The following is a 266,881-nucleotide window of genomic DNA, read 5'->3' on the forward strand; positions in this document are numbered from 1 at the left end:
TTTAGCAAGAAAAAGACAATAGAGGTTGAGGAAAGAAGGCACAGATAAAAGTAGGGAAGTTGAAAAGAGCTAGGAAATCTCAGAATATAAGATGCTATAGTTTTAACACTGTAGGCAAACAGCAGAAGAGGAATGTCAGTGACATCAGGAATGCCACTGTTAATGGTGGAGTTAGACTCGGGTTCTTGGGTTCAGTTAAGAAAGAATTCAGAGCCAAGAAGCCTAATGCAAGATGTTTATTTAGAAAGTCACAGAGATAAAAGAACTGGGTCAGCTGGGCTGCATGGACTTGGGAAACAAGTCATAGAGGCCAAAGAAGGGCCCTCAGAGCTTAGGACAAAGAAAACAAAGGCGTATACCTGAGAAAGAAGGTGCTGGTGTGTGCGGAGGGGATCAAGGTGGGTGGGTGGAGGGTGGAACGGGGTCTCTTGCCTTTAGAGTTTTTACCTGTTTTCTAAAGGCAGGAATTCTAGGGGAGATTTTAGGGGAGTATCTCAATAGAATATTCATTAGCTTTTTAGGTGTGTCTTTCCAGGATCATGATCTCTACTGATTGGTTGGAGCTAAGCCAGGGTGTCACATGTCATTGCAGCTGATGCTGATGTTGGTCATAGCATTACTTTGTCTTGCTTTCTGCTTTTCTGGGCCTGGGGCTGAAACATAACTGAGGCCTAGATGTCATCTCTAGTTTGACCAAAACTCTGTCTCGTTGGTCAATGGACTAGAGGTTTTGTTCCTAAGATCATTTGATGAATGAATACTGATCATTTGATCAGTATTTTATTGTCCTGAGGGCTTAATGCCTAAGGGAATGGTCCTGCGAGGGACTGAATGGGAGTCACAAGAGACTATTCTTCAGCGCCCTTGTTCCCCCTCTAAGGGGGTCTAACTGCATGACTCTTGATATGCTAGAGGGAAAGGTCACCCTGGGAGCGAGGTCTTAGCCTATAATAGTCAGTTCCTCTAGTTTTGCCCAATGCTAGACACCTGGGGCTTTCTTCCCTGGTGACATTCTGTACCTGGCCCATTGTCCCTGCCCTGCTTGTGCCTGTCTGCCTACTGTGCCACTACCACTTTCTAAATGTTCAGGAGACATAATTTCATTAAAAAATAACAAAAAATGTATTGAGCTCAAATCCCATGCAATCAGCAAAGTCACAGCAGAAAGAAATGAAGGAGGGCAAAACTGTAACTTCAAGAAAACCCAAACTATATTAATGATATCAAACATGAAATAATCGCATAAATCCAAAGTAGAAGAGTCAGAAATAAGCCAATACAAAGACCTTCCAATGGCCTGTTTTGCTTTTTCTTTGCTCTGGGTAAATTGTCCCTTTAGTTTATATTTGATTTTCCAGTTCAGGCTTTTCATGTTTGTTCAACTTTAATGGTAGTATAAACTCGAATGTACTGGCAACAGAATAACCTTGGAATCAATCCTAGCTCAACATCTCAAGGTCTAAAAACAAAAGGTATTCTGGGAGCCATGAAGGTATTTAATAAGGTAAAATAAAACCAATTTAGCTAAAATCATTTAAACTGTTAATACTTCCTTAGCTCAGAGGAACTTCCACCAGCAAGTCCTCTTGGCTATTGTGGAGATTACCTGGTAGGGTCCAGTCAAGACAGCATTTAAAGGAGAAGCACATCCTCACGTCCTGAAGAAAACAGATGTAGTAAATGGACACTCAGCGTTTTGTTTACTTTGTTTTTACTCTGTTTGGTTCTGGTGAGGGCACCCTAGCATTTTCTATTCAGAGCAGTGTTGGCACCCTCTCACCTGACTCACTTCGGAAGATAAAGAGGTCCGTGAGCAAGTGGAGGGAGAGGCAGGGAGGGGACTGCTCCGAGAGAAGTGTTCTATAACTTGTCAAGCTTGAAGCAGCAGCATCTTATTCTTTACCTCTCCCTCTTAAAAAAAAAAAAAAAAAAAAAAGCCACCTGGACAAGGTATTGAAGTGTGAGTGAAAACGAAATGAATTTTAAATCTGGTTTGTCACTAACACACACAGGAAAGATTCTGACCATATTTCAACCATTTTTCAGGGTCTTCAATATATATCTAGTTCCTTTCCTGAAAAGTTATGACTACATTGAAAAGACATGAATTTGGCAGGAAATTTCCAAAATCGGAAACACTTCTGTTTCCAATATGTAATTATTTTTATGACAACAATGCTTTATACACACACACATATGCATACACAAAGAAGAAAACAAGAAGGAAGGGAGTAAGAAGGAAGAGATGGGTGGGGAAGAGAAAGGAAAGAGAGAGGAAAAGAAAAAGTTAAAAGCTTTAAAGTCAAATAACATATGATTTAATTTTTGCCCCATATTTAAAATGCTAGGATTACATCATCCACTGGAAAATAATATATCAACCCTGGGAGCACAAATTCATTACCCACCCAACTTCCAAGTTACTCTTTTTTTTTTTTATTGGTTGATTCTGGAGAGAGGGAGACGGAGAGAGAAACATTAATTTGATGTTCCATTTATTGATGCATCCATCGGTTGATTCTTGTATGTGCCCTGACCAGGGATCTAACATGCAACTTTAGCATATTGGGGTGACACCCTAAAAAACTGAGCTACTCAGCCAGCCTTCATCGAAGTTATTACTGCTAACTGGCAGTTGCTGGGAACTGGTCCGGAATGCGCTGGTAGTTCTGGTTCTGTTCTTCATGACTCAGAGGGTATGTCACAAACACTTATGTACTACCTTTCTTGAAGAGGTGAGGAGAAGCAGCACTCCTTGGTGACCAAACAGCTCTAAACTCACCCCAGCAGAGGTGTGTGTGGCAGTAGTTGTCCTGCGCGTTCCAGCTCCAAAGATTTCATGATCCTGTTGCTCAGGCTTCAGAGGAAATGCCGGGCTGCTAACTCAGCCATTGCCTGAATTGGCCCCGTCCAGATGACCCCTTCAGCTCTGAACTGTGCCTGGAGCACATAATAGGTGCTGAACAGCATGTGTTGATCAAAAGATTGGATTTACTTAATAATTCTAACTTGAATGAAGAGAAATGCAGCTGCAACTTCTATTATTGTGAGAGCTTATGGAATTGAAGCAATAAATTAAAGAGACATGGTGTAGCATCTTTATAAGAACAAAGTCAATAGGTAAGCAGTTTAAAATAAAAAACATTTCACTTGGGATATAGATGTGTGGAAATATGGCTGAGATACTAACTGCCTATTCTCTCCCTGCCTATTTACAGACTTGAACTCTTTTAGGGTAAGGCCCGTGTTTCATTTCATTCCTATAGCCTCAATTCTGGGATGAGTGCCTTGTGCAGGCGAGGCGTGAGGTGTGTACTGGTTCCACATTCATCTCCTCAGTGTCTACGGGGGCATGTTATAACTCTACCCTAGAATGCATTGCTTTCCATTTCATTTATTTATTCACTTGGAGCATGTGTCTACTGGATTTAGATATAATTCTTCAAGTCAGAAACTGTGTCTATTCATTTTTGCACACATGTTTAAAGCAATGCCTGCTCATAAATTTTAGTGAAATTAATAAATAGCTTATCTGGCTGAGTATACTCAGGTACTCTTCCTTTCTCACCATGCCATGTACAGCTCTTCAAGAGTACACACATGAAAGCATGTAGTAGCTATGCTTTCTTGCAGAGAACTTTCAGTTGAACATGTATGTATATATCCACATATACAGATTGGCAAACATAAGTTTTCTGTGTTCATAAATGTGTGTGTATATGTGAGATGGGATGCATGCACCTAACTTATACTGGATAACGTTCATTTGACCACATGTCTTTAAGGATCATCAGGTTGACATATCACACAACTGTCTTCTCAAAGAACCTGTGGAAGGAGAAAAGCAGAAAGATTTGTTACTCATTTTTCTGCGGGCCACCCCCTGTCCTGACCCTTGGAGCAACCCGACGATGTCATTATTTTCTCATACTAGTTGCAAACAGAGATTACCACCATCAAGAAGAGGTTGTATTTTAAAGGGTCCTTTTAACTGAAATTTCCTTTGCATTAGGATGTGCAAGGTGAGCTAAAGCCAATTGGAGAAGTGAGAAGATGAGCGCATTAATAGCCACTGGATGTGGACTCTGTGGCCCGCAGTGGCCATTTGATGGCATCCCAAAGGCAGTCACAAGGTAAGAGGATTTCCTGTGGACCCTTGAAGCTAATCACAATTAGAATCAAAACAATGTACTCTCAGAATTTTAAAAAAATGTAATTCCTATAGCTCTGTTCTGTGTTGGTGTGTGGATAAAATATAGAAAAATCAATATTGCTCAAAGCAGTAAATTTCAACATGCCACTTTCCTGTATTAAAATACTTCCATGGATCCTGATGCCTGAAGAAAATACCCAACTATTACACTTTCTTCTACGAGGACCCCTACAATTTTGCTCCTCCAGTGTTTTCCAGCTTTTCATTGCTCTCCCACTTGAACCTCATTTTTTAACCATCTCAACTACTTGCAGTTCCCTAAACATACAATGGTGTTCTGTGCGTTTGTGTCCTCGTTTGCACTATTGCCTTTCCCTAGACTACTGATGTTACGCTCTCTGCTAAGCGATTCCTAGCCGTCCTCTGTGAGCCTGTCTCTGAGCCTCTGTCTGTCACGGTGAGTGATAATTCACTCCCTTTTTTGTACCAACATTCTACTTGTTTCATGCTGCCCTTATGGCAGTCATCAATATGGTCAACAGTTATTTGTTTACATACCTGGTGACTTTGTGTTCCTTGAAGGCTATCATTGTATCTGATGTGGCAGTAGGTACTATTTATTAGTGCTTACTATGTGCCAAGCACTGAGATTGGATCTGTAATTGTCAATTCATAATTTTATACCCTTTGAATCACTCTTATTGGAGAAGATAGAGCCATAAACAAATCATGTCCATAAGTACAGTAAATACAATAGGAGAACAGAGAAGGCACTTTATGTCTGGAGCTTAGGAAGAGCTTCCAAGAAGAACAGAGTTTCGTGGAGGGAGCAAGCCGTGGTGTTAACAGGAAGGCTTCCCCAAGCAGTGCAGCCTGCATCCCACAGCTCCAGGGCCCTCCAGAACCCGTCCTGGGAATGTCGACGTGTCCCTGGGATTACCTGTATGTAAATGATTCTGTCACAGGTGGTTTTATGTAACTTCGTATCCCTTCTCTCTACACATTAAAGTATGAGACCATGAGGCAGTAATTGCTTTTTCTTCATCCTTTTAAACTGCTTGATGCTGCTATCAGTATTCAGGATGAAAGCTGACAAAGTTAAGGATGAGACTGAAATAATACTAACTTCTGGCATTTTCATGTAATTTTACAGCCTCCAAGACTCTCACAAAATATTAACTGATTTTCTCCTCAATATTTTGCAGTGGTTACCGAATTTTTCTGAATGAATACACAGAGTTTAATTGACTGGTCCAGAGTCATGTGATTGATATATGGTTTTCAAACACCGGACTCAGTTGATACCAATTACTAGCATTTAAGTGATAATCACCTTGGTATAAATGTATATCTGCAACAGCTCTGAGACCTGTGCACTATTATCATTCTTATTTTATAGATGAGAAAACTGAGGCTTATAATGTTTAGCTTGCTCAACGTCAGAGAGTAAATAAACGGTGGACCAGGGACTCTAATGTAGTTCTGACTCCAGAATTTAGGCTCCTAACCACTACCAAGGCTGCTTCAAGTATTGAATGGGTAGATTTCTTCATTCAAAGAATCTGTAATCTACCCTGGCTGGTGTGGCTCAGTGGATTGAGCACCAGCCTGCAAACCAAAAGGTCGCTGGTTCGATTCCCAGTCAGGGCACATGCCTGGTTGCTGGCCAGGTCCCCAGTAGGGGGTGTGCGAGAGGCAACCACACATTGATATTTCTCTCCCTCTCTTTCTGCCTCCCTTCCCCTCTGTCTAAAAATAAATAAATAAAGTCTTTAAAAAAATCTATAATCCATTGGGGAGAGGGTGGGAATAAGAGGAAAATGCTAAATTAATACCTATACAATTATTAAAGAACGATAATGGCTTCTGAATTTTTCAGTTTATGTTTGGAATTATTTAATTTCATTATGTTATATCTCAGCATGAATTCTTCTTATTTATCTTGCTAAGGATTTCTGTCTTTGATCAACACAGGACACTTTTCAGTCCTTAAGTATTGTCTTACCTCTATTCAAAGACTATGGCCCCTTACATGTTACCCTTCCTATTCCTTAACCTTTTCTTTCTTTAGCCTTTTCTCTTTATTCTTTGTGCTGTGTCATGTGCTGTTTCCTCATATTCAGAAGTTTTCTCTTCAATGGTATTTAACTTAATATTTAACCATCCAGTTAATTTATTACTTTTTCCCTTGTTATATTTTTTTAAAACAACCACGTTGAGGAAGAATTTACATACAAAAAGTGATAGCATTCTAAGTGGTCTAATCAGTTGTGGCAAATGGGTCCCAGTCCCCTCCAGCCTGTCTGTAGTCTGTCATCTAGCTGTGACTGGACCCAGTCCCCAGTGTCTGCTTTCTGTCCTAATACGTCAGTTTTTCTTTCATATTCAAGAATTCCTTATACAAGGAATCAAGCCATTTTTCTTTTATCATAATTTTAGGTTTATTCATGATGTTGCATATATCAGTAGTTTGGGGTTTTTTTTTCAGTGCTGCATAGTATCCATGATATGGAAATCCCACGATTTGTATCCATTGACATTGATGGACATTTGGGTTGTTTCCAGTTTTGTGTTGTTATGCATGAAGTGCCATGAACGTTTGTGAACACCAGTGTTTGTGGACATGTGTTTTCATTTCTCTTAGGTAAATATTTCTAGGAATGGAATTGCTGGGTCATAGGATAGAGGCACACTTACTGTTGAAGACACTGCCCAGCTGTTTTCCAAGATGGCTGTACCGTTTGCATACTTACAAGCAATGCAGAACTTCCATTGCTCCACATTGTTGCCAACATTTCGTATTGTCTGATGTTTTAGCAGTGATCATTATAGTCGGGTGTTGTGGTAGGCAAAATGGTGACACCATCTCCCCAGAATTCCCACATCCTATGGGAATCCCTTGAACCTGTAAATATATTACCTTGCATGGCAAAAGGTACTTGACAGATGTGACTAAAGTTAAGAACCTACCTTAACCTGCAGAGATTATTCTGGATTATCCAGCTAGATCTACATAAATCTTTAAAAGTGGAAAACCTTTCCTGGCTGTGGTCCCAGAAAGATGCGATGAGAGAAGGGGGATTAGCCAGAAGACAGTGTCAGAAGGACTTGGCCCACTGCTGCTGGCTTTGAAGATGGAGGAAAGAGGCCATGAGTGAAGGAATGTGGATGGACGGCCTCTAGAGGCTGGAAAAGTGAAGGAGGCATCCCCTCTATGGCCTCTAGGCCTCCTGACCACTCAATTTTAACCCGCTGAGATCCGTTTCAGACTTCCAGCTTACAGCAGTGTAAGGTAATGCATTTGTGTTGTTTTAAGTCATCAAGATTGCAGTAATTTGTTACTGCAGAAATAGAAAACCAAAACAGGTGTATAGTATATCTCATTATCTAATGCGTTGCCATTTCCCTGATGACTAGTGAAATTATCATTCGCTTATTGGCCGGCCACATACTCGTTTTGTGAAGTCTTTGTACAAATCTTTGCTCACTTTTAATTAGGCTGTGTAGGTTTTTAGTATTGACTTACAGTAGTTCTTTTAATATCATATTGTTAATAAACAATTCCTTTGTCAGGTTATTTATGGCAAATACCTTCTCTCAGTCCATGACTCGTCTTTTCATTTTTTAAATGGTGTCTTTCAGAGACAGTCTAGATTTTGGTGACATCAAGTCGTTTATTTATTTTTTTATATGAAGGTTAGTTCTTTGTGTATCATGTCTGAGAAATATTTCCTCAAATATTTTTTCTTATGCTTTCTTTTAGGAGTTTTATAGTTCTAGATCTAATGTCTGTATCTGTGATCCTCATAAGATAATTTTGTATATTGTGTAAAGAAAGAATTAAGGCCCATTTGTTTTCTCCATGCATACTCAGTTTTCTAGCACCTTTTGTTAAACATCTGTATTTTTTCTACTGAATCTGGCACTTTTATCCAAAATTAATAGAACCAATGTTCCTTATGACCCCATGATGAGAGGCACTTCTTATTTCCACTAAGTACAGCTCAAAGTCCTGGTTATTACATACATAACTAACCAACAGTTGTTAAAATGTTGAAAGGTGAAGATAAGGCAGACTCACCAGGGACCTAAGGAATGGCACAGTAGTAAGTTTCCGAGTTTTTGTTTTGCCTAATTAACTCCATGCTGGGAGTTGGAGAAACTAACAACTCAGAACAGCAAATAGAAGCAGACCAAAAAATGCCCCAAGAAAAGCTTTCTCTCGCCCAAGGAACAAGAGAGGGACAAGCTAAGAAGACAAACTGTTTCACCCATCGCGCCCCTAAGTCCATGCCAACACTACGGAAAAACTGCGGTAGCGCTCTCACCCCTCTCAGCAAAAGCTGGTACAGAGCCCACATTTCCACCCTCACCAGCTCTAACAAGGCGCCTTCTTCCCCAACAGAGCTTTCTCGAAACCTTTTGATGGTAAAAGACCTTTTACACCCCGGTGTCGGTGGTGGCCACATGGAGAGCAACAGAGACGTGACTGTACCACTATTTTGGAGCTGTTTTTCAGAGTTTCCTTTTCTATTATGTACAATACCATTATGATAATTCTAGAAGTAATCTCATTGTGCACACATGCTAGAATATTCTAAGGCATATAATGAGTACAGCTGCAAAGATTTAAAGTGTATGCCTGTTCAACTTTACAAAATAATGCAAGACGTCCCAATGTACACTCAAACCTGAAGTGTTTACTAAACAATTTCCATGGGTCCACGTTTTCACCAGCACTTGGTATTGTCAGACTTCTTTATTTTTCACCCTAGTCAGTGTAAGATAGTATTTTTTTATAATCTCGATTGGCATCTTCCTGGTTACTATTGAGGTAGAGCATCTTTTCATGCTGTTTTATTTCTTGTTATTTCTCTTTCCTCTTTTTGTCCCTTGTTCATTTCCCCATTTGGCTTATGGCCTTCTCCTTTTTCATTCATTGGAGATCTTTTTTTAAAAAAATGTATTCAATTTATTTCAACTAAAAAAACATCTACCCATGTCTCTTACCCCTATGTTATGCACTGACAGCTTCTCTGTGGCAGTCCTAGTTTAGGTTTATCTCTTTGTGGCTCTAATTTTCAGCTCTTTCTTTCTGGCTCTGGGCATTTCCTCTAGATTGTTTTTTGTGTTAAACTCAGGTATGCATTTTTTTTTTCAACTGCAAACATTTATTCAGTACCAGCTATGCGATGGATGCCGTTTGAAGCACGTAGAAGTGAACAAACTCTGATCTCAGGGAGTGTACTCTGCAAGAATGCTTGTTTTCTGATCTATGCAGTTTATTGGATATTGTGATTGGGCAACTTTAGGTATTGTAGGGGCTTTAAGGTAATTTAGCTGTGAGTGATAATTTGTTAAAATTTTTATCAGTTTTCAGAATAAATATTTGGGGAAAAAAGCATAAAATAGGAAAGGCCAGTTAGGAAAGAATTGCAGTACTTTAAGTAAGATATGGTTAGACTAGCAGGTAGAAGTGGGAATGAAGAAAAGCTGGATTGCAGAAATATTCTGAAGGAAGAAATAATGTCATTGTGTTTAATAAGAGGGCATGATACAGAGAAACATGTCGAAGTCAGCTCCAAATAGTCGTCCCTGGAAGACTGAAAGAATGACCACACGGCTGACAGAAATAGTGCTGCTGGTGGGAATGGAGGAGCAGATAAAAATACTACCAGTGGGTATGGCCTGTGTCTCCATATTTAATATTCCATGTAGTGCATTGCAGTAACTTACTGCATTTGAAAAAGGCATGTACAACTGTGTAGACATGGCCCGCGGTGACTGAAAATATACAAATAGAACAGAAGAAGCGACAGGATTACAGGTGAGGAGAGGGAGTGGAGGTGCCTGCTTTGTATCCCCAGAGCCTGGTTTGCTGTTCGGCACAAGGCTGGCCCTCAATATTTACTGAAAAAAGGGAAGTGAGCCATGTGCATAGATGGGACAGCTGAGATCATGGGATCAGATGTGAAAGCAGGTATTTACTTGCTGAGGTTCAAGGACATCCTTTCTTCTCCATGGTCTGCACTGCCCACAGTAACCTGCCTCAAAGGAAATAATTCCAAACGTACCTTGATTTAGGAATAATTACTGGAGGGGGTGGAGTTTCACGAGGGGGTGTGTGTGCAGAAAAGGTGCGTTCTAGATCTAGAATACCGAAGGGGAAGGTAAAGATTTGACGCTGAGTCAAAGTCGCTACTAATTTTGCACAAGCGTCATATTATCTGCACAAGTTGGAGAGTCACAGTTCGGCGACCAGGCCGCCACTCTTTCATCACTGACGCCCGAGTCGCCGCAAAGCCCTCCAGGCCCGGTTCCAGGGCGCGTCCGACTAAGTCCCCGGGCCCAGCACCTCTGCTGAGCCTGCGCGTGGCGGCGCGGCAGGGCGGGCGCATGCGCCTTGCAGCGGAGCCGGCAGAGGCGGCTCTAGGCGCTGTGGCGGCTGCTGTGTTTTGGGGCCTGGGAGCCGTGGGAGGAGCCGGCGGTCTCACCGTGGTAACCGCAGCGCCGCCGCGGCCCCGCCTTGCAGGCCTCAGGACTGTCACCGTCTTTGGGAGCCGGGGGATTTTGGCCATCTTTTCCGGATACAGCCCCGCCGGTCGTCGTCGCTGCCGCCATGCAAGGGGAGGACGCTCGATACCTCAAAAGGTGACGACTCCCCGGGGCGCGGCCCCACCCTCCTGGCCTGGGGTCCTGAAGATACTCTTGGCGGTTCTTGGGCTTGGCCTGGAGGTGTCACTGGACAATGAAGAGGGGTGGACACGGGAAGAAGTCACGGAAAGGGAAGGGCAAGGTGCTCTGGGTAAAGAGGCCCTGCGGCCGCCCACCTGGCTCGGCGGGGCGCTGACAGCGCTGGACGTGGCTCCTGGCTGCATCACCTTGTTGGGTGGAGAGGGGTGGAGGGCCGGGGAACCCCCTACCCCCACCGCCTCCCCATTCCGATTCTGTATTTCCGTAATAGATGAATCCCGCGGGGCCCTGGAAATGAAGCCTTCTGGAGCCTCTGCTCATGTCTCCCGTTTGGGGATCTCTGCCCTGGGGTTCTGAAGTGATGACGGGGAAAGAAGTGATGGCTTTTAATGGGCAGAGGCTGCGCGGTGATGGATAGTGCTTTCCAGCCTGCTTCTGCTTGCTTCATCAGTCTCATCCTTTTGACTGCCATGTGTACAGTATCATTTTTGTAGGGTTTTAATTATGAGGTTTGTTTAGGCCATAATTGTCTTAGTTTAAAAATATTTGTCGTGTCAGATACTCTTTAAAGAAAACTGTACTTCTGTCGGGATTATTTGTTTGACTCCTGTCAAAAATAAGATCATCCCTGATGGAAAGGATATCTCTCAGTGGGCCGAGAGTTTGCAGTCATCCAATAGGGAAAAACCTTCATTGGACGCTCCATTTTTTAAAGGCCCTATTCCGATTGGGTAAATAAATACCCTAAGGAAGTCACGTGTGTTCCTTTGAACAGAGTTTCCTTGTCTAAAAACGGGACAAATAATACGAGAGATTCGAGGACCAAATGTGAAAATGCTTTTGAGAGAAAAAACATGCGTGTAAGGTGGTAGTAGTATTATAAGTCATAAAATACTTTTCCTGAATATATTTTCCTTGGCTTGGCAAGGCCCTGATCATCACAGAAGGATCTTCTGATCTTTAATAGACTCTTAAAAGGGATTCAGACAATTGTATAGTCAGCCAATCAGTCAGCCAACTGCACTACATTTGCAGGACTGGGGCATCTGTTTTGCCTCCCCTTCTCATTTTGTATTAATGTATCTGAAACTGCCGAATGACCAGACTTTATCAGTAAAATTTTGAAAAAGGAATATGTAATCCTAACAGGTATATAGTCAGTATTTATTCACTGAATTTTACTCACATTAATCTTTTAAGTCTTTTTGATTGAAAATTTTGTCACGGAAGAAAATAAATTCTTTTTTCAACTTTAAATACGAGATTTTTCTAGAGCAAACGTACTAATTACACGTTTAAATCTATTGAGGAACCACTGAACTGCTTTCCCCATTGGCTGCACCATTTTACATTCCCACCAGGAATGTAGGAAGATTCCAGGTTCTTCACATCCATGCCAACATTTGTTATTTACTTACTTTTAAAAAAAATTAGGGCTATTCTAATGGGTGTGAAGTGATCTCTTACCGTTTTAATTTACATTTCCCTAGTTACTAGTGACATTGAGCATCTTTTCATATGCTTCTTGGCATTTGCTTTCTTTGGAGAAAAGGGATCTTTATATTTTCTGGATATTGGACCCCTATCAGATCAATGATTTGCAAACATTTTGTTTAATTCTGTGGATTGTTTTTTCACTGTCTTCATAGTTTCCTTTCATGTGCAAAAGTTTATATTTTCTTTAGTTTTTGCTTTTTAAAAAAGGTTTAAATGACCATTGATTTTTAAAATTCCCATCCTTCTCTCCCCTTTGTCAACTGTCAGCTTATTCTCTATGTTGTGGCTCTGTTTCTGTTTTGTTTTGTTTACTCATTTGTTTTCTATTTTTTTTAGATTTTTGTCGCTGATTAATATTCCTTCATATGTACGCATCACATCTTTATCTATTCATCTATTGGTGCCCCCCCCCCCCCCCGCCGGTTGCTTCCACCTCTTGACCATTGTACGCAGTGCTGCTGTGGCTGTGACCTTAGGGGTGTACATGTCTAGCGTTTTTGTTTCGTTCGGATAAATATCCAGAAGTGGAATTGCTGGATCATATGACAGTTCTATTTGTAAGGTTTTGAGGACTCACCATCCTGTTTCCCATAGTAGCTGCTCTAATTTACAGCCTCACCAACAGTCTATGAGGGTTCCCTTTACTCCACATCCTTGTCAGCACTTGGTATTTGTTGATAGCTGTTCTGACAGGTGTGAGATATCTCATTGTGGTTTTGATTTGCTTTTCCCTGATGAGTAGTGATGTTGAGCATCTTTTCATGTGTCTGTTGGCCATCTGTGTGTCCTCTTTGGAGAAATGTCTATTCTAGTTCTCTGCCCATTTTTTAAATTGGATTTTGTGTGTGAGTGAGTGTGTGTGTGTGTTCAGTTGTATGAGTTCCTTATATATTTTGGATATTAACCCCTTGTTGAATGTATCATTTGCAAGTATCTTTTCCCATTTAGTAGGTTGTCTTTTCATTTTGTTGATAGATTCCTTTACTGTACAAAACTTGTTAGTTTCATGTAGTTCCATTTGTTTATTTTTTATTGCCCTTGCCCAAGGAGACATGCCCAAAAAGTTACGCTAACAGTGATGTCAAAGAATTTATTGCCCATGTTTTCTGCTAGGAGTTTTATGGTATCAGGTCTTACATTTAAGTCTTTAACCCATTCTGAATTTACTTTTGTATAAGGCATGAGAAAGTGGTCCGATTCCATTTTTTTGCATGTATCTGTCCAGTTTTTCCAATACCACTTATTAAAGAGACAGTCTTTACCCCAGTGTATATTCTTGCCTCCTTTGTCATAGATTAATTGACCATGTAAGCAAGGATTTTCTATTCTTTGGGCTCTAGTCTATTGATCTATATGCCTGTTTTTGTGCCAGTACCACACTATTTTAATTATTGTAACTTTGTACTACTAACTTTGTAGTATAGTTTGATATCAGGGATCATAATAACACCCACTTTGTTGTTTCTCAAGATTTCATTGACTATTTGGGCTTTTTGTGGTTCCATATAAATTTTAGAATCATTTGTTCTGATTCCAATAAGGGTTCCATTGTTATTTTAATAAGGAATGCATTGAATCTATATATATTGCTTTAGATAGTAAGGACATTTTAACAATAATAATCCTTCTAATAAATGAGCAAGTTATAACCTTTCATTTGTTTGTATCTCTTCAGTTCTTTCCTCCAGTATCTTATAGTTTTCAGAGTATAGGTCTTTCATCTCTTTGGTTATATTTATCTGTAGGTATTTTTAGCTTTTTGATGCAATTGTGAATGTGATTGTTTTCTTAATTTCTCCTTCTGATCATTCATTATTGGTATATAGAAATGCAATAGATTTCTGAATATTGACTGTGTACCCTGTAATTTTACTGAATTCATTTATTCTAATAGGTTTTTTGGAGGGCAGGGTGGTCTTTGGAGTGTTAGTTGCTTTTGATTTCATTATTTAAGAAACCATTACCAAATCCGAGGTGATGAAGTTTTGCCCCTATGTTTGCTTCAAGAGTTTTTTAGGTTTAAATTCTTAAATTTCTGTCTTTGATTCATTTTGAGTTAATTATCTCTTGTGCAGTAAGGGTCCAGTTTCATTCTACATGTCCAATGTCTCAGCTCATTTGTTAAAGAGATTGTTCTTTCCCCCAATGAAAGGCGTTGCCACCCTTATTGGAATCTATTGGCCAAATATGTAGGAGTTTATTCTTGGGCTCAGTTCAATTCCATTAATCTGTGGGTCTATCTTTCTGCTAGTACTGCACTGTTTTGATTACTGTAGCTTTGTAGTATGTCTTGAAATCAGGAAATGTCAGTCTTCTAACTTTGTGTTTTTTTTTTTCAAGATTGTTTTGGCTACTCAGGGTCCCTTGTGCCTCCACATGAATTTTATGATCTCTTTTCTATTTCCGCAAAAAAAAAAAAAAAAAAAAAAAAAGGCTTTGGGGATTTGAAAGAGGTTATACTGAATCTGTAGATCACATTGAGGAATGTTGCCACCTTAACTGTAAATCTGACTTAAATGCATATATTAATCCACCCACAGGTTTTTGGAACTAGAATCTATATAAAACCATGGACATTTTATAACTTTTTAATCTACCTATGCTTGTTTTTATTTTACATTATAGGAAAGTTAAAGGAGGAAATATTGATGTACATCCATCAGAAAAAGCACTCATTGTTCAATATGAGGTTGAAGCTACCATTCTTGGAGAAATGGGGGATCCCATGTTGGGAGAACGAAAAGAATGCCAAAAAATGTAAGTTTTCTTTATTTGTGTATACTTTGAAAGTAGTAAATATTATACAGACTTTATAGAAATCTGATATTATTTAAATCTGCATATATGATAAATGTTTATGGTGTTATTCTAGACATACTTCATTTTAGTAAAGCAGAGACAGCATTCAACTATAAATACAGATATGTTTATTTCCGAGTTACTACCTACTGTGGCTGGAATAAATGGATTTAAATATCAGCAAGGGAAAACCTGAGGACTTCCAATTTTGGGATGCTCAGGAGCTGGAGAGGAGTCACATTGTGGGACCAAAGGTGCATGTGGCAGCTTGGTAGTTCAGGAGGTTTTCTCAATGGCAGCAGCTGGGGGATACGTGTGTAGATTGAGATAGGTGTGAAGTGAAACTGTCGTTACCCTTGGGCAGTCAGTGCCGGGTGAAGAAGACTTCTTGACTGGGAAGAGGAATGGATGATTGCTAATATACATGCTGGTAGAAAGTAGGTCTAAAAAGAAATAGAAACATCTACTTTGTTAAATCAAGCTACCACTGCATACCTACTAGAATGGGTAAAATCCAAAACACTGACAGAATCAAATGCTGGTGAGGATATAGAGTAATAGGACTTCATCTATTGCTAGTGGAAGTATAAAGTGGTGTAGCCACTTTGGAAGACAGTTTGGCAACTTCTTCCAAAGCTAAACGTAAACTTACCATACAGTCTAGCAATTGTGCTCATAGATATTAACCCAAATGAGTTGGAAGCTATGTCCACACAAAAACCTGTACATGAATGTTTATAACACCTTTATTTATAATTGTCAGCAATTGGAAGCAACCAACATGTCCTTCCATTGGCAAACAGGTAAGCAGGCAGTGGTGCATCCATGTAATAAAGTATTATTCAGCACTTAAATCAACTATCAGGCTATGAAAAGACATGATGGTGGGGGTGGGGTGGATCTAAATACATACTACTAAGTGAGAGAAGCCAGACTTGGGAATGCTGTCTTCTGTGTGATTCCTGTATAACGGTAGGACATTTGGCTGTGTATGTTCTAGGAGAGGAAAACTAAAGTAAAAAGAATAAAGGTTGTCAGAGGATAAAGGGGTGGGGGAGGAGAGAATAGATGGAGCACAGAGCATTGTTTAGGGCAGTAAAAGAATTCTGTATAATACTGTAATGGTGGATACATGACATTATGCATTTGTCAAAACCCATAGAACTGTACAAGAGAAGTAAATTCTAATGTAAACTGTGGACTTAAATTTATAATAATGTATCAGTATCAGTTCATCAATTGTAACAGATTCTACACTAATGCAAGATGGTAATACAGGGGAAAAAATGTATTGGGGGTAGTGGGCATATATATGAGAACTCTGTACTTTATGCACAATTTTTCTGTAAACCTAAAACTGCTGTAAAAAAGACTAGTAAGAAATTTTAACAATATATGTATGTTAATAGCATTTCTATTTTGCCTCTTCTTAATCAGATTTATAGAAACTGTCAGGATTTCCAAGTTCCTTGCTGAAATTAAACATGAGAGGTCTTGTGAAAGTTTTCCTCTGAAAGGATTCTTCTTTCTTATCTCTGTCTTTTGATATGCAGTAAAATTATTAAAAATATAATTGAGAATTTAAAAGACTTAAAAGGTATGAATATAAACATCCAAAAAAAAAAAGATAAAGGGACAGAGTATTGCTAGAGTTTGTTGTTGCAAACATTAGTAGCCGCTGTAGCATATTTGAACACAAAAGGAAGTTATTAAAGGCTATTAGGTACAATCCTAAGAGGACCAGAATTGGGGATGACTGTATAGCTGTGAATAATCTCCAGATCACTCCACTGGGTTTATTGCAGGAGAGATCGCTTACATCTGAATAGTGATTTCAGATGCTTAGTATGGGACCTTTTTCTGAGGTCTCTGTCCCCATGCCTGTAATACCTTGTGTCTCTCCAAATATTGGACACTACCAAGAAATAGTTCTATGCAGTAGCTGCTTTCCTATATTTCTCTTTTTGAATCTAAGCCTTGCATGAGCATATCTGCTTGGGTCTTCACCCTGAACCTAATTTTGTTTTCATAGCCCTCCCTGGTGCCATAAATTCATGAAAATGGGCAATTTTCTCCAGACTCTGAACAACCTTTTTAAATTTAGCTTCCAATGAATCTCCTGGACTAAATTAAAAAGAGGAAGAAGCTGGTTTATTATTTTTTTAATGTACTCACAAAATGAAATGTTCCTCAAAATTCTTCATATAGGTCTTAAAATGTATCCTGCTTTTATTCTTCTTCTTTCTACATAATTTTCATGAGAACAGCTGAATCCTGAAATAATCAATATTACATCTTGTCCCTCACTGAAAATCATAAATAATTGTGGCTATAGTCAAGAAGGTGATCATTTTTGGCAATATGGATTCTCACATCCAATGACTAAGGACTTTCTATGTAGTACATCAGAAAGACTTTCAGAATAAGATCTTTGAATGTGCTATTCTGCATAGAAGCATCAGATGTAGATTTTGTTACTTTTGTTACCTTGTTTGTCCAGCTCAAAGAAAGTCATTGCTTTGCATTGTTCTAAGCCTAATTATATCTAACCCTTTATTATATTTTACTAAAAGTGTATGTAAGGTACATCTAAATGCTTTGTAAACTATTGTTTGACGAAGTCTTGTTTAAGTTATCACTTACTTTCATGATACCTGAGTTGGAAAATTCGGATTGCTTGCAGCATTCGTCTTAAGAGCCTCAATGCCAACACAGACATAACGTCCTTGGCACGGAAGGTGGTGGAAGAATGCAAGCTCATTCACCCCTCAAAGCTTAACGAAGTGGAGCAGCTGTTGTACTACCTGCAGAACCGCCGTGATTCCTCATCAGGGAAAGGTGAGGGAGGCTTCTGGCTTGTCAGTGCAGAACCAGACTTGTCTGACTGTATCGTTTATGCTTTCGATAAATGGTGGGTTTGTTTTTGTTTTTGTTTATTGTTTTGCCAGTGTTGTGAATGAGTAAATGAAAGGATAGACAAACATACTAGTTTTCTACATGTTGAACTTTATATTGGATGGTTCCATACAACATGGTATTTCTTTTTCATACTTCTTTGTGTGCACACACATATGCTGAAATAAGGAATAAAAAAGCAAGTATCTGCCACATACATTCTAAAATAATAAAAGGAGAGAATTTTGGGCAGAAAACCCATTTTCTCTACTCCAACTAGATTTATGTTTTCTAAACTTATTATTGACATTTAGTTTACTATTTTAATGGACAACTTAACTTAAGTATTTGAATGTTATAAAAATGTCATATGCTTTAGACTATTGTAAAGATATGTTTTATGAATCCTTAAGAAAATACTACCCTTTCATTCCTTAACATCTCTATTGCCAACAGTCTTCTATCTTTAATTCCCTCACAAAAGAGCTAAGCCATTAAAATATTAGAGCTAAGCGATTGATTACTTATACAAGACATTTTAAAATAATCTAAACCAAAAATGAAATAAAATAGAAACACAGACATTTTAATGCAGTATCATCTCAGACTATTGAATGGTTAGTTATTCCATTTTACAGCACTGTTTATGTATCTTTCTTTCACAATGGGTGAGTTCCAAACTATGGTGCCCTCGAAATAACTTATAAAGGCTTCAGTTTTGATTGTACTAAGTCAAAAAAAATGAAATAGGAAATTTGTATAAACTTTTTTCAAGTTTGTTTTCTCTCTTCATTCATAGCAAACAAAATGTCTTGCACCTGATATATATTTTCATTAATTAAATATAGTGACTAACTCACAGTATATGATCAGCTTAACAATAACCCACAGCCTTTGGACCAACTATCACAGTATATGATCAGTAGGTATTTCTTGAGTGAACTGGATGGCTGTAAACTTATTTAAAAGCAAAATTAAGCATTTTGAACTTAATTGCTTCCAGCTACATAGCTGATACTCAGTGTATACTTGTTAATTATTAATAATAAGTGCTATAAGGAAAATAGCAAGATTTTTTTTAAATATTCTTGCTAAAATGTCTATAAATGATAAGAGATAACATCTTCAATAGTTTAAATAAGTACAAAGTGAGCAAAATAAATGCTGTACTTTTTAAAGGTGTGTATGTAATTATTGTGGATGGTACCAAAAAAATAGTTAAAATTGATCTTTACTAATGCCAAATTAATATAGTTTCAATGGCACTTATAATAAAATGTCTTTAAACTAAAGAACAGCCTTTCACTGAGTTTTCAGGGTAAATCAGTCTTCTCGTGTATATGGATAAATTAGTTCAAATCAATATATTTCTCTCTATAGATATTAATATTTGAATACATGAAATTCTGTACTATATACTTATTTTTTAAAACTATTTTAACGTTTTTTACTTGGTATTAACTATTTCAAAGCCAGGAATATTGTCCTAAATGTGATTGAAATGAAAAAATAATATGTATTTGATTATAGATTCTTTACCTTAAGTGATTTTTTTCTATACTTAATTAAAAACACTGTCAAAGTGAATTATCTATTTGACGCAAAACCTAGCTCTTGAGAAAACATAATCTTATATAGAATGGCCAACATTCTCTGAAAATAATCAAGGGTAATTTCTGTTATATGTAAAACATTTGCTAATTACATGATCAAAATTTGTTATTACTCAAACTTATTTTAATGTACATGCATTGCATAGGTTTACCCAGATCAGTGAAGTATTTTTGATAATTTTTTTGTTAGAAAATGAAGTTCTGCCATGAATCAAATAATCAAGTATAGTAAATTGCTCAAAGTTTTGTTCCACACCTTTGGTTATCTCTTTATTTACCTTATTTGGAAGCAAATGAGTATTAACACAGATATTAAATATTTGCTTTTTAATTTATGATCCCAATTTTGCTTATTAAAAGAATCAGTAATTATTCTTTATTTTAACTTTTATCTTTACCCAAGTCGTTTCTTTTTCTTTGTTAATTTTATGTTAGTTTTAATATTATTCAATTCATTTTTTCTTTGCTTTATTGATTTTCCTATTCCTACCTTAAATGTGAATTAGAAGGAGAAAGAGAGAAAACTTGACTAGTTTACTTCTTGTTAGTAAGTCTGGCTATTTACCCAAAAAGACAGCCAAAGAAGAAGTTAAAATTGCTGCCTGGTGTAACTTGGGGAACATTTGTTGATTTTATTTATTTATACTCTGCTTGGTATATTCTCAGTAGAACAGATGGATTATAGATGACCATTTTTTATACATTAAGAAAAGATTATTTCAAGGGGAAGGTGGTGGGGGGAAGGCAGAGACAAACGTATTTGAAAAAATAAAGAAAATAAATAAAAAAAGATTATTTCATAAACTGCTCAGTTTTAAGATCCTCAGTTTAGCTAGAGTTAATCAGTTGCTGAAAATCAAAATTACTCATAAATGCTAAAATCCTGCTTCTTCTCATTAAAACAATTTTTTAACAGAAAAAAAAGAAAAATCAAGCAAGCCTAAAGATCCACCACCTTTTGAAGGAATGGAGGTAAGACTGTATTCTTCTAATCTACTAGAAAACTGATTGTAAAGTGTGCATTTTACCATCAACAGTTCGTACAATTGCATTAAACAGATGTGTAATTTTAAAAAGTAATTGAACTTAGAATTATCTGGAAAAGGTAGAAAGTCAGTATTTAATTGACAAGGCAAAAAATATTGGGTATGTGTTTTAGACAATTCATTTTGATAGAAAAATAAGTTATGAAGTGTTTTAAATATTCTTATTGCAGTATTGTTTTGAAATATTGCATAATCTATTGTAGCAATACAAATTACTTTGCATTACATTTAAACTAATTTATAATTGATAGACCAATTTTAGAGTTTGTATACATCCCGTATGGTTTATAATTAATTTTGTATCGGAGTCTTAGCACCCAGAGGTCTAATTTCCTCCTCTACAAAAGGATGGCTACTATGAGTCCTTTGAAAACTTGTCTATTATTTTAAAAGGAAATATATTGATCACAAAGTATCATTCCTTTGACAGTGGCTCTGTTAAGCATTATTGTCCTTTTGGAGTACTTTCTTCCTCTTCCTTTGTTTCAGATTGATGAAGTCGCTAACATTAATGACATGGATGAATACATTGAGTTGTTATATGAAGATATTCCTGACAAGGTTCGGGGTTCTGCTTTGATCCTGCAACTTGCTCGAAATCCTGATAACCTGGAAGAACTACTATTAAATGGTAACTTAGAAATATTAAAATTAGAAAATTTTTGTGAAATGTGATTATTAAAATTTACTGTATTAGAGGAGTAAGCTAAAATTACATATACTAAGCTTAAGAATGCACTAATTTTCCAACTCTTTATTACCTTTCTACTTTTTCAAATTTTTCACATAAGAGCATAGTATTTAAATATTCTCTGGAGAATTCACAAATCATTTAATTTAAATAAAGGAGATCAAGCATTAATGGTACTGTATCTTCTACTTTGGAAAACTTTATTGTTTCAATTAAGTTGTAATATGAAGCTTTTGACATTTGTCATATTGTAGCCTGAAGGAGTCTCTTTAGTGTTCCTCAATAGGGAAGGTCTACTATCAACAAATTCTCTTATTCTTTGTTTACTCAGGAATGACTTAATTTTTCCCTGGTGTTTGAAGGATAGTTTTGCTGGATAGAGAATTGTATGTTGATTATCTTTTTCTTTAAGTACTTTAAGTGTCATCCCATTGTCTCCATGTCTCTCTCGACGCTTCCTGATGTGAAATTCTCTGTTAATCTTGTTGAGGATCCTGTATACATCTTGAGTTGCTTTTCTCTTGCTGCTTTCAACATTTTCTTTGCTTTTGGCTTTTGCCAGTTTGACTATGATATGATTAGGTGTTGATATCTTTGAATTTATCTTGGAGTTTGTGGAACTTCTTAGATGTGCAGGTTAATGTTTCTCAGAAAACTTGGGAAGTTTTTAGCCATTGTTTGTTAAAGATAAATTTTGCTTTTTTTTTTCCTTCTCTTGGAACTCCTATTTTGTTTATTTTCTTATTTTACTATAAGAAAAAGTGTCATAAGTACTAATAGGTACTTCTAGGTACCAAGGCTGTACAAATGTGCAGGGATATGCACATGCCAGAGAAGACCAGAGAAAGACCTAATATCTTTGACCAACCTTGAGGCAACATGCAAGCAGGAAGTGAAGATGAGGCTGTGACTACCTGCCTGAGCACTGAAGTCGTGCCCCAGCACACACACACAGGGTCCCTTAGCAAAGGCTGGGACTCGTAGTGCCAGGCATTTAAAGAAATTGCTATCCAAATTGCTAAGTAAATTGTCTAAAAAACATACCCAATATCTTTTGCTTTTATCAGTTAAATACTGATTTTTCTACCTTTTTCCGGTACTTTTAATTACTTTTTAAAGCTATATTGCTATATTATTTTTCATCCTTTTTTCTTTCTCTTCCTAAGACTAGATAAGACAGGAAATATGTTGGAGCATTTCAAAGACCCTGTGAATATCTTTTTCCAGTTATTTCTCTTAAAAGATTTTGGTCAGACTCTTATTAACTCCAGCAGGCTGCTGCACATAACTGCCACATCTCCGTGAGTAGTTTTCAATGAACGCCCCGGTATAAGGCTGCACAGACACCCTCTGAGTGAGGTCAGGTAAAGCAAACCCTGCGGACGGAGATGTCCGCAAGCGTCCAGACAGGCCAGGGCGTGCCCGCTCTCTGGAGCAGGGATTCGCCAAACTGTTCTCCTTCTCCGGTTGCTGCTAGGCTGCCGTAGTTCACGGATACCATAGTTGTGATTTTCTTGTATGTTTTGTACATTTTTATATATCATTTTGAGATCACCTTGTTATATTCTCTAAAAAATCGTAATGGAATTTTAATTATGATTGCATTCAACTTGGAAATTAATTTTGTATTTTCACCTTCTGTAAACTCTAGTTTTCTTTTGGCTATTTCTTGAGTAACCCACATAGAATTCCTGCAACTGTATTTTTATTGAGATATTTCTCTATTCTATACTAAAGGAGAAAGTGAAATAAAATTGGAAAAGTAGGCCGCTAACCCTTTGTGTAAATTCGTGATACAGGACATCACGTCCCAAAGTATCGCTTTGTGTAAATTCGTGATACAGGACATCACGTCCCAAAGTATCGCTTTGTGTAAATTCGTGATACAGGACATCACTTCCCAAAGTATCGCTTTGTGTAAATTCGTGATACAGGACATCACTTCCCAAAGTATTCCATGAAACCTTGTTTCCTCCGGGGTGGGGGAGGGGGGCACCAGATGCTTTGTCAGGTGGGGCTTTTCAGAGCCTTCGCTCTCATGCCCGTTGCCTGCCTGTTCACTGGGCTCTATAATGGTTTTGGAGTCCAGCATATGTTATATGTGCCCTGTCTGCATTGTGAATATGAATAACATGAAATGCCATTATAGGATTTTTTTTAGTTGGTTTTAAAAAGTTTCTTACCAAGTAGATTAATATCATAGTGAATTTGTATTGTTTCATAATCTGAAGAGCCTGGAAGCTCAAATAAACTGAACACTTGTCATTACAATTATAAATATTGATAATACAGTCCATGAAATATAATAGATCCTTAGTGCCAAAGAAAGTTGAATTATGAATTATATATAACACACAGATGTTTGGCTTAATTTTTTTTATTTTAAGAATTGGTAAGCTGTGTGGCAATACTATTTTGAAAAGTCTCGTTACTTTATGTTTACTTAATATGTGGTAATTCTTGTTAACCAATTCATTAATTTTACCTTTCTCGAGATAAAAATTGAGCAGGGATGTTCATTAATCTACCCTGAAGCTAATTTTGTTAAAGATATTTTATTTATGTCTGTTGGCATCAATTTAACATGATATTAAAATATTAGACATTTTTCAGTGTATAAGTTTTATTTGGTTATTAATTTGCTTTAATGGAGCTAGAGTTAGCCTGCTAAACTGCTCATTATTTTTTTAGAGTTGTTCTAGTTTTTTTACTTATTCACAAACACCTTAAATCAGATGTTAAAAAAGAAAAAAGAAAATTGGTACTGCTGTAGCAAGATTACAAGTGGAAATTCAATTCAAGAAATAAATGGTCTTACTATTTTATTGTCACTCAAAATATACTTATATTACTGTATCTAAATTATATTTTACTTTACTGTTTACAGGAATAGACTTAAAGCTATGTGTTATGAGTCTAAGTAAAAGTTTGATTTCAATTTTAAAAATAGCTTTCTGTGTTGGAAAGAAGCATCCTACTTTTTTGTCCCAGTTCTGCCTTAGCGTTGTTATTAATTAATAAGTAGACATTTAAAACCAATCATCCTTTATTCCAGAAGCAAGGCAAATGATTATTTTTGTACGTCCTCTTTTCCTTTAGAAACTGCCCTTGGTGCGTTAGCAAGAGTCCTGAGAGAAGACTGGAAGCAAAGCGTTGAGTTAGCTACAAACATAATTTACATCTTTTTCTGTTTTTCCAGGTAAGCATTAAACTTAGGAAACAAAAGTACTAGTGTGTCTGTATTTCTCTCTGTGACATTGGTTTAGATTTTAGATCATTGGTTTGCTTAGTCCTCTGTGTGTCGGCTCATGCTCTGCCTCTGAACTCTTATTCTGTTTCCAATTCTCTTCCTCTCTCTTCTGTTTTCCATTCAGTCTCTACTCATCATGCATGTACATGTGTGCACACACGTCTGCACGCACTCACATGCACACAGAGTAGGACAGTGTACTGGTTTACAATTTACAAGTATGGGCTTTGGGCATAGACTGCATTTGAATTTAAGTCCTACTGCTGATTATTTATTAACTGTGATCATGGCTATGTTATTTAACTCCTCTGTGCCTCAGTTTCCTCATCTGCAAGCTATGGATAATAATAGTAGCACCCTTTCCAAGTAGTTTTCAGAATAAAGCCTAATGCAGATTAAGTGCCAGTAAATGTTTCTCTCTCTCTCTCTCTCTCTCGCGCACACACACACACACACGCACACTCTTGAGTGTGCACAAACATCTGTTGTACATCCATATATATTATCTTACACATATATTCTTTAGGAAGTGGTTTATTGAGACATTGTAAAAAGTTTCTAGCTAATTTCTAGAGAATTACCTTCCTCTATTCTAAAAATGTGTCAGCATTAGCAAATAAATATTTACTGAATCAATACTTGGATGAATGAGTTATCTAGGAAACATACACAAAACCTAATTGTTAATACTTTACTAGTTTATTCTTTGGTATGAGTTTTATTTAATAATAGTATTGTTATAGTATTTGTGTTAGATAGCAGTCTGAAGATTTATTTTGACAGTATCTGAATAGTTAAAATGGTTGTTAATTATAAATGTGTTTTATTGAACTTCTAAGCTAAAAATAATTTCATTTCACTTAAGGGTAGAATGTTAAAATATAGTTAAAAGAATCTCATAATCCCAAGTCTATGCTATGGGTGTATTTATTTATTGAAATATGTATATCAAATTTATTTGTACTAGTGTTTACCCAAAACAAATTTCCTGAACCCACAAAATGTACTCCTTTAAATACGTACTAAAATCTCTTCTTTAAAGCTTTTCTCAGTTTCATGGACTTATCACTCACTATAAAATTGGAGCTTTGTGTATGAATATCATTGATCATGAATTAAAAAGACATGAGCTTTGGCAAGAAGAACTTTCTAAGAAGAAGAAAGCTGATATCCTTTTAGAGTGGCATTTCACGCCACTGTTGTTGCGTGTTGCTATGAGCTTTGGGTAGATGGGAAGTTTTTTCTTTTTTCTTTTTTACCATTCACAATGTGTGAAAAATGCAAGAATGTTGATTAAGATTAAAACTGTCAGAATGAATATAGTTTGACATACACTTTTTATCTCTTTCCAACTTTGATTAGTCGATGAGATAAAGGGAGCAGAAAATAGTGGTCCTGGATACTGAACTGGTGAGTCTGTAAGCAGCCACACTTATGCCCCCTGAGGCCCTTCAGTTACCTGAAGCTTGGCTCCCCGCTGTTACTGCTGTAGTTCTTTTTCTGCAATACGTGATCTTGATTGGAATGGGTGCTGCTTTGGTGATGAACCTCGTTTTAAATTCTATTTCTCTAATTAAGCACAAAAATACTTTTCTTAGTACATACAAATTTGAGAAAAAACGGTAAAAATTATCTGTTTTAACCTATGTTTCAATACATGAATCTTTTCTGCAACTCTTCCTTACAAATGAATTATTTAGTCTCTTCTTTAACAATGTCACTGATTTATTGATTTAGCTCATGCTGTGATGTGGCATACTATTTATTATAATGTTCTTTGCTTAGTGTACTAAAGTCCACTTCCCAATAACTTCTATCTCTTGATTCTGACCTTGCATATATAGAATAGGGATATTTTCTTCAACATCACATTTCTTGTATTTGAAGCTATTTTTCATATTGCCTCTACAACTTAATTCTTCTAGATTAAGGTTCTGGTTAATTTGTCCTTATATAAATCACAACAAAATGGGTTCCTTTGCAGATCAACAAGCCATACTGGTAACTTTATTTTGAACCCTAAATTTATTGGTGTCTTTTAAAAAGTAAGTAGCAGCTCCAGAGTCACAATCAGTTAGTGTGTGGTACTTAAAAAAAATAAAAATATTATTCCTATTGTGCAGAATGTCATATATTTTTTGCCTCCCCTTCATGGAATCCCCAAGACACTATAAAAATGCACCCTTACACACACATAAGCTTTGATTCAACTGGGATCTTTTTTGGTTTAAATTGTGCGTATGTTATAAGCTTCTGACATTTAGATAGGTATTGCCTTAAACTATGTGGACAACTCAAAAATCTTAGAGATTTTAGATTATTTCTGGAGTCCTGAGTCTACTGAATGTACCCAAAATTCATTTAAACTGTAGGGGGTACAAAAAGGACCACTAATGGGACTTTGGCAACCACTAATTTATACATTGTGATTGTTTGGTGATAAGAACTGATATTTTAGGACATATCATATTCCTATAAGTACAGACACCATTGGTTGTAAGATGTACCATTATTTATGAACCACCAATGAAGGAAAAAATGCCTCCCATTCAACTATGGCACATGATGGATTATGACACAACCAAATTCTGGAAATGTTTCAATATGAGAAAATGTGTCTTAGGATCAATAGATTGCAGTAACTGAAGGAATATAAAATGACCTATCAGGCTCTAGCCAGTGTGGCTCAGTGGTTGGGGCATTGCCTGTAGACTGAATGGTCACAGGTTCAATTCCCAGTCAGAGTGCATGCCTGGGTTGTGGGTTCAGTCCTCTTTTGAGCACAAATGAGAGGCAACGGATTGATGCTTCTCTCTCACATCAACATTCCTTTCCCCCTCTAAAATCAATAAGAATGTCCTTGGGTGAGGATATAAAAAATAAATTTAAAAAACAACCTATCAGAATCCTGGTCATTTCTTCTAAAATACTGCTTTTTTTATTGCCTTAAGTTTCCTTGTGTTTTGTTGCAAATCGCATTCAGGAGCAGATTGTTTTTAAGTATTTGGGGATCTGAAGCCAGACTGAAGCCTCAGGTTATTTCTGCAGGTGTCCAGGGAATGGCTTGGAGCCACAATTAGAGGGTATTATGGGGTATTTTTTTGCTATCTGTTCTGAAAACGGTGTAAAAAGCTTTAAACCTAACCCATATCTCTTGACTATTCTGGGTGTCTGTGTGAAGTGGAATCCAGTATTTTTATTAACTAAATCATTCTCTAATGCAGTAATGTTTTTGGTACATGGACCCATTTGCTAACCTGCTGAAAGTTAGGGAGTAGTGTATATACAAAAAATATTTGCATAGGATTCCTGGGGTTCCAAGTCCTTGGGGAAGCCCAAACACATGTTCACCCAGGGGCTCCAAGCATGTGCTTTAGCCCTTAGCTAAGAGGTCCTGTTGTAATACGGTTAACACACTCATTGCACAGAGAATACCGGTCCAGTTAAACTATTGGTTAAAGGAAATGATTGGATAACGTTGCACATATACTTTGGTAGCACTGTCTTTCCTACTATTGTTTGTAGGGTTTCTTTGCTTCAGTGAGAATGGATGATCCTTAACTTGTTTACTTGATGAAGACCCTGAAAACCAAACCTTGAGGAAAGAGTATGAAAAAAGCTTTAAAAAATACCAGGGGCTTGTGGTAAAACAGGAACAGCTCTTACGAGGTATGAATTCTTAAACACTGAGAAAACAAACAAGTGCTTACTCTACATTTAGCTTGTTCCATTTTTTGTCAGATCAGTAAAGCTAATACCAAAATAATTGGGAGCTGTATACATATTAATGTGCTACAAGTTCTTTTGTCTTTAGCATGGGTAATAATGTTTTAAATTTTGCTCTCCTGTTTTCCACCAAAAGGCCCATTCAGTTTTTAAATGTATAGGTACTTGTTATTTATTTACTCAGAGATGATTTTTTAATCCATCGTGTGACCTTTTCCATAATAAGAATCTTGTGTCTCAAACCCTAATATACTTATATAGTGAATTATTTTCTTGTTTTCATAGAAGATGTACATTTTAAAAAAAAATATTCTCTTTAATAAAAAATAGTCTTCTTTGAGGTTTTTATTGAGAGATTTGTATGTTTACTCGTATGGTTTCTCATTCATAAGATGCAAAATCCGATGAAGATTAGTGAGACTGATCTGGGGCTTTCAAGTGTACATTCAGTTTCTGTTTCGTAGCTCCCTATTAATTTTTTCAGCTTTATTGAGATATAATTGACATATAACATTGTGTAAGTTTAAGGTATCAATGGGATGGTTTGATCCATGTATATATTACAAAATGTGTATCACAGCAAGGTTAGTTAACGTACCATTCACCTAAGGTAATTACTATCTGGTTATGGTGAGAACATTGAAGTTCTCTCATAGCAATATTCAACTGTACAATACAATATTATTAACTGTAGTCACCATGCTATACATTAGATCCCTGGAATTTATCCACCTTATAACTGAAAGTTTGTACCATTTGACCAGTGTCTCCCCATTTCCCCCACCACTTAGCCCTTGGAAACCACCAATCTACTCTCTGTTTCTGTGAATTCAACTATTTTAGATTGATTCCACATATAAGTGAGAATTTATGGTATTTGTCCTTCTCTGTCTCACTGCTTTCACCTACCATAATGCCCTCGTGGTCCATCTGTACTACCGCAAACCGAATATACTCTCTTTATAGATGAGTAATATGACACTCTGTGTGTGTGTGTGTGTGTGTGTGTGTGTGTGTGTGTGTGTGTGTATGTATGTAAATAACGGTTACCATAGGGAAAGAGGAGTGGGGAGAGGCAGTAAAGAGTAAAGGGGGTCAAATATACGGCAACAGAAGGATATTTGACTTTGGGTGATAAACACACAATGCAATATATAGATATATTACAGAATTGTACACTTGAAACCTATATAATTTTATTAACCAATGTCATCCCAATAAATTTAATAAAAAATAGAACATACAACAAAATGTTACATACAAACCCAAATATGCCAGTAATTACATTGCATGTAAGTGGACTAAATAAAATTTAGATGCTACTTTAAGGAAAAAATGGGTTACTATTTATCAATTAGTATAATGCCTGGCATACAGTAAGTACTTAGTGTGAATTGCCTTTCCATCTCAAATATTTGTTAAATAGGTTAAATTTAATATTTATGTACATTTAAATATATTTAATATTTTGCATATACTTCTTCTATCCATAAGGGTTTAGAGACAGTTTATAAGAATATACGAAATGAAATTCTAAAATAATGAATAAAATCATAAAAAAACCACAAAGTCATAGGAGAGCAAAAAGCTTATGTTGACCGTAATAGCCCACATAATTCTGACTGAAACCTTTCAAGTCTTAACTCCAAAGCTTTCTGTCAGTCAAGGCAAAATGGAAAACATTATCTGTTACATAATTCTCAATGTCAAAAAGAAACAATAATATGAGTTATAAGAATCTAATTTTTATTACAGGTCTCTAAAAGAAATTGTACTTAGAACTAGTAGAGAGAGACCTCAACTTTGTGTAGTGGAACAATTATAGTATTGCGTTTCATGTGGTTATATCCTGTAGTGACCATCAGAAAATCAGTTTGAAAATGGAAAATGTTTTAGTATTTATCCTCAGGCTTGGCTGTAACTGTACGTACATTTTGGATTATGGCTCTTTTTAACATCGCAGGTCCTAGTTATTGAAGTTTTACCTTGTTTTCTATATGTATAAAAATTATTTTTTCCCATTTGCTTGTTTTATTATTTCCTAACATATACTTTTAATTGCTATTTAATTATTATTAAGCTCTAAACTACAAGAGGGTAGGACTCATTCTTATAATGGTTATTGTGTCCTCACTATCGTAAGAATGTTATTTTATATGACATATCACTCAATAACAATAAATGTTTTCTAATGAATTAATAGCTAGTTAAAATTTTGTAAATAATATATTTTCTTCTAAAAACTGCATCTGTTACTTTGGTGAGTAGGAAAGACTTATTAAATTAATGATTCAATATGCCAGTCATTTAATTCTCACCTATTTTACCTCTCTAGTTGCTCTCTATTTGCTTCTGAATCTTGCTGAGGATACGCGTACAGAACTGAAGATGAGGAACAAGAACATCGTTCACATGCTGGTGAAGGCTCTTGACCGGGACAATTTTGAGCTGCTTATTCTAGTTGTGTCTTTCTTGAAGAAACTCAGCATTTTTATGGAGAATAAGAATGACATGGTAACTTACATTGAAACAGTCCCTATTTGCCATTTTCAAGTTAAAATATTTTGATTAAAAGTGAACACTTATCCCCATACTGAGGTAGTCTGAATGAAAATTTAACAATAGCAATATCCCCTTAAATAGTTTTTTAAGGAAATATATTTCATAGTACTTAATACTCCAGATAGTTGGAGTATTAAGATACTCCAGATAGAAGCTTATGGAAAAAGATAATCTTTTTCTGATATTATATGGAATGCATGTTTTTATATTAAACATAATATATAGAAAGTAATTTAAACTTAAGATTGTGCTTTAGAGTCCTCTGGCCTTATATTATTTTCCCCTAAAGTATTTTTTTCTTCTGCATTTGTGATATTTCTGTGTGGAATTTCAGTTTAGACTAGTCTGTTCTGTTTCACCTACCATTCCAAATGGTAGACACAAGCTGTTGATTCTTCTTAAGTGTCCCTTTTCTTTTTTCCAAGTGCCATTGTATCAGTTCATCCTCTTTCTCTATACCCTCCTCATATCTTGTTTGAATTCTTGCAGTGGGCTCCTATTTGCCATCTTACATGGTGTTGATGCTGTGGTCTTTCAGACATACAAGTTAATTGTATGTTATTTTTCCTTCTGAAAAAATATGCATAATACAGAAATATTAATATATAAAGAGAATTCTACCACTGAACCACCCTATAAATATTAATATATAAAGATAAAAATTACCTGCCTTTTCCATGTCATTAGTTTGTTAGAACAATGTTATATTAAATAGGTCAGACATTAACCTTACCTTGTTTTCAAATATTTAAGTTGTTTATAATTTCAGCTATTAAAAACAACACTTCAGTGTATACATTTGTACATGTATCTTTGCTTATATTTCTGATTATTTTCTTAGGATATAATCCTAGAAATGGAATTACTGGCTCATTGGCCTTAATTCCACTGAGGACCATTTTAGAGCTGTATGCTAATATGGTTGTGTCACTATGTATTGTTAGTATAAATGGATTCTCCTTCAAATAGTCTAAACATACAGCATTTCCTCCTACTCTTTTTTTTAAGTCAAATGAACTAGGAAGTAGCTTAGATGATGCAGTATGCTCTTTGAAAACCTAAGACTGACTTACCAGCTTGTAAGTGTGTTCAGTTCTGATACTTGAAATATATGAAATTTATTTTACCCACAGATGTTTAGTATCTGTTATCTTTATCATTAGTATATAATTATTGATGATCACTGTATGCTTGATATTGTTTTCAGAATTGAATTTATTTAAGAAAGATTAATCAAAAAATTTTTTAACTTATTGATCCTATATTTAAAAAATGATGACATGTTGATAGATTTACTCTTCAGTAATTAGAGTATGGCTAAATAGTTGCTTCCCTTGCTTTCAGTTGAAGTATAGTCCTTCATTTATGAATTAAGTTCACCTTTAGTTGTAGGTTCACAAAATATAAATTGATTTATCATCAGCACATGTCTACTATGTATTAATTAAATACATACTTAATACACTTCTTATATTCTTATATTCTGTTAAAATCATTTCAAGAATATTACTAATTATTTTCTGGTAGGATCACAGATTGAGAATACAAACCTCATATTTTATTAAGGAGGAAAAATGGAAGTTCAGTAAAGATAATTCATGAATAAGAATGATGAGCTGGATTTTTACTGCAGATGGCATGCATTTCATCTTTTATTATGGAAGAAATACATTTCATATAAGGGCATTGTATAGGAGTAGGACTTTTAGAGCTTGACCAGATCTTATATCTTTGTTTCGATTTAGTGAATTACCTCCTAATTTTACAGTTGGAGTAGCAGAGAGGGTCAGAGAGGTTAAGTAATTTGCTTAGAGAAAGATCTCCAGGTCTTATGCTTCCTACTCCTTTCTGCCTCCAGGGCAAAAAAAAATTTTGTCTTTATTTTATGTTGTTTTTTAAAAAAAAAAATTATTAGCAAGATTAAGTATAAGCAATTTTTAAATGGCTGTCAAACACTAAAAAGAATTACTTTAAGGCTGAACTAAGTTTACTGATAGATTGTTGATAAGCCAACACTTTGTATAAAACATTTAATGAAGTATTAACTGTATATTCATTTTATAGATATAGAATTGAAAGGGCATTGCATGTTGAGACAATTACTAAATTTAGCTTTTGGGACTGGGCTTTTATAAACCCAAAAGACACGGTTAGAAGGCTGTGTCTAGAGTTTAGCTATCTGAATGGACTACCTGGCAATTTTACATTCCATTCTCTGCAATGGAAATACAAATTAATTTTAAAAAACTCTCCAGGTTACTTTATGATTAAGTTTTCTATAACACCAGTGTCTACTTTTGCTTTTTCAAGAGAAAAATATTACTTAATATAATTAGTAACAGATGAAGCCTGTAGCAATTTTACTTAAAAAGGGTGGTGGGGAGGGATGGCTGATCTATTTGTGAGGTTGTATTATTCATGTAAATAGTGTGCTTATTTTAGTGTTGATGTGAGCTAATACCTTGCTTTTTCGAGTTACATATTTTAAAGGAAATTTAGTTTACTTAAAAAATCTTTTAATTAGTAATTTATATTGTATTTTATATTTCTTGATTTTAATACAATAAAACAAAATGGTAATAAATCATATTAGATTATGATTTAAAGAGTAACAATAGCAAGAGTACATAATCCTTGGGTTGCTTATTTTCTTATTAAATTTTGAGAGTTCTTTTTATATTTTGAATAGGTCCTTTATCAGTTACATGTTTCTCAGATATTTTCTCCTTTTCTGTGGCTTATCTTTTCATTCTCCTATGAAGAGCAGGAGGTTTTAATTGTTATGAAGTCCAAAATGTCAAAGGATTTTTTTTAATGGGTTGTATTTTGGTGTTGTATTTAAGAAATATTTGCCTAACTTAGGTCATAAAGATTTTTTCCTATGTTCTCTTCAATAAGTGTTTTACGATTTGTGTTGTTGCTGTTTTATTTTAGTCTGTGATCCATCCATTTTAGTTAATTTTATATATGCTACAAGGTATGAATTAAGATTCCTGTCTTGAAATGGATGTCCAATTGTTACCATTTATTGAAAAGGCTGTTCTCTCTCCACTGAATTGCCTTTACACCAGTTTGAAATTACCTTTGTACCTTTGCTGAAAATCAATTGGCTATATGTGTGCGGTTCTATTTTTGGTCTCTTTCTCTCCTATTCCATTGATCCATGTGTCTGTACTTTCACCAGTGTATCTTTGTCTTGATTACTGTAGCTTTTTCAAAAAAGATTTTTTTTTTTATTTTTAGGGGGGGAAGGGAGGGATAAGGAGAGGGGGAGAAGCATCAACATGGGAGGGAAACATCTGTCGGTTGCCTCTAGCATGTGCTCTGACTGGGGACCAAACCCACAACCCAGGCATGTGCTCTGATGGGGAATTGAACTGGCCCCGTTCTGGTTTGCAGGACAACGCCAGCCAACTGAGCCACACCAGTCAGAGCTTGATTACTATAACTTTATAGTAAGTTTTGAAATCAATTTGTATAAGGCCTCAAATGTTAATTCTGGCTATTTCAGTTTCTTTATTTTTCCATACCCATTTAGAACCAACCAGTCTATATTTCTTAAAAAAACCAGACCAAACCTGGAATCTTGATTGGGATTACATTGAATCTATTGGCAGTATTCATTATATGAACCATATTGGATTTTCCAATCAATGAACATGATATAGCTCTGTATTTGTTTAGGTCTTTCTTGATTTATTCCATTATTTCAGTTTTTAGCATAATACTTTACACATATTTTGTTAGACTTATGCTTAAATATTTTACCATTATAAATTGTAGTTTTTATAAAAGAAATTATTAGTTTCCCATTATTGATTTTTTTTATTGAAGTGTAATTAATGTATACTATCCTATTACTTTTGGGTGTACATCGTTTCTACGATGTATATAATTCAGTATTTATATACATTAGAACATGGTCACTACATTAAGTCTAGTAACCATCTGTTGTGATTGATAGTATATAAAAATAGTTGATTTTTGTATATTGACCCTGTGCCCTATGATCTTGCTAAATTCACTTTTTAGTTACAGTGGCTCATTGTAGGTTCTTGGGGGATTTTCCAAATGCTGGAGAGGGGTCTCTTGTGTGATGTTAAAAAGGAATTCCGTGGGTGGGCTTTCCTGCCTTGTTACTGATCTTAGGAGGAAAGCGATGTCTTTTACTACTAAGAGTAATGTTATCTAGGTTTTTTGTAGATACTTCATCTGTTTAAGTTCTGTTCTGTTTCTAGTTTGTTGATACTTATTATGAATGGATGTTGAATTTTGTCAAATGCCTTTTCTGTGTTGACTGGGATGGCCCTATGGTTTTTCTTTACATTGTTGATATAGGGAATTGCATTGATTGACTTTTGCATGCTGGGTCAGTCACATTCAGGAAATAAACATCACTTAATCATCATATATTGTGTTTTTATACATTGCTGCATTTGATTAGGTAACATATTGTGGAGCATATTTGTATCTATGTTAATGAGGGATTACTACTTTATAGTTTTCTAATAAGTCTTCATAAACCTTTTGGTAATAATCAAAAATTATATAGTTATATGGAATTTCCCTTTTAGCCATTGCATTGTAACAAAGATACAAGATTTCTTTATAACACAATTTTTCTGATTGCTACCATAAGAAATATGAATACAGGGCTTGTACTACCAAATAAATTCTGTCCTCAGTGATTCACACTCTAAGACAAGCTCTCTTAAAGCAATTTTACAGTCTTCTGGAGTTGGGGGAGGCTAGCAAGTTGCTGAACCTAATGGGCATCTTCGGGACCCTCAATCTGAAAGTCCTCTTCAGGGTGGAATTCCTTTTCACGTCTCATTCATAGGATTTGACTGTATCCCTTCAGCACCCCTGAAATTATTCTCCCCTCTTCAGTCTTTACACTCTTTCTTTGATTCAAACCCTAATTCCAATGCAATATATTCTTCAAGCTCTTGTTCAATTTGTATGCTCTTTTTTTAGACTGGAATACTTGATGGCCAAGATAAGTTCTAGTTTGCCGTAGTTCAGTCTCTACCTATGCAGTGCCCACTGTGTGTTTGTCAGTGCCTTTCTGTGTGTGTTATGTATGTACATATGTATGTATGTGCTGATACACTTGTCCTTTGGTTACTACCCTGACTGTATCACCCTCTCAATTTACAAATCATTCTAGGTACTCTATTGCCTGTAGAATAATGTCATACATCTTTGTAGATCATTAAAAGCTCATTGTGATCTGTCCAGCATCTGGCCTTGTGGACGTCTGCCACTCCCTGACACGTACTTCATCCTGTGGCCACACCAAAGTATGGCAGTCGCCAAACAAGCTCTTTTATCCCCAAGTGCCTGCCCACTGGCTGTTTCTCCTTTCTTAGCCAATGAGCAAATTATCACGCATTTTAAAGAACTTTGATTCTAATTTGAAGTCTTTTCTATTCTTCCACGTAGCTTAATGTTTCCTTCCATGTTGCTTCCAGGTAGCTTAGTGTTTCTGTCTGTGTTAAAAAGGGAAAAAACACATTCTATTTTTATTGCATTGTATTATTTGTTCAATTTGTATGCTTTTTTTTTAGACTGGAATCCTTGAAGGCCAAGATAAGTTCTAGTTTGCCGTAGTCCAGACCTGGCACTTAGTAGGTGGTGCTCAATGTGTTTTCAAGAACCCAGTATTATTTGTCTTCCAGTTGATGCTATTCTGTGAAGGAATGAAGGGATGAGAGGGGAATATATATTTTCTCCTCAAAAGCTTATAGATTAAAATAACTGTATAGGTTAACACATAATTACTTAGGGTACAATGAAAAAATAATTATTTGTAATCTATTTGTCTTTGTGTGCAATGGAACCTCACTGCACTTGTATTGTTATTTTACATAGGTAGAAATGGATATTGTTGAAAAACTGGTAAAAATGGTGCCTTGTGAGCATGAAGATCTGCTGAATATCACACTCCGGCTTTTACTAAACCTGTCCTTTGACACAGGACTGAGGAATAAGATGGTACAAGTTGGACTGCTTCCCAAACTCACTGCACTCCTAGGTATGCTTTTTAAAAATTAATGATAGTGTTGCTTAGAATTTTCAACATCTTTAGAAAATTGAGCTGTGTGTTGAAAGTCAGGTGAACAAAAATTACTCTGTATTTGTTCTTTAATTGGAAACCCAAAAATAACAGAATGGATGAAAAATTGGCATGTGCCAGGATTCCCATGGGGCTGTAGAACACACTGGATGAAAAGCCATTAGCTCCGACTTCATTCACCCATGCGGAAGGGAAACCAGACTGCGTCTGTGAGTTACCAGGCAAGCAAGAAGGGAAAATCATTTTCTCTACCTCAATTTTTAAAAATCACATAGCATTTAAGTTCTTATATGTTGCCTTACTTTTAAAATACTTATGACAACTACACAAATTTGGTGAGCCTTTTTGTCATGAAGTAAAAAAGGGCATTTTTATATAGCATGAGTTAGAAAATAGAGTTGGAGAATTTGACTTATAATTAATTTCTCTTAGTTGTTAGCAAGATATCTATATAGCAAGGATGGATTCAAGTGCTAATTTTCTGTGCTGCCGCAAATTGCGTCTTAGCTGAGTATCATACACCCTTGGTCTGCTCGTTGTCTGTCCCTGTAGGCACCTGCCCCTCCCCACCACATGCTTTGGTTTATACCATGTCCATGCAGAACCCCTCCCAGTTCCCTAAACAGGTTCTTTTTATGCCCATGTGCCTGTTCATCATTTTTTCCTTCTACAGGAATGCCACTGTCTTCACTAACCAGAAAGCAAATTCTTACTTATTTTTAAAGACTATTTGTTTCAGTACTGCAATTTCGTTCTTGTTTTATAGTATTTTCCATATAGTCAAATATTTTGTAATAGTTTCCAATAATATTGGGATAGTAGTGGAATGACTTAAAAGGTAAGTTTATTCTTTGCTATCTAGTATCTATGAATCCAGTCTCTCATTGACATCATCATTATTTTCTTTGTAATACTAGAATCAACATTTATTAAACGTTTACTGTGCCAGTTGGCTCTGTGCTTTAATTATATTATCTCATGGAATCCCCATCTGAGATCTGTACTCAGGATTACACAGCTGATAAAAAGCAGAGCTCAAATTCAAACTTGGGGCTGTCTGCTACCTAAGTTGGATGTATTAACTGCTCTAGTAAACTACTGTGTATATTTAGAGTAAGTGGGCTGTGGGTAAGTAGACTAGGCGGAACCATAATAAAAAATCCAGTTCTCCAAGTTCCCTTAAAAATAAGTTTTATCTTATTTCTTTCTCTTTTCTCAGAATAGAAAAACTTCTAGTCTATTAGTCAGTCCAAGGAGATTTGATTAATTGGCCAATCCACAAATATTGCACAGGATTTTTATTACACATTTTAGAAGAAACTGTTGAGGAGTAATTTCAAAAATTGTTTTGGGGGAACCAAAACAATACAAACATTTTGTGAAGAAACAGAAAAACTTTGAAAGTAAAATTGATGGTCCATTTATTATAAATCTACCAGAATTATATATGAAATATTAGGTCAGATTCTCAGTGTATGAAGATGAAAAAATTATAGTCCTTGTCCTGAAGGAATGCATAGTCTATTTGGTTCAGCATCCAGTCATCTACTTTTGTGAAATAGGATTTAAAAGAGATTTTTGGGGAATTACAGGATACTCACTTCATAGTTTGTTAAGAGATATCCCTCTATTTTGTTGCTCAGAAGCATTGAATTTTAACTCTAAGCAGTTTCTTTTTTCCCCAAATATTCATATGTCTTTTGCTTAATAACTTTCTATAGTTCTTCCTTTTCATTCCATTTACAAACCATAGAAGCAATGGCAATCATACATAGTAAATAGAGAGAGTATCAGCTTATACTCCAGGATCAAGGAAAGGGAGAAAATGTCCACACTGAAGACAAATCAATATCCACTAGAAAACAGTGCCTTCAGTGTCTGTGAAGTATTTCAAAATGTCTACAAGTTTACATCTATCACTTATTTCACATTCTTTTAATTTAATTATTTTAATGTCACTATTATTTTCTACTCTTTTTTCATTTAAGTATGGGTTTTAATAAGCTTCTGTAGGCTCTTTATAAGGTGAGACTATGAGTAGATAACATGTTTCAAATTCAAAATAACTGATTGAGTATGAACTTTTGGAACATAACCGTGTTGTAAACTTTATTTTATCATGTCCCCAAAATGACCCTTTTATCCATCACTTCCTAGGAAGAACCTATCTAATAAATGTATCAGGAGAACAAGGCTATGATTATTAATAAACAACCTTAAGATCTCAGTAGCTTAAAAAACAACAATGGTTTATTTCATGCTCATACTATATGTCCCTTACGGGTGAGTAGGACGTGCTGGCCCTTGTAAGCATCAGTCAAGGACACATACTGGTAGAGCAAGAACATGGAAAATTGCAAACTTCTCATAAAGACTTCCACTTGAAGTGATAAAAAAGATAAATATTATTTTTATTTACATTTCTGGTGGTGGAAACAAGTCACGTGGCCATGCTGTACTTTAAGGGGGTGGGTAAATGCTTGGAAGGATTAGAACTGGAACATCAGTGAGCAAGCGGCCTAGTGATCCTGAAAGGTGTTTTTCAGCTTTTCTGAATTTTAGCTGGGTTTCAGGATTAATAGAATCTATTAAGAAGTACACCCTGAAACACTGTAGCAAACATTACCACCTGTACTATACCTAGCAGCTGTCATAGCATGGAGCACATTGATTAAAAGCTAGAACTATATGATTGTATGACTGAATATTGACTTCATCAGTTACTAGCTCTGTGATATTATACAAATTACTTAACCCATATATCAGTTTTCTCATCTCCAGTATGTAGGTAATAATTGTACATATTAATAGGAAAGTGTTAAATGAGATAATGCAGTAAATGTTAGGGAATTATATATGTGAAATTATTATAAAAATGCATAGAATATAAACAATAAATATCTAGAAATGGGACTTTTTTTTAAGTTTTCCAGGCTTATACTATTAGGGGTATTTAACCATTTTGTATGCAGGTCTTTTAAAATCGATTACATCCTTCTTTTGTTAAATATATTCCTAAATTTACCTTAATGACATGAACATAATTTAAATTTTTATTGAAAAGCAGTATAGTATAGTAGTTAAAGTCACAGGATCTGGAGCCAGAGGGCCTGGATTCAAGTGCTCTATGACTATTAGGTGTTACTGCTTTTGTTATTATTGATTCAAGTTTGCAATTCTGAAGATAATTTATTATACAAGACTTCAGATATTACTGTACTCAGATATTTGCCCTTGCTAAATGGCCCCTGAATGGCATGCATTTTTAATGTTTATGTGCAGTTTTCCTGTGTCCCATCTTTTCCTTGGCTGTCACTTCTCATTTCTTCTTCACCAGCAGCAATTCCATAGCAGCAATTTTCCTCTCCTCTAATGATATATTTCTAATCTCCTGTGGTCTTGGAAACCGACAGCTGAACTTATTTGAAGTGTATATTTTGTTAAAAATGAATTCCAAATGAATGCCCGAAGGGTTCTCTTCCTAGTAATGTTTGTTGCATGGGCTTTGCCATGTTTCTTGTGACTGTGAAGAAACATTTTGCTTGATTGTGCTGTCTGCTCTGTTCAAAGAAATGTTACTCAATGTATAAATGATTTCCTGATAAGTATATTAGGATGGTCATTTTTACATTTGTTAGTGTAAATGTTACTTGTGTGGAAAATTAAATCATTAACTCCTAACACAATAAACTAAACTTCTTAGTTGAGCAATGATATATTTAGTAGCTCTGATCTTGGCCATTACATTTATATAGAAGCTGTAGTAAGGAAGCATTTTAGAGAACATATTTTAAAGGGATAGGAAGTAATTCATCTAGAGCAGAGACTTTCAAGCATCTTTAACCCAAACTATAGTAAGATACATTTTACATTACAACCCAATACTCACACATGTGTGTGATAAGTATATGTATGTGCATATATCCATGTGTATATGTATACATATATATACACTATTTTATTTATGATATATTACATGTTTAATATATGTAATTTTTAAAATGTTCACAAACAAGTATTTACCATCCCTATGTGTAATGCACTGTATTTTCTATTTTTTAATTTTACTTATGACTTACTGATTTTATGTTCTGATTGTGATGTTCAGTTGAAAAATGAACTCAGGGAGTGATTAGACTTCTTTCTCTTCAGATCTTCAGAAATATCACTGTCTCTGCTGGACTTTTAATGTGTTGAACAGTTGATAATCTAAATTATTCTAGGTTATTCTTTGGCAGAGACTTGGAGTTATTGCATGGGAATGAATTTTTTTTGAAATGGGTAGAAAACCTTCTATAAATCAAATATGTAAAGAATTTGGAGCAGGATGACTGTTAATGGGGGGTGAGGTTAGAGGATGGAGGGACTGAGCAAAAAGGAAAAAGGACTCGGATACGGACAACAGTGTGGTGATTGCTGCAGAGAGGGGGGTATAAGGGTACTAAATGGTAATTGAAAAATACAGTAAAGATTAAATTTAAAAATTTAAAAAAATTAAAATATAAAGAAAATGTGGGCTGCATTTTCTTCACTGTAGTCATGGAGAAGGAGTTAAAGAGCATACAGTAGTAGAACATAGTGGTCAGTTTGCTTTTTTCATTAGAAATAAATTCATTGTTTAGTATGTGTTCAAGCTGACAGATGACTGAATTAAGTACTCATTTTATATATAGAAATTACTTATTTTTTAAAAATGCAAAAACATACATAAGCACTTCTGTAGGACTATACATGTGGTAGAACTTTTCAGACATGATTTTTAAGGGATGCTGTTTCAACTGGAAATGCTATCAGATTTTAAGTAGTTTTCTTTATTATTATTTCGAGACCCCATAACAAAAATCTTTTTTATACTTAATAATAGATTATTTTAACCAGAGTACAATGAATCTTTCAGATTCCAATAAAGCTGTGCTATGTGAACATTTAATCTTCTCTTGTATCCTGTAACATTTAACTAGTATATTGCGACCCCTGCTGTTGTGAGAATTGCTGAATAACTGAAATATGTATGTATTGGAGGCAAGTTTTGTGATCAGAGTAGTTGTTAAAGGTGGAGAATTTGTTATGGTTCCATTCTTTTGCCATGTGAGGCCCTGAGTAAACTGAAATTTAGTATTACCAAAACTCATTTTAATACTGCTTTATTATGTAAAGCATTTCATTTAAGAATATTGATTTTTTTTCTTTGATATCAGGGATACATAAAGAGAAATAAGAAATTTCAGAAATTACTATTTAAATTTCTCCTTCTTCGCTTAATCTTGAAATTGACTGAAGAGTTTTGATCTTTTCCGAGGCATAGAGAATGGCATTCTCTCTCCAAATGCTTTAAAAGTTTTATCTGGGTTTATGGAAAACCTTGTATCTAAATATTCCTTGGCTTTTTATCTTAAATACCACCCAAATTATTCATTTCTTATTTTATTTTTTGATACGTTATTTTCCTAAGATCTCATAAGGATCCTAAAGTTATCTCTGCCTAGTTCAGTTATCAGTTATAAATCTTTTCATCCCTGTACTTGTCATAGCTTCTTACGCCAAGTAACTTTATGTTTTCATCTGGGACACCCATCAAAGCCAATGGTTTCAGCAAATGTGATTTCATGCGCAAATGGAATTGGACCTGGCGCTTGGCTTTACTCATCCAGTTGATAGGCAGTTTGCTCAGGTTTTTATGGTATTGAGTTAACTTTTTAAAAGTGCTTGAAGATTTTTTGGCTCATCTAAGAATCTGATCATTAAAAAATACACTCCCTTGTCATGAGTCCTTAAGCCATTTGACCTTGATGTGTCTCCGGAGTGCTTCCTTATGTCAGAATACCCTGGGTTGGGAGGTGGCGAGGAAATTCCTGTCACAGTGTGTTCTTCAGTTCCCTGGAGAATGCGCCGATAGTGTTTCAAAAGCCACTTGAAAACCTGAGTCTCCTTAGCTTTTTGTCTGAGGCACCAGGCAAAGAATGTTTTTGCACCTCTCGGTTGCTTTAGCTTGATGTTTCTCAAGCTGAGAGTTGTTTGATGTGCGCGGGGATGACTCGCACAGACGCCAGCATGAGCGCGCAGTGGGGATGCGTTCTTCGGAAGGGCCTCCTTCGTTGTGACATTGGTCTGTGCATAAAGTTTGAATATTACGTAACAGCGACAGTGCATCACAGGGTGTGCACTGGATGGTTTTATTTTAAAAACTACCAGATTTCCCTGGTGAACTCTTTTAGACAATGGTGAGTTTACTTACATTGTTTTCCTTTGTGAATGATACTAATATGCACTTTAAGTTGAGTGATGTTCTGAGTTTTTATTTCAGCTTTTCAACTTTAACTTTATTTTCAAAGGAATTTAAATTCAAGGGAGTAGGCCTTAAAAATATACAGGTCTCATCAGACATATGTGAATTTTTGCATGTGTTAAAATAAAAATTGAATAGGCAGAGCCAACTTAATGGTTAGGTAGATTAGCCAGCTGCCCGTAAGTTATAGGCAATCACCGCTTCCCACAGTTTCTTTGCCATTTTGTTAGTCTTCCCTATTTATCATGAGATTGTAGGAATTCAGTGGTTAGAGCATCAGTTTTCAAACTTTTGGTCTCAGACCCCATTACACACTCTTAAAAATTATTGAGGATCCCCAAAGAGCTTTTAATTATGAGGGATTATATCTATGAATATTTATATTATTCAAAATTAAAACAGAAAAATTTTAAATATTCATTTAAAAATAACTTGCTACATGTTGACATAAATATTTTTATGAAAAGTAATTTTTTTACCAAAACAAAACTTAGAAGAATAGCATAGTTTTACATTTTGCAAATCTCTTTAAAGTCAGGCTTAATAGACAACAGCTGGCTCTCATATCTCACTCAACAATCTGTTGTGATATCATATATCACGTATGTCATGTATATCATGTCACGTAGCCTCTTATGAAAGAATGAGCATTTTAAAAAGGAAAATAATATATTAGCATTGTTATAACAATGGTGTGACTTTGTGGATCTCCTTCAGGGGTCCTCAGAGCACACTTTGAATTAGAGCACGCCTTTAAAGCTTTTAATTCCTATTAAATGAAAACACTCCTGGTAGTAATAATTCACCAGGAGTCTCAAATTAGCTGCTCAAATAAAGCCAGAAGACATGTTTGATTTTGCCAAAGTACATTTTCTTAATCTTATGTTTGGATTTCCAGGCATGGCCCAAATCTCCCGTACCCCTAGAATAACCCCGATTTTCTCTTAATTTTAGACATTTTAGTTACATTTCTTGCCTTGCTCTTTGGACATTCAGATATTCAACCACTCCCATTTTAGAGTCATTTCTGCCAGTTTCTTCAGGGCTTTGTGAAGGGGATGGGCAACTCTGACGCGGCGCAGGATTGTGGCGACGGAAGACTGAGCCCGCAGGGACGGCCGCACGGAGTGACTTCTGGGTGACTAGCAAGGCAAGACTTTTAATGCTGCCTGGCAGTCATGCTTCATTTTCTTTGGTCATTCCCCACTCTCCTAGGTGAGGATTTCATTTCTTTGTCTTCTCCTCAAAAACCCACCCTTATCTTCATCCTCATTTCATTACCTTGTTTTGTGGCTTCTCTCAGAGAGAGTAGGAACAGTCAGAAGAGAAAGTCCTTGAGCTCCGGTTGCCACTCTGACCCTCCTTTCTGCATCTCTCTGGACTTTGCTTCTCCCCTGAACTCGGATGAACTCGCCCCTGCCTCACACAGGCCAGCACTCCCTGTCGCCCCATTTGCCCTCGCCGGCTCCAGTCCTTTCTCCAGAAATTCCCCTCTTGCTGTATGATTAAGTTCCCCTTCTCTGGAAGATCATTCCCATCCATACACAAATATGCTATGCTTCTCTCTTTAAAAAATTGCTTCTTGACTCTCACATTGCTCTTTTATCTTTTAGCTATCATCCCATTTCCTTTCTTTCTGTTATTGCAAAATGCCTCAAAAGGGCTGTCTTCATTTCCTATCTCCACTTCTCTCTCTCTCTTCGTATGTATCTACATCCTTTCCTGTGCACGCTTCTCTTCCTCTCTCCCCGTCTCCTTTCCCTCATCTCTCAGTCCCCCCCCCCCGCACTGTTCTGCGCTCTTTTCAATCTTGTCCAGTCAGACTGTTATACACATCGCCCTCCCCCAACACACACGTCCCCATCACACTGCTCTTGTCAAGTTCCAGGGGCCTCCGCGTTGCTAGATCCAGAAGTCGGTTTCCAGCACCCACGTTACTCAACCTATGAACAGCATTTGATACAGTTCTCTCCTCTTTTAACCTTTTTCATTGATTTTCCAAGACACAGGACTCTGGTTTTCCTCCAAGTAACCAGCCCTCCTCAGTCTCCCCTCTGCTTCCACCTCATCTCCCCAATCTCTAGGCATAGAATTACCCCCCACCACGGGGTATAGACCTTAGACTTTTTCTCAGTCTGTACTTAACTTTTTTGGTGACTTCATCCATTCCATGTCAGTATTCTGCCTCTCCTTATATAAATAGAAAGGTAGGTAGTTTCACCCCCATGTCTGTTTTCTTACTCCAGATATTACTACTTGGATGCCTTGTAAGTACCTGAGATTTAACACATTCATAACTAAGCTCCTGACCCTCTCCCCACCCTTAATCCTTCCAAAAACCTTCATTTTCATAATCTTTTTCATCTCCATAAATGGAAATGGCCTCATTCAAGCTGCCTGACCAGAACGCCTCGCTTTTCCTCCTCCCCCGCATCCAGTCTGACAGGTCAGTCCGCTCTGTCTTTAGAGCACAGCTGCCACCACCCAGGTCCCAGCCATTATCCCCTTCCTGCCTGACTGCAGTAGCATCCTGACTGGTCTTTGTGCTTCTTCCCTTGCCTTAGTCTCTTCTTAACACAACACACAGAGTGATCCTGTTAAAATTTAAGTTAAATCATGTAATTTCTTTGCTCAAAACTCTTCAGTGACTTTCCATCTCAGAAAGAACCAAACTCCTTATTAGGGCCTATAAGAGTCCTTTCTCATCCTTTCTGCTAATGGCACGCTGGCCTCCTTGCTGTTCCTTGAACCCAGTAGACACTTTTGCACCTCATGTTCCTGCTGCCTAGAATGTTCTTTCCTATTTCTTTGCGTGGTTCATTTCCTCACCTCCTTCAGGCTTTGCTTTCAAGTTACTGCATCAAAAATTTCAACCCTGGCTCCCGATGCTCTCTTTCTCCCTTTCCTTTTATTTTTCTCCATTGTGCTCAATCAGGACATAACATACCTTTCATGCATTTGTCTTGTTTATTGTGTCGCCACCCACCCACCATCACCACCATGTCCCAGGCTCCAAAGACTTCAAGCTCCATGGAAATGTATCTGTTCCCCACCGCCCCGTATTCCCAGTGCCCACAGCAATGCCTGGAACATTGTGGGTTCTCAATAAAAATCGGTGGGTGGTTGGATGGATTACTGTATGAAAGGAATGAACTCCCAAAGAGCCGAGCTTGAGTCATCTTCTTTCCCTCCCCTCTTTAGCTTAGTGGCATTAGGAAAGTCAGTTACTGTTCACTGAGCCTTTTGTCTTGTTCAGAAGATAAGAGAATAAAATAGGACCTAGGTCACAGGACTGCTACGCAAAGCCAATGTGCGAATTCATAGAAAGCCTTATACAAATGTTAGTAGGAAAGGAGGAATAAGAGGAAGGGGAAGCTCTCGAGACTAATGGTGGCTGAAGGGAAGAGGTCAGGGGCACCGAAAGTCTTTGTGCTCCGAAGTTCTTATTGTGTGCAGGAGTTTGTTTTAAAACATTGAAATAGCACTGTGATTTTACCTACATAGTGTCGATTTCTTCAGTGTGTTGCATAAATTCAGGGCAGGAGCCTCCTGCGCAGTGACATGTACAGTGCGGCCCGCAGGCCAGCGCACGTTCATAAACTGCTGCTGGTCTGTCACGCATTGATCCGGAAGTTGAGAATAAGCCTTTCCACAGGTACAGCAACTTAATTAAATATAATCTGTCTTCTGAATATAATCATGCAAATTTTGATTTTCTATTTTGCATGTATTTTATTTACTTTCATTTTTATTATACTTTACAAAAGTATTGATCTTTGACACATTGAGAGGGATAATAAAAACCTGGCCCTATACCACAGAGAGTTTGAGAAGTGCTATTTAGGTGAAATGGCAGGTTTGATCTTAGATGAGCACACTGTTCTTTTAGAGAATTCAGAAGTCCGTGTAATGCTGAAGCCAGCATCACAGGGACCTCACTTTGCCATGGCTTCTTCGTTCATTCATGAGCAGAGGTGAGAATGTTTCTAAAAAATTGAAGAATTAGCAGTGTTACCTGGAGATGTGTCTTTTCAGGACTTAGAAAAATGCTAATCACTACAGGTCAAACTCATCCTCAGTTGGTGTTCATCAAGTACTAAACTTGTATTAGACACTTTAACATATAATTTATGAATCCATGTTCAAGGTAACTAAAAAAGTTAACTATCTCAGGCATCTTTGCGGAAGTCGCCCTGTACTGCACAGAGCCACGCTGGTCATTGTTCATATATGACGCTGTATGCTAGTATGAAAGTTTGACCCAAAGTTCAAATCTTGATTCAGACCCCTATCTGTATAAATTTTGATTCTTCTAAATTTGAGGAGAGGGCGTCCCTGCTAATTTGCATGGCTGGTTTGTGCTTGAACTAACTTGACTGGTTATGGCAGAAAAATTGGGATTCCTGGGTTCAACAGCACACTGCCGTGCCTGTTTCACAGTTCTACATGGGTCATTTCCAGAAGGCTCCAGATTTTACAGTAACGTTAGACTGTTTTCACCAAAACGTAGAGTTTCTCAGGTCTTTTGAACTTACGTATATGTTGCCCTACTCTGTGAGGGGCCCCAAGTGGTTCTCAGAGGAAGAGTGGCACCTGATTCATCCTGATGTATGTCGCATTAGGTAATCTGGGTTTCAGGGCATTTCCCAAGGCTGTAGAAAGGTTTTATCAGCATGCTGGGAGTCAGGCCAGGTCAAGAGTTAAGTGACAAATGCTTGGTTTCTTCCGGTTGCGACAAGTCTGATTTCCCTGTCGTTGGAGATGGCCAGAGCGATACTGTGGGGCTCTACACTCTGATCGCTTAAAAATTAGGGGCCGTTTTCTTTGACCATTCTGTCATAGGCCCTTAAAAGAAAATTGGAAAAGTTAAGTTCTGAACATCTTTGAAATTTCTCCATAATATGAAATTTACTTGTTTCATTACATATTAATATGACTTCATCTTTAATTTATCCAAAGCATCATAAAATGAAGAAATAAAGCTTGTCTTTATTTTGTGAAGAGAGCAATATATTATAAATGGCCTTTTCAGACTTGATTATTAAAAACTTTTTAGAAATGGTCAGAATAATGTTTTCCAATTAGGGGGTGTGTTTTATTTTTTTAAAAAACTAGGTTGCCTGTATGAAGGTTTCTTTAAGAAACTTGAAGTAGATTTGTTTAATAACTTCATTTGGCCTGTTTATTGCAAAACTGTTATGGAATTTCACACATCTGTTTTGGAACGCAGCTCCTCATAGACTACTGCACTGTTTCTCAATTTTAATAGGCCTCATTATCCTATAAATAAACCTACATTTTCTTACCTGATCAAGTGAGCAAACAATAGGGGTTAGATGTGGCAAACGCTTTAACAAAAAGCACATGTCTAGCCGTCAGGGTAAGGTAGAGTCATATCAAGATTGCTTGAAGTTATTAATGGCAGTAAAATTTATGCTTCCTCCTGTTTTCCCAATTAAATCAAGAAGCCTTTTTTCTTAAGATTCTTCTATCACCAGCTGGTTCCAATACTCTGTGTGTGAATTTTGCCTGAAGGTGTCTCCATTTCTAGATGGTAAAAGCCGACCAAAGCACATTAAGTCAGTGATGTGGACCTGTAAGCTAGAAAGCAGTCATTGTTAAGGGCTTTATTTTGGTCCTTATCATTTGTACCACAAATATGCATATTTTGTAGGGTGTATAATAAAAAAGTTGTCGTGGTATGCTTTGGATGTAATAAAAGAATACTACAGACAAGGTAATAAGATAACTGAAAACATGTTGAAATATTTGAAAAATAAGCTACATGGCAAAATGTACAGTTGTACATAGTAAAAAAGAATGAAAATGCATCAAAGTGTTGGATTTTATAGTCCTTATTTAGGGAATACCTTCATGTAACAGAGCCATTGAGCTTAATGATAGATTTACAATTTCAGTTTCTTATAGCTTTTAAATTAAATAATTGGACACAAAAGTCATTATCCATGAACCATTGTATCACAAAAGTATGTTAAACTTGTTTTCATATCGATCGTTGTAACCTATAAATTGTTATTTTCTCCCCCTGAAGTCATGGTTAAAAAAATCATGGTTTTTGTCTATTTATTTAAAATCTTTACTAGATTTGACTGTGAACAAATATATTATAAAACAGGAGACTATCCAAAATAGTTTCATTCTTAAAAATTGGTCTCTCCAATTTCAAGTTCTCACTAAGGCTATATAATTATACTGGGTAGGTATCTGCAGTATGTGATCCAGTAAGTTAAACACAAAGTGATATGGAAGCATGTACCTAAGATGTTCTAATATACCTTCAGCATTTTCAATATATGCTCAGTAACAGTTGCAATTATCTCTCAAGTGATATTTTTGCCTGTGGCATTTTCACTATATTGATAAGAGCGTTAAGGGTGCTGACTCTATAGGAAACAAAGACATTTGTGACTTCTGAACTGCGTTGTGTTCACACAGACTTCCTAGGGGTAATGTACTGCCTCGGTGTTACTCTATCCTAATAGAGGGGTGCTTCTTTGCCCACTTACCTTCTCTTTTCACGGAGTCCGTGTGACTTCAAAGGGAGTTCCCTACTTTGAACGAAGACGTGGAGTAGGGAAGGGAACAAGAGTCTGGCTGATGGTGCGGCCCGGAACTCGTGTTCTCGCCCTGCTTTTACACAGTGTTGGGCTGGGGCTGCTGCAGAGGCGGAAACTGGGCCCTGAGCTCTGCTGCTCAGAACTCATATTTCTACGTGACGGAGCTGTGAATGGAAAATCCCAAGTGTCTTACAAAATTAGTAGCTAAATGGTGTTTTTACTAATCACTTCAGAGATGAAAAAACTGAAGACATTTTATAATTCAAAACCCATCAGCATGCATTTACCCTTTAATTGGCAGAATATCGATTGTGAGAGCAGCCTGGAGAGCTGATTTTTTTTTCTCCTTCAGCTGTTCCAACTGAACTACAGCTGCAGGTTTCTTTAAAAAGGAAAGAAAAAAAACCCTTAAATGTATTTTATAAGCCCAATAATTCCCACAAAATCAGTTGCTGAAGTTAATGGCCAGTTGGTGAAGGCGTTTGCTGCCCTCAGCCGGGAATGACCATTTGGGGTTGCTCAACTGCTAGGACAATTCAGGAACACTCTCAAATAATGACCCAGCTAATTAGCAGTGAATTCCTGTGGAAGTCCTATCGAAGTGCTTACGGCCTCTGCGTTTAATAGCCAGTGAGTTCATCATGATTCATGTTTATTACCATAAATACCACAAGAATCATAATGCCTCAGCCATTTTTCCACCCTGGCCTTATTACCTGAACAGATTTGACTAATCTACCTCTAGTCATTAAGGCCTAGTTCTCAAAATATTCAGCCTTTCACTGCTCTGCTCAGAAGTCACAGCACTTTTGGTGCTGTGCCAGCATACCGACTCTTGGCAGCCTGTTTTTACTTGGGATGTTGTTCAAGAATAATTGATGTCTGTAAGTCTTAAAGGAGCCCTTTTGAAATGCCTGCCGTTTGTAGGAAGTGGAGGAATCATAGCTGGTTAGCTGGAGTTTATGGGTTTTCGTCCTGAATCCTTAGGAGAAAATCATACCCTCCAGCTCTTCGAATGCATTTAGCATGTACAAGACTATTGGATGTTGTGGGGTTTTTTTTTGAGGTTTATGTTTTAAGAACTAAGATATCCTTTCATTCAATGAAGAAGATTATTAGCTTCTTTTACTTGGACCATTTAATCTCTCTTAATGGATGTTTATTGCTACATGATCTGCAAATTGATATAATAAAGTTATAGGCTGTATTTTTATTAAGTTAATCATTTACGTAATTATTAAATCAACAAACCAATGAACAAGTTACCTGTGGTATACATGCTGTAACCTTCATTCATATATTGTGGTTCTTTAGAGGAGAAAGGAAATCTGTGATATGTAACAAGATTTGAATTAAAATCCAGCTAACATCTGGGTAACAAGACCACTTATAAAATATTTATATCTTTTTTTCCCAAATAAAAGGACAAAGGTCAATTTATGGCTCTTTTGACTCCCTAAATAAATATTAAAAGGGATGGAAATCAGCTTTATAGATTTTGCAAATCAAGTGATTGAATTCTAGGGAACCTTTACCCAGAATCTAGAAGGCACATCCGCCGCTTGGGCTGTGTAGACCTCCAAGTACAGTGTGGTAGCTCGTAGATCTGTCATCACCAGCTTGCACACACTCCTCAAGGAACAAAATCTCTGGTATAGAGCTGGTCATATTCCAGTGTCTTCTGTTGTGTGCAGCCCAAACAAGGAGGGAAACACCTATAGGTTTTGATCACCTGGCACATGCTGCCTAATGATGAACGAAGTCACCTAGCTTGTTGGGAATTTTGTCTTCCATGTTCTCAGACTTCTCTCTGTGTCCTCCGTCCTCCGCATAGCCCATCCCCTCCACGACCATGCCTCACTCTGGAGGGCCATTCAGTTCTGTGACATGCAAGGAAGCCTGGAAGAAGGATGAGAGTCACAGTGTTTGTGGTGGCGGCGGTGGCGGTGAAGGCACACACACTGATGACAATAATCTATACTGTGACAATTTTCTTTTCTCAAGTTTACTTTTGTTAAGGAATTTAAAAACCAAGGAGAGTGAGAGAGTGGAGCCTCTGGCATGGGATGGCTCTCCCAAACCTGGGTTACGGGCACAGCAGAGCTTTGTAGGAGCGTGGCTGGGCAGCAGGGCCTGTGGCTCAGCCACGGCTTAGTGTATCTCCGCGCCGCCCTGCTCCCCGCAGAGAGGCCTTGGCCGCCGCCTCTCAGACCTGCTTGGACTGTAACTGTGGTCAAGTCTCCAGGGTAAAAAACACAAAGACAGTATATATTAGGGGCACACGAGCCTCCTTCTGTACTGGTAAACCAGAAGAATGCTGCTGTTGATGCAATTATGATAGCAAAAAATGATACTGAATTGGTGTATTCTGTGTCACACCCCATACTAACTGCTTTACCAGGACCCCGTCACCTCAGTCCTCGCACAGCAACCCTAGGGTTAGGTGCAGTCGCTGTCCCCATTTCACAGATGAAGAAACTGGAGCACTGAGAGTTTAACCAGCACTCACAAGGCCGTAGAGCCAGCAGGTAGCCGAGCCACACCTTGAACCCAACCATCTGCCTCTGGAGCCAGAGCTCTTCCCCAGAGTGGCACCGCCTCTGTGTACCACTCTGCTCACCTTTTAAGCTCCTACTACCTTGTTTTCCTCATAAACTCAAGCACTGCTTGGTAGCAGTTCTTGTCCAATTTAGTGAGAGTGATTTTTAAATATAACACTGCTCTTTTTTCCAGCTTTATTGCGATCTAAGTGACATGTAACATTCTCTAAGTTTAAGGGGTACGATTTGATATATGTATATATTGTAAAATTATCACCACGGTAAAGTTAGTTAACACATCCATCACCTCACATAGTTCCTTCTTCAGTGTGTGCTGAGCACTTTTAAGATCCACTCTCTTAGTAACCTTCAAATATATAATACAGCATTGTTAACTACAGTCACCATGCTGTTTAAATATTGAAAATAGAATCAATCATTTATTGAAAAGCTTCCATCTGCTTTACTATACCTTGTAAGAATTTATAACCACCTTAAAATATATGTAACAGTTGACAAAATTCAATAAGAATATAAAACAGTATTTTTAAAAACACTATTCTGGTAATTTTGTGCAATGGTAGACACAAGGATAAAGGTGCCGAATTCTCTCTGTTAAAATATATTTAACAATCTTCTTGATATATTATTTATCAACTAAAATTACTTATATGCTTGATTTTTTAACTCTAAATATTTTCAAGGAATTCTTATAGCCCAGAATTTTTAAAAAGAATACTGTTTTTGGGATAAAACTTTTCAGCTAAGCAACTTTTCCATCTCAAGTTTTGTCATTGAGTTTGAAATCATAAATATGTCCTTAAAATATGTTCTATCTGAAAACAGGTAGAATAGTTACATAGCATATTAAAGCATCATTTTATTTTTCAAATCTATGATATATCATTCACTTTTCTTTTTTCAGTTTCAACATATATAAAACTAGAATTATTTTACCTCAGAGGTTCTGAGACAATCCTTACACTATAGACTATGCTTAGTTTATTTATAGCCTTTAGCATTTTATCTTTATGTATTTTTTTAATCCTCACCTGAGAGTATGTTTATTGATTTTGGAGGGGGGCAGAGAGACAGAGAGAGAAAGAGAAAGATCGATTGGCTGCCTCCCAAACGTGCCACAAACAGGGATTGAACCCTCAACCTTCTTCGTGTACAGGATGACGATCCACCCAACTGAGGCATCCAGCCAGGGCAGTCACTCTGCAGTTTTTAATATTACAATACTATTCTACTTATTTTATGATTTTGACTTTTTCCAGGAATTAAATACATTTTTTATTTACTATTTCTTATATATCATCACTTTCAGTGAAGACTGTTAATCATATATTTTGATTTTAAAAGTAAGGGTGGGGAGGCCAATTTTATAGTGGGCTACTGAAAATGATTAATTCTTAGATTTGGGCTTAATTTTTTATCCAAAAATATACCTTGCAAAATATACATTATCTCGTAGAAAGTAATGGTATTTCACAGATAGTTAGCTCCATGCTTTGGGATTGAAATAGGGAGCTTGGAATATTTTCTAGAGGAGGGTTACATGAGGATTTGATTCAGTAGTTTATAAGTTTTAATGCATTAATTTAATGTGTTATACCCAAAAAAAATCAATCATATAAATATCAATTTCCATTTCTATGATTTCTTATTCCCAGGCAATGAAAACTACAAACAGATAGCAATGTGTGTCCTCTATCACATAAGCATGGATGACCGCTTTAAATCAATGTTTGCATACACTGACTGTATACCCCAGGTAAGTGGTTCCAATTTTTAAAAAGAGCATTCCAAAAATTTGTTTTTCACTCTTTTCTTTGCATTTGCCAGATGTCCTTTTCCTTAAAAAAGAAATCATTAAAAAATCCGTTATAATATAAATTTGTTATAAATATAGAACAGTATAAAGTGCAAATAACTTTGTTATCCCAAATGCAGAGATAATCATTTAACATTTTGGTACATTTCCTTTTACGTTGTTAAAAATTAATATATTGGGATTATATGCTATATGTAATTATAGATCACTTTATTTACTGAATAGACCATAAGTATTCTCCCATGCCATTGAACTTTCTTCAAAAATTGCTAATAGTTTATATAATATTCTATTGCATAAATGTACCATAATTTAAATATTTTTAAATTGTATGTTTAGCTTTTTTCTAGTTTATCTCTTAAAAACAGATGTAAGTAAACGCATGTAAGCAAATGAAAAAACAGGAAATAAATAACACAGTATGCAAATGCTTTTCCATCTCTCTGTTTTCTCTTTAGTTTAAATTCCTAAAAGTAGAATTACTAGGTCAAAAGGTAAGACCACTTATGTATTTGACACATTGTGGCCAAATTACCTTCTAAGAACACATAAGTTTGTATTTCCAACTAGCATTTCATTTTTAACAACACCGGATATTATCATTTCTCTAAAAGCAGAATGTCTGTTTCTTTTTATTTGCATTTCTGTGAATATTGGTGAGCTTGAACATTTTTATATGTTTATTATTCATATTATATTATAAATTATTTGTTCATGTCCCTTGCCAGTTTTTCCATTGTCATGTTAATATTTTCATGATTAATAAATAAGATCTATATATATAACTATTTTAACTCTGTCATATTACAAACATTTCCCAACTTAGTCACTTGCCCTTTAATTCTGTTATGGTTGATGGTTTTAACTGCTTTGCATTCTCTGATGGAAAAATGCTTTATCAAAATTATTTTATTTTTATAGCACTGTTCTCAGTTGCTTGATATATTTCATATGTTAAGTCTACTTGTCTTGAAGGAGTTTAGCAATTTTTCCCCCCAAAGACTGTAAGGGCAGAGATTCTATACATTATGATTTTACTCTTGCAAAATTTATTTTCATAGAATAACTTGTGCACCATTAATCTTTATTAAACTGAGTTCCAGTAAGTTGATTATCTGATAATGAAAACACTAATTGGGCTGATTTTTAGTGTTACATTAATTTTCTTTAAAAAGGTTTTCTAAAATAGAGAAACCAAAATTGCAGAATGTATAATATACTATAGAAATAACACTTTCAAAAACACTTTGGAAGAATATGTATAGTAGGTTATACTTATTAAAGGTAATTTACTCTTAAGGCTCCTACAAGGTAATTTCTTGTTAGCCTCATATTAGTTATTAAATTTATATTACTTGAAATATAATAAGTAGTAAAAAATAAACCATAATTTCTGTTTTCACTCATTGACCATTCTTCGCTTCATTCCAAATCAGTAAGACAGTTCAAAAATTGAATTTTATATACCATAATTTTAACTTTATCTACATGCAGTTAAAAAACTGATAAATTCTCAAGGATAATTTCTTAGCCTTTTATGTCAGGAGATAAGTTAATTATGCCTGTTTATAGGAAATAGACATCCTATAAAGAACATACAGCATATTTTATCTAACAAGGCAAGGTTTCTTATAGAGATAACACATGTCAGACTGTAGCCAGTGCGATGTGTAATCAAACTTTTTGTCAAACAAGTTTTCAATAAAAGAGTAGCCATGTCAAAGGGAGATTACAGGTGATTTACTACAGTCTCACTCCATATGTTCCCAGGGTTTCTGCTTTGCAGTTTCAAAGAGTGTTCCTTTTTCAATCCCATTTAGTGTCAGAACTTCATTGACTACAGGATATGAATTGGGAAGCAGCCAAAAAAGAATAAAATTCTTGCCTAGATTGACTGTTTTTATCCAGATTAGATTTTTAAAAGAATAACATTAAATTTAAAAAGAGAAATATACACTAAAAAGGGATGGAAAAACTTACTTTGTTGAATCTTGAATTTGGAGTCACCCTTCTCCCTTACAATGTATGTTCTCAGACATAAAATATAAAACTTTATTTTAAATAAAGAATCAGAAATAAGAGGCTGTTTAGGTTACCTTTGAGACATTATTATCATCTATTGCAGTTGACAGCTTTATGTGTAGAAAATCCTCTCATACCTTTTTAAGAACAATATTCATGCATGTTTTCCTGCCAGATAGTTTTATAACATTAAACATCACTGCAGTGAGGTTTTCAGAACATGTATAATGTGTATTTTACGAACAGAATCTTCTAAAACTCATTTCGTGGTCAACAGTTTTGTTTCTTTTTCTTTTTAAAAGTTCAACCCTTACAGGACTAGGTGAGGTTATATTATCAAATTATGTCATGAACATCGTGAAGTATAAGGCCAAATTATGAGAAGCCAAATGATACTCTGGAATATATTTGTTCCTAAAGAGCTGTCCAACCTGTGACTTGTACTTTATAGGGCTCAATTTAGACATATTTACAGAAAAGTTGACATGATTTGATTGCCCCCCAGTTTCAGTTTCATTGTAAAATGAATGAATCATGGAAGGCAATTCTGGAATTAAATAGAATTTTCGAAGCTCCCTTCAGGAATTAAAAAGATATTCCTTTCAGAGGTATTGGCTATTTGAAGTAGTGTTTATAACACCAGTAGAGCTTCAAGCTCATTTGTGACAGCTGATTAACCTATTTATTAAATAAAGCTATATCTGAGGATCAGCATGTTTTAGAGTTAATGCAATAATACTCTGTTCACTTTGAGGTTATGCACATTACTTTTTTGTTTAGTAAAGATCGCCACATATTGCCACTTCCAAAGTGCGAAAGCAGTGGTTCAGTAGTCGTTCACATTCATCTCAGTGATCAAAGAGTGTGCTGTCTGGTCGTGTTCTTTCATTATGTTATGAGTGACATATATTCACTCTGATATGAGCTATAAGTCAAGGAGCTTTTCTAAACTGTAAAACACTATGCAAAAGTAAGGTACTATTAGTAAAGTATCAGATCTTTTTCTCATTTAGGACCCATCTATAGTCCAATTTAAATGCTGATCTCTTTATATGTGTTTTATAGTTTAAACCTATAATTAGATTAGAGTTCACTTTTGAAAATTATTTAACATTCAAAGTAAGTGATTATACATTCAATGTGCCTTATAATCTCTCCTAATATTATGTTGTTTTGCTTCTTTTGTACTTTATTGCCTCTAATTATCCAATATATTCTCATTTTTTCCCTATTATATCAGTATTCTGCAAAATTTGGGGGCCAGGGCAAGACTTCCTTTACATATGATCTTAAAGGTCTCAGTGGGTGAATTGTTTTAGGCAAGCATACTTGGGGATAACCAGGAGTTAATAGTTGTATTCTAATAATAGTTAAAAGTACACATTAACAGTTCATTGTTATTTAGACCTCTAAGATGCATGCTTTGTTTAAATAGGTGCAAATGCCATCCAGATGCTTATAAAAGTATTTATTGGTAATGGAGTGGCCAATCAAAGTACATGTTTAGGTTATGATGTCATGGTGTTATTTAATATTTTACCCTAGAACAGTGTGCAGGGATCTTCATAGTGACCCACATGTTTTCCACCACAGTTGTCCTGCTTGGCCCCTCTTTGATCTACATGCTTCTTTTTAGCTGAATGCTGGTAAACGTCCTTTCTGACAGCCCCCTTTGCTCCTGCCTGCCATTATCTGCTGAAGTTCAGAAACCAGAGCATCACTTCAAACAGCAGAGTTAGGGAGTAGCCAGTCAGAAGAGATTCCTGAGGCATGCAAAGTTCTGCCATAATCATTCAAAGATGTTCGGGCAGGGGGTTGGGGGTGGTGGAGGTGTATGTGAATGCAGAGAGCTGTGGGGGTTGGCCTCTGGTCACTGGTAAATAAGTAAAGTCAGGTGCCAGAGAGTCTAGACACAGTGATTTCAGTCGTGGGTCTTTGGTATCTGATACTCAATATGGGACTTGTCTGATTGAACACTATTGCCTCCTCATTGCACAGGCTGAAGCCCTTTTAGTGCCTTCCTGTTAAATTAGTAAAAGATGACAATGGACATAGTTAAAGCAGAACAAATCTAGTTTTAATATTTCCTAGTTGTCAGCAATTACACTTACTTTTGAAGTGCCATGGGTAGCAATCAAATTAAAGACATCATGTGGCACATGGAGTTTGAACTAAACTATTATTTTAAAATGTGAATGCTTTAATTAAAATTGAAGTGTTTCTCTTTCTTATTATGAAAAACTAATTCTATATCATGGTACATTTAATTCACATTTAGTCCTAATTTCTCTTGATTTTGGGGGGTGGGGGTTGGATAAGATTTCAAATCATTTAAAAAAGAAATCGAGCTCCTGATCATTTTACCACAGGATGTAACATGGATATTACAAAAAAATGAAAACTCTCAGCTTCTAAACAAATCACTTGAAACCCCAATTTTAAGGGCAGTTTTCATACTACAGATTTATTTTCAAGTAAATAGCAACAGATATTTGCCTTCTTAAACTTTGCTTTGATGTAACATTTTTATTATTACAAAAAGCTTCTTGTATCAGTAAATGTTTGGAAGAAATATATAGTAGTAGGTTTTTAATGAGTAGGAGAAACATACTAATTGCAGTAATTGGAGGATTGTCACCTACATTTTTATTAATTTGTAATTTACTTTAATTGGCAGTTAATTTATAGATAGATAGCAAATCTGTTAAATGTATATCCAATAAATTTAGATATTTTATTTTTGCCATAGAACTTTTAGTCTGTAGCATTAAGTGTAATGATTCCTTACCCAGAGATCCCATCAGCGGCAGTGTTCGTGGTTAAAGAGCTGCCGTCTGGGAAGAGGTGTGACGCGCGCCGACCTGCTATAGTATTTTGTGCTATTCTGTAGTTTTCAGCATATAGTGAATTTTACACACATACACGCACATATGTGTGTGTATGGTTGTTAGAATTACGCATATTTTATTTTTTGGGCAATTGTTAAATGGATTTGTGCTTTTTATTTGGTTTCCAGGTGCTCATTGCTAGCACATAGAAATACGATTGATTTTTTTGTGTGTTGACCACGTATCTTTCTTGAAATTTAGAAACCTGGAACTAACATAGAGAATAACCAAAACAAGATTTAATAGAATAGGGTATAACCAGTCAACAAATAGTTATTATTTACTTACTATATATAAGGCACTGTGCTGGATTCAGGAAAGCATGTTGATCTAAAAAGGTATTTGCTCTGAAAAGAAACAAGAACATTTTAGGTTATAAATTAAATCCTATGTGTTGTTAACAATTTGACTTAGAGAAAAATATCTTGACATAATATACACTAAGCTAATTTGCTGATTTGCTAATAATAGAAAACTGGCTTCTCAAAACTATAGCACAAAGTTTGTTCATTTCTCCTTTATGATAGCCTCTCTCTCACCATACCCAATCTAAATTGCTGCTAAATGGCATAGGTGGCCTACCCTTTCCTTCCTGCTTTTCTATCTGCTGCTTCTCTGACCCTCCTTCCCGCTCCCTTAACCTTAAATAAAATTCTTCCCCCATTTTACACCCATGCCCAGAGAGTGCCTACAGCTTCAGTACCAACCATATGTGACGCTTCCTAACAGTATCCCTCCAAACATTTCTTCTAAACTCAGACTTGCATGCATTAATTTTACTAAATAGGTACTAGATTATTAAATAGGCCGCTTAAATTCAACATATCTAAGACCAAAATCCCTGTTTTCCCTTTAAAGTTTCCTCCTATTCTGGTTTCTCTTTTCTCTTTCTGGTAAACGTGGGCATCACCACCCCTGTCGGTGGGGAGACCTGGAACCGCCGTGGACCTGCCCTCTCCCGTTGCTCCTGCAGCTAGTCAGTGGTCAAGTCCCACTTGGATTCTTTTTCCTGACTACATCTCTATCCATCCTTTCACCTCTGTCCCCACAGCATCCCCCAGCCCAGAGGACCACCATGAACCTGGGTGTTTCCTCCAGCCTCCTACCGCATTTTCCTGGGCTTTTCTTAGCCTGTTTCAGCCTGTTTTCTACACTGGCCAGATCTTTTTGAAACCCAGATCTGCTCCCGACACTTTCCTTATTTAGAAGCTTTTAATGGCTTTTCATTATCTTTAAGATGAAGCCCTAAATCCTTTAACATGTACTTCAAGATGCTGCATGAGCTGGTTTTTCCCATCACATCTCTCAACACTGTTCCTTTCGCCCCATCCGTGCTTGCCTGCTTTTAGTTCTTCAGTGGGGTCTGTTCTTTCCTGCCTTGTAAATTTGACCACAGTGTTGTCTTTGCTCAGAATGCTCTACTTCTATACAACTTCAAATTCCTTAAATGCATAGACTTTATTTAATACTTGTTTTGTATTCTCCACTTTGAAGTTTATACTCAAATGCTGGGCATCTAGTAGTTCATTAACCATTTATTCATTTAATTATTCAGCGGTGAGAGGGTACTACTGCTATATGTTGAAAATGTAATTCTGTGATATTATTTCCAACATACAATCCAAGATAACACAGTGTGATAAAATAGTGATACTATTTCTATGTGTGTATGTCTTTTTGAGTAAAATATTCCTTATGCTTCTTGCTAGTTAATGAAGATGCTCTTTGAATGTTCAGATGAACGAATTGACTTGGAATTGATTTCTTTCTGCATTAACCTTGCTGCTAACAAAAGGAATGTACAGCTCATCTGTGAAGGTTGGTGTCTCTGGACTTCATAGATAACCTCTATTGTATGGCCATTGGAAATAGATAATAAGAAATTAAGAATTATGGTAACTATATAAATTCTATTTTTAAAGGGTTTTTTAAATTATAGCTATAATCTTAAAGTTCAGATAGACTCAGAATATTCTTACCATGATTAGAAACATCCTGCAGTAACATTTTAAAAACCAAGGTCAGTTACCCTTACTAGAAATTTGATTTTTAAAAATATTTTCTAGATGAAAGAAAATTTTTAATTTGCAAAGCAATCTGTTACATTGTAGGATAGTACAAGATAAATGTGTCAGGTATTCCTTCCTATGCTATCCTCACAAAATTGCTTGTCATGCATTGTGGTATTTCAGAGTCTCCTTGATAGTTTTTTTCTTATTTGAAAAGTATACATGTTTGTTACAAAAAGTACAAATGAGCAAATAAGGAAAAATTAACTCTTTACTCTCACTATCCAGAGATAAGCATAGCTAAAATTTTTAAATTAAAATGAGGTTCTTCTCTCTATGTATTGTGACATTTTTTAAGTTAATATATGGAATACATTGAATATCATTCCATGTAATTAAGTACTTTTATAAACCATGATTGCCAATAGCTACAAAATAATCCATTAAAGGATTTCCCATAGTTTAATCTGCTAATTTAGATATTTACTTGGTTGTCACTTCTTTTCTGTTACAATGATGCAATAATTTTCCTTTCTTTGAGGTGTTCCACATTTCCATTTCTATATTCTTAGGATGAATTCTTAGAAGTATTGTTTTTCTGGATCAATGAGCATTTCCATTTTTTAAATTTGTGGCACATATTCCATATACAAAAGGGCACATACTGTGTGATTCCCTTTATGTGAAATTCTAGAACAGGGAAAACTAATCTATGCTTATAAGAAAGAGAAGGAAGAGAGGAAGAGAAGGAGGAGAAGATAAGCGCAGTGGCTGTGTTTGGGGAACAGGACTGCCGGGGCAGAGGGGACTCCAGAGTGAACAGCGATGCTCTGCGCCTTGTCACGGGCATGAATCACCCAGGGGCGCATTTGTCAGGGTGGCTCCATCAGACACTTAGGTTTCTGCGTGTTACTGCATGTAAATTGTTTGGGGATTTTTTTGTAAGCTAAAAACAAAAAATTATTAAACTCAAGTGAACCTTAATTGTATTGGGAGAATCTTTGATTTTCCTCTCTCAGGAAATGGGCTAAAGATGCTCATGAAGAGGGCTCTGAAGTTCAAGGACCCCTTGCTGATGAAAATGATCAGGAACATTTCCCAACACGATGGACCAACTAAAAATTTGTTTATTGTAAGTATAGTTTTTTGGCCTGTCTGTTGAAATGTAACTTTTCCCGAGCTCTCATCAAATAGTAACTCATAACCCAAGTTGGCTTCCTGTCATCAACCTCCTTGTAAGATTAACTCCTACAAATTTTAGCCTAGGTTTTAACATTGCTTTTGCTGTATGATCCTTACCCCTCACCCGTCCATCCTCACTCCAGTTTTCTTACCTTAAACTAGTTCACCATTCGTTCCCTTAGCAATTCAGTTCAAAATTATTAAAGCAAGAGGATCATGTTTGATACTTTATTTTTCCTTCCCTTGGGTTAAATTATTAGATTGGGTCTTCTGCAGATATCATATTTTAAATTTGTATTAAAATTCTATTTTATTCAGGATTATGTTGGAGATCTTGCAGCCCAGATCTCTAATGATGAAGAGGAGGAGTTTGTGATTGAGTGTTTGGGAACACTTGCAAATTTGACCATTCCAGACTTAGACTGGGAATTGGTTCTTAAAGAGTACAAGCTGGTTCCATACCTCAAGGATAAACTAAAACCAGGTCAGTGCTGAGTTTCTCAGTTTTGTCTAATTAAATTATTTCTTTGTGTCATGGATAAGGCTGCTAGAGCAGTATGTTGTGACCTTGTACTGGGTAACACATTTCCCCCTACACCTCTGGTTCTAGCTTCTTCCTCCCAGAAAGTTGTCAGTAGGCCTCCTTTTATATGTATGTACTCTTTTTTCCTAACAACAAATATTAGTTTCCCTTTCCTTTTCTTTCTTTCTTTTTTTAATTTTTAATTAAAATTTTTAAAAATTTTTCTTGTTTTTTTTAAATCCTACCTTTTAAAAATTACCAAATGCCATCTCCTTCTGCCCATGCATATGAGGGAGACCTCAAAAAAACCAGAACTATCTTTTGGAAGGCAGGCCCTTTGTAGTACAGGCTTCCTGGTAGGTGAGTGTTCTGGGAACCTGTCTGTATCTGTGTGCCAGCTGGCATTGTTGTGAGAGGCTGCGTCCAGCTTCAGTGAAATTTTTCTGAAGATTCTTTCAGTGTGTTTTCCCATTTCATGATGGGTGGTTTACGAGCACACCTGCCCACACCATGCTGAGCGTTCAGCAATTTTTGACCAAGAGTGGCATGACCCCTATGCCCCACCGTCCCTAGTCACCCAATCTTGCTCTGAGCGACTTTTTTTTTGTTTCCCTCGATGAAAAAAGTCCTCAAAGGGAAATGTTTTGCCCATGTGGAAGAGATGAAACAAAACAACAGAAGCACTAAAGGGCATTAGAATCAACGAGTTCAAAAGCTGTTTTGAGCAGTGGAAAAAAATGTCTTGATAGGTGTATTGCACCAAATGGAGAGTACTTTGAAGGTGACTGAAGTTTAAACATGTAAGAATAAGCACACAATTTTTTATAAATAAATTCCAGGGTGTTTTGGGTCCCCCCTCGTATGTATCCATACACACACACAATTCTTTGGAGCATTCAAGCGAACTCTCTAATTCCTTTGTTGAAATTGTCATTCATTTGTATTTCCAAAGACTAATTTCTACTTTTCTACTGCCCTCCCCAACCACAAACTGTCCTCAGTGGACATGGAAATTTGGAAAAGGACAAACATATAATCATGTTAAGGTTCATAAGAACTGGTTTCATAGTTTTCAGAATCTTCTTCTTCTTCTTGTTCATGAAAACTTTCTGTGATTGGCCTCTAACAGGCGCTGCCGAAGATGACCTCGTTTTGGAAGTGGTGATAATGATTGGAACAGTGTCTATGGATGATTCCTGTGCCGCATTGCTAGCCAAGTCTGGGATCATCCCTGCGCTCATTGAATTGCTGAATGGTGATATATAATTTATCTTAATTTATTTTTATGCTATATCAACAGGCTATGAGTTTAAATTTTTTAATATAAAATAGAATCTGGAATCATGAAATGTTATTTGTCTTGTTACATTAATGATATTATAGCAACTTAAATTATATGGTTATGAAAATAAATTAAATATAACTTTTACTGGGATTAGATAGAATAATATCAAAGAGTTAAGAACATTGCTATGTTGAATTTTACCTTAATCTAGGGCACTCACTTGCTAACATTTTGCTTTCTGAACCCAAATGTGTCACTGGTAAATCCGGGTCTCTGACTCCAGAGCCCATATTCTTACTGTCTACCATACCACATGCTCTCCCTCACACCTTTGACATTTCTGGTCCAGTCTTATAAATACAAGCCTATGCATGTATACACTTAACTTTCTTAGATTATTCACATGCTCGGCTACTAGCCAGGTAAGTATACAATTTTCTGACCCGAAGCAAAAAAAGAATGTTGCTATGGAGTGATTAGGGCTAACTGTTTTTTTTAAGTATTATTTTATTGATTACGCTATTATAGTTGTCGCATTTTTTTCTCTGTTTTATCCCCCTCCAACCTCCACCCCACCCCCAGCATTTCCCCCCCTTAGTTCATGTCCATGGGTCATACATATAAATTCTTTGACTTCTCCATTTCCTATATTGTTCTTAACCTCCCCCTGTCTATTTTGTGCCTGCCAATTATGCTTCTTATTCCCTGTACCTTTTCCCCGTTCTTCCCCAACCCATTCCCCACTGATAACCCTCCATGTGATCTCCGTTTTTATGATTCTGTTACTGTTCTAGTTGTTTGCTTAGTTTGTTTTTGGGTTTTTTTTTAGATTAAGTTGTTGATAATTGTGAGTTTATTGACATTTTACTGTTCATAGTTTTGATCTTCTTTTTCTTAGAGAAGTCCCTTTAACATTTCACATACTAAGGGCTTGGAGATGATGCCCAGGACTCAGGGCTAAATTTAGATGCTGCCTTCCTCCCATCAGCCTCGATCAACCAGTGTTCTGTCATTTCTGCTTCCTGTTGAACTTTGTATTTGGATTGCCTACCTTGAGCAAACCCTTTTTTTTTTTTAATGTCTTGATTTCTAATCAGGAAAGTTTATTTGACATTAATTTCAAGCATCATACTCCCTCCTAGGTCCAGATGTAGTATTATCCTCTAAACTTTCTGCAGTGAAGAGAGGGTCCTCTATCAGCCTATCACATGTGCCTTTTGAGTACTTGACATATGGCTACTGAGACCGAGAACCTGACTTTTCATTTAATTAAATTTTAATTAGCTACAGTGGCACATGGTTACAGTAGTGGGTAGTAGAGGCCTCAGTAGAGTCTTCTTCTTCCCCTTGCAATACTTTTAATGGACTCATTGTTCTCCATATTGCACACAAAATAGATCTGAATCTAATATTACTCTATTAGGACCAAATTTTCTAGGACCTTGTATTAGTCTGCTCAGGCTGCCATTAACTAAGTACCACAGGCTGGGTAGCTTAAACAACAGAAATTTCTGGAGGCTGGGAAGTCCAAGATTAAGATATCAGCTGATTTGGTGAGGAAAAGAGAAGCAGATTTATTTCACAAATTAGAGTTGTTTAAAGAATTCTTATGACGGACAAACAAAAACAAAAACAAGTGGAAATAAGTTTTGCTGTTTCCCATTAGGGAGAGTCTGTTTAATCAGTTTCACTGTTGCTGTTCTCTTAAACCAGTCTTGTTCCTCAGTTCTTCAGCCTGGTCTGTGGCGATGAGTCATCTCAAGTGCCCTGGTTTAAATTCAGATGTGATATTTTTCTTTTTCAAATCTTTTTTATCTTTGCACTCCAAAGTAATTTAACGTACTTAGTTTAACTACAACCAAGTTTATTAAAACTTCTAAAAATATATTAAGAATTTTCTCACTGTCATCATCATGTAAGTTAGAAAAACACCTAGAACATAAGTGACATCTACCACCCATGTATTATAAAGAATTGAAACTAATTGTCTTCTGTCTGTGTCATTGTCATTTTTAGGGGTTTTTTTACTCAATGTTTTTTAATTTTGTAGATAAGCACTGTATTCTTTTTATTTAGTTTTCTGTTTCCTTTCAGCTCAACAAGAAGATGATGAATTTGTCTGCCAGATAATTTATGTCTTCTACCAGATGGTTTTCCACCAAGCCACGAGAGATGTCATAATTAAGGAAACACGTATCCTCTCAGTGTTTACCATATGTAACAGCATTGCATATTCAGAAAAGATGAATCTTTAGGTATTTTTTTGCAAGCATTCAAATAATGTAGAAAATATCAAGCTTTCAAACACATTTAGAGGGCAAGGTATTTTTCATGGAAGCTACCATGATTTGGGACTACATTTTTCAGTATGTAGTCCCAAATCATCATGTAGGTGGAATATATTGGGGGTAATTTTATTAACCTGTCAGGCTGCAATTCCTAAGAAACTTAACAAACATATTAGAACTTTCTTCCCTATTCACATTAACGTCACTCTCAAGAGGTTCCTAGGACTATCCTTAGTCCTCTTTTAATCTTACCTTTTTCACTCTGCATGGCAAAACATCTATTTTCATGATTTCAGCTACCAACTATAGACAACATATTTAATATTTTCCAAACCTCTTTCTTGAGTGCCAGGCTAGCTGCCACCTGAATGTCTTACACCTACCTAAAGGGGAATAGTGTGGTGTAGCCTAAGAAGCATTAATTATGATCACATAACCCTAAAGGTAACTTTTAATTACCTTTCACTATACTAGTTGCAGGACCTTGGATAACCTGCTTGAGCATACAATCTTGCATCTATCAAATGGCCATAATATTATTAAATAGAAAGAAGGCCTCCTTCTTTATAGGATTGTTATAAGTACTAATTGGTTTAGAGTGCTACAATAGTCCCCAGCACTGAGAGGTATTCAGTAAGTGGTAGTTTACCATTATTGCATCTAAAAGGGTTCTCAGTATTTCCAACACCTTCACCTGAGAAACAATCTACCTTATGTATTCACAGTGGATAACAATATCATCCACCAGTCCCATGCCTGAAGATTTTTGTCTGCTGTCTCTCTTAGCACACAATTAATCATTTATTCTGAAAACACTTACCTAGTGCTGAGCATCTAACATTGTTTTAAGTGTTGGATGCACTCAAGGAGTTTATAGTCTATTGGAGAGTTAGGCAAGTAAATTAAAATACAGAATTATAATCCCATGTAATCAGCATCATAAAAGGTATGTGCAGAGTCCACAGGGGAGGATATGTAGCTAAGTCAGGGGATGTCATGAATGGGTGGCAGTGGAAGTGGAATCTTAACTGGATTGTTTTGTCTTTTTTTAAATTGTGGTGGTCTTCTTGTTTGCGTACTCCCCGCCCAAAATCCGCTTTAGAAATCCACTGCATAAAAGTCTTCGTTACTCATGTGAAAAGTCTAAATTATTTGGCTGAGCACACATAACTCTTCATAACCTGACCTTACCTTAATTTTCCGAAGCCCCCGCTTTAACCTGCCTGTACACCATTTTCTCTTAGCACGCCAAATTTCTCATGGTTTCTCAGACATGGCCCACCTTGTTGTAGCTGACTGCCTCCTCAGGTGCCTGGTCAACCCAAAAACGTTGCTCTCCTTTTGTCTTCACCTGACAGTCTCCTGCTCAGCAAAGACAAGTCTCTGAGCCAAGCCTTTCTAGTCCTGTGCCCCTCCTTCCCAGGAGGAGCAGTAACTCGCCTGTCCTCTGTGATGACAATTTCACAGAATATGGAGTTCTGGCTTGCCAGCTATTTTCCTCAACAATGGAAGGTATTTTTCCACTGTCTTCTGGCCTGAATCGCTGCCAATGAGAAGTCTGTAGTCTGCTAATTATTGGTGTCTGTAATAAAGTCTGATGACAACTTACTTTTCTTTCCCTTGTGAGTGAGTCCATCTTTTTGTCAGGAAGACCGAAGGAATGTTTCTGCTTCTTTAAAGCCAGGTAGTTTTACTAGAGCTGGACTTGGTATTGGTCGTCCTTGCGTGATTTTTTTCAAGTGTGCAAATATGCTCTTTCAGTATGCAGTTTTGTCTGTGTTTTAATTTCAGGAAAGTTTTCTTGAATTATAGTTTTCAATATTTGTCCTTTTCTATTGCTTTGGTTGTCTTCTTTGAGACTTATGTTGGATTTTCTTTGCCTCTCTTTAATATTCGTTTCTAATTTTCTATCTTGTTTCATTTATTCTTAAAGAAATTTTCTTCCTTTCTACCTTCTATTTTTATTAAAGTTTTATCTGTTATTTCTATTTACTCTTGTGTTGTTACAAATTTAGTTTTTATATATCTTAAATGATGTTTTACTTTTAGTTCTTTCCTGAATCATTTTATTTCAAAGTTTTCTAATTCTGACTTATAAGTTCTTTCATATACTATTGTTTTCTTAAATTCTTTTATCTCTTTTTGAAAAACTAGATTGCAGTTTTTACCCTTTATGTGAAAATGTCTTATGTTTTCTCCTTTTTCTAATAATTATATATGGAATTTGACTGTGATTTTTTTCTGTTAATTTTGTGTGAAGTTAACTCTCCTGAACTTTTAGCAGGCCAGAGAGATCAAGGAAGCCTTCACAGCCGCAGAGCTGTGGAGCGCCCTCTGCAGTGCTTGGCACAGTTTTCATGTTTTCAGAAAGAATGGCTGTGTACTTCCTAAAATTTACTGGCTGTTTTTCTTACCCATTTTTATTTAGGGTGTTTTTTTCTTCCTCATCCTCCTTCCCTAAGCAAATGAAACATGAAATGTTTCTGGTCATCTTATACTAATTATATTACTTTAAAATTTGAAGTTAGGGAGTTAGGGGATGGGTAGGGGGAAGTGGTGAGGGAAAAATGGAGACAACTATACTTGAACAACAACAAAAAATAAAATGTCAAGTTAAATTACAAATTATCATTTGAATTTAGAGAAATGTGGGATTTATTAATAAGATGGAATAGCCTCAATCTCTAATGTTGTTCATATCTTTAACCACTATTATTCAGAGGCTCCAGCATACCTCATAGATCTGATGCATGACAAAAATAACGAAATCCGGAAGGTCTGTGATAATACGTTAGATATCATAGCGGTAAGTAATTTATATTTCTACACACATTATATTATAATAGTCTTTATTTTGGGAGAAAGAGGACATTGTAAATCTATTTAGAACGTTGCATTTGATATAAATACAAATTGGTCTTTTGGTAAAGCTCAGAAAATACAGTGATACAAAATTCATTTTTTGAACATCATTAAAGAGGACTTTTAGCTTTTAAGTATAAGCTTCTTCCATACAGGTATTACACATATTTAGTGTTTAAGTTTTGTTCTGCATACCACCTGACAATTCACTTATTGTTCAGACAAATTATTGCATAGGAGCAGGAGGTATGATGACAATTTCTGCCAAAACAACACAATCAACCTTGCAGTTTAGCCATTAATACTTCTTTAATAAATTGAATATTAGATCAACTTTTTTTTCAATTCTCTGATAATTTTTGTTATATACAGGGTGGGAAAAGAGCAGGTGTACAGTTGCAATACAAATAAATAATACAATATTTAATAAATAAAAATACAATAATAAACTCTGTGTTTTGCATGCTCACAACTGTAAACCTACTTTTGCCCCACCCTTTACCTAGACTAATTTGGTAAGTTGCTTTGGAATGATGAAACACAAAAATTTTAATGTTACTCTTGACTCTGGGAGTATTTAAAGGATATGTAACTGGAGGAATGTGATGAGAGGGATAGTGTGAGTCCTGGATAGAAGCATGTCCACCGTGCAGACCTTTCTGCAGAAACCAGGCTGCCCCCACAGCCTTCTGCCGGGCCCTGGGCCCTGGACCTGGGACCTGCCAGAGACTGGGTTACATTAACATTGTTTTCTCCTGTGGTAGACCCTGCCGCACACGACCTGCTGGCTTACTTCTTTGAACTGGATTTATACTTTTTATTTTGGCTCACCCTCTAAAAACCTTCTTGAATATAGTCTATTCAGTAATTCTCAAAGAGTAAGTATTTTAAAAGGATCAGAATAACATTTTAAAGGATCAGTTACCAGCTTCATTGCAAATCCTCTAATGCTAGCAATCTTATCATGAAATTGGACAATCTCCATCTGTACTTTGTTGGTCAGTTTTCTACATTTTATGTCACAAATTCATCTTGTTCGATATCAAACGCTCTTTGGGTTTGCCTGATTTTACCATTACTGGTTTAAAACTAAATGAGTATATTGGCATTTTAGCTTTGATTTCTAAATTACAATAGGGAAATTTTATTGATAAATTGGTGCTCTACCAAGCCATTTCGTCCATGTAGGTGCCTGGTTGCAGGGTTTGTGAGTGTGGAATGTTTATTACTCCTAGAGACAATTTCATGACTCATACACTGTTTTCTAGCAGAGCCCTGATGTCATTATTGTATATAAAGTATATGGTATAAGAATACTAAACTTTTTAAGTTCTACTTATGATTTTCTTACCTTAAGCAATGAGGAAAGGAGAAAGATGTCAGTCTGTTATGAATTGTCTTTAGCATATTTTTTTAAATTACCTTTTGTTGAGAAAAGTTAAATGGAAGGTAATGATATGTTTAGATTTATGTGTTAGTCATGTTTGGTTTAAAATGTAAGTTAGTGGTTGTTCCAAAAGGCCAACTTATCCTTTGTTATAACACTATTAGTATACAAATATGAATATATTTATTATAAGATAAAAAGTTATATTCCTAATTATTTCTAAACTCTGGACTCAAGTATTTCATCTTAGATAGGAGTTATACCCACCTTGTGTCTAACTTTCTTTTCTAGATACTATTCTAGCTCTCTCCTTTTCTCTAGAACCAAAGTTTTTAAAAAAATTGTCTACATATTACAGTTGACCCTTGACAATGTGGAGGTTAGAGGAACTGAACCCCGTCACCACTCCCGTGCAGTTGAGAATCCACATGTAACTTTTGGCTCTCCAGTAACTTAACTATAGCCATCCCTCAATATCGACAGGGGACTTGTTTCAGGACCCCTGATAGACGACCAAACTCTGCGGAAGCTCAAGTCTCACTCATGTAAAATGGCTTAGAACAGTGCATTCGGTTGGCTCTCTGTATCCACAGACCCCGGGTGCAGATCCAAAGTACTGTGTGCATCACGTATATTTCCTTGGTTTGTTTTTATTTTATTTTAATTTTTTTTCTTCTTTTGTTTCTTTACTTTCCCCTATCCTTTCTTCAGCCTGTGCCAAATCTGGCTTCTGGCTCCATTGCTGCATTCAAATGCTTCTCACTAAAGTCACCTGACTTGTATTTTTTTAAAATCCGATGAGCATTTTTAGTCTTCATTATATTTTGTTTATCATACCTTCCTTGAGGGAACTTAAAAATCCTGGTCCAAGTTAAAATACAAATCACAAAGAAAATTGGTTTAAATTATTACATTCATAAAAAGCCTTGTTGATGTGAAGACTTCAAAGAAGGATCATCAAAATGAAACTCATGATAGGTCAGCTCCTATGTATGGCTCCCTAAAATGCTGTCTGATCACTCAAATCAGTATTTTAAAAATCTGAACAAGTCATCAGAAGGTTCACATGTGAATTATTAATGTGATTCGCACGTCCTGCTGGGCTACTCAGTGGAGTCACCTTCATAGCTGCATCTTTGAGAAGAGAGGTGTGCAGTGCCACCAGCGGGAGGACACCAGCTCGGGAGACATCCCGTGTTCTGCTGGAAGGATGCTTCTGGGCCTTTTGGCTAGAACCTACGAGATTCAAGGCCCCAGTTCAGTTTCAGCTTGCTAGCTGGGAACAGGACCAACGGTAGCAACTCCTTGCCAAAGCGTTTTTCCCTCTGTTGGGCTAGGTTCTGGTCTTAGATTCAGCTTATGGCCTCTTTGAAGTGGTAGCTTGGTCCTATAAGCATCGCATCTAGAAGACAGCTGATTCAGGCTCTCCCGCCAGCTGAATGACCTCAGGCAACTTAGTCACCTCTGTGAGGGGTCGGCTTGCAGCGCCCGGATCCTGAGGGGGGAGAGTCGCTGTGGGGGCTGGAGAAGGCCTCTGCGAAGCGGCTGCCACACAGCGGGCGCTCAGGGCGTCCGTTCAGACTGGACCAAAGCTCTGGCCTCGCTAAGTTTATATGTAGGTTAAATCTCGGATCAACATTTCCCCTTTTTTTAGTACACATAATAGTGTTATATTCTATTCATTTTAATTTTTAAAATGGCATGGGAAGATAATCTGTCACTGTTTGGATTTCTGCTGTGGGAAGTTATCTGGCATATATATTTTAGCCAGACATACTACTATTTATAATTTAGAATTATCCTGCAAATGGCTGAACTTGGATTTTAAACCTTCAGGTCAGGACTATTAACTGAGCAGGGCCGTTACCTGGAAGGCCCTGAGTAGGACAGTGTGCTGCCCAGGGAGCGGCCTTTCCCAGCACAGACGGGCCCCGCCAGCGCGGTGACGCATGCTCTGAAGCCGCGGTGGCTTACCTGGATTTGGGCTCAGTTTACCTGCTAACCTCAGACCACAGTGGCACCCCTAGCCTGCTGGACCTCCTTACTTGGGAGAAATCTGAGGAGTGGGCATTTTAACACACGGCTGAAAAGAAAGCATCCCTGGCCCCTTGGGATGTAGCTGACAGCCTTTGGTTCTTCGAGCCCAGACTATACTACGGATCGTGATTCAAGGCGCTGGTTGCTTGTCCTGAATCTTTTTCAGGAGTAAAATGAGGAAATTGACTTAATTTGAAACAGGGGACATTTTGATTAGGCACAGCGAGGATGACGAAACACTAGAAATAGGCAGTAAGGGGAGAATGTGAAGTCTCTCTGTCTGGTTGCATCAGTAATAGCTAAATAACCAACTTTCTAAAACAGCCTGTTAGAAGCCCACTGAGAATGGAAGTGGATGATCTCTCGAGATTCTTTTCACCTCTGGATTGTGATTTCCTACTATCTCAGCATGACTATGTCTTATACTAATAAAAAAAATCCCCAAAAAGAGAATGAGAATGTTTGTAGCTTAAGGCAACTTATTTTTAAGAAAAGAAACTTCTTTTTCACTTACAAATTAGATGCCTTGCAAGTGTTAAGGAAACATGCCTTCTGCAATAAAGTCCTCATCCCCAAAATTATGGAAATGTTGCATTAGTGGTGATTGTTTGATGTGTTTGGGCCCAAGCCTGTACTGGTGAACTGAAAACAGATGCGTGATGGTAGTAACTCTTTGTACCATGCAGGATGACATGTCTGGTGATATGGTCTCTGTGGCCTTATCAGCAAGCTGTCGCCTGTCTGACTAGGCCTTCCATGTAGTTCCGGGAGGCAGAGAACGGGAAAGGCTCAGAGAAGAGCAGGGAGGCAGGGAGGCAGGGAGAGAGGAGCCTCGCAGCTCCTTGGTCTCCCTGGGGGATTCTGGGGCAGTTGCCAGTTGCCTTTCTCCTCCACACCTTAGGGATCATGAAGGAAAGGACACAGAAAGAGGTTCTGAAAACCCAGACAGATTGTTACCCTTCAGTTCTTCCTCAGCTTTGTGTGAAGTATTTGAGAACCACATAAATTCTTCCCCAATTGCCAAGCAAATTCCCCGCCCCCTAACATTACTGGGTTTTCAAACATTTAATACATGTTTATAAAAGCACATGTACTGTGTTCCAGACACTAAGATAGATGCTGGCAATACACAACTCCACAGCACAAAGTCCCTAGAAGGTACACGTTTCCAGTCTAAACACTAGAGAACACCATGATCTCGTCATCTAGACATGAACTGGCCTTCCAGGAGCAGTACCAGTGCCCACACCTGTGCTGTACCAATGGCACCTTGCAGCTTCGGGGTATTTCCAGGAAAAAGAAGGTGTACCAAGTTCTCTAGTAAAGATTGATATGTGTTATCTGTCTAGCAAGCCACAGGCCCATGTGATTTGGTACTTACACAGCTTTATGCCTCTGACATTTTCCATGGCTGCCCTTTCTCTTTTAGGAGCTCTGTGGTCATGGGCGGATTGTGTGTCTTTCAACTGTCTGGAATTAATAGCTAGCTCCAGTATTTTAAGCTTGGAAAACAAGGTGGTATCTTCATTGCAGAATAAACAAAATCTTATTCAATAAGACTGGTGTACTGAAATGAGATAAACCAATGTAGGTTTGCACATAACCTCTAGGACATCAATTGTTATGATCTCCACAAAAATGACTGAGAAAGCCTCTGTCAGACAAAAAAAAGCTGAGTTTATTAATGATTCTGTATGCAAGGAAGAGCACTTTAAAAATGTCTCATGTTTAAAAAAGAAATTATGGAAGAAATTTCAAAGGGGTACGATTAGGGTTAGCATTAAAAGTCAGGTTATTTCAGGACAGGCTTTCAGAAGCAGAGAGTGGATAGGAATTGGGTAAAATGGGTAGACAGTAGTCACTTCTAATTGGCTTGCAGGTTGTGTATGAGCACAGAGTAGAGATTTCTCAGTTGTTGACAGAAACTTCTAAGATGTTCTTTCTAGAGTAGGTGGAGTTGGTTCTTCCTTGTTTTACAATCTTGGTAAACTTTCATTTCTCAGATTTTTAATTTTGATATTTATGTGTCAGTTCCATGCAGTCAGATTGTATTTAGTGAGATAAGTTTGCTTAGCCCTCTTTTGGAGTTCATTTTTACGTTGCATAAACCTGAAAGGCAGACATTTAGGATATTTTTTTTTTCCGGCTTTGTAGAATTTACTCACACACATGTACACACACACATACTCACACACATGCCAGGTTCTCAAATAGTGTCATTTTGTTCAAAGTCTCTATAGCATTGAGGAGATGCCCTAGGAGTTTAACTGTTGTTTATATTAATTAGCCTACAGTACAGCTGGTTTAGTATGTCATTGTGCTTAAAGTCACAGAACTTCGACAACATGAAGTGAAGTGTATATTGTGTGTGTGTGTGTATGAATGTGTGTGTATCCCTGACAGTCCTATGCATCTTTGTTTTTTGGGGGTTTTTTCCCATTGCCAACAATTGTGTTTAAAAGAACTCAAGCATAGTATGGAAGATGAAGGTCATGATTGCTTGCTTAACTAGTTCTATCTTTTACTTTGTGGTCTGACTGGACATGATAATTTAAGTGATATTGCATAGATGGGCCCCCTCCATGCTTTAAACAGAGAGTGAGAGAGAATTCTCCTGTGAGGTCTGGTTAGAGAATATCACGGTCAAGACTAAAGGGCAGCACTCGGAACAGTAGTGTTGCAACATAGGGAGGGTGTGCCTAAAAGTCAGCATCTCTGATGGAGACTTGTTCAGCGATGTCTATCTCACTATGCGTATTTTATACCTATCATTGGGAGAAGTAATTTCTGAGGTACAAAAAGTATCTTTTTAGCAGCTACTAACTTAACTTTAATGAACAACTAAATTACTCTAGATCTGCTTTAATTTAGGATGAAGAATTGTATTAAATAAACCATATTACATTCTCACTTTAGGGGCCTGCCACATTAAAGGAGAAAGGGAAATCTGTTTTTCATCAGCAGTTTTAGAACACAAAGCAGATCTATGTAGCGCTGTGTTATCCTGTACTGTGTTAATCACATACAAGGTGTGGCGGAAGCCAGTGACAAAGGGCTTTCCTGAGAGTGAGCAGGCTCTGATAACAGGCTGGTTAAGGCTTCATACTGTCTCAGGGGTTGAGTAGTAAACAAAATGATAGAGGACTTCAAAAAGGATGGCACATTCCATATAAAACCAAGCCATAAGTTTTTCATGACACTTTAGAATTTATGGAAACAGCGCTTAAGATCATGATGTCAGGATCTGAGAAGAGAAGAAAAGAAAACACACCTTTAAATATAAGGCAAACTCAAGTCCCAAAGGCTGTCAGGGTGTAGTCCTGGGAAAAGAAGCATTTCAAAAAGGAGGACAAAACAACTAATAATCCCAGAGTCCACAGTGGTTTGGTAGATTTTTACGACACAGCTTAGCTGTGGCTTAGCTATGACATCTCCCAATTTCCATAGTTACTTCCTGCTAAGGAATGGTGGTGATACAAGAGGGGAATAGAGATTTGGGGCAGAGAGGTGAGAGGGAATAGATGTAATAGATGTCAAATTTATTAACTTTTTGACACTAGATATTCATTTAGAACTGCTAATTAACTTTTTAAAATAAACTTACACTGCCAGTGTTCTTCAGTGTGTGGTGATAATCATTTCAACAGCCTTATGAAGTAATGGTATTAATCATAAGTTTTCATTTGTAGAATGTTAGAACTTGAGTAAATCTTAGATTTGTTTCATTTCAGAAATGAAGAATCAGAAACAAAAGATATTAAAATACCTTTAAAAGGGTGCATACTTCTCTTTGTATTGGAGCTGGAACCAGAACCCAGGTCTCCTAACTCTATCCCAATGTTCTTCGCATTACGCTGTGCCGTGTTCTTAATACACATAGATTCAGGCTCTGAAACAGAGAGGCCGTGGCGTTGCCATGGCTGTTAAACTCTGTTCATTGAAGGCAAAAGGAGAAGGTCACCAAGGCTTGGGAGCCCAGAATGCTGGCCCTGGGAGCAGGGTAAAGCCTCTACTGCATTTCACTGAAGTGGAAGAGAAATAAACAAAACGTGTGTGTGTGTGTGTGTGTGAGAGAGAGAGAGAGACAGACAGACAGACAGACAGACAGACACTAACACAGAGAGACCAGGGCTGGGGAGGGATTGCAAATGCAAGGTTTTAGCATGTCTTGTCTTGGGAAAGTATCTATTTTATCTATTTTCAGATTGTCTTGCTTACATTTTGAGTGTTAAAAGGACCTTTCCTTTCCAAAACAACAATAGTAGGTGGCAGTTGATTTACATTGAATGTCAGTCCTCCACACTTGCTGTTGAACGTTTCTAGGGGTCTAAAACTCCTGGGGCCGCAGCCCCAGCCTCTTAATGACACTTGCTGAGTAGATATTCAGCAGCCGTAAGTTGAACTATTTGATTTTCAAGAAATCTGAAACATTAAAATCAGTGTTTCAGAAACAAAGATCAAAACTCTAACCAGTGTTTACTGCTAAGGAAAAAGAGAAATAAATTATTTAAATGAATTTTGTGTTCCTCATAAAAAACATGCTTCATTCCAAGATGCTATATTTGTTAAACATTCAAATACTTGAGGCTGTATTTTCACAAAATGGAACAAACTTTTATGGGGCATATACAATATCTTAATAATGTTTGCTACTTAACCTCTAAATTAAAAATATCTATATTTTAAAATATTTTCCAAAGTTAGCTATTAATACTGGAATTGACGTCATTGAAACCGTTTTTTTTTTTAATTGTGGTTCTTTATTTGGAATTTTCTCTATAATTTTGAACTTTCAGTACTGAAATTCTTTTATAACATAAAACTCCAACTATTGTTAAAAAGTTTTGTTACTACTGCTTGACATTTGAAGGTCTCGACACTGCTTGTCACGGTTTATGCCGTTTGCTATGTTCTATAACAAAAGCGACACATACCTATTCAATCCCAAGGCCACCTCTTGGGAAAACTCCACTTGTCATGTTAGTGGGTTCATTATAGTGGGAATCTGTAGTCCTTGTTGGATATTTTGCAAAACATAATTTTCTATACCGTAATCAGGGGTGTCCAAAGGTTTGGTGTCTCTGCACCACACTGGAAGAATTGTCTTGGGCCACACATTAAATACATTGTGACATGTAATCACAAAAATATCTCATAATGTTTTAAGTAAATTGACAGTTTTGTGTCGGGCCACATTCACAGCTGTCCTGGCCTGCATGCGGTCCACAGGCCACAGGTTGGACTCCCCTAATTGATTACACAGCTTGGTATAGAATTACATGTCCTGTGTCATGTTTCCTGAAGGAGAAGCTCGGTTATTTTTTGTTTGATTTGTATCTGAAAAGCTGAAGAGACAACCACACTGTTTTCATTGTGCTACCCTGTAAACAGTAACGCACATGTTAACCATTGCTAGTCACAGAGAATCAGGCCTGTTTGTAGTACAAAAATATTCAAAATTAGAGTAAAATTATGTGTAATAAGGAAAATGACAGTACAATCCATAGCATTGTTACTATACCTTTTTGACCTTATGATTTTAAGAGATGCCTTGGTTCTGTGGGCTTATTCAGTCACAAACTGATGAAAGAGAGGATGAAACTCGAAAGGAATTCGGACTCGCATAAGGGCTGTCTTAGTACATTGGGTGCAAGGTCTTTGCCGAAGAGACTAAGTCAGGCTTTAGGGTCACTAGTCAGCCACGGACACTCACGGCTGTATTTGGTTTCTGTGTTTGGATCTCTCAAATGGAGTGCGCAATGGTCTCTTTTTAAAAACTAGGCACATGTGTATAGGTCTGTTAAGAAGAATGTTGCTGTAAGCTTCAAAGGTGACAAGAAGGCTTAATTAGAAGGGCTGTTTGTGAAGAAAACAGCATCCTTGTTACACAGTTCTACATTTATTAAATATATTTTTAATTTATTTTTGGAAAGGAGAAGGGAGGGAGGAAAGAGGGAGGGAAATAGTAAGTAGAATAGTAAAATCTTATGAGAAGGGTGTAAGATGGCAGCTCCTAGGATAAGCACACATTTTTTTCTCTGCGCAGAGCATTACTGACTAGGCTAAATCCGTTTTATGGCTATGTCGTTTAAGGCTTTACTTTTTCAATTATACCTGCATCTACGACACTTCACAGTTATTAGTAAAGAGGCCAGCCCTGTATTTTATATGCTTTGGGCACTTGATTGGGTTTTAACTCCTGTTCTTACACTAGGAAATAACATGCTTTAACTTAAATTGTAGTAAAACAAATCAAATCATGTTTTTCTGTCATCTTCCTAGAATACTTCTTCATTCAGATAATCATTTAAAATTTTCCTATCAAAATGAAAAGTTAGTTTTATACGAAGTGAAAAAACCTAGTATTCATCAAAGAAACACCCCCACTTAAATTAGTTCCAGTAGTTAACGTACATTTAATAGGATTTCTGGTATTATAAGGCATATTCTGGGAGTTTTGGTGACCTATAACTAACTTATCTTTTAGGAAAAAAACCCAGTTAGTATGGAGAATTACTTGCCTAAAGTAACATTTTTCTTTTTGTTTATGCATTAAATTCTTTACCATAATGGGTAAAATAAGTTCATCTTTCTTTTCTGTTACAAATGTATGTGATCATTCTTAAATTATCTGGCTACTTCTTATATGACAGTAATATTTTTTTTCACAGCGGACTTTGAGCACATGCATTGTGCCACATATGGAACCAAAAAATATACTGTACTTTTGAAGTCGTATACTTTAAAGAGGTTCATTGTTACATTTAGCATTTGGGCTAAATTATTTTGAAGCTAATCACATTGCCTGCATTGCATAATTAGCACCACTTAGTATTTTATTTAATTTTGTAAACCCAAAGCGATCCACTAAAATCTGTAGCCAGTGAAACTTCTTGTAACAACATCTCTGTGCTATTATTTTTTCAACTCCCTTTTCCCCTGTCACCGTCCCATGTGTGGCCAGGGTAGAGAGAACGTGACTGAGAGTACAGTGTCTGATGTACTTACTAGACCAGAAGTTACTTCCTCCCATATCATTGCTTGGTCAAAAATTTGACCCCTTTATAGAATCTGAGAGCTGCAAGTTGACCTTGGAGGTCATTTATTATGTGCATTCACTGAAGAATCTACTCTGCAGTGACCCTGCTGAGTGGTCATGTATCCTCTGTTTAACTGCCTTTTCCTCATTGCTGCCCAAGTTTACTTCAGTGTTCTGGGCTTTGTTTTCTCATTTGTAAAACGGCAGTAATTATGGTACCTAAATTAGAGAGCTGTTACTTCAATTAATTAGCAGTAATGCGTAACATTAAGTGTCTTCAGTATAGGTTTCTAGGTTTTGTAAATGGTTTACCTGTATTTTTTCAGAGCAGTTTATGTATAATCAATGATTAGATAATTATTTAAATTATCATATTTAATCTGACACTGTGACCATACCAGTGTGACATTTATTGTTTATTTATAAATTTTCAATTTCAGATATAGGTTAGCATTGAGAATGTAATTTTAAAAATCTCATTCAGTGTTTTAAATATTGAAATTATAACAGTTGAATTAATAAATGTTTATTAAAGTGACATGCAATAATTAATGTTTATTATAGCTTTACTTTTATATAATTTAATCTTAAATAATTATATTAGAAAGTTAACAACTAATTGGAATGTTAACAGATAACTATTAGAAAGAAGGAAAGCGTAAAAATCAATGGCGACCTTGCCATTAGGGGTGCCGCAGCCCAGAAACATCCCCTGCTCTCCCCAGCATCAGTTGTGCCTCGCTTTGGATAAGAGTTGCTCGACTACTTGACTGAAATGCATATTTGGTCCACCTCTTAATTATCATGATTGTGTTGACTATTGGAGGACAATCCTGCTAGCTTGGACCTTACCAACTCCTTTTTAGTTAACTATACACAAAGGTGTCAAAGATATGACAGCAGAATGCAAGACTAAGAGCCCTAGGATTAGGATGAGAAATACCTGCAGCCTTTGTTTTTCATCTGTGCCATCAGCGGTGCTTTCCATTGATTGTTACATGAGTACATTAGCCAGAAGTGGCCATAGCCAGTGGGAAAAGTGGGAAGCTGGGTAGGTTCAGCTGTATTTTATAATAATTTGCCTTTTGTCCTTCAAAAACCTTCACCAAGGATGCTCTCTGTGAACAGATATTACAGATACAGCAGTGAATAAGCCACAGTCTTGCTTTTGCTTTTTAGGAGTTCATGGCGGAGACACAAGATAGACATATAAAGACATAATTATGAATAAATAAGATAAATGTTACTATGTTGTTTTCCATAGTAACCATTTCAGTAGTTAGGAGAACTACTTCATTAGTGCTTTCTTTTCCCCCTACTGAGAAGTGTTATCTAAACAAAAGATATAGCAAAAGATGTAATCTCAGTGCTTAACCACCTGTCATTAGTGCCACAAATAATTATAGCCACAGAACACTTTGGAAGTTGAAGTCTGATTGCTAACCTATATTCTACCGATAAAGAATGTGTGCAATTTAAACTTTTCCAGTTTTTGCCATTGCCTTTAGCAATTGGTAATCCAAATAGAGATGTCTGTAATATATGTATTTAATTGATTTTTATAGATTGTTATATAAAATTATTCTGAACAAGTATTTTTAATGTTTCCTCTGACCCAAATGAAGACCCCCCCCCAAATTCTCACAAGATAAAAGTACTGTTATCTGAGTGCCAAGAGAGCACCTGCAGGAGCTTCCATGAGAGCTGACTGTTGGTTTCCAATAGGAGTATGATGAAGAATGGGCCAAGAAAATCCAGAGTGAAAAGTTTCGCTGGCATAACTCTCAGTGGCTGGAGATGGTTGAGAGCCGTCAGATGGATGAGAGTGAGCAGTACTTGTATGGCGACGACCGAATTGAGCCGTACATCCATGAAGGAGACATTCTTGAAAGGCCCGACCTTTTCTACAACTCAGGTAAGATGATAACCAATTGTCTGCGTGTTAGAAATGGGAATTTTGATCTGCCAACTTTGCTCATTCCCAAGCTCTGTAAGCACTGTTAGTGTATAGATGTCTCCTGCTAATGATTTCAGACATAACATCAATACACGCCAAGTAAACCTATTAACTCACTGTTATTTTTTTCCAAGTGAGTCTTTGATGTAATCTCTATAAAAAAGGCTGTGGCCAGGAAAATTAATTGCTCTTAGTTTATTACCTTCTAGAGTATATAACTTAAAATGACATCTTCAGGATTTCAGACTTCTGTTTAAAAATGTAATGTTTATTTTTCTTTATTCATGTCAATGTATAACTCACTAATTTATGTTTTGTGTTCCACATATTTTGTTTTAACAGTCTAATATGGCCATTGTTTTGCTCTAGTTGCAAAGTAGTAAACTCCATTGGGTGACTATTTGGTTGGGATGATGCCGACACTATGCAGTGATAGTTTTTCCTTCTTAACTCTGCTAGTGTTTTCAAGGTAAAATTTAATTTTTACATAACTCCCACATATATTATAACCTTGTTGATTCTGCCATACTGCCATTTTCCTGGGATGAGTTTGGCACAAAGATTGGTGAGTTTTTGCATATTTCTGCTTTTAACGTGTTTCACAGTTGCCAACATTAACATTACTTCATTGAAGTCATTTAGTTGAGGAGTGGAAGGAAGGGATTTCAAATTAAGATCTGTAGCAGGTTGGAAATAAAAAGCATGAAAGTAATTATATCTGAATTAATGGTTCACTTTTTCCTATATGTATTGCTTCATGTGTTTTCATAATTGTGTATTGTGCAAATTGCCCATAAACATTGCATTATTTTTATATTTGATATTTGAATCCTGGAAAATTGATACTTTATTTTGAAAATTAAATAGATTTCTTCCTAACTGAACTTTACAGTAGTTATGAAATACTGCTTTGTGTTTCAAACCAGATGGTGTAGATCATTAATTTCAACCAACCAGAATTTCTTAGTTCAGTAATGGCAAGCAGCTGTTCCTTACATATTCAGATATTCATGAAGTAAAAATGATGTAAAATATATGTGATATGAATTTTTTGTTAATAGAAATCAGAATTTCTTGGAATCAAGTTTCTTGCTTTGAAGATTGATAGCTACTTTTCAGTGTGAATCAATTACAGTTTTCAAAACCAAATAAAACTTTTAACCACCACAGTATTCAACTTTGTTGTTTTAATACAATTAGAATTTTAGAACAGATTTTTAAAAAGTTAGAGCACATTTCCAAAATTAATTTATTTAAATTAACTCTTCAATGAAAATCATAAACATTTTTCTGTAAGATATTTTATAATTAAAATGTACAACCTAGACTTTTTTGAGAAATCTAAATATATTTTTATATATCAAAATTTAAAAACAGCCAATGCTGATGGAAAAATAAATAAATTTAAGCATTTGAGGAGTGAAATATTATCAAGAGATATACTCATTGGCTGTTTTTTAATACCTGTAGCCTGATGATGTGGAGGACATTTGACAAGGAAGATGACATTGCTGTGAGTTTAAAGATACAAGTTCTCATATCGAGCCATCTATTTTTTTTAGTTAGTGAATTATTTTACCTACTTCATTTTCCATGAATAGTCCATCTACTAAATGAATCTGTGGTATCTCCTGATGTGTGTCATAGAAATCTAGATCACACCAGCCTCGTCTTTACTTGTGTGCTTGTAAGTGCTTGAAGTGTCTTCAGACACTCAGAGAAACTTGTAAAACCGCAGATTTGAATGCTTGAGCCCTCTTATTTAAGTCTCCATGATGCTTTAGGCAGCGTCTGATAAAAGCAAGTTTAGTAGCATTTTAGTTACACAGGTTAAGCTAAGTGGCCCATAATTACCTGGATCTTATCTTTTACTTTAAGTGCAATATCATCATCTGCTGCTTCCTAGTCATTAGTGTTGCCTTCTATGTTTTCAAACCTTATTTGTTAAAATGTATGTTTCTTTCTTGCTTTAATTTTATTTTTTTAAAGGATCTTAGTGTTGTCATATGAAATAGGAATCTAGCATTTCCTTTAGTTACAGTAGTTTTTCCTGAGAGTCTAAAATTATGATAATTGTAATCACAGATTAATCTCCTTCTTCGTCATGAAAATCATGCTGTTTGTGTTAGTACATTTACTCACAGGGAGAAGCATATTATAGTTTATAATAAAGCGGTATTGCTACTATACATTTCTAAATGACTTTTCACCTTTACGTAGTTCTTCATCAATTATGGTGAATCTTACTCTTAGCATTTGACATGTAAAAATACTTCTGCAATATGAAGCTTAAAGTGTTTATTTTTCTATCTCAGAATCATTATAAAACTATAATTTTCATTTATGTATGTGTTTCTGTGATGTGTTATTTCAGAAACAGCCAGATAAGTTATGATTTATCTATTTCAGTCATTTCCTTTTCTCATTTTCTTCATTATTGATGTCTATTTCTATCATACAATCACAATGTCACTTTTAGCTAGTTCACCAAACAGCCCAATATTATGTTTTCATTTATTTCAGTAACAGTATATAAAAAGATAATGTTTTTGTAATTTTTACTCTTGCTCACAATGTATATAAGCCAGTTTTTTAACTGACTTTCAGGAATCAGAATGCTGATAAACTGCCTCTGCTGACAGTAAATTTGCTTTCATTTCACCCTTGTTCCAGTACCTACCCGTTTCGTTCATAAGCAGGCTTCCCATCATTACATGGAACGCCTCAGAAAGGTGTGTTGTATACAACCACCATAGGAAGGCTTCATGTGATTTAATAATGCAAGTGTGCATAACGCCCCGCAGCTTCCAGAGGGCTCTGGTGGATATCATCTGCCTTCTGTTTGTTGTCTGGTCGTTGTAAGTGGGACATGAAATTCTTTGGTTCCTGGTTGCTCTTTGAATCACGAGGCTAGAGTAGTAGCCTGAGAAGGACACTCCTAGATTTATCTGGAGTTTGTAATCAAGAATATATGATTCCTCTTTAGTATTTCTATAAAACAATTACTTTTGGGTGCAGAATGCTGAGAAATGGATAGTTCCAAAGAAGATGAGGTACTTGAATGGAGGATTAATTTAAGATACAATTTAACTTTTATTAAATTATAAATAAAATCTAGTGAAGAAAGATTGCTCGTATATCAGAGTTTCCTAAATTTTGTCAAGCCATTAAGGGCACTGTAGAAACTGGTTTGCAGAATGAATTGCAGTGTCCTAGAGGTATTAAAAAACATTCAGGAGTGTAAGTTTTCTCTTTTTTACTCACATAATATCAGGCTTATTATACTGTTAAACTAGTTGTCTCCTGGGCTTATGACATTTCTGGCTGAATCTGTAAACTCAGAAATATTTACTTTGACCTGTTGGAGGAGCTCCCCATTTATAGTCCATTTATTCTTTGTTCGTCTTCTTCCCTTTGAAGATGATGGGAGCTCTGAAGCAGCGTGACGATGTTGAGAATTTGACAAGAGTTTTTTAAAATTTAATTTCTACCTAATCTGGCTCACTTCACTAGGTCATATTTCATGTAATAAGCTTAAAAATAGAGGTATTTTTTATTTAGTTGTATTTATATCTGAAGTTTTTCTGAGTGTAGAATCTTTTATTCTACTGGCATGCTGAATATCTTTGTATTCATTTTCACAGTGTGATATACATTTTATTTTGGCACTTTATTTAGTTTGTTCCTCTAAAATCGGCTGATTTCTTAAACCCTAATCCTCAATTATTTGGTTTTAATTTAACAGAGGAGCTTATTGATTGTTGTGGTCATAAACTTATTAATTTTAGCCACACTTTCACAAAGTGTTAGATCCATATAAAGTTCATTCTTTTAGCTGCTCAGTACTCTATGATATCTTAGCATTTTCCACAATTTCATTTTTTTTAACTTCTTTGTGTTTTAACTTGTCTTTTACTTATGGAATCTTTAACTTTTAGAAAACATAGAAACTGGTCTAAATATTAGACACTTTTAAGCTACCTCTTAACTATTTTAAACTTACTAAAATAATAAGACAGATACCAAAGTTATTCAGTAACAATTCAACAATTAAATAATAAGTCTTTGTGGATACATGTACCAAACAAACAGTACAGGAGTCTTATGGAAATACAAGTCACCTCACTCACTCCTCTTCCAATGCTGTTATTTTTTCTAAAAGCTTACTTGATTTTTAATATTCGTGCTCCCACACAGACCTTGTCCCTAGTGCTTACCTGCCTTTCAGGGCTCCCGTCAGTTATGCTTCTGCCTCCCTCCCTCCCCAAGTAGGATTTTCTAAGCCCTGTAGACACGGCGACCCCGCTACCGCTTTTCTGTCTTCTGTGCTCATTTGGTACATACGAGGCCTGTCCAGAAAAAGTCCAGCCACTGTGAATATAACAAGAATGGTTTGCACGATATCAATGTAACCTGGCAGCCAAGGAGAGTGGACTGGAATGCACATGTGTGAACAATGATGACTTCATGTACTGGTCAGTGGGGATGGTAGATGCCCTTGAGTGAGCATGCGTACTGTGTGGCCATTACATTCAAAATGACTGAGCGAGTAGGGCAATGAATCTGTATCCCATTTTGCGTTAACTTTGCTGAAACTATTCAGATGATTCTGAAGGCCACAGCAATGGGCTACCAGTGACTGGCAGCTTCATCACAACAATGTGCCCGCTCAGGCATCACATCTCGTGCAGAGTTTTTTGGTGAAACATCAGATCACCCAGGTGACTCAGCTCCCCACAGCCCAGATTTGGTTCCCTGCCACTTCTGGCTTTTCCCCAAACTCAAATCACCTTTGAAAGGGAAGAGATTTCAGACTGTCAATGAAATTTAGGAAAATACAACAGAGCAGCTGTTAGTGAGTGGGAGAACTGTGTGAGGTCCCAGGGTCCCTACTTTGAAGGGGACTGAGGAGTCATTGTCCTGTGTACAATGTTTCTTGTATCTTACATCTTCTTCAAAAATTGTCTCTATTTTTCATATTACATGGCTGGATACCTTTTTGACAAACCTTGTATATCCATTCCCATTGTACATCATTTATTAATGAAATATGTTACTTATATACATCTTTTGTGTATGTGTGGTTTTTATTATTTTACATTTTCATGTATTTACATGTTTTTGTTTCCTCATTTATTAAAAAATTTCCACATTAATATTATTTTATATTACTTTCAGTTGTACAGCATAGTGGTTAGACAATGATATAATTTAATAGATATTTAATTACATCTTAAGTGTTTGTTTTATATTTCACTTAACCTAAGATTCTTAAAAATGGAAATTTTGTATTGTAACTTTTGTATTTACTACAAGGCCGAGGAGAGCATTATTATGCATGTGGTAGGTGTAAAACGGTCATCTGGTGACTAATTTACTTATCATGTCCCAAAGCTGTAATCAGTGTTGTGGGTGTGACCTATGACCTAGCCAATGTTTATCTAGAAGTCACTTAACAACCCAGAATACTTTCTTTTTATTTATTTTATTTTTATTGATTTTTAGAGAGGGAGAGAGAAGAGAAACCTTGATTTTTGTTTTAGTTCATTTGCACTTATCGATGCATTCACTGGTTGATACCTGTGTGTGCCCTGGCCAGGGATCGAACCTGCAGCCTTGGCGTATCAGGATGACGCTCTGACCACTCAAACTACGTGGCCAGGGCCGGAATGCTTTCAAAATATGACACTTTAAGAGGCCTGAGAACTTTCCAAATAGTCACTACAAAAGCCGTATCTTACAAAGTGTTTGTACACAGGACAGCCTTGAAGCCGTCACTTTGATCTTTTTTACTCGGATCATTCTTAACTTACTCATAATTGTATCCATAATAAGTTTTCTGGTTGCCCAGTTTGGAGCAAATAAGGAGAGGATGTTATTTGAAAATCAGTAAGAAGTAATAATAAAACTTGGATTTAGGAAAAGAAGCATTTTACACTCAGCAAAAAAGAACTCAAAAGAGCATAGTAGTGTAGAGCCAGTTAGTGTAAGTAGTCGAGTGTATCGAATAACCTAGGGCATGCGGTATAGTGATTGATGTTTGTAATGAAGATCAAGTCATCAAAAAGTATTTAAATATGTTCTGTACACTTTTTGAAAAGACAGGGCATGTAAAATATATTTGCAAAGATTTCTAACGTGTGTGTGTGTGTGTGTGTGTGTGTTGTAATGTTTGTCAAGCATTGCTTATTTAGAATTTCACTTATTTGAAACATCTAATTCCCCAGTCGTGCTACACAGTTGAAGCTGTGTGGGTATAAAATGTGGGGCACACTAAAGTTTTGTACTTTTCTGATACCCTGCCGTTTAATGTCACCTTGTCTTCACTTACCCTGCTTCCTTAGCCTAGATCATCCTCCCTGTATGTCCCTCCCTACCTCACCCATCGTCTTCTGTGTTCTCCACAAGACTGTAAGCCCCTTGAAGGCAGAGACTGTCTTGCTCATCTCTGTACTAGTGTAGGGCTGCCACGTGGCAGATGCTCAGTGAGTGTTCAGTCATGCTGAATGGTTGTAAAAGAACAGCTAAGGATGTATGGCCTTCTGTTCATACTCCCAAGAGAAGAGCATGTCATGCTCACATTTTCTTTCCAGATTAAGTATGCAAGTTATTTTGTATTATGTTGCTTGATAGAATAATTTCCTTTTTATTCCCTACAAATATGTTTTACTAATGACCATTTTCCTCCTTTCTCTATAGATGGATTAATCACCTCTGAAGGAGCCATAAGTCCAGATTTCTTCAATGATTATCACCTTCAAAATGGAGATGTAGTTGGGCAACACTCATTTCCTGGCAGGTAAACAGTCTTTCCAAGAAAAATCTAATATATGATGTTTCCCTTGTTTTTGAAAAGCTAGAATTCTCTCCACTCCCCATTTTTCTATCTTTTTTCATTAAAGAGGAAAAATGCTGAATATTTTCAAGAACATGCTTGTTTGTTTTTAATTTATGAAGTCATGTTTTCTATGCAAAAAAAATGGAATCACAGATCTGAAAAATATATGTACTTCATCACTTTGGAAAATACGGGCTGTCTATTGAAAGACACAATATTTTTGCCAAATTAATGAGTTCAGATTGTTTTCCAAAGCCAATCAAATATAATATAAAATAAGGAAACAATACATGTATTTTAACAATTACTTAGACCTTGTTTTAACAAGTTGATGCTTTGATTAAAAACTTTTTCTCCCTGGGTGACATGCAAATAAAATGTTTAAGGAAAAAAAAATCTGACATGTCAGCAGTGTTCTACAGTTGATTTATAAAATTTTACCAGAATGTGTAAACAGTATTTTCTTTTTCATATCATTCCTGGAAGTGGAATATTTGAATTTAAACTGACCGTTGAAATATCACGTTAAATTAGTCTCCTGAATAGCTGCAGTCTTATTTTCCATTAAGACTATTTTTTCTTTAAGTTATTTACTTAATTTTCTCTTCTAAATTTGTACTTTTCATTAACATAACCGATTTTCTGTTTAGAGGATGTGTTTATGTATTTTTTTAATGAAAGAATACAATTGTGATTAACATTTTATAACTCTTATTGACCACTGTAATGAGCTATTTTGATCCAACAGTTAATTGTTACAACCATTATTGATCATCTATTATATGTAATCTATTTGACAAATACTCATTGTATTTATTTTCACCTGCACAGCAACGTTTTAAGGCAAGTATTGTCATAGCCATTTTACAAGTGGAGAAATCAAGCCTCTAATAATTTAAGTGACCCACTCACACTAGTAGGATGTTACAGAAAAAGTAAACTCAGGCCTTTATATCCCCAGAGTTTATGTATCTTCCATCATGATGCCTGATTTAGAAGGAAGCATAGCATCGTGTAGTGACTTCTAAGTAGGTTTTTCCTCCCACAACCGCATTAAGAAATGCTTCAACCCACTATATTGGTTTCACAACTCATTGATATCATGACTCAACTTTTAAAAGCATGGTGGAAATTGTAGTTATTACATGAAATGTGATACTATATATGTAGTTCAGTACTCTGTTGTGGACTTGAAATACATAATAGAACTTTAGAAAGTTTTATCAGTGTACTGGATTGTCATGGTAAGAAACTCCTTGCTGTAGGAAATAAAAGTTAAACATGGTTACGTACCAGAAAGCATATGGCTTTTGATCACTTCTGATGTTTCTGTCTGTATTAGCTATAATTATTTAAATGGAGACTCTGTTTAATCATTATAACTACTATACTCCATCATGGGACAATTCCCTGTACAAATGTTTTCTAAAACATAATTGGAAAAGGAAGAAATGATTTGGGCTTATAATCCTCATATTTATACGGAAGATTTTTGCGGATGGCATTTACAAGATTAAGTGTTCTGCCATTTATGTTTCACTGTGAACAAAACATTATTTTTGTATCTCCTTCAGATACTGCCAATCTAAAGAAAGCAGGTTGATACTAATTATGCCTTACTTAAGAAAGACTTACTTTCATTTTTATATAATTATGTGATTTTTAAAGAATCTCAACATTTTTACTACAATTGAATATACAAAACAATGAACTTACAAGCTCAATTCAGCAAAATTTCTCTTTTTTGGTTTTCAAAAATGGTCCTTTTATAAAACAATAAGCATGTTTTGTGAGAAGCCTGTATTCAGCAACTAAGCTGTGCCTTTGTCCAAAGGTGTCGGGGTTTCATTTCTTAACTCTGTTAATAGCTCTTTAAAAACAACTAGGAAAATTCCCTTACCTTTGTACTCTCAGCTCCTTTACAAGGGTAAACATATCTAAGTGGCATCTTTTATATCATAAAAAGCACATCACAGTGATGTTGGCTTAAAGGACCAGTTAATAAAACTTACTATAGACTCTTTTCAAATCAAAATAGTGATATACTTATTTATTATAATCATTTTGATTTGAGAATTGTTTGCCCTTTAAAAAGAACTTCCCCTGAGAAAGTTAAGTCTTTCATCTCTTGTCTTTTATAATTTTTCAGGCTTTAAATCATGTGACTGTATCGTTTTCTTTTTTTATTTCCAGAAGAAATAATTTACAATGAATTTCCTTAAGGTTTTTTTTTTTTTTTTTTTTGTAGGTAATAGATCAAATAAGATGGAACTCTCTATTGAATTAGCAGAGATACAAAGTATAAAGTGTGGCCCAAACTCAGTTGTTCTTTCTACATTTTCTACTCTGGAATCATTTACTCTTGCTTTTATTCAATCATTTTTGATTGGTTAGGATTCTCTTTTAATAGGATTTCTATGCTCTTCTTTGATAGTAACAAACCATAGATCTTATCTGGATTATTTTTTAACCCTGCTAAGATTTAAGTATTTTAAATTGCTACATAATTATTCACATATTTTGGCATGAAAATTTTGCCACAAAATGTCCCAGATGTGGAATCTTAAACTAATGGCTACCTTTCAGCTTCTGATATCCAATAGGTAAATTTAAGCCTATTATATCAAATAATGGTCATTTAAAATACTATTGAAATTTTTTATTTTAACTAATTTTAAGCAAATAGGAATTTTTTTTGACAAATGTAAAGAGTCATCCTCACTGTGGAGATAAGAGTAAGCAGATCTAATGGACAACATGAAGAATGTGGGTTAGCTATGACAAAAATAAAGTCTTGATTAAATTTTAAATATTGAAAAAACTAGTTGTTATCTATTTTGAGTATTTTTTTAAACAGGGAAATTATCCATATGAGTTACCAATTCTTTCTATTATCATATATACCTTTGATAAGTAAGCACTGTCAAGCTATCGGAAAAAAAGAATAATAAATTAACATATAAAGTGTGAATTACAAATTATTATCATTGTTTTTTTTTAATTGTTCAAATACATTTGTCTCTGTATTATCATTGCTTTTAACCTGAAATGGCATGGCAGAGTCAGGGGGCGTGCTCTTCAGCCAGTACGAGCTGTCTGGTCTTTGTGGTTTTTAGCATATCAGTGTCACTGGGTTCAGGTGAAGTAGATAACCCAAAGTTCCTGCAAGATAAAGAAAAGATTCTAATTATTATAAGAGTTTTTTTTTCACTTGTTCAAAGAAAAATCCTTCGCTTTCTTACTAAAATGGCAAAATTCAGTAATTCGACATATCTGTACAATGCGGAAACTAAGTCAGATTTAGAGAATTGATTAAGTAGTTCAAATTTGCCTTTTTCTTAAAATTCAAGTCAGGGGGGTCCTTCTTAATCTGAATGCCTGTACTTTTGTAATACAGCAAGGCAGTTTAAATGGAAACACTGGAAAGTGTAAACTTATCTATCCTGCTCTGCAAGGGAGACTAGATGTCGGGTGAAATAGATGTGGCAGTGGACAGTGACCCCTGGGGCTTTAGACATGTGTCACTCTCAGTGTGAGCCTCTTGGCGCCAGGGCTTCCGACGCATTGGAGGCCGTGCAAAATCCCGGGCTCCACGGCACTCGCTTTAGAGCTGCCAGTCCCGGGGGTCAGATGTAAATCTTCCCTCCCCAAATCTGAACTGGTGTTAAAAGTAAAGTGGAACTCGCTATTGAAGCTAATTAAAAATAATAGGAGTAAGACTAGATTTTCTCCCCCCCGCCATTCTTTTTTTTTTACCGTGTATCCGCACCATATTTTTGGACCGTTTTTTATTATAACTCTTACTTTTCAAGACTAACAAGAACCTCATGTTGAGTATTTTTAAACTGCTTCCAGCTTTTACAAATCAGTTTTTGTTGCAGTAAAAATGGTCCATTTTTCTTTTATAGGAATCCAATTTTCATAAACTGGAAAAAAATTACAGAGGCTGCTTAGGTTTCCTCGGGGCTTTGAGAAATGTTTTTCCGAGGGCCTGGAGTCCTTCTCGGCGGTCGGCGCGGCGCTGTCGCACACTGACCATGCCCCTGGAGCTGGGGCTGGACTGGAGGGGTCATTGTCTAGCCCCCCGACGCTTGCACTTCTACTTTCTGTCTCTTACATGGCCTGACTCTTTTCTTTCTTTCTTAGAATGCTTTGGCATGAGTTTTCTGTGCATGATATGAATTATATATTACAAATAGGCACCTTTTATTCTATTCGCTCAATTTATTTTTTCAAACATTACAGCTGAACCGTTAGTTTTTACTTTTAACAATCATACTGAGTAGACCTAACAAATTACGTATTTCCTTAATGTGTTAGAAATAATCTTTTCAATTATTTTTACTCAATTTTTAAATGTAATTTTTCCTAAGACAAGGACTCTACATGTAAAAATCAGACTATTTCTTTAGCTCTTAGGCCACCTTGATTATACTCAGTTACTTACTCAGTTTTTTTCCCCATGAGAAAAAAAAACCCCTCAAAATTACATATTCCCTGCCTAAAACACATTGTGTAGTATTTACAGAACTGCATAGTGGTTGTCACATGGGAAGGGGAGGGGGAGAATGGGCGAAGAGGTGAGGCAATAAGGAAGTACAAATAGTCAGAATAGCCATGGGGATGTAAAGTACAGAGTAGGAAATGGAGCAGCCAAAGAACTTACATGCATGACCCGGGGACATGAACACTGGTGGGGGGATTGCCTAAGGGAGTAGGGGGCGCTGGGTGAAGGGGGCAAAGGGGGAAAAATCAGGACAGCTATAATAGCATAATGGATTTTTTTAAAAAAGGAATTTAAAAAAAGTACATATTATTCCTAGAACTCTGATGAGATTATCTCAAAGGAGTTATTCAAAGGAGAAATGAAATTATTGTCTCTTACAACCCTTAATTTGGCCAATCCAAAATTTCTTTTATATTGAAAATAAATATGCCTATAAAATCCCTTCTTTGATAAGTCCTTTGTCAATTAATTGAGAACCCAAACGCTCCCGTTTGTTCTAATAGTTTAAGCTTTAGTTACCTTCATTTTTGGGGCAGTAGTATAGACATTGTATGAAAGGGTCCCAAAAAAGTGAAAGAAACTTCAAGAAACATTTCCTTTGATAGACACTGAAACCAGCCATTTGTTCAGCAGTATGGTAGGAACTAAATAAACTGGTAAATACTTATGAAATCTTTTAAAGATAATGCTTAACTAAATCGCAGCTTTATTTAGTGTATTATTAAGTTTTTATAAAAAATGAACATAGCCTTTTTGTTATTTATTAACATCACCTATTTATCTAAGCAGAGAACGTGCTTCATGGAACCTTTAACAAAACTCTTGACTTCAGTAAATTTCCCAGACACAGTGGTTACAAAACAAAGCATCCAGATTCCATCTTTGTCTATCAATAGCCAACGATTTTTTAATACTGACACCCATATATCAAAGAGGTACTCTGATATCCCTCCTGTAGGAATTGAAATGGATGAAGCCTTTGTGGGACGTATTTGGTAATAGAGAACAGAAACCTTAAATTGTTCACTTCCTTTTAGTCTGTAACTTCATTTCTTAGAATTTATCCTTATGAAGTAATCGAAGATAAATCCTGCATAAATAAATTATTTAAATAAAATAAATGTATGTCAAAGAAAATAGATCCACCAAGTGCAGTGAAATATACTTAATTGTGGAATAAATGTTATTTTTAGCACCTACTTTTATGCCACATGATTTTATTCACGTATTAGATTATATCAGTGTTCTGATTTAAGTCAGTATGAAAGTCAAAATAGGTAAAAATTGATATATTTAACAATAGATATTTACTTAACATAAAATTCCTCACTTTTTAAAGAATTGACTACAGATAGCTTATAGTTTGCTTATTCTTATGTTATCCTTATTGAAAATTATTTTTTAATAAAAATGTTATTCACCTATAATGTCTTGATAATATAAAATTAAATACATCCCTGCCACATCTGTAATTCTAGTAATGAAAGTCAACAGTGTGTTTGGAATATTTAGTCATTCCATTTATACTCATTTGCATGTATTAAAACATTATTATGACAGATTTGTTGATTTAATCCTGATATGTAAATTTATTTTTTTAAGACAAGCCTATTATCAAATAATATATAAAATTAAAAAACAAAATCTTACTGAATGCTTACGCAAGGCACTGGTACACATTTCATTTCCTCTTTGTTCCTGATTTGCAGATTTGCATACATCCCTACTCCTTGTTCTTAGCTATGTTCAGTTTGGGGCATGTGCAAGAGTTGCTTCTCCATTTAAAAGGAATTTTGTCAGCCCTGGCTGGTGTGGCTCAGCACCGGCCTCCAAACCGAAGGGCCACCCGTGTCATTCCCATTGTAGGGCGCGTGTCTGGGCTGCGGGCCAGGTCCCCAGTAGGGGGCGCGCAAGATGCAACCACACATTGATGTTTCTCTCCCTCTCTTTCTGCCTCCCTTCCCCTCTCTAAAAATAAATAAATAAAATCTTTTTTTAAAAAAAGGAATTTTGTTAAATTGCAATTAAAGCACACAGAATAGAACCTCTTTATAGAAACAGTAGGGTTCAGTAATAAGACCATATTCAATTACTTTTAAAAGTTGTTTTATTTCAGAGTATATTATTTGATCTGAAAACATCCAAATCTGCAAATCTTTATTACAATTGTATTTGGTTATCCAAATGACTTTGTTTTTAATATAAGTAAAATATGTATTTCAAATTCAGTAACAAGTGCTATACCTAAGTATAATCAATAGAAATAATTTTAAGTTCTTACCTTCATCATTATTAACCAATCAGAAATGAATGGTAAAATTTGTTGAAATGAATAAAAGCATTCATAAAAAATAATACTGTATTTAAGGAAAAATATATCTAAAGTAATGAAGTCATTTTACTCTTAAATTTGTGGGATCGTGAAAGCAGGAGAGCAAGAATGGCAATAGCTATAGAACACACTTTAGATGAGAAAATCAAACTAGTGCAAGTAAGTGATTTTCACACTGCAAGACTCTTGTTCTAACATAATCCTTATATTAAATTGTATTTTTCTTTAAGTATAAGTACTTCCATGGCAATTTTGCCAGTTATTTTTCTCATTACTTCAGAAGATGGAATGTCTTAGGAGGCTTCTAAAAGTTTCAAAGAATAAAATGTTACGGCTTTTTTTTTTTTTTTTACTAAATTTAAGTGTACAAAGACTAATAACTTGCATTTCTCTAGCATTTATATTATCATGTATCTCCTTTCATCAATGAGTATATGAAATAGATAGGGCAAAGGGCCATATTGCCCCTATTTTAACAAATGTAGAAATTAAGTCTAAGTGATTTTCAAGAGACTAGCCCCAAACCAGAGAGCGCATGAGCAGTGGTGCCTTTAAGCCTGTAAGCGGCCACACTCCCAGCGTCGCTCCACGGCTGCCTCCAAACTGTGGGCCGCTGTCTTAGCCTTAGCAAATTGTGACTTTGGAAAGGTTAGAGTACGTCTTATTGCAATTCATTGTGACATGTAGCTTTCCCTGTACAACACAACATATTGTTTACCTATTTTTTAAATACAGTTGACATGATTTACTGCAAATAGGTGCTTTAGACTGCTTGTAGGCAAGTTAATACAAATGTATTAACACATTAAATAGTCCACTACCATTAAATTGCCTGAAGTACAACTGTCAGTCCCTAAAGTCCTTTACAGACTGACCATGTTGTATAAACAAATGAGGATGAAGCGAGTGGGATAATCTCAGTCTGGAAGGGTTAGTGTCTTATGCAAATCATTTATTTAGCTAATGAACCAATGTCAGTTTTTACATACATGATGCTATTGTTTGAAGCCTGTAAATGAATCCTTATATATTAGTCTTAGTTGTTTAGACTTTTTATGGGGACAGTCTCTTTTTAGTCTTGAGAAGGCAAGGAAATTCAGTTCTATTACTTGGACACTAATGATTTGCATTTCCCAAGGAGAATTGAATTAGGTTTTATTTGCAGATTGGGTCTATAACTTTTAAGGCCAAATTTTATTAGATTATCACACATCAGCATTAGCAAATTGTAAACTTTACTGAAATATAGAAATACAAGCCAAAAATCAAGGCTTAGAATTCTGGAAACTTGGGAAGATGTTTTACCCTAGAGAAATTAATACTACTGACTTGGGAAAATATTTTAAATGATTTATTTTCCTTTGAAATTGAGAAGGAAGAAAGTTGGAGACAGAGCTGCCCTCATTAAGTTTGTGTTAATTTTCAATCTGGTGATCTGAGCAAAGATTTTGGAGACATACCTGTTAGCTGTATATAAAGTCCAAAGGTGCCCTCAAAGAAAACCAGGTTTAAAATCAAATTTATTTTCACTTTATTAGGACTTCATGTAGGAGAATAAATACAGCATACCTGAGTCTACAAGTAAAAAAGTAATCTGAATATGACTAGATCCTATAAAAATGTTAACAGATCAATTATGGTATAGCTTTGTACTAGAAGAAATGACATGGGAGTTAATCCAGTCATGACTGAGAAGTTAATTATATCACACCAGCAGTTAAGAGTGATTATCTAGTGTTAAAGTTCATACATTTTATATGTATTAATTGCATTTTTGTTGGCTGTACAGATATATAAAAATTAATTGTAAATTTAAATTGAAAGTCCTTCAGCAAATTTGACTGCTTTTATCCATATTTGACCTATGAAATACTTATTTTCCAAAAAATTGAGGTTTTTTTAAAGGAATAGTATACAAATTGCCATAATAAAGGCTTGCTTAGTCGTATTCTAATGATAAGAACAAAATTGTAAGCAATTTGATTGATAAGCACCATCATCCATCCAAAAAAATAAGAGAGAGGAAAACAGAGCATGTCACCTTTTATTTCCTTTTAAGTCTGGTTTCAGTGATATTGAGCTTACCCTAAACTCAGGGATATTTTCTAATTTAAAGTTGTTTAATTCTAGCCCAACTGTGTTTTGATTGAATTAACAATGTGATTTAAGTATTTATGAACAATTTAAAATTTTTCTTATGTTAGAAATGTTAAACCAAATATTTTTTCTTAAATATTTTTTGGAAAAAAAAAAAGCAACAGATGAAACCTAGAGCCATGGGTTTTAAAATGTAATATTAATTAATTCCCATAGTCTCCATAGTCCTTCCAGATGTGCTATTACCAATAGCTCACCCCTCAGATATGAGCCATGTGGGCTCTGTAAACTGATTTGCACTTATTTTGAATAGGGATTATACAGATTGCTGATGAATTATTAAAGTAAATGTATTGCCAAATAAATCTAAGAGCAAAATATTAAACTGTAGTAAATGAGAAAGGAATGTGCAAATAAAGACCTGCCTGCTTTAATAAGTTTAGCAGTTACCTTCTCAGTTTCAACCAAAAGAAAAGGTTGTGTTTTTTTTTTTTTTGTTATTGTGTTAAAAAAGAAAAAAAAGGTCTATAAAACTGCTTACAGAAGTATCTAAGACAAAAACAAGGAAATATAATGTTCTAAACTCAGCCGGTCCAAACCACTTGAGCAGCTATGACAGCTCATAAAACAGAGTAGTTTTTAACTGGGCTCTGTTTTACATTGCCAGAGTGAATTTTCCTTGCAGGAAGTAGCCAGAGGGTTTATTTAGTTTCCAGTCCATGGCTTTGATCTTTCTGTACTGTCACATCTCGGGTTACATAGCTCTTTTTCACTGCAGTAAATCTGCAACAGTTAATGAGAATAAAATTTCCTCCTCCTTACTGATCGCATGCTGTTAAATGCCAAACCACAGCCAACTGCATATTTGCAGAATTTCAGCTACAATGTATTAAAACAGTGCAATCAGTTTAATCTTGTTGTCTTTGTAATTCATTTTATTGGGCTTTCTTTCTTTTTAAGTGACCTACTTTATCAAGTAAGTGGTTGCAAGGCCAAACCTGGGAGAAAGTTTTAGAATGTTAACATACAGAGGAGAAAGACGTGCATGTGCCCAGGAGGTGGGTGAGGGGTCGAGCACACGCATGTGGCCTGCCAATTGAGAGTCACCGTGGGTCCACTTTAAGGCTTTTGAAAGTCCAAGCCTTTCTTTCTTTTTAGATAAAGTAGTTTGTTACTTCCTTGATTATGTTGTATGCTCAGTTTCAACATAAATTTTCACTTAGTATTTATTTGATGTCAGAATATTATTTTAAACTTTTGATTAAAGATTCCATAGTATTTAATGGAATTTAAGGGATTTCAAAAAACTTGATCTTTACATTACAAGAGCTATTTTCAAGTAAAAATAGCGTTGTTATAAGCATCCACTTGAACCATCAGTTGGGACCTTATACCTATTGGAAATACTATAATTATTTGTAAAATAAATCAAAGAAAATTTGAAATCACATTTAAGTAAACTATTTTATATGTCATTAAACATATGCATGTTGATGCTGAAGTACAATAAAATCTCATGTTTTTTATTTGCTTTTTTGCTAAGTGAAACCTCTTGGTTGAGGCATTATTGGATTCAATTAATATACATTGTTAAATTTATTTTTCACTTATACCTTTTATCTTTTTTACAGTCTTATTTTGTGGTTGGTAGCTGGAACTTATCTCTGTCAAGAAATCTACTCTTAGCCATTTCAGATGATGGCCATTAATAAATATATTTTATTAATATTATACATTTATATAGATCATAATAACATAAATATGAAGTATTATAAAATAAAGTATATAATAGAAAGAAATCAGCTTCTAGTTTCTCACCATTGGAGTCACATTTACTGGTATTTTAGCCACCTGATTCCACAGAAGAAATCATTTGTATTCTCATAAAAATCAAAATGTTGGTATAAATCAGTAGTATATAATACTCATTCTTTGATTTAGATAACTATAATAAAACAATAGCTAAAGTTGTATTGAAACTCAGAATAATATTTCTAAATTGGGGGAAAGAAAGTCAGATTTCCTGATAACATAGAGGACCCACTTGCGAAAATGCCTTTTGCTAGTTACCCCAATAAGAAAGGAGTGATTTCAAAATTTTGAGAGAGAGGTGCAGTACCACCCTGGCCCTTTCCTGAAGGTGTTAGATATGACGCAGAAACGTTGAACTTTAAAATGAGCCTCTCTATGTGTACTGAAACCATAACACCATAGTTTTCATATGGAAGAAAGTGGTAGCGGCTGCAACAGAATTTTAGACTGTGTCTGGCTGGGGTGGAGGGCATGGCTGGCCTGTAGTTTACGTCTTCGTTTTTCTGTAACAGTAAGTCTGCACCAAACCGCTAGCCCGCAGTCCATCGAATATCCTGGATTTGAAAGCGCACAGAAAGTTTCTGCACAAAATAAACATTAATTTTAAAAAGTTTTTATTCTTTAAAAAAGTAAGAAAATTGCTAAGTGAAATTTCTCCAACAAGTTTGTTTCCGGAACATGGACAGTCCAGTCCAATTTTAAATGAAATTACTGGCAAGAATTAGAAACAATTCAGGCTTCAATGTCATATAGATTTAATCTTTGTTCCATTCAATTATTTGAAATGTTATTCTCTAACATAGTTTGAAATCTGTCTACAATCTGAAATCTGTTGATTAATAAAAATGATGGCATTTATTAAAACATGTACCCGGAGTGTCAGGCAGTATAAATAGCCAGTTGCTATTTACTGCCTCGCTATCTGATTCAGCCTTCACAGCAGCTCGGGCAAGGAGCCGTCCGCCGTGAGAAGACGGGGGCTTATTGCGTGAGCAGCCCGCCCAGGGCGCCCACCCCAGCACCCAGTCTCTACACTCATTTTTACCCACCTTTCTCCCTTCCCTCTGTTCCCATGAAGGAAGTGCCTTTTGCAAGGGCCAGTCAGCCCGTTTCGCTCTGACCCCCATTCCTGGAGCCTTCCCCAGGACCTCTTCGCTGTCACCTCTCTACCTTTCTGCGGGATCGCCTCCTCCCGAACGCATGTCATCCGCGAGCTCCAGAGTTAGGCGCTCATTCGCCCGCATCGCATTCCACCCACTGCCCGCTCCTCGCGTCCCTTGCCACGCACTCCTCCACCTCCACGGACCGCTCTTCACTCTTCGCTTGCTCCTGTCTTGTCCGAGCGGCCCGTGACCGTTGCCTCGCCGAATCCAACGGGCCCGCCGCCTCTATGATTAATTCTCGGCGGTGTCCAGGCCCGGCTTTTTCAGGCCGCCCTGTTTCAGCTCTCGAGAGACTTTGTTCTGCTTGCCCTCCCACGCCCCTCTCCGTCCCTTCCCAGTGTTCTCTGCTGGGAATCCCCCCTTCTGCCGCCCCGTTCCCTATCCACACCGTTTGGGGGGCCCTCTTCTCTAAGTGCTCCCCCCGCCTAGGGGATTTCACCCTGGCGTGGAGGCTTTCAGTGCACCTGTAAGCATGTGTTCTCACCCGAGACCTCGCCTCTGAGCACCGGCCTTACTCCCCTAGCTATCTAGCATACCCAGCTGAATGCCGGATGAGATCTTCAAGCCTTTTGATTTCCCACTTGCAGACAGACTCCTCCCTAGTATTCCATCTCAGTACAAGTCGCCGCCATTCAGCAGGTCTAGCCCTCACCTTTGGAGTCTCCCTGGGTTCCTCCCTGTTCTTCACTGACACCCTGTCCCCAGTGCCAACCACCTGTAAGTCCTGTTGTTTGTATTTCTAGACTACGTCTCAAACTTGGCTGTTTATTTTTCCATTTCCACTGTTACTACCCTAGTCCAAGGCATCATTGTCTGTGCCCTGAACCATTCAGTAGCTGCCTAGTTAATTTCCCTGCCTCTACACACCTGCCCTTGCAGTGCGTTTTCCCTCTGTAACCATTATGATCTGGTCAAAGTGTAAATCGGATCCTGTCTCCCAGCTGCCTTCAGTGGCTTCCCGTGCCCCGGTCATAAAATACAAATTCCTTACCATGGCCGATAAAGTCCTGCAGTATGTGGCGCCGCTTCTCCAGCCTCATCCCCTGCGAGGGTCCCAAGTGCTTACTAATTCCACCTGGTTCTGGCTCTTTTCTGTTCCTCAGACACACACCAAGTTCTTTCTCACTTCAGCACCTTTGCGTTCCAGTTGAATATTCTTCTGACTTTCTGAGCAACTGGTTTGTTCTTCCAAGTCCCGGCTCAAGTGTTAGTCCCTCAGAGAGTCTTTCCCTGAGGTAGGCATCAGAGCGGCCCCGGCTCCCCCACCCTCTAATCGCTGTCTCTCTCAGCACCCTAATCACTTATTTTCTGGTTCACCTGTTTACCTACCTCCTTCACAAAGATATACGTAGTCTCCAGCCCTGGCTGGTGTGGCTCAGTGGACTGAGTGCCAGCCTGCGAACCAAAGGGTCGCCAGTCCAGTTCCTGGTTGGGGCACAGGCCTGGGTTGTGAGCCAGATCCCCAGTTGGGGGTGTGTGAGAGGCAACCACACATTGATGTTCCTCTCCCTCTCTTTCTCCCTCCCTTCCTATCTAAAATAAAATCTTTATTAAAAAAATAATATAGTCTCTAGAAGAGCAAGAACTTTGTCTTATTCAAAGTTGTGCCACAGTGCCTGGCGTACACTAGGTTCTCAACAGATGTTTGTTTAATAAATGAGTTACAAAGGTCAGAGCCAGTGCTCAAACACACACGTCTTCCACCATTTCCTGTGTCATATTTTATTTTCAATATTAACTTTTTTTAGTGTCTTAATTTTATACTTTACTGTTTCAGTATTATACTTTTAAAAGTACAATGTATAGTACAGGGTGGGGCAAAAGTAGGTTTACAATTGATGCAAGCTGATGGAAGATAAATCTACTTTTGTCCCACCCTGTATTTATGAAATACAGAATCAAGGTTTTATGTACACACACGCGTGCGCGCACGCACACAGTGTCACGTGCTTGTATTATAACATTGTTGGTAGGAACCTGTGTTCTGTGGAAAGTTTTTAATAACCTATGTAGAGTAAGACCATCTTTTAAATTCCAGTATCTTACACAAAGATGGCCGCCTTCATTGTTAAGATCTACTCAGAAAATTCTTCGTCCATCTGTATTATACTACCATGGATCTAATTGAGTATATTGACAGGTACTTGTCTTTAGTGAATGTAAGCATTCTCTGACATAAATTTTTATTTCATTATTGGGAAAAGAAACATTTAATTCCCAGTGTTAACAAGTTTTGTGTTACTTTTCATTACAAATAGCCTATGTTCTGTAGAAACATATTCTATGCTCTGCTTGATCTTGTTTCTCTCCTATTGCTGGGGCTTTACTCATGGCCTGTTAGTAACTAGTAAATGAGAAGTATAGCATACATACCCCTGTAGATTGTTATTTCCAAAAGATACTCTTAACTTTTAATGCTTATGTGGTGAGAAATCAAATTAACTTTGTAGAGTATAAAATAAAGATATAACCAAGGTAAGAATGCGCATTTAATGTTTTCTTTTAACATTTAACAGTTTCCTTATTTAGTAACCTTTTTAACTGACAAGGACTTGGATGAGCCCCAGGGATGTAGAGATTAGTAAGAAACAATCCTTTTTCTCTTGAGAAGCTTAGAGTCAGTACAGGGTTAAAATATAATTTTTTGAGATGACTTAAAGCATAATATTTATTCTTTATTTCAACTTTCCTCTTTTTGAAAGTATTTAAGGGTAATAGTGTTATTAGGCCTAGAAAAGGAATGAATCACTACAAGTGCAGAACAGGGTCTGCCTTGGTACATCAGCGGCCTTCTCGGTGTTCCTACCTCCTTTTGTGTTACTCCCACGCCTTGGGTGGTGTGCGTGCGTGTGTGTGTGTGTGTGTGTGTGTGTGTGTGTGTGTTCCAGTAGAACAAACATCTTAAACAGTTCTGAATTGTCCTTAATCTTAGGAGGACACAGAGTTAATCATCTTTGGAAAAGAATGCCAAGCTATCTTAAATGATAAAAACCTTTTTAAAAGAACATGCTATTGGGAGGGTTATCCATCATTAACTTTCATTAAAAAAGATTATACTTTTAGTATTTTTTTTATTTATTGATTTAGAGAGAGGAAGTCAGGGGGGGAGAGAGAGAAACATTAACTTGTTATTTGACTTATTTGTGCGTTCACTGGTTGTTTCTTGTTTGTGCCCTGACTGGGAATCAAACCTGCAACCTGACTTATCAGGACAATGTTCGAACCAACTGAGCAACCTGGCCAGAGCCATACCTTCAGTATTTTCTTACAGAAAAAAAAAAATCAGATAAGCTGATGAATGTTATATGTGAATTCTATATCAAGCCTGGAAAAAATAAAATTAAAAAATTTGAAGGTACTATGATGAATTTTCTTAGATGAAAACATAGATTTTTAGAATCAGGATTTTTTTTTTTTTTTTGCATTTTATTATGCCAAGCAGTGCAATTTTTGACAAAGAATCACATTATTGTTGAAATCTAACTTCCTGAATTATATAGGCTGTTTAACGAAGTACTGTACTTTGATGATCTGATAATGCACTAGAATTTTGCTGCTTTGTTATAACAATAAGCTCTTTGGAAGAAGTAGTCCAGTAGGCAGCTTGCTGTGGCTTTGTAATAGAGTTAATGCTGCTTCAGAAACACATGTATGTCCTCATAAAAAACATGATTTGAATAATTGTGAGATTTGAGGAAAACTGTTGTATCAAAGAGTTTATTGTAAATCGTGATTTTTTTTTTTTTGATGCCTCCCATCTCATGGGCAAAAGTTTACTGAGTAGAAACCTTTTATTTTATGAAGGAAGGCATTGAGGGAGGAAGGGAAAAATCATAGCTATGGAGAAATTCTCAAAACTTTAATCGAGTTTTCCAAAGATTTGTTAAAATGGATGGGGTTTTCTCATTTTAAAAAGGCAATAAACCTTTATTGATCGTTATTTGGAAAGTGGAGGCGATGTCTGGAGTTAAGGGGATTAATTATGCACTGTAATTCTGCAGATTTTACCGGTGGGGATTCTCGGCCAGTTTGCAGTCCTTCCGTGGCAGCCCAGTCACTGGGTCATTCTTAGCTCCCCAGCGCCTCAGCGGTTCAGTAGAGCTCGGACCTATTTTGGAGAGAGCAGCATGGCTCTCTGTAACAGTACCTAATTACAGATGCAATTTGTTTTTATATTTGAGAAGAAATTAGTAATTTTCTAAACTTTATACTTCTATTATTGAAGTTAACCATTGCTGAATATAAAATCTTTGTATGTCTATGTTGGTTTTCATGTAAAAGCCATGTATCTCTATGGTCTCATTTTGGACTAATGAGGCACGGTCAACAAATGCTTTCTTATGCCCTTTGACTAAGTTAAAGATTAATGTTAAAGTCTTTTGAATAGACGTATAAACAGGAGCAAAATTAATGATTTTCCGAGTATCTTCTCTTTTGATGGACACAAGTCAGTAGGCTTTCTGTCTCAGGTAATGTAACGTGCAGGTATATTTTAAGCCTATTTTCTTTGTATAGCTTTATCTAAAGTTGACCCATCCCACTTTGTGAGAAATTCGTTCCATTTCCTGTTTTTCCAAAGTCAAAACACCTTCATATTGGCCTGTCAGAAATGAAAAGGCAAAGCAGTCTTGAGAAGGAACCCAGATCTGTGTGGACAGTACCCAGTGGCTGACTTAGGGCCCCTCAGATGAGAAAGGAGGGGAGGAGGCTTCTAGGAACGTGGTTAGGCAAGTCAATTTTTAAGTTGCAACTGTAACTTAAAATTACATCTTTTCAAATCGATACAAGAAACCCATAAAGCAATATTTTCATGATTTACATGATGCATTAAAACTTCATGCTGAGATAGCCTCTGAAGTGGTAAACAGAAATTCTTAAAAGTCTTTAAAACATTTTTAAAAAGGGTTTCTGGGTTTTAAGGGCTTTATAAGTATTGGATTATAATTTAACGCATTCTCTGTATACACAAACGGGGGAAAAGAAACTATTACAAATTTCTTCCTGTTGCAACTTGCCCTTTTCTCTCTGTCTGGTGGAGGCAGGCACGGTTGGCGTCAGCAAGGGGGCGCCGCAGTCACCTAAAATAAATCTGGTAACCTTTCCCTGTCCTGCGTCCTTGAAATAATACCGTGGACCCTCGGACAGGGCAGGGCTTGGGGCACCCATCTCCAACGCAGCCAAAAACCCCCGCGCAGCCGAAGCCGGCCCTCCCCGCGCGCGGAATCCCAGCCGGAGTCCGCCTGGAGCGCGACTCCACCGCGCTGGTCCCTCGAAACCCAAGGCGGAGCCGCACAGCGCCGGGTCAAGGCCCCTGCGTGCGCGTGTGAACTGCCACCACCAGCCCCGTTCTGCCCACAACCCTCGGACGGCGCCGCATCCCTGCCCGCGTGGAGAGGTCCTCTCAGACGCCGCGCCTCGCTTACAAGCCCCAGATTGTCGGGCTGGCACCACGCAGGGCCGCAAGCTCCCCGCAATGATCGGGCTGCACCCTGAACCCGGAGGATGACCTGTGCCCTTTCCAAGGGGACGCAAGCACGACAGCAGTGAGCCCGAACGCAGGGGCGTGGGCGGCATGAGGATGGAGAATTTGCGTAAAGTGCTGAAAACCTTGGCCTTGATGTGCTGCTTTCGAAATAAACTCGAGGACTGGAAAATCCGAAGACAAAGCATCGCTGAAGGTCTCGATGGCATCGGCCACGACACAGGGCCCGAGGGCTTCGGTGGAAGAGCCCCTTCCACAGGCAGCCGGCCCGCGCCACAGGGGCGGGAGGTGGCTGGCCGGGGCACCATCTGGGTGCAAGGGCAGCGGCGGCCTATGCGTGGGCGCTGCCCTGCGTGCGTCGTGCAAGAGCCCCGTGGGGGCGAACGGAGCGCATGCGTGGAGTGTGCGGTGTGCGACGGAGGCCGCTCTGCTGTCCTGCGTCGGGCGCAGGGGCCGCAGTTTCCCTCGGCATTGTTCGGGAAGGTCCTCATTGTCCTGTGTCACCGCAATAGCAGCACCGAAAGTCGGAGAGTCGCCGTGCTGTTCTCGAAAGAGACTTGGAAATGTCATCAGCTCCAGGCAGAGATGTGCGAAGGCACAGCCGTTATTCTTATTTTACAAAAGTAACCCTGACAAAGACAGGTAACGGTACAGACGGAAACAAGCTGTATCGGTGGAAACAGAAGTCATATTCAGATATTCCGGTTTTGAAGTCATTGCACCCCACTGACTTTAGAAAAATTCAGGAGTTCATATTTAAGCTAGTTTTGCTGAATTAAATAAGCATGATTGCCAGTCCTTAAATTAAGGGAGAAAAATGCCTATATACATCAGTATTTAAAAAGTTTCCTTATGTTGCTTTGAAATAACTTTAAAATGCGACAGTAGGGTACAAGTCAAAAAACTATTTGTTAGGATTGTCAACTTCAACTTTCCAATCTACACTGACTTTGGTTGGTATCAATTCACTGTGCCCAAAGGGTACTGAGCCCCATTCTGTGAAAATGGTAAGGAAATAGCTTGTTTCATCATCAAAACAGCGCAGTCTGATCAGAGGACTTGAGTCAGCCCATGTCCTGACAATCTGAAGTTAGCCTCAGGCAAAGTGGAAAGTGAATTTCCCTTGGGTTTTTCTCTTTGTTTTTACAGATCCAAAATATATATTCTCAAGGACCAAGAGAGCTTGTAAAATATAACAGTGGGCTTCCTTTCATACCTGTTCTGGTGCTGCATGCAGTGCTGGTGCGTTGGACAGGACAGTGAGGTCTGAAATGCTGGGGGAGGCGGGGGCGGACACTGGACAGCCAGGAAATGTGTATCTGACCTGCACCGATGACTGCCGTTTCTCAGTCACTGGCTGAAGTATCTGCATAACACTGTCCGACAGAGAGGAAGTGCCTTTTGGTTGTCGGTTTGATAGTGCAAACTTCCTAAGAATCAAAATTTCAAACTTGCTTGCTTAGCTATTTTAAAGTGTACACTTTTAATTTGTTTAAATATTACTTCTATTATACATATACTTTTACCCTCAATTTTGGAAATATATTACTTAGTTTGATTTAGTTACAAACAGGTTTTTACTTATCAACCAGTATTTGATTTGTATCAGCCAAAGGTAATCTGTAGATTATTTAGCCTAAAAATTGAGACAAGTAAATGAGTAAGTAGACATGACATAAATTGGAAACTTTATGTTAAGCTTCTTATATTTGATAAGACTTTCAAGATTTTTTTTACAACATTTATCCACCTCTTATGGAAGATAGTAAAAGAAAGTGAAAAGTTTCTAAACCATATCAAAATATTTCCAAACTATATTACTTATTTAAGGACTTTGGAGACAAGGTTTTACAGAAGCTTAACAGGAATTTTCCATTTCTGAGAGACTGACATGCCAGCAGGGTAGCACGCACGCTGCAGAGCCGCATTGCCTTGATTATGTCCATGTGTCAGATTTCTGTGTTTTATAAAGAAAGATGGGGAGTCGACACAGGCCATTTTGTAGAGTGCTCGTGATAGTTGTAGATTCTGTTCCATCTCTGGACCGAGTTCATTCTGATGGTGCATTATCACTTTAAGATTCTGGTTGGTGCTCATATTACAGTAACTGGAGGTCATTATCCACATTTTAACTGGACTAAAAAGTTTCTAGTACCAGCATTAACTTTTGAATTATGTGCGAGGTCTTAGACTTTACAGCATGTTTAGTTTCTTTTCACTTCTTATTAGTATTTTTCAGTACTTAATAGTCCCCTGCACCCACCTCCAGCAAGAACTCTCCTCTCTGTTCAGCATCAGAACCCTTTTCCGCTTTGGCATGTGCTCTCTAGTTCCCCAAGCAGCGAAGGCAAATTGGAAAGTTCAGCTGTCATTCTTGGAGGGTCATAGATCACACTAGCAGCCGGAGTAATCCAAGAGGTTTTAAGTATCATAGCATTTAGTTTAAAGTGAAATTTGCTCTGACAGGGCTGGCAGACCAATAGGAAAAAGAAATATTTGTGCTTGGAGAAGTGCATATGTAGAGACCAAGAGTATAACTGATGGCTGGAAGTGATTTCAGTCTAAAAAAACAAATCATTAAGAGAGTGCATAGGGGTAAAATACACAGTTCATATTTTAAAGAGTCTCAACGTGAACCAGCAACTAAGGTTAGCATTACACAGTAATTAGCTGTGGAGGCGGGGCTTTAACTCGCTCAGCACCAGACACTGTGGTCAGCCCATCGCTGTGAAAACGCTGCCCCTTCCATCCGACCCTCTGCTTTGGGCCCGCAGCAGCAATTTCTGTACCTTAAAAAATCAAGGTATTATGACAGATTATATAAATGTTGAAGCAGTAACAGACAAACAGTTATTCAGAGGAGGTGCTAATGACTCAGTTTATTGACCCAGGGGTTACTTAAGCAGCTCAGTAGGCTCCCCTGGCATGCAGCGGTGCGCAGCGAGGCGTTGCCCGGCGCTCCAGCACTGCCAGTTTCAAGGAGTCCTTGAACTTAAAGGAAGAAATGTAACTTAAAGATACTTTCCTTAAAAGATTGCTGGGAAAAGTGTGAGACCATTATAGGTTTGAGTAAATATTCCCATCGGCTTGGTAACCACATCTGACAGCTTCCACCAGGCGCCTATTAGGGTATTTTTTTTTCCCTGTTAATTGCTGCAAATGAGGAAAAAGAAAATATCTTTTCATGGTTCAGTTGTTTCTTCCAAATTCTTGTTCTCTTCAAGAAAGCCAGTTCTGAGTCACAAGACTATAAAGCTTACAAATTCTTTCCTTGAATGTGCAGAGCAGATAACAGGAATGAACCGGAAAGGACTCCCAGCAAGACAGGAGACTGAGCTGACTTGGAAGAGCCCCTCCAAATTTAACAGCAATTTATAATTTGTGGCCAAATTCACAAAAATTCACAAAGATGGGACGCACCCCCAGGGATACACATGCACAAAAAAGAGTCTCCCACAAGAGCACTGAACGAGGCAGAGGTGACGCGGTGTAAGAGCACAGAACCGCGTCCCCACAGAAAGTCTAGAACCTCGAAGGGCCGCCTCTTTCTCATCGGTTAGAAAGGGAACTTGTGACTAATTCACCAGCTTGCTCTATATACATGGACGGGTTCAGAATTTCAACTGTGTAGTCTAATGGAGGGGACCCGAATCCAGAAATTACTGTGATTGTTTCAGGACAGTGAAATCCCCAGGGCCTGGGGAGATTATAAACAAACCGGAGCCTCTCTGTAGAAATATATCCAAGCTCAAGGGCCAAGAGACAGTCCAAATAAATATATAAATAAATAAAACCTGAACTTGGACACAATAAAACAATTACAAAGCTCATAAAGAAAGGACTGTCATAAAGGAAAATTGTTAGGTGCAGCAGTAAGAGTTAGGATGCCCATGAACTAGAGTTAATACAAAAATCCCCCTGAGACTAAAAAATATAAGAAAAATAAAAGGATAGAAAACAATGCAATGATAGAAAATGAAAAAGTACTAACTATACCATCGTCACATAAAAATATAATTAAAATAGAGTCTGGATATGGTTAAACAACAGATTAAGATATGTAATGAGAGAACTGGAAATGGAATGATATTACAGGAGCATCGATAAAGTGGATTTTCTTTCATTTGGACTAAATTTGTGACTGTTTTACATGCACTTCCCCCATCGTCAGTGCAAACTAGTTTTTACCAGAAGCATCTCAGAATAGTGATTAAATTGAAAGGATCTATATCTTCCTCCTTAGAGCTGACAGATGTCCTTTTCCTAAGCTTTTTTTAAGAAGTCCCACATGAGTACTTTAAACACAATTTCCGCCTAATATTTGTCCCCGATTTGGGGGAAATATTACCTTGATTTTACTAAAAATATGATTCTAGTATTTAGCCATTTAACTTTATCCCAATAAAAGGAAAACTGATAATCATGCACATAAAAGTGTAAAAGAAAGCTAAATGGGAAATGACCGCTAAATCTGGTATAGATTGGTGAAGCTCAGTAAAAGACCGCTTAACTGCTCCTTTTCTCACTAATACCGAAGCTCAAGTCCAAAGCAATAACTACCACCTCTGAGCCGCCTAAATATATATATTTACTACATACAAGTCGCTGGCAACGAGCCGCTAGTGGCAGTCGGATGAGCATTGCAGGGGCCGTCAGACAGCAGCAGCACCTTAACGCCCACGCCCCTCACATTCCAAGGTCCAAGACAAACGGTGTCTTCTATTTTGATAGGCCCCGTGGTCACAAAACTGCATGTGCATGATACATGTTGGCTCTGAGTAAATTACTTCACAGTTACAAAATGAAGACACTGATTGTATGGGGAAGCAAGGGAAAACCACATTCTATCAATGGTAAATATGCTGAAAAGTTCAAGTTTGATAAGGCTTGCTTTATAACTTTGTAAAAGCACAGTATTCAGTGAAAAGACCAGCTCGCCATCTAGTGGTTGTTCTGTAAGTTACAAACATTTAGATCTAGATTTAGTAATTACTCTACAAATGTTAGGTGTAATTTTATAGGCATTATCTCATTTGATCAACACTTTGATTGTGATTTTGTGAGTATAGAAGAATAGCATGAAAAATTGTCTCTTCTGCCAGAATGTTCCGCCCTTTCTGTTGCATACGGAGGCAAACTGCTACAGTGGATTTCATCTGCATGGAATACCACAGCCTCTTAGTGATTGGATAAAGCATGTTCTCATATTAAAGGGGCAAAAATTGTTTTATTCCCAATTAAATATAACATAAAATTCTCATCCAATTTTTATATTCATTCCCTTTAGTCCCAGTTCCCAAATAGTACATGTATAACTAAAAAACACATTTTAAAAGGAAAAATAGTATTTTGGGCCGTGAAATCAGACGAAGTGTAGATGGAGAGCATTTCTGGAAACGGGTCCAAACAACAATCCTGTGAGGCTACGGAGCGAGAACGGGGCTCGGATTGATTTTTTTTTTCTTTTTTTGTAACATACACTAATATATTAATTATTTACTGTGCATTCATTTTGCTGGCTTGGGAATTTCAAAGAAGGACAGGACTTATGTTGCTTTTATCTAATTTTAATAAAATAATGATAATGCTTTTCACTTACGCAGCACTTTTCATCCAAGGATTCCAAAGTGCTTTACAAACATGCACTAATTAAGCCTCCCAAACAGCCAGAGGTAGGTGGCTCCCTTCCCTTCCCGCAGGAATGTCCGCTGTGGCACAGGGGCTCCCCGGGGGCCTCTGAGCACCTGGGACCCCTCGCGGGCTGCCGTCCCCTTGTCATGTGCTGCATGTGACGCGTCACTTGTCATGTCTGGGTTTCTCCCTCCCATCCCCCCATCATCTCAAGTTTAGAATTCTGTTGAATGCTGTTAAAAATGTTTGAAGCCTTGTAAATATTACAGAAATCTCAGCCTTCTGCTTGCTGAATGCTAATTAATCTTTAAATATTTTTAAAAAATAAAATCCAGGTGTAGTTTTATATTTGTTGATGAATATCAAATATAAATTTTGTGTTTATGAAGAACTTATCATCTTGCTTTCTAGGTACCCTCTCCTATTTGTCTTTTCACAACAAACGGTAACTGTTTTCATTGAACTAGAATTACACATTTTCAAGAAGAGATCTTGCATTTTGGTATTTTTCTAATTTAAAGGTCCAAAATTTGCTGTGTAGACATTGAAGATAAGGGCTAAGTGACACTACAGAACGAGCCCTGGAAAGAAGAGTGGGTCTAGTTGTGGCCTGCTCTGACCTAGAGGGACACCAGCTCTCATGTGTAGGCTGGGAGCACCAGGAAGAGGGTGTGTGCACCCAGGGACACACGTGCCGTGTGGGAGTAAGATCCTGTACCAACAGCCAAACAGGCACGCTCCCCTGTTTGCAGCACAGTCACACGGGCAGGGCCGGGTGCAGCCTGTCCCAGCAGAGGCGCCCTGGTCCTCAGGGTCCCCAGCAAGGGCACGCAAGTGCCCTTGACACTGTTTATTCCAAGTCTCAGTGGGTCAGAAAGCACAACCTCTGCTGCAACACCTCCCTTTTATGTTCATGGTTTCTACCCCTTTCCAGAAGAACTTACCTGAAGAATCTATCTTCTGTTTAAAGGAAAACTTATGGTTGGGCTCTCCTGGTTTTGAACCAGATTCAGCATTAACAAGGCTAGTGCTCACCCAAGGGAGAAAGTAGAGTAAATAAATGCCCACATGTCCCAAAAGAATAAAGTTGGTTTCAAATTTTCCTCCTCCTATGGAAGTTCAAGACCTTTTGTTCTTGACATTGTGTGTACTACACACACATCTCTGCATAAATAGAACTTAATCACAGGACATTTGCAGGCTCAGCACCTGGAACTCTGATCAGAGTCCTAAGTTCTGCCTTACTTCCACTGACTTGGGGTACAAATCCTTACCAACAGTGTGACTGACATTTTTATAAAAATGTAATATGCAGCTGTCAACTTACAATGAAAAGTATAACCACCAGACAAACCAGATAATGTCGAAGTGTGTTCCTCACCCTGTTGGCAAAGCCACATGGGAAAAGAGCGATCAGAAGTTTGCCTATTGCTGATCATAGAAATGAAACAGGGAAAGGCTTGCAGTCTGAGTGTATCATGACCTCCGGCTCTCAGAACCTTTATTAAGGTTCCTTCCTCAACGAGGACAAGCCTGCCAAAAAGATCAGATGCTCCTGGTGTGGCCGTAGCTCACCCTGAGAAATGGCTTGGGCGGGGTCCACCACCGTTGTCCCTGCGGAGCCCCATGGGGTAGGCTGACTCCCTTCTGAGCATCACCTCCCTCCTGGGGCTAGAACTAGTCCCGTTGCTACTGTTGCCCCATGAGAGGTTCTGCTTTGAAGGTGCCTTTGCATGTTTCTTCACCGATCTGCTATGTGCTGCTTCTTTACAACTTCTTGAAAGAGATCTTGCTATAGCCCCTAGACTGAGAAACACAGACAAAATTAACTTGAATTTAACCAAAGTCTTCCGCTCAGCCTCAGAGGAGATGCTTAAAATATATATATATATAAGGAGTGGTAGAAGGCCAGTAATAAATAGATGAAAAAGGGACATGTTTCAATCCACAGGCTATACAATCACTGTATAAAGTAGAGAGTTGTTTAGATACATGAACTTAGCCTCAGTGCTTCAGGAGAAAAGTGTTCAACAGCCAACTTTTCCTCCGATTTTAAACTGATACATGTGTATCTTAGCTCACAGACTCCATTAATTTCTGAAATGTCTTTGAAGCCACCTCACGAGTAATACTTCCCTTCATCATAAAAGCTAATCTCATGGGACCAAGGTAGGAGGGGAGTGCTAATATTTTGCCATCTTAAGATAAAATTCAGGCTTAAAAATTTCAACCCACATTCAGAAGTTATAGATGGAGCCCAAAAATTTGATTTATTCAGGATCACTCACTGAAAATGCTAACCTAAAACTTATGTTTTAGAAATTCCTTTCCCCTGAGACGTAGATTCACATTAAATAATACACCCTGTATGTATTGTGACTCTTTGCATGTAGTATTATGTCCTATCCCAATACACTTATACTCGTACACACACAAATTATTTAAAACCTTAATATTTTAAGTTGCTTCTAAAGTGTTTTCGTCGCATTTCGAGTCGTGAGGAGGAAGTTAGTGGCTCTGTGAATGTGTTGTTTAGCTCTGTCGAGATTTTGCTGATGGAAGTGTCTCCCGTCGACTCTGACCCCACACCATCCGGGCACGCCTGCTCTCTCCGCGCTCGCTCTGCCTCGCACGCAGCCCCCTCGACCGGCGCGCCCGGGCGCCCCTGCATGAGCTGTGCATGAGCGCTGCCTGGCGCGGGGAATGCCTGTCCTTTCGCTCAGGGCTGGATAGCTCTCTGGTCCTTAGAAAGTGCTTTGGAGAGCGGACTCTTGTCTAAATAATGTGTTAATAGATGAAAGAATAACTTTTAAAGAGTAACAACCAAAGGTCATCCATTGTCAGGTTATCTTTATAACCGAAGGTACTCTTCAGGCTTCTGTTGTTTCCAAAGGATACACTGAACCCAAATTGAGAATTAACTTGCTGTTACTCAAAAGAGACCTGTACTACTGAGCAGTTTTTTTGCACTGAGGAGTCAGAAGAAGCATCGCAGGTCAAACCTGGCCAACTTTGAAATCATGTAGAGTTTCCTGCCTTTTCCCTTTACTCACATGTGTGTGAGGGTTCGGCCCTGAGTGAGCGTTCACTGCTAGAAGTCAAACTGCATGGCCTTACCAAGGGCAGGTTAGCCTGTATCTTCATATGAAAGAGAGCTCTTTGTAAACAGCAAGACACAATTTCCACAAGCCCTGTTGTTCCCTGGCATCGTACTTCTGATCATTGCTAGCATGTAAAATCTCCCCGTATTCTGGCATAAAAGCCATATACGAATGTAATTGACTGAGTTTTCTTCTGATCTGTCCTTCACTTTGCTGTGAATGGTTACCTGATGACAATGGTTCCCAACATCTTTAACACACGTTATTAGAAGGAAATATTTTTATACACATCTTATGGCTATATTAATTTTTTTAAGGATTAATAACATCCATATAAATTGCTTTCACTGCTAGGAAGAGAGTCTTGAAGGTGTAAAGTTCCAGGCATTGTGGATGTGTGACAAATCATTAACTTACATGTCTTTTTCTCCTTTCAGCCTTGGCATGGATGGCTTTGGCCAGTCGGTGGGCGTTCTGGGCCGCCCGGCCACGGCGTATGGCTTCCGCCCCGAGGACCCTTACTACTACGGCTGCGGAACGCGATGAAGGCCGCCTTTCCGTGTGTGCTCTTAGATTAGAGGAAGCATGTGTGGGTTGGGGTGGCTTTGACTCTTGGGCTAATAATGCATGTTGATGCTAGTGCGGCTCTGTGTTCCTTTTTATTTTTCGTGTTGTTAGCTGCAGATTAACTCCACCCCTTTGGTCCTGTGCAACGTACAGTGGATGCTTGACACTGCTCACTCATCAGACCACCTCTTGATGCTGGATAGCGTTTCCCATGAGACTCAAAAACGAATCCTGAAAAGCAACTAACTATACTGGAAAACAGACACTACATTATGTACATTAAGTGACGAATTTAATTTCTATTAAAAAGCATAAAGTACAAATGAATTAGAGAAGGTCATGTATTTCTATTTAATGTGTTTCATGAGGAGCTACATGCTTACATAGGGTGCACGTGAACTTTATTTTTCCCTGCCTCCTTTCCCCACTTACAGACACAAGCATTTCATGTGATATGTGCTACCCTGAAAATGTATTAAAGGATGCCACATTTTTATTCCTTGCCATGTGCCTAAAAGGTTGCTTCCCAAAGTTATTAACTAGGACTTTTCAATGAACCATGGAACGTGTGCTGTAAGTTATGTGATATATGAGTACTGTCTCCTCAGCCATTGAAATTCATGTCTTTATGATTTTAACATAGAAAACCTGGGGCATCTATTAGTATGTATGAAACTAGACTAGTATTAGGCTTTTAAATTTTATTATTTGTGAAATACAAAGTATGGGGAAGCTAATTATAAGTCTCACTGAGGAAAACTAAGGAACAATATTTTGCTTGCTATAATTCATGTTATAAGATAGATTTAGTTAATAAGAAATGGAAAGACATTCTAATTAATAATGAGTTTTGAAAATAACTCAGTGTTACAATGCTGAACAGTTACTTAAAGCAAATAAAATGGCCACAATCAATAGATATTTTCTTGAGCACTTGCTGTGGAAGGAACTTCGGAGCCTTTGGAGGGAATGCCCAGGTCAAAGGCAACTTCTGTCCTTCAGGTTTAAGTTTCCTTGACCTACCCCACTATCAGCTTGATCTATATTTTAAGTATAGAATAGTAACGTGGAAAGAGCCTTTGCAGTAACTCAGCCCATCTACCTATTTGAGAAACCAATCACATGAAAGTTTTGAAATATAATCAACAGATTTTTATAACTACCTCCCATGTTAAGGAAATGCATATGATGCTCTGTGAATGTAAGATATGATTTGTGTCTTTGAACTGACAGCCTAATTGTTCTTTCTGAAAACATACATTTGTCAGGGTTTTTTTTTTTTTCTCTTTTATTGATTCTAGAGAGAGGGGAAGGGAGGGAGAAAGAGAGAAAGAGAGACATCAACGTGTGGTTGCATCTTGCATGCTCTTCAGCTGAGGACCGAACCATGTGCCCTGACCAGGAATCGAACCTGCGACCTTTCCCTTTGCAGGACGATGCCCAAACAACTGAGCCACACTGGCCAGGGCCATCTTAGTTTCTATTTTAATCATATAATATTAAAGCTGGAAATGGCCCTGAAAGCAACACTGTCTCATTCGTTCTGTTGAAAACTCTGTGGCCAGGAGAGATGAAATGATTTGCCCAAGCTTCTCTATTTGGTCAGTGACACAGCCTGTCCGCCTGCTTCCAATCCAGAACCTCTGCACTAAGTATCGCGCCTTACCATATGTCATATGTACAGAGGGTAAATACACATAATACATGTAAGAAGTGGCATTAATAGAAAGACAAAGCAAAAACCCTATAGCCTAACTTCCCGCATAGCATTACAGAGCGGTTCAGGAAGAACATCATATGAGGCATCTAACGCACAGTAAGTGTTCGACACGTGTAACTACTTACACTACGCGAACTTGTTTTATTTTTTCTTAGAATTTACAAGTATCTGAATTTATCTGTGTTCACTTACATGCTTATTGTCTCTCCTTCACCTTACGTCTGCCCCCTACGATGTGAGGCCTGCTGAGAGCGGGTAATTTGTTCATCTGCTGGCCCCGGCCTCTCGCGCAGAAGCTGGCCCCGGGTGAGCCCTTACTAACGAGCAAGGTGTGAGTGGCAGGCAAAGTGTTGAGTCGTTTAGCTGAACACCAGATGCACCCGCAGCAGCGTAATACTTAACTGGTGGCAGTGGGCCAGGGCCCTTGGAAGAATGAAAGTAACGTTCCTAGCACTAAGCTACTGGCACACCTTCAGCCTCTATTAAAAAAAAGCTTTATTTGGGTCCCTCAGGCAACCCGCTTTTCTGCAGTAATTGTTCCTCATTTCTCAGTGGTCAGCAGAGTGCATGGGTGTGTGTTAAATGCCCGTGCACTGAACATGGTTTGTAACGTGAGGCTACAAGTTCTAGGACACTTGTGTGCACAAAGCCGAGCAATACTTCTTAAAACAACACGGGTGTCGTGGTGTCTGCAGCTTACCCTAAATTCCAACAGCATAGGCGGTGTGGTGCACTGTGTGGGCTAAATGGCCCGAGGCAGGGGCGTCCAACCTTTTGGCATCACACTGGAAAAAGAAGAGTTGTCTTGGGCAACACTTCAAATACATGGCGACACAATCACAAAAACTAGTGTTTTAAGTAAATTTACGATTTTGTGTTGGGCCACATCACAGCCATCCTGAGCCGCATGTGGCCACAGGCCTCAGGTTGGACACCCCTGATCCAAGGTACGCCCTTGAGGCAAGCAGCCTTCCATAGTCAGGAATGTGCACTCCAGAAAGGCCACATTCCAGAGAGGGAGCTGTGAATACTTTCATCACCTTAATTTCTGATGACAACAGATGTTTTGCTAATATCGTAGTGTCAGAAATGTGTTTTTATTGGCAAAATCAGTTTATTATCACTATAAATGAGGTCCAAAAAAGAATCCAAGATAGGTGATTTGGCTAAAATATTTTAGAAAATGCTCTCCACTCTTGAATAAACAGGGTCGAAACATTCAAGGAGACCTCCACTGTTGGAGATGCCACCTGTGGCTTTATCCCTAATGGTCCTGGCTCTGTCAATGGTCTGAGAGATTTATGGTTGCCAGATGCTGATGCTGAGGACGACCACGAGGGTAACAGAATCCAGCCCTGGGCAGTGGTACCGCTGCTTCTCAACTTTGTAGAACAAGGTGGTGATCGGAGCTCCTAGAACTGCTCCCTCCAACATGGCAGTTGCTATTCATACGTGACTACTGCGCATGAAAATATGGCCAGTCCAGATTATAAAATATAAACATCCTATTTTGAAGACAGTACAAAAATCTCAGTATTTTTATACTGAGTTTATGTGCAAATGACAGTCTTCTGGGTCTACTGTGTTAAAACTATTCAAATTACCTTCATTCTGTGGCTACTATAAAATTTAAAATTACTTGTGTGGCTCGAATTCTGTTTCTGTAGGACAGCGCTGACAGTACAGAGAGCTCGGCTTTCATCAAGCTATTAGAACAAATTAAATACTATTTGCATCGGTCTCCTAATATAAGTATTTAATACATTTCTGAGTAAGGGGCAACATTTGGTCTGCTACTTGATTTCATTTAACCTGGAGAAGACATTGTGGGCTCCTTTATCCATATTAAAGTTTCAGCTACTGTTATCGACCATAAAGAACCTAAAAGTTTCAGATGATGGAAGGATTTGGGTCAGCTGTCACTTGACAGGTTGTAGACGCATTGAGTAGGAGTGATGACGGCCACGACCATGCAGAGAAAAGGAACAGAGACTATATTCAGTTTGAGTCATGTACTTTTAAAACTATTGCGTGCATTCACTTTATTCTCACAACAGCCTATTAAATAGAAGTCATTAATGTTAATTACAGGTCCCAAAGAGCCAGAGTTCACTCCTTGCTGAAACAAGTGTAACTTCAGACTTTCGGTCGCCAGCGCTCAGACGCCGTTCGAACGCACGACTTCGGGCCACGCGGCTCAGCCAATCAGCTCTGCGGCGTGAGCGACGTCACTGTCCGGATAGTCCGAAGGCCACAAGCCTTCCCTCCGCCCCGCCCCTTTGCTGTTAGACGCGACCGGGGGTGCCATTTTAGATTCGGGCGGAAATCCAGTGAAAACCCGGGCTTAAAAGCCTGAACGTTACAACCAAGACGAGGTTGCACATTCCACTCGGGAGGTGGAAGAGGCGCCCTCTTTCCAGCCCACCAGGCTACTGGGAACAGTGCGTGAACCGCGAGGTGGGCACCCGCGCCCGCACTCAAGATGGCCCCGGCCCGAGAGTCCCCAGGGCGGCCGCTCTAGCTCGGTTCCGGGTCCATGCGTCTCGGTGGTGGCGTCGGAGGGCCGCGGGCTGGCATTCTGTCCGGCTTCCGGACCCGTCTCTATGGTGGCAGAGGGACCAGACCCCCGAAGCGTGTGGGCGTAGTGGCCGGACCCTCACGGGGGAGGCGAGGGGTGGTTGGTGTCCACAGGGGGCGAAGAGGGGACCGGAGCCGAGACGCTCGGCCGCTTCCCGCCGCCCTCCGGCAGGTAACCGGGCGCCAGGCGCCGCGTCCCCATCCGTGCGGCCCAGGCGCGGGGAGGGGCGGGGAGCGGGAGGTGGGCGCGCGCTCGGCTCGCGGGTCCGCGCTTGGGGGGCGAGCTCGGCGCGGCGCCGCGGCCGGTTGAGCCCGGCCCGCCGCTTGCGCGCAGCCCCCTGCGGCCTGCGGGGTGTCCTCTCCGCGGGGCTGGCGGGCGACCCGGTCCCCGGGGTGGCTGGCGGCCGGACTCTGGAAGGAAGCCGTGGAGCCGGGCCTCGCGATCAGGTGCGGCAGGTGAGGGGCAGCCCAGCGACAGCGCCGCCCCCACCTCCCCCAAGTGCCCCTGCGCGGCCGCTGCTGGACCCCGTGGCCTGAGGCCACGGGCCGGACAGGGTAGGCGGTGTCGTCGGAGCCGGGGGACCCCAGAGGCGCAACTGCTGCCCTTTCTGCGTCTTGTTTTGTATTAAGAATAAAGATGAGACATTTGTAGGAAACCGCGTCAACGCAGAGTCGCCCTGAATGTTGGAACCCCTGTCACCGCTGTCCTTGACACCTGAGCGCAGCAAGCCCCACGTCGGGTCCCTTCTCTTGGCTGAAGTCAGACTTCGTGTTGGGTCCGTAAAGTCTTCATTATGTGTCGTGGTCACCCGGCAGGGCCTGACTGAGCTCCTCGCGGGGACGTACACCCGGAACAGACCAAAGCGAAGGACCCCCAGGAGCGTTATCTCCGCACAGTGAAACGCCGGTCCTCCCAGGTGACCTCTGAACGCACCGGGCAGGCCGTCGTCTTCGGCGCCTCCGAGCCGCCGGGGCCGGGGCGAAGATCGTGGAGGCTAATTGCTGTGGAACGAGCCGAGGGAGAGCTCTTTGGTCCCCGAAGACGCAGGGTTCTCTGTTCCGGGAGCTGCCCAGTGACCCAGGCCGGGCCCAGGAATTCGGGGCGCTGCCCAAGACAGCCAAGGGATGGAGGGCCGTGGGCGAACACGTTTCTAAGCACAAGACTAGTATTCAAGTCAGAAACGCCTCTGGGGAAGCTGGGGAGCGCTTCGTTGCCGAGGGGAGGGGAGGCGGCAGGTCCTGCCACAACGCCCCGCGCAGTGTCAGGGTGCCCTCTCGTACTTTCTGGTGGCTCATTTCAAGCCAAAGATTGTGTGTTTCCCCTGCACTCTCAAAACAAGACAGGGCATTTTGGAAGTCCACGTGTTACTGTTTATTGGTCTTACATTTCAGTAAGTCCATTTCAGCCGAGTTACCATTTTTAAAGCACTGCTTATATCAACAGCTTTAGTGCCTCTTAGGATACAGTTGTGTGGAGTAAAGAATTAAGAACTTATGCTTTTCAGACATTTTCAAATTGCAGTCAACAGCGCATCTTTTTATTTCCGCCTAATAAAGCTTGCCCTGGGCGTAGGCTAGAGCCCTTCTGTGGGCATCAATCATGCTTTCCAAACACGTCACCTTTCTCTTGAGTTCTCTCAAGAAAGGGAGTCGTTTCTTTTAGTTTGTGTTTCTTAGGGCCTAAGACCCAAAATGTACACCGCTAAATGACCAGTTTTAACCTCTTGCTTGAAAGCGTTCAAACCCTAAGCTTACTTGTCTCCAGGGGGAATTCATGATGTTAAGTTGAAGGTTCATGGATGTTACAAAGTCCGGCCTTGCCACAGGGAAGCCCCCCCGCTGTTCGGAAATGACTGACTTGCTCAGCCAAGCACTGCCTCTGAATCCTGGCGACGCTCTTACCTGTTGCGGGGACTCCTATTAACACTGAGCACACAGCCTGCGTTTTAGCCAGGTGGACTCGCACTTGTTTTTCCGGAACACCATCCTCTGTGGCCAGCAGAGTCAGGCCAGCCTCCGAGGGAAACTTCGAAGCAGCACGCCGCGAACTCATTCCTCTGGGCCAGCTGGTTTGCGGACCGGAGGCAGTTAAGAGTGGAACAGAGTTTTCTGCTTACGAAGTGGCAGCTGTTTTCAAAGAATACGGACCCACTGAGCTCCCCGCGTGTCCCTGAGGCTTCCCCGTGTGGAAGGGGGTCCCCGAGGCTGGTGGTGCTTATGGGCTGGAGGGCAGTGGCGTGTGCTGAAGGTGCACGGAGCCCCCTCCTGAGGCCTGGCTTCCTCTGGGCTTGCCGAGTGCTGTCTCCACCCGGCTGGGGCTTGTGGCGCCGACTATGCCTCTTGGCACCCTTTACCCACTGATGGTCAGAAATACCTCTGGTTCCGACTCCTGGGGAGACAACCAGGCCTGGGTCCCAGAGGTGGCTGATGTGTAGAGAGACTGCCCTTTGGCACTGGGTTGGCACCTGACCCCTTCACTGTCCAGGGAGAGGAGCACAAGATCCAAGCGCTGCTCCAACCCTGCTCTGTGGGGTGGGCGCGTGGTCACGGGCCAGGCAGGCGTGGCACCTTCCTGGACCAGGAGAATCGCCGTAGTTCCTTTCCTCTGGGATCCCACAGACGCTCGCATTTTATTTGTGGTCCCCTCAGAAAGGTGAATGGTGCACATCGTCGAGACACTTGGCCTTTTTACCTTTTTTTAAGAAAGACACATTGCTAAGTGTGTAGGAACTCAATGGATTTGTTACAGAGCTACCTGCCTTCTTATTCCCAGCAGCGGTCTTACATTTCGAGAGCCTCCACGCCAGCTGGCACCAGCCCAAGGCCCCTTGATCCTTAGATAGTGGCGCACATGCGCCTGCAGTCTTGGGACCTCTCCGTTGGGGGTGCACATCTGGAGCGGCATTATGTACTCTGATAACATGGGAAGTGCTGTGGGGCACTTCACCCAAGTGAAAAGAAAGGCCGGGCCGAGGGTGTGTGCGTAATGGTTATCCAGAGGATGCAGACGTTCAAGTGACGTTTTTAAAGGTCCACATAGAGTGTTTGGCCATGTTATCCACAACTGAAATCCGCTTTTTCAGGCATGTTGTTTGACCTGTACAGGCTTTAAAAAAAATTGAGCCAACAAGTAGGGACGGTTCTACGTAAGTATTCAGGCCCTTGGCTCCTTCTGACCCAGGGCGCAGCCTGGCCCCTCAGGCCGTCAGCGCTGGTCGCTTGGTCCTGGGCCCGCTCAGTGGCCCCGTGCTGCCTACCCTGCGGGCTGCTGGGTGGCACCGGGTGACCGGGTGAGCCCTGTCCCTGTCAGCAAGGAGGTCTGCACGGTGCAGGTCCACGGTGCGCGTCTGCGTGCGTGGGAGTCAGCCCTGACCTGCCACCCAGAGCGAGGCTCTGTCACCCCTTCGCACGTCTTTCACGTGTGGCCGTGTGTGCGTCCATGCGTGCGCAGTGCACAGATACGGGGTAGGCCTGCAGCCTAGATCTTCTTCAAACACCTTAAGTGAAGAATAACTGACACGCAGTAAACTGAGTGTATTTAAAGGACAGTTTTACAAGTTTTGACGTTTGTAGTCTCCCATCACCGTACTGTTACAATAAAGAAGCGCGCGTCCCTGTTCCGCCCAACGGTTCCTCGTCCCATGGGCCCGCGGACTGGGCCCCACACCAGGCAGCCCCGGTCTGTTTTGTGCCATCGAGAGCAGTTTGCATTTTCTGGAATCTCTAGTGTGCAGGGGGCTTTGTTTTTCACGATTGAGATCGTACAGCTGTGCATGTTCTGCTTGGTAGCGGAGCTGCGAAGTCTATGAGGCCGCCCTCTTTCTTATGTTTGTTGTCGTTTGTATTCAGTGAGGTGTCCGTTTCCTGTCCCAGTTTTCTCTCCGGGGGCTTCTCTTGGCTTCTGTGAGCTCCTCATTTGTTACCATGTTTTTCATCATCATTAGAAATGGTCTCCAGTTTGTGTTGCCGCCTTTATAATCGCAAGTCACACACAGACACAGGGAAGTCTCAGTACTGACCGAGTTTTGCAGCCCCGTCCCCCGCGAGGCGGCCGTGTGCGTGGCTTGGGGAGCGTGAGTGATTGGAGTCCGTGGTGCCTCATCCACCCCAGCCGTCCAGGTGCCGTGCGGGGGTCCGAGGGCAGCCGTTGCGCGGACCGGACCGCCCGCTTAAGTGCGTTTCCTAGGGCTCTCAGCCACCGTCGACCATGTTGCTGGCACCTTGCTGTGAATTTCCCTTTTCCCTGTCAAATGGCCTCGTTTATCCTAGAAACTGGCAGGTTGGTCCGGCCGCACCTGGGTCCTTGCCTCCTTTTGCAGAGACTTGCAATGAGACTGTGTTCCCTGTTTTCTTTCAGGTCCGTGGCTTTGGGGAGGGGCTGTGAGCATCCCCCCCGCCTGCGGGATGGGAGCAGAGAGCAGTGCTCTTCAGAGCTGTGTGCTGAGGGGGCCGCCGGTCACCCTGCCCTCTGGAGTCGCCGTGTTCCCCGCCGAGCTGCAGGATGGCAGAGCCGCGTCGGTCTTTGTGTACAAGAGGGAAAACGAGGACAAGGTCAACAAGGCCGCCAAGGTACGTGGGGTGACCCCGTCATAGTTAGTCCTTTGTGCTACGAAAAATACGAAGTGAATAAAGGCCAAGGGAGAGGGGGCACAGGCATAGTATTTTTATTCATGGCCTTTGAAAACCTAGTTGTCCTGACTTCCCGGGAGGATCCCCCACTGGCCTGACCTGGTCGAGGACCACAGGCACGGTCAGCGAACGTCAGCGAGCGCAGAGGGGTGGCGTTCCCCGTCCTCTCTCGCTTTGCAATGAGAAGGTGGGGAGGGGACGTAACGTCGCCAGTGCAGACAAAGGGGGTTCACCTGGCTTGACACAGGCGCTCCGGTAGCGACAGCATCTTACTAGTGTATTGACGGTGGCCTGGACATAGAATGTTTTAGGAACTGTAACTCCAACTTCTTTTCCCGGGCATCACGGCGCGGCGGGCACGTAAAGGCAGAGTGTGCGTCCATCCTTGTCTCCGATTGGCACTCGGGAGGAAGCAGTCTTCCTGAGCTGCCTGGCTCTCCAGGGAGCCTCTTGGTTTTGTGTTGTATTTCTTACGCAGCGTGAAGTGATGGTTTCTTCCCATCTACGAACCTGCAGGTGAATGCGGCTACAGTCAGGGCCCCTGCTTTGTGCAGTTTTCAAAGGGAAACAGTAAGTCAGGTAGAACAGCCATGAACAGGGAGCCCCTCGGCCTGAGCCAGTTCCCTGCGTCCTGAGTCTTCACTGGCTCCTGAGAAGCAGGCCTCTGGTCAGGGCCAGACCTCGGGCTCCGTGTGGGTTGGCAGGCATCCTGGCCGGTCGTCTCGTCGCGCCCGGGAGAGGTCCCTACCCGGGTCCTTTTCCATAGACCAGCGCCTGGGCAGTGACGGGGTGGAGCAGGTCTTCAGGAACTCGGGGGCGGATACTTTCTAGGTGCCGTCATTCAGTCACAGTCACCGTTCTCCACCAGAGCCAGCGTCGATGCCCATAGAGAAGCCATCGGAGTTACAGGCAGCAAGTGCACCCTGCCGCTCCCTCTGTTCTCTGAGGCGGCAGAAGCTCGAACCGGGAAGGGGGCCGCCCGCTGCTCGCTGCTCGCCCCTCCCTGCGTCTGCGTGCGGAAGGCAGGCGCGCCTGTGCCGCCTGTGCCGGAGCGCAGCCCGAGTCAGGTCCTGGCTGGGAGTCGGGCACTGGGTCTGTCCTTCCTGGAATGGACGCACAAGGAGGTGCTTTGGACCTAGAGTGTTTCTGGGTGTGTAGGGTTAAAAAATAAACGAGCAAAAGTGAAATTTACTTTTTCCTTTATGAATCAGACGAGCGTTAGTGGACTGGATCCCCCGGCCCGCACAGAACCAGGCCGCCCCCGACCCCTTGCCCTGCCCGGAGCCCCTGGAGGAGGCCAGGGGAAGGCGCCCAAAGCCAGAGGAGGGCCCTGAGAGGCTGGGGCGGAAAAGCCGAACGAAGGCTTTTTCCCGGAGGCACAAAGGAAGGGGGCCTGCCCGTGGGGTGTCTCCCCCAGACGCTGGCCCCCCCGCCCCCGTAGTCTGCATGCCTTCCTGCACTTCGCTGCACCCTAAGGCCGCTGCTCTCGGGGCGGTCTGTTCACGGCTCGGAGCAGCCAGCAGGCGGCCACGCTCCCACTGCTCCGGTGGGAGCGGAAGCCTGTAGCGTCGCTCCGGGCAGCAAGCAGAGAGTCTCCTTTGCTTTATTGGAATTTTGGGGGGTGATGGAGGGAGGGAGGGACCTTGAGAGCACGTTTGCGTGTCCTGACTTTTCCTGTGGCATGTGCGAAACGACAGTGAGTGTGGTTCGAGTCATTAACGTGGGACACGTCTGTTTGTTCTTCAAGCACTTGAAGACCCTTCGTCACCCGTGCTTGCTGAGGTTCTTATCGTGCTCGGTGGAGGCTGACGGCATCCACCTGGTCACCGAGCGGGTGCAGCCTCTGGAGGCAGCCTTGGGAGCACTGTCCTCCGCGGAGGTCTGCGCGGGGATCTACGACATCCTCCTGGCTCTGATCTTCCTTCACGACAGAGTGAGTGCCTGGGCCCAGGAGCCCGCGGGGGCGGGGGCGGGGGAGGACTGTGAATTAGGCTGCGTATAGAAGTCATAGGTTCTGTCCTCCCTGGCAAGCTTCCCCAGGGAAAAGGTCTGAGGGGTTGGGGAGGGAGCCCAGCATCAGGGCAGCTAGTTGCAGACTTTATTTCCCTTTACTAGCCCGCCTCCAGCTCCCTAGCCTCCCTCCAGGTCCCTAGCCCGCCTCCGGGTCCCTAGCCTCCCTCCGGGTCCCTAGCTGCCCTCCAGGTCTCTAGCCTCCCTCTAGGTCTCTAGTTGGCCTCCAATGTTGGATAAGTCTGCACGTCAACACTGAGGTAAGTACAGCAACAGCTGGTATTTGTTGCAGAGACAGAAAGTCAGGCATCGGTGCCGCTGTGGACCAAAGTTCCTCTCCTTTTTCAATAGTTTCATTCCATGTTCAATGTTGGAGAAAGAAACGATTGTTTGTTAGAAAGAGGCAGTTTTACGCACCTCTTCGCATTCCAGTAGGTGGTACCAGTGAGAGACCCCCTCCCGACCCGGTGGCTTCGGTTGCCGTTGGGGATGGAGTAGCCCTTCCTGCGTGTTGCCGGGCGGATTCTGGCCGGGTCGGGAGCCGCTGCTGCTTAGCGGAGCTCACGCTGTGCTCGGCGGGGCCGTTGGCAGCCCCCCGAGGTTAAAACAGCAGTCGCACGGTAGATACACTTGGATTTGACTCAACCTGATGTGTCATTTTAAAATTTTTTCTATTAAATTTTTAATAGGGAGACAGACTCTCTAAATATCACTTTATCTTCTCTTAAAAGTGTGTCTGAGGTGCGCATGGAAGAATTCATAATGCTCCTCTGGGGAGGAATGTTTCCTCTGGTGGAGAAAGTACACGCACGTGGTAAAGAGTCCGCATAGGGCAGCGAGCGCCGAGGGAGAAGGCGGCGCCTGGCCCCCCCTGAGTCCGTGTCCCCTTCCACGCGGTACCCGGACGCCAGTGCAGGGAAGTCCGTGTGCGGGTGAAGCCGACCTGCGTGCACTCATCTCCGTTTTCCTCCCGGGGAAGCAGATCATCTGCCCTATTCTAAACCTTCCTTTGAAATAGACACTCCTTGTAGTGTTTTATATAAAAATGGATACACATTTGCTCTACTGGATAAAATGTTTAAAATGTACTTGTTTACTGAAATGATTTCTGGTTTGGAAAAGAAAACTTGCACTTCATTCGCTTCTCATCCGCTTCTTCCCTGGTACTCAGTGGACTGGGCCGTTGCAGTTTTGAACTCGGACCTGCTCTGGTCTGTGAGATTCCTGGTCATCCTTATCATTCCGTTTCCTCTTCTTCAGGCAGGATTTTTAATGCCTTCTAGAGCAAGATTTCTGGTGCCATGGGTCTGGGTTTGTGGTAAAATGTGGGCGGGAAAGAATTGAGGAGGAAATTAAATCAGGAAGCTGTGGGAACAAAAAGAAATGTGATCTTCAACCCAGCCTTGGTTGTGGCTGACCTGAGAGGTACAAACTAACTCTTTTCTGGAATATTGTTATATGTATCGGGTGCATAGGTTTAAAGTCATGACTAGCTTGAATGTTATGGCTTAACATTAGTCACCTACAAACGCATATGCACCCAATATATGTAACAATATTTAAGAAGAATGTATCTCTCAGATCGGCAGGGCTAAAGGCGTAGGAAGCCAGTGGATAGGTTCCAAAGATCAGTGAATCCCGGCTTACGGACTCGCAGGAACGGGGTGTGCAGGGACCAGCCTCTCCAGGCTGGGGGAGGTGACAGCAGCCTCCATGCGGCGTCTTGCCGTTTCTAAGCTCAGCGCTGGAACAGCTCCTTCCGCTCCTCCGCCGGTCCCTCCTTAACGCCGGACTCCATTTGGGGGCCACACGTGGGAGGACTTGCCAGGCCTTCTTTTTAGGGATTAGTATTTTGTTTTCTAAAGCTTCGACCTCAAACGGTGGAGTGGCAGACTTCTTCCTGCTCCTTTTCCCCAGGGACACCTGACACACAACAACGTCTGTTCATCGTCTGTGTTTGTGAGCGAAGACGGGCACTGGAAGCTCGGCGGGATGGAGACGGTCTGCCAGGGGTCGCAGGCCACCCCGGAGGTGAGCGCGGCCGCCTGCGCCCAGGGCCTGAGGGCAGCCGGCGCTTCCATCAGAGGGTTGGCTTGGGGGGCCCGCCCTTCTGTCAGCGCTCATCTTCCGGGAATTTCAGGGATTTGTTCTTCAGAGGGGACGGGAGTCATTGATTCTCTTCTCCTCGCTGGATAGCTGAGGAGCCTGAGGCTGAGAGGTAACAGGTCTGGGTCAGATTTTCACTTCAGAGCCCCTCCTTTCCGCTCCTGCCCGAGTGACACCTCGTCCTGTGGGAAGTTGAAACGACCAGGAGGTGCTTGTCTTCTGTACCAGGCCTGACGGCGTCTTCTGTTTATCTCTGTAGCTCCGCCCAGAACAGTGCTGGGTGCGCAAGAAACTAGGGAGTCGAGAACCATTCGCTGCACAGTTGTATGTGCCCTCTGAGGTCACGCACTCTGCCCTAAGGCCTGAAAGGAGCGCCCGTGCACCCCCAGGCCTCGCAGTGAAGGGCAGCGTGGGCCCTTCACTAATCCTGCTGACACAGGCTCTCTGTTCTCTGTCTGGTCCCTTGCTGCCACGAGATTTTTTCTCTGTGAGAAGAGGAAACCCCCTCCTACTGCAGGAGCCGCGCCCTGTTCCCATGTGTGTGGCCCCTCTGGCCAGTGCTTTGCGGGACACACCCCAGACCCTGCAGGGTGAGGGAGACGGCCTGCCCGGCCCTGCCCCAGCGCACCTCGAGCTCCACCCATGCTGTGCCGCCCGCAGTGGCCTTGGGCCTGCAGGTTCCTTCGCCCCGCCCCCCACCCGGTGGCCTCAGGCCTGCAGGTTCCTTCGGCGCCTCCCCCCGCCACCCGGTGGCCTCGGGCCTGCAGGTTCCTTTGCCACCTCCCCCCCCAACCCGGTGGCCTCGTGCCTGCAGGTTCCTTCAGCGCCTACCCCCGCCACCCGGTGGCCTCGGGCCTGCAGGTTCCTTTGCCACCTCCCCCCCCAACCCGGGGGCCTCGTGCCTGCAGGTTCCTTTGCCGCCCCGCTGGCCCCCGCCGCCATGTGGCCCATGGCAGGGAGCCGGCCTTGCCACGGGCTCTCTGGGAAAGGGGAGAGCAGCGTGAGCATAAGGCGCCGCCCAGTGCCCTTGGCGAAGCCCTCCCTGGCGCCCCCCCAGGCCCTCGCAGGTGTCGCTGAAACTCAGTTTACGCGCTAGGCTGTGCGCACCTGCGGGGGCCGGGAGTTGGCTGCTTTCACGTTACAGTCCTAGTGTCCTGGACGGGGTTTCCACCTTGATTTCAGGGGAAGAATGTGCTGCTGTTGGTTTTGTCTCAGTAGCTTAGAAACCCTCAGCTCCCCCATCTCGTGGGGCAGCGAGGTCAGTGACAGGCTTGTTCTCTGCCCCGAAAGCCCTTTGCTTGTTGACATCTGTGCGGATGAGAAAGAAGGTTCCAGGTTTCCACGTGGGAGATGCAGGGGGGCCTCTGAGCAGCGAGGGTCTGCCAGGCCAGCCGGAGGGGAGCGGGGAGGGCGGCCCGTCCCTGCTGCAAGCCCTGCGCTGCGCCAGGCCTGCCTTTCCTCCCGTGTCAGAAGGGCTTCTGATTCTGTGCTGGGTGTGCGGTGGCCGTCAGGCGCGTGGCCGCGGGGGGGGCGGCTTCCTGGCGCCACCGCTCCATGGCCGTCGCTTGTCGCCGTCATAACTTGCTGGCAGAGGTGGGTTCCCCAAACATTGGTGTGAATTCTTCTCAATCTGCTTCTCTCTCCAGTTTCTGAGGAGCATTCAGTCAGTGAGAGACCCGGCCTGCATCCCCCCGGAAGAGATGGTAAGATGGTACCCCTCGTTCTTTGTGTAACTGAGTGTGAGACCTAAACCGAACCGTCCGTCTGCCACCTGGTTCTCTGCTGGATGGCAGAGGCCCCTCATTCTCTGTCCTTCAAGGCTCCTGACAGTCGCCTTGTCACCACAGGCGACCTTTTCTTGACATTCAGCTCACACTTTGGTCACAGAGACACCTGTGACATTGTTTAAAGATGGAGGGACCTCCATCCTTCATGTGGAATCTAAAGAACAAAATCAGCGGGCAAGCAAAATAAAAAACAGACTCATAGATACGGGGAACCGCCAGAGGCGCGGGGGTTGGGGCACTGGGTGCAAGAGGTAGAGGGATGAAGAAATGAGGGTCGGTGGCTGCGGAGTCGTGCCAGGGGCGTAAAGCGCAGCAGAGGGGACCCAGTCAAGGCCCTGTAATGGCTGCGGAGCGTCAGGTGGGTCCTGGGAGTGCGGGGCAGGGGCGGCGCTTCCGAACGTGTACGATGGGCTGTGTCCCTGACCCTGATACGATGTTGAATGTCACTGTAACTGAAAACAGAAATTTAAAAAAACGAAGACAAGGGGACCTTGGTGTGAACAAGGTGGGCACTTCGTCCCTCTTCATGGTGTCTGCGCTTCGGGGGCGGGGGAAGGGGTTGGCTCCCAGCCACCACCCCGCGCGGCCGGCCTGGCCTCCGGCTGGGGCCCCGAGAGGCACGCGGCGTGACTGAGCGTCGCAGCCGTGGTGCTGCTGGGAGAAAACAGCCGGGTTTACCTATGCGGCTGAAGGCACACGCGCCCATCCTTGAAATGACCATAAGTTAAAATAAAGCTGAAAGCAGTTGCTCTCTTTAAATATATCTTACAACTACGGTAAACGGTTGACCCCAAAGACGCATTCGATGTGCTGTCCAGGAATACAAACCCAGCCAGCAACGGAAACCCAAGACTTAAAATAAATCAGGCGTACCCAAATCAGCACTGTGTGTATATACTAGTGTTGTTTTAACTGATGATATGCGGGTTTGAATAAATTTAAAGGTCCAACTAGCATTTGGAGTAAAAAAAAAAGAAACAATTATTGAGCATCTTAGGTAATGATGATCAGTATTGCTCTGTGGAACTTTTGTTTCTGTTACGTGTGTGTTTATACATATGATAGTGGAGGAGGAGGAGGAGGAAGCACTGTTCAGCCTGGCTACTGCCAGACATACTCTGAGAGCCACAGACAGCAGGGGCCTGTAGGTTGGAGCGAGACAGCCGGTGGCCAACTCTGAGCACAGCCAGGGTGAGGAAGGGGCGAGGGCTCCCAGCGAGGTCAGCGCTTCGGCCCTGACGGCCTCTCCTGCTTCCAGGCTCCAGAGTTCACCGCCCTGCCCGAGCCCCATGGACACGCGCGGGACGCCTACTCCTTCGGGGTGCTGGCGGAGCGGCTGCTCACGGCCCTGAGTGGACAGGGTGAGTGGCGCTGAAACGCTGCGTCCACAGGACGAGCCGGGCCTGCCCTTGGCCTGTGCCGCGGGGCCCGAAGGCCTGCAGACGCCCGCTGCAGCGAGGACCTGCCCACCCGCCCGGGACCCACGTGGGCAGATCCGAACCACAGCGAGGAGCGGAGCCAGAGTTTCTTTACCTCGGTTGGAAGCACTTGACCTCTGGCTGCCAGAGGCACAGAATGCACCCGCCGGCCGGTGCAGCTGGTTAGGCAGGGGGAGGCTCTGCAGCGGCCCGTGGGCAAGCGTGGGGAGCTGGGGGGACTGTATCTGTGCTCACCAGGCGATGAGAGTAAGGCTCAAAACCTGTTACTCATTTCAAACACGTTCACCTTCTTTTGAGTTTTTTTATTTTGCTATTACTTACTCATTACCTTTTCCGTTTGTTGCCCCTCGAAGCCCAGACTTTTTCTCCTCTGCGTCCCCTGGTGGCCCCTCGGCAGCCCACGTCGCTGTCTGCCAGCCACTCCAGGCCTCCAGTGTCACCCCGGGGTGCCCAGCCCGTCGGCCCCGCACCGGCCTGCGCCCCCACTGCTGTGGCGTCGTGCAGCCCCGCCCCGTCTCACCCCTAGGCCCTGGCTGCAGCCTGGGGCAGCGGGCGTGCTCCGCGGTCAGCCGGTGGCCGTCCATTGTCCCAGCCTCAGTCCCCAAAAGGGGGCCCCAGTGGCCCTGGGCCAGCCCTGCGGGTGGGGGCTCCTGCTCCCCACACGTCTAGAGTGGAGGTGGCCCTGTGCCACCCTCAGGAACTCTGAGAATGTCGTCCTCCCGTAAGAGTCGGCAGCGTGCCGAGGGGCCACCCTGGCGGCCTCCTTCAGTCCCCAGCCAAGAGAAGGGACAGTCAGGAAAGGAGGGGGCCCAGCAGGGGAGGTGCGAGGGGGTGGGCTCCTCCGTGGGCAGGGCTGGTGGGACAGCTTCCTACACCTGCCAGGGAGTTCGGCTTAAGGACTGGAAGCTGTTTCGCAACAGCCAGGGCTTTGTCTGTTTGGGCTTTTACAGGTTGGTTTTTGCTCTCGTCAGTCTGCAGCTAGAGAGGCCCTGAAAGGAGGTGGAAGCCTTGGAAACTAACTGTAGCTCTGGATTTCAGTTTCAGCGGACGCTCTCTGCAGCTTCCGACAGACCCTGCACTCAGCCTTGCAGAATCCCATCCCTCAGCGCCGGCCCGCGCTCCGCACCTTACTGTCCCATGACTTCTTCAGGTGAGGGGCCTGGCAGGCCACGCTGCCTGCTGCCACTGGCCTGCCGTCCGCGCCGCTCCCATGGGGCAAATGCAGCAGCTGCTCTTGTTAGTTGGGAGAAACTGAGTCGTTCCACGTGGGAAGCAGAAGTTGGGCTCCCTCTCAGGTCCTGCCACAGGCGGAAAGCTTTAGAAGTCTCGTCGTCAGAGGGTCCTTAGGGCTTCTGATGGGGCAGAAGCCAGGCTGTGGCCTGGGGCTTAGTTGGATTAATTGAGAAAGTTAAAAAAAGTGGCCTCTCCTTTCTGCCGCCATTGTATCATCAGATGAGTTTGTTGTTGGAATTTTCCTGCTGGGGCGGAAGGGAGCTCCCTTTTCTTCAGGCCGAAGGTGGCCTTCTGAGCTCAGTGAGGCGCGCTGGGGCCCCAGAGCAGTGCGCCTGGAGGGGGACACAGAGCCGCCGCTCCTGGGCCTCTCGAGGTCGGTCTCAGTTGTGTGTCCCTGAGTTTGTTACTTCCATGAACTTCGGCTCAGGCTAATTCCACGTTCATGACCTGTGTTAGCAGGGCCACGCCTGGGTCAGTTTTGAAACAAACTTACTTGCAGTCAGAGAGCCTAAGAAAAATGGGAGTGAAGGGAAAGCTGATGCTACGCCTGGGAGGGAGGTGGTGCCTTCAGGATAGGCCGGGGGCGGGTCTTATAAACAGGCAGTTATCAGGGCCAAAAATAGGGTTTTATTTGGCATTTGTTTCCGAGAAACTGTTCCAACCTTGGCCTCACAGGAGCCTTTACCACAGTGAGACCATGTCCTTCGGGTGATCCGTAGTGGTGTTTTAAGTGCCTTGATATACAGTAGATTCACTCGTCACTGTGTGTGATGAGAGTCTCCAGGGGCAGAGGAAAGCCAAGAACACACGCCTGCCCCCGCTCCCGCAATCCCGTGTCCCACAGGTGGGGAGAAAACCCAGCCAGAGAGCGGGTCGGGGCAGCCGAGCAAGTGTGATGAGACTAAAGTTAAGACACATGGGCTTTGTCTCGGCTACTGAGCCAGCGGGAAACGGGGGTTAAGAGCAGGACACAGACCCCAGGCCTCTCCCCAGAGGGCAGGGCACAGGGCACGGGGACGGCAGCAGCCTCGGCTCACTGGCCCTGCAGGAAGCTGGCCACCCCTCACCCTCGTCCGTGCCCGGAGGGGAGAGGGTCCACAATGTAGGGCAGGAGAAGCAAGAAGATCCCTGTGACTTCCCGTAAGTTTTTCCTTCAGCAAAGGACCTGAGAAGCAACAACCCTTTTGTAATGGAAACCATTTCTTCCATATGCTTCATGTGACCACATCCCACTACAGCAGAAAACTATGGACGGTTATGATTATTAAAACCACAAACTTTGTTAGCCTTTGTGTGCACACACGTGTTTATGCATGCATCCTCTTCATGCACCTCTGACATTCTTAACGTTGGATGCACTGTGGGCTTGTTCCATAGTATTTGCCTCGTGAGCTACTTAGAACAGAACCTTCTACTCGGGCCAGGAGAGTGTCCCTGTGTGAAATACCATCGTGGTGTAGCCTGTGGTTATGGCTTCAGTAGTTAACATGTCTTCTCTAATCTATTGTCCTGAATATTTTTTCTTTTTGGCATTTAGGAATGATTTTCTAGAAGTTGTGAATTTCTTGAAAAGCTTAACGTTGAAGAGTGAAGAGGAAAAAACTGAATTCTTTAAGTAAGTTCAGAACGTTAACACCTTCAAATTCAGTAACTTGGCCTGAGTCCTTGAAATCCTCAGGTGACCAGGGGCGACAGGCAACCTGCAAATGAGGTTTATTGAACGCTCCTCTGTAGGGCTCCCGGCTGAGCCCTGGGATGCGAGGCTCCAGTGAGGGAGGCAGATGGAGACAGGCGGCCCTTGAACAGTGACGGAGCTGGCAGGGGCGTCCGGGGGTGGGGAGGGTGGGTGTTCCAGGCACAGCAGCAGTGTGCATGGTACCCAGAGCTACAGTTGGTTTTGTGCTTGCCTGGGCGACAGCTCCTGGGTCCTGTGGGGGACACATTCCAAGACCCGGACAGGCGAGAGGAGGGCACCCTTGTACGCGGCAGTGCAGAGCACGCGCCTGGGCTTCAGGCCTTGACGCTGACCATGGAGGGACACCGGTGGTAGAGGGGTCCCGTGTCCCAGAGGTGAGGCACAGGCTCACCCTGCCCCAGACTTGGATTCGACGGGCTGACCGCTCCTACCCACCCCACCCGCCCCCCGCGCCACACCCGCGGGGTCCAAGCAGGAAACGCGAAGCCATGTGTACGAAGACACCAAGAAAGACTTAAAAGGTGCAATGGCAAGACTTGGTGATTGTCACCAAATGAACGAGCCTTTGTGCAGAGGACAGAACGTGCAGGGAAGAGAGTGGGTTGGGAGGGCAGCAGGGTCAGGGGCCTGCGGGCCTTTGGAGGAGACATGCACAGGCCCAGGAGGGCGGTTGAGTTTCAGGAAAGGCCTAGGCTGATGGGCTGGCGAAGACCATTAGGGTTCATCACCGAGCCTGTACTCGGTGATGTTCTCCCGGAGAGAATGGGGGCAAGAGCAGGGCAGTGGACCCAAATTGTGACCTGGGGACCCGCCCTGGCAAGGGCTGGCTGAGGAGCGAGAGGAAGGTGTGGAGCCCTCACAGATGAGGCAGCCGCTGGGCAGAACCTCCTCCGGCGGAGGCCGGTGGAGGGAGAATGGAGCGCTGCCGAGGGAGGAGTGGGGTCTGGTGGCCGTCTCAAGGCTGGAAGTGGTGGGGACAGGAGAGGACGGGCCGCGGAAGCTGCAGTCAGGCTTGGGACTGTCAGAGGTCCTGGATGGAAGTCTCGGACAGCAGCCGAGAGGAGGGTCCTGAAGTAAGGGGAGGCCCTGCCACCCTGGGTGCCTGGAAGGGGCACGGGGCTGAGCGGGGACATGGACGGACCTGCTAGTGGACAGCGGCCTGGCCCTGGCGTAGCAGAGGCGGGGCTGTCTGTGGAGGCCTGTTGTTTGGACCCTGAATACCCGACAGCGGTGCCCTTGGCCCTGAGCACTTGTACAGGCCGTGTTTTCATTTGAAGTTTAGTTACAAAAACTGTGTTCAGTTTACTGTGGGACGTGGACGATCCACTTAGGGAGCGGGAGGCGGGCCAGGGGTGGGGAGTCACCACCAGCTCTGGCCCCCGCCTGCCCGCAGGTTCCTGCTGGACAGAGTCAGCTGCCTGCCCGAGGAGCTGGTCGCTGCCCGGCTGGTGCCCCTGCTGCTCAACCAGCTGGTGTTCGCGGAGCCTGTGGCTGTTCGGAACTTCCTTCCCTATCTGCTCGGCCCCAAAAAAGGTGACTCGTTTTTCAGACCGATACGGGCAGCTGAGGGGTTTGGGGATCACCCGGCTGCATCTCTGCAGGGTGTGGCAGCCGCGGGCCGAGTCGGTGGGTGCGGGCCCCTGGAAACCCGGGCTCCACGGCAGCGCCCAAGCCAGCAACGTGGGCGTGGTGCGGCGTCCGAGTCGGACGTGCTGCGCTTGGCGCCATTGCGCACGCCGTGCACGCCACGCACGCGTGCGCACACGCACACGACCGCCGACTGACGGCGCAGGGAGCCGCAGGGTGGGGCCGGCTGCGTGCCTGGGAGCTGCCGAGCCTGCGCCCGCAGACCCCAGGGCTCCGCTAGATTCCTCTTCCAGCGGCAGGACGGGAAGCACGGCGGTTGCTCGCTTCTTGGGACTTTGTTTTTTTTTCCTGAACGGGAGACGAGGAGCTGGCCGAACTCTTAAGGGCAGCAGGGGGGTGACACATCAGGTTAGAGAGCTGGCGCCAACGTGGCTGGAAGGCCGAGCTGGGGAGACTCCTGCTGTGCACATTCATTTTCTGAGACAACCTCAGTCCGGCCTAGGAGCCCCACGGGACCGGCGCAGCCAGAGGGCGTCCTTCTGTGCCGCTGGAGGTCGCCCGCGCCGCCGCCCGAGCACACCCGATTACTCGGTAGATCCTAGGCGGGGGTGCTCCCGAGTCCCCCGGGGCTTTTTTAAAGATTTGCCTGTGTGCCTGGCCCCCTGGTTCTGGGACAGCCAGGGCAGAGGTATTGTATCTTTTTTTAAAAGGACTTTATTTTTAGAGAACAGAGAAGGGAGGGAGAAAAGGGTGGAAACATCCATGTGTGGTTGCCCCTCCCGCACTCCCTACAGGGGACCTGACCCCCAACCCAGGCACGTGCCCTGACTGGGACTTGAACCGGGACGCTTTGGTTCGATCCACTGAGCCCCGCCAGCCAGGGGCCAGGGCCCGCGTCTACTTTAAAGGTTTCCACCCCGTAGCTGCGGGGCAGGGAGAGTTGTCCGGCACCTCATGGTTTTACCGATACAATTGCAGCAACGGTGTCGGTCGGATGTCTGTAAGATTCCTCACTGATTAAGCACAAGTGTACAAGTTATTGATTCAGGGTTCTGCTTAAATATAAGCTTTCCTTGTAGACCGTGAAGAACGGTGCAGCATCTTTAAAACACTTCCGAAGAGTAGAGGGTTTTCATAACCCAGCCTCCAGAGGGGAGTCGGGGTGACGGAGGGCCTATTGCCACTGGGGGTGGGGCCGGAGGCGTCAGGAGCTGCGGAGGGGTCGGGGTCGGGGTCGGGGGCCGGTCCGGCGGGTGGAGCGTCCCGGCCGCGCCCCCGCACTGACTCGCGCTTGTTCTTTCCTCTGCCGGCCTGCGCCCTGGGCAGCCGGGGGGACCGCGTGCCTGCTGTCGCCGGCCCTGTTCCGGGCGCGGGTGGTGCCCGTGCTGCTGCGGCTGTTCGAGGTGCACGAGGAGCACGTGCGCCTGGTGCTGCTGTCCCACCTGGAGGCCTACGCGGAGCACTTCACGCGCGAGCAGCTACGCACCGTCGTCCTGCCGCAGGTCAGAGCGCGCGGGCGGGCGCCACGGGCGGGGGAGGTGGCGCTGGTCCGGGCAGCGGGCAGAGGGAGGGCTCCGGCGCCACCCCGTTCCCAAGGCCCGCGTTAGACTCACGCATCTGGGCGCGACCTGAGAGAAACGCCGGCCAGTCCGGTGCTGACCTGGGGGCAGGGGAGCGGGCGTCCCCGCAGGTGCTTCGTGAGCGCAGCCCCTGGGCTCGGCTGTTGTGAAGCAGCCGCTGCGCCGGAGAGGGAGGGGGGCGGCGGGCGTCCGCGCTTCCGGCCTCGGTCGGGCCGGGGCTGCGTCAGGCTCCGCCCCTCCAGGGCTCCGGTGGGCGCTGGTTTCCTGGGACCGGGGGAAGGTTCTGGAAGCAGAAGTGCCGACTCGAGGGGCGGCGGGCGGTGAGCCCTTCCTCCGCTCGAGCCCTGGCGCCCCGGGCAGCCCCCGGCCGCTCCGGCCTTCGGGCCGCACTCGGGCTCCGCGTCTGCGGCCGCGTGGCGTTTGTGTGAGGGGCGCTGGCGGGAGGGCCCCGCGAACCCTGCGGGACCCCATTTTAAGGGCGCGTTATGGGTGGGCGTGCATTTTTGAGAGGCTGTTCAGCTCACTGCGTTTTAAAGATGGTGTCAGTCGCGTGAAACCTTTGAAGTGCTTCGTCCTGCCAGCGGCTAAGCTGCGTAGAAGCTGCATTTTACAAACAGTATTAACTGCGGTTGTACAACGCAGTGGTTGCACTTTTCGGTGACGGAGAAAGCGACCCCCGGTGACAAGCCCCCGCCTGTGGTAACTACCAACCCGCGCTGCGCGGTGCCCCTGCCCCCGCCCCCGCCCCGCGGCCCTCGGCGGGTCCCCGCATCTGCGGGCTTTCGTCCGTCGCTGGTTTGGTGCCCGGGGAAGCGCGGTCGTGTGGCGTCAGCCTCTGACCCGCCCGCAGCCCCTCGCTGCCGACGGAAAGCCCTGTCCCGCGGCCGGGCGCCTCTCTGCGTGTGGCCCGCAGCGGCCTCCCCCGCGCCCGTGTCGGGGCTACTGTAAGTAACGCCGCCGTGGACACAGGGGCGCGTGTCTCCTTCTGAACCCGTGTTTTGTATTTTTTCGGATAAACACCCGGTAGTGAAATGGCTGAGTCGCGTGGTAGCTCTGTTCCTGATTTTTGCGGGGCCTCCCCACGGCTCCGCACGGCCCTGGCCCGGCTGCGTTCGCACCGGCAGCTGCGGGGGCCCCTCTTCCCCGGGGTCTCGCCGGCGCTGCTCGTTCGCTGGGTTTCCGTTGACGGCCGTCCTGACAGGTGTGAGGCGAGGCGACTGCGCGGTACCGCGCGGTGGTGGTCTTCGCATTCCTCCGATGACCAGCGCTCCTGCCGAGCGTCCTTTGAGTGCCCGTTGGCCACCTCTGTCCTCGCAGAGCAGTGTCTGCTCCCGCTTTGCTGCCGCCCGATTATCCGGCGGCCCGTGTTCTCGGCCTTCGGCCGCGCGGGCCTGTGGCCGCTGCGCAGCCGCGGAGCTTCGGGCGGTTTCACCTGCTGACCGGGGGCGGGGCGGGGCGGGGGCGGGGCCGGTGGGCGGGGCCGGGGCGGGGCGGGGCCGGGCCTTGGGCGGGGAGCCCTGCGCGACGTCGGCGGTGTGTGGTATGGAGTGTACAGCTGAAACCGCTGTGACTTTGGTAACCAGTGTCACCCCGTAAGCTCAGTACAGTTCTTTTAAAAGCCGGCAGCACGAGCCAGACCAGCCGTCGATGAGGAACAGTCGCAGAAGGAGGTTCGGGTCAGGGCCCGAGAAGGGCGGCGGGGGGTTTCGGAACCAGCGAGTGGGGCCCGCGGTGCGGGCCAGGCTGCCGGGCCGGACGCGGTGCCCGTTGGCCGGGCTGGGGAGGCGCCGCAGAAGAGCAGGGGCCCGTGCTGGCAGCCCGTCCTGGGGGAAGCCGCCCCGCTGGCCGCACAGCCCCGCTTCCCCTGTGCCCCTGGCCCTTCCCCGCTGCCCTTCGCTGTGGCTCAGGGTGTCCGCCTTTCAGGGTGCTGTTTGGGGGGTTGGCCGGGCGGAGCTTCAGTGCCCTGCATCCAGTCTCTGGGCCCGTGAGTCCTGGGGCCTCCTGCGCTGTCACCGCGGCGGGTCCTGGCCCCGAGCGGGCTCCTGACGTTGTGTAGGAAAGGGAAGCACGAGTCCACGTGGCTCAGGAGGCATTAAGGCTGGGGACAGGGGAACGAGGGAGGGCCCAGCGCCGAGGAAGCAGCAACAGGAGAGCCCGGGCTGGGCGGCCTGAGCTCACTGGGAAGTCAGCGGGAAGGGGGCTCTGGGGACAGGCTCGGGGACCTCAGGGGGCGCCCGCCTGGGAGGCAGGGAGTCGGGGGAGAGGAGCTGGGACTGGCCCTGGGTCCTTTGTCTCGAGGCCTTTACCTCTGCCCTGCAGCCGGGAGCCTTAGGGAGGCGTCGGGAGGGCTCCAGCCCAGACTATGCATCGGCTCCCCAGGTGCGTCCTTTCAGGGTCGCGGTCTCCTCCGATTGGTCGGTGGCAGGGGGTCCTCAGTCACTGCAGCTGGTCCTGACCTTGCCCACCTGGTTCTGCTGCTTTTCTGGGCCTGGAGCTGAAACACTGCGGGGGCCTTGATGTCAGCTCCAGGGAGGGGAGGGTCACCGTGGGGCGAGGTCCTTGTGCTCCCAAGTTTGCCTCTGCGGGGCGGTCCCCCCGGGGACCCTCTGCACCTGGGTCCCCGGGTGCTCGGCCAGTTTGTTCAGCAGCCTGTCTCCGTTTTCCGAATCCAGCTGCCAAGGAATCTCCCCAGCCTCCTACCGTCCCGTCCCACTGTGGGAGCTCCACTGCCGGTCAGGTCCGCTGCCCGTGGTTCTGAGCTTAGGGCCACTTGGTGGGAGCCACAGAGGGATCTGCAGTTGGTTGTCGCTTGTGCAGAGCGCAGAGGTGCCTGGGAGAAGCCCTGCTGCAAAGCAGGGCCACTGCCGCCTGTGCGAGCCTGTGGTCCCTCAGTTGGAGCTCTGCTCCCAGTCACCACTGGCTGCAGCTTATGCTGGGCTTGGGGACCACCTGGTGGGGAGCTACTTGCAAGTGGAGACAGGTTGCGGCTCCTATCAGGCTCGGGGCGGCACAGCCGAGGCACAGGGCGCACCGAGGACGGGCCCCGCTTGTCTGGGGTTTGTTGGATGTGAGAGGCTGTAGGAGAGTCCGCAGTGTGAACTGAGACGGTCGCTTGTGTGGAGGAGCTGCTGGGGGAGGGTCGCAGGGCCGAGGCGGGGGTCTCGAGGAGTCCCCAGGGTGGCTAATGGAGACTGAGACTTGGCACCTGCTAGCTCTCCCGTGCCCAGCAGGGGCGGCCCCGCCCCCGCCCCCGCCCCCAGCTCCGCCCCCAAGGCTCTGGCGCTCAGAGCCGGTCAGTCTGTGAGCAGGCGCACCTGTCCGTTTGAGGACGCCGGGGACTCCGCAGCCCTGCCTCCCGGGCCCAGTCCCCACTGACTTTCACAGCCATGTGTTAGGGAAACTCCTCCCCGGCACCGGCACCCTGGGCTGGGACCCCTCACCGCTCACGGGGTTCCCAGCAGTGGAGATGCCCCTCTGAGTCTCTCCTCCACCACGTCCGCCCAGCTCATCGGCGCTGCTTCTGTGCATCCTGGTGACGGAACTTTTGTCCCGCCATCGGGACGGTGGCTCCGCCAGTGTTAATTCTGATGGGGCCGCGGGAGGAGGCGAGCAGTCTGCCACGGGCCGGGACAGGCGGGTCCCCAGGCAGACGGCATGACAGCGCTGCCCCAGCGCACGGTGCAGAAAGGAGGGTCGCTGAGCAAGCCCGCCCGCCGCGCAGCCGCCCGCACTCACGCCCCCGTTGCCCGCAGGTGTTGCTGGGTCTGCGGGACACCAGCACCCCCATCGTGGCCGTCACCCTGCACGGCCTGGCTGCGCTGGTCTCCCTGCTCGGACCAGAGGTGGTGGTGGGAGGAGAGAGAACCAAGATCTTCAAACGCACTGCCCCGGGTTTTACGAAAACTGTTGGCCTCTCCCCAGAAGGTAAGAATTAAAAAGGTCTAGCTCTTTATTGTGCCACTGTTATTTTACTCGGTTTTTAATGTTGTACAAGTAATGCAGGTGGGTTGTATTCCGTCAAGGGATAAAAGTTAGTGATTTCCCTCTCCCAGCTCCTTCTGGGGAAGGAAACCGATTTTGACAATTTAGTGGGAATCCTTCCACCCCTTTCTGTAAGGCCATGAGGACAGACGTTGAGAGTTTTTAAAAACAATGAGACAATACTACGCACAGTTGTACAGCCTGGCAGGGAGTAGCAGCTCACTGGGGACCAGTGTCCAGGTCACCACGAGCTGGGGCTCACCTGTCAGCTGCCTCCAGCCTCCCTGAGCGGGATCCGCTCGGTGGCTCTCCTGGTGACGGATGCATCACATCCACGTCTGGACTGTAACCATACACACGTGCCTTTACTTCTGGTTCTACTACTACAGGGTCAAGTCCCAGAAGTAGATTCAGCGGATCAAAGAACACGTGCATTTAAAATTTTAGCAGAAAAGGTGTGGCAGCAGGTCTCTGCACTGGCTGATTGATTAAGGTTTCTTATTTTTGTCAGCCTGTTAGCTGCTGCTGTTTAGGTACATCCCGGAATCCCCACGTCTGGTCTGTTCCCGTCGGGTGTTGCCAGAGGGAGCAGAGGTTCCTGGCCTTGACAGCCTGTCAAGGCCCACAGGATGTGGGGTCAGCAGCGCTGTGGCTTTTCTGCTCCTTGCTGACCGTGGGCAGAAGGGCGGGAGCGGCCATCAGGAGCCTGTGGGCCGATGCAGAGGCCAGGGGAACTTTTAAAGTGACACTGGCTCCCTGGGGTGGTGACGCGAGGTTGGCTCCTGCTTGGTGCGGAGTGCCGCGTCCCCCCCCCCCCCCCCGTCAGTGGCCCCTGAGGTGCGCCCCTCTCCAGCTGTGATGGGGCACACGCCAGGTGAGCGCTCTGCTGCTGAACAGCCCATGAGGGTTTGTCTCTGGTTCCTTCCGGGAGGACTGCGGGGGGGCGCACACAGGTGTGCACAGGTCTGCGGTAAGGTGTGGAGTCTGTCTTTGGGGGCAGCTTCACATCTTGAATTAGCCCTGGTCCTCACTCCTGACACAAGTTTCTTTACTGCATGCAGTTTCCTAGTTCTAGACATTTCCTATACTGTTCATCCGGATCACCCTGTAACATGACACTGAAAAGGCCCCCGCACGGGGGCAGCAGCCGACTTTCCGGAAGTGCGGGCGCCAGGGCGGCACACAGGGAGGCACGGGGCCACCTTGCTCTCCTCCTGCTGCTCCTCCGCCGTTCCCTGTGTGGTCAGACTCACGGGCAAAGGGGCCTCGCTGGGTTGAGAACTCAGCAGGGCGTGGCAGGGGGGTGTGAGGAGGGAGGGTGGGACCCGCCTGTGGCAGCGCAGCGAGGCTGTTGCCCTCCAGGTTTTAAGGCAGGAAGTAGTCAGCCAGAACGTTGTTTGAATCCTTTTGAGCAATGAACTTTCTGGTTTCAAACCACCAAAATGTGTTCAAAGGCTGCAACCCTTCTAAGGAGGTAAGGGTGCTAACGACCTCCTCCCCCGGTGCCCGAGTCCCTGGCGCTCCGGCCCTGCCGGGACAGCAGCCCACCCCCACACCCCTCTCAGCACAGGCGGTCATTCCGTCTCAGGTGCGTGTCTCTTCAGGTATTCAAAGGTGCTGCCTCCCTGCGCGCGCACTCATTTGTGTGAAGTGTACTATCTCCCTTGACCCTTGCTCACCTAACAGGTGCTAGAGCAACACACAGCTGAGTATCCCTGTGCTTTTGTGGCGTTTGTTCCCCTTCAGTCTCTCCCAGCACGTGGTCTGCAGCCGGCCCGGGCAGGCCTCGTGGCTCGGAGAACCCTCAGCACAGCCCCACCGATTTCGTTTCTGGCAACAGCGAGCGGCACACACAGCGAGATTCCCACACCACCCTTTCCTAGGCAGGTAGAAAGAGCAAGTTTAAATCGCTCTTCCATTGCGTGACTGGACGTTTTCCTAAGCAAGTTTAAATTCTGAAAACAAAGGGCATTTGGGGGAAGGTTGAGACTGATTTTACAGGACGCGTCAGCTTGGGTGTCATCAGCTTGGGTGTCATCGTGCCTCCCCGGGCCAAGGGGTGCGTCACTGCCTTTTCTTCAGCGCTGGGAGGGGGCAGGTTGGCATGGGAACCTTTCTTGCAGCAGGGACTCGACTTTGGGACTTCTGATGCCTCGGTGCAGCATTTTCCAAACCGCACCAGAGCGGTCGTTCTGGAGGATGGCGCAGGCGAGCGCTGACCCCAGCCTTAGCGTGGTGACCTCTGCACACTTACTTGGGCGCACGCATAATTAACACGGCGAGGGTAATTTGTTGACAACTACAATAGCGATTATCTTTGAATACTTAGTAAAGGAAGCTCTGATCATTGCTCTTGTGGTTTCTTGTGCAAGGTTATTGCCAAAAAATTACATTTCTTTAGTGCTACCCCTTTCCCTTTCTGGCACGTATCCCCACAGGCGACCGGGTTTCTCAGCCTGTGAAACACCCTGTGAACGGGCTTTCGGAGGTGAAGAGCCTCTGCCCAGGTGGCGCCGACGTCCCGCCGCGGCCCGCGGTGGCCGAGGAGTGGCCCGACTGGAGCGAGCCCGAGGAGCCAGCGCGCAGAGCCGCGGGCTCACAGCGGTGGCCTGCAGAGCCCCAAGAGGCCACCGGGCCCCAGCCCCAGGACACGGACGCAGCAGCGGGGAGCTGGGACGACCTCGAGTGCGGCGGCCCTGGCCTGGCGGGGAGCCCGGCAGGCAGGGTCACCATCACCCCAGGGGGGCTCCAGGCGGTCCCCACGGCGTCCCTGCTCACAGAGGCGACCTCGCCTTCGGCTTCTAGCCGACCCCCACAGACCAGTCCTGCCCTGGGCGTGGATGACCCAGAGCAGGTTAAGCCACCGAAAGGGTCGTCGCAGGAAAGGCGCCCTCAGGGCCCCTCAGCATGGGGCCTCGGAGAGGAGTTCACCATTCAAGTGAGAAAGAAGCCGGGGCAGGACCCCGAGTTGGACTGGTTCGCTGACATGGTCCCCGAAATCAAACCCTCGGCTGCTCTTCTTGTTGTACCTGAACTGAGGGCAGGCTTGACGGTCCCCGGGGAAGAGGCTGGCTCGCCAGGGGTGCAGTTTTCCTCCAAGTTTGCTGCAGCCGAAATGACCGAGGTAAGGCCTTCTCGTGGGCCCCAGCTGCCCTGTCCCCTCAGCCAGTCCCCCAGCGGGGTTCCCGCCGAGGAGCTAGACAACCGTGCGCAGTCGGTTAGGACGGTGAAAGCGAGCAGAGTCACTTCCCGTCACTACCTTCCTTCCCCAGAAAAAGGTGACGGCGCGGGCCGCTGGTTAGAGTGGCCCCCTCGCTGGGTTAAACCAGGAATGTGGGGTCGGTGTCGACGGCCGGACGAGATGGTGCTCAGAGGCGGGCTGCTCAGCCTGCAGACACGCCTTCTGGCACCAGAGCAGGTGCTAGGCCCCTTTCAAGCTGCTGGCCTTTCAGACTTTGAGACACTGCCCCAGTGGCCGCCCTTGGCTTTGCTTGTGTCTTCGCAGGCGGAGTCTGAAGGCTGGGGAGACGCTGGGGAGCTGAACTGGGGAGACAGCAGCTGGTGACAGTGGCTGTGAGTTAAACTCTAGGAAAAAGGATTCCTTTTTATAAGAAGAAGAAATCAAACTAATACCTCAAACGCAGGCTCCGCAGACAAGACAGCCCCGAAGCACCCTGTTTTCCTCAGAGCAGGCGCTTCCCGGCCTGGGCCAAGGAGAGGCCGCGGGGGGCGGGGCCCGCACCTCTGGCTGAGGCCCGGAGACTCTGGACGTGAAGACAATAAATACAGAACTTCAAGCTGATTAGCTTAATTTTGTGCCATTTCTTTAACGGTGAAAATAAGCTCTATTATGAATACTGAAAAAAATTTTAGCTATAAAGTATATTAAATGATTTTAAATAGCATATTAAATGATTTTAAATTGCTAAGGTTTCCTTAGGCAGCTTATTTATTTGTCCGAAGTTTTCCTGGGGGCACCTGGGCTGGTCTGACTGTTCCCGCGTGTACTGTTGTGCAAACCAAAGTTCTTCATGAGAAATATCCCCCATGATCCTGTTCTGTAAATGTCCAATAAAAACTATTTTCACTAGTCAACTTTACAAAAGTGGTTTTATGTGTTAGCAAGTATACAGGCACAATGACATTGGTATGGTCACCTACAATACGCACTGCAGACCGACACCTCCCCAACAGCTGTGTCTGGCGATACCGTGGGTCCGGACCATTCACGTGTCCCCCGAGAGCCCGTGACGCCTCAGCTCACCCATCTTCTCCTGGAGCAGCTGCATTTCCCGGGGAAGCCAGTCCGGGGCCGAGGCCCTGCAGAGCAGGGACCCAAGGGCCTGCAGGGCCCCCGCCACAGCCTGCAGTGCAGACCGGTACTCGTCCTCCAAGTGGGGCTCGCAGCGGGCTCTCTTCGCACAGGGCTGGCAGCGAGAGGCAGGCAGTGAGCGAGGAAGGCCAGGACACTGTCCTAACGCTGATCAAGAGCTTCCCTTTTGGATGGGAGCAGCACTAGAGCAAAGCTGCTTAGCATAAATTCTGAAACTGTAGAAAGCTGTGCGAATTGTATGCGAGTCCTTGGTTCAGGCAGCCAGCACCACCCACCACCTGACAATACGTGAAGGTGTGTGTGCCCTGACACAGGGACCCAGAGAGCTGGCACTGTCTGCCCCAAGGGTCCTGAGAAACGAGACACACACGACCTTACACAGAAGGCCCAAAGGTGCGTGTTTCTAAATGCTACGTCTAAAACCGCTGAGGGCTGGGTCTCCCCGGCGCTGTAGGAGCCAAGTCAGTAAGTGGCCGCCACACGCGCTCTGCTCGCTGCCCTGAGGAGGGACATCTCGCTGTCCGGAGGGCTGACTGGCCCTAGCGACAGTGTGTGACCTCACAAGTCTCAGGAGCAAGTGTCTTAGAAACAAGTGAGCAACAAACTAAACCTCACCACCATCTTTTTTAGGGATTACAATTCCAAACACACTGTCAGTGCTCAAAGGAGTATTTTAAATATCCTTACTGGTGTCAGATTTCTGCCTTTCAGCAGGCAGTAATTTCTAGATGTGGCCAGAAATTATCATACTGGTTTGAGGAACAAGGCAGGGGATCAGACAGACACTATGAAACAGACGGCTGCCCGGCGGCCTGCAGAGCTGCCGCCTTGTAAGGCACAGGCGCGTTGACAGCACATTCAGTGCGATTCTTAAAATTTACTTTTTCTGTAATGCCATCTGTTTTGTGTGTTCAGAACCTTTCAGGAAAAAACGTGTTTAAAACAGCAACTACCATAAAATGGTAGGATTTTACATGTCTAGATCTAGATTTTACATGTCTCAATTATTTTGATATTTAACGAGTCCAAGAACCACGCTAGTTTCTCTCTTGCTTATTCATTAAGTAATAAGGACAGGACGTCCCTGCCGAAAGCTTGGCCCACCCTGGAACGCAGTCCGTACCTGCAGAGATGACCGCTCCGCTGCTTCCAGCGTGACCTGCACCGAGGACCTCCAGAAAACCCCCTTTTCCTGTTTCACACGCTCCACCCTGGCCGCTGCCGTCTCGCTGATAAGCCCCGTCTGCCAGAGATCGCGGAACCACGTCAGCGGCGAGCAGCAACTCCCGCTGGGCCAGCGGGGCGACCCTCACCAGGCGCGGCGGCCAGTGGGAGGCTGCCCGGCCCTACCGCGTACCAGGCAGCCTCTGCGAACGCCCTCCCTCCCCGTGCAATTTGTGGGGTCGCTGTTCTGTCAGGGCGTGACTTAACCCGCAGTGGCATCCTGGCACTGTCCCCGTGGACGTGGGTCCCCAAATGTGGGAGTGGTAGCCTCAATCTAACAGTTGGGTTCAAGCTGTAAAAACAGCTTGAAAAAGCTCCCCGTTTGGAAAAGTAGGTCCTGGTGTCTGTCGCTGCAGCAGCGCCGGGCCTGGGCTGCGTCTGCGTCCCGGTGGGAAGCGCGGCGCCTCGGGCCCACCAGGCCTCAGGAGTCACCTCACTGCCCCAGAAAGCGTGACTCCAAGAGTCTACCTCCTGGGACGTTGGGGACTGTGCTCCCAGCTGCTTGTGCGAGCACTGTGCGAAACGCAGGCCACGGGAACCGTCTGCCTGGTTCCAGCAACACAATTTCTGACAGCGCAACAAGTTGAAGAACAGCACGGGACACTGTCCCTTCGATTCTATATAAAATACGTACCTTCTCCAGAAAAGATACAACTTTGTTCTTCATTTCTTCGGAAGTGAGGCACTGTGGGACTATCTGTTCATGGTTTGTTCCCTGTTTAAAAATGGATAAAACCAACTTTAATATTCTTGGAATAAGCTGCAAAGACATACATGGGAGTTGTAAGAGCCATCTTTATCAAAAACGCGTTTTAGAGGAAAACACTCAGTTCTGAGGCTTCTCAGCGGACAGTGAGCCCCCAGGCCCTTCCAGGGGCCTGCGGGACCCTGCCACGTTCTGCTAAGCACGCCTATCAGCTTCGTTCTGCCCAGCGCCCGCAGGTCCCCGTGCCCCCTTAGAACCAGAGGCGCCACCGCACAGCCCAGGGTGACGGGGCAGCTGCCCACAGCAGAGTCGCCCTCTCGCAGAATCAAGCGACCAGGTCTGTGTTGGTCTGTGTTCATCCTGGCCCCAGGCCAGCTGCAGGTGACAGGTGTTATCACCCACCCTAAACACCACGTCCGGGACACAGCCTGCGTCAGCAGACCCAGCTGAAGGCCGGCGGGGTTGTCACTACGCATGGGACCTTAGGAAAGCCACCTCGTTTCTCGGTGCCTGTTTTTAGCACTTCCCCTGCGGCAGGAAACGCTGTGACCGGGGTGCAGAAGCAGCTCGTCCGCATTTCGGGACGCTGGGACCCCACGGGCCGCGGTCTCACCTCGGCGAAGCGTGTGAACGCCTCCAAGGCGTGCTGCTCCAGCAGCCAGCTCCTGTCGGCCAGCAGCAGGGCAAAGACGGACGACAGGGCGGGCAGCATGCTGTCCTAGAGGGAGAGCCAGGCCGGGTCAGCGGAGGGAGCCCGCGGCAGAGCACAGGCAGCGGGCCTCGTGTTGCCAGGCTCCGCCGCCCGTCCCTGTGGGCAGCATCACTCACGACGGAGGCTGGCCGTGCCCCTCTGCGCACACCTCCCGCTGCTCCGGGGCGAACCCAGGGACCAGCCTTGGGCCTTCAGGCTGCCGCCTCCGTCCTCTGTACCCAGTGGGGCTCCTGGCGCAGAGCCCGGGTCCTGGTCTCTCCCCGCCTGGCAGACGTTTGTCCCCGGTACTGCGTGGCCTGTTCCTGCAGCGTCCACTCCTCACTCGCGCGTCACCAAGGACCGCACCCCCCTCCCCCCAGCTGTGCCCACGAGCCCACGTCTCCACCTCACTGGTCTGTGGCCTCTCCACAGGCAGTGGGGGCGGGGGGGGGGGGTCGTCATCTGGTTTGTTATTGAGTCCCCAGTGATGAAAACAGTGCCTGACACATACAAAACTCAGTAATTCTTTTTCTTAAATGAATATATGAATCAATCTTCTGTCGTGGTTTTACATGCCTCTCATTTACTGATGAGTCCCAAAAATTTTTTCAGGCCTTACTTCACTCCTGGGAATATATGTACATTCCCAGGAGTATACAAGGTAATTTCTGTTAATAAAAACATCTGTTCTATAGGTTCTGGACCCAAAAGGGTCCAAAAGCAGCATTTTGGAAAACACTCATCTGCTAAAAGGAAAATACAGTGGAACCTCGGTTCTTGAACTTAATTCGTTCCAAAAAACTGTCCAAGAAGCAATTTGTTCCAAAACCCAATCTCCTCTGTCACCCAAGAGCCCTGTGACTGATCACACAGGTGTTGGCATGAAAGGCCCGTTGGGGAGACTCGGGACTGAGGCTGTTGGACGAGAGCCACTTCCTCCGTACACAACCTGGCCGAGGCCCGAGGCCCGAGGCCCGACTGCAGCTCAGGTGCAAGCATCTTGGGATATTCTGCCCACACAGCTGGAAACAAACTCAATGTCTACTCTTACCGCATGAAACACAGCCTCACATAATGAAAAATGGCTCGCTACAGTTTACCTGTGAACAAATAAAGCCCTTTAGAAACTAACCAGTTTTTTTGGTTTCAAAGACTTCGATCAACACGTAACGTGCACTGTGGTTTGGCTGCCATCACACACAGGGTCCTCAGCAGTGCGCCCTTGTCTCAGCCGCTCCCGTGCGGCGGGGAAGTCGGGGCTGATGGCAGGGTGGGCCGCCAGGCCTTCACAGTGTGGTTTTATAAAGAGACACCCGTTTGTCAACTACGTATACCTTGCAACATTTTCAAATTAGTGTCTTTAAAAACAAACAGGCTCCCCTCATGCACATAAAACTGAAAGAGTAACTTCAGCACGTTAGCTGACTTCCTCATCATAACCGTTTTCCTCCCTCAGGAACTCCACGTGCTGAAGCCCACAAAAAATCCAGACTACAGCCAAAACTCTACACGTATCAATACACGTTTTTCTAAAAGACGTATAAAATGAGTTCGTTAGACAAAGTCACCCTCTGTCACAAAAACATTCTCTCCCAGTGTACACCACCAACAATCCACGGAACTGAAGAAATTAAAAGCCTAAAAACCTCTTAGTCCTTCTTGCAGAGTCTTTGTTAATAACGAGAACAGAATTCAGAGTGTATTACCTGGAGAGCTGGAGACACAAAAAGGTTTCCTAAGGATGACGCGAAATCAAGGACTGCCAGGCGGACGTGGTCAGGCGGCCCTGCCCGAAGGAGCGCGGCCTGCACAGCTACCACCTAAGGAGCAGAGACCAGAGGACAGTTCCCCGCGGAGACAGTGTGGCCGGCTAAGGCTTTGCTGGGAGCGGGACATGGGAGCGGAAACAAAGCCCAACCCAGGGCAGCCCACGCGCCTCACAGCCTCCACTCATGACGGCGGGATTCGAAGAGAACAAACAATTTGAGTTGGTTACTACAGCGTTCTTCCTACCAACCACTAAAACAAAGACTTCCTGAGAAACAATACACAGCGCTCCTCTTTCAAATCTCTGAAAATTCTTCAGTATCTTAAATTCTAGTGGGAGAAACTCATACTTGTGAGCGGGGTTTGGCACACCTTCTATAAAGGGCCAAAGGGCCAGATGGTCAGTATTTTAGACTTTGCAGGCCACATGTTTCCTGCTGCCTATTTTCCTTTGTTATCTTTTATTTTACAAATCTTTAAGAACGTAAACAATCACCCTGAGCTCTTGTACTGAAAACAGGGCCGGTCTCCAACCTGATCTGAAGGAACAGTGAGAGACGGCCCTCCACAGCCAAGGCAATGCCTAAATGAACAACGTGCTCAGGCTGAAATTCAGACCTTCAGTTACCTGGGTATTTTAAAGGCAGGCACAATTATATCAAATTATCAATATTCAATTTTTCACAAAAGAATATCAGAACCCACAGAATCAACAAATTCAAATTGTTGCATTCATATAATTTGAGTCAATTATTTTACCATACTCTCATTCTCTATAATTTAGTAATCCGTGTTACACATAAATTTTAAAAATACCCGATTAGCAAATAATTAAGTTTTTCATGTACACAGCCACTAACGAGATACTAAAACCTAATAGCGTTCCTAGTTTTACTATTTCTTCCATCGTCCATCCTCCTAAACAGCAAGGGTTTAGTTTTAATCCATAGGACTTGCTTCCTGGTTGTTTCTCACGTGACTGTGACACAGGCCAGCTCCTGCTTCAGGGGACTGCCCTGCCCAGGCTGGACTCTGAAGCCTCTGAACTTCAGACAAGAGCCAGGCCTGTTCCCCTTCTCCCTCTCCAGCAGCCGAGCGCCTCGGGGGTGTAGCCGGGCAGCCCCACAGCGGCCCACCCGCAAGCCCGGCCCCGACCCGGCCACGCAGGCGGCTTCCTTCCGGGCGCTGCTATTTCCTCAAAGAAATGACGGGGACGCGCTCTCCGTCCCCGCGGTTCCCGTCCTCACGGCCAGGCCTGCAGGCAGGCCGCACCCCAGGGCTCCTGGGCACGCACTGCGACAGGGACGCTCGGCCGCTCCGTGCCCAGGAGCCGGCGATAAGGAAGAACCGGGAGCGGCTGAAGGGGCAGCCCGGCTCTGACAGCGCTCCCTCCATGGAGGGGGGCGGGGGACGAGACATCCCTGGACAAGCCGCTGAACAAGAAAGGGCAGTAAGCAAACTGCACAACAAATCATTCAATAGGACTGTTTCTAGAAAGTTAAGTCTGAATACCAGTTCAACAGCTTCCTCCACAAAGTACCCATGTGCTCATTATTCTTACCTGACTTATCAGCTGAGGATCTAGACTTTGGATGAAAAATCCCAGCAGTGGAAATAAAAGGCTGAGTGTCTGTTGAACAGAAGGTTGATCTGATACCTTAGACGAGATAGAGTAATTTCAGTGAAAATTTTCAATCTCGTGTGAATGGCCCCTTTTAACGGGCGTGCCCAGGGGGTGATGCTACTGCCTCCCAGGTGCGCCCAAGCTGAGCGCGCAAGGGCTCAAAGGGCGGCGAGCGCGCACCCCACCCACGGCCACGGGGCCAGGAGGCGGCAGGGCCCTGCGCCGTCGTCTCCCCCCGCCCCCCGGGGCAGGGCACACTGAGTCACCGCGGCGGCACACGCCTCAGGGACCGGCCGTCGGGTGGACGCCCAAGAGGGCCAGCCGGAAGAGGGGGCTGAAAGTGCGCGCCACGCCCTCGCAAGCCCTGCCCCCCGCCCCCGCAGAATTGAGGCCCCTCCCACGCGGGGGCCAGTTCCCTGCCGGTCCCCTTGGTCCGTGCAGTGCCTGTTCTTCGGGGAGACGGCGGTCTCCTTACCAGGCCAGCGTGCAGACTCGCCCAAAGCTGGCTCCCCGCGGCTGCGAGCTCAGTCCGCTGTCCGTCCTCCAGGGCGTCGCCGGCCGAGCTGCAGACAGCGAGCACCGCGGAGAGCGCCGCGTCCTGGCGGGACAGGCAGGGCGAGTGTGGCGCAGCCCCAGGACCGAGCCCACCTCCCTGCGCCAGACTAGGGGCTTTTCACCCGGACCCACATGGGCCTAAGGCCATCTTTTCAGCTATTTCTTTAATGTAAGTTATTTTTATTAAAACTAATTTTCCCTAACACAGAAACATTTGCTTCATTTTTATGAGTGAATATTTTTTTTGGCTATTTAATAATGAAATGAAAAGAACACTGTATTTTAACAAATAGGGTTGATACAAATAGTATGGCCAAACTAATTCATAATATTCATCAATTTAAAATTCTTTTTCACATTATGCCCCTAGCAATCTTTTTAAGTTACTAAATTTTTACTGTTGCTTTACAATTAATCTTTAAAATTCTTCAGCAACACCACATTTGATAAGCAAATACAGAGCTTAAGAACTATACAACCTAGAACTTGAAACTAAAAGCCACCTTTCCTGGATTCGCTCTCCTCTGCCCCGTCTGTCTGTCTGTCTGTCTGTCTGTCTGTCATCTCGGGCCTGCCGCGGGCCTGGCCGTGTGTATGTGGGGGGAGGGGTGCCCAGAAGGCAGCAACAAGGCCTCTCCCCATCGTGTATCAACAGCCACGCTTGCTGTCCCCTTGTACAAATACACAGGTGAAGTGACCTGCTGGACTAAAGTCTTGGTCGTACATCAAAGATTTATTCAATTTTAGAAAATAGGTGGTTTTATTTTGCCCAATACATAGTATTTTTTTGTCTTTGCTAAAGAAAGTAGTGCGCCAAAAATGAAAGACCTGAACACCTTAGCCCACTCCTAACTAATGGTTGTCCCAAGCATTTCCCTTGAATATACATAAACGTTTTCATCATAATTACAGTCAAGTGCCATTAGTCGCGTTATCAGAGCGTTTACACACAGGACCGAAGTGTCAGCCCCACAAGCGCCCTGCCCCAGTGGGCCCGAACCCCGTCCCCACCCCGGCTTGGTTTTCCTCCTCTTCCCACAGACTGACAGGCGCACCTGCCCCTTCTTTCACTGCCTGACTCAGCCAGAGGGCAGGCCCGCGAGAGGAGGACCTCGCGCTGTCCCCGGGAGGGCCCAACGCCGGGGCCAGAGCCCGCGGGACGAGCACCCAGAATGTGCCGCAGCCAGTCAAGGAGCAACAGGCACACGAGCCCTAAAATGGAAATTCAGCCACAGGTAACACAGTCAGCCGACTGTTCCAAGTCACGTTTGTTGCTTCTTACAGGTTAATTTCCCTTTTATCCCACTATTTTAAGAGGGAGCAACCTAAAAAGGGAAGCCCACACAGGCTCGGGCGAAGTCCCCACACACTGGGTGGTGCCCTGTCAAACAGGAGGGCAGCGCCTGCCCAGAGGCGCGCCTGCGAAAGCCCACAGAGGAAGCGTTCGCCCTGTGCCCCCGGTGAGCTTCAGACACCCCCGGTAGCGCGAGGCGGCCGCACCCACCTCAACACCCCGCCCCCAGGTCCTCGGAGACCCAGCCCGGGGTTCCGTGCTCCCCTGGCGACAACCCCACCCCTGGAACGGATCACTTGCCAGCGACGCGAGCTCCGCGGCCGTGCGGCTGCCGGCCAGCCAGCCCCTGCCCTGCGCAGCGCCGGCACCGGCGACCTCCCTGGCAGCCTGCTCCCTCAGCTCCACCGGGAAGGCCTGGAACGAGATGTGCTGCCACAGAGGCAGGTTTTCTGCTTCTTTGGGGGAGAATTCCTGGATAAACTGCACCTGAAATACATTGTTAAAGACACACAAGTAACATAAGAGAGTCTGATGAATGGATGCACAAAAGCTAAGTGTTACCTCCCATATTTAATACTTTTTAAAGTTTGTAATCAAATAGCATTATCACAATGTACCCGATCAAGGTAACTCAGGTGGGCACGTGCTGTTTTTGTGGCTGCGTTTGTTTCCGAAGAAACAACCACCGCCGAAGGGAGGGGGAGCCAGCGGTCAAGTCGGCTGGTGTACAGGCCCCGGGATGTCCCCTGTCTTCCCAGGAACTTACACACTCGTCACCTTGCAAAGTCAGGTCAAAAGAAATACTCCAAAACACGGCAACGAGAACTAAAGAAGCTGAGGTCGTGGGCCCTGCCTGCCCGTGGCACGCGGAAGCCCCGGCGCCGCCCCGCCCCCTCCGAGGCAGCAGCCTGCAGCGCCCCAGGGCCGACGTGGGTAAGACGCTGTTTGCGACAGCGAGGCGTGCGCGCAGCGGTTAAAAAGCAGGAAACAGGCGTTCCAAAAAGCAGTGAAAATGTTAAATTAGTTCCTGGCAGAAAAACAGCAAAAACAACAGTGCACTTAATTCTTAAATTAAGTGTAATCCAAATAGGAAGCATATTAATGTAATTTTTAAGAAGCAGGATCATCTAATTTACAACATTCAATGTGCTTGTTGAATGATTTTCCTCCATCAAGAATTTAAAAAGCCCACTGTATTAAACTGACAGAACTCTCCCCATGTTCTATACTCTAGTTATATTTGAATCTCACTTCATTTGCAGAAAATACTTAGTTGTCAAAACGAGAGAGAAATCATGTTATTTTCTGGGGCAGCTGCAGGAGCCAAGAAAACAGGCCGGTACAGGCTCTGCATCTGCTGTGACGAGCGCCTCACTCCCGACACCGACCCGCGTGACGGAGGAGATGTTGTCATCGGCAGAGGGGACACCCGAGCTCTCCCCGTTAGCGAAGGGGCAGGAGACACAGAGCTGCCCACCCAAACGTCTCCAGCGTCTGGGAACCAAGGGGAAGGGCGTTCCCGGAGAGCGAAGGGGAACAGTTACCTGCAACTGGCAGAAAAGGCCCCTTCCCACACCTGACCTCGGGCCTGTGCCCCCCGCCCGGCTCCAGCGGGAACCGCATGCGGTCGGCTTGGAGAGCCCCTGGCCCTTGCTCTCCCACCGCCTGGCCTCTGGTCAGCAGAGTCCTGCCAGGGCCGCTCGGCCAGCACCGCCCCTTCCCTGGCGCTGCCCCTGACTGAGGTTGACCTGCCGCCGCGCCCCCCCGGCCAACCCCCGACTCTGAGCCCGCACTTGTCCGCACTGCCAGCAGCACCGAGCCGGCCGCAGGCTGAGGTCGCGCTTCCCTGTCGCACCAGTTCCTGAGTAACATCTGTTCTTTACCACTTTACTGTGTGGCTCTGGTTTTTCTTTAACATCATCGAAATCTAAACCCATCTAAAAGCAATAAGCAAAGAGATCAACCGATACATTAAAAATCTTGCTCGGATCACACGCACATTTCAATGCAGAATACATGGGCAGCGGGGGAGGGAAGAAAGCCTTCCCGGGAGTCTGAGCCCGTCCTGAGCATCCGAGAAAAGACAGTGGCGAGGAGGACACTTGCCTGGTGGGCGGGCGTCATGAAGAAGAAGAGGCGCCTCAGGAGCACTGACAGGTGGGTGAGCTGGTGACATTCTCCAGGGCAAGATTTTATCTGGGAAAAGGAGGAGAGACTGATTGGCCTAAAACGACAGCTCTTACAGGATCTTATATGCCACGTGTTAACAGCAGCTCTTTCTGGGAGACAAGATTGTAGATAAATTTAATTTTAATTATTTTTCCTTCCATAAACCTAGATTACTTTTATAATGAAAAAAAATTCTGACCGCCTATTTAAAAACACCACTTTGGAATCCCCAAATTTCCAATGGCCACGGGATGGTCCCGCGGTGGTGACCCTCCTGCTCACACGGTTGGTGGAATTTTGCCAGAATGAGGCCCCGTGAGAGACACAGTTGTGCCAGGGCTGGCGTGGCTCAGGCGCAGGAGAGTACACGCTCAGCCACCAACATCACAGCCCACTCTCCGGGTTCCCTGCTTCGCATTCAATGTTCAACGTGTTCTCAATGAAGAGAGTCTATCGTTCCCAGAACAATTAAAGGAACTCCGTAACATTTTGAAAATAGGAGAGTTTCCCCAATTTTAGTGTTTCTAGTACATCTTTCTCAACAGCATCCACAACTGTCAAAATGCAGCCACCCTGTACTTCTGCGCTGGACACTCCCTCTCGTCAGCTGAGCTTCCCTCTGAAGGCACCCGGGGCGGCGGCGTGCCAGGCCCGCAGCGTGGGCACTCACCAGGCGAGCCGCCACAGCGACGTGGTGCGCGCAGAGCTCGGCAGTCCCGTACCTGCGACGTAAGGGGGGCTGTCAAGACACAGTCGCTCACGCAGGCATTCAGGGAAGGGGCGAGGGGAAGGCCCACAAGGCACTGAGTATTCTAAACTGCAGTCATTCCCACGGCCAAGGAGCAGCACCGGGTATCGAACCAGTGTTCACTGGCGTAAACCAAAGCGAGGGGAGAAGCAGCCCGGTCCCCAATATGCAATCGCCCATTTGGGCAGCTGGTAAAGAATTACTGAGACAGGATGTTTCTATAAAAGTACAAATCTGAAGTCATTTACTGTCAGTCACAACTATAAATCCATCCCAAAACCAAGAAGGCATCTTGTACCGAGCAAGGAAGCACCACGCGTCCATAGCCAACAAAGAGGCGACCATGCTGGCACTCAGCACCGCGTCCAGCAGGGCGGCGTCCTGAGGAGACAAGACAGCTCACGGTCACTCATCCCCAGTGTCCCATTTCTCAGAGAAAAACAGCCCTCACCACCCAGGCGGCCGCCGACCCCTGACCGGCACCTGAGGGGGCCCGCCCTCCGCGCTGGCTCAGCCCCGGGCCGGGCTGCGGGGCCCGGCGCCGGCTCTCACGGTGAGGCTCCGTCCCCGCGACGGCCAGGGCTCCCTCGGTCCCTGAGACCTTTAGGACAACGTGTGTAACGTGTGAGCCTATACTTTTGTATCTGCCTTTAATTATCCAAATGCAGTATTTAATGTAGCTGATATTACCCATTGCATATTAAATGATGATACTTCTGTAAATTCTTTTTCCCCTAAAATTTCAACATCTTTTCTAATCCAATTCCATTTAAAAATAAAAAAAAAGAAAGAATGAATGAAAATCTGTATTACACCCAAGATCTACAGGGGACTTGCTGCTACATACTACTATTCACTTCTTTTCTTCATGAAACTGAGTTAGGTACAATCCACATTTTCCTTGTCTCACTGTCTTTCCATACCTCGCCACCCAAAATGTTTTCTCCACTACTTTAGCTAAACACTGCATTTCAATACTCTAAGACTCTAGGATTACCACTTCCTAGGATTCAGCTGAGTTTAAGGGTAAAATGTGTAAGCAGAGGAAGGAATGACAGCAGAAAGGAATGCACAATAACCACACCCTCTTTCCTCTGTATAAAAATCACAATTCAAATGAGGGGTCAAAAAGCCAAAGAGTAACCTCAGTGCAGCCCAACAGGTAACGAACTTACCAGCTCAGGAAAGAGGGAGGGGTGACAGGAAGCAATGAACGCGCACAGATGTACACAAACGTGCTGGTACAAGGTGACAGCAACCTCGGCCTGCCCTTCACCCTCCGCCCCCGGGACACGGACGGGCAGAGAGAGCTCCCCGGAGCACTGCGCCAAACTGCAGAACACAGCCCCGAGCAGAGACGCCCTGCAGGGAAATTGAGGACAGTGACCCAGCATTACTGTTTAATACTTAGCAGGTATTATGGTAATAACATATCATGGGTTGTTTAAGCTAAGTGTCTCCAGAAGCATACATGTCCAATATGTGAACATGTGTGCCTAAATGTAAAACACAGTCACTGTTAGAGAAATTCCTTAACAGACAAGAATTTGCCAGTAATTTTGTATCAGTTACCAAATGGTTATCATAGTACTAAGCTATTCAAAGTCAAAGACAAAGTCATCAAGAAACTTGGTATTTAAATAGCTAAATAGCACCTATAAAATATAGTATTGGTTCACACAGGGAGAGGTTATTTTATGGTTGAAGCGGTTTAGGAAATCTTCAGAGAGGATTTAAAAAATAAATTAAAAAATAGACAAGCTGTAGATGGGAAGAGACAGCAAAAGCACAAAGCCAAGGTGAGCACGAGCAAGGGGCCGGGACATGAGCAGGGACCACCAGGCAGATGGGGAGCAGGGGAGGCGCGGCGGCAGGACAGACGGCCTCACATGCCAGGCCACGGGGCTCGACGGGGCGCTCCCATCTCCGGCAGGAGAGCGGGCAGCCCCGGGCAGGGCCTCAGAGAGGCCAACAAGAGGGTGCAGAGGCCGGATGGGGAGAGGGCAGCAGGGCAGGGCGCGGCTGCAGCCGGAGAAGGCCTCGGCTCCCCGACTCCCCGGTTCCCACCTGCGCCCACCCACGGTGCTCAGTGGTCACAGCGCTACGAGGCACCGCCTCTAACCCACTGAGCAGAGCCACAGTGTGCTCGGCACCGCCAGACTTCCGTGTTTGTGTGCGTTTTTATGAAGAAGCCACAGATACGTGAGATCTACAGTCACTATTAACTAGAATATCTGACACAACGAAAAGCTTAATTTGACCACCCTTCCAAACGAGAGGGCGTCCCCACCCGCCCCTACCGTGCCCGGGCGCGAACCGCACGCCTGCTACCTGGACGCCGCTCCCGAGCGCCGGCTCGCCGTGCACCACAGCGCCTGCACGTGCCCGGGCTGAGCGGGCAGCCTGTCCATGACGGCCACCAGCAGCAGGCACTGCGGGAACTGCAGCTCGCAGGGCAGCTCTTCCGGGCCAGGAGAACACGTTCGTTACGTCGCAGCCAACATCGTTACGTCGCAGAAATCCAATGCAGCGTGCAAAGAAATTAGAAGCATAATTTTTTTAAGTAAGAACTATGTTCCAAGAAAAACACTGTCAAAGAAAGTTTAAATAATTTTGGAACTAAAAGAAAAGGACGACCACGTAAGGGAAGAGGCCCTTGCCTCCACCGCGTCGTAACTGCCAACGGCCTCTCCCTAACAGGCGCTCCGCTCTGACCCCTACCTAGCTGGCTGTCCAAAACCACATGCGCAAAAGGCCGGAAGGCGAGAAGTTGAGTGACCAGGGCGTCCAGGGCCACCAGGAAGGAAGCCGCTATCTCCTCCTGCAGGGCTCTGGAGAGGCCGGCCGCATACAGGCTGGGCGGGCACTGGCTGGGAAGAGAGGGACACACGCATGTGTCAGCTGCTGCCTCCGGCTTACTAAGAAGCGGCGAGCACTGCAAGCCATGCTTGTCCAGCCGTGAGAGTATGTGAGAAGCAAGTGGCTTGCATTTCATAAAACAAAATTCGGAATACGGAGCTGACACCATAACTGTATGAGAACTCAGAACTAGACAACACGGCTCCAACACAAAATTAGAAGTTTACAATCTCAGTGAAATCTTTAGATTGTTTTTGATGCATTTTAATAAAACCATTTTGACAGTGATGTCTTAAAAATATGAATGTTAAATAACTAATAAAAACATTTATGTAAAAACACGCTTCTGGTCAATTCTGGCGCAATCACGTCTGTGAGAAGCTGGTTTAACCCAGGGCTGTGCTGACCTCACTGACTCCAGGCCCAGCCCCTCGGGGCCGGGCTTCGCAGCAGCCGGCGGCCGGCCAGCGCTCCAGGGGCTGGGAGACTCTCCCGGGGAAAACGCCTCACCACTGGGTTCCAACCAAATGTCAGTCAAAACCTACAGGAAGTACAGGGAGCACCCGCTCGGGCCTGCCGGGGGGCCGAGGCCTCTGAAGGGGGGTGTGGGGCCTGGGCAGGGGCCGCAGGAGCCCGGCTGTGGGCCGGGAGCTGCGAGCGCTGGCTGGCCCGCCCGGCCTCCCTGGGCCCCTTGGCTGCCCTGCTGTGACACGGGCCTGCAGCCATGGGGGTTCAGTGACAAGGGAAGCAGAGACAGACACAGATAAACGTGGGTGACGAAACTCCAGGCCGAGGCGCAGCTCCTAAGCAACTAAGGACTTGTATTTCCATCGAATGACATTCTTAACTGACTTATTTAACAAGTATTTACGACACGTCTATGCATATACACCATGCAGTGTTCCAGGACCCAGCAGTAAGCAAAGTAAAAAAGTCACTGCCGTGAACAGTGTCCCTGCCGGTGAAGAGAGGGGCCAGCACGAGCGCACAGGTACGTGCACCGCGGAGCGGATGCTGGTAGGTGCCACGGGCGAGGCAAGGTGGGCAGGAAACTCTGCTGCATTCCGTTCGAATACCGAGTCATTTGAGGGTTTGTGCAGAAGTCACATGACCTCAGTGAAGTCTCCCTCCCCCGCCACCACCCCTCCGCTGCTGCACGGAGAACGGACTAGAGTGGGGCGGACGAGGCTGGGGCAGACCGCGGGCTGCGGGGAGCGGTGCTGGGGTGTGACCTGCACATCGGCACGTCCGTGGGAAGGAGATGGCGGGGAGGAGAGGCCGTGGGGCGAGAGGGCGGGAGGGCCCAAGCGCGGGAGCATGTGGACTCCAAGGCGCAGGTGGGGAGCAAGGCCCTGCGTCTCCGGGCTCGGCACAGGCGGACTGGCTGACGCCGCACTCGGGAGTGCGTGGAGCCATCCTCCACGTGGTCCCCCCGCCTCAGGGACACAGGCAGGGAGGGCCCTGGCTGACACTGAGGGGGACCGGCTGAGGGGCAGGCAGGCGCCGTCGGGGCTGGATGGATTAGGGAGCGATGAGCAGAGCTGGGTGAGGTGACAGGTTACAGCGTCAAACTGGCGGCTCTTCCGAGGAAACTGGCCATTTCAATATTACTTAGGCCCCATCTAAACTGGTACCTTCCTGTAATTCACATTTTTTCTGAGATAGCGTTAACTACTACTTGACTGAAATCTCATAGAGGTAAGATAAAAATTAACTAAGATAAGAAACAATATGCCAACAGAAAATATACACATGTATGCAAAACCCCTTTTTTTTGGCATTAGGTATTTATCACCATGAGTGAATCATTACTCAGTACAACGTCCCAGTTAAGACTACAAAGATATGTAAAGCTCACATGGAATCTATTTTTTTTTAAGTTATCATTTCCAATTGTTTTTAACAAGCTGGTAAAAATTGACTGGAACACTAAAAGAAGTGACTCTGATGTTTTATTTTAAAATTACACACATGTAGCCTTTGCCTGGTTCACACGGCACCGTTAGGTTTTCATAATGACACAGCACCCTCCTTACCTGTGTATCTGCAGATAAAGCTGGTGCAACACACAGCAAGAATCCGAGAGGAAAGGAAGAAATTCCTGAAATAAAACAACTCCAGTCATTCCTTGTATACACCACGTCTTTCTAACCCACATGCTCTCGCAAAGGTGTGTAAAAACAAAAAATAAAATCCTGGATATGCCACATTTTTTGAAAAAATCTTGCATGAGAATAAAGAAGGAAGATGAGGCTATGCACCTGAAGTTCTTTACATTAAAACTATCAGCAAAATGACAATGAGCAGCTCTCAGGTACAGAGCACCTACTAAGTGCTCGCCGACAGGTTGCAAGGGACTTGCCACGCACCGGTTTACTTAACTTCAGTCCTCTCCAAACCCCAGGCCGAGCGGCTGTCCCGGCTCAACAGGAGCGGAGGCGGGAGCCACGGTGTCCAGCAGCGCGGACAAGCCACACTGCCGGGCGCCAACAAGGCTGGGCTTCGGGTGCGGTGCTGCCGCTCTGAGGCAAGCTACCTCTCAGAGCACAAAAAGAAGTCTTTTTATTGTGAGGACACAGAAAAAAGGTTGATGATTAATTGTTAAAAATTAAAAATTCCCCTGTAGAAAAGAACTGATTAGAAAAATGGCCTAATGGGGGCTTCCAGTCAAGAGGGCAGAGTAGGTAAACACTGCCACCCCCTCTTGCGACAAGCTCAAAATTACAACTAAACTGGGAAAGAGCATCAGCAGGACTGGCCTAAAGCCTAGCTGAACTCGTCTCCTAGAAGGAAGGACCTAAAGAAGAGCCACGAGGAGGCTGGCAGGGGCAGCGATGCAACTGGCAGGTCCCACGCCCCCTCGTGGTGGTCAGTACCAGGAGGGACATCTCGGCTGTGAGGTCCCCCAAGAGGGGCGAGGGGTCCCAGCTCCACACCGGGCTCCCTATCCCAGGATGCCGACGCCTGAAAGAGGGGAACCCTGTGACACCCGGGTACAGACCAGAGGGAACTGTACCCGCGAGAGAAAGAGGCGGCTGGAGGCCAAGGCGCCCCCTTGAAGGGGCCACGCACAGGCTCACTCGCGCACGGACTCAGTAGGTCTGGAAACCGGGGCAGAGGCAGCAGCCCACCAGCAGGTGCTAGGGCCAGGGACTTTCTTACATCACATACGAAAATAAACTCAAAGGGGATTAATCACTTAAATATAAGACCTGAAACCATAAAACTCCTGTGAGCAAACACAGGCATTAATAAACTCTTTTGACATCATTCTAACCAGTATTTTACTGGATCTCCTTGGACAATGGAAACAAAAGGAAAAATAAACAAATGGGACTGTATTAAACTAAAAGTTTTTTGCACAACAAAAGAAACCATACACAACAAAATCAAGACAACCCACTGAGTAGGAGACAATATTTGCCAATGACACATCCAGTAAGCGGTTAATATCCAAATTATATAAGGAACTCATACAACAGAACGCCAACAATAAAATAAATAAACTAATTAAAAAATGGGCAGAGAACCTGAAGAGACATTTCTAATCCCAAGAGGCCAAGAGATGACCAACAGACACTTGAAAAGATGGTCAACCATACTAACCCTTGGGGAAATGCAAATTAAAACCGCAATGAGATACTACCTCGCACCCGTCAGAATGACCATCATCAATAAATCAGCAAACAAGTGTTGGCGACGACACGGAGTAAAAGGAAACCTTGTACACTGTTGGCGGAATTGTACGTTCATGCGCCTCCTATGGAAAACAGTATGGAGGTGCCTCAAAAAATTAAAAATAGAACTATGTGACCCAGCTATTCTGTAGCTGCGCATTCACCTATTGAAACCAAACACACAACCGCGAAAGGATGCCGCCGCCCTCTGTGCGCTGCAGCGTCGCTCACAGCAGCCGCGTCACGGGAGCAGCCCGGTGCCCGCAACACGTGCGCAGAGGAAGCCTCGGTGCGCACCCACATCGGAGGACAGCTCGGCCACGGGGTCCTGCTACCTGCGACAGCGCGGGCGGCTTAGAGCCCGCCGTGCTGGGTGAGATGAATCAGACAGAGGAAGACAAACGCCATGTGGCTTTACTTACACGTGGAATCTAAAAATCAAAGTAAACGAACCACCTACAAAGAAACAGACTCGCAGGTACCAAGGACACGCTGACGGCTGTCAGATGGGAGGGGTTGGTGGGACGGTTGAAATGGGAAGGAATTAAACACAAACTGGCACTTACAAAAGTAGTCACGGGCTGTAAAGTACAGCAGAGGGGATACAGTCAGCAACACTGTAATAACCGTGCCTGGCCTGGCGTCAGATGTGGGCCACGCTTACTGGGGCGATCCCTTCTTAAGTTACATAAATGTCAGATCGCTATGCTGCACCTTTGAAACTAGTATCATAGTCTATGTCAGCTATGCTTGGAAAAAAGTTTGTATTTTTTTAATAATGGCGTAATTGAGAGCAAGTCCACCTCCTACGTGCCAGGCAACCATCAGACGGGTAGCTACCCGTGCAGAGCCCTCAGCGCTGGGACCCTGCAGCCCAGGGGACGCGGTGAGAGCCGCCGGCAGGAGCCAGCGGCAGCGGCCACGGGCCCGAGGCAGGCGGCCCTGGAGCCACCGGCGCGCAGAGCCGCCAGAGTGCCAGCCTCCGACCGCACTCCGACCACGACCGACAGGCACCGGGGAGCCTACCTTTTCCTCAAAAACTAATTAATGTGCCCCACCTTTTTTTTTTAAATCACTAACATCTATTTCTCATGCGGTTTCTTTCACCCACTGCTGTAAGCACTCTCTGCCCATCCCCCCGAATAAAAATCACCTGCCTGGACCACCCAGCCATTCTAGTCACCGGCCCTCCGCCAGCACTGCCCTCCTGAAGACTCCCGAACATGCAGGCGTCCTTACACTTACCATGCAGTTTTAAAGATTTGAACATTTAAACTTTAAAAACCTAATTTAGGAATATGGTAGAAATAATTCATACACAGTATTTGAAGACAAATTGAATTATCTTCTGAAAATTGATTTGAGCTTACAGAAATCATTTTTTATGTTTACACGACGTAACTTTTTTAGATGACTGAACAAATAACAATAATGGTCACCACTTAAATAATAGCAGATGCTCAGTATTTAACAATTAACAATACTAAACCAAAAAAAATAAACAAATAACCTAAAAAAATAAATTCTTGACAACTCCAAAAGATTGCTCTTGGCAAGAATGATAAAAACATGATAATTCATAATTTATTCACATTCATACAAAAAAAATAAGCCTTACCTTAGTATAGTGCAGAAGAGAATTGGCAAAGAAACGACACAATTTGAGTGTTTTTTGAAATAATCTGTAATCAGCATTATCCTGTTTCAAAAACGGAAGAAGGCATAATAAATAAAAGAATATGAAATTAGCTTAATTTGTAAATGAGAGAACATTTTCTAAAAAGGTCTCTTAATAAACACTGAAGAGTGGAAACATTTTCCAAGAAAACACAATTCTACACTGAACTGTTAGGAGCAATACAAACACCACATGATGATAGAGGTACTTCAAAAAACTTAAACTCCATGTTACTGAAAATAAATCTTAATATACAATAGCAAAAAAGGTGAACCTTCTGGGCTGATCTAAAGGTGAAAGGAATTTAAATGCCTTATTGTTCTGTGCTATATGCAGATGAACAGAGGGTCAAGAGAGTCTTACAAACCAATAAAAGAATGACATATAAAATAGACAAAAGGCATAAGGCAGTTTACAGAAAATAACCAGTTGCTTCTATCTTGACATTTTCAAAAAGCAAGTGCAGGGCAGGCAGCCGGCCCCGCCGTGGGTCCTGAGCTCTGTGGGCAGAACGCAGCAGCCGCTGCCCCGCACAGGGGCTGGGGCATAGCCCAGGGGGGCCCTAACTCCGTGTTTCAGAAGACAGTGCCCCTGCTTCCTCCCTTTAAACGAAACAGGAATAATACTGATTAAGAACTAAATGCAGCAGGCAATAAAGCTCAGTGCGGGCAATAATTAGGAAAGCATGTTTATTTTCAGAATACAAATTTCTAAAAGCAATGTATAAACAAAAGTAGGAATTACAGAGGACGTTCAATTTGTACTAAAGAGCCTTCCAAATAAACGTCCCTATCTTCATAGAAAAACTAGGTCACGGGTGGACAAAAGACATGCTGATGGCAGGAGGGACAGAAAAGAGAAACAAGAGAGCGCGCTAAAAAGCCTACCATTTCGAAAGCACGCTCAAGACCTAACCGAGAATGAATGCCGCCTCACTCTTTCTGGCTGTTATGGACTGAACAACGCCCCCCAGGAACATGCTGAACCCCTAACCCTCGCACCTCAGAATGTGACTGTACATGGGAGTAGGGCCACGGCGGAGGCAAGGCGCTGAGGCGAGGCCATGCGGGAGCGGGATGCGCCCTGACCCGATCGACTGGTGTGAAGATGGTGTGAAGACACAGGAGACTCCACGCGTGACGAGGGAGGCAGAGGCCAGGGTTCCAGAGAACGCCCACCGCACCAGGAGCGGAGCCACGGGCACGGAGCACAGGCTCCCCTGGACGCTCAGAGAACAAGGCCCTGCTGACGCGCGTCAGACTGCGACCCCAGGGACTGGAGTGGATGTCTGTCACTTCACTTAAGCCCCCTCGTTTGTGGGCATCTGCTACAGCAGCCCGGTAAATAAATACAGGGAATGACAGACACTTAACCCTTCTATTAATAGCACATGACTAATTAAATCTAGTGGATTTAAAGATTTTTGAAAACAAGGTGAAAACCCTAGTACTTGGAAAACTTTGATTCCACAAATATCAACAGTGAACAGAAAAAGGGCGCTGCTGATCAGTATTTAAAGTAAAGAACAGAGAAACCATGCACCAGGGCAAAGCTCCACTTCCGCCAAGGGACAGCGAAGAGAGATGGACAAAGTTCAGTCCCAAATGTTCACAAATTAGGAAAAACCTGGAAGTCTGCTTGGAAGTTAGGAAAATTTACCACGTAAATTCTCGGATTTTCACCTGCAAACAGGTGGTAAGAGTTGAACTTGTACACCTGGTACAAACAGCCACCCTGGCCAGGTGCCCGCTGGACCTGCCCCTCCCTCCCTCGCGGCAGGGGCCTCTGCCCCGCCTCCCCCTCCCAGCACCGACTGGCTGGCGCTGTGGCGTCAGGGAAAGCGAGCGGGGGCTGGGGGGAGAGGGGGCTGGGGCCGGGGGCACAGAGTCAGAAGAGAGCGGAGGGCAAACGACCCCTGCCTGGCACGGTGCCCACCCTGCCGCCTCTCCTCTCGGCGAGGTCAGGGGAAGCCAGAAAGTGCAGGCAGTGGGGACGCCAGGAATACAAGGGGGAGAGAGAAGGGGTGTGAGGGGTGGACAAGAGAAAAAGAGAAGAGGGAGGGGCCAGTCCCTTCCCGAGCTGCCCCCTCGCCCCCTCAGCAGCCCCAGAACTGCCTTCCAAACCTCCGCCCTCAGCCGACACCTGCCTCCCCAGACCACCCCTGCCCCGTGGCCACCCCCGGCGGTCAGGACCGGGGGACCCTCCTTCCCCCGCCCTCTGGGCGCCCGGCGGGAGGACGCAGGCAGGAAGGTGTTCCCCGGGCGGCCTGCAGGTCTACAGCAGGGGGAGCGTGCTGCGGTTCCTCCAGGAAGAAACGTTTGCCCTAATTCCCATTGAAATATGTATCTGTCAGGTCTTGAGTACTATTAATCCTGTAATTTAGGGCTTTATGAGTTAAATAAAATTTAAAGGGCAAGTCTGAGAACAAAAGGCTCTATGTATAACACTGTCATAGGAAAATGAACAATTCTCAGAAAGCATATTAGAAATAAATTTTTAGAATACAATGGTTCATAAATGGGATGCCAATCCAACACTGTGTAACTCTCTGAAATCCAAATAAATGCAAGTTCACATGGATTTTAGAAGAGACACACACACACAGAGTTGTATCTTGCGGGACTGCAGGCTGCCCTGGGCCGGTGAAGAGAAGGCTGGGTGTGCAAATAAATACGGGGCTAACACATCAGACTTTGTCTCAGGGCAGAGAAGGAAAGACGGTGCGGAGGCCCTGACCGACCAGTCAGCACCCACGGAGGAGCGACAGGTGCTGCAAGGGGAGTGAGAGCAGCCAGGCGTCTAAGGCAACGTCCTGGGTGAAGAGGAACTATGGGCTGTAATTCCACCTCACAGACTGAAAACAGACAAAAACGCGACGATCCGAGGCACAGCGAGCAGTACAGCGACACACGCGACTCCGGAGCCCCAGAGTCGCCGGAGCGGACAGGCGCCGCGGAAGCGTGCGTACCTGAGCCCCTGCCGGGGCCACCTGCTCCGCGAGCTGCAGGCAGGCCTGGAAGGAGCAGAGTGTGTCCTCACACAGGCTGGCGATGATGTCTCTGTGCTTCAGCTGGCTCTTTACAACCGACTGGTGCTTAAGGCTCTGCCTAAGTGATGACAAAGCAAAGAGCAGTCACAAGTATCATGTCAGGTACCTTTGGGCCATGAAAATAGGATGCAGGAACGTGTAAAAACTCAGTGCACACACGAGACATGACACAGGATGCGATGCCCTTACCTATGAAGCAGCTACGGTACTTTTAAGTTACTGTTTTTTTAATTCTCTGCGTAAAACATGCTGGTCCCTTTGCCGGCCTGGGGAGTAGAGAGGGGAAGGGAGGCACCGCCTCCGGCCTGTCCGCACGGGCACGGGACCCACGCGGGGCACAGGGGGAGTGTGGCTGCGATCGATGTGAAGATGGAAAAGGCCAGCGTGCTACCACGGACGGACCTGATCCAGCTCATTCTTAGGGTGAGGACACCAAGGACGCTACCATGGAGATGCGGCACTTGAGCTGAGAACTCAAAGGCCCGCCGGCATTAGCAGGGTACACAGGACAAGGAGCCCCCTGGCAGAGGCAGAGGCTGTGACAAGGTTCCGGGACAGGAGGGCTCCGTACATTCCAGGAACTAAGGGCAGGGAGCGAGCAGCGGAGACTGGCTGCTGCAGAAGGCAGAGCCCCGAGAGGGTTGTTAGGTCGTCGCTCTTGGTAAACTGGGGTGGACCCGAAGCCGTTGAGTGACATTATCTGATTACAATTTTTAGAAGCTCCGTCTGAACGGCGAGTAGGAAGTGAATTGGAAGGGGCTGAGAATGGAAGACATTGGTGACGATGGCGGTGGGGGTGGGGACGATGGTGACGGCGACGGTGGGGACACTGGTGACGGCGACGGTGGGGGTGGGGACGATGGTGATGGTGACGGTGGGGACACTGGTGACGATGGCGGTGGGGACACTGGTGACGGCGACGGTGGGGACAATGGTGATGGTGACGGTGGGGGTGACGGTGGTGACAGTGGGGGGGATATCAGCGATGCTGGCGGGGGGCTGGCGGTGACACAGCTAATTTGTTGAGCATTCACTCCGCGCCACACCGCCTCCTAAGCGTTTCACTCGGATAAGCTCGCGCTGTGACCCCGCCACAGAAGCGCCCTGCTACCAGGCCTGGCCCCGGATGAGCGAGCCAAGTTCAGGGAGGTCTACCAAGGTGCCCAAGCGCTGAGGAGCGTGAGTTATTCCAGAAGAGACCCAAGCAGCACGCAGCACGGCCCGCGCTAACGCCCTGACCGCCGCGCTGTTACCTGTCGGCCACTGAATGAGCTCAGGACTAGAACACGGACCTTCAATGTTTTAGGCGTGTACATGAAATGGAGGTTCTTAACCATTTTCACATCTCAACTGCACCTCCTCCTGCACCCAAGAACCTGACGAGCACCGTGGATGCTCTCCCTAGAGACCCTGCATAATACTCCAGTTAAAGTCACTTCGTAAAAGAATTAAAGTTGAACAACTCAAAGGCTTATAAGGAAGGAATTACATTCGGCTCTAATTGTAATTATTAATGTATCTTAGCCTGGAAACAGGATCCATAATAGTCTCTTAAGCAGCAGCAGCGGCAGCCAAGTGATTCGAGGCCAGTTCAGAACCACAGTCCATGAGTTCCAACTCCCTAGCTACTAGGGAAAACTTCTGTTAATTCTGGAGGCAGCAGGGTGAAGTCCAGTCTGTTTTGGGACTACGTGCAGGGTTATCTAGGTCATCAGAGCAGGGTCAACGAAGGTTATATATGCCTACAGGGAGTGTTTAAAATGCGAACTAACACAAATAATTACAGTTTGAGATATGGAAAGTTACAAAAATTAGAAACAAAAAACTTACTTAATTATAAATTTCCAAGTATTGGCGTGAAATGCGTGGTCCATACTGGAAATAACAGAGCAGATATCCAACAATGAGTGAATAACTACAAAGAAAGATAACAGAATACTTAAAACATTCAAATATCATTCGTTTTGCCTATATTTAAAAGCGTCTACTGAACAATTTGACATTTGATAAAACAAGTAACACAGCTGGTAAAAATTATGTCAAAATAATTACTGAAAAAGTGGTACACTTTTAAGGTTTTTATAAACTATGGAAAATAAACTTCTGAAGTTTACACCTACCCTACGACCTAAATAAAACTACAATGTGAGTGGAATAAAGGTGTACCCTATTATAACTGAAATATTCTCTATGTAGAATTCTACTCTAGAATGATGAAAAGAACCTGAGGCAAGAAAATTTAACGAGGAAGAATTAGAACTAATTTGCGCAGTTCTCACTTAAGGCTTCCCCCGTCTGCGGCGGATTACTTATAAAAATGGCCACAGTAACTTCCCTCTGCCTCCGCGCTCTTGGGCAGAGCCCTTCCGCACAGACGCTGGGCTTAGCCAATGGTCTGCTTCGGTCCGCAGGACAGTGACAGCTGCAAGGCAGGCAGAGACTTGAAAGGCGGGGCTTGCCCTTTCTTGCTGCTCCTGGGAACCCTGAGGCCGCACGGGGGACAGAGCCCAGCCAGCCTGCAGGGTGATCGCTACGCACAGCCAGCTCAGTGCTTCTGCCCGCTCCGACGGCCCGGTGCAGGCGAGGTTGCTGACCACACCGTGGGCGAGCCACTGCGCCACGTGGAATGGAGACGGCTGTCCTGGCAGAGCCGGGCACAAGCCACTGACTCACGGACCCATGAGTCACTAAAATGGTGGCTGTTTTAATCCACTAGAGTTTGGGGTGGTTTGCTACAGAGAGAAAGGCACCCGATGCGCTGCCCCAAACCGACTTCCACTTCACAGTGAAGCAAGGCTGCTCCCTTCGCCCCTAAACTGCTCTCCAAACTCAGGGCCACGGCCCGCTGGTAAGGGCAGCCGATTCTTTAAAACTTAAATAGAATGCAACAGGGTCTATCACACGTAAGGTGGGTACTGTTTCATGTAGAGTTAATCAATGTGCACACACATATGGGCACACACGCACACACATCTGTAATTATATGTGTTCCGAGAGGGACCTGCAAACCGCCTCTCGTACTGCGAGCCGCGGCTGAAGACGCCCACAGCCCCCAGCCGCGCGCCTGGAGCTCTGCAGAGGGTGTGCGGTCCCAGGCTCTCGTTAACCACTGCCGGGGAAATCACCTACTGTGAACATCGTCTGAATATACAAAGCCAATGGTAAGGCATCAAACATCAATTTTAAGTCCTAAATTTAAAAGGTTAAGTGTTTACCCGGTAGGATTTACTTCTCACACGTAAGGTGTCCCGGGTCAGCAGACACAACGCTGGGTCAAACCGCTGATCCGCGCGACCTGCAGGCGGCGCCCGCACCTCTCCCCAACTCACCCACCACCATGTTCCCAGCGCCGCCGTCCCCACCGCCTGCAGGGGCCGCGTCGACCGCGTCCAGCAGTTCCATGAGCTGCTTTTGAAGAGAATAGGCCTCCTTGAAAAGAGCCTGGAGAAGGTCTGAGATGAGGTGCACACGCCCAGAATAGACAGACTCACTGTTCTGCTCCAACAAATGAGAGAAAAAAAAAAAAATCATAGAAAGCTCAAAAGCCAAATTCACTTTCACTCATACTATCAAAGACCACAAATTTTATGCTTTTCACTGAATCACATATTTGTACATGAAACAAAGGTTTAGTGAACATCTGTTAAGCACAGTGTCCTTCAAGAGAGGCAAGCTTGTACCAAACGAGGTGACTTCTGAGAGCGCGCGAGGACAGCACCGAAAGGGAGATGAGCGCCCTGGGCCAGGGGCGCGACCACACGGCCCCTACCACCAGAGGAGCAGCAGCCAACGAACAGCAACCTCAAAGCGGCCCGCGGCGTGAGCGCCTTCAAGCCGCCTCAGGGACGCAGAGGAGCCGCACAAGGCTGCAGAGCCCCTCGCAGGGACCTGGCCCTTACAGAGTTCATCCGTTTTACCGACATCGCGGCAGAGCTATTTCAGGGTCCCTGTGACGCAACACAAATTCTATCACTTCTTTCTTGGTAGAGAGGAAACAGGATAAAACAAACAGAAGGCAAAAGCCCACTTTTTATTACTTCTTTGTAACCATACTTAAAAATATTTACATACATGCTTTTAGTTCTGTGGCAAAGTCTATTCCAATAACACAGGCTACAATGTGTATTCTTACGTACACACCCTCTTTTACTCAGCCCCTTTGCCCTTGGGTTCCAGGGGTTCAGTGTGCGCCTGGACGACTCACTCACCTTGCAGTGCACAAAGGTGCTTCTGATCACGTGCAGGACCGAGGAAGGGAGGCTCTGAATGTTTTCTAGAACAACGGGCTCCTGTGTGGCACAGACGTGCTGAACACACCCTGTAAGAGCTCCTAAGACCTGCACCATTGTCTGAAAACAAGGAAAGAAAGTTCACTCAGAACATATTTTTTGTGCAACTAAAAACTGACAGGCTGGGTGCTAGAGATGGAGCAGTGAACAAAATGGACTCTCTGTTCAGTCTATCGGAACAACCAAGGAGCCACTTGGTTAAAGAGAAAGAAAAGTTGGAATCCTAACCCACATGTCAAAAAATACGGCTGTCTTTCTGCCCAGGTACTTTGAAATGACAGGTAGGGCCTGCTATCTCCATTACCTGTCATCCTTTATGAGTCTGGAAGTACGCTCAGCACCAAATTGTACAAGTTCGGAATTCCTGTTTCCGTATCCCTGCCTCTCATTCTACATATGTGATTCCAGCACGGGGCTGTTACATGAAGAATACAAGCCTCAATGATGTCAGTATAAAAACTCCCGTGCTCTTCGAGCTCCCTCTGTCTATCCTTTTCTGATACGTTGGACTTACTTGTAAAATGTTCCTTAGAGTGCTCTGGATTTCTAAATTTTGGCTTGACAGTTCTTTGGCTTGACTGGTTAACTCACACATCATATCATCAAATAATTTCACAGTCTGTAAATACAAAGCAGATTATAGTAGGAATAGAAATCACTAGAAAAGATATCTTTTAAAAAATTAGATGATTTTTATTTGTCTAGCTTGACAATTACACCTAATTTAGTTTAAAATATATACTGTTATATGTATAACATACAGGGTGGGGCAAAAGCAGGTTTACAGTTATGTGGAACAGCTTATTCTTGCATTAGTATTTGTTGATTACTGTACTATTTTCCATATGAACAGCTGTAGACCTACCCTGCCCCACCCTATCTACAGCGACTCTAGAGTATAATCTCTTTTTAAACAGACCTCAGACAGAAACAGACTTGTTTTCCATTTCTGCGGTTTGAATCTAATAACAGGAATTTAAAAAATCATTCAAAGTCCATTTTTTCGGTGACATCGCAAACCTAAGTGCCACCCCTCACACAAGAAAGGTGAGGGCCTTGCCCCGGCCCGGCGGCCCGGCTGCTCGGGGCATCATCCCGCACACAGAAAGGCTACGGCTTGGGAGGCGACCAACCAATGTTTCTCGCCCTTTCTCTCCCCTGCTCCTTCCTCTCACTCTAATAATCAATAAAAATATCCTTGGGTGAGGGTTAAAAGATGATGGTCTTAATCAATTCACACAGGCACCCAGTCACAAGCGTAATTTCTGCTCAGCTGGAGAATTTGTGCTCAATCTCCTACTCACTTGTGTTCTAACCAGTTGGCCTCTTCAACCAACTCCAAACCCAGTTCCTGGGACGAAGGCACAGTGTGCGACCTCAGACCTAAGTTTTTCACCTGTGAAAAGTGAGCCACCTTAAGACCTTACTACTAGGATCTTTCTAGACAATTTAAATGACGCGCACATCGCAGTAACAGGCGCACAGTGAGCCACCGCGGGTGATGAAAGAGGACCCTGCGTCTCCCACGCCTGCTGGTGCTCAGCACCCGGTTTCCACCTGAGGCTGCCACGCCTCTCCTGGTGGCCGCGCACGGGCTCTGAGCAGCTTTTCCAACAGAGGGTAATCAAGGGAATGGGAGTAAAAGGGATTCTGAGGAGCCTCTGCTTCAAAGCTGAGTTTCCAAGAAATCCATTCCAATAAGGCAAGAAGTTATTTTAAGTGCATGTTCCACTGTGGCACCAAAGTACCTTTGCTTCTCTCAATTAAAGAAAAAGACTGCTTTTCAGACAAAAAGTATATGTCTAAAAAGTAATACAGTCTGTAAATGTAATGCTTTCTCTTAGTTACTTGATTTTATCGGTATTCCAGCGTCTTTTATCCTAAGACTTCTTTAATAAACCTTGGGTCCACTTCTCCAGACAATGTCATTTAACAATTACTAATAAACTCTACAGGAAAGGCACAACAAAGGGACTTGCTAACTCTACCACCCAACCCAAATTTTCACTTAACAGCATTAAAATACAAGAGCCCTTAAAATTAACTACAAATAATTTAAATTCAGTTAGTAAAGGACCCACACTATCGGAAAACAATAGCTTTTAATCACCTAACTACTCTACCACCACCACATTCTCACACGAGATCCCTTTTCTACTACTTTGTGTGATAAATGTGATACATTAAAAAAAGAACCACAATTAAGAATGCTCTAAAGCAGGTGTTAGATTTTAAGAGCCTTTGTAACCTGCACATTATTAAGAAGATAACACTACTATACCTTTGGCAGCACTTGTGAAAAGAAAGTCTGTTCCAATGTCAGGTGGTTCATATGAGGTAAAAACAGTTCTACAGTGATTTTCAGAATTTCTACAAAGCAAAACAGTAACACACTTTGTAGGAATGTTAAGTCATGCCAGGCACCAAAGATCATTGCTCTTTGCAAATGTCAGAGTATATAAGCGCCAAAGACAGAAAGCATTGTGCAGTTTCAAAAGCTACCACCTATGCAGAGAAACTATTAATTAACTGAAATAATAGCAAAAAAAGGGGAAGTACGTCCAGTATTTGAGGGCCAGTTAATGGATATGGTTATCTTTATTGAATAGGATCTGTGATCAGTTAAAATGATTCTGAGTGATAATTTAAAACCATGAAAAAATGTTTATAGCACTTCAAAATTAAACAAAAAGGTCCAAAAATAGCACCCCAACTTTAACATATATTAAAATGTACATACAAGGAGTAACAGACAATCTGGCAGGAATGTACAGAAATGAGATGAGAATGTTCTACATTAAAATCTTAACCATTTCAGATCCATGGGTGTTTTATAGTCTTCTGCTTTTCTGTTTCAAATTTTCTATGAGTATGTATAGTTCATACTCAAGATAAAAAATAATTGTTTCTTATAAAAATTAAACTTCAACAGGCAACAGAGATTCAAAATTATAAACAAATATTCCATAACCATTCTAACTAAAATAAATGTAACCTCTGCAGTCTAGTCTTTGTTCTCTGCCTCCTGGCCAAGTCAGTCACGCCAAGTTAAGAGCGCTGAAGACAGGTCAAGATGACAAAGTCAATTTTCTCCCAATGACAAATGCGTCCTCACCAACATAACCAGCTTTCTGCAACCTTGGCACTATTTCCTAAATGCTGCTTCTCACGAGAGCGGCTGGGAGCAGCAGGCATTTCACACAGGCTTAACCGCGGTTTAGCAGCTGCCATTTAAAAATCACACTGTGCTTACACACGCATTATTAAACAGAGCACATCGCTACTCCTGAAAACAGAATTTAAAACTAAGTACTGTATTGTAATTAGGAGTTTGGGCATTTTAAGCAACTGAAGGTTATAGAAGCTGTACCACCAAAGGAAAAGATTCAATTTCAAGGGAATACAAAACTGTACTGAGGTAAGTATGACTCAGATCATAACATCACAATAAATCATACAATTAAGATACTTACGAATATGCTCAGTCCAACTGTCGGAATGTTGATACATGGAGTAAGATAATTAAGGAAAACCATAGTAATAGGAGGCTCAGTACTGACAATAAATTTAAGGGGGCCATTCTTGAGGTGTAAGCCATGATCCACAGGAGACTGAAATCGGACTCCAATTATCGGTGTGATTTTGCTGCTATAAAGTTAATGCTATCAGGTAAACAAACAGTATTACGAAAATACTTTACAGAAATATTTTCAAAATTGCCTTTTCGAGCTATGTGTAGCCGTAAAATATTGCTGACAGATGACAAACAGTGTGCTACAGTAAACCACGGACTTCTGGTTCCTAACGCAGGAAAGCAATTTCTCCCTGCTTCGCATTTGTACAGTACTTTATTTGTATCTGTCTTAAGTCACTCATCACTTTCTTCTTTTCATATTATTTGCATACCTTTCTTACCGACCTTATCAGACTGCAATGCTTCTGCACACAGCAGGAGCTTACAAAAAATGTCATAGTAAATTATCCTAACAGTAATCACATTATAAAACACATACTTATATACCATCAAGAATTGCTAGAAATGTTACAATGTAAAAACCATTAAAGAATGTGTCAACAAGAAAAATGAATATGCCATAACCCCATCACACTAATAAAAATAAATTTTTTTTTTTTTTAAATTCTCACCCTAGGAAATGTTCACTAATCTTAAAGAAACATCAGTTGGTTGCCTCCTGTATGCGCCAACCTGGGATCAAACCCACAGCCCAGGTCACGTGCCCTGACCAGGGACTGAACCTACCACCTTCTGGTACATGGGATGATGCTCCAACCGAGCCACCTGGCCAGGGCCGGTTTTCTTCTGCACTCTGAATGTTGCACATTTCCTATAATGAGTATAATGAGTATATTTTTGCAGCAGCATTCAAAATGAGCTACAGTCGTTAATCTTGAGTCTGGCAGGACATAATTTGCCTTAAGGGAAAATTTCAGCAAAGGTCAAAAAAATTCTAGTCTCTTTAAAAATTAAGCGTAATTATGATTATGAAGACATGCAGGCAAAAACTGGGAAGTAACATGTAAAATGCAAAACATGAAAATAATTGTGTCAGCGATGCAACAGTGGATTTATTGCAAACTTTAATTTGTTGAAAATATCTAGTGAGACTTCCAGGCATTTAAAAAGCACAGTACTTTTAGCCCTTTACTCAGCGCTTAGTGCGTACCAGGCCCTGCCGCAGGTGCCAGGATGCACGGGGAAAACACAGCTCCTGTCTTTAGGAACCTGTGTGGTGGGGGAAGGTGGAAAGTTAACGAGATGATTTCTGTTAATGACAAAGTCCTCTTTAGAAAACCCCACAGGACAAAGTGACCGAAGTGTTGCAGACTGGGTTTGGGGGAACCACCTAAAACTGAGGGCTCTGAAAAGAGCCACATGGGGTGACAGCAGGTCAAGACGTACACCGGCTGCGCCAACAGCTGGGGAACCAACCAGCCTGCGCCTGTGATCAGAGGCTCCCCAGCCTCAGCTGCCTGTGGGCGGAGCAGAACACAACCAGCGAGGCAGGAAAGGGGCAGGGCTGGATTTTCATTCTGATACACTGCAAAGCACTGGAGGGGCGGGAGAATTTAAAAAGGACATGACACGCAGTCTTTCACTCTGAACTACTTCTCGAGAATCGATTACCAGGGGGGAGTCAAAAAATAACCCTGGAATTTATTAAAAATTGCATATTTATTTTTACATGTTTAAACTTCGGTCACCTTCAAAGTACTCTCCATCTGACGCAATACACCTATCAAGATGTTTTTTTCCACGGCTCAAAACAGTTTTGAACCCGTTGATTCTGACGCCTTTTGGTGCTTCTGCCATTTTTTGTTTCACCTCTCCCACGTCCGCAAAAGTTTCCCTTGGAGGAGTTTTTTTATTCAGTCACTCAAAGCAAGGTTGGGAGAATAGGGAGGGCGGGGCAGAGGTGATGCCATTTTTAGTCAAAAACTGCTAAACACTCAGCTGGCTGTGGGCAGGTGTGCTTGTAAATCACCCATCATCCAATGGGCAAACACAGAGTCTTCAAAAAAAAAAAAAAAACCTCCCCCCGCCCCCACTCCCAGCGGAGCAGAGGCAGCCTCTCACACCATCAGGTGCGTAGCTGGGGTCCTAGAACACTCACCTAGTGGGGGAAGTACTACAAGGGGCTCCCCCTCCAGAAGATAATTCGGACGAATTTTATTTGGGGCCCCTCTCTGTATAAGACATGAAACTCCAGGGTTTGGAACAGTGGTAGCAACTGGGGATGGAGATAAGTGATGGATTCAAGATACGGTTTGAAATCAGAGACAGCAGACACTTGCTGATTGATGTGAGGATTCACAATGTGTGAAACCATTTACCCTAAGTCCTCACTTAACCTTGTCCATAGGTTCTAAGACTTAGAGCAACACGATGTGTAACAAAACCAATTTTTCCAAAGCCTTACTGACATAAACAAGAGTTAGGTTCCTACTTTATAAAGAAACGACTTTAAACAAAATTACATAATTGGAAGACCTGCTCTTTTTCAAGGAAGAAAACTGCGGGAAGAACAGGTTTGAGTCCTTCTCAGTGTTAAATGTGAGGTGCAAAACCTGGTGGGAATGCTGACTTTCAATTTCTGAAGCCCCCCTATAAGCTGGAGGGGAAGAGGAAGAACCATGTTCCTCACTTTCGTTACTCCAAAGCCTGCCACGCCGCCTGACCCACACATGTTAGGGACCCAGGAAATGTGTTTCAGGTGGACAGTTATTTTGTTTCCCAAGTCAAAATGCTTGAGAATGGCGGCTCCACGTCTGCTCCACTAACAAAGGAAGGGCTTTCCTACCCAGCAGGACTGCTCTATGGCGAATGACACATATGGGGCGGTCACATTTGTATTTGGCTTCAACTGTAAAAATTATTTGTGCAGTGCTGACAGTCTCTCAAGTGAAGGCCATTTTTTCTTTCGTTGAAGGTGAGCGCAAAGGCATAAAAAAAAAATTACCTCTTCACATGAAAGGCTAGGGCTCCAGGCACATTTACAATCGCAAAGGCACGAAACTACTAAAGAATGGTCTGCACCTGGACAGCTGAGGCATCGGCCACTCAACCCCAGCAGATGGAACCAATAAAAAAGTCAGCAACTCCTAATCAGCAATTTAAAAAGAGAGAGAGAGATGGGAGAAGGGAAGGACACTTTAAGGTCGTTTACACACCTGGCACCGCGGCAGAACTCTGTCTACAATCCTCACGATACGGGAGAAGGCATTACTCACATCCACCACCCACCTTAGAGGTAAGAGCTAAGAGCGTCTCTCCACCCCGCCCAGCTTAAGCTCCGGGTTCGCTTTACTGCTTGGGTTCGAGTCCTTGCCTCCTCGGCTCTCCTGTGCAGAAGTATGTATACTTAATTGCATATGACAAGTATAGAACAACTCCAAGGCAGAAGAACGGGCGAGAACGCCACTTCCCCTGCCGCAATCATGGAGGAGGGCGCCCGTGCGAGCCCTTGCAATCCCAACACCGGGCACGGTCCCCGCTCGCCCCCCGTCCCCTCGCCGCTCCACCTCGCTCGCCAACAAAGAGCCGAGAGGGCTCAGGCCGCGGAAGACAGCACGTCCCGGCGGCGGGTGTGACCGGGCCCAGGAGAGAAGCGCGACACCGGCCGCACGCCCCTCTCCAGGGGCCAGCGACAGCCAAGGATATGACGAGCCGAGGCAGGACAGTCGGCAGTTCCCGGCGGCACAGGTCCTCCGGCCAGCTACTCAATTCCTCCAGGGGAACTGCGCTCGTCGCGACGGCGCGCTCCTGCGACATGCTTTCGCCCGGGAGCCAGCTTCAAAACAGTCCCGCCACCGCCACGACCGGAAACGCCGCCGTCCCGGCGGGCCTTGCGAGCTCTACGCCGGCGCCAGAACCATAGAGAGGGAGCGGGCTGCGTTCCTTGCTGGGCCTGGGCCGCGCGCGGTTGTGGGAAAAAGCGGGCTTATCTGGCCCGCGGAGGACTCGACTCGCTGGTGCGGGCTCTCAGTCCCGAGCGTCCGGCCCGAAGTCGGCTTTCTCTACGCCGGGAGCGGGAAGCTGGCTGGGCTGCGTGCGTCCCCAGGTCTGGATCGCTGTCAACGTTACATCGAGGCGCATTAGGGAGGTGAGGGCCGGACGTCCCCAGTTCCCACCCTCGATACCAAGGGGCTTTGAGGTTGCACATCTCGGGTGGGGTGTGCCCGAGACCTGCGGCGGGTACAAAGGGCACGTTCCTACCCACTTAGCCATGTGGCCCTGCCTTGTACCTCTTGTGTAATGGGAATACAGACCCCACCTGCCAGAACTGTGCGATTCGAAGCAGATTTAGCTCCGCAGATACAGAGAAGAATCTCGGTACAGTTGCTTCCACTTTCACGGGTGTCTCCAAACGTTCAGTACCCTTATTTTGTGTTTGTTCTGCCACCAAACCGACCCTTACTGATTACTCCAGAAGCACGCCAGTCCCATCCACTTGGGGCTGCTAGTCTCCTCGAAATGTCGTGAGGTCAGTTGGGGGAACTTGCACCAAAGCAGACCCGTGTGAGTTTTTACAGGGCTACCCACTTACCAAGATTAACTTGGATCCGTCTTGAATCAGGAACAGATTGAAGCGGTGCGGCGCCTTAGCAGCTCCTGTGTTTGGGCAGGACCGTGGTGGGTGACAGACACCAAGGAGCCACGCTTGTCATTTCCTGCCCCCAAATTTTGGACTTTACATTTTTATTTCTAGTTGTTGCTGCTGTCGTTCTTTCACTTGGTTTTACTCTTCATCTCTTCTCCAGCTTTCCGCCCCTGAGGGTGGGTGTGCTTCCATGTCTGCATGTCTCCGTCGCAACTTCTGCAGAAAAAGCTGCTGGATGGAGGGCCGGGGTTACCGGTTAATGTTAGGAGGGCATGCGTCATTTTGCTTTTCAATAACAATTTTATTTCTTCTCCAGAGTTCAACTGAAAGAAAAGCAAAGACCTCTAAGAAGTCATTCAGAAACATCTTTAAATATTTGTAACTGTGTATAAGCAGCTAAAGAGATATTGACCCAAACGAAGCTGCTTGAATAAGGGAGACAGGTTTGTTATGTTCCTGTCATCAGTCCTATTCAGAAGCTGAGGAGACTTCCTTCGAAGTGGAGGATTGTGTGAGGATGACCTTTCAATTTAATTTCACTATAGAGGACCACCTGGAAGATGAATCAACACCCCTTGGAGATGGAGCTTTGACCCCGAATTCCTCAAAAGAGTCTTCAGAAAGTCAAAATGGTAAACACGGGGACACAGGCTGTTCTAGAGAACAGTGTGACCTCCCTGCGGACCCCTTGTGGGCACGGGAGCCGGAGGGAAATGCAGCTCACCCTCAGGACACAGACAGCTCCGTCAATGCAACCAGCCGGTCAGGTAACTTGGAGCCTCATGGAAAACAGCCCGGCTTGAGACCTGCGAAAGAGCATGCTGTGCCTAAGGATGTAAAGGAAGTGATGGAAAATAAAGTCCTAGAAACGTTACCAGGCCTTCAGCAGGTTAACATGCAGGTTGTGAAAACCATCTTGTTGAAAGAGAACTTTCCCGGGGAAAACATAGTTTCAAAAAGCTTTTCCTCTCACTCTGATCTGATTACAGGTGTTTACGAAGGAGGCTTAAAAATCTGGGAATGTACCTTTGACCTCCTGGCTTATTTCACAAAGGCCCCAGTGAAATTTGCTGGGAAAAAAGTGTTGGATCTTGGCTGTGGATCGGGGCTGCTGGGTATAACTGCACTCAAGGGAGGGGCCAAAGAAGTCCATTTTCAAGATTATAACAGTATGGTGATTGATGAAGTAACCTTACCTAACGTAGCCGCTAACTCCACTCTGGAGGATGAGGCATATGATGGAGACGAACCAGATTTGAAAAGATGCAGGAAATCAAAAGTAGCACAAGAACTGTGTAAATGCCGGTTCTTTTCTGGAGAGTGGTCTGAGTTTTGTAAGCTTGTACTAACCAGTGAAAAAGTCTTTGAAAAATATGATCTCATTCTCACCTCAGAAACCATTTACAACCCAGATTATTATGATTCTTTGCACCAAACATTCCTTAGGCTGTTAGATAAAAATGGGCAGGTGCTTTTGGCGAGCAAAGCACATTATTTTGGTGTAGGTGGAGGTATCCACCTCTTTCAGAAGTTTGTAGAAGAAAGGAATGTATTTGAGACTAGAACACTTGAAATAATTGATGAAGGACTAAAAAGATTCCTCATTGGAATGACTTTTAAGTACCCTAGTTAACATCATCCACAGAGTGACATGAACCGAGTGGAATAAACAGAATAACTGAAAACTTGTTTTGAGTGTTTAATATTTCTGCTTTGCTATTTTTTTCCCTGAAATTAGGATTCAATGAAATATACTTGCGGGATGTCTGTTAACTAGGTACTTTGTATAGCATCCTGCTTAATATGCATACGCTTACGAGGTATAGTTCATCCTCATTTTAATAATGATCGCCATTCATTCAGGACTTACTTCATGCAGGGCAGAGGAGCTGTGCACATACTAACACTTCGTAACAGCCCTGCATTCGGTTCCGGTTCAGGTGATGGTTGGGTTATAGCTAATGTCTCCATTTTACAGGTAAAGGGTTATAGCACACCCCACGCCAACCGTTAGGAACTCAGTTATTCCAAGGGGCACACGTGTGTTATGAGGATGAGCTTCGGAGGCCAATGCCTTGGGCTAGAATTCAGTTTCCCCATCTGTAAGGCAGGGTTTATAGTAATAGCAGCTCCCTGAGTTCTTTTAAATAATAATAGTTAATGTCAAGCATTTATCATGGTTCCTTCCACACGGTCCCTATATATAAAGGGAAATTATTATTTCCAAGAACTCTCATAATAGTCATCCTGTTTTCTCGATCAAATAGGAAGCCTTGACCACTTCTCTTAAAAATTAGGTGTGGCCTGGCCAGTGTGGCTCAGTCGGCCGGGTGTTGCCCCATCCGCCGAAAGTCGTGGGCTGGATTCCCAGTCGGGGCGCATGCCTGGGTTGCAGTTTTGATCCTCAGTCAGGGCGCATGTGGGAGGCTACTAGATCGATGCTTTTCTCCCTCTCTCCCTGCCTTCCCCCTTCCCTAAAATCAATAGGCATGTAATCGGGTGAGGATAAAAAAATATATATAGGTTTGTGCCTTCCCCGTTCAGAATTTGGGGAAACCAGTAACTTCCAGGCCCGGCCCCGCCCCGCACTAGCCCCGATGCTCCGCCTCACACACTGTCCCCCTCCACCTCCAGCTCGGGGTTTCTAAGTTGTCCTTCCTGGACGCTCTGGCATTTCAGGTCATTAGGGATGAAGAAGAGCGCGTCTTGCGCAGTTGCGATAAAAGCTTTCTTCTAACGGCTCAGTCAACAGCCGTGCTGCACTCTGCCTTTGAACTTGCCTCTGTCACAAGTGCCTGCACCCTGAGTTCCATTTCCACTGCCCCCAAATGCCTTTCTGCCCGTGGCTCCGAGGCTGGGGGCCCCAGGAGCGGACGCGTTTCCCTGTGTCAGGCAGACACCGATGACACACACGCTGCAGCGTCCTCGGGGACCACGGGGCCAGCTGCTCAGCTAGAGAGTTAGCTTTTTAAGAGGAGAAAAACGCATCTTCACTTTTCAGTCGTTGCACAGTGTTCCGTCTGGGCGCTTCACGCACAGCTCGCGGAAAGAGAGGGACAGCAGGGGAACCCTGCCACAGCGAGCCCGACTCCTTGCCTCGCGTCAGTCGGAATTTCCAAACGACTCACCTCGTGTCCGTGGGGGCCGTGGGCTGGCCGATAGTCGGGCTTTTCTTCGGGTAAAAGGGCACGTTCAAAATCATCATCGCTTGGGCGCAGCCCCGCGTAGACGTTGCTCTGCGCCACAAAATAGTCTTTTGTCTCAGCCCAGGGACACGGCTGCTGTCCACCGGGGCGACTCGGGGAGGCCCAGCGCACGAGCTCCTGTCTCCCAGTCCCGGTGTCCGCCTTCCTCAACTCAGACAACCCTTAGCAGCAGGCTCATCCTCTGCAGAGAAGGTCGCCACAGGGCAATGCTTTTCCAGGAGAAGGGTTAATACTCTAGTTGAGAGAAACGAGGTAAAAACTACAACAAAAACAAACAGCTCGGTATAACCTAAGTGTCCCTTATGAAAGTGGGGCATTTGAGCCCCGCAGAACCGGGGTTTACAGGGACCAATGATGCTCCAGCCTCTCCAGAGCCCCCAGGAAGCGCGGTAGCTGTCCTCCGGCGCGGGGTGCTGGCGGGAGGGAAGGAGGGGAGGCTCGCCGCCGGCCCCGCTGTCTCACGCCTCTGCCTCGGTACCAGACGCGCTCAGGCTCTGGAACCCCACGAGGCTTTGCTCCGTCCTCTGGGCGGAGGCAGCCCCACGTTCGGAAACACGATGGGGCAGGTGGAACCAGGCTGTCCCCTCCCCTCTACCGAGCAGCCCCGTGGCTGAGTCCCACCATCTTCCGCAGCCTTCCGACCGAGAAGAGAGAGGAAACCGGGCACTGAACTGGTGAACATCTAGAGGACCACGGGGCACCCACCAAACACAGGAAGTGGGGCCTGAAAGAGACGGCGCTTCCCTTCTCTCTTTTCTTTCTCCCTCAAGAAGATTTAGAGCCTCCATCGGGGGCCATGAGCCAGGCGAGACGGGCCGGGCAGCAGGGCAGCTTGGGGGGGTGGTTAGAGCCACATAAGCAAGTACTCACGTGTGACCTCCCCACGCCCCCGCGCCCCGGACCCTGCAGTGAAGGTTAGGCAGGTGAGCCCTGTGTCACACGGCGACAGATGCCTGTCCCCATTGCCCTCCCCAGGATGCTCGGAGGTTCCTCAGGCTCCTGGCCACACAGCCGCCACGGCACAACCCTGAGGGCCTCCTAACGTCGCCGCGGCCGGGCCCAGCCGGCAAGCACTGGCCGTTCTCGCGCCTGCTCTGAGGTCTCCGGCCAGGGCGCCCGACTCCTGGTCCCAGTATGTCGAGCCTGGGTCGTTCCACCAGCCCCGTCACCCCTTAGATCCAGGGCTGCAGAGAAGTCAGTGTCCCTCAGAATGTGCTGACAACGAAGGCCCCGCTCTGACAAATATATTTAGCCCAAGAGATAAATGTCAAAAAAAATTGATATTTATGAAATTTTCCCGAATTCTTTATGTGTGTCTAAAATGTCCTAGAACTCAAAATTCTTCGGCTATTCTAGGCTGAGTAACTTTGGTGCATTTCTATAAACTTGATTGTCAACTTGTTTTAAATAGCATGAAATAGAGTGTGTGTAGGGGGGGGCGGGGCGGCATGTTTTTTAGGAGAGGATCTGAGTGAAAAGTTAAAGCCCAGACGCCCAGCAGCCCCGGGGGGGCGCTGGCACACCGCACCCCATTGAGCGGCCTCCGCGCGAGCCTTTTTATCACCGTTGCTTTTGCAGGCAGCGCCTCAGGGTCCTCAGAGAACGCCACATTTTCAGAGACTTGGCTTTTCTTCCCTGAGACTTCCTGTTCAGTTGAACTCTGTTTCCTGTTTGCTTTGATATTATCAAGCTTCTCCAGGAATTTTACCATAAGAACCATAAAAGATTCTCTCTTCTAAGGAAAATACCTCAGAGAAACATGTTCTAGGAAGAATGGCACCGAAGTATCTCATGCTCTAACAGGAAATGTGTTCAAGCCTGGATTCTGGACATTAGACCACCATTCTCCTAACTTTGTGATGGTTTTGTTGGGTTTGGTTGTTGTTTTTTTTTTCGTTTTCCCAGAGTTACCCCATTTCTTCCCGATCTTTACAGAATCAGTGTGATGCATAGACAAATCTCCAAGTGTATTTGACTTCCGCGTGTTCCTTTTACTGTGACTTGTGCATTTCCTTTGTCTGAATCAAGGGACATCATCAAGTCTAATTTATGAAGGGCCAGAGATTACCTAATAGGAAACAGGACAGTAGATAACTGATAGCTTTGGACCTAAGTCTCAGGAGGAGAGAGAGGTATAAGAGCAGAACCAAACAAACAGATCTGGGGGCTGAGAATGGGAGCAGGGAGGTGAAGGATGATAGAGACAAATACGGAATCCTATTTCCTAAAATTTAAAGCCGCAGACAGAATTACGGGAAAGATAAGATGGCGGAGCCAAAGGGAAAAGGCCAGGTAACCAGGGAGTCAGGAGGCTGCCTGGAATTCACACAATAGTTGAACTTTTAAACAGGTGATGGAGGTGGGGTTTCTGGTGACTCAGGGCAGAGGGGACAACCGAGAGACGGGGGTATGTGACTAAGGGGTTATGTAAGAGGACAAGAAGCATTTGACGACAGTTCAAGCAGCCTTGCTGTACTTCTAGCCGTTCACCCCGGGGCGGGGGGCGGTTTGTTTTATGGGATGGCACTGGGCGCTTTATACCCGGTGTGACCACACATCCCAGTTTGCCTGAGACAATCCCAGCTGCCGGTTGTACCCACCCGACAGCACTATCCTTAACCTTAAAATCTTGTGGAATAAACCACAATGAAAATCACCCATCAAATAAATACTAACTTCCCAGTTTAGTCTGCTAAAAACCTGCACCCACGATTCACGGAAAACGTTGTCTTCCCCCGAGCGCCAAGCCCTGGATTTCTCACCGCACACAACGATCCACCCGCGAGGTGTGAAGCGATGGCGACCTGCTGGAAGGGCCGCGTGTTTGTTCCGCCCCGCTGCCGGGAGAGCCGGGGCATCTGCGGGGCTCTCAGGGAGGCCATGGGAACCCTGCAGCCCGCGCGGTGCTGTGAGCAATTCACTCCAGCCTGCTGTGGCCCCCTGTGGCTTCTTCGCCCGGAGCACAGCTGAGGTCCCGCAGTGCAGAGCGGATGGAAGCGTCGGAGGAAGCCGGGGCGCGGTGGGGAGGCCGCTGGAACCAAGGCAGGTCAGCACCGAGTCCGGGCCGACTCGCCCTGAGCAGCTCTGATCGTGCCCTTCATCAGATGACTACGGTCTCTCTGTTTCCTTTTCAGTAAAATGTGGGATATTTGTCCTGTGTATCCCCACTGAGTTATGAGTTTCAAACATACCATTCATTGTACATTAAAACTTCCCATAAATCTGTGACATGGGTCTGACTGAAAACCACTGTTCTTGATTCATGTTTCCTTTTTGTTCCCCTATTTGACTAATGTGAACTCTGCTAGTGTTGCCACTGCCATTATTTAGTCATTTGTTTATCTCTGTCTCATGAAGAGTTTCCCCAGTTGACCCAATGCTATTTCGACAGGGCTAAATCGTTCAACTCATACCCGACCAGACACGTGTTTCCCAGTTCCATCTCACCATCTTCCCTGCTGAAAATCTTGAACGGCTTTCTATTTTCAAAGACTGTGGTCTCCACAGTCAGTATAAGAAGCCTCACTGCAGTGCAGGAAAAAAGTTACACCGCATACGTGTATCAGCCCAAAGCAGAAGACATCAATTCTTGATACACCAGGAGGTCAGTACGGTCTCCTGATATCCCGCCAACACGCCTGCCTCGGACTTTGTTTGCATAGCCTCAGGACCCCGGGGCCAGGTCTACAGGAAAGAGGACTCATGAAGCCAGGAAGAAGGGGTAAAAGTGGGGTCACCACAGAAGATATTCTGGGGGAAATTTCGAGAAGGACTTGGCATGGGCACCCTGCCTTTAACAGAGTTCTGGGGAACGGCTGAAGTGCCTGAGAAAAGTGTCAGTGTTTTCTTATACCACCCTTTGCCCCCAAATGTAGCAGTTCTCTATTGTTTCAAGGATAAAGTTCAAATCTCTTCATAGGCATTCAGGACTTGCCTTAACTTAGCCAAAAGTATGATTTCCATCCTGTGTAAGGAACACTGCTATAGGTATTCCTCCCAAAGCAATCTTTCATTATGAAGGGTTACTCACCCTAGCCCTGGCTGGGCAGCTCAGCTGGTTGGAGAGTTGTCCTGATATGCCGAGGCTGCAGGTTTGATCCCAGGTTTGACACACACAAAAATCAGCCAATGGTAATGCACCAACAAGTGCAAGGACAAATTGATGTTTCTCTCTCTCTCTCTCTCTCTCTCTCTCTCTCAAAATCAATCAATACAAAAAAAAATTTAAAAAGGTTACTCACCCTATTATGACTACCTGAGCTTCCTATTTCTCTCTTTTTTAAATTTTAATTTTTTCTTTCAGTTTTATTGAGATGTAATGGACATACAGCACTAAGTATAAACTTAAGGTGTACATAATGACTTGAACTGCATACACTGAGAAATGATTACCACAAATTTAGTTAATATCCATTATCTCACATGGATACCACAAAACAAAAAAGAGAGAGAGGGAGAAAGAAAGAAAACAAAAACACTGTTTTTTCCTTGTGATGGGCACTTTTAGGACTTACTCTCTTGACAGCTCTTACATACACCGTGCAACAGTATTAATGACAGTCGCCACATTGCACGTTCCATCCCCAGGATTTATTTATCAGACCCCTGCCTCTGGTAGCCACAAATCCGGTCTCTTTTCCTATGAGTCTCTGTTTTTTAGGTAGGTACAGTCACCATAGAGTATTTGTCTTTGTCTGACTTATTTCACTTGGCAGAACGCCCTCAAAGCCCACTCACGTTGCTGCAGGCAGCAGGCTTTGCTTCCGTCTGGTGGCTGCACCGCACTCCACTGCATGTGCGAATGTGCATGCTCCTGTATGTGTCACATGTCCTTTATTTCATCATCGGCTCATGGGCCCCTAGGTTGCTTCTGTATCTTGGCTACTGTAAGTAATGCTGCAGTGAATGTGGGAATGCAGGTATCTCTTCGACACGTGATTGTATCTCCTTGAGATACAGTCCCAGAAGTAGAATTGCTGGGTCATATGGTAGCTCTATTTTTACTTGTTTGAGGCCCCTGCATACTGATCTCCTTTCCTTCCTTTGATTTTAGCATTTCGACTCCTCACTCCAGGCCTGCCTTGCACCCTGCCTCCATGGAGTCTGCCCTAACCTTGTGGTCCACTCCGCTGGCTGGTTTCTCTGAACTTCTCTAGAATGTGTCTGTGTAACTCTTGTTTAAATAAAAGGCTTTACAGTCAGCATGAGCACGTACTTGATCACCCAAACTGGGACACATGGGAGTGAGAGAAGCAGTTTTAGTAACTTCCCCCGTGACATCAGGTGTCATCAAGGACTGGTATGGGCAAACCAGGACACTCCTGGTCAAGTTTCAATGTCTTCAAAGTCAGAACGTGTTAAGTTCTTGTACTAGCTGGTGCTTCCACTATAATAGGAGTTTGGTAAGTACTGCGGAATGGTTTCATTAATTTGTGGAAAAGTCTAGAATCAGCAGATTAGATACTATTTCTATCATCATTTACGTGCAAAAAATCAAGTTAGAAAAAGCTGTAGTCCTCTCATTCAAGAAAGAGCAAAACGTTGAACCGTGCAAACAAACGGCCGTCCCGCTCTCAGATCTCGCTCCAACGTTCACAAAAGGCTGCAAGACGTGAAAAGCTGATAAGTGGAAGCTTGAGCCATTTTCTTGTTTATGTTGTGTTTCGTGTGGGGCTCTCTGGGCCTGGTTTGATACCAGGGGAAGGTAGGGCAGGACCACCGTGGCCACGGGGACCCTCCATGTGAAGCCGACAGACACAGGCACCAGACGCAGCGATTCTGTGCTTCGTCGCCCTCCGGGTCTTCGACCATCGCATGGGATGTGCGGTGGGGTCGTGGCTTTTTCTCGCCCTCCTCTCCCAGCGACTGGCTCACTGCGTTACCCCTGTCTCAGTGTATGGTCCCGTTGCCCAGCCCTGCACAAGCACTAAACTGTTGTAATTGGGGTCCCTCTATACTGTGATTTTATCTGTCACGCAAGGTTTCCCTTGCTCTTTCCTTCACAAACCTTTTTTTGGGGGGCAGGGTATGGTAGGTATTGTTCACTATTCTTATATGTTTATTTTTTGCAGGTAAACTTTATAATCATTCTGACAATTTATAAACAATTCTTTTGGCATTTGGTTGATAGCATATTAAATATATAGCTTAATTTGGTGATAATTGGAACACTTAGAATATTAAATATTCTAATCCAGTATTATGGCATATCTCCCTACTTACCCAAGTTTTTTCTTAAAGTCATCATTAACATTTTTCATTTTGTACCTTAGGAACTGTGTGACCTTGGACCAGTTAGTTAACTGATTTTGAGCATCAGTTTCTTCATTTGGAAAATGAGGATCATAAACCTAACTTCATGGGTTCATTGTGAGGATTAAATGAAAGAATATGTTTCACATTTACTAAGTTCCAATCCCTAGCATGATGCACATAATCAATATTCAATAAATGTTTGTTAAATAAATATTATCAACGGAGCGCTATAATCCCCCAAAAGTCAACCATGAGCAGTTTTGCCTCATACTTTTTAAGAGAAGACGATTCAACATCAGATGAAGGGTTACGAAGCAACTTGGGGCCCAGGGTCAGCCGTCAAGAGCGCACAGAGGAGCGGGGCGGGGAGACCTACCGGGACGGGGTGGCTGCGCAGGCGGCGCAGCTGGAGGGCCCGGGACCCCTGCTCACACACCCTTCCCGATTCTTTGCGCGAGGACAAGCAATGACCCAGGGGGCCGGCTGGGGAGTCACACGGCTCTCCCCTCGGGATCCCTTTGAAGATACAATCACGTTAGGACACTCCTGCCTTCACATAAATTATTCTATCACATCACTCTTTCTGCGGAGGTGAGACCCAGGGACCAGGATCTCTCTGGTGCCTGCGGAAGGAGACGCCGTAGACATGGACCAAAAAAAAAAAAGGAAAGGACAGGACAGGGGACTGCGAACATTAGTGGTGTTTGCCTGACAGTTTCCCCAGCAGTTACTCTGAGAAAGGGAGCCAAACGGCAGGTGAGGAACTCTCGTTTTCAGTGCAGGGTATTTCCTATTCGTCAGCCACTGCCGGGCTTTATATTGGAGGCCAATATCTAAACTCAGTGGCCCTCTGGAGGCTGGCAGGCCTGGGTGAGCTCACGAATGTGACAATTTCAGGAACAAAGGGTGGGGAGGAAAGGTGCGGCTGGCCAAGAGGTTGGGGGAAGTGTCGAGCCATGTTAGTCATGTCAGTCACGGAGGACTATTGTCTGGTCTCTGTGGAGAGTGTCTTCCCAAAAGAGCCTGGTTGGAGGATTGTCTTTCCACTGTCCGGGCTGGCCAATGAGATGAACGATTTTCTTGTTACCTGCAGAGTTCTGGGACCCCGTTAATCCTGCGGGCCCCGTGAACCTCGCAGCAACCTACGTGGGGCTTCAAGCTTTTTATCCTGAACCGGCAGCAGTTTTGCAAAATACCAGCCATAACCAATGAAACACCAAAAGTTTCCCACTAGGAACATGTCACTATCGGTGATCCCATTTTAAAATTCTGAGCAAACCTTTGGAATCCAATTTTCTAGGGACTCTTCTGGCGTGTTACTCTCATGTTCCGCTGACATCACAGGACAAAAATCTACAGCCTCCTGCTGCCAATGTTGTTTTGTTTCTGTTACCAGTGTTGCTATCTTAACAAATAGCAAGTCATCCGTCCGTCTGCCCATCCGCCCATCCATGCACCCATCCAGCGACTCAGCCAGGAAGAACTGAGAACGCACTTCAGAGCAGAGCTGCACGCTGGGTAGTACAAATGTATGAAAAGAAGGCTAAAATACTGTTCCTCGTCTCAGAATACGTTTCCCATAGAAAAGAGGAAATACGTAAAGGCCCCATGTCTCTGTTCCCTTTTACAGAAAAACGTCTCTAAAAATTGTTTCTACTTGCAGGTCACATTTTTTCCTTTTTCATTATTCCCCCAGCCTATCCTTTCGGTGTCTGTCTCCCCAGGCCACGCAAAGCGCTCAGCGCTCCATATTTCAAAATTCGATGGTCACGTCCCCGCCCTTCGGTTACTCAGCTGCCCAGCGATGACTACCGCCTGGTGTTAACCCTGTCTTCTCTTGCCTCCTGCGACTGTGCCCCCTGGTTTTGCTCCCCACCATGTGCTGTCCCTCTCCCAGTCCCCCGACAGCCACCTGATCGCACTGCGGGGCTCGGGGAGGCCTAAGTGTTTCCGTACCCCGCCCGCTCCGAGTGCCCCGTCCGCTCCCCCGGTTGCAGATACCACGTGCAGGCCGATGGCTCTCGGGTGACTCTCTTTGTCTCTTACCTTTTCACCGGGCTCCACGTGTATGCAACCACCTACTTGAAATCGCACATCTAACAGGCCTCTCAAAATTAACTTGGCAAAACAAAGCTCGTGATTCCTATCCTCCTTCCTCCGCCTCCCCTCAGTCCACAGTGTCTGTGTGTTCAGTCGTTCAGGCACAGGCCTGTAACTGCCTCCCTTTCCCCGCTCCCGCATGTGATCCAGACTAGGCCTCGACCATGGGCTGCTGTCAGTTATTTCTACTGCTGCGCAACGGATTTCATCCTCGCCTGGGCTGCTGCGATAGCCCTGAACTGATCTCACTCCTCGCTCTTTATTACTAAGTCTTCATAATTATTTTTTTTAGTATAAAGAAGATCTCCCACCCTAGCGTAAAACCTCTAACGGCCTGCAGATGCTCCTGGAATAAAATCGAGTCTCCACGCTGTGACCCGCGCGGGCTCTGCTACCCCGCCCTGTCGGTGATTCACCCGCGGCACGTTCCAGGCCGCTGTCCTCTCCCTGCGCCTGTTGCCCAGGCGCGCGGTCCTTCTCCCTGTGCCTCAAGGACCCCAGCTTGCCCCCACCTCAGGCGATGGGCGCTTACTGTTCACTCTGCGCTTCTGCGCCCCATCCGCGCACACTGCCTTCTTGGTGCCCCCGGGCGCAGGTCCGAGGTGGCCAACGCCTCGGAGGCCTCTCCTGTCCACCCGAAGCCCAGCAGCCTTCCTTCCCGCTCCAGGTCGCACGGCCCATGGCTTCGGCGGCTGTCTTCCCAGTAGGCATCGCTGCCCGAAATCGCCTTGTCCCGTTACAGGTTTGCTCATTTGTCTCCTTCTCTGGAATGTCAGTTGCATGAGACCTGGGACTTTACTTGTCCTGTTCACTGCCACCTCCTTGGTGCTTACACACGGTGACCTGTGCGTCAAGCACTCTCATTCAGTATTTATTGAGTGAGTGAGCAAAAGACTGTTCGGCTGCTCCCTGGTAGGTTTAGGATAACGTCCAGGGAACGCACGGGGCTTACAAGCTGGTCCCCGCATCCTCATCGAGCCTTACCTTTCACTGCCCCGATCTCCTCTGGACCCTTCTTGGCGTTGGCCTTGTGCTATCACTACTACCCCTTCTGGGTCCCTGCATGCCACAGTCGCTGTTTGCGGACGCTCTCCCCCTCTGGCCATCGTTGCTGGGCTCACCTCCACCTTTCAGCCTCAGCTTGGACCCCATTTCCTCGGTGGCGGTAGCTGCTCTTCTTTCCAATCTGTTTCCTGTCCCTACCAGAAAGATTAGAGGCTCATTTAGGAAGTTCAGAGGTCTCCTTGCCTTCTTGGAATTGGGTGTTTTCGTAAATGTCCATAACAAGAAAAATTTTGGTGGTTTTGACTGAGACAATGGTATGACAATTCTTAATGAAGCCTTGTTTTAAACAGTCTATTGCCATAGCAATCAGAAAATAGCTGTCGTGACTAATGCAGTAATAAAAACTTTAAAGGTTGGATTAAGCAAGGTGTTTCCTATGCAAACTGATGGCTTTTGGACCCTCACCGCCCTAAGCGTGAGCCCGCATCGTGCCGCCACGTGTTTTCGTCAGGGAGTCAGGGTTTTCGGAAACGGGTCACTGATCGCCAAATTCCGTGAGCATATTTCTAAGTCAGAGCCAGATGTCTGATTAATTTGAGATGGGAGATATCTTTGAACGTGAGAAGGGGAATATGTCATTTGTAAAAGGCACCCCTTCCTGCAGGGCAGATAACTGAGGAGGGAACAGCAAGTGTCATCATGCACACAGGTTCACCCTGATCTTTCAGACGCCTCTTCTGAACCCCCAGGTCAGATTAGGTGTCCCCTGCTCTGTGCGCTAATTCTTCTATCACAGAATGTGCTGCAGTTTTAATTACTTTTCTACATGTTAGTTGGCAAGTAAAATCTCATTACAGTCACACTGATTGTAATCTACTAAAGGCAATAACCTTATTCTGACCTGCATTTAATAAATATTTGTTGAATAGATGGGTCACTGAGTGAAAGTAAAAAGTAAACCAGTCAACGTGGACTATCAGGAGATCGTCCATGAGTGCAGGTGAATCACAGAGTCAGAAGTTCGGTGTCCTGAGGTTCAGAACACATAGAAACCACTGCGGGCTGAAGCAGTTGGGGAGGCTTTCTAGGGGGCAGAACAGGAATATGGCCTTGGAGGGTGGATACAGTTGAGCTACCCAGGTGGAGAGAGGACAGTACCCCAGGAGCAGTGGCAGAGGAGACTTGGGCAACAGGCCCAGGGCCAGGAGGGGAACAGCTACGGCTGCTCTAGGAGCGGGCTGAGGTCTGACTAGGACGGCTCTGATGCCCAAGAGAAGGGGTCAGAGCCTTTACCTTAACAAAGTTCATGGAAAGCCTTAAACATCTCTAATTGCACAAGGAACTTGCTGCGGAACGCAGGACGTATTAGAAGGAGGAACCAGAGGTGAAGAAATTGGTCTGGAGTCTCTCATGAGGTGTGAAGGGGAGCCTCCGCTGAGGCGAGTGGCTTGGAAGGAGCATCGAGAGGAGGCCAGCGGCCCATGGTGGCGATGCAGCCAGTTAGGGAGGTGACGATCCACAGCTCTTCCATGAAAGAGTAAATGGGCTTGGCTCCGTGGTGGTCTTTGGGGGCCCCTCTCCTCCATTCTTCATACGCACCACGTTCCCATGCCCCTCATCAGCTCTAGGTCAATACTGTAGAATTCTCTTTAGTAAGGGCTCCCTGCCTCATATGGCGGTGCTTAAGGCACAGAGAGGTGAACCAGACCAGCAGGTCACAGGCAAGCAGGCCTCGGCTGCCCAGTGCCCGCGAGCCCTCTCTGTGGATCACATTGGACAGCACGGGCCTCGCCCTGGCGGATCTCTAGGCCCCAGCCTGGTGGGAACTGGATCCACTGCACTTGTGAAAACCGCTCCTTTCAGCAGGGCGGACACTGCCAATCAATTGTACGTGGCGTACGCAGTCTGCTGGCTTGGCTCCGCTGTCAGCTATAGTAACTTGTAAAATCGTCCCTGAAAGTCACCGAGGAGCCTAGGTAATATTAGCTGTATCTTGGTGACTCAGTTATTAAATGTCTACCGTTGAAATTTCTGAAGGAAATTTTCAAGCTCTTTGAGAGATGAGCCAGAGCATGTCCGTTCCTGGCCGGCACTTTGGGTGCGCAATAGAATTTGAGTGTCTTTACTCCACTGCGGTTACCGACTACGCTTACCTGGGTAGGTCCACCACATGCTTCCAGACGCCAAAGTAGGCCTTCCTTGTCCAGGTCTTCCTCATCCAAAACAGCCTTGGGTCAGACATGCAGAGACACGACTCGGCACTCATCAGATTGACATTCTGAAGTCAAGTCCCCACCAGTGCTGAAAAGCACAGCAAGGAAAGGCGTGAGGCAGAGCCAGGCGCCAACCGATTATTCGGTGGCTTCCTGAAAGCCACCTTCTTCCTGGCGTCTTGTTCCGTTTGGTGACCAACTCAATTGCTGGTGAAAAAGCTTTTGCTCTTAGTATAAATGCTTATTGAGAAGTTGCTTATTGAAAAAAAAAAATCACTAACATTATGTCCCCAGGGAGAGTAGAGCGTGAAAGCTTGGCACACTTGTCCGTGAGGAAGCCAGCCCTACTTTGCAACAATAGGGAACCTGTTGAGGAAAGCCCCAATTTAAGCTCATTTCCAACCGGATTTGTTCAACGAGCGCTAAGGGACACTGGAGCCCATGGAAGTCAGAGCCACGCTTACTGTTATAGCTGTCACTGTGGTCCAGGCTCCTTCGGGCTCCTGTGACAGCCAACGACAGCCTCAAAGGGGAACAGCTCACAGGACTGCAGCTGGAGACAGAGGAGAACGAGAGGCCTGCCTTCCACTTCTCCTCTTCTTCCTTAGAGCACAACTCACGTCCAGCCTCATCCTTTCTTCCCAGCTACACAGGGCCCAGCCCCCACCTCCCTGTGGATAACCAGGCACTGAGCAGCCTGGGGAAGCGAGCCTGGGGGGCCGGACATGACAGTTCGCTGCAGAACCAGCGAGTCTTCTGAGAAGCTTGCCCAGCCTCAGCCCAGATTCCTGCAAAACCTTCCGGGAGGAGCTCGGTCTGCCTTCCAACTCTTCCTGTATTAGCGTCCCATCGCTACAGGTGTAAATGATCACAAACGTAGCGCCTCATGATACTTACAGCTCCGCAGGCCAGAAGCCTGGCACAGGTCTCCCCTGCCTACAATCAAAGAGCCGCAGGGTTGTGTTTCTCTCTGAAGGCTCTTGGGGAAGAGCCTTTTACTTGCTTATCCGAGTTGGTGAATTCAGTTCCTCGTGGTTTTTGGATTAAGGGCCCCGCTTTCTTGCTCACTGTCAGCCGACAGCTTCGCCCAGTTCCTCAAGGCCGCGGGCCTTGGCCTGTGGCCCCTCCCCTCCAATTTCAAAGCCGGCAGCAGAAGGAAACTCATCCTCTCACTTTGAATCTCTTCTCCTGTTTCCCCTGGCTCACCTCTTTCTTACCCTAGCCCAGGTTTCTGCTTTTAAGTTCTCATGTCATTATCGGGCTCACTCTATCCAGGAGGACCTCCAGGTCTGTACCCTCAATCCCGCCAGCCATGTCCCTTTTGTCACGTAAAGGAACACACATGCATGTTTTAAGTTCTGGGGATCAGAGTTGGGATGTTCTTCGTGGGGTGATGGGGTCCATTACTCTGTGCACTATATTATCTAAAAGTAAGGACCTATATCTATCTATCTGTCAAACATTTATTTAGTGCCTACTGCATACCAGATCGTTTACGAGGTGCTGAATGCTCTGTCCTATCTCACCTGTGAACTATGAGAGGCGATAAAGAATTTGGGCATTGAGAAGATTCATGTGCTGCATTTTCTCAAGCTGCACACTGTCCACAAGGAAGTAGCTGAAGTCCTGCTTGAGAAAAATGCAGTTCAAAGGCTCCCAGTTCTGAAGGAGGGCGCCTATCAGACGGAATGTCCCGGACAGTGAACGTTGCCCAGGGATTCACAGCTACTAACAGCCGTGGGCTGTGAATGAACAGGGAAGTCAAAAGGGAGCTCCTGCAAGTCAGTGGGAGGACCGGCAGGCAGTCGGCAGGAAGAAACAGGAGGCCATGAAACACTGGTGGGTTTGAATTTGCTAAGTGTGTTACATGGGGTCACTCGCTATCAGGACTTCACCCACTAACCCATCCATTCCATTTCTCATCGAAAACAGCCGCAAACTCGACTCTCGGGAGCAGCCCGGAGCAGGCTGCCCCTGCTCCGTTCAATGACGTAGAGGAAAATATGGTCGCAATTAATGAACAAATAGGAACTCTCAGCAGAGACATGGAAATTATTTAAAAAGTGTGGAAATCCTAGAACTAAAAAAATTTTGTATCTAAAATTTGAAATTCACTGGATGGACTTCACGGCAGATAGGAGACAACAGAATAGGATCAATGAAAAAGGCTCAACAGAAGCACAGTTCGCTCACCCGGCTTTCCCTGGACCTGTTCCTTGTGCCCGACACCGCACCAGTCGCTGTAGCAAAGAGATAAAACGGGCACTCCTCCCGGGAGAGCGCGAACTGAGCGTTACCCCGGGGACGCGGGCAGCGGGCTCTTGTGCAGCTGCGATGGGAGGGTCGTCGGGGTCTTTGGAGCCGCCGCCCACCCCTGCGCCGGAGGGCTGGGGAGAAGGGCTGCCCCACAGTGCCTCGGCCGCCCTGCCGCTCCCTGGGGACCTGCCCGTCCACAGAGAACACGTGTCCTGCTCTGTGGCACGCGGTGTAAGGCAGGACGACACTTGTGTGGGCCCTGTGAGGCCAGGGACTGACGGACGGGAAGGTCCAACTCCGGGGCCGGGGCAGGAAGTCAGCCGCTGAGGAGCTTCCCACGCTCACCAGACGCAGCTGGGTCTCTGTGAACACGTTTAGTGGTGGTGTGGTATTCGGATGGCCTCCACGTACCACAGGTTCAGTTGTTTCTCTCTTTTTTTCTTTCTGTTATTGTGAACAGGACTACAGTGAACAACTTTGTATATGCTTATTTACATGGATATTTCTGAGGAAAAAAATGGAATGGGTGGGTTAATGGGTAAAATCCTGATAGCGAGCGACCAAATGTCTTTCGTAACACAGCAAATTCAAACCCACCAATACTTCATGGCCTCCTGTTTCTTCACGCGGACCACTCAGCGGTCCTCCCACCCACTTGTGGGAGCTCCCTTTTGGCTCCCCCCTCACCCACAGCCCACGGCTGTTAGTCGCCGTAAATCCCTGGGGGCCACCTACTGTCTGGGGCATTTTGTGGAAAATGCAATATTTGCTGACAAACATGCAGCCCTCAATCTTTTCAATAATATCTAGAGCATGTACATATATACACATATGTGAGATATTCAAAAAAAATATGACCAGTTTTTCAATATATGGTTTGAACATTTGGATGTTAAACACTAAGCAAGGATTATTATTAATTATGTAAAGTTTTTCATTTCCTGAGCGCTTGTTAGTGGAGGATGGAGATGAGAAGATAGGATGGAAGTTATTTTTAAGGATAAAGACTTTTAATTCCCTACCCTCTGAACCCGGAACATGCCAGTAGAGTTAAACCAAACAGTTCTGCTCTCATATCTTGGAATAACTTTACCAACATAACAACAACAGTCACTTCCCTGTGATTAGGTTATAGGCCTCCCAGGACACTTGAGAGGTATAGATTAATACTTTCTTTTTTCCAGGCGAAGAAACCAAGGTTCAGCGAGCACTGGTACACCAGTGTCTTGCCCAGGATCACACTACAAGTGGCAGGAAAGGGACCTGATCAGACCCATATTCCAGCCTGAACTGACCAGAGAGCTGAGAGGCAGGCTGGGCAGCGCTCGCGGTGCATCGCCCAGAGCGAGCCTGGCCCCGGCCCCTGCCTCCCCCCACCCCCCCGGGGAAAGGGACCCCTCGCTTGGGGAGCAGTTAGCCACGCGTAGCCGCCTGCTCCCGAATCCTCTCCTCGCGGGCTGCTCTGGAACTGCCGTCCTTCCCAGACCTTCTGTCCTGGCGACTGGTGCTGCCACCTCCTCACTGGACCTCCAGGGACACGCTGCCCACCCCCCTTGCTCCACTCTGTTTGGGCGAGAGAGAAAAAGCCACCAACCACGTATTTACTGTCTCCACGTGCAGGTAACTGGGCCAGACTCTTTAACATTCTCTCATCAAAGCTGGAGTCAGTGCTCCACTTTCACACATGAGGAAGCGCCGAGACTCCCCCGGGAACTGAATGATCAGCACGTCTCTGCCCCCTCCCGCCCCCCACCCCACCCCGACGAGTGGCAAGTTATTTTGCATTTTAAAATTAAAATGGGGCATCCGAATGTGAATGAAAAATCAAAACAACAAAGGCATCCATATTTCCACCAATAAAACACAACTATCTTTTTGTGTCATCTTATCCTTACGTGCACAGTTTTCTAGAAGTTGCAATTGGCATGCACACATGTTTTACATTCGGCTTCTAAAGACTTGCCTCAGAGCTGTGTTCTGTGCCGCCACCATCTTCCTAACGAGCGTGTTAGCAGTTGCATTGTAAATGACTTCCCTGATGGACAATTAGGTTGTTTCCAGAATTTGGTTGCCCAAATCAAATTGTTATGTTTGGTGCTAATAGTGTTTTGTTTCTATTAAGTTATTTCCTTAGAATAAATTCTCAAGTGTAATATTATCAAATAAAAGGGTATAAACACTTTTATAGCCCATGCTACATGGCACTACAAAAGGGCCAGACAAATGGGCTGCATGAATTGAGTGACACACACAAGTCAGCGCGGAGTGAGAGGTTTTCAAAAGAAATCACGCTGTTTCCCATTCGGGGCAACGGCGACGAGTTAGAAACCTTCAAAGACCCTCCAAGTTAAAACAACCAAGATAATGAATAAAATACGAAAACCACCTTCTCAAATGAATTACTGCGCTGACAATAAAATAAAATCTAAGTTCCTCCAAATGTATTGAAACCAACAACCCTGGAAAGTAAATAAAAAGCTGGCCTTAACCTTGGGTGGTTGGCTCAGCCCAGAAGACTATTACGTTGCTCACGGAGTGCCCTCCTGGGTGCATCGGACTAGGAGACCCAGGATTCCATCTGACGCATTGTTGGTCATCGGTCGGGTGCTAGATGCAGGTGGTATGTCCAGGCTTCCCCACTGTAAAGCCACCTCTGCCCACTTGAAATTAATGAGCTTTCTATAGGGTGATGCCCCAAGATGCATAAATATCCTGTCCCCCCACCATCTTTGCCCGATGGTGATACATCCATTAATAACAGTGCTTGCCTGGACTGACTATTACGATTGTTTGAAAAACAACTTTTCTCCGGTTCTGTCATTTCGTCTTTATTCACTATTAGGTATTCTTCTGGAACCAAGGGCTTCTCCCTCCTTCTTCACCCGTGGGCTCATGGATCCCTTTTATTGTGTTATAATCCATTGTTCTTGATATTCTTTCTGATGCCAAATGGTCCCTAATTTGGCCAGTGTGAGTTACTTCCAGCTGCCCTGTGTGATCTTTCGACGTGTTCCCATACGTTTTTGAGCACTTGCCTCTTTCTGGCACTGCAAGAAATTCCAGGTTCGCCTTGAACTTCACCTGTCCCAGAGCTGGATCAGTCATTTCCTCAGGGAGGCCTTGTTCCTATCAGTGAAGACTAACAGTTAGAAAGCAAGTTCTGGGCAACAGGTGTGCTCACCTTTAGTAGGATACCACTAAATCTAGGCCCAGTCAGTCGGCAGAGGTAGGTGGTATATTTTTTAAATAATAAGTTTATACGAGTACCCTCACCCACAGGGTCTTTCTTGCTTTCATTTGTCAAATCCCATTTATATTTCCTCTCTCTCACAGTGATAATTTTAGTTGCCGATAACAACAATAGGTTTGTTCATTTATTCAATCTTATAACGTACAAATAATAGTTTCAGGATTATTATAGCAAGGTGAGTACCAATAAATCCTACAAGCTCAGGTTCAAGATATTTTTGTAGTTCTTTTTGTCCTTTTTATCCCCTGAGCAGGTACAATTTAAAGAACTATGTTCTACTGGTATTTGAACGGGATCTTTCTTTTCTTTTCTGAGTGTATGTTATTGACACTGTTATGTTCAATTATTTTCTGTTTGCATGCAATTTTAGGTGTGTTGTTTGCTACTCATGTTACTTTATCTTTATTTTTGAGTATATAAACATGACTATGGCTCAAAAGTCATATATGTGTGTGTATAGAGAGAGAGAGAAAAAAGCCTCATACTTTCTTTCCTGCCCTGCCCCCATGGACACCAGGAGATAATCAATTTCCTTCGTTTCTGATTTACCTTTCTTGTGTTTATTATTGTAAAATAAGCAGCAGATGCATACATACTTATTTCCCTTTTCTTATTCTAAAGGTAGCGTACTATGTTCCCGGGCACCTGGATTGACAACATAATTGAACAGCACTTTGTTACCTGGATGTGCCGTAGTTTACTCAGCCAGTCCCCTATTTGGTGCATCTAGATCATTCACAATATTTTGCTATTAAAATTCTACCATGGTGAATAAACTTGTGCGTATGTATTTGAATGTTGTTGAAGTTTATCTTCACCTCTCATTCCTAGAAGTGGGATTGCCTGCTCAAAAAATGAGGGTATGGGCCATTTTGCTAGAGGCTGCCGAATCCCTCAGCCTAAGGATGGCGCCATTTCCCATCCACATCAGCAATGCACGAAACCGGAGGTCCCCTCGGTCTCTCCGAGAGTGTGCCACTAAGCTTCTGAAATGGAAAACCAGCTTCTCAGGGGTGTGCCCTCACAGGGCCTCTGTTCTCTTTCTCCCTCCCACCTCCCATCATTTTGATTATTGACTTTTAGAGAGAAAGGAAGGGGGTGGAGGGAGAGAGAGAGAGGAAGCATTGATTGGTTGCCTCCCGAATGTCCCCCGACTGGGGATTAAACCTGTGACCTAGGTATGTGCACTGACCAAGAATCAAACCCACCCCTTTTGGTGTATGGGACGACACTCCAGCCAACTGAGCCGCCCAGCCGTGACCCACCGCCTATCATTTCTGTGTGTGTATGTCTCTCTCTCTCTCTCTCTACACACACACACACACACACACACACACACACACACGCATATGCACACACACACACACACACAGAAAATTTTTTTTGCCTTGGACTTTCTTTGGTTCTCTTAAGTCTCTGGAAATATCATATTTGCCTTGGAATTTTTACATGTACAACATTTTGAGAGAGGCAGCTATTTATAAGCAGCCTGTTCTAAGACAAGAAGTTTCTGCTTCATAGTCCTAAAACACCTAAATAACAACAACAAAAAAAAAAAACAGTTTTTAAAAATGATTAGCTATGAGAAATTCTCATAATACCATGCTGAACTTTGTAAAAGCAAAGCCAAATTTCTTTTGGGACCAATAGGGCAACAAAAGAAATCTCAAGACATGTTGTTCCACCCTTGAACTTGGACGTGACCATGTGCAAAGGGAAAATGAGTGTCTACGCCAGCACCCAAAGTTGTAGCATAGATGGAACAGATGATAGAAAACAGCTTGCATTTCTGCTTACGCAGGTGGGAAGCAAAGACAAGCTTTTCCTTGTACAAAATGTTTCCCTTATTTTCGTCAACAGGACAGCTTTTGACAGAGGAAGGCCAGTGTTTATAGGAGCTTGTCTATAGCGTGAAGCCTGGGCTGACAAAGACAGTATTTGCAGCTTTGAGTATTGAATGGACCTGACATTCAGTAACATGATTTTTCTGAGACTCGAATTTGACTTAAATACACAGCGCACAAAAAGGCAAGTGTATACTGGTTAGAATGCCCCCTAACTAGTGAGTCAGTCATTTTCTCTAGGGCTCTGTATGTCTTAATTATATCCACATAGGTTTTGAAAAACAGGTAAATGCTATGTGCTTAAATTTAGAGTTTCCAGGGTTTTGCTATTAAAAATTATGCCGTAATGAATAACCTAGTGCATATACATTTTTTATACTCTTAGAGGTATGTCAGAGAATGGCGTTATGGGGGGGGAAGCATCCATAATGAAGCAGACGAGGGGAATATTGCTGGACAGACACGAAGCACAGTTCTACTCTGAGGGACTTCTCCGCCTCTCCCATGCTAGCATGTATCACTGAGACTCTTCCAGAAGAGTCTTATGCAATGTTTCCAAAGTTATTTGACTATGGCATTCTTTTCTCCTCTCCAGAAAACAGTGCCCCATGGATCATATTCTGTAAGCCCTTGACGTGTTGGTATTTACACAACTGGGGACTCTGGAAATGCTTGGATCCCATCTCAGGAAGGTCACGTGTGTACTTCACCTTCTAGGCTTCAGCCCACCCTCCCCAGAGCCCCCGGAGGGCCTGACCGCCTTCCTATGGGCAGTACTTCCTCCTCCTCCTCCTTCACTCAACTCAGGGCCTGTTTCCCCGCCGGCCTGGGCTCTTCCCACCTGCCCAGACTGGTCAAGACTCTTCTTTGAGGACTGAGGCTTTGCTGACAGTTATTTATTTCTGCCCTAAAGGCCAGGCCAATTCTCAGTCGCCATCTTGCATAGCCAGCTTTGGCCGATCCTCTCTGAACAGCTAAATCTCACATCAGTGTTTCAAGTAGTATTTTATGCGGTGCTACGTATTGAGTGACTGCATACGCCAAGTGCTCCATTCATATTAGCTCTCCCGTTTTTGCTTTTTCAAAAGAACTCAGCACTGCAATGTGGAAAGAATTCCCATTTTATAGACGCCACACTATTTCATAGACGTTAGACCGTAAGTTCCCAGAGACTGAATACCTGCGCTCAAGATCACACCACCAGTTTGTGACAATGTCCAGCTGATTTGCATAACTGCAATACCAGGTCTTCCTTGTATTCCACGCTGCTTCCCAGTAATTTAGCAAAGCGAACACCTTAGTCAGTTATCTATTAGACAAAGAATGTACTTTTGCTCCAGTCTTCTGGATATTTCAAGGGGGGAAGGTGACTCACGTCTGACAGCTCCAGCTAATGGCTTTATTTCTCCGGAGCGTCATCCCTGGGGATCTTGGCCCGCTCATATCGGAGAAAGTCTTTCATTTCCCTGAGTCGGGCAAGGCACTCTTAATTAAGGGAAACATTCCACTTGTCAAAAATCATAGATAAAGATGCTTCCATGCCCTTTACCTTCAGCCAGACTGACCGGAGACATCTTTTCAGGAGATCGAGCGATAAGTCCGAGCTTCTCGCAGCTCCATTGTTCAGCTCTTCCTCCCCTCCTATCTCTAGAGGCAGAGGCCGGGCCTTGCTGGCTCCGTGAAATCGCCCTCTCTGTTCCTGTAACACTCTCCAGAGGAGGACCTGTGGGTTTTCAAGCTCTGTTTTCTCTCCAAAGTCAACATTGTTCAACAAGGAGAGGAACCTCTAACAATCAAAGGCCAAGGAAGCCAAGCTGCAGACAGCAAGCAGATTCCGCTCTGAAAGCCCGCCCAAGCCCTCTTCCCCTCCCCTTTCTGGGCATTGTGCAGGCGCTCCTTCCTGGAAGATGGGTCACTCCGCTATCCTGGATGCGCTGTTCCACATAAACTTCCAACCAGGCACTCTGGCAAGCCAGGTGAAGGGGACGCGGCCAACCACCGTAGTAGCTCCTGCGTCACAGATAAATGGCCATGTCTGTGAAGGAGACACAGCGACACACACGCAGAGAGCCACCCCAGGGTGGCAGCTCAGGCCCGGGCTCCTTGGGGCTCTTCTTTCATGATGTCCTCATCATAAAAGAGGTTGGTTTCCTGACCTCGAGCCAACATTGCCCGGTTTTGGTATGAAGGTCGCAACTTCCCAGACTGAGCTGCAGAGGTTCAACATATTCTATAGATTTGCAATATTTTAGGGACGGTTTGCAAACGCTCTAGGTTGGAGTGATTTTTTTTTTTTTTTGAGAGAAAACGTCTACTGCCTTTAAACAGAAAAAAGTTTTAGTTACATATCTGATAGCTGAGCCTCCTTATTTTCAGCGTGGGGATGTGGCGCAGTGGTGCGGCTCTCTGTTCACCCGAGACCTGCCTGCCTGCGGCCCTGGGGTGACCGGGGAGGCGGGCAAGGCCCTCCCGCAGCTTCTCAGAGCCGCACGGGTGCCCAGTCTGCGGGGAGCAGGTGCTGCGGTGGCCGGCAGGCAGCCTCTCCCAGCCGCTTCTCCGCCTCTGTATTGTGAAACACTGAAGTAGAGAGGAGAGAGGAATGCACGCTTGCTTTCCACGACGCCGGCTGGAAGCCCATGGGTAGAACACACGAACAGATGTTTACCTGTAGGCCGAGTCGGGGGCGGAGGGTAACAACAAATAACGTACTCTGTGAGAAGGCCTCCTAGTGGTTCCTAAATGACCCCCTTTTCAGCAAAAGTCTGGACATCAGAAAACAAACAAACAAACAAACAAACATTTGAACACCAGCAACTAATGGACAATAAGTGAAACGGAATTATAACAAACATCACAGACTGGAAAATGACTCCGTATCATGGACCAGCCCTTCTCTATTTCATCTTAGAGCAACTCAGAGGAACAAAGTTCTGTTTTATGGTTGGGCAACATTGTTTCACAGGGATATCACACAAGCCAGGAAATAAACAGTAACTTCGCAGAGGCAGAGAGGGAGGAGAGTAAAATAAAATAAATAAAATAAATAAAATAAAAGGCTGCAGTGACCCATCTCAGAAAGTAAACATGGTCGCCTCTGAGCAGAGGCCCACTGGCCAGCCCCTCTTGGGCAGCGCCACCTGCGCATTCTTAAAACCACAGGGAGAATTTGAAAGAGGAGGAAGAAAACCAAATACTCCAAGGCCTTCATTTTTAAAAAAAGTAATTTAAAAAGGAAAATAGGTTCGTGGCCTTTATTTATATTTTATTTCTTTTGTACACATTGTTAGGGGTCAGCCGTTGTTAAGGATCTCAGGTGACCAAACTAGGAGTCAGAGCGTTTTCCGTCCCACCTCTGACCTCCCCCTCTCCCCCCAGGGGTGCCCAGGCATGGGGTTGACACCCTCAGGGCCTCAGTGGCCTCCTCCAGGGGAGGGGACAGTAACACCCGACTCCTGTTAAGATGGCCAGAGGACTTGGTAAAGTTCTTGATATTGTCTCTAATATGAAGCAACCCTTCAATGGCGGCTGCTATGTTAATAATCATAATTATTACTCAGCTACTAGGACCGGCAAAATGAAGTGTCCGTGAATGTGACCTCAGTCCCCAGAGCAAAGGAAGAGATGGGATGTGAATACTCCTGGAGCAGGGCCACCCGGGGGGACGAGAGTGCCGGGGTGTGTGGGCAGGGCACTGCCACATGTCCTCTGCTCTGTACCTTCATCTCCGCTCGAAGGTCTGGACCAGCCCTGGATTCGGGACGTCGGGCCCACTTCTTGGCAGAGGTGCTGCAATAAGCACCAAGTCTGAAAATATCACCACAGAAGTGGTCTTTGCACACCAGTGCCAGTTTAGGCAGGCCATTCGCCTTGCTCCAGGATTGTAGCTCTGTGACTACTGTATTTTGCCGTGTATAATGTGCACTTTTTTACCCAAATTTTTGAGGGAAAAATAAGGGTATCCATTGTACACGGGTATAATGATTCTATACTATGGGTATAATAACACCATGTATAATGCGCACAAAAACATGGGTGCGCATTATACACGGCAAATACAGGTAAGGGCACACCCTGGTAGGCAGGATGCTAATGATGTCCCCCTGAGATTCCTTTGTTTCAGTTATCCAATCAAACACTAACCTAGGCGCTGCTGGGAAGGGGTTTCGCAGATGGAATTAAGGTCGTTCATACACTGACTCTGTGGGGAGGTTATCTTGGATTGTCTGGGTGAGCACTGTGATCCCAGAGGCGGAAGTAGTGGAGCCTGGCAGAAAGGGAAGCTGGAGAGATCTGAAGAGAGAGACTCGACCTGCCCTTGCTGGTTTGGAAGGTGAAGGTTTGGCATGGGCCAGGACATACAGGTGGGAACAGCCATCGCAGGAACAGAGACCTCAGTCCTACAACCACACGGAGCCGGATTCTGCCGACAACATGAACGACCCCAGAAGCGGAATCTTCCTAGAGTCTTCCAAGAAGAGCCTAACTGGCTGACGCCTTGAACCTGGCAACGTAAACCCCACAGCAGAGAAACCGGCTGAGAAACCGCCTTGCCCTTCCGACCGACAGAAACTGAGAAATAACAAACTCGGGTTGTTTTCAGCCTTCAGATCTGTAGCACTTGGTCGTGGCGACAGCAGAAAACCAATGCCTATCTTGTCCCGAGCACCTCGCCCCTTAAAAACCAAAGGCAGATCCCGTCGTTTCCAGCTGCAAACTCCTGCCAACTCCCGAGCAGGGGGCCTTCTCTGGCCCCCGGAATCCGCTGGGGAGTTAAGCCCGCCCTCAGCCCACTGCCTGCGGTGGGTGGGCGCGCCCTTGGGGACCCTGCGGTGTCGCCCGGGGGTGAGCTGCTTCTTAGCACCCACTTCGTTCGCCCCTTCCTCTCCCTTCTCGCCTCTTCGCTTCCTGGGGTCACCCCCAATACAAGACTTGCACCCACACGCTTGTCTCAGGGTCTCCTTTGGAAGGAACCCAGCTTAAGACACTGAGCCCCCGGGGCGGGGAGGGGTGCAGGGTGCCAAGGAAGTTGCTATACCTTTTCATTCTTTCTTTCTTTTTTAATGCAAAAGCTCAGGGACACTTTCCTCCTGAGGTTTCAGACTAAGCAGGCGTGAAGCCAGCCCAAAGGACATGGGCCCCAGAACAGCACAGACACGGATCTGAATCTCTGCCTGGCCATTTATGAACGACAGAAAGGGACATGCTGGCAAGCGACTTAACGTCTCTGGGCCTGTGTTGCATCTTCTGCCAAACAGAATGAACAATGTCTGCCTTTCGTTTGGAGAAACCTGTAGGAGGTAATGCCCAGAAAGTGCTTGGTGCTCCATAGGCGCTCTGGAGATGGCGTCCTTGTTCACGATTTGCTGAACACCTCACTCCAAGGGGAAAGAACACACACTTGGATTTAAAGCAGCATCTTGGCCGGTGTTGATACGTCACGTCATGGTGTGTGACAGCTGGAAGGGACTGGAGTCGAACCCCTCTGGTTCCCACACGGGAAACTGGAGTCTTCAAGAGACAAAAAAAGGTTTGCTCCAAGTCACAGAGCTAATTAGTATAAAGCAGCGGTCTCTTATTGTTCAAAAGGTCGTGAGGCCACAGTTTTCTGATATGGGGATAATAATAATCTGGCAAGAGGCTTCTGACTTACAAAACAAGCCGCGCCGGAGCCAAGGAGAATGCGCGGGGGTTTTCTCAAACCCGGCCGCCTTCCCCAGGCACAGCTGCCGCCGCAGTCTGGTGGTGTTCAGGAAAGGCCCGCGCGCCACCGCCCGCCCGCCTGCCCGCGCTTGCTTCCCCGCCTTGGGAATTCTCCGGAGGAGTTGGCTCACTTTGGAGATATTCCCCTTAGTTAATTCTTTAGATCCCAAAACAGAAAACGGAAGCTTCAAGATAAGGTTCTGCCAAAGCAGAAGCAAAGAAACATATTAAAATGATTTCAGTCTTACCTAGAAAGTTTAGAAAGGGAAATTCAGAAACTTAATTTTTTCTCTGATTCGAGAGGAGGAAAGAGAGTAACCTGCTATGTACTCACGTTAGCTACCCTCTGTCTTTGGCTACAAACCATTGACTTCCTGTGTGTAAGAATGCAAAACACCCACTCTTCATGAATGTTTCTTGAATTTGCCCAGCGCCGTTACCGATGGGGCCTCTAGCCTTCCTCCAGCAGAGAGGGTGTTGGGAGTCACTGCAGCCAGCCTGTCGCCTGTATCTAAGCACCAGCCATAGGGACTTCTGGATAGTCTCTCCCGAATTAGGAGGCCCTGGGCCAATATATCCCGAAGTGTGGTAGGACATGGGCATCCATACCAGAATCACCTGAGGTATTCATTTATTTTTATTTTTTAAAAGGTTTTTTTAATTTATTTTTGGAGGGGGAAGGGAGGGGAGGAAGAGAGGGAGGGAAACGTCCACGTGTGGTTGCCTCTCGCGTGCCCCCTACTGGGGACCTGACCCGCAACCCAGGCACATGCCCTGATTGGGAATTGAACTGGCAACACTTTGGTTCGCAGGCCGGTGCTCAATCCACTGAGCTGCACCACCAACCAGGGCTGAGGTGTGCATTTAAAGAGCAGGTCCCTGAGCCCCACCCTAGACCTCCTGAGTCAGGCTCTCTGAGTGCTGGACCTGAAGATATGCATTTTGCAGGAGCTCACAGTTAGTCTTCTTCACATGAAGGGAATCTGAGGGGCTTTCTCTTCCCCGGCCTGGGAGCGCAGACCAAGACTGTCCAGGGCTCCTGCTTGACTCAGGCGTCCTAAGGTGCCTACAAACCCCGAACGAGCGAGCAAGCTTTCCCGAGGACTGCGTTTAGAAGGGGCCAAACCAGTTTTCCATGAAACATGCCCATAGGTTAGTCAGACAAGGGACACCATTCTACGCCGTGACAGTGCACTGATATTAACACTACTTCACAATTTTGGGGGTGCAGGAAACACCGCCTGTGCATTCTGCAAAGAGAATTGACACTTTATTGGGATTTCTGCCCCGTTCCTTCGACGCTGCAGAAGTGCTGGAGACGCCAGCAGAGTAGACTTTGGGAGCAAAGTACCAAGGTTTTCAAACACAAGCGCCCAGCAACACTGCCCAGAGGTGGGGGGGCCAAGGACCTCGGAAGGCGAGAGGGCCCCCCTCAAGCTTCCCAGTCCACACAAGGAGCCAAAGCCCACTTCCTGCCAGCAGTACTGCGCTCCCAGCCAGTGCTGCTTCCACGAAAGCCAAACCTGCTCCTGTCGGTAGCTTTATTTGTCCCTGGGCAGTGACGGTGTGGAGTATAGGGTGCCTAGGGCTCAACCAGCATCTGTCTTGGGAGCCCCCAGCGTCCTCCCTCTGGCTCCCTCATCCCTCGGGGGTGCCCCTTCACCATGAAGCAGGGCATGAACGGGCCCGGGCACAGAGACAAAGCGGTCCACGTCCTTGGCCCCCCATTCGAGGCTGCGGAGCAGAGGGCAGGGAGCTTCCAGGAAAGGGGCGCTGCGGGACCGGAAAGGGAGTGCCTCCGAGGCGGGTGCCCCGGGTGGCGCCTGGCTGGGGCCGTCCGTTCTGTCCTCCAACCTTTTCTCTGTGTCTCCCCTGAGGTGGGGACTGTAAGGGGCCCACAGGAAGCCGGGGAGCGGGGAGACTGAGCAGGGACAGTGGGCTGCGTCGTCAGAGCTTGGGAGACGCAGTGGGGCCTTGGGACCCCTCCAAGCAGCATGTTACTGGGGGAAATTGGCTTATTGGGGGAGAAAGAGATAAGATTCAACATCCCCACCCATTCAACTCTCACCGTTTCCTCTTCAACGCGCTGCTGACCCCAACCAGCGGCTGCGCCCGTCAGGCCCCGGCAGAGAACGCAGTGACGAGACCACGGTCCGGCTGCCCCCACTCCCGCCCCTCACTGTGCTGGGGCCTCTCTGTGAGCGGCGGCCGGGTCTGTCCCTGCCTTTCAGCCGCCCTGGAGCCTGAGGAAAGACCCCTGCCCCCTGCACCCACGTGCAGACCCAGCCTCAGGGCCTCTCGCTGGGAGAACTTGGGACGACTGTGAGTGGGTTTGGAATATCAGACCCCTGGTAGTGGTGGTAATAATGATAATCAATTGCCTTTACTCACATATCCACCCCCCCCCCCACCATTTCTCTTATCCCTCCTTCCAGTACTGGGTTTTCTCCCTCAAGTTCTCTCTAGTCACATTTAAAATAATCACTTTTCCTTTAGCCGCAGAGAGAACTTGCTCTTGAACCAGGGTCGCCTAGGGCTAGTGGCGAAGGGGTCAACAGCCTCCTCCCCAGGCCCAGCTCAGCCCGCCTCGCCGGTCCCTCGTCCGCTGTCTCCCCGCGGGCTGAGGACCTGGGTCTGCTCTCTCGGCAGCCCCTGTCCCCTGTCCGGGGCTCCCTTCCTGCCTCCATGTCTCTGGATCCAAGGCAGCGTGGCTCAGCCCTCTCGGCGGAGGGCAAGGGAGGACCGGAGACCGGGGAGGAACGGGGAGGGGGAGTGGAAGGGGGTCCTCGGGGGCCTGACCACAGCAGCCGGGGTTGGGGGTGGCAGCTAAGGTGCTCGGCTCTGGAGATCGACTGCCTGGGTTTCAACCCACTGTGGGTGAGAAAAGCCAACGCTTTGGTGCCTCCGTTTCCTCCTCTGTAAAATGGGGACGATGAGAGTGCCCAGTCCACTGGCCACTGTGAGGGTCCCACAATCATATAGGTGGGTGTGCAAAATACTCAGGGCAGGTCTGGCACAGAGTAAGCCCTCAGTCAATGCAAGAGACACAATTCGAAGTAAGTGTTAGAGGTGCCATTTCTAGTCATTCAGCGCGCGCCGTGGGCGACTCCGAGGGCCGGCGTCCGCCTGGGACGCGCCGGTCCATGGGGGTGGGCCTTGTGTGGGCTGGACTGATGTGTGAGCAAGGGAGAAAGCCACTGGGGACCTATCACAGACAGCGCCGGACAAGGCGACGGAGGCTGGTGGTCCACACGGGACAACACTACTCCCGGTTTGCGTGTATTTACGAGACTCCGATCACTACCACAACCGCAGAAGGGATGCTGCTCGTCAGCAGAGTCGCAGAACTCTTTAAAGGCAGAGATTTTATGCTGTGTGGATTAAAAAGCCACACAGTCATGTCACATTAATAGAACTCACATAAAATAAGCAGGCGCGAAGCAAAGGAGAGCTGGTTCCGAGGGCAGTTCCTGCCGTCGTAGTGAGGGGCGGCGTGACGGAGATTCCCGGGAAACTTTTTGGCTGCTGCCGGGGAATTCCTCAGCGCTGGGTTTGGACACTCCGTCTGGTGACTCACAGGAAGCCGCTGTCCTATAAAAGGCTCTGGTAGGGGCAGGGCTGCACCGTTCTTGCCTGACTCCACAGCAGCACTACCAGAGCAGCGGGGACGCGCCGGGGATCCAGACAGGGAAACAACCTCTTCACAAACCCGTAAGTCTTTACAAGAGCAGCCTCGGGCCATGAAGCCAAGGTGACCGATACGGACAGATACGCATAAAACCCGCCTGGTGACAGAGCTGGACAAGCTCTTCCTCCCTTCAGACTTGTTAAGACGTCTTCGACGTTAGCGATGAAAGATTTGCTTTGCCTTTCCTTTCCATGCATGTAAACTTCTTTCACATAAAGATGGTGGCACTGGAGCCTGTGACCTAAAGTTTTAGGGTGCCACCTCAAACATCACTGTAGAATGGCATGAGCAACTGACTACCTGGGGTTTCCTTCTCCTATTCATTTTGTACTTTTTCTCCTCCGAAAAGCATTTCAGGTCCGGTTTTCTGACGGAAAGGACTCCTGAAGCCATGACTGCGTCCCAGCTTCTCTCTGCTCTCCCCTTGGGTAAGTCAATGCCTTCGGTCAGAGCGGGAGTCTCCCGCCCACCACCCCTGGCGCCAGTAGCATTTTGGACACAATAACTATTCCTCGTGGGCAGGCAGCCAGCGCACTGCGGGGCTGAGCAGCCTCCCTGGCCTCTCCTCGCAACGTGTTATGCCCCGGACTAGGTGCTATTTCCCTCTTTGTGCCTCAGTTTCCTTACGTGTCAGGTGTTGATCACAACATACCTATGTGCTAGGGGCCCTGTGAGGGTCCGGTGTCATGGTCATGCAAAGTGCCTCAGACAGTGCTGGTGGCGCTCAAGGGCGCTTAGTTCCCCGGATCACTGTCCGCTGTGAGGCGGGTGTGCTCGTAGGAGATGGCGGGTGGGTGCAGAGGAGTTCCCCAGGGGGAGGGTCGGCCGAAAAAGAAAATGCACAGTAAACGCAAGGTTCTCTATCCAAACGCCTTCCAGCTTTGGAAAAGGCAAACAAGACTTGAGTCCTCTCCACTCTGCCGCAGCAGCAGTAAGACCACAGAGAGCCCTGGAACCACTGTGTAATTCCACCTGTGAGAGAGACTTCGCGTAGTGCCGGTGGCAGGGACGGAAAGCAGGGCGGCGGTCGCCGGGGGCTGGGGGAGGCGGAGGGGAGCTCTAGTTTAATAGACACAAAGTTTCAGTTTTATAAGGTGAGAAGAGTCACAGAGATGAATGGGGCTGATGGTTGTCCGACATTTCGAATGTATTTGATACCCCTGAACAGCACATTTAAAGTGATTAAGGTGTTCAATGGCATTTACCGCAGTAAAAAATAGAAAAAGAATAGTGGGTGGGGCACGGGGGGAGCCCAGTTAACAGAGTCAAATGATGGCTAAACTGTCTCCCTCCTCACGGCTTCCCCCCTTAGTGCTTCTCCTGTTTAACGAGGGCAGAGCCTGGACCTACCACGCCTCCGAGGAGCCCATGACATTCGACGCCGCCAGCGCGTACTGCCAGCAGAAGTACACCCACCTGGTGGCCATTCAAAACCAGGAAGAGATTAAATACCTGAACGCCACGTTCAACTACTCGTCGAGCTACTACTGGATCGGGATCCGAAAGATCAACGACCAGTGGGTCTGGATCGGGACCCAGAAGGCTCTGACGGAGGAGGCCACCAACTGGGCCCCCGGGGAGCCGAACAACGGGCAGAGGAATGAGGACTGCGTGGAGATCTACATCAGGCGGGACAAGGACTCGGGCAAGTGGAACGACGAGAGGTGCAGCAAGGAGAAGCTCGCCTTGTGCTACACAGGTGGGTGCTCGGCGGCGGCGGGGGCGGGGGCGCCTGGGGCGGGCCGCTGCCGGCTGTGGGCCCCGGGGCCTCTGCCACGCTGCTCTCTTCTCAGAGGCCTGGCTTTCACACGCTCTGTGTGGCTGGCGAAGTGCCTCTTCGCTCCTCTGTGCAGATATCTGTGCATGCATGTACATGCGCCTGCATGTTTAGGTCTTTGCATGTGTAGAGGGTGCCTGCACGCATGCAGTGCGCTTTTTAGTTTGGTTTGTCTGTGGCAGGGGGCCACAGAGGTTGTCTTCAGAGGCTGTGACAGCGTGAATTTTCTGCCCTCAGAGCCGGGGGCAGCTCCGCCCTGGGGTCCGTCCGTAGTGTGACACCAAGGTTTAAGCAGCGGAGCTATAGCTTGGCTTTGGCACTTTGTGAAGCGCTTCGGTTCAAGTCTCTGGCACCCCATGTCCTTGGTGCGGCCTCTGTCACACACTGCTGACCCCGTCCAAGGAACCCCGCCTCCTTATCACGGACTGTGTTTCCACAGCTGCCTGCACGCCCACATCCTGCAGCGGCCACGGGGAGTGCGTGGAGACCGTCAACAACTACACTTGCCAGTGCCACCCCGGCTTCTCTGGGCCCCAGTGTGAGCAAGGTAAGTCTGACGTGCCCTCTCCCCGGGGGCTGAGGGAGGCCGGGGCTGGCACGGAGGGCTGAGCCTGGGAAGTCAGAGCCTCCAGGTTCAGATCCCGGAGTCGCCCCCCGGGGACGGCACTGTGACCAGGTGGTTAAGCTCTGAGGCGCCCCGCTTCTCACTGTCAAATGACAGTGAGGACAGAGCTGATGTCCTAGGCTTGTGGTTATGGCTATGTGAACCAGTGCAAATGCATTGGCTTCAGGAAACCCTCAGCGCACAGTTGTTGACGTTCCCCAGGCCCCTCCCGCCTTCCATGAGCTGAGAAAGGAGCAGAGCTGACTTGTTCTGTCCCTTTTCAGTTGTGACCTGTCCGGCCCAGGAAGACCCTGAGCATGGAAGCCTGGTCTGCACCCACCCCTGGGGGAACTTCAGCTACGGCTCCTCCTGCACGGTGAGCTGCGTGGAAGGCTACCGGCCGAGCAGCTCCGCCGCCCCACAGTGCGCCGCCTCCGGGGAGTGGAGCACACCCTTCCCAGGGTGCACAGGTACGTCCCTCCCGCGGGCACGAGGACACACGCGGCCTTCTGCAGGGCGCCCCTCCTCGCCTTAGCTCTTTACGCAACTTGAAACATTGTCAAAACTCTAGGCAAGGTTCTTTCTCTCCTTTCAATGAAATGTCTTCTCTCAGCCAATGTCCATGGCCAGGGCAGTGCCGGCTTAAAGCGAAAGAGGTTTCTGTTCTGTGTAGGACGTGAGCGTTTGGGAAGTTCTGGCCGCCCCTAAGAGAGCGCACAAAACTCTGGGAGGATGCGCTGGGCCCCGAGGGACTCTCTCCTCTCCTTTCCCTGTTTAACTTCAACCACAGGCTCTCTCAGGGCAGTGATAAGAGGTCTCAGTACCTCCTTTTCTCTCTCCGTTTTATCTTCCAAGCCAGAGATAAAAATTCTTGCCTCTAGGACTATTGGGTTAAAATAAATGAGTGTCTCTTGTATGTCACCTTGAGTTGTTTTTTTTTTTAAATCACAATTTGCCAGAAATCGGCCTTAGGATTTGTGTTCTCTTCATTTTTGGCTTATGTAAAACAGATCAGAGACCTGGTGAGAAATGTGAGACAATAGATCAGAGAGCACTCAGCACAGTCAAAGTGAAAACCAGAAAAGATGAAAATATCCATGGAAAAAGCCTAAAAGCTTTACCGTGGGTGTGCGTGTCCCCAGGAGTGGACGGCAGGCTTTGGGGTCGACCCTCTAGAGCAGCCTCCTCGCTCCGTTGTGAACTCGAATCCCATAGGAGGTGCACGTGCCAACCCCTTAAATCCATGGTGCTCTTTCCGATCCCCAGTGGTTGAGTGCGATGCTTTGACGAGTCCCGCCCATGGACTCGTGGACTGCGCCCCGAGCCCCGGGAGCTTGACGTGGAACACAAGCTGTGCCTTTGACTGTGTGGAGGGATTTGAGCTGGTGGGGCCCCGGAGCCTCCAGTGCACCTCGTCTGGGACCTGGGACGGCGAGAAGCCCACGTGTGCAGGTAGCGTAGCTCCCTGTCAAGGTTTACTGCAAATGCCTTTTTTCTCAGCTTATCCTTAAACGGCTGTCCCGCGCGTCTACTCGGATACGGCCTTTCCTGTAAGTCAGCCGGGCGCGGGGCTCGGCGCGCCGCCTGCTGAGCGGCCCGCCCGAGAAACAGACAGGAGCCACACGCAGTCACTGTGCTGTTCACTCAGCTTTTGCTGAATGCAGTTCACGCAAAGTAGAACAGGAACGTACACTGGTGTCCTACTCTCACTCTGTCAGTCTAAGAGAAACATCACACACACAGCAACCCACGGGGGATAACGAGCCCGAGTCCCAGAGCCTCAGGCTGCGGGTCCGGGACACAGCACGGGGGGCGAGGGGGCCCGTCAGCGTCCTGCAGGGAGGGACCTCCAGAGCCCGGGGGGCAGCAGGGCAGGCGAGGTCCCCAGTCCGGCAGGGCGGAGCCTCCGGCGGCCGATGCCAGGGGAGCTCGGCGTGGCGCGGAGCCGCGCTCGGGAGGGGGAGCTCGGCCGTCTCCGCAGTGGTTGGAGCTGCCTCGGCTGTACCTTGAGAGCGGTGGGCTCCACCCTCCTGGTCTTTTGTTAAGTGCCTTGGCGCCCCTGATGGCAGGTGGGGGATTTCCCCGGGAGCCTGTCTATGGTGGTTCTGGTCTGCAGATGCGGCTCCCTGACCACGTGTGCCGACATCTCAGGTGTGTCTCCTTGCCAGGCGTGGCTGGCATGACTTAGGTAGTTTCCCTCTTGAACCGAAGTGTCATGGCTGACCGACAGCCATTTTTCTGGAGTCACTTATATGTGACTCCGCTTTGCTTTATGGACTTTATGCCATCTTAATTGGACCAGTGCCATTTTATGAGTCCTACCCTCCACAGCGGCCAAGCCAGACCTACTCACGTAAATGGGTGGGCTTGTGTGTTACAGCTGTGACGTGCGGTGCCATCGGCGATCTTCAGAATGGCCTAGTGAACTGCAGCCACGCTCCTGCCGGGGACTTCACCTTCCGGCCGTCCTGCAGCTTCACCTGTGACGAAGGCTTCCTGCTGCAGGGGCCGGCGCGGGTTGAATGCACTGCTCAAGGGCGGTGGACGCAGGAAGCGCCGGTCTGCGCAGGTGAGTCCCAACTCTCCCTTCCTCAAAGGGCAGCCGTCCAAAACGCGGGCAGCTGCCTGCCTCACCTGTGGAGATTGGATTCAGTGCGCGACACTCATCTTATGTCCGGAGGCTCCGTGAGGGGAAGGATTGTGTGTGAGGAGAGCAAGTGCCCTGCTGGTTCTCTAACTGTGCAGCGCTGCTGGGGCGTTGTAGACGCAGGCACCAGAGAGGCGGACGTCCGTAGCAAATGGGAAATCCTATTAGAACATTTGAAAAGTAGGATCTTGAGAACATGACTCGATGCTGACACCCTTGTTGTGCCTTTCCTCGGAGAGCGCTTGTAACTAGCAGTGACGAGGGTGTCTCAGTTGCAGTGTCAGATATAAAGATACCCTTACCACACACCTGAGCACCAAAATTTAATTCATTTTAAAGCCACTCTTTCATTAGAGCCACTGTCAATAAGGGATTGGAATTCAAAGAAACCCCAGCTCTTCCCAGTTGTCCAGGGAGTAATGAAGAGTCTTGAGTCCTCTGAGCGCGTCTTTGTCCACAATGAACGGGGTTCACTCGGTCCGATGCCAGGGAGTCCCCTCTTCTGTGGCGACATTTTCTGACCGCCAGTTTGGTGTTTCAGCCTCCCAGTGCAAAGCCTTATCCAGCCCCAAGAGAGGCCACGTGAACTGTGCTCCCAGTGCTTCTGGAAGTTTCCAAATGGGGTCCAGCTGTGAGTTCTCCTGTCAGGAAGGATTTGTGCTGAAAGGACCCACAATTCTCCACTGTGGCCTCACGGGGGAGTGGGACAGTGAGGAGCCCACGTGCGAAGGTACAGTTTTTGTTTTTATTTTCTGTTAAGATTAAAAAAAAAAAAAAACTGTTGAGGAGCCAGGGACTTGGTGCCTTGGAGAGACCTGCTGCTGCCTGACAGACACGCCTCTCACGTGCTTCCCTTGTCTTCCAGCTGTGAAATGCGACTCGGTCCGAGAGCTGCAGAGCGGCTGGGTGAGCTGTAGCCACGCCCCGGCTGGACATTTCACCTACGGGACGTCCTGTGCCTTCAGCTGTTGGGAAGGTTTCGAACTACAAGGATCGGCTCAGCTGGAGTGCACATCCCAGGGAGAGTGGACACAGGAGGTCCCCTCCTGCCAAGGTGAGACCAAATTCGGACTTACAGGGCGAGGGCTCTCACGGTGCTGAACACAGTGGGCCCCAGGGGGCATGACCCTAATTTCCTACCTGCTGAAAATGAACTGGGGCTTATTAGTTACGTTTGGTGCTGACTTCGCAGCCAGTTCCAGAAGTTTTCCAGTGGCATTTCCTTAACCTTTGCCCGGGTCCCTGTCGCTTGCAGGGGTGCGATGTCCGAGCCTGGCCGTTCCTGGCAAGGTGAACATGACCTGCCGCGGGGAGCCGCTGGTCGGCGCTGTGTGCGCGTTTGCGTGCCCCGACGGGTGGACGCTCAACGGCTCCGCGGCTCTGACGTGCGGCGCCACGGGAAACTGGTCTGCGACGCCGCCTACCTGTGAAGGTGAAGCGCTCATCAATGGCCGTCGTCGGGGTTAGCGAGAAGAAGGGGGGTTCGCACGAAGAAGGGGGGTCGTCCAGCTAAAATAATGAACTGTCCATTACGCCCAAACCAGAAAGGCCAGACGGGTTGGGCAGGTCAATAAGCAGGTGAATATTCAATTTTATGAGGATTTAGAGAACAGGGAAGAGGTGACATGTTGATCGAATGAGTAGAACTCTGACAGTTGGAAGAGGGACAGAGAGAGAGGGATCGAGGTACAGAGTGGCACCAGAACTTGCCTGGCAGAGGGCGATGCAGCACCCAAAGGTCTATGCTACAACCCTGAAGGAGGCACCTCTTCCGCCCTGTAAGTCGTAATCAGCGTGCAGAGATGAGGGCAGATGAACGGAACAAGGAGACTTTACAGTGCGTTCACCCTCCTGACAGTCCTTTCCTTCTGTTTCCTCAGCTCCCGCCCCGTCCACCATGCCCTTGGCAGTGGGACTCTCGGCGGCTGGCACCTCGTTCCTGACACTAGCGTCGTTTCTCCTCTGGCTTGTGAAACGCCTTCGGAACAAAGGTGAGGGGAGTTATAAATGCGTCTGAAAACATGTCTGAGAATTATTTTGTTCTCACTGATGAGTCACGTTCCCTTGAGCAGATTTAGACAGTAATTACAATCTAGTTACTAGATAAATAACAAACTGCATTAAATTAAGCAGATGTCTCAGAGAAAGTGTTCACAGCAAACTCAAAGTGGGCAGAGTTTTGGGAAGTGTAAGCATTAGCTGTGCTAACCTGGGACAACACGGCAACACCATTCGTGTTGAATCTTACAAACCCCTGGCGTTGAGCAGCCAGGCGGCCAGCGTCGGCACTCCCCGGAAAATGGGGGAAACAGCGCTAGAACTTTTACTAGGAAAAGGGCTTAAATTGGGGAACATTTCAGAGGGAATGTACAAACACATCCAGTGACACACGTGCTTTTCTTGGCCTACAGAATAGTTAACACTTTGGGAATTAAGTTCTGGTGTTTACGAATAGGCGCTTTCACAGGACATCCCGACCTGGGACTTGCTGGGGAACGCTGGGAGAGCAATCTGGCGGCCGAGTCTGCAGCTACCGGCTTGTGTCAGAAGCGGCCGCCCGCCCCCACCCGCCGCAGGGAGGGTCCCCTTTGCACGCCCCCGCCCCCGCCCCCGTCCCGGTCACCACCAGGCTGTTTGCGCTCTGTTTATACGGGGGGCCCCCGAAGGTGTTGAGTTTGCAACTCCTGAAGATGAATAGAGTCAGACTGTTTTGGGATGTGAGGTGTCCTTCAAAGTGGTTCAGTCCAAACTAATCGTTGTCTTTTTCTTGCAGCAAAGAAATTCGTCCCTGCCAGGTAAGTTGCACCCTGTACCCCGCATGCCCTTGAATGGACTCCCCCCGCCAGTTCTCTCCCTCCGTGTTGGACGCTTGTGTTTTACTCTGTGTTCTCCTGTGTCCCACAGCAGCTGCCAAAGCCTGGAGTCGAACGGGTCCTACCAAGTGCCCGCTGAGTCACTTTAAGTCCACAAGGCGTCAGGTAAGACTTGGACATCACACATGGCTTTGAGAGAACATATCCTCATGACGTGTCCTGTTGCTTCGGGAGCCCTCCAAATCTGCCGGTTTCCGGGGAGGGGGTGGGGAATCGCCACCCGCGTGGCATCTGAGGAAGTGTGGCTTCATTTGTAGAAGGAGAGGGAAGAAACGAGGGTCTGGCCTTGATTGAGTCAGTGCATTTAGTTAATAATAATGACGAGGACAGTTAACCGCTATATGGAACTTACTATATTCTAGGACCTGCTCTAAGCTAAGGATCCTACGAGAAAGGGCTCTGACTATGCTTGTTGCTATACAGACAAAGAACATGAGGTTCAGGGAAGCTGAGTAACTTGCTTAAATCTCAGAGCTAGTGAAGCAGCGTGGCCAGGATTCAAACCTGGGCAGTCTCGTTCTAGGGTCTGTGGTCTTCACCACTCTGCTCCGCTTTTTGAGAATTTGGAAGGATCACGTCTCCTCCAAATAGAGTTTTTAAAGTAATACCTTTTTGTGTGTAATTTTAGGTTTATAGAAAAGTGAGCCGAAAGCACAGACTTCTGACACATCCTGACTCCCCCACCCCGCCTCCGCCTTTCCTCTATTTTCACATCTCCCATTAGCAGGGCATTTTGTTACACTTGATGGGCCACATTGCTACGCTATTAACTGAAGCCCACAGTTTACATTAGAGTTCGCTCTTGGTTTTGCATACTCCATGGGCTTTGACAAACGTAGAATGGCACAAACCCACGGTTACAGAATCACACGGAATAGTCTCACTGCGACAACCGACCAGGGTTTTGATGTTCACACTTGACCGCCCAGTGAGAGTGCACACGGTGAGCAGGAGGTGAATTCTGCTCTCGCTGTTACAGGCAAATACCAAGCGTGCCTGCGGCATGTGCTCCCCCACGTGCAGGACCCCGGTGAACGAGGGCCCTAGAGCGACACCCTGCGCGCGGCAGAGACGGAGGGCTCTCCTCGGATCCCAGGCCTTCCCCACCTATGGCAGCTGAGGCCACAGCATCCATGAGAACTGCAAAGGGCCACCGTCCAGCGGGCAAGGCCAGCCTGCCGCCGGGAAGACTCGGTTTTCTTCCTCCTGTTCTCGGGATCTGGAGAGCTCTGGCTGCTGGAGGGAGGGGTATTCCCTGCAGGCAAAAGCGAGGCGGCCGCAGCGCTGGAGCCTCCGAACCTCCCCTCTAGCTCTGCCAGGCGCATGCTGAAATCCCGGAGAAGCCCAGCATTGGGTGACGCCGTTTCTTCCCTCAGTTCCTCGCAGTGCTTAAACTCCTGATTACCAAGGGGCTCTTGGCCAAAAATACTGTGTTACTGCCTTGAAAAAGAATGACACTTTTTTGTTCTTGTTGTGCAAATCCTACTGGACACTCCTGTGTGAGGATCGCTAAACAAAACCGATATATCACTTTTATCCCTGCGGGATTCAGGGCTTTTTTAAGGACTCATAGAGATGGTTTTCTTTGGACTTGCACTGGGTATGTACTCCATGATTCTTCATTCAGTGCAAGTGTTGTAGGGACTTCAACACATGTAAAAGTTAGCGCTCTGACCAGGTAATAGTTACTTATCCTAGATCACCACCTCTCTATTAACAAATTCTAACATTACATCTGTAGTGAATATATTTCAGAAAAGGGCAAGTACTGTCCCCTAACAATGTATTTCTAGAACATTAACCAGTGTAACGTTGTGAATTTTTTTGTTACAGCTTCTTTTAAAAACAGGAGTAGCGTGAGGAGAGTGGGAGCTAAGTGGCAGGCCCATGTGCCTTGTCTGGTATTTTTTCAGAAATACCTGGTTTCTATGATGAAATACTTGGATGAGGCCAAATGTTCTGATTTGATAAAAACATAAATGTAAATAAATGAAGGTACATTTTTGTAAATGTCTTTGTTGAAAAAAAAAAGCATGCAGGAACGTGGATGTGCTTTGCATTCCAAAAAAGGTGCTTATCAGATGTGATGTGATGATATACAATTCTTGAATAGTACACAAGGTTTTAAACCCATGATAAGAACGCACCATGTACAGGATTCACCTAGTGCATTTTTGCAAAGTGAAGATGCCTAAGAATTATTTCCTAATTGTTGTTCCTGCTTGTTAGGCTGGTCCTGAAGAGAGGGAAGCCTGTGTGAACAAGTATTCACGTTTATTCAGAAGGGAGTTTAAAATCCCTAAAGAATCCAGTTATCGATCTCTGGCAACGAGATGTGAGCAGTCAGTAATTGCCACATCAATCCGGCAGCCTCACAGGGTGTTGGGGTCACAGCCCGTCCGCACTCCCGCCCCCCTACTGTGCGCGGTGGAAGCGAAGGTCCAGGGAAGCCCCGACGCATGTTGGCAAGGGCAAAGCCAGAGGTGCTGAGAATCAGGGCAGCAGAGATTTGTAAGGGCAAAGGACTCTGGGAAATAAGGGAGAGGGGGTAAAAAGCAACTCTGCAATCAGGCTACAGATGAAATAATGATCATTTTATCTGAAGTTGTTCAAATGTAAATATTTGTATTACTGAATTGGAAATAGCTGTGTGAAATATACATGTGTCCACGTTTGGGTTTCATGAAGTATTTTTAAATTATGATTTAAAATATTTTATAATTTTTAAAGTATGTATTTATTTGAACTTACGTCATACTTATTGTACTTGGCATGGCATTATAAAGTTTGATAATAAACATGTTTATAGTTATCTGGGCGTATGAGTTCTTTCTTAAAAATCCTATTTTATTTAGACAAAACTCACATACCAATGGACTTGTCCTTTTTCCACGTACAATCCATCGTTTTGGGTATATTCACAAGATTCCGCCACCATCGCCCCTGTGTGACTCCGGAACGCGTCTCTCACCCCCGGGAGCAACCCAGTGCCCGCTCGTGGCCGCTCTTCATCTTCCCTCCCACGCCCCTCGCAATCAGGAATCGACTTTTCGCGTCTATGGATTTGCCTATTCCGGACACAAAAGCGGAGTCACATAATACGCAGCCTTTTGCGTCTGGCCTCTTTCCCTCAGGATAATGGGTTCAAGGTTAATTCACTTTGTAGCACGTATCCATACTTCATTTCTTTTTATGGCTCAGCAACACTCTATTGTACGTCTACGCCACATTTTCTTTTCCCACTCATCAGTTGATGAACGCTGGGTTGTTTCTGCATTTTGGCCATTGTGAATAATGCTGCTATGAACTTTTTAAACATTTTCTATTGTAATTATATCAGAGTTGCCCCAGTTTTCCTCCCTTCACCCTTCTCTGCCCAGCCTGCCCCCCACTCCCATGGTCCTTTCCACACCATGGTGCATGGCCCTGGGTCATTCATACACGTTCTTTGACCAGTCCCTTCCCCAAACTTCTTGTGCAAGTCTTTGAAAAGACTTATATTTTCAATTCTCTCAGGCGCATACTGAGAAGCGCAATTTTCGGGTCATATGGTAACTCCATGTTTCATTTAAAAATTTTCATTGATTTTTTTTTTTAGAGAGAAACATTGATTTGTTGTCCCACGTACTCATGCATTCATTAGTTGACTCCTGGATGTGCCCTGACCGGGGATCAAATCCACAACCCTCGCCTATAGGGATGACGCTCTGACCAGATGAGCCGCCTGGCCAAGGCTCTCCGTGTTTCGTTTTTTGAGGGGTAGCCAAGCTGCTTTCCAAAAGGGCTGCTCCATCTGCCCCCCAACCAGCAACGCCCGAGGGTCGCTGTGTTCTGCCCAAACTCGCTGTAACTGCCTGTGGTTTTGATAACCACCACCCTGCAGGCCTCTGCGTCGATGCTGCACGGTTGTCTGACAAATATGAATAATCTTTAAAAAATCATTGAGATCAATGAAACAAAGCGCTTTTCCTGGAGGTTTTGCCCCGTGCTCATCTCAGTCCTCAAGATGCTCACGTTAAACCATTTCCCTTCATTTACTCTTCAGACTCCATGCTTCTCCAGGATGAGAGCCCGAGTAGGGTTTCTTTGTTTTGTTTTGGGTTTTTGTTGTCGTTTGCCACTCCCGTGCGGAAACAGTGTCCATCCAGGAGGCCCAGAGAGTCCAAGCTAAAAACCGCCGCGAGAATCTCGCAGCTGTCAAAGAATCAACGTATCTGAAATATCTAAGAAAACATGGTTTTATTTTTGGCATGGTTATCCAGGATAAAAAAAAAATTGTGGTTTTTGCACTTCCACTACAGTTGGTTTCACTTTGATTTTGTACTTCACCTTTACTCAAAAGTATTGCTTACGAGAACCTTCAAGAAACAGGTGAAAAAACAAGGACAGATTCTGCAGGTTCGATCTGCTTTCTTGTGGGACTGAAACGGCCACACGCTTGAGATACCAGCTCCAAGTGCAGAGAGCGCGGGCTGGTTGGCTCTCCCGGGTCTCCAGCCGGGGGCGCGAACCGTACACAGGCGGTGCACTCAGAAGGAATGCGGAGGCCCGAGCGCAGCGGGGACGGGCAAGTGGTAGCGTAGAAGTGAGAAGGGGAACAATTCTTGGTGCTAGCAGATTAGCTTTCAAGGGAGAAAACAGAAATCTATCCCCACCAGAGGTAGCCCTCAACGCCCACCTGCCTCCGTGACCGCAGCAAGACCCAGCCCACGGGGTCGCCCCTCATCCCGGGACTGCAGCCCCTCTCCGCGCCCTGTCACCGCCGGGACCGCTCACCCCCCTTACGTCTCGCCTTCCTTCCCAGGTTCTCCCTCGCCACCCTCTGGAATTCCTGCTCCACAACCCGCGAAACCCTGTGCCCCCCGGGTCCTCTCCACCGCCCTCTCTCTCCGTCCTGGGTGGACAGCAGCCTGGCCGGAGCGCGCGACGTCCCCCGCCTCCCCCACTCCGCAGGCCTCGCAAGGGGAGCGCGTCTGTCCTCTCCTGCCCAGGCCTCGGGTGCGGGGCGGAGTTGGTTTCAAAATTCCTTCGTGAGGAATTTCTCTTGCTGATCTTTGTTAAATAACGAGAGGGAAGAAATACAGCGACGCTGTGTCTCTGCGGCTTGTGACCCCGAGATGCACCCTCTTCTCACGGTGCCCATTGAGGTGACCTCCAGCCCCCGAGCCCCGGCCGCCTGGGCACCAGCTTCCGCTTGCCCTCACCCCCAGGCGCCCCATGTGGTGTCGCAGGTCGGGCCCACAGCGCCCCCCATCGGTGCGCACGCCCAGCGCCCCAGCTGCAGCGTCCCCCGCCACTCGGCTGGCCGCCTCCCGCCCTGGACACAGCCCCCACCCTGCCGTCGCCGAACCAACATCAGTCGAGAAGCACATACAAACATCCCACTCTTGAACCACAGCCTCCTATCCTTGTAGGTTTATTGCTCAAGTATCTCATTGCGACTGTTGCTAATCCTACTGTTTGAACCGCCGGTCCCTTTACCCGTAACCACCCCCTCGGCCTTCTCCACCCCCATTCTTTTCCGCGCTGCTCCACTCGGAGCTTGTCTCCGAGGCTGGATGGGCGCCTTCCGAGATGACTCGCTCCGTTTGGGCAACGTGGACCCGCTTCGTAGGAGGGGCTCACCTCCGCATGCGTTCCCTCGCTTATTTAGCCATTCCACACGTCTCCCTTCAGTGTCTACCATGCGTCCAGAATATGCTTCATTCTAGGAATACAGCGATGAGCCAGGTGATTTATGCCCACCGCGGAGGAATTTAGAATCTAGTGGGGAAGACAGATACTGAACAAGCACTTAGAGAAATAATTATTTCATTACAGTTAAAGGAAGGAAGATAAACAGGCTGTGAGAGCGTGAGGGGCGGCCTTGTCCACGGGGAGCTCCCGGCTCCGGCGCAAGAGGCCGGTGTGTGCAGAGGCACCGCCGTGAGCAGAAACAGCTCTTCCCCGTGGGCTTCAGGGTGCAGGGCCCGAAGCGGGCGCGGCGCGGCGCGAGGCTAGATTTGAATGGCTTGTGGGCTGAGAAGTGACTGGGAGCCGCAGGCCATCCCAACAGCAGATCGAGAACCTGGAGGCTGACGCGCCTACGGCATTCGATTCTGTCACCAGCGCTGGTGACGGGCCTGCCAGTTGGGACAAAACACAATTTTTGGAAGAACTGTGGATAGGATCGGGCACCACTGGGAGGATGTGAAGAAGAAAACAAGTCTCCCTGGCTACAGCCAAAACTCTGCTGTGATTTTATCCCCCCCCCCCCCCCGCGCCCCGCTTCTTACTGCTACATGTGCCTTTTGCAGTAGAATGATTTTAAAAACCAACAGCATGACTATATGTGTGTGTGCACACGCGCACGCACGTGTGTGAGTAGAAAGATATTTCAATTTCTCTTGGCTTAGAATCATGAGAGAGGAATGCTAAACTTTCAAGGCGGAAGCTATATTTCTTATTGAGCGTTGGCATAAGGAACTGGAGGGATGAGCTGTAACTTCCTTAGATGGGAAAGTTCAGTTTGGTACATGTGCCGTGGAAGAGGCATGTTAAACAACTAAACGGAGACACCGGGTCAGCCTTTGGCTGCGGGCAGGGGCCACTCCCAGGGCAGACGAGTCATCCTGGCTGGAATACCAATTTGGAAGCCATCAGCACTTCGATGGCATTCCAGGCTCAGAGACGGGGTGGGGTCACCCAGTCAGTGAGGGTGAACGGGGTGGGCAGCGACCGCTCCAAATGTTAGGTCGTTGGAGAGCTGAGGGAGGACTGACCAGTAAGACTGAGAACAAGAGTCAGTGAGGTGGGAGGAAAGCCAGGAGCGGATGGGCCAAACAAGATGAGGGCGGAGACTCGGATGCCGGCTGGCTTCAGTGCGGCGCAGGACCCCGGCGAGAGCGGCCTTGGGGGACCGGTGCGGCTGCACACTGGCCGGACAAGGGCAGGCGGAGAACGGGAGGGCAGGACTCAGGAATGCAGCCTCTGCGTTCCTCTTGGGGCTGGGCAGGACGAGGGCACTTCGGGGTCCCCTCGGCTCCAGGTTTGTCTCTCTTCCACCAGGTCTCCTGAGCTCCTTCCAGGAGAAGCGAGGCTCAGTGCCAGAGAGCACGCGCTTAGTTAGAATTGACAGGCTTTAGTTAGAATAGAGAAAACTGCGCCTCTCGGCGGCCATGTGACCAAGACAACTTTCTTAACCTTTCTGGGACTTTTTTTTCCAATTCTTACCCGAGGACATGTTGTTGATTTTTTTTAGAGAGAAGGGAACGGAGAAAAACATCAGTGTGAAAGAGAAACATGGATCGGTTGTCTCTCCTATGTGCCCCACTGGGGACTGAGCCTGCAACCTAGTCCTGTGTCCTGACTGGGGATCAAACCTGCCACTTTTCGGTTTATGGGACGATGCTCTAACGAACTAAGCCACACTGGCCAGGGCCCTTTCTGAGACTTTTGAAAATGAGGACGTTAATAGTGCCTACTGAAGAGTATTGTGGTTAATCTTTATACAGAGAAAAGAAGGTAATAAAAATGGAATGTTGAGCTCTACAGCTATTATCATTGTTATTTCTTTGAAAAATGCAAATCTGATTATGTCAGAGACTCCCCCTTTCCACTGCCCTCCATCACAGAGGTCCTGATTTCAAGTGCACGCTCTGTCCTTCTCACTATACTCTCTGGAAATGCCTACGAAGATATTTGTAGGGCCCCAGACTCCTCGGGCAAAAAGCTGGAGCGGCTGTGCTCCGTTCAGGGCTTAGCTTTAGGAGGTGCCATTCCCAAGGATTTCCACTAGGGGGTGAGCAAGGAGAAAGAACTGAAATGAACCAAGTCACTGGGGCAGCTGGACTGAAGTTGATGAACAGACATCACAAATTTGTCCGAGACACTTTTTGATTGTGTGATGTTTGCAATTACCAGGAGCCAAGAGTTAGACTCGTGTTTATACAAAAAGAAAGGGGAGAGGCAGATAGATGTGGGGAGAGAGGGAAAGGGGGGAAAGGAAGGGGTGGAGGGAGTATGAGAGGGAAGGAGGAGGAGGAGGAAAGGAAGGAAAGGAGGGAAGAAGGATGGAAAGAGAGAAGGAAGAGAAGAGGAAAGGGAGACCCTAACAACAATACCCTTGGTCTGCAGCTCTTCTCTTCTCAGGGGCGGTGACAGAGGGCAGGCTGGGGAAGGAGTGAGGAAAGAGGCACTAGAAGGGGTGGGGGAAGTGGGGAGGAGGGTGTGAGCAGAGCACTGAAAGGTGGCAAGTGCCCCGGTGACACTGTGCAAGATCTCTCTGCGGCAGCCTGCCTAGCCCTGGGCCAGGACCTGGAGCCCCGCAGCCCAGCTGAGAGGGGAGGCCACGGGGGAGCCGGACGAGGGCCACGCGAAGCCATGGTGAGCTTTCAGCCTCAGAGGCTCTCAGATGCTCAGGTGCTCTTCTTGGGGTTGCAGAAGCGGGTGGCAAAGGACAAGAAGCAACGCATTTCATTTTGGGTTTTAAAAGAGCCAAGTGCTAGAGTTGCCGAGTGCTCTTAAAGGCCGCGCGTCTCAGAAGTTCTGAGTCTTCTCCCTGACCTGCCTCCGGCACGGTTCTTGGAAGGCTGTTTGGTTGAAATGAGCACTTTGCGCCCTAGCACGGTGGCTCCCTGAGAAGGGATACACCTCAGAAGACAGGCTTTCAGGTGTGCAGAAAACCTGGGGACTTGCCCTCTGAGTCGGTCAAAATGCGTCTCTTTTTAGTTGAACAAACTGAACTGCTTTTCCGTGCTGCTATCTGTTTGACTATCTACTTCATTTAGGTATCTGAAGCATTAACCCATCATAATCAAGTGGGAGGTTTTGACATTGAATCTAGACATCAATAGTTCATTAAGTACTAAGAAACACTTCAAAATAGTGTATACCAAGTATGGGATAGTGTCATCTAACAGCCACCAAAAAGAAAACATTGCTGAAACAGGGGAAAAAAATCAGAGTGGCAGCAATCAGCAACTTGAGGTTAATATGTGAGAATAAAAGAGGCCAGGACTCAGTTTTGAGGCAAATTTCTTGCTACTCTTTATCCATTTCTGAGAAGTCAATTACTTTGGCCAGGTTTAGTAGGCACATGTGTTTCGTTTTGAACTTCAGGACAATTTGCAGGAGCCTCCTCAAGGGGCTGTAAATGTGAGATTTAAGAGTATAGACCTTGTGTTCTATTTGCAGATATTTCCACGGACTCATCAGAGGGCTCAGAGGGTCTTCAAGTCGTGGGTGTGGGCAGTGCTCTGTTGCGGTACGTTCTGCTATGTTTATATTGCTAAGCCTTTTTATTTTTTAAAAAAACTTGTTCATTTTTCCTAAATATCCACTGGGTGTGCCGGGAAGAGCACCAGGTAGATAGCTGTTAATTTCACCCCTCCTGTGCAGGTCTCTCTCCTTCCTCTCACGTTTAGTCTGTCCCCAGACACCGCCGGCGCCTGCCACACCCTTCCTTTGCTGCAGGGTCCAAATTCTGAAAAACCCACAAGGATCTTACTTATAAAGGAATAAGGCCAATGAAGAAATCTCTGATAGGGACCTTATAATCGATACAAAATATGTAGCACGTGCTTTCTACCCTCATCAACAGTCCAGTGGACATCAACGTCATTTCTACAATTGAAGCATGAGCTCCGTGCGGTCAGGCTCTTCCCCTATTTTCGGGTCCTTCTCCCCTTGATGTGTCAAGTTCTGTGTCTGATTCTTGAAGACTCTTCAGCCACTGTTTTGCCCTTTCTTCCCCATGTCCTGAGTCAGCTCATGTCCTCTTCCTCCGGCTTTGGCCAACAAGCGTGCTTTCCTCTGCCCCTGTCACCTTCCTTGCACCAGGTCTGCCTCAGGACACCTGGTACCCTAGTAAGTCCTTGCCACGTGCCCAGCGCTGGTCCGGGTCCTGAGGTTACAGCCGTGAGCAAAAACAGTTTCTTCCTCTAGCATTTGCTTTTTCTAGAATGCTCCTTTAAAACTCTGGTCCAAATGCTCACTTTGTGACATTCTTTACTCATGAATCCTATCGGTGTCATTTCTGATAAGTTTAATTTGATGAAGATTGATTATGCTTTCTTTGCACCTGTGATTCCTTGTTTAGAATCTTTAGGAGACAGTAACATTGGATCTGTTTTCTTTGCCCTACACAGTGAAAGCTTAATAAATGTTGATGTGAAAACTTTTACCTTACAGTGGATGAGTGTTTTACATGGATTCACCAAGCTCAGAAGGATGTACATTATTACAAGGTTACTGTGAATTATGTGTTTGTTTTGGTTTCTTCAAAGCCCTCATGTTTGAAGCACCCATGCGATGACTAAACACCATCTGCTGAGTATCTCTGTGTGCATAACATGATCTAAATAAATTTCATATCCTGCATCATTTGGTTTCATGAACCGTTCCTGTTGTTATTACGTAGTTAGCTATCTAAGGCTCGGGGAGGCCCTTCCTACAAGCAGTTCTTCCTCTGGCACTTAGTACCCTTTTTGGGGACCTCTTAATAGTATGTCATCATTCCTGTCCTTATTTTACTTCTCTCTTAGAAACATAAATGCTGGCCTTTGGGAAAGTATCCCACGGGGGGGGGGGGAAAGTAGACAGGAAACCTTAGAGACATATGACGTTATACTTAAATTAATTTTAAGTGATTGACAGCTACTAAGATAAAGAAATAGGAATTTCTAAAATATGTTGGCTAAAGGTCACTCGAGGGAGTTTTGAGAAAAAAATTATTTCATGAGAATGAACCTTGCATGCCACACATTTGTCTAAAATAGAGCTGCATGCAAAGGTCTTTTGTGCTCTGGCGAAAACATGGTGAGGGCAAGAAGGTGCAGCTTCTGTCTCTAACCTGCAAGTGACTAATTCCATGACGCCCAGGTGGCAGCCTGGACCCGCACGGTGTTAGTTTCCTCATCGCTCAGCCTGGGCGGGTTTTAGGGTGTTTTCAACCATAACCGCGGATCGATCACGCTGATGTCTTTCAGGTTTCTCTGCGTATCATGGGACGGACTGCTGGACCTACCATCATTCTCAAAAACCCATGAACTGGGCAAACGCTAGAAAGTTCTGCCAACAAAATTACACCGACCTAGTTGCCATACAAAACAAGGGGGAAATTGAGTACCTGAACAAGACGCTTCCCTTCAGTCGCACTTACTACTGGATAGGCATCCGGAAGGTCAGAGGGGTGTGGACGTGGGTGGGAACCAACAAGACCCTGACAGCAGAAGCCGAGAACTGGGGTGACGGGGAGCCCAACAACAAGAAGACAAAAGAGGACTGCGTGGAGATCTACATCAAGAGGGACAGGGACGCGGGGAAATGGAACGACGACGCCTGCCACAAGCCGAAGGCGGCGCTCTGTTACACAGGTAGGGAGGCCGGAGCGAGGAGCGGCTCGGGACCGCTGTGCGGACGCCGCAGAGCGGGCCCAGCACCCCCCAATCTCCCCCCGCCCCCCGCCACTGCCGGGCATTCCAGCATCAGCCCCGTCCTCCACGCCAGCTCGGACCCGCCTCTGCTGAGCATTTGTGGCGTGTGAGGCTGGTCCCAACACCCCCCAGCCATACCCTAAATCAGTTTACATCAGGATGCTCCACGTCCAAGGAGGAAGGTGTGCCCGGGGCCTCCGACCTGCGGCCCGCGGGCCGCGTGCAGCCCGGGATGGCTGTGAACGCGGTCCAACACAGAATCGTACATTTACTGAAAAGATTGACATGTGTGTGTGCGTGTGTGATTACATGTTGCAGTGTTTTTACTGTGTGGCCCAAGACAACTCTCCTTCCTCCAGTGTGGCCCAGAGACGCCCAAAGGTTGGCCACCCCTGGCAGCGTCCCTGCTAATGAGGCAGGAAGCGCAGGGGGCTCAGGTTCACATCACTTCGGTGCCCTCCTCTTGAGGAAGGGGGTTGGGGTCAGGCTTCCTGCAGGGCCTTGTCCTGGAATCCTATATAATGTGATGCGGTGGTGTTTCATCATCGGCGGTACACAAGATTTCCACAGAGACCACCGCAGCAGCTCCAAACAGCCCAGGCATTCCCGAGGCCTATTTTAACAGTGAGACATAGTTCATTGGGTACCTGGTAAATTAGACTCTCTACTAATTTGGAAAATTTAGACTTTCTAATGTTTCTATAGTTCTTTCTATGAAGAGAGGGGTTGCCAAGCAATCTGGCTGCAGAAATGATCGGCGCCGGGCCACCATTTAAGCTGCTTATGACATTAAAAACAAAGTGATTTCAAGAGTTTCAACATATGTCACTGTTTCCCCCAAGCGTGAGAGAGTATGAGGGTCGATAAAACCACACATCCATGGCTATATGGCCAGTATATTTCATTAATAACATTGTAGTGTATGGTTTTCCTGCAAAGGTACTATGACTATACAAACAAAGGTTCCCTGTTTATAAAAATAATCTCAGCCCAAAAAAGTTGTCTATGTTTCAAAAAAAAGACCATGAGGACTAAAAAGTAGCCACATTGAAATACTGTCTTTCTGATCCCCGCACAGCTTCCTGTCAGCCCTGGTCATGCAGCGGCCATGGTGAGTGCGTGGAAACCATCAATAACCACACCTGCGCCTGTGACGTGGGGTTCTACGGGCCCCAGTGCCAGTTTGGTAAGCCCCTTCCTTACTCATCTTGGCTTCTTCCTGTGTGAAGTTACGGGGTGATTGCTGCCGGTGGAGGTGAGTTGGGACAACATGACGCTCGCCGTTCTGAGAAATGCGCAGCTTTCATCAGAAGGCTGCGCTTGCACAATGTTGGTACCTTTCTGTAAAGGTTTCGTTAGGTCAGGATGGAGTTTCGAACGCGCCTCCTAACTGTCAATGGCTTAGTTTCCTCCCAGCGTTAGAGTGCTAACAAGTCCACCCATCTCCCCAGAGTGCGAGCCCGTGAGAGCGGGACCCCGCCGCGCCTGAGTCATGGCCGTCACCCTTACGGCTCTGTTCTTCGCGGCACTCGGAAAGATGTGTGCAGAAGGGAATTGAAACTCCATCCTGACTTACGAAACCTTGACAGAAAGGAACCAGCATTGTGCAAGCGCAGCCTTCTGATGAAAGCTGCTCATTTCTCAGAACGGCGAGCGCCATGTTCTCCCAAGTCATGACAGGGCAAGGCCACAAAGAAAAGTTCACATAATGCTCTACGGTACCTATAGGCCAGAGATATATAATAAGAAATCCAACATACTTATTTGGGCTGGGCATTTCAGAAGCTATAAAGGCAAATCTATGAGAGATTCTGCTTTTAAAGGGTTTACAGTTAAGTAGTGGAAATTATATATGCTCACAATTTGCTTTGATGGAAAGCAAGGCAAGCCGGGGGAGGCTTGCAGAAACTGGAAGTTGCTTCCTGAAGCAAGATGGCCTTGTTTGACAATGGGAGGCAACTTAGTATCTTTTTCCATTGAATTTATTGGGTGACATTGGTTCATAAAGTGATACAGGTTTCAGGTGTGCGATTCTACAACACAACATCTGTACATAGTACTGTGTGTTCCCCACCCTGAGTCAAGCCTCCTTCCATCACCATTTATCCATTTATCCCCCTTTACTCTCTCCTACCTCTCCCACCCCTGTTGTCCTGGTAACCCCTATACCGTTGTCCATGTGTATGAGGGTTTGTTTTTTTTTTTTCCCTGCTACTTAGTTTTTAATACCTGCATTTAGGGCAATTGCCCTGGAAGCAGTGCATGAGGCAGACTGGACAGTAAAAAGAGAGGAGATGGGGAGAGTCCTTAGGAGTCTATGGAAACCCCTCCCCGTTGCAGAGGTAGAAACAGAAAGGCAAGAATGCACAGATTGAAAGGCAGCGAGTCTTTGACCCACTCAACTCACTACTGAAAGACGCGTCAAGTCCTTTGATACTGATTGAGTTTCAAAACTATGTTTGAAGTACCTGGTGCGTGACATAGAAAATGACAAGGAGGGAGAAAAAGCAATGTTTGTAAAGAAAACATAAAGAATTAAAGCTGAAGTACATGTAAATGTCAACCAAGCGGGACCGAGCATTTCATTCAAGCGCGGAGCCATGGCTCCTCCCCAAAACTCCACCCTCATTCTGTTTCAAAGCTGTGTTTTTTTAATTTTTGTATCACTGGCATGTCCATTCTACCCTTTGTTGAACATTTCAATCTTTTTTCCCCCCCCTTTTTTTTTTTTTTTTTTTTGCCTTGGCTTCCATCATATCTGTTCCCAGGTTTTCTTTCTGCCTGTGGTCATTTCTCTTCAGTTTCCTTTTTGGGCACTAATCCACACCTGGACACTATTATTAGTTCCACCTTCTATCTTTGTTTCTTTGCTCTTTGGACTCTCTATACTTCCTTTGGTCAAATTTGCCACCTTTTGTGAGCTCACAAATCTATGTGAGCTTTGGATTGACAACCTGTTTCCAGCCATTAACTCCGATTTGGACTTGGGATGTACACGAAAAATGTAAAAACTGTCTTCCGGATCCATTCTTTATTGAAATCTCAAGATCAAGATCACAAAAATGGCTCAAATTGAATGACATAAGATGTGAGAGTTGCAATATTTGCCCAAATGGCATGGCAGGGCCCACAGTGCAGAGGCTGAGTCTCAAGTCTTCATGTGACCCGCCACACTGCCACTCAGGGCAGGGACACAGGCGCAGCCTCTGCAGAGGGCTGCCAACATCAGAAGAGCCAAAACTCTGGAGCAGAGCTAGGGAGGGTGAAGGCAGACTCAAGGCTGACGTGCTTCCTAAAGCTTTTATCTGTCCCCCTGTAAAGAAAGTTAACTACGGGCACCCACTCTTCCTCCAAACCTCCTTCCCCCAACGCTCTGATATACTCGGTAATTTCCAAATGGAGCTGGTCATTCCCACTTAAACCTACCTAGATTTAAAAATTCTCTCCCCAGATAATGCCAAAGAGAACTAGGAGAGTAGCTAATGTCTAATGAAGACTTCCGATGCGCCAGGCTCTGTACTAAGTCCTCGACTTGCTCTGAATCCTCTAATTCCCATGCCGACTCTGGGAGGGTGAAGCAGTTGGCATTACTCCTTTCTTAAAGTTGAAGGAACCGAAGCTGCAGGGGTTAAAGGCGCTGGGTCATCACACAGCCACACTCGGATGCGGCCCCGGTCACCAGGCCCTCTTAACAGCACCCAATGTTGTTCCTTTTCTTACTGAAGTGATTCAGTGTGAGCCTTTGGAGGCTCCAGAGCTGGGGACCATGGCCTGTGATCACCCTCTGGGAAACTTCAGCTACAGCTCACAGTGTGCCTTCAGTTGCTCTGAGGGAGCAGACCTCGTTGGGAGCGAGGAGACCACGTGTGGGCCATCTGGAAACTGGTCATCGCTAGAACCGTCCTGTCACGGTGAGTGGGCACCCCGCCAGGCGGCGCGGTGACGGCAGTCCTGAGTCTATGGATGGGGGACGTGGGAGGGCCTCGCTGAGGAGCCTGTGTCCTCGGTGGGAGCAGAGTTGAAGCTTAGACCGTCCTGTGATGATTTTCAGAGAGGGAATTATTACTGCAATTAAAAAAGAAAACCTGCAAACAAAAAGTAACAACCAGATACTTCTGAAGCCATTTCACAGTCTCACAGTGAGTCATTGTCAGCAGCAGGTGTGGTCACACAGCATGTTTTCCAGGTGTGCCCTGGCTTCGCCCCGACTCACCGCCCCCCACCCTTCCCATCGCCGTGGCATAAATAATCGGTCTTGCGGAGCTTCGGTTAAGTTTTGGTTATTCTCTCCTCTCAATAACACTTGTTTTATGTGGTGTCCTACTTAACGCCAACCAATTTCCTTCTTGGAGGATAGAGGTCTTTTTCTCATTATTTATTTGTTTATTCTTGAAATCATTTTTTCACTTTTTCTCCTCCATGAACTCTCAGGAGAGTAACAACCACTGTGAAAACAACACACGATGTCTTGTCGTTGTTTTTTTTCTATTTGAAGTATGGTAGCCGTTTTCTTTTTAACTAAGATTATCCCTCTGCAGAAGAAAACCGGTGGTGTCTGAATGTGTGAAGTTTTGGTTACATTTTCCACATTTATGCTTCTGACTCACTAGTTTAAGTGGTTTAATTCTCAAAATAACTATCACAACCATTTAGTGAAATCACAGCACTAAACAGAGCAACGTGCTGAATTTTACAGAGGTTAAGGGACTCGCTTCAGGGGATCGGGCCATTTCTCAAACTTGCTGGGGTAGACTTCAGAAGGGGAGAAAGGGAAGAAATTCTCTGCTCTCCCCGAGAAGGTTCCATAAGAGCCCGGGAGGCAAAGGCCAGGGAGCAGGGCACCTCCAGCAGAGTGGTAGGGTGACACCTGGGAGGACCAACCCCCCTGCCCACTCCTCACCCCGAAAGGTTCTCAGCGCCCCTGGCTTCACCCCGGACTCACCACCGCACATCATTTTCAGAAACGAAAGCCTGGAAGCGTCCCCAGGAGCAGTTTCTAGGTCAGGACTGCCTTGAGTCCTGTGCAGGGTTCCGCAGCTGAGTCAGGTAGTTTGGCCACAAACCTTGGGTCAAGGGAGGGCCTCTGCTCAGTGGTTTGTTTTTCTTTTTCTTTTCCACTGAAGTGATTCAGTGTAAGCCTCTGGCGGTGCCTGACTTGGGCACCATGGACTGTAGCCACCCCCTGGACAGCTTCAGCTTTAACTCCACGTGCACCTTCAGCTGCTCAGAAGGGACTGAGTTAATCGGAGAGGAGAAAACTGTTTGTGGATCATCTGGAACCTGGTCAAGCCCCACTCCCATATGTCAAAGTGAGTCAGTTTGCCCCAATATGCTGAAGGCTTTAAAGATGGAGCAGATGGTGGGGAAAGATACACTGAACATTTATATTTCATTTTGCTAACTGATGTCTTTTAAAAATAAATTTGTACATATTAATTTTCTATATGACCCTTGATTATTCTTCCTTCTTCCTCCAATGACAGCCTTTTCTTTTCTTTTTTTTCCAGCCCATTCTCAGCTCCTCCTATCTTAATCCCTAACATCTAAAATTCCTGTCTCTACTGACTTCTTATCCACTCTTCTATTCCAGTACAAGTTCACTTCTCTGTTAGTCCATTAAAATGCCACTACAAAGGCCACCGATAGCTACATAATTCCAAAAGTAGTGGATACTTTTCAATGATCATTAAGCCAAAGCATCCCAACTCTGTCTGTGCCTAAGGGCTATGTCTCCCCTGTTTCTCTGAATCCTCCCCCGACAGTGCCTGGCAACGGGTGCTCAATAAATGCGCATGGAATTAGCCACCCAGGTCTTCTCCTGAGGCCACTTGCACAGGTGACAAACCATCTGTGAGTGGTAGGACCTGTGGAAGCTGTCAGAGAAGCTGGTCTCTGTGGGGCCCAGGCTGGGGAGAGGGGCAGGGGGTCAGGGAGGAGGGCAGGGTCCTCAGGGGAGAACTGAAGGTCGGGCTATGGGACCTTTCCTTCTGAGGCTGGGCTAGTGTCCATGTCCTCACCCCCATGCAGCCAACAGGCACCCCCTTGTTCGGACCCTCTAGGACCTTGAGCCTCTCTTTCTTCTACTACATAGTTGGGTGTGGAGAGGCAGGCACCTTGAAAGGCTCCCCAAAGCACTGCGAAGAGCAAGGGATGCTCTCAGACTCTGTGCGACATGCAAGAGGAAGTCCCTTTAATGGGTGCTGTCAGATTAAAGACTGCACATGTCGGTATTTTTCCAATAACAGCTCCCACATGCGCTTGGCTCACCCTCCTGAGGAGATTTGGGGTGTCCCTCTGTGCGCCTTTGAAGGAGGGGCGGGGCGGGGCGGGGCAGGAGGGCCGGGCCCTGTAACAGGCAGGTCAGGCAGGCCGCAGGCACGGGGACCACCGCGTAGAAGTGCACCCCGCTGCTTTGCAGTGACAGCATGGCTAGCATCCTGCGGCTGCCGAGGTGCCCGGTGCTGGGGGCCGGCTTTGCTCTCTCCTGCAGTCCTGTTGACTCCCTGGCTCTTCCCTGGGGTTTAGACTCCTCGCTGCCGCACACGGCCATGGGGTTCAGCATTGCTTGATGACATCTTTAGGTTCGTCTCCCAGGAGTCCACAAATTGCAGATCTGGGTACTGAGACCCCATAGGCGCTGGACTGGCAAAGCTGGCCCGGCCTTTGCCTCTGCTGCGGACTCGCCATGGGCCTTCTGGGCCAGCTCCCTCCTGTCAGATGCACCAAATGGGCTCTTGCTGGGAGATGGAGGGAGGGAAGCCATCTAACGCCACGAAAGGGCCTTGGAGAGCCAGGGCTCGCGGCTTCATGCGGTGCGCTGCCCCGATTTCTCTTTCAGAGCTGGACAGGAGCTTCTCGATGATCAAGGAGGGCGACTACAACCCCCTCTTCATCCCAGTGTCGGTCATGGTGACTGCCTTCTTGGGGGTGGCATTTATCATTTGGCTGGCAAGGCGGCTGAAGAAAGGTACGTGAGTTTACCTTCCTATGAAATAATGAACGTGTAAAGAGAAAACAGTAGAAGCGCACAGGCGATGAGGTAGGAGACCCTGCTCCGCGTTCTGTGGGCGTCCGGCCCGGGAGATGGGCAAGGCAGGAGGGGATCCACTTGCATTGAAACATCTTGGCTGCTTTTTTGTTTTTCATCCAACAAACTGGAAAAAAAAAAAAAGCCTGCTATCTTCAAAGCACCTTGCCAGGGTGATAACACACAAATGGTCCTTTGCTCTTATTTAATTCTGAAAAAAAGGATGCACAAGCTCTGTCCTCGAAGGGCCCATGTGCCTTTGATTTCGGTGCTGCGATTCTTCTAGGAAATGAATCTAAGGCGCAGTGAAATTTTCAGGGCACTGCTCCCCAATACTTGACCTTGTCAAGGCACACGTGCCTGTCTGGCTCCCCACATGGACGGGTCCCCACGTTTTCTCCCTGGTGTTTGTCCACGAGGGACGCAGCCCTAACGAGGCACCACGTGCCCCGGCTCGCCTCCACTCTGGACCGGAGGAGGAAAGAGAACAAAACGGCTGCCTCAAGAAGCCGGTACGGCCCTAAGCAGCAGGTGAACCCACTGGGGAGAACAGTATCCCTCGCCACGCCCCCCAGGTCCAGATCCTAAAGTGGGGCCAACCTAACAGTTCAAGGCCCAAAGTCTGAGGCCGACCGTGGGCGCGAGCTGCTGTGTTTGGCAGAAACGTCCAAGACTCTGAAGTTCAGGCACATTAGGCAGCTTTTAACAAATCCCCGCTTCAAGTTCAGGGCCAGCGATGACCTCGAGGCCACGGCGAAGCAACGGCTCTGTGCAGCTCCCCCTGGCGTCCCTGAGCGCCATTTCACTCCACTTCCGTCACAGTCTGCGCAACAGACGTGCTGTGTGGAGGCTGCGCCGCTCGCCCCCACCCTCACTGGCGACTGCGGGAGTAGTGTCCACGATTTCCTCGCGGTCCTTCACCGGGATGGGCTGTTTCAGCCCAAATTTAAGAATAAGGGGGCTAGATCAGTTTTCTAACCAACCCAGAAAGACAGCGAAGGGGGCGCCATAGATGTGCAAGAACTTTAGTAACTGTCACATAAGAGCACGGAACAGTTAAAATATCTCTGCTCCTGCTGTGAGAAATCTGCTAAGATTGGATCCCATCTACTCATACACGATACTAAGTACATAGTATTGCACGAAGGCAAAAGAAGGAGGTTTTTCTCTCACGACCGATTATCATTTCCAAGAGACTTCAAAGCATGGCCCCAGCTGTCCTGTTATTCCTCCTACAGGTGGCGTGGGCAGAACTGAGGGGGTGGAGGATCGTGGGTGATTACACACCACCCTCTGGGGAAGGGGTGTGTAATAAATAAACTTTATAAACTAAATAAACTTTAAGGACTTTGGCGCTGTGAGACACTTCGATAAGGAGCATATTTACTCCCACATTCTAACTTTTTACAATAAATGTTAATAGGATCCAAAGAGCAGAATTGAAGTTACATGTAGTCAGTTGGGGGGGTGGGGGGCGGTGGGGGATGGAAAACTGGCTAAGGCTGTGTTATAAGCATGCGGTGAGAAGAAGCAGTGGGGTTGTTTTTCAATTTTTTACTTGGAGTCATTTCTGTACAAGATCTCAAACTGATAACTTGAAACCTGTATGCCCCTGCTGTGGGAATCAGCATGGGGCAAACAGGAAACAGCTAACAGGCAGTTCGACTAGTTACAGTTATGCCAACCCAGAGAACAGAGGTCCCAACAGATGACTGACTTTGTAGGAAAGTCAGATTATTTCTGACATGACATTCAAGTAGTCTTCATTTCTGAAACCTGTTCTGATATCTCCAATTTTGAAGTCTTCCAAATTCTGGTTGTAAGTCCATTGAAATGTGATAATTATTTTTTTCCTATAGAGACGATGTTAGACACGATGGGCTAGGCGCCCAGGCTAAACCCCTAGAGATTTTCGAACACAATGTAGCTGATGCATTTATGAGAATAAAAGTCAAAAACAATAAATCTGGCTATAGACAGTACTCACTGACTCTGAGAATTTTATAGGCCCTTGGGGCTCAGGAAGCTGGAAAAATGGGTCAGGGAAATTTTTAGAGCATCGCAGTCAGTGAAATGACCTGAACCTTGTCCTCTGTCCCTCTGTTCTCGGATGGATCTTTTGAACCTGCACTTTAACCCCTACCCTAGTTGTCTCAGAACCCAGATGTGAGCTCCTTCCTTCTGAGGGAGGAGCGGGGCGGGCTGCAGGAACGTGCCTCCCCGAGCCTGGGCCTGTCTGGAAACACTCTCCTCCGCAGCAGCGCCGTTCTCTGCTGAGTCATTCTCTCTGGCCCTGTTCGGTAAATGAGGAAATTGACCCAATAATGTTTGAGGCCCAGTCTCTAAAGTCCCTGAATATCAGCGAGGACCAGAACCAAACTCCCATCTAGACGTGCCCCGAAAACCTGTTCTCTGTTTTTTCCTCGGTTGGAAGACTTTTCCACCTGAACCAACTCACAGGTTAGAAGAGGGCACGAAACTGTACACATGCCCCTTAGTTCCCCTTTCTTCAAAAAAGAAACTCTCTCAGTAGGAACAGATTTTTGCTTATGTATTATTATGCATTTCATTATTCCTAAAAGAAAAATATATATGAAAATACACAAACAGAAATCTGAGATTAATTCAGGTTTAACTCTTCCTGCTCAAGTGTATTTGGTCCGTGCCATCAGCAGGCTGAGTTTTGGAAGAAGTGTTTACAATAGTAAATTCTAACATTTTAAAGGTTTAAAATAGTCCTCAAACACTATCTGAGCTTTAGGCTCTGCAACAAATACCTTGAGTACGTTTTGTAAATCCACGCAATGAGGAAGACATAATTTCATGTCCCTTTCACGGAGGCAGAAATTGTGGCTTAGAGAAGGTTAGTAGTTCTTCAAAGACACCCTGGTGGCAGCAGGTAGGACTGGCATCCAGACTGAGTGATTCTTGAGCTCCAGTTTGTAGCCACCGAAATGTATTGCTTCCCCGTGATTTTTTTCCTACTCAAAGAGCTTTTTTTTTTTTTTTGCTTTTATTTCAACACTACAGTTCATTCATCTACTTATTTATTCTCTGCTTTTTAAAAAAAAAAATAAGGTAATTTACAACATGCTTCAACATGACAAGTTAAAATTAGTTAAAAGGTAAGAAAAAGAAGGGCAAAACGTACCGTACAAAACTGGGTTGGAGCCAGGGTGAAGGGGGAACACAGAAATGTGTGTCACAAAGTCCCATCCTCTTGATACAAGAGGGGCTCTCGGGTCAGGCTCAGAGTTTCCTTGCAGCCACTCAAGGCTTGCAGCCGATTAGGCCAAGCGAGTCACTGCATCGGTAAGTCCCTGAGATGAGATGTGCCCTTCCTGCCACCAAGATCGGACTGCAGCGTCCCTGCGGACTCTCTCAGACAAGGCGGTGGCAGGAGGAAGGATGCGTGTTCTCCAGGGTCAGCAGTGAAGTTTCCTAGGAAAGAATCCGTGCGGAGGTGGGGGGTGGGGCACGGCAGGTGGGGGAAGGGGAAACACGTGGACGGGTGTACGGGGTCTGACCCTTACACAGCGTGGGCTAGATGTGTCTTCACAAGCAGCACTGGTTGTGGACGGAACTGTGTCTTGTCCGCCTACTGACCGCTGTTTGAGTGAAAGCACTATCCCAGGGCCTCTAGTCTGCTTGGACGCGGGTGCACCCAGCAAATGCACAGCACACTTCAAAAGACAGACTGAGGGTGGGAGTCTCTCTTTCCTCTTCCTTTAAAATATTGAAATTGTCAACTTTTGCTGATGCCATTTTTCTATTCTATTTTTAGGCAAAAAGTCACAGAAAAGGTAAGTTTTATTAGTTTCTACATCTGTTGATCTATTCTCCACCTTCCTAAAATACTTTCTGTAATAGTTAGACACGTTGGCTCCTTAGTGGTTACTTCCATGGGGCCTCATTCAAATGAAGTTTCTAGACAAGAGGATCGATCTCTCAGCCTTCCCTAAAAGCTGGGGCTTGTTAGTGCCAGTGGAGCTGAGTGAATGAACGAAGAAGTTATGCCCTGTTAGGCACTTACGTAAAGGGAGCTCTACCTGTTTGTCCCTTAATTTATTTTTGAGGATTGGAAGCATTGTGGTATATTTTTTCTTCTTGTCTTGCTGAACATGAGGGCAAGGCTACTGATGGTGTTCAGGAAACGTCCGATTCCACAGGGATGTGCTGACGCTCTGCTGAGTGGAAGGTGTTCAGAAGTAGGTGCGACCCCAGACTCAGGTCCTCGGTGCTCAGCAGGGAGGGTAGGCGACAGCTGTTCTGATAAGCACTGACCTGCAGAAATCAGAGAAAAGCGGGGAGCACAGGTTCTACCTGCAGCTTCTCCAGAGAGGCAATTTTTTAGTTTCATCTTGAGACTCATATTTCTCTAATTGAAGAAACACAAATGTAGAAGAGGTGCAGAAGTGTACAAAGCGCACAGCCTGCTGGGCAGAAATGAGGATGGCAAAACATTTGTCAGTTTGAGAGGCTCAGTGCCTTGCTCTGAAATGTCAAGAAGAACATAAGCAAAACAGACTGTGCAGATGAGATTTTTGGTGGCATACTAAGTCCCCAGCTAGACAGGGAGCTCCTTTTAACAGGCTAGGAATGAAGCAAGATGGTCCCTGAGCAGGCTGGTTGCTGGTTCAATCATCCTACAAACCACAACTTGTCCCTGAGCAGTGCAGCGGGCTGTGCTCAGAGTGCAGAGCTCAAGACAGACAGTGAGGTGGCACGAGTCAGCCAAGGCCGGGTCACAGGCTGGTTCAGAGCCTGAACGGAAGAGCAGGGACTTTGTCCCAAGGTTGCGGGGGTGTCACCAGGGGGCTTTAAGCAGGTGGGGGTCATGCTGGAACTGGTAGCTCAGGGGTCTTTGCATCTGACCCGTGGGGCTCACTCTCCACAAAAGTGGGCAAACATGAGACATGGGTGAGCTTGGGGGCAAAGAACTGTTTTGGACAGGTTTGAAATTATTAGTTTAAAGCCCTCTAGAGAAATAGCAGTGAGGATGGGTTCGTGAGATAAGAGGAGACAGAATCAACAGAACGTGGTTATTAAGTGGATAAATGAGGGAGAAGAAGCAGAGAAGCCACATGGTTCCGGCTGGGGAACTGATAGACGGTTGCTGGCTGTACCATGCAGCGCTACGGACCGAGATAGTAAAACGGAAAATGAGCAGTTTTGGCGGTGGAGCCCCCGGGCTCAGTTCTGCACACGCTGAGCTTTCGGTGCCTGTGTCTCATCCGCAGTCCATTGGCTGCCATGTGGCAGGGGACGTGGATTTAGGGGTTCCCACTTTACAGGAGGCAACTGCCCCTGGAGGGCCAGGCACCATCCTCCAGGCCGTGTGAGAATGGCGGCGGGTGTGGGAGATGGGGGAGCCCAGGAACATCACCAGCGAGGAGAAGGAAGAAGGGGAGAGTTGCCAGGAAGTTAGAAAGCAAATGAGGAGAGTGGGTCGGAACCCTGAGGAAAGAAAGGGGTGGAAACCATTTCAAACGCTTCCGGGAGAACCAGTAGCTTTCCCCTGGGCGTGGCCGGGGGGGTGGGTGGGGAGCCTGTTCTCGGCATCCAAATTGGGACAGAGGTCCGTCGGCCAGGCGTTGAGGGCTCAGTGGGGTGAGAGCGAGAGGCAGAATGTGTAAGCCACCCCTTTTGAAAAGCTTGGCTAGAAGAAGATGAGGTAGCTGGGGGACAGGTGAGCTGGATGGGGACCTAGGCGGAGGTCCCTTCATTCTACTCCAGTGCCCTGTCTGCCATTTGATTGTGTCGGCGGGCCCCAGACAACCTTGGGGCTGGCCTCCCCACCTCTGTGGGCAGGAAATCCACACGCCAAAGGGCCTCTTTTATGCCCACACCCACTGAGTGAAAGTCTTCCTGGCGCCTTTTACCCAGAGCCCGCTCTGGCCACAGGAGCCTCCTGTGTTTCAGTCGCCACTGGGCAGAAGCAGATCAGCTAAACTCGCCAGGTGTCCTGGGCGGCAGGAAGGGTGTCAGCATTAAGCGAATGCCCGTTGGAAGCCAGCCGCCATGCCGGGGTCCATGGTTCGCTGCTTTTCCCAGGAGCCCGCCACTGGCGATTTATTGAACGCCTTCGCGCAGGAGTGGTGCTGAGCTTGGCGGGGCTCTCAGAGGGGCGCGCCCTTGTCCTTGACCTCAGAGAGATCATGTAGCAGGAGTTAGAGCAGAGATATTTTTCAAAAAGCCAAAAAACACAAGGAAGACGATGGTCACAGCCAATGAATTCTGTGCTGGACACAAAGGCCTCCTTCGATTCAGAAGAGGTTTGGGGCTCACAGAAAGCCTGGTGAGGTCTGTGCCCGCACAGGTTTAAACAAAGGATATGTGCTCCGCTTTTCTGCCTTTAGAACTCGGGGCGCTGGACCCCCAGGTTAGGGCTGCAGGTCCCAGACACTCCCTCCTTCAGGAATGGGGTTTCTTCCTTCACACTGAGATTTTTGTACGCTGGCACTGAGGAAGGGTGGGGTAGAAGAAGGAGGGTGTGTTTCTAGAACAAGGTCAAGATGAAATGAATACTATCGCACTACACACGTGCATCAGGGTTTTTTTAAACGCTTGAGCTAATGTTCGTGGTCCGGGGCATGCAATCCTATGAGCCGTTGGTTGGTAAGAATGGACTCCTAGGGTATTTGTGGTTTCGATTCTTGCTGGGTTATTTTGACTCTTCTGCAAAGTGGTTCTGTTTATCACCTCATTTGGTTTCTAGTGTCTAAATTCTGCCTGGGTAGAAGCTACACCCAAGATACACAGGAAGATATGATGCCAACCTCAGAGGAGGGTCTACGTGAAATTCTGTTTTCAGAAACATTCTTGCCTCTCTATTGGAGAATGAGTTTGCAGCTGCTGAATTGTGGTTTACCAGGGCAGTTCACCATGAGAACAGTCTCAGAATCTGGTTCTTCTGTGAAAGGTGCTGCTAAGAAATACCATATTTTTTCCCTCTGTCCTTTCCAAGATGTCCATTTCACATGCAAGAAAGTGTCATTCATTTCATGAGGCTAAATTTGTCACCATCTCAAATCACATCCCACCGGAAGCAGGACTTTAGACTCCCTGCCCTAGCTTTCCTGAGTTTTGATTTTCTCTGATTTCTCTTTCCTTTCGAGCATGTCGTCTGCCTCTACTTTCCTGACTTTCCAGTGTACAGAATCGATCTAAAACGCCCTGCATGCACGGTAGCTCTGAGGACGAAGCCTGTGCTGCAGACGTCTCTCTGAGGCGGCCTGGGGCCCAGCCGCCGAGCCTCACCTGGGAGCTGGGCAGAGGTGCAGCCTCTTGGTCACCGCCCAAACCCACTGAGGCACCTGCTGTGCACACGGTCTCTGGGTGGGGAGCGTCTTCGAGGGTGAGAAGTGCTGCTGCAGAGTTTTCTGTTCCCACATCTCCACCTCAGAGCAGTTCCCGCCTGTCATCTAACCCGCTGAAGATATTTCCTTCACTCTTCTTTTCGCCTTTAGTAAACAGTTACCTTTCCTACTCACACTTCAATTTTCTCCATTTTAAGCTCCTTTGTTTTAACTTATATTCTCTTGTTTTTCATTCAGCACGGATGATCCATATTAGACCACTGTCTGTGGCAGAAAGTTCTCCAGATTCTAACGCCTCCCTGGACCCTCCCCGCCCTCCCTGAGAAGTTCCGCAAGGGGTGTCTCCTCCGCCAAGATGTGGACAGTGTCTTTTCTGTGCTGCTGAAAGGGTTTCTGCAGGGCCAGCAGCTTCTCCTCCCCCACCCCCTTGCCCTCACCCCAGTCCACCCAGGGCTTCTGCCAGAGGGATTTTGTTCTCTTTTCTGTGGAGAAGAAAGACCCCAGGGGAAAGGATTACTGCGGAACAGGAAGTCGTCTGGTTTCGCTCTCTTCCTTGACTCTTGCTTCCTTCCAGTTTCAGCTCAGAGCCGTACCCCATGACAGGCACTTCTGAACACACTGAGAAACCCGCAGGCGTGCAGCCGCGGGCTCGGCTGTGCCGCAGACCAGTCACACTGTGGGTGCATCTTAGGGAAAGCTCGTGCGATTCATGTCGCCCCTGCTTTCCAGCCCCTGCCAAGGAACGGGGCTGCGCTCCGAAAGGGGGCAGTCCTTGCTGCGTTGTGCCCCCAGCTCCTGCAAAGGCAGGCCACGCTGTGTGCCACCTGCCGCCTCCCCGCTCCCGCCCACTCCCCTGGCCGGGGCCGACCCCCACCCAGCATCTCACGAGCACCCCACCTGAGCGAAGGGAAGGCCCTGGTGCCCTTTCTTTCCACTTGGGTTTTGCTGTCTCTGTCAATTACACCCACCTGGCTTTCTTTTATAGCCGCTACATTGTTCATAAGGAACATTGCCACCAGCATGCAGCTGCAGGTGACACGGGTCTCTCTGGTGTCACACAGAAGAGCTAGAACAAGTAGAAAGAGGTTCCTTGCCCCACGCTGAGATGTGCGCCCTTCCCTGCCCCCAATTCTCACATCCATCTACCTGGATTCCACCCACCTCACCACGTCTTTCTTATCTAGTCCTTAACTAGTCCTTGCCTAGTCCAGCCCACAGCAGCCTCCCCTTCCTGACCTCCTACTGCAACTTAGTCTGTAATACGCAGTTTTGTGCTTAAATACAGCTTGGGTTTGTTGTGTTTTTTTTTTTAATGTTACCTACTTTGTTATTTTAAAAATTATCCTGTGTATGTTTTCTCTCCAATAAAAGTCTACCCTCCTTAAAGCCAGAGACGGTGCCACATCCCTGGAGTGTCTAGTTCATTGCTTGACACTCAACACTTGCGTGTTCCAACAAAGGAGAAGGAGCTTAGAGTGCGCTGCTGACAAGAGCTGCAGCCAACCCTCCCCTCTGGCCTGTGCTGACCTGAACCGACAGATGCTCATCAGTGTCCCGGGCTGACTTCTCAGAGGCCGACGGGGCCGGTGTAAAGACCGGCTGGAAACACCCCCGTGTCCCCCGGCCACCACAGCTTTCACACTCATTTGTACAGCCATGAGAAGGACTTTTTTTGGCAGTGACCATGCTTCCCTTTCTCTGAGCCAACGCCAATTCTGAGTCACAGTGAGGGCTGTTGTAGGAGATTCTCCATGATGCACTGCAGCGGCACGACGTGCCCTGCAGAGCCGCGCGGCGCGGCCTGTGCCTCAGGGCCGGGCAGGGCGCGGCCGCTCAGGCTCCCCGGCCGTGCTGCCCGCGAGGCCCCGTTTGGAGGCTGCTTCTTGGGAGTAAGGTGTGTGTGGATTGGAAAACACAGTCTTAGGTTTAAATCCTAAGGAATTACGATCTTAGAAATTACGCGATGCTACGTCTTTTTAATAAAGGTTCATAAGATTCATAAAGAAGGAAAGATCCATGAGATAAAGTTCTCCAAAGACGTTGGGTTTAACCTCCCTGAGACTTAGTTTCCCGTTTCCTTGCCTGTAACATAAGAATGAACTGTGTCTTGTTTATCTCAGAGGGTATTTGCGACAGTCGAGTCAGGTGCGAAACTGCTTTGTGAACTCAACCTAAAATGTGGATTCCCTGCCCTTGCATTGCTATCTGGCCCCCCAGGTCCTTGGCGTGGGGCTTGAGCAGAAGCAGATCGGGGGGGCCTTCTCTGGACTGGAAGCCAGGGGCCCTCCACTTGTGTTCGAAAGGGAGCCCAGGGCTCGGACCCTTGCAGGGGTCAGCCCGGCCCTCGTTCCCGCACACTAGTTGGGGGAGGTGGGGAGGCGTAGGCTGGGGCAACAGACGCCCGCGGCGGAGCTGGCCTGCGCCCTGTGGTGCCACCCTGCCTGTCACCAACCTTTCTGAACGGCAGGCTTATTTATGAAACGGGGTTCCATTATCCGCCCCAGATTAAATGAAAGGACCCGGAATGCCAGCCTTTGTGAGACTGGCTGGGTTTAAGGGACACAGAACCACCTGCTTCTCTGGATTGGTTCGGTGGGTCTGGCTACATTATTTTAGTTTTCTGAATATATATTTTATTAAATGAAGATTTAAGATTCAATTTTATGACCTTGGCTCTGATAAGAAAAATCTGTCCCCTGAGGATCACACACGTCCCACGCATGACCCTGGTTTTCACCGCTCGGCCTCCCTAGGGCTGTGCTTTCTTCTTTGACACATGCCTGAAACAGACCTGGCTCCACAGTGATTTAATGAGACAGAGATGAGGCAAGAAAGCGGGGCCCCGCCGAAAACCGCTGCGGAAAATCAGCGAAGCTGTCCTCCTGACCGCTACCTCAAAGGTCCCATTCTCTGCCAGCTGACTCCTCTCTTCATTTCCCCTTTTCTCTCAAGTTCTAAAATCTCCCTCTCCGGACTGCAACAACCTAGTTCCTCCTTCTGTTCACACGTCCTGTCCAGGAGGGAAAAGCTGCCACCACCAAAACAATACATGGCCGTGACCAAAGACCAGGAAATTATCAGGAGAAATAAGGAGATTTTCACTTCCCCTCGGCCTTGGCAGTCCTGTCGCACCTGGTGGGCTCCTGGCATTTCACTTGACAGAGCCTTCCCCGTGGGACGCTGGACCGTGTCACTGGAGCTGAGCTTCCCTCGGCACCTGGGTATGGAGCTTAGACCAGGGAACAGGTCTGGTATCGGTATCTGCAGTTCTAAAAGTTCTAACAGCCGTAGCAGCCATCGGGACAAGAATGTCAGGGCCGCAGATTTTTTTTTTTTAAGCGAATTATCTTAAACTTATTTTTGTTGGCATCCAATCACCTTGCTTGACATCCTAACCCAATTCAGGGGAACACGGCCTTTGGTTGACAAGCCTCTGAGGGAGGAGGTGAGACCGGCCAGAGCAGCGCTGGCGGGAGCGCAGGGCACAGTGACATGTGCGACACAGCTTGGGTCTCTGTGTGAGAAGCTGCAGAGAATCTCACGTTCCTTGCTCTGGGGAGGGCCCGGGAAGGAGAGCGAGGGTGGTACGGGGGGGCAGAAGAGAGCGGGAAAAGGCGTGGGGAGCGAGGACACGGCGGGGTGGGGGGCGGCCCGGCCCCAGGGCGGCGGGGACCCTGCTGGCGCTGCACAAACCTTCGGGGGGCTCTGCCGCAGACAGGCCCGTGCTCAGGAGGCTTGAAGGGGACGTGTAAGGTTAAAGGGGCTGCTTCCTAAGTTTGGGGAAATAGCAGACATAAAAGATTACCACAAAGCACAGGGTTGGAACAAGATATTTTGGTAAAAACAGAACGTTGAGGAAAAACATCAATGTTAACATACACATCAAAACCAAGCTCACTGGGAATTTTGAGAACTCGTAGGGAGGGCCCGGGCTCCCACTGTCATCAGCATTTTTAATCCACTGTATCTGGGTTTCAAGAGGCGGAGAGACCCTCGCTGGCCTCTGGCTCCCATTCCTTGTGGCATTTAATCCTTGGCCACAGGTCTTACTGTCCCCATTTCCAATGTTAGGAAGCTGAGGCCCAGCGATATGGAATAACTTGCTTTAAGTTCATAGGGCTAGCGCGCATCCATTCATCAGGTAAGGAAGGGAGCATTGCAAAGAGCCGTGGGTCTCGAGCTGAAGAGAGGAGGGAATATGGACATTTACTCCAAATGGATTTGGTCTCTGATACTGACGCTGGACGGCTGAGCAGGCCGAAGGAATGGGGCGCTGTCCCAAGTTACACGAACATCACCCTTGACAGCGACCCTGCGGGCACAGACTGGGCCTCTTGAGCCTCCGTAGAGCTCACCCCTAAACCTGGAGGTCGACAGCTGCTCGCAGCAGCTGTCGCGAGGCTTAAGGCGTGGGATGGCAGCCTTCAATTAACCAACTGTCTACCAAAAACTTGCTATTGCAAGAAAGGTTACCAGAGTCTGTGAGCACACGGGCAGAGCCCGGCCCTGAAACCCCAGCAGTGGAGGCGGGAGGGGAAGAAGGCACCTCTAACCGCAAGCCACGCGGTGCGCACGGGCGTGCTGAGTGGGTGGGCAGGGATGCTGCGGTCCAGTGGAGGGGGTGCCGCTTGGCAAAGGGCAGCAGGATTGATAGGAAAAAGAGCATGGGGTCTAATTAGCAACCAGAGGGTGAAATGTCTTTGAGGCAAAGGTGTGGAAGTCAGAGATGCCGCAGGTTTTACTGGCTTGGCAGAGAACCAGCAACAGCAACCAAAAAGGCATACAATGGCTTCAGCCACAGACTGCAGCTTGAGAAGTTTCTTCCACAGTTTCTGGGAAAGCCTGAGCAAGGCAGGGACACATCACAGCGATGTTCTGGGAAGATGAGCCCCTCTGAGGGCCGAGGGCGGAGGGAAAGGGAAACAGGAGACTAGTCGGTAACTGTAATTAATCGGATATGGGGCCAGGGCGGTGCCAGGAAGATTCCTCTTGGAGACGCTGCCAGCGTTCTTGCTCTGGGACTGCTTGGGGTCGGGGTCAGGGAGGGGTGCTGCTGGGGGGGCGGGGGTAGCAAAGCACTCAGAAAGGAAAAACATAAAACAAAGACCTGGTTAAATATGGTTTATGCAAATACTCCTTTTTTTTCAAAGATGTTGTAGGAAAGTCCCTCTTTTGTTATATTTCCTCTGCTTGAGCCTATCTCCTTTATTCTTAATACAGGGTTGCGCCAAAGATACGGTCAAAATGGCTTTGGATTCTCGAAGGCAAGTGGTAGGGATGGAGGATGGGAAAAATCCCTGAATGAAGGGCTCTCAAAGATAGGGGTTTGAATCAGGTCTGACCCTTTAAATGAAAGCAACCTGAGCCCCGCCTCAGAAGTGCCGTGTTGACAAGACCCTACTACAGACTGGTCAGCCCTGCCTGGGGAGGGGCGGGGCGCGGAGCCTCGAGAACGCTTGTCCACCGGGCCCACCAGCGACAGCTGCACGTGGGTTTAGAATTAGCGTGCAGAAGGCACATCTGGTGGGCCGCACGGCTTGCACAGTTGTGCGCGTTACTTCCAGAACACTGCATGAAGGTTCTAGATGAATCTCTGTCTCTTTAGGAAGCATATACCCTCAGGAGTAGCTTTTAAGCATATACCCTCAGGAGTAGCTTTTTTCTGTGATGAGGAACACTCATTAAAGCACAAAAATACGCCTTGTCTGGAGGGAAGTTAAGGCCCAGAGATTAGAAATCACTGCTTTTCCTACACCCGGCAGTATCTTGAAAGGGCCCTCCTTAACATGTGTGAGGACCTTCATCCCCATCAGAGGGTGTGGTCACCAGTGATCCCTAAGCAGAGCACCCATGCTTGACGCCACAGACCTGCGTGCACGGAGCGCCCAACAAGTAGCCAACTCTACTGCATGCGGAACATTTACAAAAGTAGATCAGGTACAGGGTATAAAGCAGGCCAATACATTTCAAAAAACTGGGATGATGCAGTTCAAATTCTCTTGTATCTAAGTTAGTGATAAAAAAGGAACTTTAAAAAAATCCCAGTACGCTTAATACTTTTTTAAAATTTAAAGAACTCATAATTAAAAAAACAAAGAAAATTTTGACCTATTATAATTAAATGATATTTAAAATACCATGTATCAGCAATTGTGGATTGCAGCAAAGGAAATGTCAGGGAAGATTTATCATTTTAATGTTTACATTAGGAAAGCAAAAAAGGGCTAAAAATTATGCACCCAACTTAATAAGTTAGAGAAAAAATGATAAAATAAGCCAACACAGAGTATAAAGAGAGAAATAATTTAAGAGCAGAAATTAATATGTAGAAGCAAAGAAGAACAGAAGATCAAAGAAGATTAAAAGTAGACAAACTAAGGAAAAAGAAAAATGATATAAAAATACAAAATTAGTATAAAAAGCTTTATCTAAAAATATCACAGATGATTTTTTTAATTAAGAAAACATTAAGGACAATTTAATGAAAATATATTTGGTAATAGTCAAAATAAACAAATTTGCTGAAAAAAAATACTTGTGCAATTTACTCCTGAAGACATAGAAAGTCTGAATGGTTTCCTGTTATCATTATAGAATTTGAATGTGGAGTTAAAACTCTTTCCACAAGGAAAACAATAGGCTTAGGTACTTTTCCAAGTGAATTACAAAAATTAAAAAAAAAAAACCCAGATTTTTCCAAATATAATCAACATTTTATAGAAGTATAAAATGAAGACCTATTCCCCAATGATTCTATGAGGCCAAAATATTCTTGATTCAAAAATCAGATAAAGACTTTGCAAGAAAGAAAAACTATAGTCCAATCTCACAAATACATGTGAAAAAAAATCTTAAACATAGTATTAGCAGCCCATTTTTATAGCAGGATATAAAAAATAAAACCTCATGCTCAGTTTAGGTTTATTTCTAGAATTTACATTAGAAAAATCTCTAATTAAAAATCACCATACTAATAGATTAGAGGAGAAAAATCATATAATCATCTCAACATTGGAGGAAAAAAAAGACCCTGTTAATTTTTAAAAAGGAAAGAAAAGCTTTTAGCAAGCACAAGAGGCATTTCCTTAACCAGAAAGGACGCCTGGTAAACAGTAACAAATGTCATTTTGAGTGCTCGGTTGTCAGAAGTTGCGTCCCTAACCAGAAGTGATCCGTGCTGCTGGCGCACAGGGACAGCCAAGAACGTCACCTCTCCGACCTTCAGCTCAGGGAGCGGCATTGACCCACCATCCCACCTGCTACCCCTCCAGATCCACTGCCACTTTCATACTGAGGCTACACCTCCCAAAGCCTGCTCCCAGCCCCTGACGGACAACGTCGGTGACGCAGCCTGAGTCCATCACTCAGAGTGGGGCTCCTCTAACGGACGACTTGGCCTCCAGGACTCCCCGCTGGCCTGAGTGAACTCGAAGGCCTGTACTGCCGTCTGAAAGGCTTCCCCCTCCCTTCCCCCTTTCCTCCCTTCCCATTTTTCCTTATATACAGGTGTGCTTGTGCCCCCACCTGAAGGCGCCTCTTGCCTACCTCTGTGCTGCTCCCTTTACCCTTCACAGCGTTTCTCTCCGCACAGCCCCTGGAGGGCTGTCCGCCTGCCTCGCACCTGCGTCGTGGGAACCCCTGCCGCCCCGTGGTCACTGCTCCTCCCACCCCTGCCCTGTGATCTGGATGTCCGGCCAGGGCAGCCTCCATCCTTGACTCAGGTCTGGGACACGCGAGAGGCACTGCCTTTCTTTGAGCTCAGTCTGTGCTTTGCTGTGTCCAAATGTCGACGTGAGCTGCTGCCTCCATGTGCCCTGATCTCCGCTTCTGTAAGTCGAGCTCATCCTATGAGACCCAGCTCACGGAAAGGGATTTCTCCTAAATCCCCCAAACTGGAGTAATCTCTTCCTCTCCTAAAATTCGTCAGTGCTCTGAGGGTTTACAGCACTGGCCACATGTGTTATACATAGTTTATTTACGTGCTTGATTCTCCCATCAGATGATTAATTCCTGAAATACTGGCCTTGGCCAGATAATTAACTCCTGAAAACGGCTCGTGGCAGTAAATAAATGTTGGAATGAAAGCAAGAGTGAAACCTAGTCCATTTGTTTACGCCTCGTAAATGAGAATAAAAACATCTGACACAAAGCATCTTCACTACTCAACCACACTTCCTCATGGGCTAATGGAGTCGAGGTAGTGTGAATCCCCGCCCTGCGGAGCGTGGTCAGCCGCAAGCGCAGTTTAGCTGCCCTTCTCCGGGATGGAGCCTGCACAGTTCTCTGGAAAAAAAAAAAAATGGTCCCAACACGGACTGAGCCAGTATTCGCGGCGCTCTTCTGTACATGTAGCTCAAATTCCTGCGGCTGCCACCTCAGTGTGCGTTCTCTTCTTGCGGGCAACGGGCCACCAAGGGAAAGCCAATACTCTGGTATGGCTGACCCAAGGTCACTGCCGTTTGCCAGCACCTGAGAGCTTCTAAAATCTGTCACAGAATCCAGGGGTGGTCCTGCACCCTTCCCCTGGACCAGGGTCTGCTTCTCCTGGTTAGGGCCTGCATTTCTCCTGTGGGTCATGCTGTTCCAGGTCAAAAGCCACCTCCTCTGAGCAGCAGAGAGACTGGGGACAGGCACCTGGAGAGATTCCCGGAGGTCACAGGCCACCATCTCCCTTTCCTGCTCTGTGGACCTGCTCTGTGTGCCAGCCTGTGAATCTCACTGAGCGCACTCGGAAGATGCCCCCTCCGGAAATTCTGGGGAAACTGGTGGGCTGGGGCCCTGATTTGTGTGCTGGCAGCAGCAATAAGAGCAAAGGCAAACATACACGACATTGGGGCAACAGGGCGTAGCAGCCATACGCGAAGATAAATCTAGCTTTCAGCCTCATAACGCTGACTGGGAACATGCCAAGAAATGCGCTTTTCCTCAGAAACAACTTGTTATTGCCAAATGCCCTGTTCATCTGATAAAAGACTCAGTTTGTATCCTGCAGCTGCCTGCATCGCGGTGGAGATTAGCTGGATGACCAGCTGAACTGGACCCAACCGAGGACGCGGGGAGGGGCGGGCGTAGGAGGGGCTCAGGCTCCAAAGCCCCCGGGATGAGGCCGAAAGAACGAGCGCTTCCTAAGCACCCGGCCCAAACACGCCGCTGCCCTGTTTATTCAGGAGCTGACCTGACCCTTTATCCCCCTGTCACCAGATTTATTGGGTTTTAAAGAATAATGAACTTAGAGTTTTAAAGGTTTGAGCTTAAACCCAGGTCCCGAGCTTATAGCTATGTCTTATTCTCCAAGGCTTTAAAGTGAGAATATCACCTGCAGAAACTCTCTGCAGCTAACGGTACCCCTAAATTGCTCTGATGGACCCCAAATAATCCAACCTTGAGAGCCTCTGATAAAAGGTGACTTTGTAAGTTTTAGCAACTGCAAAGTATACTGTGGGAATGTTTTGTACCCTCGGAGCTCATACGCTGCAATTTTAGGGGACGTCATTCATGTTGGATTTTGCAAAGCAGTGGCTCTGGATACTATTAAGTAGTATTTGTACAAAAAGTACCTACTATTTATGATAAACTAACATGATTGTCTCAAATCCACATTACCACATTGCAAGGAGGAATTACCTCCATTTTACAGATGGAAAAAGCGAAGGCTCAGAAAAATCGATAAACTGCATCTTCACCCCCCAAAAATAACAATCAATAGCTGAGGATAAGGAAATTAGGTTTTGAAATGTTTGCCTGATTCTAAACGTTGGGCTTTCCCCACTATTGTATCAATAGCAAATATCTTAGTAGAAAATGGGTATTCTTTCACCCATTCAGCAGATACTTCTTGAATACCATTAATAATAATAGTCAACCACTATTGAGCACACACTGTGTATCAGGCTGAGGGTACAACGTGGAAGAAGACCAACATCACTCCTGCATAGATGAAGATTAGTGGAAGAAAAACATTAAGGCAAAGAAGACAACAGCTAGAATGTTTGGTCTTAGTGCATGACAGACATTGTTCTGTGTGTTTCACGTACATTCGCCTCTTTCACGCCTCCCCCGTGAGGAGGACACCACCGTGTCCCATGTTGCAGGTGAAGAAGCGGAGGAGCAGGAGTGGCTTGCTCCAGACACACAGCTGGTCAGCGGCACAGCTGAGCTTATGGTCAGGGAGGCCCGCTCCAGGGGTCAGGGGCTTCACTGCCAGCGGCACCAACAGCAACCAAGGCGGCCACTATTTCATGTGGCTACTGCAATACCAGTTGTAGAGTAAAGGCACAGTGTTCAAGCACACAGTGTTGTATTTATTGTCACTCAAAGGGCATGGATCTCTCGGTTTTTATTGAAGTCTACACAGCATTTACACTGAGAGAGAAGTCTGGGAATTGGGGTGGGGCAAAAACAGGTTTGCAGTTCATATGGAAAATAATGCAATAATTAATAAAGAATAAATAAAGAAAATATGGGAAATAATACAATAATAATAAATAAAGAATACAATAATTAATAAATTATAAAGAATACATGTGTTTTGTGTACTGACAACTGTAAACTTACTTTTGCCCCACACTGTATGTATATGCGTTTGTGTGTACACGCATGTACTGATTTTATACTAAATTCTTTGGGTGGTCGGATTTCAAGCAATTTTTAAAATTTTATTATTTATGCTTTTTTATCTTATCTATTTTTTAAAAGCAAAACAATAGATTAATATTATCACTCTAAAAATGATAAAGCTATTTTCATTATGGAAAAATGCCTCATGTGCTATAAAAACTAGGTTTTGATTAAAAATTTTCCTTTTAGTGGGGCTGAAGGGAGAAAAAGCTAATGTCCAAAAAGGAAGAAAATTCATAATGACTCTTTCCATGCCTTACCTCTGTGGTAAAAATACATAAAAAACTTAGGACCACATCCACTAAATTTCTCAACTGAACGTTGAACAAGAGTTCTTTGGCTTTAGAAAATCTCACACTCTACTCAAAATTTGATCACTGAAAAGTAAACCTCTGACATTGAGATAAACATTTGCTTAGGAAGAGCCTACTCTCCATGGGGAGCCTGCCTGCGAGCAAAGCCTTGCAGGCCCGTCAGGGCGGGGTCCAAAGCCTGCCTCCTCACTTCCTGGCTCAGGGACCCTCCCCATAGGAGAAGGTAAGGAGGTCTAAGGCGCGTGCGTGTGTGCACGTATATGTGATGGGTGTGCATGTCCGCACTTACCTATATACCCAGCTCTAAGCACTATTACTTCTAGGTAGTAAGGTTTCAAGAGACTGAAGTGCGTTCTTCTTAAAATAGGCGACTGTCATTTGCACTTGACTTCTCGGTGTTGCAATGACCTCCATCTGTGCCCCTTGGGGGAGCCCGCTCTGGCCCTCGTCGGTTTCCTCAGGGCTGGCTCTGGGGGTGAGGAATGACTAAGCAGTGGCAGATGGGACAGTCCAGGGACTGGGGGGACGGGTCTGGGGAACAAAGAAAAGGGAAGTGCGGGACTCCCATGCTAGAGCATATATTTATTTACTTTCAGACTATTCTCCCCCGGCAAGTTTTAAATCATTTCTACTGCGCCTGAGTGATAATAGAGGCCCGTTTCTCCTGCACACCACCTGTCCCGTTTCCCAGGTGTGGCTCAATGCACACGTCAGCTGTTAGAGGCAGAGGTTATCTTCTTAGAAGAAAAACGCAAAATGCTCTGGTTCCTTAAGGGCTGGAATCAAGGACTTAGCCCACGTTGCTGTAATACGTGGAGAATAAACCCATCAACTTCATAAACCTAATGACCCAATAAACCTAAATTCTGAACTTTTTCTTACCCCAATTTTCCTCCCAGATTTGCTCATCCTTAAAATGATTGATGGCTTCTTTTCTGGAAAGGCGAAACCATGATCAAGCCAGAATGCTAATTACTGCTTGAGCTTTTCTAAAGTACAGCACACACACGAGAAAGGGCGCATGTCAAGGATGTACAGCTCGGTGCGTTTTCACCAGGAAGACACATCCATGTCATCAGCACCCAGAGGAGCAACCAGGTCAGTGCTACACCCCAGAAGCTTCCTTCCTTACTTCTTCCAGCCATTTACTGACCCCTCTCAAGGGCAGCCCCTCTCCTGATTTCTAACAGCACAAGTTGATCCCACTGCTTTTGAACTTTATCTATAGAGTCTTTCAATATGTTCTCTCTTGATGGCTGGTTTCTTTCAGCATTATATCTATAAGACTCATCCATGTTGTAGTATGTAGACTGTTCTCTGTCATTGCCCCCGTAGCATCCTATTGCATATATGAAGTTTTTTTAATCAGATATTTGTTTTCAACTTATAAGTTAAAAATATTTATGCACTGATGTTAAGGTTTTCCTTTTACAAATTTGTAATTCCTCTAAATGGATTTTCCTTAGAGTTCAGCAAGGAAAATTTTACTATAGAAAGAAAGACGTCAGATTCCCGACAGTTCTGGCTTATTTAGATTTTTCCACAATGGGAGGTGTTTAGGGCGGAAGTGAAACACTACCTGGGAACGGCATACACTATTTATCTTCCAAGTTTGCCAGTTTGTGGAACTGACTTCCTGTACGATGCCCTAGGTCCTTGAGGACAGGAAGAGACAAGAGACGCTGCTGTCTCAGGGCTCCTGTCATGGTGCCCAAACCAAAGCTGGGGCCAGCTCCAACTGTGACATAGATTAAATTGGTCTCTGGTGCTGCCCTATTCTCCTTATGCCATCTGCCTCTCTAACTGCTCATTAAAGAACACATGGTTACGGCCCTCTTCTTCATCAGCAGGTATTTAACTCAACGGTTTACAATGATTTCTCCATCACTTATCAACACAGCTGGGATCTTAGAGATAGTCTGAATAAGGCAGCTTGCCTAGACTTTGACGTGACCCTTGGTACATCAGAGAAACTTGGAGATTAAGTATCACCCCAGGAGAGCAATATACGTTGACTGACCTAGGAAGATACAGGGAGCCCTGGTGAGAATGTGGATTTTCTACAGGCAGTGGAAAGCAATGTGCAGCAGCTCCATACCAAACACGTGGACGGGACCACGTGGCTGCCGTGGTGAGGCGGGACCTGCGCAGGGGAATGGGAGGAGCCCAGCCCTGCAGCTGCCCTCTGCGTCTCCCTTTGTTGGACACCGCGTTTGCATGGTCACACTGGGAAGCTCAGCTTTTCTCACTCTTCAAAATACTGATCCAATCCCATTTCTGAGGCACGCTTGTGCCTCTGGGTACCAAGGCGAGGCAACCTAGAGGAGAAAACCAGACTGTGGCAAAGTCTCGCTCAGTTGTGGGGCAGGGTAGAGTTTCCGTGTCATTGTTATTGTGGTTAAAAAAAAAAAAAAAAAGCAGCAGCAGCCGCCATGGCACTAGAGGTGAGGCAGTTGCTGACATTTTCACTTATTTGACAATCTTCCTAGAAACCCCTCAGCCTGAATCTCCAACGACGGAGTTTCGGGGAAACTGGGAAGGCCCAGGCAGGAGAGGAGCAGCTCGCCTGAGAGCCCATCACAGCTGCCACCGGCTTTGCCCACACACAGCCGAGCGGCCCCCAGCGATATGACGACGCCGTGCATGCCGCTTGGTGCCCGGGCCTCGTGTACTCTGTGTGTGCTTCAGAAGCAGGAGTGGCTCCCCCGGGGTGTACAGACGACCTCCCCTGGGGTGTACAGTGGCTGAGCTTTTGGCCAGTTCAGGTCTCAGAAACCCATGGGGTGATGTGGAAAGAACAGGGGCTTTGAAGTCAGATGCTGTGGCCCTGGATTTAAGAAGGGGCTCTAGTACCAGCTTTGTAGACCTGGACAAGGCAACCACCTTGTCTCAGCTTCAATTTTATCACCTGTAAAATGCCATCGCACAGCCTAAAATCAATATATTATACTAGTAATTACTGATTTCAAGCCAGTTTCTCCCATCATGCTAAGGTGTACAAGAATTGGAACCCCGTGTCTTGCTTGCTCATTGCTGTAGCCTGACGTTCTTAGTACAGTGTCTGCCAAGTGCTCAATACACATCAACAAAATTAATGAGAAGCTCTTCAATTAAAAAAAAAAATCTACTGGGATTTTTATTAAAATTGCATTAAATCTACCTATTTTAGGAGTATTTGTATTTTTAATGACTCATAAACACATCTTTGTATTTATGTTTCCTGTAATGTTTTCAATACAATTTTATAATTTTTAGCTATAAAGGCCCTGTACATTTTTTGTAAGATTCATCCCTAGGTATCTGAAATTTTTACAAAAACATCACATTTTCTAATTCTTTGTGTTGACGCTTACAGCTGCGATTTTGTATATTATTTATTGAGCCGCATTTTAAAGTTTTTAAAATTAGTTCTGATAATTTATTTGTAGATTCATTGAGGTTTCTACTCAGTCATACCATTTGCAAATAAATACCATTTTATTACTTACTCTCCAATCCTTATATCTTTTATTTTTTTCTTTTACTCCTTACTGCCTTGTCTAAGACAACTAGTACACATAAGGAGAAATAGTGGGGTTATGTTTTGTTCCTTTAAGGGAATGTTTCTGATGTGTCACCGTTAAATAAGACGCTTATATTAGGTTTTCTTTGTAGATGCCATTTTTCACATTACAGAAGTTCCCTGTCAGTCTAGTCTTTTTTGAACGGATGTTGAATTTCACTGAACATTATTTTTTGTGCACTGAGAACACTGCATTTTTCTTCTTTAATTATATAGCTGATTTTCTAACATTAAACCTGTTTTGCTTTCCTGAGATAAATTGGCCAGGGTGTACTATGCAACCTCTTTATTGTTTACATAGGTCACAGAGGGAAAATAAACTCACAGAAGTTGGGTCACCTGCCCAAGGCCACATAGCCCAAATATTTATAAAAGGCAGATTACTGAAACCTTGCAGTTCTGAGTGACATAGTCTAGAAGAAAGAGATTCAGTCTAGAAGGTGCATAGATATTACCAGCAGACCACCGTGTTCAGAGAGAGCCACTCTGCCCCTTGGATAAGGGGGCCCGGAACTGACCGAGCCTGGCAGCCTTGCTGTCTGGGACCCAAGGTTAGGAGGATGCAGGGCCCCCATCACCTCTAAAGTTAACCCTCAGGGAGGCTATTGAACCTCTGGGTAAGACAATGTCCTCTTCTTGGGAGCCAGGATCACAGAATCACTTGAAGATTAAAAAACCAAACTTCATTTGGTTTCTTCCAGTTAAGTCACTTTATGCAGTTGCTGTTTTTCTGTTCGTTGCTGTTACAATCTTTTGTTTGATATCACAGTTGGCATACAAATGTATTTCAATCAGTGGCTCATTCTGATAAAAATATTTGGATACCAAATATTGTTCCAAAGAATATGTGGGACTTTTTTATTACCAATTTTCTATGTTTATTAGCATTGCCCTCTTTGAATTTAACAGGTTCGTAGCTGCGTAGTTTCCAGCACACACAGTAATGAAATGAGTTGCTTTTCTAGAAATGAGCCGACTGACCACCCCTGCGGAGAGCAGGCAGGCAGGGGCCGAACTGCTGCAAAGCAGCAGCCGCAAGCCCACGGGGCTGTCCCTGGCTCTGTCCTGAATATCTCCCTTTTCATTCATTTTTCTCCTTTGTCGAGCCTGCCGCCTTTTTTGCGTCTTTGCTAGTGGCTACGCCAAAGTCCGTGAGCTTGCAAAGTGGCAAGAAGTGATATCCACAGTATCTTTAGGCAGTGTCCTCATTTTCTGTGTTACTCCTCAAAATGTTACATACTCGGATCCACCGTAATCCAAGTCATAAAAACAAGAAAAATAAGACTGTTGTTGTTGTTGTTGTCTACCAGCACGGCCAAGTTTCTTAAAATTGGCAAAGCTGAGGGCTGGAGCGGGAGTCGGGGAATGGGCGCTCTCACGCGCGGCTGGAGAGGGTCCCAGTCTACAGTTCTCTCTGGAGAAGAGTGAAATAGTGTCTGACAACATTGTAAGTGCACACATGCCCTGGTCTAGTAACCCACTCCTGGTAACTTTCCTAGAGAAACTATAGGATAAATACAGGTAAAGTTAAATGTCCTAGGATGTTTTGCAGTGTTGTTCATGATAGCAAAAAATAATGAATAATGAGTTTTTTTAATCAATATAGCATATTTTAAATAAGCTATGGTGCATTATGTAATGGAATATTATGCAGCCATTATAAAGGCTGACACAGACCTATATTTATAAACACCAAGATATCCTTAATATGTGGTTTGGTTTTAAAAACTAAAATACAAAAATAAAACTTGAATCTCTTTTGTTGAAAATTTAATTATGGATATGTGAATTAAAAAATTCTGAAAGCCTACCAAATTGACAGTGGGTAGGGTGATACAATGGATAAGTTTTACTTCTATTTGCCTTTTAGTATGGTATAAATCTTTCATAAGAGAATATACTACTTTTATACTTTTATTTTAGCAAAAACTTTTCTTATGGAAGTTTATTTTTATTAATTACCTTGACAGATGAGCTACAAACTTTGAGTTCCATTGTAATAACTCTAGCTATAGAAAAAGATCACTTATTGGGCACAGTTTAAGTACAAACAAGTCACCCAAGTCAACATCTCAGATGGCAGTTTTTCTGTCCTCTGTCGTTAGAAGGAAAGCAAATCCTCCAGAGGCAATTATACTTCTTGGTAAGACAATTCCCTTTTATCAGGAGGAAGTGATTTATACGGCTGCTACTTTTTGCATTATTTATCACATTACAATCTATTGTTTAATGTCACAGCTGAAGTTCATATGTATTTTAATAAATTACCCATTTTGATGACCGAAACATTCACAAGAAAAGGAAGGGGTTTTTGAGCATACATGACCATTTTTAAACGTAGTCTGAAATCATCCACCCGCTGGAAGGACTCACTCGGGGGTCCCCACCAGTGGAAGGGGCTGTTGAGAGTTGCAAACCTCCCTCTCCTTCCTTTTGGCTTTGTTATTAGTTATGGCCTCAGGGCTTTGACCCTCAGATCTGCCAGCCTTCCCTTCTGACTCTTTCCTCCGTGGGCCTCCCTTATTCAGTTCTCAGGGACTTGACCCTGAACTTCAACTGGCCCAGACTGGCCCCTTAAAGGGGTTCAGACCTTCCCTGCCAATACAAAGCGAGAGTCTCAAAAGAGGTCACATGTTTTTTAGCCTGATGTTAGGAACCTAGACCTAGGATAGGGGCAAATGTTTTTTTAAAAAAGGGAAACTTTCTATATTCATCTGACCCAGAAGAAACTCATTGTAATGAAAAATAATACTTTTTTAAATAGAAATGCGCGTGCAGTGCATGCGTGCGTGTGGGGGGGCGGGGGGGGCGAGTGTGGAGCTCAGTTCTCCTGGTAACCCTCTGCCCAGTCTGCTCAGACGCAGACGCGTTCGCCCTGAGATGAGATAGATGCACGTGGCCTGCATGAATGTGAAATGAAGTTTCATTCTGCTTGACTCTGGATTCATCTTTAATGACCAGAGCTTTTGAGCATAGAATAACCCACCAGAAAACTAAGAGAAGGGTGTCAGAAGGACACCCTTCTCTTCCCAGAAAGCACTTTTCAGTGAATTTAATGATAAAAACCCTGATTTTAGTGTAGTGCCATTTCAACTGGACTTGAATTTGAATCCTACCTTTTCCATTGATCAGCTCTGATACCTTGAGCAAGGCATTTAACCCTTCAAGCCTCAATTTCCTTGTCAATAAAATGCACATCATAATACCCTCTAAGTAGATAGATGAGCTGTTCCGATGGACTCCACCTCCTAAAGCTTTGGGAGGATCAAGTGAGATACAACTTTGGAAATGCTTAGCCTAGAGGCTGGCCCAGGGATAAGTGCTCAGTAACGCCGGCTCATCAACATAATCTCTCTGCTTCACTTCCTCTGAGACTTTTAAATAGTCTATTCACAGTTTTCGTCTGTAAGCAGGTCACCCATTTAATAGCATTTCTGGTGTTCTGGTGTAGGTGATAACCCTTCTGTGGTTACCACAGCGGTGCTAGTAACCAAAAGGCCCCAGGCACAACGTGCATTTGAAAATAGTAAAGATACTTGTAATGAGAAAAACCACTTCCTAATTCATCTGTGGAGTGTAGAGTGTGTGTGGTGAGTTCTGTCCAACCAATGAGCTTGCACCAAGGATCTCACTCCTTGCCCTCAGCTGAAGCCTTTCCCACGGCCACTCGGCGGCGGCCCCACCCACCCGGGTACACTCCCGCCAGCTGCGCGCAGGAACGTGCGAGCCTCCTGCCTCCTCCTCGTTGTTCATTATCTTTCTGTGCCTGTCTCTCCACTGGTCTTTGAGCTCCCTCAGGACAGGGGCTGTACCGTACTTATCTCTGCACTTCCCGAGTGTCACTTAGAGGACGGCACAGAGAAGGTCCTCACAAAACTGTGGAGGGGGTGCAAACGCATTCCTGGGTGGGGCTAGGCGGGCATAGACTCGGCAACGAGGAGTGTGTCCCGAGGCTCCGACCCCTATTCAAGTTTCTGTGGGCGGACGGCTGTGGAAGCCCGTATTCGCTGTCTGAGAGCTTTGCCAAGATGGCTAAGCCCCTGGCCTTTCCTTCCCGTTCAGAAAGTGGAGAGCAAAGACAGAGAAAAGAAACACTTGATCAGAACACCACAGAGCAATTTAAAGAGGGCTTCAGCATGAAGAGCTAGAAGTTCACGAAACTTATGTAAGTGGTCTTCCTAAAGCTGTGTGGGGAGAGCTGACATCATTGTCCATGACAGTCTCAGCCGCCTGGGGAGGGACAGACGCTTCGGGGCCACAGGCCCAAAGGGCCCCTCGGTCTGGAGAGTCGTGAGGAGGCCGTGCCGGCTGGGGGAAGGCTGAGCTCACCATTCATCCCTCACCTTCGTGTGTGTCTGTATCCATGCTTGTATCTACTCACATGCTGGGGTTTACTGTCAGTGGTAGCTTGAGCATAAAGATAATTTAAAACATCAGGAACGTTTATGATATATTATCAAATGAAAAAAGCATTGTGCTGAATGTATAATTTGGTCCCAATTCCATTATGGGTGATTTTTTTCCCCTTTCTATTTTTCTAAAACTTTTTAAAAATAAACATGCATTATATTAACAATAAGGGGGAGAAGATACATATCTTCTACATATATACAATAGATTATAAAATTTATATAAATATAAAGTATATATATTTTCAGTTCCAACCGGTCACGCCACAGCTCACGGGCAGAGAGCTCCCCGGCTTCCTGTGAGCGGAGGGGCCAGCGGTGCAGGTGAGCCTCCCTGAGGGTGAACAGCCCCGTCGGACCCGACAACAGACAGCACGATGGACGCCCGCGCAGTCTGGGTGGCCCTCGCTCTCCAGCCTCTCTGACCGCCCTCCAGCTACTGTGGCTGTCAGGAGGCTCCCAGGCTGCTCCCTTTACTAGCCCAGAATGTTCTCCCCACCCTGGGTGGGGATGCTTATTTGCATTAAGACCTGCGCTCTATAAAGTGGCTGCCAGGGGAACCTCCTTCCAGTCACATTCCCATCATGCCTCTTCCTTGAGCACATTTTTTCCTTCCTCCATTTATTGGTGTGATCTTTATTTCATATCTTAATGTCCCTCCACTTTCCCCCCAAATCAAACGACCGTGAGCCTCAGGACGGTTGTGCTCGTTACTGAATCCTTAGGGGTGGCACCTGCCCGGAGCCTTGAAGGGACCCCAGTATTTCTGGCATCTGTGTGCGCGCCCCTGTGCTGAGACAACGGAACGTGGAGTGGAAAGCGGGGGGTAGCGTGGCCGCTGCGCCTCCCCAGGGCCTTCCAGCTCATGGGGGTGCACAGGTGAGCGTCGCTCTGCCAGGTGCTGCAGGGACGCGAGACTCACAGGGAAAGGGCGGTGCCCCCGGGGGACTTCCAGTATCATATGAAGAGAGGGGGAAAGGTGTGAAACAGATATCACTGCTACTTAAATTACACTGGAATTGTATTGTATGTTTAATGGCTACATAATCGGAAACAACCTAACTTCTCTACATAGACAATGTCCATATGAGCAAATGGTGTTCAGCCTGAACAGCTTTTAAACCAAGTCAAATCGTATTTTCCTCCCATTTTTATTCCTGGGAATCCTTTTCTTCTTCCCTTAAAACCCCTAACATTTAACATTATCCAACTTAAAACACATTACCAACAAGAACCGGCAGTCCACCTGGCACCGTCCCCCGTGCCTCTCTGAGGAGAGAAGAGACAGTGCGACAGAGGGGCTGGAGTCAGGACGAGGGCAGAGGAAGCGGAGGCGGAGGCGAGTCCGGCTAACACTGACGTCACACCCAGGATACCAAGTATTGTCCCAAGCACTTCACATGCAAATCCATTTCGATGTCTGACACTTCTGTTCTATTGGATGACTATGGGTGACTACTACCCGGGCAGCCGTGGGAACTGAGTCACAGGAGGGTAGTAACTTGTCCGGGTCACACAGTGGGTCGGGGACCGAGCCAGGCTGTCTGGCTCCAGGGGCCGGGCTCTGACCCTGCATCACGCTGCCTCCAAGTCGCCCTGTTCTTTCCTCTCAGCGTCCCTTCTTCCCCTTCTCCCATTTCTGCATCACCACCTCCTTCGCCAGGCCCTCTGTTTCTACTGTGTAAGTATTCCCCTCCTCTCGGACGCAAAGTCCTAAGTGGAAATGTAGCCCCAAGCGCCTTAGATCATCATCACCTTTGGGTTTCCCTCCAGACCTTACATTCCACTCCATCTTTAATGCACCTGTGAGGTGCCCGCTCAGAAGCTGTGACGGTCACGCAGTGAATGGAGAATAACACCCACGCCTAAACACCCGCAACCCAAGAGGATAAACTGCAGTCATGTTTTCTGACGCCGCACGAAATATCTGATACTTGCTTTTGTGGTCTGAGAGCAAGTCTGAAAAGTAAGAATGACAGCGTGCCTTGATTGAGGACCCACTTACGTGGCAGATACCGCTTTAAGCACTCTCTGCGGATTAACTCATCTAATCACACAACAACCACCCTGTATGGGAAGGCCTGTTACTGTCATTCTGTTTCACGGTTGGCTAGACAGCGGCCCAGGGAGTTTCAGTCAATTGCCTAAGGGAGAGCCACACTCGGGCCAAGACGGTCCTCGGGCACTTGGATGACAGAGCCCAAGTCCTCACGCTGTGCTATCTGGCCTTTTACCCCCATGCGCTAAGCCTTCCATGCTGACGTCTTTGTCTGTCATAAGAAGCAGAAGTTCCGTTCTAATAGTGACCCGTGTCTGTTTTATATTTCATTTGAAAACTATTTCTAACAATTTTCCTCAGGCCCCCATTGCCAGAAAACCCTGAGTGGCTTTTTCCTTTCCTACCTAATTATTTGTGTTA

The 266,881-nt window shown here is 45.2% G+C and overlaps 6 protein-coding genes across 7 annotated transcripts; 5 read left to right on the forward strand and 1 right to left on the reverse strand.

Moving 5' to 3' along the window:
* Window positions 1-10,564: 10,564 nt before the first annotated feature.
* KIFAP3 (kinesin associated protein 3) lies at window positions 10,565-116,757 on the forward strand. 2 transcript variants are annotated; one of them, XM_054587793.1, is made up of 21 exons: window positions 10,565-10,804; window positions 14,969-15,100; window positions 17,826-17,980; window positions 20,567-20,622; window positions 21,186-21,327; window positions 24,487-24,586; window positions 25,680-25,804; window positions 28,208-28,306; window positions 30,699-30,877; window positions 36,800-36,962; window positions 54,085-54,185; window positions 60,865-60,973; window positions 62,184-62,296; window positions 62,665-62,830; window positions 63,999-64,124; window positions 66,249-66,347; window positions 69,163-69,248; window positions 81,493-81,682; window positions 88,424-88,523; window positions 111,559-111,627; window positions 115,125-116,757. In XM_054587793.1, exons 1-20 carry the CDS (start codon window positions 10,773-10,775, stop codon window positions 111,602-111,604), a joined length of 2,319 nt encoding a protein of 772 aa, XP_054443768.1. In that variant the 5' UTR covers window positions 10,565-10,772; the 3' UTR covers window positions 111,605-111,627; window positions 115,125-116,757. The 2 variants fall into 2 exon arrangements, with proteins under 2 accessions (XP_054443768.1, XP_054443767.1); XM_054587792.1 differs by lacking the exon at window positions 111,559-111,627.
* A 2,836-nt stretch (window positions 116,758-119,593) lies between these two features.
* On the forward strand, window positions 119,594-145,583 carry SCYL3 (SCY1 like pseudokinase 3). The gene is made up of 13 exons (XM_054587795.1): window positions 119,594-119,723; window positions 123,909-124,120; window positions 125,928-126,113; window positions 128,108-128,221; window positions 129,943-129,999; window positions 131,342-131,444; window positions 132,561-132,672; window positions 134,293-134,370; window positions 135,845-135,984; window positions 137,365-137,540; window positions 141,371-141,542; window positions 144,038-144,723; window positions 145,105-145,583. Exons 2-13 carry the CDS (start codon window positions 123,956-123,958, stop codon window positions 145,162-145,164), a joined length of 2,049 nt encoding a protein of 682 aa, XP_054443770.1. The 5' UTR covers window positions 119,594-119,723; window positions 123,909-123,955; the 3' UTR covers window positions 145,165-145,583.
* An 80-nt stretch (window positions 145,584-145,663) lies between these two features.
* On the reverse strand, window positions 145,664-179,608 carry FIRRM (FIGNL1 interacting regulator of recombination and mitosis). The gene is made up of 24 exons (XM_054587794.1): window positions 179,443-179,608; window positions 175,736-175,775; window positions 174,544-174,632; window positions 172,777-172,881; window positions 172,182-172,322; window positions 171,303-171,468; window positions 169,804-169,888; window positions 167,893-168,031; window positions 164,865-164,945; window positions 161,606-161,670; window positions 159,432-159,580; window positions 159,042-159,171; window positions 157,886-158,072; window positions 157,009-157,091; window positions 156,633-156,684; window positions 155,900-155,989; window positions 154,094-154,279; window positions 152,420-152,542; window positions 151,882-151,977; window positions 150,260-150,373; window positions 148,476-148,580; window positions 147,791-147,871; window positions 147,056-147,175; window positions 145,664-146,026 (listed from the first exon to the last, which is right to left on the reverse strand). The coding sequence occupies exons 1-24, from the start codon at window positions 179,551-179,553 to the stop codon at window positions 145,826-145,828; spliced, it is 2,739 nt and encodes a 912-aa protein (XP_054443769.1). The 5' UTR covers window positions 179,554-179,608; the 3' UTR covers window positions 145,664-145,825.
* Window positions 179,609-179,682: 74 nt separating this feature from the next.
* On the forward strand, window positions 179,683-182,015 carry METTL18 (methyltransferase 18, RPL3 N3(tau)-histidine). The gene is made up of 2 exons (XM_054587796.1): window positions 179,683-179,884; window positions 180,699-182,015. Exon 2 carries the CDS (start codon window positions 180,900-180,902, stop codon window positions 182,013-182,015), a length of 1,116 nt encoding a protein of 371 aa, XP_054443771.1. The 5' UTR covers window positions 179,683-179,884; window positions 180,699-180,899.
* A 30,275-nt stretch (window positions 182,016-212,290) lies between these two features.
* SELE (selectin E) lies at window positions 212,291-219,889 on the forward strand. The gene is made up of 12 exons (XM_054587558.1): window positions 212,291-212,327; window positions 213,212-213,598; window positions 214,116-214,223; window positions 214,565-214,750; window positions 215,547-215,732; window positions 216,661-216,849; window positions 217,469-217,657; window positions 217,793-217,981; window positions 218,183-218,359; window positions 218,808-218,918; window positions 219,701-219,722; window positions 219,832-219,889. The coding sequence occupies exons 1-12, from the start codon at window positions 212,291-212,293 to the stop codon at window positions 219,887-219,889; spliced, it is 1,839 nt and encodes a 612-aa protein (XP_054443533.1).
* Window positions 219,890-228,025: 8,136 nt separating this feature from the next.
* On the forward strand, window positions 228,026-252,915 carry SELL (selectin L). Its single transcript, XM_054587601.1, has 8 exons — window positions 228,026-228,164; window positions 228,975-229,044; window positions 230,768-231,154; window positions 232,293-232,400; window positions 234,940-235,125; window positions 236,338-236,523; window positions 238,053-238,181; window positions 252,752-252,915. Exons 1-8 carry the CDS (start codon window positions 228,162-228,164, stop codon window positions 252,913-252,915), a joined length of 1,233 nt encoding a protein of 410 aa, XP_054443576.1. The 5' UTR covers window positions 228,026-228,161.
* Window positions 252,916-266,881: the final 13,966 nt, after the last annotated feature.

Source organism: Pteronotus mesoamericanus, unplaced genomic scaffold (genome assembly GCF_021234165.1).
Source record: "Pteronotus mesoamericanus isolate MK-2021 breed Mesoamerican mustached bat unplaced genomic scaffold, CSHL_Meso_final scaffold_1186, whole genome shotgun sequence".
Lineage (NCBI taxonomy): Eukaryota > Metazoa > Chordata > Mammalia > Chiroptera > Mormoopidae > Pteronotus > Pteronotus mesoamericanus.

Bases quoted from the DNA above. Each gene is read 5' to 3' on its own strand.
- SCYL3 (XM_054587795.1), top strand. From the start codon at position 123,956: ATGGGAGCAGAGAGCAGTGCTCTTCAGAGCTGTGTGCTGAGGGGGCCG. The intron at 126,114-128,107 runs GTGAGTGCCTGG...CCTTTTCCCCAG, and splicing joins TGATCTTCCTTCACGACAGA to GGACACCTGACACACAACAA. The intron at 130,000-131,341 runs GTAAGATGGTAC...TCCTGCTTCCAG, and splicing joins GCATCCCCCCGGAAGAGATG to GCTCCAGAGTTCACCGCCCT.
- SELL (XM_054587601.1), top strand. The intron at 229,045-230,767 runs GTACGTTCTGCT...GATGTCTTTCAG, and splicing joins GTGGGCAGTGCTCTGTTGCG to GTTTCTCTGCGTATCATGGG. The intron at 232,401-234,939 runs GTAAGCCCCTTC...TTCTTACTGAAG, and splicing joins CGGGCCCCAGTGCCAGTTTG to TGATTCAGTGTGAGCCTTTG.
- METTL18 (XM_054587796.1), top strand. From the start codon at position 180,900: ATGACCTTTCAATTTAATTTCACTATAGAGGACCACCTGGAAGATGAA.
- KIFAP3 (XM_054587792.1), top strand. From the start codon at position 10,773: ATGCAAGGGGAGGACGCTCGATACCTCAAAAG. The intron at 28,307-30,698 runs GTATGAATTCTT...TTACCTCTCTAG, and splicing joins ACAGGAACAGCTCTTACGAG to TTGCTCTCTATTTGCTTCTG. The intron at 54,186-60,864 runs GTAAGTGGTTCC...GCTTCTTGCTAG, and splicing joins ACACTGACTGTATACCCCAG to TTAATGAAGATGCTCTTTGA.
- SELE (XM_054587558.1), top strand. From the start codon at position 212,291: ATGACTGCGTCCCAGCTTCTCTCTGCTCTCCCCTTGG. The intron at 215,733-216,660 runs GTAGCGTAGCTC...TGTGTGTTACAG, and splicing joins CGAGAAGCCCACGTGTGCAG to CTGTGACGTGCGGTGCCATC. The intron at 216,850-217,468 runs GTGAGTCCCAAC...TTGGTGTTTCAG, and splicing joins GGAAGCGCCGGTCTGCGCAG to CCTCCCAGTGCAAAGCCTTA.
- FIRRM (XM_054587794.1), bottom strand. From the start codon at position 179,553: ATGTCGCAGGAGCGCGCCGTCGCGACGAGCGCAGTTCCCCTGGAGGAA. The intron at 157,092-157,885 runs GTAAGTTCGTTA...TTGTCTCCTCAG, and splicing joins CCTCCCTCTTTCCTGAGCTG to GACGCCGCCCTGCTGGACGC. The intron at 156,685-157,008 runs GTACAAGATGCC...CTTACGTCGCAG, and splicing joins GCGTGGTGCTTCCTTGCTCG to GTACGGGACTGCCGAGCTCT.